The sequence below is a fragment of the Hippopotamus amphibius genome, chromosome 6 (assembly GCF_030028045.1).
Source record: "Hippopotamus amphibius kiboko isolate mHipAmp2 chromosome 6, mHipAmp2.hap2, whole genome shotgun sequence".
NCBI lineage: Eukaryota > Metazoa > Chordata > Mammalia > Artiodactyla > Hippopotamidae > Hippopotamus > Hippopotamus amphibius.
In genome coordinates, this window is record NC_080191.1 from 143,671,700 (window position 1) to 143,960,057 (window position 288,358).

A 288,358-nucleotide genomic window follows, 5' to 3' on the forward strand; every position below is an offset into this window, starting at 1 on the left:
AAATTTCTCCTAGATAATAGATACACATACTGTTGAAAAGCCATTGGAAAAAGTACCAAGGAAATTTTTTTTTCTTTTTATTCACTTTGAAAGGTGAGTCATATAAGCTATTACAAAAATTGAAGTTTTAGAAAACATAAAACAATCTGAAATGGATCCGTTATTTTCTTATTTATACTAATGACTTTTTTAGGTCATTAAATATTTCAGAGGAATTTAATACTTTTATAATACTGGGCATACTTAAATTCTTATGATATAAAATTAATAAATTAAATGGCCTTAATAGTTAATAATTAATATTAAAATATGTATTATATAGGATGTTACATTTTAAAATACTAGCACATTGGATTTATAACATAGATTACTTTGAGAAAACTTCTGCTTGTATTATCAAATAAAAAATGTGTGATTTCTATAACTAAAATCAATTTATCATGCCTGTTTTTGCTTTATTAGTCATTCATTTTTTAGTAACATCAGATGAGGAATTATATATTATGTTTTTATTATGAGTTCCTTTGATAAGTGAGAGTTTACAAGTTATCCACAATAGTGTCACAATGGCCTGTCACCCCCCAAAAATGTATTTTATAAAAGTGAATTTTCTGTAAAATGGAATTTTAATGATTTTAACTCCTGAAGCCCAATATTATTATCAACTATTTTTGTGAAAATATTTCTAAAATGCTAAATATTTCTATGATTTTTCAGAAGTTCTCTGAATATGCAATTGACTTTTATTTGGTAATTATGTTATTTTAATGAACATTCCTTATAATGCTTTACTAGAATGTGTGTATTTTATACTACAAAAGACTAAATTTAATCTTAGCATACTTTGGTGCTTTTAAAATTCTTGTACCAGCTTTCTTTTTTCCATCTATGAGTTAGCACTGTTCTAGCTTCTGTGATAATAGCCTCTGCTTATTTCTAATTGGCCTTTTTGCAAAATCTGCCTCTACAATATTCTACACTTGGAAATCAAATAAAATTCATGATTGACATTGTTCATACATCTAGTTAGAATCTCTCCATAAGGTATTGAAAGCAGTATCTATGACCAAAAAGAGTACATTTTTAGTGAACAGGCAGGCATTCTATTAGATTTCTCTGAAGTTTTAAATAACTTTCGGTTGTGGGGTTCTTGCCTCTATTGTGAGGTTACTGCTAGCAAATCTCAAGATAAATGAGGTGTTTGTATACATGTTAATCACTGTTACTCTGTAAGTCAACTGAGCAGAAGCAGAAACTATTGTTGAAAGGAGTCTTTACACAAAACTTAAAAATCTCTTAATTAAGTTACTAATGGTATTGTAAAAGAAGTCTAATGAATTTTTAGAGAACAAATCTGTCATTTGAAGTTCTAGAGTCCTCAGAGGATGATGCTCTGGGAAAATAAAATAATAAAGGCTGATAAGCTGAACCAACAAATATATAAAATGCAGATAGATGATTAAAAAACAAAACCTGCTTAAACTCACAGTTGGATGTCATGTGACTCAGTTTTGGTCAATAAGATGAAAACAGAAGTAATAGGATTCTGGGAAGTGTTCTGCTCTACTGATAAAAGAAATAGACTTAACTATCATTGCCCCTTTCTCCTTCATCCTACCTTGAGCATCAATTTAATGTCTGAAGCTAGACAATCATTTTGTTATCTGGAAAGAAAAAATTAGTTGAGAGGAATCAGGAAGATACTGTAACTGACATCATCAAAGCACTGAACCAAGCTCAATAACTGCGTGCCCCCAATTTACTGCAGACGATATTCCTAACTGATGAAAGCATTGGCTAGGATTTGTTATAAACAGAGATAAAATGGGCAAACCTAGGAAATAAGCATTAATGTAGTTTGGTAAATTACTTTTGTTTTGATTCTTTGTTGCAACAAATGGAATTAAGCCTCTAGAGCATGCCATAAATTCAGTACTCTGTGATTTAAAGAAGACAGTACTGGTGAAAGCATGTTCAGTAATCTGACTAGATATGTCTAAATAACAACTCTGTCACTTTCTGTCTGTGTGGCCTTGGATAGTTTAGATAGCCAGGGGCTTCAGGTTTTTTTATGGTTAGTAGTCATAGCTACCTCATAATGTCTGGAGCAGATTAAATGTCCTAATACTTATAAAACACACATCAGAATGCCTGGCATAGAGTCAGTGCTCAATACCTTTGATTTGTGTATATTGTTAGTTACCTATATTTGTTACTTTTAGACTATATAAGATTGAATAAATTAACAATAAAGAGAATGTCTTTAAACCATACTGCCTTTAAACCATCAAAATTTACTTGATTCATTAGGCATTTATTAAGTCTTATGAAGTATCTGGAACTCTACCAGTTGCTGGAAACACAGAGATAATTAGAACATAATTCTTTCAGGAGATCTAGAATATCAGGGAAGATAAAGATGAAAACAAAGCGGAGTAAACACTAAAAATATAGTTATGGACATGTATGAAAGGAATAAAGAGAGAAGTATATTTAACTTTCCTACCTATACTAGGGCAGGGCCATCAGGTATTTGTACTGACTATTAAAGGAAACTTAAGATAGTGGAACAAGGGAGAAAATTACATTTCAGGCAGAGGATAAGCACTTACAGAGGCGAGGAGATACACAGCACTGTGACATGTTTTGGAAAATAGAACCGTTTATGCATGGCTGTGACGGAGGCTTATGTGGAGAAGTGGCAAAAATGAAATAGAACATATTCCTCGAGTTAGATTAGGAAAGTCCTTTTATAGCTCTCAAAGCTTGGATTTCAAATCAGTATAAAGGGTGGTTTTCAAATTATGTTCCATAGAATCCAATTATTCCACAGAAGCCTCTCAGGGTCTCTAACTTATGTGAGAAAAAGGATGAACAGGTGCAGTTTTAGGATTCACTCCTCAATTTAATCAATTTCTGAATTTTTTTAAGTTAAAAATGTACGCACATAACTAGGTATTTGTGCATGATTACTTTTGAAAAAGAGGAAATGCTGCTGAAAAATAAAGACCCGATCATCAAGTGACCCAGCTGTATTTTCACACTTTCTCTGCAAAAGGTTATTCTGGCAAGAATGTGAGGGATGTTCATGTGAAGGACATTAATAATCAGTGTGAGAAATTAGATAATATGGACTGCAATTAAAACTCTGAAAGTGGGAATAGAGAGGAGTTGGCATTTGTGACAGATTTAGGAGATAGAATCAACTTTTTGGGAGATGATACAAAGATCTTCAAAATCTTTTCTCTTGTGCCTCTTAAAGATAATTGTGGACATTTTTATCTGTTTTCAGATACTATTATATTGATTTCTATTTTTTTGTTTGAAGTTTAAATAGCTACAAATAATAGAATATCTGCATGTTTTTTAAAAATTGACATTTTTAAAGAAACTGTTCATTACCATAAAATGTATCCAGTAGAATCTAAATTCCATAGCAAATTGATTCAAATAATTATATCCTTGAAATAAAATTAGCAGATTTTCTTTAACAGCTGTAAATTTTATCTCGCTACTTTTACTCTTTGAATCTACCCTTATAAAGCTATTGAAAGTTTTATGGGTCATTAAATACTATTTTTCTTCAACTTTAAAATTTACATTAAAACTTTAAAATTCTCTTCATTTCTGGTGCCCATAAAATTCTAAGTGTTACATTTTACAGGATGTAACATTTTGTCCAAAATAAATGAAGGATAAAAGGTGCAGTTAGGCAAGATGAATGCCTTGGGATCTAAATTACAGCAATGAAGACTATAGCTAATAATACTGTAGAGAATACTGAAAATTTTGCAGAAGGTGTAGATTGCAGTTCCTGTAATCACATAAAATGTTTGATAACTATATGAGGAGATATGTTAACTAGCTTGACTAATAATTGTTTCACTATGTATATGTATGTCACTTTATATATAATTTTGTTTAAAAATATAATAAAGGAAAAAACAAATGAAAATATGTCTCAATGAGCATAAGTAAATATTTAAGTTTAAATATTCACACTAGTAAAAAATAGCATTTCAATATATAACTAAGAAGTCAATTTGTTCCTAAACTTGGTCTAACTGTATATTATTTTGCTAATACAAATTTATGATTCTGATAGTATAGCAAAATGTGCATTTCTGGAGATCATAAATTGTTAACTAACACTGCACCATTTCTTTAACTTCTAGACCACTTGCTTATAGAGTAGATTATTGTTTTCATTAAAGTGAGAGAATACTCAATATATTTAAATTACCCAACATTAACAAATCTTTGTAAAATATCAACTGTGACAAAATAGATGTATGGTCATTCTAAATAAAATATGTATGATATGCCCTTCTAAATAAAAATAATAATAATTACATTTTTTTTTGCTTTGAATACCTTTTTCTTTCATGTTTTCTTCTAAGGAGAAAAGTTGCTTCTACACAACTTTCAGGGAGAGGGATGGACTAATTCTTCACTTGCCATAACCTTTCATTTACAAATGATCACAGGGGATAAGATGAAAGATGTAGCTTTGCTGAACACCCACAGTGAGTGGGCCAACAGAGGAAAAGAGAACTTTCAAAAGCCACCGTTAGCTGAAAGTCTACAGTGGGTTGTCTCCTGGGAAATTCATTGCTTCAGGGTGGAAGGAAGAATAAGAAACCTATCTATTTGATAGTTTTTCTTTCTACTGGGAGTAGGAAGCTGTTTAAACCTAAATAAAAACCACAGATAAGGAGGTATGTAATTTATATGAGAATAAAACTGTCATTAGCTATAGGAACTTTGTGTACTTTTTGAATGGCTTTGCATTATATTGCCCAAATATCAACAGTGCCAATGTTGAGAAACTGATCTAGAACATAGGAGGCATGGCAATAAGAGTAGAAGCTGAAGTTGGAAAAATGGAATAAGTAAAGCTTGTGAAATGTTTTGTGTGACAGGGTTTGTTTGCCTAATGAATAGTCATTGTCATTTCTTCTTTGCTAACTGAACCCAATGTTCAGGTGCTAGCAAATTGCCTAACCCAGGGAATAAATTATAATTGGTCTAAACTAAATATGGTAGCCCCTTCCTCTTTGCTAGTTATTGGGCTAATAAAAGAGGAGGCAAAACTTTTCTGACCAAGGATATCTGCTGTAGACTTCTTCAAATGCTGGAATTTTCACTCTGTTAAAGGAGAGGAATCTACAAAGTGAAAATCCTTTTTTGTTCTCTTTTCTTCCATTCTGGCCTCCGGTTCTGTTATGAAAGGCCACAACATCTAAAGCTAGATTAGCTGTCTTATAACCATGGGCAAACCTGTGATTCCAACCTAATACTGAGATTTTAAGATCCAATATCCTTAAGGTTCCACCTGTGGAACAATATTGGGGACCACTTATTTATAGAATATTTCCAAGTAAAAACATGTAAGGTAGTCATATTCAGCAATAGCTGGATGTTTGATATCAAATAACACTGCTGCTGAAAATAAAAATAATATATGTATAAAATACAGAAGCAGTCCTTTGAGTGTATCAGGTAAAAACCAAGGCGTCCAAGACTTGAGAATGCAAGATCTCAGATAGTAAGTCCAAAGATGTGGACCTTCTATTCATTGCTGTCTTCCTCCACAGAATATTTACTGATAAACACATACAGGGCTACAAAATATTTTGAGCCAAGGTTTACAGAAAATGAAATTGCAGAGAAAGGAATAAAATATTATGCACATGATTCTACCTCAAGGCACTTAGTAATTTCTAATCTCCATGTGGAGAGGAGACCATGACAAGAGGATGAAAAGCTGAACAGAAAAAGGTATTAAAGGGTTAAAAAGAAAGGTTGAGATTTTTTTTTTTTTTTGTCATCGCTCACTGCTGAGAATTCAACAACTGGAGCTAAGGGTGTGCCAAGAAAAAGCAAACCAGGTAAACACTCGTGGCTTTCAGCTGAGAACTCAAAAGGCCTGAGTCCCAGGAATAACGGCAAAGTGGAGACGTACCAGTCATCAAAAGAAAAAAATATCCAGAAATACAGCCTGAAAGTATTTCAGTTTCTCATCTGATCAATCTCGTCTATCCATATTCCCTGCCTGCCAGAAGAAAAATAATCCTGTCTGAAAGAATATAATATCACCTAGAGACTCTGTATTTTCAATCATAATATCTCACATTTGATATAAAATTACCAGATACATCACAACAAAAATCCAAGGCAAAAAACACACACGAGACAGTAAATAAATCTATAATTATTACATATAACTGTATATATTTTTATATATTATAAAATCATAAATGACTCCAGTACTAGTACTAGTAGAAGTGGGACTTTAATATAACTAAGACTAATGTGTATATAAAAAGTAGAAGTGCGCTTTAATATAACTAACACTAATGTGCATATAAAAGTAGAGGAAAGGATAAAGCAATTTATTAGAGAACTGTAATGTTTAAGAAATACATCAAAAGAGAATACTAGAAGTGAAAAATACAACTGAAAGAATTAAATAGATACATTAAAGGCAGTTCAGTTGGACACAGCAGAAAAGGGAATTCATATTTCTAAAAGATAAATCAGTGTAAAATAATCCAAACGAAACTGCATATAAGAAAAAGATAGTGAATACAAGGACAAAACATGAAATATAATATGGACCATGGTAAAAGTAAAAATATACACCCAATTTGAATATCAATATCAAAGTTTAAGAGAATGAGGCAGAAGTGTATTTGAATAGATATTGCCTAAGAATTTCCCCAAACTTCAGAGGATAACAAGCCACAAAGTCAAGAGTTGCTATAAACACCAAGGAAGATAATATCTATATATTAAAAATCCCAAGGAATATTATGGTCAAGCTGCTATTGAATACTAAAGGAAGAAGTATTCTGAAGTGTGGGTAACAGTTTATATTCTGATGTAGCTAATGCTTATACAGATATATTCACTTTGTAAAAGTGCAACAGGCAGCAGACCCAAGATTTGTGTATATTATTTATATACACATTATTCTTCAATTTAATCAATAAAAGACCCTTATATTTTCTCTAATTTATAGTCAAAACTTTTCAGCTTATAAATACTGAATAACATTTTAGCAGTTCTGCTACCATGTGCAGGTGAAATCTTAAAAATTAAATTGGCATGGAAGTAACATGCTTATGTCTTTATTTTAGAAAAGTAATTGAAAAAGTAATTTAATCCTTGGTGTGTAGAATGGATTACATGGTGCAATTCTATTCGCAGAAAGACTTGGTTTAAAACTGACCTCATTGTTTGCTCAATGGTTTCTTTGTGAAATGGGCAATGCGTTCCTCTGAGTTGGTATAATGCTGTAATTTGCTCTGATAATGCCCTTCAGCTAAAGACTACCAGCAACTCCTGCAGTTGAACACATTGGGTTTGGTACTGATAGCACCAAGGGAGAGCATACACCATAGGGAACCATGGGGCATCTCAGAAAGAGGATTGTATCAAGAAACTGTTATAGGATTTGTGACTTGGCTGGGTAGTTTTGGGGAAAGTCTGTGCATGCGAAGGATTGCTCTGGATTGGATGGTGTCAGAACTGAGGCCAATTTTATGACTGGGTATCTCTAAATCTTATCTACAGGGAGAGAATACTAGAGTAAGGATGGAGCCTTGATTGTTGAAGAAGTAGCAGTGAGAGAAAGGGATGTTGGCAATTTATGAGTTTCACAGTAATCCCTTTTTGTCTCAATTTATCATGGTCTCAGAGTGATCTCATTTGATACAGATGTTCTGTGATATTCTTTATGTCCAACAGGAGAACTATATGATTTAGCCGTAAACCTCATATCGATTCGAATAACAATGAGGCCTAGATGTGAGGTCAGATCAGTTCCCTAACATAGGGGCTGTGTTGTTCTTTCTTAGCATCAGGGAGATACCATATAGGTTCTTGATTTTCCTAGAGTCACAATAACCTATCTGATTTATTAGAGAGTAACAATAAGTTCATAGGACTAACAGTACAAGGAATAGAGGAAGGGATTCAGGAAGAGGTCAGTCATGAAAGAAAGAAATATATAAATATAAAAAGTTATTAAAAACTGACAGATTATATGATATATATATAAAGGAAAATATATACATATAGAAAAAATAATGCTGTCTGTATCCTCCATCTTCCATTAAAAGAAAAGGACCAATTTGGTTTCTAAAGAACAAGTGAAAAAAAAAAATACTGATATACTGTATCCTTCCACAGAAAGCCAGAATGGAAAGATGTAGAGGTGGACACAGAAGCAATAGAGCATGGAAAGGGAAGATATTCTCAAGATAGATTTGCTCACCTAGGGATACTCATTTGGGGAATCAGAGCTACTAACCTTATTTCAGTTTAGCAAACAACCCATAACCAATCAAATTTATAAGATCACATGGATTTGGACAAACTGATCCAAGAATAGCCTATGTGCAATAAAGAGCAGAAGGACCTTCCTAAATGTTGAACCTTTTAAATCTGAGATCTTTACAAGAAGCAACAGAAGACACAATGACAACAGGTTAAAATTTTCACCATGATAGAAGTGGTGATCTAAAGTTACATTAAATGTGATTTAGAAAAATAAGGTTGTATTTATTTCAAAAAACAAATTATTGTTTCTTTTACTTTAGTGTGACAATAAAGTAAAATCTATACCCTACATAGTCTTCTTATTTCTCAGCACAAAAATACCAAAAAGTGCAAAAATTAAATGTTCTGTCCCTACGCTATTCATGGGAAACAGTCTTAAGTAGGATGCCACTGTTTTTTAGGACTGGTATGGCACTAATATTCAGCTATTTCTATATCATGATTTGCCCCCTTATATTTTTGAACTTTACTTATGGAAAAGGACTATTAGTAAAATGTACAAAGGATGTATTAAAATACTAGATTGCCAGGCATCTTAACTAAGGATGAGGGGTACAATTGATTTCAAACCCAGGTCACTAACTGTGGCCATGGTGACAAATTGAGTGAAGTAGGAGTAGAAAATGCCAATACCAGATTGAGAAAAGATTGCTGTATTCAAAGTCCTCATCTTTAAAGTACTAACTCGAAGGATCCTGCTGTTCACAGGGAAAGGCTTTTAGCACTACTGCCACAGGAATGGGACCTGTTAGGGAAAGCTTGTGAATAAGAAGAACTACACAGATTACAGATCTTTGATGCTCTATATCTTTGCAAAATATATGCAAACTAGAAACAGAGTCAATGGAAATATTGAGTATATTATTTACACTTTCAATATGTTTTATCTTAGGTTAATAAGGTTTAATCATAATGAAGAAGCATTGATTCTGGAAGAGAACAACATAGAAGACTGATATAACAAGATGTACTACATTGAATAGCATCCCTTAAAAAGATATGTCCATCTGGAACCTCAGTGTATTACTTTATTTGGAATGAGGTCTTTGCAGATGTTATGAGGTTAGAATCTCAATGTGAGATCACCCAAGATTAGGGTAGATCCTAAATCCAATAATGTATTGTTATAAGAGACACAAAAGAAGAGACAGAGGAGAAGGCCATGTTAAGACAAGCAGAAATTACAGTTACGCTATAACAAGAAAAAAAGTCACTGCCCCCAGAACTAGAAGAGACACAGGAGTCTCCCCAGAGCCTCCAGAGGGAGCACGAACCTTCCGACAACTTGATTTCAGAATTCCAGCCTCCAGAACTGTGAGAGAATAAATTTTTGTTGTTTAAGCCACAAGGTCTGTTGCAGCAGCCCTAGAAAACAAAAACACAATATAAAATTATCCAATATCCTATAGCATTATAGTTAATAAGTAAAGGCAAATAAATTATACCACATGCCTTTAATCCCAGCATATAGTGTACTCAAAAGAACAGACAGAACAGAAATTACTGAAACTTGAAAATGCGTAGTTTAAAAAAATGCTTTAGAATATGTTGTGTTGGTTCTGTTCAGAGCGGCCTCTAATGGCTTTATTGTAAACACAGATGTATTATTTATTCCATGCCCTACTTAAGAGTCTCTTCTAAGGAATGATAGGGCTTTCATTTTGTTTTTGCTTTCTTTTTCTTTCTTTTTTTTAATATTTTACCCTCATTAAAGTATTCAGAGGAAAACCGTATATTTTATAGAGAGCTATCCATATATCAATGCAATCCTTCATCAATCTCTCTCTCTCTCTAAAGCAATGGCTTCCTTTTTTCTTCATGAAACAACCACATCTTGGGCTCCCTTCCAGATCATATCAGTATAAACATGTCTGCTGTGGATGATCTAGCCCTATGGCACCTTTCTCCCCATATTATGTACTATATTCTCCCTTGCTCATTCTCTCGCAGGCACAATCGGTACCCTTGCTGCTCTTGGAGTAGACAAGACACACTGCCTCTTCTGTGCCTCCTCTCTTCCTGGAAGACTCTCCAGGTAGTCTCCTTGCCCTTCACTCCACCTTATCTGAACTTCTGATTAAATATTGCCTATTTTAAATTCCAAACCCCTCCTCCTCTGCACCTCTTTTTTGTACTTCCTTTATCTCCATTTTACCTATTGCTTTTTGATAGCATTACATACAGTTCACTTATATGGTGACTGATGTGTGCATCTTCTCCCACTGAAGTGTAACCTGCATGAGCATTGGAAATTTGTTTTGTTAAATACTGTGTTTACAGTGCTTAGAATACTCAGTTCATAGTAGGCGATCTAAAATATTAATTGAAAGAATGAATAAAATTGTGCTCTAAAGTCAACTTCTGAACATAGTTTCATGTGTTTTTAATGTCAGAATGCATATGTGGTTCAAGCAAAACAGTCAATGTCTGTGCTCTTGGATATAATTTATGCATATATGCTGAATGTAGCCTGTTGACCTTCATACCCTCTTTTTTCCCAATTGCAGTTTCTCTTTTGCTATCTTCTGTGCAGACTCTTGATTATTTTTCATTAATAGGGGACACATGTAATATTTGGAAGGCTGTAGGGGATGAGAAACCATTATTCTTTAGTAGCACTTACAGACAGGTATAGGGAGAATATACAGTTTCCACTCACTTCTGTGTATCATTTTGTGAACTACCTGTTTGAGTAGACAGCTGGCATTATTTGTAGTTTTCTGTAATTTTCCTATTTTTTGATTTCTTAAATTCTAAGTATGGCTTTTCTCACTTACCCTCTCACAAACATTCTAAATCATAAAATGATTTACTTCTTTGGCTTTGTTGCATTTATTTGGAAGCATCACCACTCTGATTAAATACTAGTTTATCTTCTTTTCACATGCACTGGCACAGCTGAAATTGGATGAAGAAGAAAAACACAACCATGTTAACAGATCTACTACAAATTAATGATGCTGAACCTCACATATGCCAGTAAACCCAACAGGATACCACAGGATGATTTCTGATATCTGAGTATTGCTCTTTCACCTTCCAAAATAACAATTTCACTTTCTTCTCAAATCAGAAATGGCTTATGACACTATTTACAATAGCCAAGACATGGAAGCAACCTAAATGCCCATCACACAGATGAATGGATAAGGAAGATGTGGCACATATATACAATGGAATATTATTCAGCTATAAAAAGAAACACAATTGAGTTATTTGTACTGAGGTGGATGTACCTAGAGTCTGTCATACAGACTGAAGTCAGTCAGAAAGAAAAACAAGTACCTTATGCTAATGCATATATATGGAAAAAAAAGGTACTGATGAACCTAGTGGCAGGGCAAGAATAAAGACACAGATGTAGAGAATGGACTTGAGGATACAGAGGGGAAGGGGAAGCTGGGATGTAGTGAGAGAGTAGCATTGACATATATACATTACCAAATGTAAAATAGATGGCTATTAGGAAGCTGCTGCACAGCACAAGGAGATCAAGACGATGATTGGTGATGACCTAGAGGGGTGGGATGGGGAGGGTGGGAGGGAGGCTCAAGAGGGAAGTGATATGGGGATATATGTATAAATATAGCTGATTCACTTTATTGTACAGCAGAAACTGGCACAACAGTGTAAAGCAATTATACTCCAATAAAGATCTGAAGAAAATAAATAAAAATTAAAGAAAAAAGCCCAAAGCCAAAAAAATCCGGCTGATGACCTTGATTTCCTCTTCACTGAGTAACTTAAAGCAAAAAGAAATTTTGACTCCCACCACCACATGTACTGTCCCTCCAGCAACTGCTTTCCCATTTTACCTATGACCAAAGTTGAGATATGCTCTGTCCTACATAGACCCAATCATTTCCCTTATGTGTCTCTGACCCACTAAAGGGTATCCCTCCAGAAATTCTTCCCCCTTCCATATTTTAATTAATTGTGTTTCTACTAATACTTGTTAGATACTACATTCATCTTGAAAAGTCTTCTCTTCTCCTACCACATTTTTAGGTAAAGCCAGACAGCTGTGTTCCTCTAGCTAACAAACAAACAAAACCAAGCAAAAACACCACCTTGAAAACTTGAATTCCAGGACAAAAAACTTTGGGTTTCTCCCTTATGATGACATTCTTAGTCTTTTTCTGGTTCATTTCCTTCTCCTCTATTTGTTTTTTCATTTGTTTGTTTTTTTAATTTTTTATCTTATATTACAGTACAGTTGATTAACAATGTGTTAGTTTCAGATGTACAATGAAATGATTCAGTTATACATATACATGTATCTATTCATTTTCAAATTCTTTTCCCAATTAAGTTGTTACAGAATATTGAGTAGGGTTCACTGTGTTATACACTAGGTCCTTGCTGGTTATCCATTTTAAATATAGGAGTGTGTACATGCTAATCCCAAACTCCCTAATTATCCATCCCCGCCACTCTTCCCACCCGCCCCCCCCCCCCCGCCAGTAACTGTAAGTTCATTTTCTAAGTCTGTGAGTCTGTTTCTGTTTTGTAAATAAGTTCAATTACATCATTTTTTAAGATTCTGCATATGATATGTCTCTTTCTCTGTCTGACTTACTTCACTCAGTATGACAATCTTTAGGTCCATCCGTGTTGCTCCAAATGGCATTATTTCATTATTTTTAATGGCTGAGTAATATTCCATTGTATATATGTACCACATCTTCTTTATCCATTCATCTGTCAATGGACATTTTGGTTGCTTCCATGTCTTGGCTATTGTAAACAGTGCTGCAATGAACATTGGGGTGTGTGTATGCTTTCAGGCCATGGTTTTCTCTGGATATATGCCCAGGAGTAGGACTGCTGGATCATATGGTGGCTCTATTTTTAATTTTGTAAGGAACCTCTATACTGTTCTCCATAGCAGCTGCACCAATTTACATTCCCATCAACAGTGTAGGAGGGTTCCCTTCTCTCCACACCCTTTCCAGCATTCATTATTTGTGGATTTTTTGATGATAGCCATTCTGACTGGAGTGAGGTGATATCTCATTGTAGTTCTGATTTGCATTTTTCTAATAATTAGCAATGTCAAGCATCTTTTCATTTTCCTCTTGGCCATCTGTATCTCTTGGAAAAATGTCTGTTTAGGTCTTCTGCCCATCTTTTGATTGGGTTCTTTGTTTTGAGGATATTAAGCCATATGAGCTGTTTGTAAATTTTGAAGACTATTCCCTGGTCAGTCACATCATTTGCAAATATTTTCTCTCATTCTGTGGGTTGTCTTTTCATTTTGATTATGGTTTGAAAATTCAGAAGACAATCTTTGTAACTCTTTCTTAATATCTATACTTTCTTTGTTGGTGATCTCATTCGGTCTCATGTCTTTAAATGCTATCTCTATGCTATTGACTCCCCAGTTTTATCTCTAGCCAAGACTTCTCACCCAATCTCTCACTCAGATTCCTCCTCAACAAATTCACATTAAAATCTAATAGACAACTCAGTGCCAACATATCCAAAACTGAATGTCCCGCCTTTCCACACAAACTTCTCCCCAAACCTCACACATATATTTTCTTATCTCAATTTATGGCAACTCAACCTTCTGGGAAAAATCCTTTGTTATCCTTGGCTATTCCCTTAATCTTAAAACTAATTCTAGAATGTCTACCTTCTAAATATATCTGGAATCCATCTACTTTTGTGTCTTACCTGAATTACTGTCATAACCACCTAGTATGTTTTCTTTTTCTTCCCTTGCCTCTCTCCCCATAGTCTAGCTCAAATAAAGCACCTAGTTTGACACTTTTAAATCACAGGCCATGTTATGTTTGCTCAGCATTTGGTGGTTCCATATTTCACTTCAAGTAAAATCCAAAATCCCTACAATTTTCTGAATTCCCTACATTTTTAGGAACTCAATCCCCCATAAGCATCTTCTTTTTAAGAACTTTTATTGAGATAACAATTAACATGCAATAAACTGCATATATTTAGAGTGTATAATTTGGTATCCTAATCTCCCAATTCATTCCTCCCCCCAACCTTCCCCGCTTTCCCCACTTGGTGTCCATATGTTTGTTCTCTACATCTGTGTCTCTACTTCTGCCTTGCAAACCGGTTGATCTGTACCATTTTTCTATAGTCTGCATATATGTGTTAATATACGATATTTGTTTTTCTCTTTCTGACTCACTTCACTCTGTATGACAGTCTCTAGGTCCATCCATGTCTCTACAAATGTCCGTCTCATTGATTTTCAAAGCTGAGTAATATTTCATTGTATATAAGTACCATATCTTTTTTATCCATTCATCTGTTGATGGACATTTAGGTTGCTTCCATGTCCTGGCTATTGTAAATAGTGCTGCAATGAACACTGGAGTGCATGTGTCTTTTTGCATTATGGTGTTCTCTGGGTATATGCCCAGTAGTGGGATTGCTGGGTCATATGGTAACTCTATTTTTAGTTTTGCAAGGAACCTCCATACTGTTCTCCATAGTGACTGTATCAATTTACATTCCCACCAACAGTGCAAGAGTGTTCCCTTTCTCCACACCCTCTCTAGCATTTACTGTTTGTAGATTTTCTGATGATGCCTGTTCTAATCAGTGTGAGGTGATACCTCATTGTAGTTTTGATTTGCATTTCTCTAATAATCAATGATGTTAAGCAGCTTTTCATGTGCCTCTTGGCCATCTGTATGTCTTCTTTGGAGAAATGCCTATTTAGGTCCTCTGCCCATTTTTTGATTGGGTTGTTTGTGGTTTTGACATTGAGCTGGATAAACTGTTTATATATTTTGGAGATTAAGCCTTTGTCTGTTGATTCGTTTGCAAATATTTTCTCCCATTCTGAGGTTGTCTTTTCATCTTGCTTATAATTTCCTTTGCTGTGCAGAAGCTTTGAAGTTTCATTAGGTCCCACTTATTTATTTTTGTTTTTACTTCCATTACTCTAGGGGGTGGATCAAAAAAGATCTTGCTGTGATTTATGTCGAAGAGTGTCCTTCCTATGTTTTCCTCTAGGAGTTTTATAGTGTCTGGCCTTATATTTAGGTCTTTAACCCATTTGGAGTTTATTTTTGTGTATGGTGTTAGGGAGTGTTCTAATTTCATTCTTTTACATGTAGCTGCCTAGTTTTCCCAGAACCACTTATTGAAGAGGCTGCCTTTTCTCCATTGTATATCCTTGCCTCCTTTGTCATAGATTAGTTGACCATAGTTTATCTCTGGACTTTCTATCCTGTTCCATTGATCTATATTTCTGTTTTTGTGCCAGTACCATATTGTCTTGATCACTGTAGCCTTGTAGTATAGCCTGAAGTCAGGAAGCCTGATTCCACCAACTCCGTCTTTCCTTCCAAGATTGCTTTGGCTATTTGGGGTCTTTTGTGTTTCCATACAAATAGTAAAATTTCTTGTTCTAGTTCTGTGAAAAATGCCATTGGTAATTTGATCGGGATTGTATTGAATCTGTAAGTTGCTTTGGGTAGTATAGTCATTTTTACAATGTTGATTCTTCCAGTTGAAGAACATGGTATGTCCCTCCATCTGTTTGTGTCTTCTTTGATTTCTTTCATTAGTGTCTTATAGTTTTCTGAGTATAGGTCTTTGACCTCTTTAGGTAGGTTTATTCCTAGGTATTTTATTCTTTTAGTTGCAATGGTGAATGGGATTGTTTCCTTAATTTCTCCTTCTGTTCTTTCATTGTTAGTGTATAGAAATGCAAGAGATTTCTGTGTGTTAATTTTGTATCCTGCAACTTTACCAAATTCAAGTAGTTTTCTGGTGGCATCTTTTAGATTTTCTATGTATAGTATCATGTCATCTGTGAACAGTGACAGTTTTACTTCTTTTCCAATTTGGATTCCTTTTCTTTTTCTTCTCTGCTGTGGCAAGGACTTCCAAAGCTATGTTGAATAGTAGTGGTGAGAGTGGGCACACTTGTCTTGTTCCTGATCTTACAGGGAATGCTTCCGGTTTTTCACCACTGAGAATGATGTTTGCTGTGGGTTTGTCATATATGGCCTTTATTATGTTGAGGTAGGTTCCCTCTATGCCCACCTTCTGGAGAGTTTTTATCATAAATGGGTATTGAATTTTGTCAAAAGCTTTTTCTGCATCTGTTGAGATGATCATGTGGTTTTTATCCTTCAATTTGTTAATATGGTGTATCACATTGCCAATCCCCCTTAAGCTTCTGACTTTATTTATCCAACCCCTAGCTTCCTTTCTGTTATTTGAATGTGCCAGGGGTACCCAGGTCTTAGAGAATTTAAACAACTGTTCCCTCTGCCTTGAATGCTCTTCTCCCAATATCCCCTTGGTAAACTGTCTCAGTTTCTTCAAGGTTTGCTCAAATCTCTCAATGTTCTCAGTGAAGAACACCTTGGTTGCCCTAACACTGCAACTTCTTCCCTGCCTGCCTTTCTTGCACCAATTTTTTGTAGCTCTTATCACCTTTAATATACAATATAATTTAATTATTGACTATGTTTGCCTGTTTTTATCTGTTTCACCTGCTACAATGAAGGCTCCAAAGCACAACAATCTTTTTCTTTCATGTACACTGATGTATAGAAAACTAATAGTAGTAGTTACTCACTCACTGTAACTACTGAATAAATATTTTTGAGTAAGTAAAAAAGAATGAGTGAATAAATAAATCTTTTCTAATCCCTACAGGAGGCTCAAATTCAAGCTCATAAATACTAAATGAAATAATTTCTGTATACAAGCCTCTCAAATGCCAATGGTAAATAAATGAACAACATACTGTCTCCAGGGTGATAATGACATAACAACAACCACATCTGTAAAATTAAAAATTGTAATTCATGGTAAAATGCTAACAGGAGGTAACAGAACTACAAAAGTTCAGATGTGAATGAAATCAAAAGTAATTCATGTTAAGGGTATGATGCAGGTTTAGACACTAGGGTAAAGAATATCTGGCACAGCTGAAGCATTTGTCAAGACCTCAAAAAATTTTTCAAATATTTTAGAGTATCTACAGTGAGATGGAAACTATGCTGGACTCTGGAGATAGAAATATGAATACTATTGGATTACTATTTTCAATATCTTGTCAACATTTTATCTGTGATCCTATGTATTTATAAATTATGATATTGAGAGCATTTGATTGACTTCTCTTGCAATTGTATATCCTACATCATCAGGAATAACTGAGACTTTCAGGAAGGCTATAATGTCAAGAGCAGTTAGGTTTTATAGGCACAGAGCAAAAACATCCAAGATGTCATCCTTCAAGATAAAACTCCTACATGTTAATATCTGTGCAGTTTGGAAACTGATAAAAGCATATTTAGAAAACATGTTGTATTTCAGTGCAGTGTCTGAAACTTCTATATCAGTGTTCAATGAATTGAATTTGAAATGCTCAAGAGGCCCACTGAAGTGCACTCAAGGAAAGCAGACCATTTCACACACAACCTCACCATCCACATAAAACATAGCAAAGCCACACAGATTGGTCTCACACTATTCTCTAAAGTGGATACATTAGGGATAGTATGACTGTGGCAATGGATTTCTACAAGTTGGGAGAGAAAAGAAAATAGGGATTGTGTCAACACTCTATATAATTCAAAATGCCATCAGCTAAATGTTTTATTTGCAAGTCACATTTTATTATTTTCCTCTTCCAAACAAAATTTATAGAAACATTATAATTAAAAGTATAGATGCAATCCCTAGCACATAGTAAATACACAAGAAACATTGTTGATTGATGGCTAAGATAATACATGCAATAAAACTATTAAGGATACAATAAAATCATAGAAAATGATACTGATACACTAGAAAGTACAGTAATTTGCTTATATTTACATCTAAAATTTCTGATAACCTGAGTGAAAAGAAATAATGCAGTATATAAACCTCTTTATCAGATAAAAGGAAGCATGCCAGGGTCTGAAGAGAGTTTATTTAACATTAATTTTTTTGTTGCTACTTCTGTTCTTGGATAAGATTTAGAGCTCTTTCAGACAGAGATTGGGATTGTGCAAAGGCTTACAGGGCCTGGTGGGTAACATAACTGTGTGAACCTGTGGAAAGTGCTCCTGACCTATCTTTATAAAAAAGGCAGGTGCTATTCAGCCCCAGATGGCAGACACCTATGAAGATGTCAATTGAGTATTATCAGATTTTTGTGTTTTTTTTAAAGAAAAGCCAGATTTTTGTATTTTTGTTAATTTTTAAGTTTAGTTTCCTTATACATATTTATATGCTGGCATTATTTTTTTTTATGAGGTTAGGTCAAATATATAATCAGCAGGTTCCTAGGTTACAAGTTTTGTTTTATAAATGATTGTTTAAACTGAGTATATTTACTGGCACATAGAAGCACTGTAAGGTCCTACTGAATTAATAGTTGTCTAAATGACAGGCCTGAAAGGTGAAGAAGAATAAAAAGGAAAAGAAGGAGCATATTTATTTTTTTTTCATCACCATCACATTTTCATTCTACATGATGTAGCTTTGAGACAGTTTATCAATTTTAATTTTTTTTTTTTTACTATTTTCCCCCCTAAGGTACACCAAAGTGAATCAGCTGTATTTATACATATATCCCCATGTCCCCTCCCTCCTGCGACTGCCCCCCACCCTCCCTGTCCTGGCCCTTTAAGGCATCACCCATCATCGAGTGTCTGAGGACTCCCTAGTAATCTAGCACCATGGATTCAGTGCTCCCTCCCCAGAGCCTCCTACTTGACTTCTGATGGAGTAGTCCAGACTTCAGATGTTGCTTGTCCTGGCAATAAAGGGGTTTAAAGAAGACTGTCCAAGCCCCAGACTAGTGGAAGAGTGTTGAGTCAAACAGATACTAAGTCAAGGAAATACATACATGTATAAGACACACAAATACTGAATCCAATAGAACATAAGGCACTAGAAAGACCTGACAGAAGAATCCCAGTATTCCCTCAGATAATCAAAGAGAAAACTAACAGAATTTCAAAACCAACCAAACAAGCAAACAAAGAAAAAGCTGAAAAAAGCCTCACACACACACAAACACAAATCCAGGGAGATTTTGAAAGCTAGAATCAAATATAATAAAGAGCTAGAGTACCACCAGACAGACTGAACATTCTCAGAATGAAATCAGACAATTATACTTAGAAGTAAGATAAAGACAGAACCTAATAATAAAAACCAAAGCAGTGTGTCATCTGGCGAATAGAGCAAGGAAATAGAGCAGACCGATGATATTGCTTATTAAGGATATTAAGATAAAATAAACCAAAAAAGGATAGAAGACAGGGAAACAGAAGAGCATAATGTGACTGGAAATATGAAAAGAAAAAGAAATAGAAATGTATAAAAGATAGAGTTGAAAAGAAGGTAGGAGAGATACAGTCAGCCTACCAAAACTTAGCTAGAAATAGGAATATATAAAAAGGATAAATATAAAAATAGAATAAAAAATAGAATAAAAATATGCTATAAAACATGTAGATCCCTTAGGACTAAGATCGTAATTAATAAAAAAACAATCAAACAAACAAAAAAAACTAGAACTGACCCCAGAATGGACCAGATCAATAGAATTAATACTAATATTTCTGTTTCCTTGGGGTCTCAGCTGTAAGTGTCCTTCTACCCACCTTGGGCTTTTTGTATTACTCTGCAACCAGCAGAGATTCCTTTATTGTTCATCTGTAAGCGCTGATGTGTGGGGAGAGAGAGGGTACCATAGTGGCTCATTCCCCTGGGGGTGAGTAAGCGGTGGTGCCTGGGTCATGGTGGCTCAGGCTGAGAGAGCAACTCCAACTGTGGCACCTACCCCTGCTTGAGTCAGCAGTATTGAGCCGCTGCCATGGCTGCCCAGCTTTCCGCAGCAGGCACTCTCCACTGCAGATTTCCTCCCTCCTGTCCTCTCAGTCCATCTCCCCACTGCCAACAATGTTCCTCACCCTGAACCAGTTCTCTGGTTCCCACATTCCAGCTCCCAGACCCCCCGTTCAGCTGTGAACAGATGTCTCAGTCCAGACACACTGAACTGTGGTGTGGACCATCTGTGTGTTTCTCACTCCTTCCTGTCTGCCACAGCTAAGCTGCTTCACCTTCTTTGAACAGTCCCAAATGCCTCCCTTCTGACCCAGTGAAATTCCCCATTGGAGAAGGGGTTTCCTTGTCAGATAAGGGACATTTCCCCAAATTCAGCAATCTCCCCTCTGTTTCAGATCCCCCCACCCTAAAGTGTGGGACCTGTCCCTTTCCTTTCTTCTCCTCCTCTTTCTCCTTTTCTTTTTTCCCCTCTGTCCTACCCAGTTTTGTCAGGATCTTTGCAGTCCTTTCTGGTGTCTGAGGTTGTTTGCTGATGTTCAGCTGGTTCTCTGTGGGAATTATTGTGTCTTTTGGTGTATTCCTAATGCATCTGTGGAGAGGGATGCATTCCACATCCTTCTACTTCACTACCATCTTTCTTCTCTCATATACTTTTTTTGGGGGGTACACCAGGTTCAGATCATGTGCTTTTATCCTAGGATTTTAGGGTCTGGTAGAGGCTATTCCCTTAGCCAATCTTACTACCTTTTTTGTTTGTTTGTTTTTTTGGCACACGGGCTTAGTTGCTCCGCGGCATGTGGGATCTTCCTGGAGCTGGGATCGAACCCGTGACCTCTGCATTGGCAGGCGGATTCTTAACCACTGCGCCACCTAGGAAGCCCTCTCATATACTTTTTAAAGCACATAGTACTATCAATTAGTGCCAGTCCTTCTGCTATAATCAGTAGAGTCTATTTTTGAGTGCTTAATTTTTCCCTCATGTCCTTTCATCCTTCACCATGAAACAGTCTATGCCACTATTTCAGTCACAAATGTGTGTGCACTTCATTTCCTAGAAGAAAACAAGGATGGCACTTTCAGAGAATTTTTTGATATTTGATTTATATTTAGCTCAAGATGAATTATGGGTAATGAGGACCAAAAATTTATGTTAATTAAATAATTAATTAATTAAACAAATACCTATGAAGCATCTGTTGTAAGCATGATCCTAATGTAGGCACTCAGGATACAACAGTGAAAAAATAGGCAAAATTTTTGAAAATAACTGAGCTTACTTACATTCTCATGTGGGAGACTGTTAATAGCAATACACAGATTATATAATATGTTAAAACTAAACAAATTATGTAGTATAATGAACAGAAAACTACTATAGACAGAATAGAGTAATATAAATGAATTTGGAAATTCTGGTGGGAGGGCTTATCATTTAAATGTGCAATGAGGGTAGGCCTTGTTGAAAAGGTGAGATCTGAGCAAAAGTTTGAGGTTAGTGAGGGTTTAAACCCTGTAGATAATTGGGACTAATGCATGCAAGACAGTGGAAAATAAAGACCACCAGATGCTTGTCATGTTTAAACAAAAGCAAGGAGGCTAGTGAGGCTGTAACAGAGTGAGTTAGAAAGAAATAACAAGGAACCATATTGTATAAGGCCTTGTCAGGTACAAATAAACTAATCATAAGTAAGCTAACATGTGTTATAATAATCTTTGAGTAAATGGACTTGTGATAGTACATGAGAAGCAGCAAAACTGGAGAGAAGAGGCTAGAATGAACTTTGGAAAGAGGTTCTCAGTGGGCAGAAACTGCCTTTCTCCACTTGGGGACATTGAGTAATGCCTGAAGATATCTTTGATTATTGTGACCTGGGGAAGAGGGAGGGATAATGCTCCTGGCATCTAGTGAGTACAGGCCAGGTATGCTGCTAAACAACTCACAATGCACAGAGAAGCCTCTCTCAGAACAGTAAATTAGGCCCCAAATGCCAATTGTGGTGAGGTTGAAAAACCCTCCTTGAGAGAACCAAAGTCCAGTCATGAGGGATGCATTTGGCACATCCTTATTGCTTACAACTATATTGTAAGTTCTATGTATTTCAAAGTTTGGATAAAGAGTTAGGAATTACCAATGTGAGAGCAGAGAGGGCAAAAAGAAAATTTAGTAAAAAGCACAATTGAGCATAGAAAAGTAGTATCCCAATAATAAAAAAATTTGAATGAGTATTAAGAATAAAAAGTAGGACTTCCTAGGTGGTGCAGTGGTTAAGAATCTGCTTGCCACGAGAGAGTAGCACAGACATATATATACTACCAACTGTAAAATAGTCAGTGGGAAGTTGTTGTATAACAAAGGGAGTCCAACTTGAGGATGGAAGATGCCTTAGAGGACTGGGGCAGGGAGGGTGGGGGGAACTTGAGGGGGGGGGAGTCAAGGAAGGGAGGGAATACGGGGATATGTGTATAAAAACAGATGATTGAACCTGATGTACCCCCCCCAAAAAAATAAAAAAATAAAAAAAAAAAAAAGAATCTGCTTGCCAATGCAGGGGACATGGGTTTGAGCCCTGCTCTGAGATGATTCCACATGCCATGGAGCAAGTAAGCCCGTGCGCCACAACTATTGAGCCTGTGCTCTAGAGCCCATGAGCCACAACTATTGAGCCCACGAGCCACAACTATTGAAGCCCATGCACCTAGGGCCCATGCTCCACAACAAGAGAAGCCACTACAATGAGGAGCCTGCACACCACAATGAAGAGTAGCCCCCGCTTGCAGCAACTACAGTAAGCCCAGGTGCAGCAACGAAGACCCAACGCAGGCAATAAATAAATAAAATAAATAAATAAATTTATAAAGGAAAAAAGAATAAAAAGTAATTCCATGAGGACTAATATTTTCACATTCTTCCTGCTCCAGGACATATCTTATGTAATAATGAATGAGAGTATGCCAAAGAATAACAGTTGTTCTAAGAAATGAAGCTAAAGTTCAAAAGTAGAAAGCATTTATACTAAGGAAAACAATATTTTCAAGGTCTGTCTCCTATGGCAGACGTATGAGGATTACCACAAGTTAAAAGAGACATTTGTTCAGGTCAATATAGAAATCTGCCAATAACAAGAAGCACTACTTTGGTCATGCTTCTTAGATCACTGAGTAAATTAACAGGCTTTCTTGGACTTTTGTTTGGCACTGCAAAAAACTGAAATTTATTTACATGCTGTATCAATTCTTTAGAATCACTAGTGGGTCAAAAAGGTATGCTAGACCTTGTTAAAACCTAGGAAAATATGCCATTCTGTTTTTTAAGAGTGATTATTTTCTATCAGTCTGCCTCCAATACTGACTGTTTTCTCTCTTGCATGATCAGTTCCTGTCTCGGAATCTTGTTTACTGTTTCTTACAAAGGAAGCAGATATTCTAAGGTACTGTAAAATAATATATAAATATATAAAACCTATAAATTACCTTAAGAAATACAATAAGCTGTTGTATATATATATATATATATATATATATATATATATATATGATTAGAAGAGTCATCATAAGCTAAGAATAGGTGTTACACACATAAACGATAACTGTGACAGTTTGCCGTCATTTGCCTTTTTGAAAATAGTTATCCGTAAATTACCAACCTTATGTATAAATGCTATATTTCTGATTTTACCTAAAAATGTTTCCTCTGAGGGAAAAATGAGTACTGTGGCTTATGGAAGAAAAACAACATGAAGGAAATGTCAGGTCTCAGAGTGGTAATTTGGGCTTCTGCTGCTGCTGGGTTGCCACATGACCTTGAGCAACGCCTGGCTTCTGCGGCCCTTAATTTATCCATTTCTAAGTGAGCATAACACCACTAGATGAAGCCCTTAATTTACCCATTTCTAAGTCAGCATAACACCACCAGATTTTAATAAAAGTGCACTTTTCAAAAATGCTGCATAAATGCTAAATAGAGTAAAATATGTCTCACTTCCATAACATTTATGAGAGCTGTATGCATGGGCACTCCTTTAATGGTGAACACCTCACTGAGCTTCAGCAACCTTTTCAAATACCATCCAGGTAATCCTTTTGTTTGTGTGAATGCAAGGGACATTTAGATAGGTCTGTTATCCACAGAGAAAAGCAAATTGATCATTCAATATATATTCTGCTATACATACATTAATATGTAAATCTGTTCATAACTGCTGTGAAAGGTACAGAATATAACATTGTGTTTTGCAGTAGAGTAAAATGTTATTCTTCATATTTGGGTGCAAAGGGAAGCATGGTGGATTCACTATTTATATTCTGATTCATCAAATTTTTAGGGAGATTTTAGAGAAAATAGAATATAGTGACAACATATAAAAGTAACTCCATTTTAGTGGACTTGAGTGGAAACAGGTGTACAGGTGGACACTCTGATCTAGGTTAGATTAATTACATGTTTTCTTATTAGTTTTATATATGTAGTTACAAACAAATGGATTCAAAACAAAGCAAATAATTTTAAAATTATTTTAAAATTATGTTGATTAGGCTAGGTTTGTCAACTTGGCATAATTCATTCCTTCAAATGTGAAATATTTTAAGTAAATTATTTAACATTGTGTACTTTGCATTAATGTCAAATTAATAAAGTATAATTGTAGAAGTATAATACTTTGAGAGTTTCAAGTCCTATTGGCTGAAAGTAGATAGGCATTGTATGTAGATGTATCTCTCAATTTACAGACCCTTTGTGTCCTAGAAGAACTGGGTCTACATCAGGTTGTATGTATAAACATTCAACTTTCTTATTATCATGTTTTATTTCAAAGGCTAAAAGGAAAATATTATGACACCAATGATAAAAAACATTTGACGCATGTAATTTGAACAGTGTATTGATACTTATTTCTTATTTCTAGCACATCCACAGACTCCTAAGATACTGAGAACAAATGGTAGTAGTAGTAATCTAATCTAGCAATTCTTGAAATGGACTGCTCATTTCAAATACCTTGGAATATCAAAATAGTAATAATACAGTTTACTAGGCACTACTTTAACCAGTAGATCTTATTTTGGCCTCAAAAAATCAGTTTGGGCTTTTAAAATATCAGTTCCTCAGTGATTCTGTTGTTCAACCAGTAATCCAGTCAATGTATTATTTAATAAAGAAGAAAAGTGAGTCCCAGAAATGTTGAGTAATATAGCAGGAACATATAGCTTACTGGCAGAGGCAAGTCTAGAGGACTAGCATCCAGGAACAGAAGTTGTATGATAAGGTTCTTCTCTGAAACACAAAATATACGTCTAGGCTAAAAATTCTATAAATTTCAATTCTATAAATGAATTAGTGTTCAGCCTTTTTCAGTTTCATACATGTGTATGTGTGTGTGTGTGTGTATGTTGTGTTTGTATGTATATTAGATTTTAATTTTTCCCTGCATCATGTTCCTTTTCCCTAAATTTGCTGCCAGGAGGTTGCTTCTCTCAATAAATAACCTGCACCTGAGTTTAGCCTTAGTTTGTGTGGAGTTGATAATCTTATTCTGAAAATGTTTAAACTAATTTTGGATATAAAAGATGCCTCCTATCATCTCCTAAGGAGTGTCATAAGAACTGAGCACCAGAACGGTCGGCCAGGAGGCATAATCAACGTGGTGTGAGTGAGGATGGAATGGTGGGATCCAAAAAATTCCCAGGCTCCTGGGAGTTACACATCTTATGGAAAGGGGTCCAGAGGGACACAGTAGTATTAGAAATGACTTAAGGCAGTAAGTATAAATTTCATATTGAAATTTCATTAACAGTACATCAATCATGCCATTAATGACTAATTCTTACCTAGAGCTGGAGAATGTGTTCACTACTTTGGTTGTCATGTTCAACAACTGTAATCCAATATATTCTTCAATTAAAGGAGTGAACATGGATATTATCATCACTCTCAAAGATTCTCCTAGAGCTCTCTGAACATTGAGTAGTCTTCTAATTTTAGTCTTGCTAAACATGTATGCTATAGTATGTAATACATTACTCATTGCAAGGTCAGAGTTATTGATGTGGCAAGTTAAAAATATATATGTATGTATATATATACATGTATATTTCATTAACAATATCTAACAACAGCATCAACACAAATGTCTATATTTGTATGGACAAATATAGGTAACATCAAAATCAACACAAATTTCTATATTCAACCTAAGTCTCTTTTCTGACCTCTGTACTTGCATATTTAATTGCATATTTTACATATTCACTCAAATGACCAAAAGGCATTTCAAGCTATTTAGCAGAGTAAGTTTTTGATATACTAATCTATGTTTCTTTTTTTCTTTTAGCAGGTATTGGTCTACTTCCCTTCCTGCCTTTCAAGCAAAGATGCACATTGCCTAAAGGGAGGGATTGAAAATGCAGTAAAAGGTAAAAATTGTGGGCTTCTTTTTGGATTTTGTTTTAACTTTGCAAAACATGGAAAATTCAGGATATAAATTTAAAGTATGTGAGAAAAGAATGGGCAAAACACTGGAACCTTCCCAGGAAATACTACACCCTCCATTAAAAAGAAAAATTTCCCTGGATTGAGATAAAGTAAACTGAAAGAGAGTTTGGTCCTATAGAGAGGCATTGGACACTCAGCTATTGCACAGAAGGCAGAGAAGGTAGCAGGACACCAAAGAGGAAATGGAGGTCTGCAGAGTCTGAGGGCAGAAGCCATCTGAAGCCTGGTCGAGATTCCTGAAGTACCTCTAATCTAGCATACTCTCTCATCCCTCCCAAATAAGTACTCTTACTCGTTTTCAGAACTTAGTTACATCACCTCTTCTTCATGAATGTCCTCATGCTCTCAAGCATTTTACTACCTAGCACTTGTAACATTTAAAATTGGAAATTTATTTGAGTGATTTGATGATAATGTCTAGCTCCTCCTGTACTGTGAAAACTCTATGAGAACAGGGATCCTGTATATTGTTTGTGGAGTTCCTAATGTGTATCGCAGGTGCCTAGTCAATAATCACTCAAAGAATGCATACATGAAATTATTGTTATCATCATAACTCACTTTGTATAGTGTTTCACACGTGTTGTGGCTGAACCAAAATATCTTAACAACACACTCAACATCTTCTTTTCGTACTCATCAATCATCAAGGTAACATATTTACAGCTACTTGAGGGTCTTATTCCTGCTTCATTCTGAGACACATTGATCCTGCAAAGCCAATATCTTATGTCCACTGAGATAAAATAAATAAAACCAAAGACAATAAAAGTAGCCCCCAGACTAAATCAGGGGAAGTATATTTTATATGATCTTAAAAACTTGTCTAGGGTTACTGGATTAACTTTTCCTTGAAAGCCCAAAGCTGCAATCACTAAAAATAATTTCCAAATGACCTGTCTACCAATCTGTAATTCCTGTTTTTTTTAATCTTCAGAGTTTCATATTCTATCTCCCACCTTGTAAAACTATCTCAATTCTTAAAAAAGCAACTCTAATAATTTTATAAAATAATTTTAAACATTCAATGCCATTTCCATTTTCATAACACCTCTCTGAGTAATTATACCATGTATTATTCTACCCACCACCACATTAAAGATGAGTACAGCAGAGTTTAATGAGGTCAACCCATATGTACAAGGCTGTATAAGATGTAGAGCTAAAATTTAAATCAGTCCTATGATGCCAAATACAATTTTTTATTTCATCACAATTCTCTCCTATAAAAATACACTGAATGTTAGTAACTTTCAGAGCAAGGTGTTGCCAATAAACAAACCATTTCAATAACTGCTGTCAAGTTATAAGTTAACTGCAATTTTATTTGTCACTGGGCTCCTATTAAATTCTGTAAATATATGTGTAAGTGATTACAACATCAGAAGTCTTAGAGCTGGAATTTTACATAATCTATATTAAACATCATTTGGTTCAAACTATTTATTTTACACATAATGAAGGTGAAGCTCAAAGAGAACAAGTCCTATCTAGCCCAGTGTCACACACTTGGCAGCTAGCATATACTAGTACTGAGTCTTCTTCTAATGTGTCTCCTATTATATGTAATATTTCAAATAACTTTCTGTCTCTGAGAATGGCTTGACAATGGTTCTCAACTCTGCCTATACATTCACTCTTTATGCTAATAAAGAACTAGGTCCAGGAACAATGGATCAAAACCTCTGGTGTAAATTCTTGACATCAGTATTTTTATAAAGCTTCTTAAGTTCATCCTAATGTGTAGCATGAGTGGAGAATCAACAGTTTAAAATGTTGCCAAATGTTGTCTTGAGTATTTAAACTGCAGTTTTCTCCATTAACTCAGATGAATAAAATGGAAAAGTACTTTTCTATTGTTCCTTCACTGAGTTGAGTATTTGTGTGTGTGTGTGTGTGTGTGTGTGTGTGTGTATGTGTGTGTTTAATCTTAACCACTTCTATGTAAAACAGAGAATAGTTTACCTTTCTTCCATGCTGTGCATATAGGGAAAAGAAGCAAAATCCTGCTTTTAGCATGTATATGAATGACTGAGTGTGTAACTACATGTCTGTGAACTTTCTGAAAATAAAATTTAAAACTGCTTGAATTTAAGAATCTTCTCATTTTTGCCAGCTAAATTCTATATTTATATGAAATTCTGTTCATATCTATACTATCAGATTGCATACCTCATTATAAATTTATAGATAAAGTAGGAGAATCCTATTTCATTCTGATATGTTTAGCCTTCCATTCTCCATCATGTTCTTTAAGGTAAGAAACTAGGATGCAATCATCTGTTCAAAATTTGAATTAACAGTTATAACTCTTGATATATATTTTAAACATCTTTTTTATGCATCATTTTATTTCCAATAATGAATTTTAGTTTTATCTTTATTTTAGGATTGTCTGAAGGGTAAATGATTAACCAAGTGAGTCCTTATGCAAACTATCCCAGGATGCATATATTAATTAGATGATTAGGGATAGTAATAACCAAGAAAAGGAATACACTAGGGTAAATCATTGTGTGAATATACACATGAGCCCAGAGGTAATATGATTTGAGTAAGTGTGTTTGATTTAATGCATGTATCACCATTAAAGAAACACTTGCTTTGATATGGCATGTGATTAATATCTGAATGTATTAACTGTATATAATCAGGTAATTTTATTTTCTTCAAGTTTTAATAATGGTCTATGATGAACAACTGCATGAGTTTATGGTTAAAACTCTAGATGTATAAATGTGCTGAAAAAATTAAAAGTTCAAGCAGTAGATCATAATTGCTTTGTGAAGAAGGTAACAAAACCAGAAGCAGTGCATTTGGCAGCTACATTATTCTCCTTAAATGGGAAAGAAAACTTGCTCTCCTAGAGTAAATATTCTAAGATTTCTGCATTTCACTAATTTACAAATGAATTATGGATTGAAAACAATAAATGTGTTCAAGTTCATATTATGGTTATACATGACTAAGGAAAGTGGCTTTCATCTTTTTGGTTTTGCCTTCTAGATTTCAAGCTTCTGTAAAACAGTTTCTGAGAAAATTTAATAAAATATTTATAACAATTATAAAAGTTTATTATGTTTATAATATATTCAGAATAAATTTGTTATAATCTCAGTTTCTTTTATCATGAGTTTATAAAAGTGAAAACTGTCTTAATTTACTACAGGATTCTGTTTTCCAACCTTTCTTTGACAAAACATGTCATCTTGACAAGCCAGTTAGCATAAATAACTTAAAACCCCCCAAACCTTGTATTTAATACAGTCAGGACCCTGCACTTCAAATTGTCATACACCATTATCATGTTTCACGATGTCAGTTTCTTATCTGAAGGATATCACATCCTCAAAGTGTAAATTCTTTGGAAATTTGTCTTTCAATGTCAGCATTAAAATACGTGCCCTTTGATCACTAATCTGATCCTTTATGGAGCTGTAAACAGACAATAACAAGCAAAAATTTTGTTTTGATTGATAGATTGCTATTTTGTGATCTTGGAATTGAGGGAATGACTTTAGTGATTGCTCATGTCTAATATTATTTAGGATCAAATCCAAACCTTTATTCCTACAGAATTTAAATGGAAATACTTTACTTTTTTTTAGCTATTTATGGCTTTCAGCAGTTTTCAGATTTAATTTTCAGAGCAATTATTCTCCAAAGGCAGACTAAATTAATATAAGTCCTGTACACTTCTTGTGTTTGATAAGCAACAGAGTCTCACATGCTATATGCACATAAAGAGTAGTTAAATAACAGTTTAGAAAAATCAAAAATATTTTAGACATTTAAGATCTGTCTGCATCCATGAACTGGTGTGAATTTAATAAAATTGGACACCCTGTAGTGCTAACCTCTCCTTAAATATTGCCTAATAGTATCAGTGGCTGGAAAGCTCTGACATAGCAAGTCAATACAGCAAACATTTATGTACACATATGGTAATTAATCACAGAATTATTTATAAGGGCAAACTAATAGGAAAAAAGCTGTATATTAAACAGTGGGAATAATGTAACAGAGCATGGTATATCTATGTAGTGGAATATTATGTCATGCCAATATTTTATTTTTCATGAAAGAAGATTAGTGCTTTCATGTATTTTATTGTGCTGTTGAAGAGTTTGAGGTTTATGCCTCATCAGCCTAAAGTATTTAGATAATGGGAAGTCCTCCGTAAGTAGAAATTGTTCAAGCATCAAAGTTAAACATCAGTGAAGAAGAGAAAAATACATGAAATCCAATGGACCTATATAACAAATATTTCTTCCTCAATCTCAAAAGGTTTAAAAGGGAGGCATATAAATCACTCAGCAACCTGCAAGAGATGACTAGTTACAAGGCTAAACATACTCATTCCTCATTCTGTAAATGTTTGGGTCATCCAATACATGCAAACACTGCTAGATATCAAAGCTACAAAAGTTGGGTTTATGCCCTCATGAAACTCATCATCTGGGGAAAGCTCAGGGGATAAGCACATTACATTAGAAGAGAATACATAGAATATCTGAAGGCTTAATAGGAGACAACAATTCCCAGTTTTCACATAGCTAGCAAGTAGTTATGGACCCAAAGGCACCTCTGAAGAGACTCTAAAATTTTTCATATGTCAGGAATTTGAGTGAACAAAACCCCAAATCATATTCTATATAGAAGGACCAAGGCATTATGAACTAAGAATCTGAATCTGAAATCATTCCAGTGAAAACAAATTAAATTTTTGGCTGAATAAAGCAGTGCATGAAAGAAAATTCATTCCATCAAGTGAAACTCAAGGATGCAATCTGACATTAATATTCCTTTATAATTTTTTTGAAAACCTGATAATCATTCTGGTAGCTACTTATAGTGGCTAAACTGAGAGTTTTAAAAACCTGTTTGAGTTGTACAAACAACTATGTTAATGTATATGTGTTTTTAGGTGATAGAAAAAGACATCTTGAAAGAACAGCTGCAGAGAATAAGGAAATATTTTACTATTTTATTTTTTGGGGAAAGATTTTAAATTATCATTTCAACTAATATTTATTTTTGATAGCCTTTAAAATAACATTTAGTGTATTGTACTGAAATACACTATTATAATATTTGCCTTCATCAACTCTAGCAACATTTGGCTGAATCTCTCATTTAAAAAAAAAGTCAGTAAGAGTAGGTGATAGCAAGCTAGACTTTTCTACTAAATCTTATTGCAATGCAAATTTACATTCCACTGCTGTATATATAAGGGATAACTTGGACAGATGTTTAACTGACTTTCCTTATTAAAATTCTCCATAAATGAACTGTCAAATTCAAATTGCTCTAAGCACAAAAGCCAACAAAGTCAAATTAAAGTAACTAACAGTAAAAAAGATTACTGCATCTTCATGAGGGGAAGAATTAAAAATAATTAAATGCAAGGTAGCTTTGTATGTGACACATAAGATGAAATAATAACTTGAATTTGACCTCCCAAGTACTTCTTCTAAGGGTATCTTTTTAACATGAAGAAGAAGATAGAAAAAGAAAATAACATTTGCTTTGGTTTCTTGTGTTTTATTTCTGAGACAAGTCAGTATTTTCTCTTTACACATGACAGAGGACACATGTCTTCCCCCTGTGTTTGCAATATGAGAAGGGACTTTTCATTCCATTTCAGGATGGACCAGCAGGAGAGGAACATCCCAGAGACTAAGTCTCCTCACTTTTTCCCAGGAGGTAGGAGTTATTTAGTTGATTCATGCAACTGGAAGGGGGAAATAAATATGACTCTGTCCTTGAGAGCTCTCTTTGAGAACTGCCTGCCTGCAAAGGTGGTACTTAGGAGTCAGCTGTCCAACACTGCCTGTGACATAGTAGTTCTCTCATCTGGAATATACATTAAGAGGCCTATTTGGCCACAAGTCCATTATACCTTCTCCAGTTTAGATTTATCAGGAAAAAACTAAATTTGGATTTTTCATCTAGCTCCAAAATGGTTCCAAACTTGGGAATTAAGGAAAGCTGCTATTTGTCATCCCTCTATAATCTATACATACAAGATGCCAACAGATAACAGCAATTCTATCAATTAAACCTCTTCTTTAAAATTCAAATAACATAGGGAGTACAGATGACTCTTCATGGTATCCTGCACTGTACACCTTAGATTATTCTGTTTATATGACCATATTATACACATTACATTATTTCAAGTATTTTGCCTTTTTTTGTTTGCTTGATTGGTTGGAGTTTTTTAGTTGATTTACATGGGAGGGTAAATCTGGTCCATATTAATACATCTTGGCCAGAGGGGAAGTACTCCTTGTTTCTTCATTTAAAATGGATTTCTTGTTAATAAAATATGTTTCTGTCCTGTTTTCTCATCCACTATGACAATGTCTTTAATTGGTGCATTTAAACCATTGATATTTAAAGTGATTACTGGTAGATCTCCCATATCTGTTACTGTTTTCATTTGTTGTTCTTTTTCTTCATTTCTATTTTTGTCTTCCACTCTTTTTCTGCCTTTTGTGGTTTAACAGTTTACATGATTCCATTTTCTCTCCTTTCTTAGTATATCTCTTATAGTTCCTATTTTTACCTTGTTATGTGTTACTAATCAAAGTACACTTTAAAATACCAATACATCACTTGACAGTGTGAGGACTTAATAACAACAAAATAGTCCTAATTCATCCTTCTCATTCCTTGTTTATTGCTGTAATTCATTTCACTTACTATAAGCATATATAAGCATATTTTCCCTAACACACATAGCTTATATAATCAAATACATTGTTGGTATCATCATGTTGAACCAACCATTTTTAGATTAAGGACGGGAAAAATTAAAGTTTATATTTTACCTTCATCTATTTATTCTTTGATGTTCTTCCTTTCCTTAGTAGATTCAAGTTCATGGCATACTGTTTTCCTTCTCTCTGAAGAACTTTTAATATTTCTTGCAAGGCAGATCTACGAGCAACAAATTCCCTAAATTTCTGTTTGTTTGGGAAAGTCTTTAGTTCTCCTTCATTTTTAAAGAATAATTTCTCAGTGTACTGAGTTTTAGATTGTTGTATTTTTTTTCTCTTAACATTTTATTTCACTCCACTCTCTTCTTGCTTGCGTGGGCTGAGGAGAAGCAAGAAGTCTTAAATTCATTCCTCTATAGGTAAAATGCTTTTTCCTCTGACTTCTTTCGGAATTGTTTCTTTATCTTTGATTTTCTATAGTTTGAAAATGATAGGCCTGGGTGTCATGTGTTTTTTTGGGTTTTTTTTTGGGGGGGGGGGTTGGGGGGAGGGAGGCATCAATCCTGCTGGCGTTGTCTGAGCTTCCTGAAACTATGGTTTATTGTCTGACACTAATTTGGGAAAATTCTCATCCATTATTGTTTGAGATATGTATTCCTGTCTTTTTTCTCCTTCTAGCACTCTTATTATGTAGTTGTTATATGTAGTTGTCACTCAGGTTTTGGATATTCTGTTTTGCTTCTTTTTTCAGTCTTTGTTTCCTTTGCTTTTGGGTTTCAAGGATTCTATGAATATATCCTCTATCTTAGAGATACTATTCTCAGCCGTGTCCAGTCTACCAATAAGTCAATGAAAGGTACTCTTACAGTTTTCTTACAGTTTTGGCAGCACAAAGTCAAAGATCAAGGTGCCAGAACAGTTGGTTTCTCCTGAGGAACCTCTCCATCACTTACATACCCTCTTGCTGCCTCTTCATGGCTGTACCTCTGTATCCACATCCCTGATGTGTCCATGTTCTAATGTGACATGGTCAGATTCAACTAGGGCTCATAATTCTGGCCTTATTTTAACTTAATTACCTCCATAAAGGCTCTGTCTCCAAATATAGTCACATTCTGAGGTGCTGAAAGTTAGGGCTTCAACATGTGAATTTTAGAGGGGCACAATCAATCCAAAACATCACCTAAAGTTTTAAACCCTTTTCTGTCATTGATTCCAATGGAAACTGATGCCTCAAATTCCTTAAAACTTAAGTGTTCTACAATGTAAATGGACTTTCACATCTCCCTACAGCTTTATTTCCCCATGTTCTCATCCCTCACCACTTACTCTTCCATCTTTTACATGTTCACCAAATTTATTAAAATTTGTTTTTCACTATTGTTTCCTCTCCTTTATATTAGTCCTAGTGTGTTTCTACCAGCCATTTATCATTTATCTAGAAGTCTGAAAGTGAGATGCATTAAAGACAAGTTCAATATGTGTGTTTCATCAAAATCAATGTTTTTTGACCTGAAAGGGTTGCTGCTAAAATCACTAAAATAAACACAAATATTTTAACATTTTCCTCTAAGCTGGTCTCGTCTAACATATTTTAAAAGCTCTTCATTCAGAGACTATAATTAGAATTTGTCATCCTGAGCAGTCACCCTGGACCTGAGGTAAGTCTCTTGGCTTCCTAATAGCATAAATAGTTTGAGCTGAGAGCTGCTAATGAACTGAATATGATGAGCACCAACCCTGTCAGTGCCAATGGGCCATGTGTAGATGATGATTAAAGAAATACATTTTAGTCTCTTATGGATACAAATCTGGTTCCACTAACTACAGTAGTAAGTGAGGCATTTGGAAAATTTTCATTTAAAAAATAGAGTGTAGGAGTTCCATTTGCACCATGGTAGTGTAAGGAGCTCCATGGATCTGCTCCCAAGTGAGACTGATAAGAATGATAAAATAGGTAGAATAGCAAGGTTTAAATTCCCTGGAAGTGGACTGGAGAGCATAAAGCAAATTAAAACACTCATCCAAGAAAATATACTAAAAGTCAGTAAGAACTGTAAGCATACATTCTACGTTAACCAAGAACCATGACATCCCTCCTCCTTCCAGCTCAGTGAGGCAAAAACTCTACTCCAAACTGGTACAGCCAGTAAGACAGGGCTCCCTCTCCCCTCCACCTCCCAGTCAGAAGACTATCTGCTCAGGAGGGGAAACATATCAGCATTTTGTATCCTGTTTTCAAGTACCTGTTGGTGAGAGGCTAGGTTCTAGAAAATAAAAGCAAAAGGTGGGGACTCTCTATGTCTGTCCATCCCCAACTTGTGTAACAGAAACTCTACCTAAAGTAGGATGCAACTGGGAATATTGGGATCCTGATTACCCTCTGCTCTGGCTTATCATATGGGAGTCCCATGACAAGAAAGGCAAACTAAAGAGATCTTAGACCATTTCCCCCATGCCCTGAGGATTCAGCACCTAAAGTAGGAGTGTCACTTAGAAAGAAGAATGTCATTTTCTCCACCTCCAGCACCAATGCTATGGCTCAGAGATTTTTCCTTGGAGGAGAACCAACCATAGCACAGAGAGCTGCAATGTGTCTGCAAAAGATCTGAGTCCATTTTGCCACAGACTGTGCAAGTTTATGCCTAACGGTATTCTCAGAAACAGTGGAAGTGGTGGTAAGAAGTAATTAGGAGAGATTTATAGATTCACTGGAGGTATAGGCTAAACTATATGTCTGCCAGTTTTTCAGAGAGTAATAGTGAAAGACATAGCTGAGAAGAGCACTTGTGAGATCAGAATAAATCTTAAATACTAACCTTTGAAATGTTCCCTTGTAAGGAGCTTTAATTTGATTGGATTAGTCTGTGAAGCAAAATATGCCCCAGAATACTGTTAAAAACAATACAGCAATCAGCTGGCAATTAGTGTGGTCAGAGAAATACAGTTAAAGAGAGCTCTGCCAAAATCACTGTCATCCTACAGTGACTATGGACATACCCAAGAATATACCCCTTAGGAGTAGCATAAGAAGTTCACACTGGAGGGTGGGGGGAGTTGGAATAGATCTCATCAGAATAATCTAGTCAGTATTAAAAAAGGAGATAGAGGAGGAAAGATGGCGGCGAAGTAGAGAGACGTGGAGTGCATCCCTCTCCACAGATGCATTGGGAATGCACGGAAGGATGCAGTCATTCCCACAGAGAACCAGCTGAACACCAGCAGACAGCCTCGGACACCAGAAAGGGCTGCGGGGAGCCCAGCATAACCGGTAGGGTAGGGAGGCATCTACAAGGGCTCAAAGAGGGTGAAGCGGCGGAGCTGTGGCAGACGGGAGGGAGTGAGAAACATACGGAGGGTCCGCAGCGCAGCTCGGCGTTCCCGGACCGAGACATCGATCTGCGGCTGAATGGAGGGTCCGGGAGCGGGAGCGTGGGAACCGGAGAGCTGGTTCAGGGTGAGAAACATTGTTGCCGGTAGGGTGACGGACCGAGAGGACGGGAGGGAGGAGGTCCGCGGCGAGGAGTGCCCGTCCCTGAGAGCTGCCCGGCCATGATGGCGGCTGGAGGCTGCAGGCTCATGGGCGGGGGGGGGGGGGGGGGGGGGGAGGAGCCATGCGCATAGCCTCTCCCTCTCTTTTGGTGCCTCTGCAACAGGCAATGGAGAGACGCCCGTGGGCCACCTAAGGCGCTAAGGGATAACAAGCACCCTCAGGCACTCGGGAGGGGCTAGATTAAAACCCCTTGCAACGCCAGCAGCAGGGAGGCTGCTGAGAGAAAAAAAAAAAAAAAACAACAGCAGCATCAAAAAGAAAAAAACCCCGAGAGAGGCCCAACTCTAAGACTTTCTGTTTACGCCTGAGCCACCAGCGCCCTCTGCAAAAGGCACCTCCAAGCCTGACTGAAACAACAGTGCGCCACTGCTCACTCACTCCCAGGAGAAGGAGCCACTATTGTACCCTCTCCCTCCCCACAAACCGACGCTTACAGACGAACAATAAAGGAACCTCTGCTGGTCACAGAATAACACAAAAAAACCCAAGGCAAGGAGAAGGACACTTACAGCTGAGACGCTAAGGAAACAGAAATATTAGTATCAATACCTATTGAACTGGTCCATTCTGGGATCAGTTCTGGATTTTTTTTCTTTTTTTCTTTCTCTCTCTCTCTCTCTCTTTTTTTTTTTTTTTTTCTTTATTAAATACGATCTTAGCCCTAAGGGATCTACAAGTGTTATAACATAATTTTTTAATGATTTTTTTATTCTTTTTTTTTTTTGTTTTTTTATATACTTGTATATCTAGCTAAGTTTTTGGTAGTACAGACAATACATCTCTCATACTTTCCTTTCATCCCTATCTTTTATACATTTCTATTCCTTTCTTTTTATTTGCATATTTCCAACCACATTACGCTCTTCTGTTCCCCTTTCTTCCAGCCATTTTAAGTTTATTTTATCTTAACATACTTATAAGCAACACTGTGGTTTGCTCAGACTCCTTGCTCTATTCTCCAGATGATGCACTGCCTTGGTATTTAATATTAGGCTTTTGTCTTTATCTTAGTTCTTAGTACAGTTGTCTAATTACATTCTGAGAATCTCCATTCTGTCTGGTGGTACTCTAGCTCTTTTCTATATTTGATCCTAGCTTACAAAATCTCCCTGGATTGATGTTTGTATGTGTAGGGTGTTATTTGTTTGTTTGTTTGCTTTTGCTTTTGTCTCTGATTTGTTCTGTTTCAGTTCTCAATTTCTGTTGGGTTTCTCTTTGAATATCTGATAGCACACTGGGGTTCTGTCAGGTCTTTCTAGAGCCTTATGTCCTAACGGATTCAGTAATTGTGTGTCTTACACATGTATGTGTTTCCTAGACTTAGTATTTGTTTAACCCAACACTTGGACATGAGTCTGAGGCTTGGACAGTATTCTATAAACACCTCTAACGCCAGGACAAGCAACCCAAAAAGTTTGGACAACCATGAGGAAACAAAGAAACACCATGCAGGCAAAGGAGCAGGAAAAAAACCCACAAGACCAAATAAATGAGGAGGAAATAGGAAAAATGACTGAGAAAGAATTCATAGTAACGATAGTAAAAATGATACAAAATCTCAATAACAAAATAGAGAAAGTATAAGAAACAGTTCATAAGAACTCAGAAAAACAAACAGCAATGGATAACAAAATAACTGAAATTAAAAATACTCTAGATGCTATAACCAGCAGAATGACTGAGGCAGAAGGACGAATAAGTGAGTTGGAAGATAGAATGGGGGAAATAACTGCCACAGAGCAGGAAAAAGAAAAAAGAACAAAAGAATGGAAGACAGTCTCAGAGACCTCAGTGATAACATTAAGCATACCATCATTCAAAACATAGGCATCCCAGAAGAAGAAAAAAAAAAAAAAAGGGTCTGAGAAAATATTTGAAGAGGTTATAGTGGAAAACTTCCGCAACATGGGAAAGGAAATAATTAACCAAGTCCAAGAAGCATAGAGAGTCCCATACAGAATAAACCCAAGGAGAAATACACCAAGGCACATATTAATCAAACTAACGACAATTAAACACAAAGCAAAATTATCAAAAGCAGCAAGAGAAAAGCAACAAACAACATATAAGGGAAAACCCATCAGGATAACAGCTCACCTTTCTACAGAAACTCTGCAGGCCAGAAGGGAATGGCAGGATATACTGAAAGTCCTGAAAGAGAGAAACCTACAGCCAAGAATACTCTACCCAGCAAGAATCTCATTCAGATTTGAGGGAGAAATCAAACGCTTTCCAGACAAGCAAAAGTTAAGAGAATTCAGCACCACCAAACCAGCCTTACAACAAGTGCTAAAGGAACTTCTCTAAGTAGGAAACACAAGAAAAGGAAAACACCTACAAATACAAACCCAAAACAATTCAGAAAATGGTCATTGGAACACACATGTCAATAATCACTTTAAATGTCAATGGATTAAATGCTCCAACCAAAAGACACAGACTGGCTGAATGGATACAAAAACAAGACCGTTCTATATGCTGCCTACAAGAAACCCACTTCAGACCAAGGGATACATATAGACGGAACGGAAAGGGATGGAAAAAGATATTCCATGCAAATGGAAGTCAAAAGAAAGCTGGAGTAGCAATACTCATATCAGACAAATTAGACTTGAAAGGAAAGACGATTAAAAAAGACAAGGAAGGACACTACATAATGATCAAGGGAGCAATCCAAGAAGAACATATCACAATGGTAAATATCTATGCCCCCAATATAGGAGCACTTCAATACATAAGGCAAATGCTAACAGCTATAAAAGGGGACATCGACAGGAACACAATAATAGTGGGAGACTTGAACACCCCACTTACATCAATGGACAGATCATCCAAACAGAAAATAAATAAAGACACACAAGCTTTAAAGGACACATTAGACCATCTCCACTTACTTGATATTTATAGGAGATTCCATCCAAAAACGACAGACTACACTTTCTTCTCAAGTGCACACGGAACATTTTCCAGGATAGATCACATCTTGGGTCACAAATCAAACCTCAGCAAATTCAAGAAAATTGAAATCATATCAAGCATCTTCTCAGACCGCAATGCCATGAGACTAGATATCAATTACAGGAAAAAAACTGCAAAAAATACAAACACATGGAGGCTAAACAATTCACTCTTAAACAACCAAGGAATCACTAAAGAAATAAAAGAGGAAATCAAAAAATATCTAGAAGCAAATGACAACGAAAACACAACAACCCAAAACCTATGGGACACAGCAAAAGCAGTTCTAAGAGGGAAGTTTATAGCAATACAGTCCTACCTTAAGAAACAAGAAAATTATCGAATAAACAACCTAACCTCACACCTAAAACAATTAGAAAAAGAAGAACAAAGAAACCCCAAAGTGAGCAGAAGGAAAGAAATCATAAAGATCAGAGCAGAAATAAATGAAAAAGAAAGGCAAGAAACCATAAGAAAAATAAATGAAACTAAAAAGTGGTTCTTTGAGAAGATTAACAAAATTGATAAAACATTAGCCAGACTCATCAAGAAAAAAAGGGAGAAGATACAAATCAACAGAATTAGAAATGAAAAAGGAGAAGTAACAACGGACATCTCAGAAATACAAAATATCATGAGAGACTACTACAAGCAACTATATGCCAATCAATTGGATAACCTGGAAGAAATGGATACATTCTTAGAAAAATACAATCTTCCAAGACTGAACCAGGAAGAAATAGAAACCATGAACAGACCAATCACAAGTACGGAAATTGAGGCAGTGATTAAAAATCTCCCAACATACAAAAGCCCAGGACCAGATGGGTTCACGGGCGAATTCTATCAAACATTTTGAGAAGAGTTAACACCTATCCTTCTCAAACTCTTCCAAAATATTGCAGAAGGCGGAGCACTCCCAAACTCATTCTACGAGGCTACCATCACCCTGATACCAAAAGCAGGCAAAGATGTCACAAAAAAAGAAAACTACAGACCAATATCACTGATGAATATAGATGCAAAAATCCTCAACAAAATACTAGCTAACAGACTCCAAAAGCACATTAAAAAAATCATCCACCATGATCAAGTGGGGTTTATCCCTGGGATGCAAGGATTCTTCAATATATGCAAATCAATCAACGTGATACATCATATCAACAACTTGAAGGATAAAAACCATATGATCATTTCAATAGATGCAGAAAAAGCTTTTGACAAAGTTCAACATCCATTTATGATAAAAGCTCTCCAGAAAATGGGCATAGAAGGAAATTACCTCAACATAATAAAAGCCATATATGAAAAACCAAAAGCCAACATCGTTCTCAATGGGGAAAAACTGGAAGAATTCCCTCTAAGAACAGGAACAAGACAAGGGTGTCCACTCTCACCACTATTATTCAACATAGTTTTGGAAGTTTTAGCCACAGCAATCAGAGAAGAAAAAGAAATAAAAGGAATCCAAATTGGAAAAGAAGAAGTAAAACTGTCACTCTTTGCAGATGACATGATATTATATATAGAAAACCCTAAAGACTCTACCAGAAAACTGCTAGCACTAATTGATAAGTTTAGTCAAGTAGCAGGATACAAAATTAATGCACAGAAATCTCTTGCATTCCTATACACGAACAACGGAAGAGCAGAAAGAGAATTTAAGGAAACTCTCCCATTCACCATTGCAACACAAAGAATCAAATACCTAGGAATAAACCTGCCTAAGGAGGCAAAAGATCTGTATGCAGAAAACTTTAAGACATTGATGAAAGAAATCAAAGATGACACAAACAGATGGAGGGACATACCATGTTCCTGGATTGGAAGAATCAACATCGTGAAAATGACTGTACTACCCAAAGCAATTTACAGATCCAATGCAATCCCAATCAAATTACCAATGGCATTTTTCACAGAACTAGAGCAAGAAATCTTACGATTTGTATGGAAACGCAAAAGACCCCGAATAGCCAAAGCCATCTTGAGAAGGAAAAATGGAGTTGGTAGAATCAGGCTTCCTGACTTCAAACTATACTACAAGGCCATAGTGATCAAGACAGTATGGTACTGGCACAAAAAGAGAAAGGAAGATCAATGGAATAGAATAGAGAACTCAGAAGGAAGCCCAAACACATATGGGCACCTTATCTTTGACAAAGGAGGCACGAGTATACAATGGAAAAAAGACAGCCTCTTCAATAAGTCGTGCTGGGAAAACTGGACAGCAACATGTAAAAGAATGAAATTAGAACACTTCCTAACACCATACACAAAAATAAACTCCAAATGGATTCAAGACCTACATGTAAGGCCAGACACTATTAAACTCCTAGAGGAAAACATAGGCAGAACACTCTATGATCTACATCAAAGCAACATCCTTTTTGACCCACCTCCTAGAATCATGGAAATAAAATCAAGAATAAACACATGGGACCTCATGAAACTTAAAAGCTTTTGCACAGCAAAAGAAACCATAAACAAGACTGCAACCCTCAGAATGGGAAAAAATAATTGCCTATGAAACAACGGACAAAGGATTAACCTCCAAAATATACAAGCAGCTCATGCAGCTTAATACCAAAAAAGCAAATAACCCAATCCACAAATGGGCAGAAGACCTAAATAGACATTTCTCCAAAGAAGACATACAGATGGCCAACACACACATGAAAAGATGCTCAACATCACTCATCATCAGAGAAATGCAAGTCAAAGCCACAATGAGGTATCACCTCACACCAATCAGAATGGCCATCATCACAAAGTCTGGAAACAACAAATGTTGGAGAGGGTGTGGAGAAAAGGGAACTCTCCTGCACTGTTGGTGGGACTGTAAGTTGGTACAGCCACTATGGAAAACAATTTGGAGGTTCTTTAAAAAACTACAAATAGAACTACCATATGATCCAGTCATCCCACTCCTGGGCATATACCCAAAGAAAACCATAATCCCAAAAGAAACATGTACCATAATGTTTATTGCAGCACTCTTTACAATAGCCAGGACATGGAAGCAACCTAAATGCCCATCAACAAATGAATGGATACAGAAGATGTGGCATATATATACAATGGAGTATTACTCAGCTATAAAAAGGGATGAGATGGAGCTATATGTAATGAGGTGGATAGAACTACAATCTGTCATACAGAGTGAAGTAAGTCAGAAAGAGAAGGACAAATATTGTATGCTAACTCACATATACGGAATCTAAAAATGGTACTGATGAACTTAGTGACAAGAACAAGGACGCAGATAGAGAATGGACTGGAGAACTCGAGGTATGGGAGGGGGCGGGGGTTGAAGGGGAAACTGAGACGAAGCGAGAGAGTAGCACAGACATATATATACTACCAACTGTAAAATAGTCAGTGGGAAGTTGTTGTATAACAAAGGGAGCCCAACTGGAGGATGAAAGATGCCTTAGAGGACTGGGGCGGGGAGGGTGGGGGGGACTCGAGGGGGGGGGAGTCAAGGAAGGGAGGGAATACGGGGATATGTGTATAAAAACAGATGATTGAACTTGGTGTACCCCCAAAATAAAAAAATAAAGTCTCAAAAAAAAAAAAAAAAAGGAGATAAATAACAGTAATAAGGCCCATACTGGGGGGAAGAAGAGTACCCAGAGTTGCCATAATATATTATATAAAATGTTCAGTTTCCAATCAAAAAAAAAAAAAAGAGGTATACCAAAGAAACAAGAAAGTATGACACATACACCAAAGAAAATAAGCAGGCAACAAAAGCCACCTGCTAGAGTCACCCAATGTTGGATTTAAAGAAAGACTTTATATTAGCGAGTATAAACATACTTACAGAACTGAAGAAAAGCAAGTTCAAAGAGATAAAGAAAGGTATAAGGACAATGTAGTATCAAATAAAGAATATCCACAAAAATGTAGAAATTATATTTCAAAAAGAATAAAATGGAAACTATAGAGTTGAAAAGTACAATAATAGAATTTTAAAAAATTTACTAGAATGGTTTAACAGTATATTTGAACTGATAGAAGAAAGATTTAGTCAACTTGATAACACAGTGGTGAAGATCATGCAATGTGAAGAACAGAAAGAAAAAAGAATAAAGAAAAATAAAATTAAAAAAAAAATGTTGGACACCATTAAGCACATCTAGATACATGTATATCTTGTCTTATTGCACATTACTTTATGCACTTATCAGTTATTGCATTTTTTTGCAAATTGAAGGTTTGTGGCAGCCCTGCATCGAGCAAATCTATCAGTGCCATTTTTCTAACAACATTTGTTCAGTTTACATCTCTGTATAATATTTTGGTAACTCTTGAAATTTTTCAAACCCTCCACCAGCAAAAATATTATGACTCAGTGAAGGCTCAGATGATGGTTAGCAATTTTTAGCAATAAAGTACTTTTTAATTAAGGTGGGTATATATTGGTATTTTAAGACATAATGCTATTGCACACTTAAGAAACTATAGTATAATGTAAACATAACTTTTATATTCGCTAGGAAACCAAAAAATTTGTGTAACTTCCTTTATTGCAATATTCACTTTATTGAGGTGGTCTGGAACTGAGCCTGTAGTATCCCTAATGTGTGCCTGTATACATAATGGTAGTACCAGAGAGGAGAAAAAAGAAAAAAGTAGAAAAATATTTAAAGAAATATGGCTGAAAACATCTGTATTTTTTGAAAAACGTTAACCTCACACCTGGAAACTTCAACCAACTCCAAGCAGGATAAACTCAGGTATCTACAAGTAGAAATATTGTAGCAAAAATGCCAAAGGACAAAGTCAAAGAGAAAATCTTGAAAGTAGTAAGATAATAATGTCTGCTCACTTAAAAGTGGACCCCACTAAGATTATTAGCTTATTTCTCATCAGAAACAATGGAAATCAAGAACTTGGATGACATATTCAAAGTGTTCAAAGGAAAAAAGCAAGCAAATAAACAGAAGTTGTCAAGTAGAATTCTATATCCAGGAATGCTATCTTCTATCTTTCAAAAATGAAGGAAAAATAAAGCATTCCCATATAGACAAAAACTGACATAATTTGTTGCTAGCAGATCTGCTTTATAAGAAATACTAAAGGATGCTCTTCAGGCTGAAAGCAAGTAACCCCACACAGTAATATGAATTCATATGAAAAACAACAACAGTAAAGGTAATTACATAATAATAAAAGTCATTATAATGGAAATATTCATTCTTCTTGTAATGGATTTAATAATCAATTTCACAAAACTATATGCATATACAATATTGTTGAGGCTATAGCATTTGGAAATATATTTGCCAAATAAACAGCACAAAGGAGCTGGGTGGGCTAAAAACTGTTATATTGAGCTTTGTGTGGAAAAGATAAAATGTTTGTCCTATCAGCTGATATACACTGGCTTCCTGGGAATTATAAACAGATTTTTAAAGAATAGGCTACAGACTAGGAACATGTTTAGAATATATTAATTACAAAGTAGTTTTGTGCAGTTTGTACCACTATTCATGTTGGAGCTATTGTTTCATGCTTTAGAGTTTCTTTAACCAACGCGTAAATTATTTGATGGTCAGAGTACCACTGTAACTGATACAATTAGATAAGCATTTTAGTAGGGATCTGCGAAGAAACTGATATTAGCAGTTGGAAAACTAAAGATCCATTTTATGAAGAGACAACACAGTTGGTAAAATTATTATGGTTGGTAACTTGGAAAGCAGTCCATGTCCCTAACAAGACTGCAGCTCTGTGGGAAGTGTTTGGAAAGAAATGGAATGATAGTATTTGTTGGCATTTATTTTCTGCTTTTACCAGAATACTAAACAAGAGAAATGAGCTCAAGCACAGAAAGGAGTTGACAGTTTTCAGGCAGAAATATAAGAGAATAAATAAAGTCCAGAAATGTGTGGTCTTGCCAGCTTAAAAACCCAGCTGCTTCTGGCCTCGAAATGTAGTAAATGAGACAAAAGTTGTTTGAGTGATAAATGTTCATTAAGTTTCCCATTAAACAAGATCACTCAGCCTTGTGAAAAAGTACAAACTAAGGGTCTTTCCTTCCCACCTAAGCATATAATTTCAAACAGCCTCCTGTTGAAAAAGAATGAATAGATCTGAATAAATGGAGAAATAAAGCCAACTTAAGACCTATATCTAGGAGAAAAAAAAAAAAAAAAAAAACTCCTGGAACATAGACATTTCTGGAAGGAAACAGATGAAGCTTGCTATTTTTCTTTTTCTTTTTTTGAGGAAACTGTGTTACCAAGAACAGCAGGAGCTTAATGTGATAGTGGCTTTGTCTATTTAGTGTTAAACCATTCCTTTGCTCCCAAACTTTCCATAGTAGCATAAAAGCGGTAGAAGCTGTGCAGACCCCAATGAAAACATATTTCTAAGTAACCACTTTAGATGATGCCATAAATGATGATGAGTGAGGAAGGGTATAATTAAGGCAGGCAAACATGCGCATGTGGGCACGCGCGCGCGCACACACACACACACACACACACACACAGGATGTTGAAGAGACATGATGATGCTATTCCTTCCAAAGAGCAGAATCTGAGTCTAGTTAAGAAACTCCTCCCACTTACAGGAAAGGAAACTTTTAAAAAGACTGTCCAGTAGGATTTCATGATTGTTATAAACCAGTGATTGCTGTATGTGATTTCCCACCTCCACACTTCTGAAAAGGAGTGTGCATAGTGGTCATTTTCTCCTTGTTGACCATTACATACTGAATGAGTAGGACAAATATCTTTTCGTTTTAGTTCATAGCTTGACAATTCATGAGGAACCATACATACAATGACCTAATGGGGAGTGCTGCACAGTTAATGGATATTTGGGACTTTGAAGTGAATGTCATAATTGGAATTGTGGAAAAATCATAAAGATCTAACATATATATGGCATTTCTCCTCCTTTTGTGCACATACTTCTCTACAATTTTGGAAGCTGTTAGGGACAAGTGCCTTGCTTTAGCCAATGAAATGTTGGCAGCAGTTATGTGAGTTCCGTGTTCTGCTCCCTCTGCCATGGTGATCATGGAAGTATATGCCTTTATGAGGCTTCCCCCTAACAGACTCCTTAAGTGATCACTGTCATCAGAGCCCCTCTGCTGAAATGTATTGGGCATGTATTGTGGACTGACAAATAAATTTAAGTGACATTAAGCCACTGAGACATTGCTTTCATCAGTTAATGAACATAGCCTAAATTATTCTGGTAGGTTTTGATTTAATCCCTTGAGAATTAAGTGACTGTCATTTGTTTGGAATATACAGAGGCCAGAAAGACAAACTGGCAAACCGAGAAGAAACTAAGTAACTGGTTATTCTAGTTCTTTTCCTCCTCTTCTTGGGCACATAGTGGGGCTGAAATTTCTGGCTCCCCTTGCAATAAGATGTGGTCATATAACTTAATTCTAGCCATTGAAATATGAGTACAAATGTTGTGTCTCAGTTAGGGTAGGGAATAGTACTATCTTCCATGTTTGATCACCATACTATTTGCTCTTTTCCAGCCAGCTCTACTCAAAGCAATGCAGAGAACTTTGAAGTTATGTACCGGAGGGAGGAGCCAAAGATGCATTAACACTGAGTGTCTCATTTATACCTCAGAGAAAAAGTCTTCTACAGATAAGGAGGACATGGTTTGGATCTTAGTAGATTTTACTGGGTTTTTGTGGAGTTATTTTTTGCAGCATATGGTATTATATTGTATACTCCCTATTCCCTCTCTTCATCACATACAGACCAGAAAGAAGTCCTAAATATTATGATGTATTTTATATGACATAAAGAGGGGTTTAAATTGATAAAATATTGGTCTTTTGGTGACATTACTATTTTTGAGAGGAGATAATCCCTGCCTTTAACCAACAATGGAAAAGTAAAGGGGGTGTCTAACAGATTCTTCTTTCCCTTCATGCAACAAAGTAATTAAGACTCAATACAACTATTTACACAATTCAGGATGGGTAATCTTCAAGAAAGAGAAGATTTTATATATTATATATATTTATATTATATAAATAAATTTCATATATATATAAAATTTCCTTGCTAATCTTACCTACTTATATTTGACTGGCATGATGTGATTCCTTAAATGAATGCTATCATGAAGTTATAGTAAAGTCTGCTGGGATCACTGCTCATTATATATATGGTTCATTGCCAGAAAGCTTGATGTCCATTAATAGTAGTCGCTTTTATTAGACATTCCCTAATAAAATTGCAACATTCCCTAATTCCCTGCAACTCTCTTAGGTAAAAATGGTGCTTTTGCATAGTCCTTTGGCCACTCCTACTTTCTCTCACATGGTTAAACTTTTGTTCCCTGCTCGGGTTGTCACAAGAAAACCTGCAGCCTCCAACCTCACTGAATATCTCTTGTACTGCCCACTTTTGCACTCACATGCAAATATGAGCTCCAGGTACCATACGTTTCATAAACTATGCACTTAAAGGTGTGGGACCATTCTCTTCTGTACCTGAATATACTATAACATCATTTTCTCTAAGCTCTTTCCCACTTCTGTACCATAAAGAATGCTTGTAAGCACGATGACTGAGCAGCCAGTCACACACACAAGGATTAGATGTCAAACTTTCCTTGCATCCAATTACCCCTAATGTTTAAGAGATTCTCCCGGATCCTCCTTAGCTTTCTTTGGGGTTGCAACTACTCAGTGATCTACCTCTCCTCCCAAAATGAAAGAAGGAAATGACTACACAAACACTGAGCTCTCCCAGAGGAGAGCCTATCTTTGCAACAAGTACTTTTCCTATATCAGTAATGGGGAGTAAGTGTCTGGAGCACCAAAGCTGCTGAAATGAGAAAATTAAGGTTGTGAGGTTCTCCTGCAGGGTGGTGACACTGTGAGCTGATGAATCATTGAATGTAGTGCACATAGTGGCTTTTATTCTCAGTTGTCACTTTTAGTCTCTGAAGTTAAATGGGAAATACCTGCTCTGGAACAAGATCCAATCGTGTTACACTATTATTATTATCACAATTGTATATGGAATAGTTGTGTACAGAACTGACTCCAAGACAAACTTTTCCACTCTTGTAATCTTGGGGAATTTGTCAGAAGTAATTAATTTCACTGCTAAAATCAGACCTCTGTGATTGCCATCTGACTATTGATTTTGATATTTTTTTGGTTTCCTATCTCTCAACTTAATAAATGTGTGTGTGTGTTTAATTTTTTGCATCTCTTTCCTCTTTCTTGACTTCAGTCTTCTCTAAATCTCTTTCTAGATAAGGCTTTCATTGACCTCTGATACCTAAATTTTACACTTCGCTTTTCTTCAGTTTAAATGCTTATCTTTTCTTCCATGTAAACAACTCCAATTAGAAAAACAAAACAAATAAGAAAAGTGAAATTCCAAAATGAGCATCCTTGAGAGCATGCATTCTTCTTGAATTTGTTCTGATGCTGTCTGCTCTCTCCACAAATAATTGCATTTGTAAAACCTTCAGGCCCCCACTGTGTCGCAGTGTGCATAAGAATAAAAGAAGAATCATGTCTTCCTTTCCAGTGCTATGGGAAGAACCATTAGTAAGTGCATGGGCACATACAATGATATTACAGTGTAGTATATTCACTCATTAATATGAGTTCAAGTTAGGCAACATGCTTTATTTCCAACCTTATGATGAAGAAAATAAAACACAATTTCATACTTACTATTCTTCTAGGAATAATGATATATTGTAGCCATCAATATATAACACACTATAAAGAAAAATAAAATTCAAGAAGATAGACCTTCTGGAGAACACTCTACTGAAATTATTAAAAATGAATAATTCTCACAATATATTAAATCACCTCAACACAAATTAATTACTCATTTTCAAGACACATGTATGGATTGCACGTTTGTATCCTCTCAAAATCCACACTGAAGCCCTAACCCATAATGTGTGGCTGTATTTGGAGAAAGGGCTTCTAAGGAAGTAATTAATATTAAATGAGTCATAGGGATGGGGCCCTGCTCTGACAGAATTATTGTCTTCATAAGAAGAGACATCAGAGCATTCTGTGTGTGTGTGTGTGTGTGTGTGTGTGTGTGTGTACTCCCTAGGAAAGACCATGTGAGAACAGAGGGAGAAGATGCCTGTCTGCAAGGCAGTAACAGACTTACCAGAAACCAAGTCAGTTGGAACCTTGATCTTAGACATCTAGCCTCTAGAACTGGGAGGAAAAAAATGTCTATCATTTAAGCCACCCAGTCCGTGGTATTTTGTTACGGCAGCCTGAGCGGACTAATTTAACATACTATCATACATATATTCTCTTGGCATCATATTTTATTTGTTAGAATTTAAATTTGAAAGAAAAAAAAGAAATATTTTCAAAACTTATCTTTCCTTAAAGCTCTTTATTGGAATATAATTGCTATACACTGTTGTACCAGTTTTTGCTGTACAATGAAGTGAATCAGCTGTATTCATACACATATCCCCATATACCCTCCATCCTGCAACTCCCTCCCACCCTCCCTATCCCAGCCTTCTAAGTTATCACCCATCATCTAGTTGATTTCCCGTGTTATGCAGCAGCTTCCCACTATCTATTTTACATTTGGTACTATATATATGTCAATGCTACTTTCTCACTTCTTCCCAGCTTCCCCTTTGCACACCCCTCACCTGCCGTGTCCTCAAGTCTGTTCTCTACATCTGTATCTTTATTCTTGCCCTGTCACTGGGGTCATCAGTACCATTCTTTTAGATTCCATGTCTATGAGTTAGCATATGGTATTTGTTTTTCTCTTTCTGGCTTACTTCGCTCTGTATGATGGTCCCTAGCTCCATCCATCTCACTACAAATAATTCAATTTCATTCAGTTTTATGGCTGAGTAATACTCCATTGTAAATATGTGCCACATCTTCTTCACCCATTCTTCAGTTGATGGCCATTTAGGTTGCTTCCATGTCCTGGCTATTGTAAATAGTGCTGCAGTGAACATTGGGGTACATGTTTCTTTTTGGATTATGGTTTTCTCTGGGTATACGCCCAGGAGTGGGATTGCTGGGTCATATGGTAACTCTATTTTTAGTTTTTTTAAGGAACCACCACACTGTTCTCCATAGTGGCTATACCAAATTACATTCCCACCAACAGTGCAGGAGGGTTCTCTTTTCTCCGCACTCTCTTCAGCATTTATTGTTTCTAGATTTTTTGATGATGGCCATTCTGACTGGTGTGAGGTGATACCTCATTGTGACTTTGACTTGCATTTCTCTGATGATTAGTGATGGTGAGCATGTTTTCATGTGTTTGTTAGCCATCTGCATGTCTTCTTTGGAGAAATGTCTATTTAGATCTTCCACTCATTTTTGGATTGGGTAATTTGCTTTTTTGATATTAAACTGCATGAGCTGCTTGTATATTTTGGAGATTAATCCTTTGTCCGTTGCTTTGTTGGCAAATAGTTTCTCCCATTCTGAGGGTTGTCTTCTTGTCTTGCTTATGGGTTCTTTTGTTGTGCAAAAGCTTTGGTTTCATTAGGTCTCATTTGTTTTGTTTTGCTTTGTTTTTTAAATTAATTAATTTATTTATTTTATTGGCTGTGTTGGGTCTTTTCTGCTGTGCTTGGGCTTTCTTTGTAGTGGCAGTGAGTGGGGGCTACTCTTCGTTGTGGTGCGCGGGCTCCTCATTGCCGTGGCTTCTCTTGTTGTGGAGGACAGGCTCTAGGCATGTAGGCTTCAGTAGTTGCAGCACATGGGCTCAACAGTTGTGGCTCACAGGCTCTAAAGAACAGGCTCAATAGTTGTGGTGCACAGGCTTAGTTGCTCCGTGGCATGTGGGATCTTCCTGGAGCAGGGATTGAAACTGTGTCCCCTGCATTGGCAGGCGGATTCTCAACCACTGTGCTACCTAGGAAGCCCAGGTCTCATTTGTTTTTTATTTTCATTATTCTAGGAGGTGGGTCAAAAAGGATCTTGCTTTGATATATGTCACGGAGTGTTCTGCCTATGTTTCCCTCTAAGTGTTTCATAGTGTCTGGCCTTACATTTAGCTCTTTAATCTATTTTGAGTTTATTTTTGTGTATGGTATTAGGAAGTGTTCTGATTTCAATTTTTTTACATGTAGCTGTCCAATTTGACCAGCACCACTTATTGAAGAGGCTTTTTTCCATTGTTTATTCTTGCCTCCTTTCTCAAAGACAAAGTGTCCATTGTGCATGGGTTTATCTCTGGGTTCTCTCTTCTATTCCACTGATCTATATTTCTGTTTTTGTGCCAGTACCATACTGTCTTGGTCAGTGGAGCCTTGTAGTATAGCCTGAAGTCAGGGAGCCTGATTCCACCAGCTCTGTCTTTCCTTCTCGAGATTGCTTTGGCTATTCAGGGTCTTTTGCATTTCCATACAAATCAAAAGATTTCTTGTTCTAATTCTGTGAAAAATGCCATTGGTAATTTGATAGGGATTACATTGAATCTGTAAATTGCTTTAGGTTGTATAGTCATTTTCACGATGTTGATTCTTCCAATCCAAGAACATTGTATGTCCCTCCATCGATTTGTATCATCTTTGATTTCTTTCATCAGTGTCATAGTTTTCTGCATACAGGTCTTTTGCCTCCTTAGGCAGATTTATTTCTAGGTATTTTATTCTTTTTCTTGCAATGGTAAGTGGGAGTGTTTCCTTAATTTCTCTTTTTGCTCTTTCATTGTTAGTGTATAGGAATACAAGAGATTTCTGTGCATTAATTTTTTATCCTGCTACTTTGCTAAATTTATCGATTAGCTCTAGAAGTTTTCTGGTAGCATCTTTAGGGTTTTGTGGCCTCATAAAATGAGTTTGAGGGTGTTCCTCCTTTTGTTATATTTTGGAAGAGTTTGACAAGGATAGGTGTTAGCTCTTCTCTAAATGTTTGATAGAATTTGCCTGGGAAACCATCTGGCCCTGGGCTTTTGTTTGTTAGGAGATTTTTAATCACAGTCTCAGTTTCCGTACTTGTGATAGGTCTGTTCATATTTTCTATTTCTTCCTGGTTCAGTCTTGGATGGTTGTATTTTTCTAAGAATTTATCCATTTCTTCCAGGTTATCCAATTTATTGGCATATAGTTGCTTGTAGTAGTCTCTCATGATCTTTTCTATTTCTGTGGTGTCAGTTGTTACTTCTTTTTCGTTTCTAATTCTGTAGATTTGCATCTTCTTCCTTCTTTTCCTGATGAGTCTGGCTAATGGTTTATCAATATTCTGTATCTTCTGAAAGAACCAGCTTTTAGTTTTATTTATCTTTGCTATTGTTTCCTTCATTTCTTTTTCATTTATTTCTGATCTGATCTTTATGATTTCTTTCCTTCTGCTCACTTTGGGGTTTCTTGTTCTTCTTTCTCTAATTGTTTTTGCTGTAAGGTTAGGTTGTTTATTTGAGATTTTTCTTCTTTCTTGAGGTAGGACTGTATTGCTATAAACTTCCCTCTTAGAACTGCTTTTGCTGTGTCCCATAGGTTTTGGGTTGTGTTTTCACTGTCACTTGTTTCTAGATATTTTTTGATTTTCTCTTTGATTTCTTTAGTGATTTATTGGTTGTTTAATAGCATATTGTTTAGCCTCCATGTGTTTGTATTTTTTACAATTTTTTTCCTGTAACTGATATCTATTCTCATGGCGTTGTGGTCAGAGAAGATGCTTGATATGATTTCAGTTTTCTTGAATTTACCGAGGTTTGATTTGTGACCCAAGATGTGATCTATCCTGGAAAATGTTCCATGTACACTTGAGAAGAAAGTGTATTCTTTTGTTTTTGGATGGAATATCCTATAAATATCAATTAAGTCGAGATGGTCTAATGTGTCATTTAAAGCTTGTGTGTCCTTATTTATTTTCTGGTTGGATGATCTGTCCATTGATGTAAGTGGGGTGTTAAAGTCTCCTTCTGTTATTGTTGTACTGTCGATTTCCCCTTTATGGCTGTTAGCATTTGCCTTATGTATTGAGGTGCTCCTATCCTGGGTGCATAGATATGTACAATTGTTATATGTTCTTCTTGGATTGCTCCCTTGATCATTATGTAGTGTCCTTCCTTGTCTCCTGTAATAGTCTTTAAAGTCTAATTTGTCTGATATGAGTATTGCTACTCCAGCTTCCTTTTGACTTACATTTGCATGGAATATCTTTTTCCATCCACTTAATTTCAGTCTGTATGTGTCCTGAGGTCTTAAGTGGGTTTCTTGTAGACAGCATATTGAAGGGTCTTGTTTCTGTATCCATTCAATCTGTGTCTTTTAGTTGGAGCACTTAATCCATTTACATTTAAGGCAATTATTGGCATGTATGTTCTTATTACCATTTTCTTAATTGTTTTGGGTTTGTTTTTGTAGGTTTCTTCCTTCTCTTGTGTTTCTTGCCTAGAAAAGTTCCTTTAGCAATTGTTGTAAGGCTGGTTTGGTGGTGCTGAATTCTCTTAACTTTTGCTTGTCTGGAAAGCTTTTGATTTCTCTGTCAAATCTGAATGAGATTCTTGCTGGGTAGAGTATTCTTGGCTGTAGGTTTTTCTCTTTCAAGACTTTAAGTATATTCTGCCACTCCCTTCTGGCCTTCAGGGTTTCTGAAGAAAGATCTCTTATGGGTTTTCCCTTATATGTTATTTGTTGCTTTTCTCTTGCTTCTTTGAATATTTTTTCTTTGTGTTTAATTTTCATTAGTTTGATTAATATATGCCTTGGTGTGTTTCTCCTTGGGTTTATTCTGCATGGGACTCTCCATGCTTCTTGGACTTGACTATTTCCTTTCCCATGTTGGGGAGGTTTTCCACTACAACCTCTTGAAATATTTTCTCAGACCCTTTCTTTTTTCTTCTTCTTCTGGGACACCTATGATTCAAATGGTGGTGTGCTTAATGTTGTCACTAAGGTCTCTGAGTCTGTCTTCCATTCTTTTTATTCTTTTTTCTCTTTCCTGCTCTGTGGCAGTTACTTCCCCCCTCCTGTCTTCCAACTCACTTACTCGTTCTTCTGCCTCAGATATTCTGCTGTTTATACCATCTAGAGTATTATTTTTCAAAATGTACAATTTGATATATTTTTCTTATTAATAATGTATATATGGCAATCCCAATCTCCCAATTCATTCCCCCCCAATCCTTCCCACTTTCCCCACTTGGTGTCCATATGTTTGATCTCTACATCTGTCTCTATTTCTGCCTTTTACAGCAGTTGATTTGTACCATTTTTCTATATTCCGCATATATGTGTTATTATACAATATTTGTTTTTTTCTTTCTGATTCACTTCACTCTGTATGACAGTCTCTAGGTCCATCCATATCTGTACACGTCCCAATATTGTTCCTTTTTATATATATACCATGTAGAGTATTTTTAATTTCAGTTTGTTTTGTTCATTACTGTTTGTTTGCTCTTTAGTTCTTCTAGGTCCTTATTAAATGTTTCTTGTATTTTCTCTATTTTGTTTTCGAGATTTTGGGTCATCTTTACTATCATTACTCTGAATTCTTTTTTCAGGCAATTTTCCTATTTCCTTTATTCATTTGGTCTTGTTGGTTTTTATCTTGCTCCTTTGCCTGCAAGGTGTTTGTTTTCTCATTTTGTCTAATTTATAGTATTTGCTGTCTCCTTTCCCTATGCTGTCTAGTAGTAATTTCTCTTGTTTCTGTTCTCTGACCCCTGTGGTGCAGTTGGTCCCATGTTTTGAGTAAGCTTCCTGGTGGGAGGGTCTGGTACCTGCTTTATGGTGTATGCATCTGAGTCGTTTCCCTCTGATGAGCAGGCCCGTGTTAGATGGTGTGTTTTAGGGTATCTGTGAGCTTAATATGGCTTTAGGTAGTCTGTCTGCTGATGGGTGGGTTTGTGTTCCTGTTTTGTTTGTAGTTTGGTGTGAGTTATCTAGCACTGGCAGCTGCAGGCAGTTGGGCGAAGCCAGGTCTTAGACTCTGATAGAGGCCTCCATGAAAATTCTCTGCAGTTAACCTTCCCTGTGGCTAAGGACTCTCTAGTGGTTTAGTGCCCTGGACTTGGTGCTCCCTCCCCAGAGCCTTTGACTTGACTTCAAAACTTATCTTTAATGTATATTGGTATTACATATTTTATATGTAACTTGTACTTTCATAATAATACCATAAAAATATGTGTCTCAGTTTTTTTATGATGTAAATGATCAGTTATATATTTGGAAAATAGATATGAAAAATGTCAAGTTAAAGGGTCACTTCAACTTAAAATGTATAGCAGGCAAATATTACTATGTTATATCTTAATGTAGGCTATTTTTTTTTTTATTCCAGAAAACTGATTGTATCTGGCTCTGTATACCCACTTGCAAATTTTTCAAAGGAGTTCACAATAGTAATTTTTGTAGCTTCTTTCCTGAGGCTTATGTAGCATGGGATCACAGGAATGGGGCAAGGGGAAGTGAAGCCTCTGGTCACAGATTAACATTGGTTATTAATGCTGGGCCTGTCATCTATTGAATATGGATAATGAGTCCTGTCCTGGCCCATTTCAGGCAGAAGATAGAGACACAGCTAACAGCAGTCCTTACACTTCGCCATGTATCCCTAAGGCCTGAGAAAATGTCTGGCATATATTAGGAATTCTATAAATACCTGTGCAATAAATGAGTAAATACTTTTAACCTTTCCTCCTCCTCTCTTCATCCCAAATTTCTTCTTTTATTTACTACTTCCTATATCATTTAAAGTTTTCTCATTGTAATATATCTCTCAAAGCTACCTTCAAATACTCTCTTTTTCATCCCTACCCAATCCAGTCAGACATTAATCCCACAATATATACTAGTCAATTATATATTGTTATTAAATCCCAATTCAGATGTTATTATTTCACAACTGATCTAGAGTGATAATTTCCTCACTTGACTTTATTTATCCAAATATTCCATTTGCTAATTTTTATTGACCCCAATTTGAGTTACTTGCCAAAAATACAAACAAAAAATCCATATATTCTTTTTAAAATTCTCAATAGCTCTCCATTCTTTACAGAAAAAAAAAATCCTTAAGACCTGCATGGCCATCTACCAAATAGATAAATCCATATCTGCAAAGCTACTCCAATGCTGCAACCCATATACTCTCTCTAACTATACCAAAATTGTTCTCTGGATAAGCATTTTTGTAATGTCCTGCCTTCAATAAAGCTTTATTCTTTTCTGCCATTGTCTCTCTTCTGTGCTCTTTTCTACTGTTTTTTAAATTTTCAAAGTCTAAGTAAATTTTTGTAACTTCTAGGAAATATTCCTTTAATTTTAATATAAAAAATACTGTCTCCTTACTCAGTGGTATTATGGCATGTTTCATATAACATTATTGAGCAATTCTTTCATTTGAACTTGTTATTACAATTATTTACTGACATATCTCTGTCTTATTCATCATCATGTTCCTAGTATATTCAGTAATTTTGAAGGAAGTAACACGTTATTCAGTTCTGCTAATTTTTATATCTCTCACAGTCTTTCATGTACCTTTAATCAATGTTTTTGAATTTAATTGAATGCTTTTTATATTTTCCTTCAAAAATAACCTTAGAATTTTACTAAATTCAGACCACAGAATGAAAGGATAGAATCAGTATGTTAAAAATAAGATCTCACACTAAACATACTCTAAATTGTATATTTTTTACTATTTTTATAACATAGAATGCATTAAGGATAATGGAAACTTATTATTGATAAGATTTATCACTTAGTAGTAGTGGCATCTAATAATTACAGAACTTTTTATGAATTATTTCATTTGGACTCCGCAAAATCTTTTAGAAAAAATACAACAGTCTATTATCTTCACCTTATAGAAGAAGAAAAAAACACCTCAGAATTACTCAAGGTCATAGAATTAATAAGATCTGCAATGTAAACTCAGTTCTGTGACCTAATAGTCTTCTTAGTTTTTCTTCTATAATACAAGGACCATCATGGAAATATAAAATAAATATCAATTTGAAGAGTGGTTTTTAGCCAAAAACACTGTGCTTCACTTAATAAATTGTAGGTGCTGAAGTTAAAAGAATTAAAATATAAAATTTTGAAAATTCAATGTAGCTACTTTGAGTATATTAGTACTTTATCCATGTCACATGGACATTATTTATTTGTGTGATTATTTACTTTAAAAGGTTTAACATGTTCTCTCCTAGTGAATATTGTATATGTAATTCTACAATAAAACTTTTTAAGGTTTATTACAAGTAGTTTTGACCTGAAAAAACTATGAAACTGAATTATATGAAGTAAATACCTGCATTATAAAATTTACTGTTGTTTATTCTGGGAATGGTAGCACCTACATATTCACTGAAATTTCATCAGAAAGAAAGTATATGACTGAATATTCGTATTAAATGTTATGGAGTCTGGATATTTATGTCATGGCCTATGAAATGTGACAGGGAGTCAATACGTAAGGGATAATTCCACCTTGTTTGAGGACTAGGAAAGAAGCTCCATTTTTATCTATTTAAAGAAGTCAAGGACAACACACAATGTCAATTTTCATGTAGGTATGGAGAAATACGTAGAAAACATTCTCAAAACTCGTTAATGCTTACAATTGTATACTTAAGTAAAAAGACATGTTTCTGCTCAAAATCTGTTTCTAAATGAATTTCTGTTGCACTATGACTGCTATCAACATTAGGAAGAATAAAGTACTATTGACTAGTAGGCACATTATTCATGATCATTTTCATCATTTATAATCCTTTTGTAAAGTGCTAATCAAAATATATGGTGCTCCCTGACAATCATACAGTCAGTCATTATCCTTTAATTCAGCTCATAAAGACACAATATGTAATCAGTTACTTCTTTTCAAACTAAATATTAGGTACTACTATATGTGCTGGGTCTGGGAGTTGGGGTGGTTGGAGGAAATTGAAGAAACATGTCACATGGATAAAGTACTAATATACTCAAAGTAGATATATTACATTTTCATAATTTATATATATTTTATATTTAATTCTTTTAACTTCAGCACCTATAAGAGATACACACACAACATTTTTTTTTAAAACTTAAGAGAGACTAAAATTCTATAGGAAGCACTGTACTGAATTTGTGACAGTTATCTCATCCCAAGAACAATGACACTATAATTCAAAAATGAAATAAGCTTTATAGAAATAGCTTATTGGTTTAAGAATGAAACCAAATGTAATTTTTACTTTTAGGCTAAATTTTTTCTGGACATGAATATGAGAAAAACAGGTTGCTAAATCCAAAGCAGCCAATATAAACATAACAATTCCTATTTTACTTATAGTAGGGCCCTAAAGAAGGCAATATGGATAATGCTTTAAATCTAAGGTGTGAAAATGAAGAAAGGTCATCATAAATGCAAAAAGAAAGAGAATATCTTTGTGTGTGTGTGTGTGTATTTTATTTTAAAATGTACATATGGAATACATATTAAAATTGTGACCTAAATTCTTATATAAAATAGAGGTTTCCAAATTTCCCTTTTGGAAACAAATAATATTGTATTTACAACTAATTATACTATTCTTAATTAAAAATTCATTCATATTAGAATAAAAGGAAAATGCTTTTGATATAAATATTATTGAGGACATACATAAGAATATTAGACGTTAATCAGATCTATATTTTATCCACCTCAGTACTGACAATGGCACCAACATACACTGTGTAATCAAAACATGTATAATACTAAAGTTAAGTTTTAATTGCTTTGCTGAATAAAGGAATACTTTTATGGGAATGGAAGATTAGGTCATTTGGACCGGCCCTCCTACTAATGTTATTTAGAAGAGCTGAATAATTTATTCTAAAAATTTGTTTGAAGATATTGGGAAGCTAATAAGTCAGTATAGGGTTTAAGGATCAAGACTAGAGGGAGAAGGCTGAAACCCCAGCCATCTTCCTCTAGATAATCCCCAAATTATTAGGCAAGAATCTGAGAAGTTGACCCACTGTTTTGACAATCTCTGTTTCAAGCCATTTTCTTGGAAAAGTGAAATTTGAGACCAATTAACGTGTAAAATATTATGGATCAACATATTTGGAAAGGAGGGCAAATAAGTAGAATTGAACAGAGAGAAAAGTTTAGCTGTAGTCCCTCCTAAGGTCTTAGTCAACTTCATGAAAAGTGCTCAGCTGGGATGGCTCTACATAATTGTCCTGAGTTTGGGAGAAATCTAGGATTTTATACACCAGTTTGATCAGTCATTGATACAAAATATCAGTTCTTTCCAATTTGATCTATACATTCAATACAATTCCAATGAAAATTCTTGCAAGTTATTTTCGTTGGTTTATTAGTTTATTATGATCAACAAACTGATTCTAAAGTTTATATGGAGTGGCAAAAGAACTAAGATAGCCAACAGAACATTGAAGAACAAATATGGAAGACTGATGCTATCTGACATCAAACCTTACAGTAAAGCTACAGTAATCAAGATTGTATGGTATTGGTGAAAGAACGTAACAGAGTAGAGGCCAGAAACAGAATCATATAAATACAGTCAATTATCTTTGCCAAAGAACAAAGGCAATACAATGGGACAAAAATACTTTTGTCAACAAACAGTGCTGGAACAATGGGTTGTTCACATGCAAAAACGTATGTCTAGATGAGGAACTCACCCTCTTCACTAGAGTTAATTCAAAATGTATCTTGGACCTAAATTTATAAGCAAAATTAACTATAAAACTCCTAAAAGATAATATAGGAGACAACCTAGATGACCTTGAGTATGGTGATGCCTTTTGAAAATGTACCACCAAAGACACAATCCATGAAAGAAATAATAAGACTTCATTAAAATTAAAAATATCTGCTCTTCAGAAAACAAAGTCAAACTAATTAGAAGACAAGCCACAGACTGAGTGAAAATATTTGAAAATAAAACACATCTGATAAATGGCTGTTATCCAAAATAAAGAACTCTTAAAACCCAGTGGTAAGAAAACAAATAGCCTGATTAATAAATGGATCAAGATCTTAATAGACAACTTACCAAAGAATATATACAGATGGCAAACAAGCATGTGAAAAGATGTTTCATATCATACATTATCAGAAAAAAACAAATTAAAGCAATAATTAGATACCACTACATACCTATCAGAATGGCCAAAATCAGGAACAGTAACAAAACAAAACACCGGCAAGGATGGCAACAGAAAGTTTCATTCATTGCTAGTGGGAATGCAAAATAGTACAACCACTTTAAAAGACAGTTTGGCAGTATCTTACAAAATTAAACACACTTTTACCATATAACCCAGCAATTGTGATCCTTGGTTACCCCAAGAAGTTTAAAATTTATGTACACACAAAAACCTGCACAAGGATATTTATAGCAGCTTCATTCATAATTGCCAAATTTTCCAGGTACCATTTTGCTACTGATTTCTAGTTTCTTTTATGGTCTGAGAATACACTTTGCATGATGTCCATTTTTTTAATTGTCGTTTTGCTCTATGGCCCAGACTATGGTTTATGTTGGATAATGTTACATGTGCAATTAAGAGAATATGTATTATGTTCTTATTGCATGGAGTGTTTTATAAAAAAAAGTACAAACCTTAATTAAAAAATACTTTATTACTAAAAACCTTCTAGCCTTCACCAAGTCTCAGTAGTAACATCAAAGATCACTGATCACAAATCACCATAACAAATACAATAGTAATTAAAAAGTTTGAAATATTGTGAGAAGTAGCAAAATGTGATACAGAAACACAAAATGAGCAAATGCTGTTGGAAAAATGGCACCTACAGACTTGCTTGATACATGGTTGCCACAGACCTTCAATTTGTAAAAAAAAATGCACTATCTGCAGAGTGCAATAAAGCAAAGTGCAATAAAAGGAGGTATGCCTGTACTGAAAATAGGCTTCGCCCATTAAACTAACTTTCTCCTTCAGTATACTCATTAACTATTCTAAAGGTTAAGCCTTCAATAATTACAGGAATCCTTTCTGAGCATTTAATCTCCAGTAGTAATTGTCATCTTCTAATATCTGTATAATTGCCCTTTATTTACAATCACAGATTATTTTAAGAAATTAAGATAATTAACTCTCAAAAGCGCTCTGTATCTGAAGAGATATTTGAACTCCAACCCCTAAATATTTGGCCAGATTTTCAATGATTTAAGACCCTTCATTCATTTGCATTTTTCCAAATACATTCAAAAATCTTATATTACACAGACATCCCTGTATTACTATAAATCCTTTAACTACTCAGTGAAAAAATGTTTAATATGTGTATGCTGAAACAAAACTAGCATAATGTTTTCAAATTTTCTAGCTTTTCAATCAGCCTTTAGATCTCAAAGTTCTTAAACAAAATGAGAAGACTGTTTTTAACACTGAACTTTGGAATGCCGCATATTTTATTTTCTTCAGCAACCCTTATGTCAGTTTCATTTACTAGCAAGAGCAAAGTCATCTCTGTTAGGATAAGCATTGGAACTGTCAGAGTCTGAATGATTATAGTAGACATAAGTAATTTACGTGTCAAAAAGCTATTCTACTAAGTACCATCAACACCTATTACACATACTATTGAGAAATGTGGTTAAGCCTTTCTAATGCATAGATCAATATTCAATGCCAGTCACATATGAGATAAATGATAGCTCTTTAAATCTTGATGGTTGGAAGCTTATAATTTGTTAGCCTATCTCCCTTTATCCAGTGAGGAATGTTTAGATAATACTTGTAAGATAAGGCTTTATGTTCTCTAGTTAAGCCTGAAGATATTCAGTAAGTTACTCTTTGGCACACTCAATATACGTAGAAAATGAAAAGGCAATTTTTATTATATAGAGAGCCCTGCTCTAAATATTTCAGGGAGTTTAAAATATAGCATAATTTAAAATTTTAGTATTTTCCCTTAGTATTTTCAAAAAAAACATAATAAAATTATTTTTGAGTATTTAAGTAATAATTTTAGATATCAAACATTTCCATATAAACAAAAAAGGCATATTCTGTCAATCATCTAGGTGTAGATATGGTAAAGTTTGGTTTACCTATAGCCTAGACTAGCTTTTTCTTTTTTAAAGAAAGGATATAAATCTATTAGTTTTTCTTTCTCATAACATCAATATGAAAAAAATTCTATTTCTAGAAGTAAATTAGGTTTCTTTGGCTAAAGACTAAACCTACTAGCATCCAAATTATGCTGGCTATTATCCAAAACAAAAGAAAACAGACCAACTATGTTTTGTTTGTAATGTATATTCTGAAAGCTAACTGTCTAGGTAAAACTTTTGTGTTTTCATTGACATGACTGAATTTTAACCATTTTCCATGGTCCATCTGGAAATTAGCTTCACTATGCACTTTGCAGTGCTGTTACTTATGTTACAGTTTTATCAGCTCTCATTAATGCAGAATTTGGGATCGAAATATGATTAAATCTAATAATAATTAAATATGGAAGTTGAACAAAATAGTGCAGGTGAAGTACTATATATATAATCAGAGGCTGAATAAAAGTACAGATAGTTATTTCATAGACAGAATGTAGATTGCTTACTGTTTTTCATCACACAGTAGAAAAGATTTTATTTCCTGTTAATACATTTATAAGGAGTTATGGATATTGTCAAAGAAAAATTGCACTGAATGGAGTTAAATAAAGAAGGAAGGCTTTATTCAAAACTATTGCGATAGGGAGTGAGACTATTGTAATAGGGAAGAGAGACTGAACTCAACTCCACTGAAACAAAAGACAGTATAGTTTTTAAACCCTGGGGTGAGCTACTGAAAAAGAAAATGTAATGAAGAACATTAGGGAGAAGCTTGGTCAGTCAGTGTGATTAGACCATATGTTTTTGTTAATTGGCACTTACTGAAGTTAGACTCCTGTCCTCACACAAAGAATGGAAGATAGGCATCCTATCTTTCTTGGTTACATTTCAATGGAATAGCTCCCAGGTCCTTGAGAAATATATTCCTGGGTTATAAAACTGGCAACAGACTGGGGGATTTATCTTCATTTCAAAGGAGCTGAGAAAGAATTTGCAGTTACATGTTTCCTAAAGTAAAACTCTATGAAAAGGTTGGCCAAAGATCTAGATTCAGGAAGAAAACTGTCTAAAGTTTAGTCAAGGTGAGGAGGATGCTAAGGCCATCTTGGTCAATATCACATGAATTCCTTTAGTTTATTACAAATAGTTTATGAATCTGAATACAAGGACATATGCTAAGATGCTAAGTGTTTAATGATAAGCAACATTTGAGAAAAGAAAATATGACAAGTTAAAGAAAAATAATTTATGACTTGGAATATGTAAGACATTCTGTATCCTGCTCTTTTGTCATAGAGAATCACTATATACTCAAAAGAGGTTACATTTATTATTTTGGTGGTTTTGTTTGTTATTGCAAGGAGGAAGCAGAGAGGGCATAGATTGGCCAGAAGACTATGGTCAATTATTATACACAATTCTGATTTGGTAAGTCAAGTGCATTTACTACGTTCTTTCTTGGCTCTGCAGAGCATGTGTGCTCATCAAAATCCTACTGAAATTCTCTTAATCTGCAGATAATGAACAATGGGAATGTAAAAAATACAAACATAGAAGACTTTGAAAAGTAATTTCAAAAACTGCCTTGGCATGCTTGAAGAGCAAATAGCTCAGGAATCTAGGTAAGACAAAGAGAATGACATCTTCATAGTGATAGCATAAAATTTCATGGGTGAATCCCTCTAAACTTGAATACAGCAGTGATCTCCAGCTTTTTATGATCCACATGGGATAATTTATGCCAGGATACCATTTTATAAGTGAATAAGCTTCTTTTGTAAGATTAGCTTGAAACAAGGTAGCTTTCGCTGTAAGGTTGAAAGAGCATGTCCAGGACAGGGCAGGATTGAGGCAGAGATGGTCAGAATTAGAAAAGAAATTCCACAGCCTTATTTGGAGGAAAAGTAAGGTCATCATCCTTCTCTTGGGAAATTTATTTCTTACTGATATGAAAGTAGATAGAGAATATACTAATATCATTATTCAATGAATCCTAGGAAAAGGCCAAGTTCTTGTGTTATATCAAACTGTTCCCTGTTTAGGATCAAGAGGGTAAAGCAAACTGTAACTGATGAGACCTGAGGGCTATACTATTGGCACTACTTGGAGTGGAAGAATAAGGTGTGGGTTTTTTAAATAGTTAGGTTAGAGGTTTCTATAGATAGGATATTTCAAGCCAAAATGCAGATATTACCAACTCATACATACTCTATGTTTGTCATCAGGGAGACAGATCAGGTAGCTAGCTAACTTCGTGGGTTTTCTCTTTTCTGCCTTGAGAGAAGACCTGATTTAAAACCCGTATATTCAGGTCTCCACCAAGCCTTTTTTTCTGCTATGTATCCATCAGTGTTAAGCAACTAGAAATCCTGATCACTATAGTCATTGGGCGGATGCATGGGCAATGGGTAGGCAAAGAGTCTATCATTAAATTGGTGATATTTGAAGAAACCCATCATCTTAGAGTCGCTTAAAAACAAGAGACCTTCCTGTGTATTTATATCACTGTAATTGTAGGAAAAAAAATCAGTATGGCTTCTATTCACTTTCTCTTTCCAAATCTTTCTGATTGCATCTAGTAGGAAAAGAGAGGCCCTTAGGTCAGCGGTGCCTAGAAACATGGCACTGACTACTCTATAGTCATATCTCTTCTTTGTAGTATAAATATAAGCATCTGTTCATGGTGCTCTTTTGCACACAGGAAATTCAATGGACATAGACTGAAGAACGGCTAATGCTCAGAGAAAAATGATAAAACTTGAACCACAGATTATTAGGAAACAACTATCTGAATGCCCTTTGTATTCCATGTGGCAAGCAGTACAGCTCTGAAAGAAAGGGGTTTGGAATCAGGAGGCTTCTTTAGTGACACGATGTAAATCTCTGAAATCAAGGTGTTATGATGTTATTCTGGAAGTCAAAAATCTCAAGTCAAGACAAAAGTATCAGTATATTGCACTGAAGGAATCATTAAGATAGAGATTAGAATCAAGAACCAAGGCCAGGAAGATAACAACAAGCATATGAAAGTCAACATTGAGGTTGCTGAGGTTCAGGGCTCTTTGCACTTAATAGACAGGAAGTTCTGGGTGGGTGGACTGGTTGGCCTTACATAGAAAAGAGCAGAAAGGATGCTTGTGTCTATATTATATCTCTAAAAATTAATGACCTACTGAAGCCGGGAACTGCATAACCTATGTCTTCTATATAACTCATATCCTGCCGGGATCAACTCGGCGACTCGAGGTGAGTGACGGGTGCCGCAAGCTTGAAGAAGACACAGACACAGACTGAAGAGAAAGATGGGACCGGGGGACTCAAGACCTCTAGGATCAAGAGCCTTGCTGATTGATCCCACGTTGCTTTTATTGAGTTCTCGGCATAGCCTAAGGGTCTGACACTCCCAGGTTAATCCCATAAACAATCAAAGGCCTCACATGACTGGGGGCAATGATCTTTGTTTGCCTCCTGGGTCCTGATTTGAGCTGGGTGTGGAGAGCAAAGCAGCCCTAGGGGAAGGAGACCTCTCTCAGAAGGATTAAGGGTCTGTGCCCCACCCGTGTTGGCCCCTCTGTGACTGTGCCTGTCTTAGGTTGTTCCTCCCTTGAGGAATCTTACCCGTCTCTGGCTAACCAGTCATCCTCCAGGGCCAAACACGGTGATATAAGGAAGGCTCTATGCACCACCCCTGTTGGCCCCTCTGCGGCTGTGCCTGTCTTAGGTTGTTCCTCCTCTGAGGAATCTTACCCGTCTTTGGCTAACCAGCCATCCCTCAGGACCAAACAGGGTGATATTAGTCTCCACGCCCCGCACCCTCAGCTCCTCCACTGCTCAAGCAGGACATTCTGAATCCCATCGCTCGGCCCACATACTTCAACACTTTCAATGTTTCAAAAAGGTTCCAGAATGTCTTCCCACAATATCCTTTCAAAAATCTTTCACACAGCATTGACCATTTTTAGACTCTACTGCAGACAGTGGATACACAACAATGGCTAAGAAATATCTACTCTCGAGGACGTCATTATTTAGCATTGGAGACTCATTAGTCTCCTATAGCTGCCTAACAAATCATCAAACATTAGCAGCTTAATTTACAATCACACATTTATTATCTCACAGTTTCTGTGGTTCAATGTCCGTTTCAGGTTCCGGACATGGTTTAGAAGAATCCCTTCTCAGGATCTCAAAAGATGGAGAGCAGGTTGTCAGCCAGTTTGTGTTTTTATCTTCAGGTTTAACTAGAGTGCTTGCCAGATCACTCGAGTGGTTAGATTTATTTCCTTGAGGTTATAGGATGAAGGGCTCTGACTTCTTGCGGCATTTTATCTGCTGGAGTCTGCTCTCAGTATCTAGAGGCCATCCTTAGCTTCTAGAGGCCATCTGCAGCTCCTAGAGGCCTCCCACAATTTCTTGACACATGATGCATTCTCAACATGGCCACTTACTTCATTAAGTAAGCAAGGGAAATTGCTAGGGCAAGTTTGCTTATAACAAGATAGCATCTTACATAACATAATGAGAGTGACACCCTAACACCTCTGCCATATTCTATTCATTAGAAGCAATTCACATCTCTGCCCACATCCAAGGGAGAGGATTACATACAGTCATGGACAGCAGGCACTGGGGATCATTGAAGACCACCTTAGAGTTTGACCACCATGGAGACTAACAGAAATAGAAATGCAAATCAAACTTCTAAGAGCCAAGACAAACACAGTTGAAAATGAAAACTACAGATAAGAGGGACCTAATTTGCTGTATGGAAAACAAATGGAAGAAGAGATCATGAATATCAACCTAGAGAAGTTAGTATATGAAGTAACTACCCAAAATGAGCAGTAATCTGAAAAGACAAGAAAAGAGCCAATAAATTCTAGAAAGTAAAGTTTATGAGTAGTAATGCCAAGTTTAAACATAATGACATGACTGGAATAAGTACCAGAAATAGTGAAACCAGACATGGAGGAGTGGAAAATCAAGCTAGAGACAAAAATCAGATCATAGAGGCTCTGTTATAACTCTGTGAAACTTGAACTTCATTTAAAAATCAGAAGTCTATTCAACAGCCATTCTCAAGCAGATTGTCAATGCAAGATTGGGTTAAACTATAAGAATGAAAGGGGGTGAGGCAAGGATGCAGAAGCATTTAGAAAATCCCAAGTTTATTCTGATATATCTCTTGCTCCATACCACTGAGAATCACTCAGTAACTTAAGGTAGGGGGTGTGCTATGCTTAGTTTTGTGTATTAACATTTATCCTGACAGTAATATAAAGCTATGTTGGAATAATCCAATATGGTAGATAAAAAATGAGGGTTATGGAAACTTAAAGCTTTTGCACAGCAAAAGAAACCATAAACAAGACTAGAAGGCAACCCTCAGAATGGGAAAAGATAGTTGCCTATGAAACAACAGACAAAGGATTAACCTCCAAAATATACAAGCAGCTCATGAAGCTTAATACCAAAAAAGCAAATAACCCAATCCACAAATGGGCAGAAGACCTAAATAGATACTTCTCCAAAGGAGACATACAGATGGCCAACAAACACATGAAAAGATGCTCAACAGCACTCATCATCAGAGAAATGCAAGTCAAAGCCACAATGAGGGATCACCTCACACCGATCAGAACGGCCATCATCACAAAATCTGGAAACCACAAATGTTGGAGAGGGTGTGGAGAAAAGGGAACTCTCCTGCACTGTTGGTGGGAATGTAAGTTGGTACAGCCACTATGGAAAACAATTTGGAGGTTCCTTAAAAAACTACAAATAGAACTTCCATATGATCCAATAATCCCACTCCTGGGCATATACCCAAAGAAAACCATAATCCCAAAAGAAACATGTACCATAATGTTTATTGCAGCACTATTTACAATAGCCAGGACATGGAAGCAACCTAAATGCCCATCAACAAATGAATGGATACAGAAGATGTGGCATATATATACAATGGAATATTACTCAGCTATAAAAAGGGATGAGATGGAGCTATATGTAATGAGGTGGATAGAACTACAATCTGTCATACAGAGTGAAGTAAGTCAGAAAGAGAAGGACAAATATTGTATGCTAACTCACATATATGGAATCTAAAAATGGTACTGATGAACTCAGTGACAAGAACAAGGATGCAGGTGCAGAGAATGAACTGGAGAACTCGAGGTTTGGGAGGGGGCGGGGGTGAAGGGGAAGCTGAGACAAAGCGAGAGAGTAGCACAGACATATATATACTACCAACTGTAAAGTAGATAGCCAGTGGGAAGTTGTTGTATAACAAAGGGAGTTCAACCCGAGGATGGAAGATGCCTTAGAGGACTGGGACAGGGAGGGTGGGGGGGACTCGAGGGAGGGTGGGGGGGGGAGTCAAGGGAGGGAGGGAATACTGGGATATGTGTATAAAAACAGATGATTGAACTTGGTGTACCCCCAAAAAAATAATAAATAAATAAAATTTAAAAATAAATAAATAAAAAAAAATGAGGGTTAGACAGAATGCAATGGCAATGACAATGAAGTGAAGATGGTACATTCAAGAAATAACCTAAGTATGTAGAATATGGTGAAGGATTGACTGGTTGAAATCAGAAGAAAGTTAGGAAATAGGGCTCACTCTAATTCTGCCACTGGTAACTGCTGATAGTACTACCAACTTAACTGAGAAAAGATCAGAAGAATATGAGATGGTGAAGGTCAACACTTCACTTTTGAAGGTGTTGATTGTAAAGTGCCTATGATAGATTAGATTCTAAGACTGACCCCCAAAGGCTCTCACTTTTGTTTGAGTATGGTTAGACCTGTGAAAATGATTATATATTACCACTCCCATGATTATGTTATATCATGTGGGAAAAGGAAGATGCACACCTTTTAAAAGAAGAGTACTCTAGATGGTGGTAGAAGGGAAAGTCAAAAATATTTTCAGTATAAGAAGGATTTATTGTAGTTTAAAGATGAAGGGGCCATATTACAAAAATGTGTGCAGCTTCTAGAAGCCTAGAGAAATTGAGACCCTGACTGAAAGCACGCTAGTAAATGGGGACCTCAGTACTATGACCTCATGGAACTGTGTTCTTCCAAAAACCCACATGAACTTGGAAGCAAATTCTTCCTCAGGTCTACCAGATAAAAGCCCAGCCCAGACAATACTTTGATTATGGCTCTGTGAGAACCTAAACAGGGAACCCAGCACAGCCAGCCAAGCTATAGAACTGTGTCCTCCACAGAACTGCAAGATAATAAGTGGGTATTTTTTTAGGCACTAACTCTGTGGTGATTTATTATGCATTAATAGAAAATGAATACAGTCCCTACAGGACATTCAGCTAGGAGAATGACCTGGCATTAGGCATACTGTGTCAGGAGTAAGTTGTAGATGGATATAAATATTAAGAAATCATTAAAATAGAGGTCATATAGAGCCATAATAAATCATTGATATTCAACTGTTTTTGAAATATAAAAGTGGACATTTCATACAATTCAATCTAATACAAAAACTTAAAATCCCAAGACTGCACTAAGTTCTTCAACCTTCTTCTATCACATAGAGCTAGATATACAATGGTGATGGTCAGCATTCTGAACTCTTTTTTCGTGACAAGTGCAATATCAATTTGCAATCAAGTAGATACCCTCAATGAATAAAGAATATCGTTCTCCCTCTGATTATGAGTCAATTTACTTGTTGCAATCTTTAGTTTTCTAAAGATAGTGAACAGTAATCTATGAAGAAGATATGAGAGGGTATGATCTTAGTAATGTGAGAGGGTGAAGGAAGAGTGCAGTATTTTGAATAAGAATTAGGCAGATGTAATGATTTTCAAAATGATTCCCAAGCATGACTATATTTCAGTATAAAGTTAGAAATAGTCATTGAATGAGCTCAAGTCAAGGATCATGTGCAAATGGTCAATAAATTGAAATTGTCAAAAATTCACTGAGTTACAAAATTGAGAGGAAAAATTCTGAGTTATCAAATCAGAATCGACCCGTGACCCTCCATCAGGGAAACAATATTGTCAAGTACACAGTTGAAACAAATAAATGGAAGGACTTGGCCTTTTTAAAGGTCAAAAAATAACAAGCAGCTCTAGACTAATTGATATCAGTGTGTTCATTGTAAATGATGGGGAGCGGGGGAAGGAATCAATGATGAGCAGCCTGGGAGAAACTTTCAAAACAGATATGTCAGAAGAGATGGCAGGACTTAGACTGTGAGCACTGAAAGAATTAGTATAAAAGAGGAATAAGAATAGGGAAGCTTTGGCTATTTGCTTAGTACCTGGGTATTTTCAGATTCCATGCAAAAAAAGAAGGTGGGAGAAAGAAGTAGAATTTTTATCTATAAAAATGACCTAGAGGGGTGGGATAGGGAGGGTGGGAGGGAGGCTCAAGAGGGAGGGGATATGGGGATATATGTATAAATACAGCTGATTCACTTTGTTGTACAGTGGCAGAAACAAGCACAACAGTATAAAGCAATTATACTCCAATAAAGATCTGGGAAAAATGATTAAAAAAATGAGAAAAAGGTTTTACTTATTTTTATGCTAATTTACTGTGCATCAGCTACCTCTGAGTAAGACCAGAGTCAAATTACAGTACCAAACCTATATGAGGACTAGTAAAGAACACAAGCAGGAAACAGTAGACGAAAGGTCAGTAACTCACTGAAAATAAAAAAAAAAAAATCAAGGGCTTTAGAATCAGTTAATCCAGGGCAGGATCCCAGTCACTTCTAAGTTGTGTGAAATTTGGTAGCTATATAAAATTCCAATGGTCTAATTTCTCATATAACACACAATTCTTGGTTTTGTGATATAAAGTAATGGATTTTGCAGATGACAAGTAAGTACTCAGTAAGTATTACTTTACTTTTACATTTTTAGAATGACAGAAGATAAGAAAGTTTCCATTGAACACTATGGGAGAGTCTGTGGTTGTCCTTCACTGATCATAAATATTGATATTAACTGAATATATTGAATGTAACTTTATAGTCAGAAGTTCAGTGTTAACAATAAGGACTTACGTAAGTCCAGATCTCACGCTTTTCTATTTACATTTCTTATGTTAACCTGGAAACTAGGTAGATGGATATGATAAATAAATCTAAAGTAGATGAAGAAAATGAGATGAAGAAAACTCCAGTTTTTAAAAGAGAACTGCACCCACATATGCACAAAAATAGCCCACCGCTATTTAGATACTTACATCTTCAACTGAAATTATCTTCACTCTATTAATTGAAGAATTGATTGATAGTTTCCAATGGCAATATACTAAGCAATTTAAGTTAACACTAGCACAGCCAGCTACTGAACTGTCAGTTTAAGGAAAAAAAGTATAATGCATATAGCAATTTGCTGTCTATTTAGAGATGCAAGACAGAGTATTCTTGAGAAGAAAAGTAAGAGAAATCATCTTCATCAAGCTATTCTCAGGTGTAAGTCCTAGAGATTTTATGAGACAAATATTGTTCTATAAAATAATAAAATTAAACATAATTTAACTTGTGATATGAGAGTGAAAATAATGGGTAATTTTTGCACTGATTATTAAAAATGCAAACCCTGAGAGAGATTCTCAATATAACATTTTAGCAAGTTCTGAAATCCATGTACCAATTTCTTTCTAATCATTTTCAGGAGTAGATAATAGTACAAATCAAGATAACACTCTAGTTTTGAAGTCTAGGTCTGTAAATGAAATTTCTAGAAGGAGCAGCGAACTTTGCTAATTGCAAATCAAATGCAACAAATTTTAGAGGTTCACCATTTTTGACAAAATCATCTATCAGTGACGTGAAGCAACTTTGAAAATATTAAAATATGTATATGTGTATTAAAAAGCATTACCGGTTCTGAAGCATTTTCTTTTCTATTATTAAAGTATAATAGAAAACAGATAAATACATGATTTGGTGCACTCTGAAATTAACAGCAACTGAATGTTAGCTATACTAGTAACATAGGGGACAGGATATTTATTTGAATTAGCTACATAATGTGTACAATAATCTTGCTAGTTACTATTACCTTCATTTTTATAGATAAAGAGGTTATGATTCTCTCACTTGGGACAAGGACTGAGTCATCTGTATTTCCCATAAGATTCCCAGATGGTATTGAAGCAAATCAAATTTTCAGAAGTTGCCTAAATCATATTTAGTACAAAAATTAAAAATATATTGTCACTAAAGCTGTTCTTCAAGACCTCTATGTGAATTCTGTCTACATACAAGAAACACCTCTGATTATGCTGTACTTTTATTAGTTCATTCTTCAGTCAAATCATGAGCTAAAATCTCACCAATTCACTGGGTATTTTAAGGTTCTAAATACATAAGCCAGGCTTTCCAGAAATAAGCTGAATTATTTTTAGAGAGCAAAATGCTCTAATTAGGAAATTCCAGGGATCTTTTTGCTTCCAATAGACGAATTTTTTTCTGAGCACAGAAAAAAATGTGGTACATATTTTCCTCTGAAATATGATACATAACGCAGCTTTTCTTTACAATTAGCATGTGAAATGTGTAACTTTCACTCTAATTAAATCAAGTCAGTATATCAACAAAACACATAAAAGTTCACCTACACAAAATATTAAGTAGTCAATTAAAATTTAATCAACAAGAGTAGCTAAGTGTCATATATTAAAGTAGCCAATAAAATTCTATCCCACTAGATTCAGATAATTTAAAAAGTAGTCAGTCTTATTCTGTAGCCTGAAGTTTAGCAGGTCTACTGCCTTGAATCCTCAGTCCTTCAGAACATGCACTATTTAATCACCTTAAATATGTAGTATTTTCTTCTGCCTATGCCTTACATTCTTACTTAGATATAGTCTTGCTGAGATTTTGACCTACCAATTAAAACAAGAAAAATATGAAAAAAAAATTATTTTAGTTTCCAAATCCGGTATCCCACTCTCTTTCTCCCCACCGCCAACCTTTCTCTTTCTCTATCTCTGTCACACAAAATCAAAAGATAAACTTCCAGGATGTTTCAGTAGCTATTTAGGAACTTAAAAACAAATGCAGTCAGGAAGCCTGATTCCACCAACTCCATTTTTCCTTCTCAAGATTGCTTTGGCTATTCGGGGTCTTTTGTGTTTCCATACAAATCGTAAGATTTCTTGCTCTAGTTCTGTGAAAAATGCCATTGGTAATCTGATCGGGATTGCATTGAATCTGTAAATTGCTTTGGGTAGTACAGTCATTTTCACGATGTTGATTCTTCCAATCCAGGAACATGGTATGTCCCTCCATCTGTTTGTGTCGTCTTTGATTTCTTTCATCAATGTCTTAAAGTTTTCTGCATACAGATCTTTTGCCTCCTTAGGCAGGTTTATTCCTAGGTATTTGATTCTTTGTGTTGCAATGGTGAATGGGAGTTTCCTTAATTTCTCTTTCTGCTCTTCCATTGATAGTGTATAGGAATGCAAGAGATTTGTGTGCATTAATTTTGTATCCTGCTACTTTACTGAACTCATCAATTAGTGCTAGCAGTTTTCTGGTAGAGTCTTTAGGGTTTTCTATATATAATATCATGTCATCTGCAAAGAGTGACAATTTTACTTCTTCTTTTCCAATTTGGATTCCTTTTATTTCTTTTTCTTCTCTGATTGCTGTGGCTAAAACTTCCAAAACTATGTTGAATAATAGTGGTGAGAGTGGACACCCTTGTCTTGTTCCTGTTCTTAGAGGGAATTCTTCCAGTTTTTCCCCATTGAGAACGATGTTGGCTTTTGGTTTTTCATATATGGCTTTGATTATGTTGAGGTAATTTCCTTCTATGCCCATTTTCTGGAGAGCTTTTATCATAAATGGATGTTGAACTTTGTCAAAAGCTTTTTCTGCATCTATTGAGATGATCATATGGTTTTTATCCTTCAATTTGTTGATATGATGTATCATATTGATTGATTTGCATATATTGAAAAATCCTTGCATCCCAGGGATAAACCCCACTTGACAAAGCAACCTTGAGAAGGAAAAATGGAGTTGGTGGAATCAGGCTTCCTGACTTCAAACTATACTACAAGGCCATAGTGACCAAGACAGTATGGTACTGGCACAAAAACAGAAAGGAAGATCAATGGAATAGAATAGAGAAATCCGAAGGAAGCCCAAACACATATGGGTACCTTATCTTTGACAAAGCAGGCAAGAGTATACAATGGAAAAAAGACAGCCTCTTCAATTAGTGGTGCTGGGAAAATTGGACAGCAACATGTAAAAGAATGAAATTAGAACACTTCCTAACACCATACACAAAAATAAACGCCAAATGGATTAAAGACCGACATGTAAGGCCAGACACTATTAAACTCCTAGAGGAAAACATAGGCAGAACACTCTATGACATCCATCAAAGCAAGATCCTTTTTGACCCACCTCCTAGAATCATGGAAATAAAATCAAGAATAAACACATGGGACCTCATGAAACTTAAAAGCTTTTGCACAGTGAAAGAAACCATAAACAAGACTAAAAGGCAACCCTCCGAATGGGAAAAAATAATTGCCTATGAAACAACGGACAAAGGATTAACCTCCAAAATATACAAGCAGCTCATGAAGCTTAATACCAAAAAAGCAAATAACCCAATCCACAAATGGGCAGAAGACCTAAATAGACATTTCTCCAAAGAAGACATACAGATGGCCAACACACACATGAAAAGATGCTCAACATCACTCATCATCAGAGAAATGCAAGTCAAAGCCACAATGAGGGATCACCTCACACTGATCAGAATGGCCATCATCACAAAATCTGGAAACCACAAATGTTGGAGAGGGTGTGGAGAAAAGGGAACTCTCCTGCACTGTTGGTGGGACTGTAAGTTGGTACAGCCACTATGGAAAACAATTTGGAGGTTCCTTAAAAAACTACAAATAGAACTTCCATATGATCCAGTAATCCCACTCCTGGGCATATACCCAAAGAAAACCATAATCCCAAAAGAAACTTGTACCATAATGTTTATTGCAGCACTATTTACAATAGCCAGGACATGGAAGCAACCTAAATGCCCATCAACAAATGAATGGATACAGAAGATGTGGCATATATATATATACAATGGAATATTACTCAGCTATAAAAAGGGATGAGATGGAGCTATATGTAATGAGGTGGATAGAACTACAATCTGTCATACAGAGTGAAGTAAGTCAGAAAGAGAAGGACAAATATTGTATGCTAACTCACATATATGAAATCTAAAAATGGTACTGATGAACTCAGTGACAAGAACAAGGATGCAGATACAGAGAATGAACTGGAGAACTCGAGGTATGGGAGGGGGCGGGGGGTGAAGGGGAAACTGAGACGAAGCGAGAGAGTAGCACAGACATATATATACTACCAACTGTAAAATAGATAGTCAGGGGGAAGTTGTTGTATAACAAAGGGAGTCCAACTGAAGGATGGAAGATGCCTTAGAGGACTGGGGCGGGGAGGGTGGTGGGGACTCGAGCAGGGGGGAGTCAAGGAAGGGAGGGAATACGGGGATATGTGTATAAAAACAGATGATTAAACCTGGTGTACCCCCAAAAAAATTATAAAAAATAAATAAAAAAAAAAAACAGATGATTGAACTTGGTGTACCCCCCAAAAAAAAATTAAAAAATAAATATATAAATAAAAATCTTAAAAAAAAAACAAAAACAAATGCAAAACAGAAACAAGTATAAAATAATTATAAATTGTTTACAAAATTCAAGTCAATGTGGGTACATGTCTTTATTTTCTATCATAATGTCATAATTACATATATATAATCCATACATAAAACTTTGATGAAAAATAAAAATCTATATGGCTAATGTGACTTGAATTTTCAGAGGCAACCATAAAAATTAAAACCATATTTTGGTCCAACTCTCCACTCTTAGTCTGGGTATCCAGTGCTTGTTTCCTTTCTAATAACAGTGGCTACAACATTGAAATATTTGTTGGGCATCTCTTCATGTTCTTCAGACATCACAGCATGCCAAATAGAGTGCTGTGGTATGTGTTGAAGATTATAACTGGGGTTTCATAACTGAAATTTTAAAATAAATATACATCCTCAAGAGATTTTTATCTTTTATTACTTTTCAAAAAATATTACGGGAGTGAACCATAATACCATAAAAAGTTAAAACTTAAAGGAGCCTTCAAGGGGAAACCCTCAGCTTAGAGATTAAAGGATTTGAGGTACTAACAAAGATTAGCAAGCTTCAGTGGGAACTAACACTCTAACATTTAGATCTCCTGATACAGCCTTTGTGGGTTTACCCTATTCTATGCACTTCCCCCCGACATTGAGAATAGCAATAAAATATGCCCAATCTATTGCTTGGACAACGGCAGTTGTCTTCAAAGGGTTATCTCTGGTTTGATTCTTGATGTGTAGAAAATGGATTGAAGGGGACAGCCTGAACTTCAACCTTCAGAGAGAGTATGTGAGTGATCTAGGCTGGCTCATGTACCTGTTCCTGACTTTAGACTGTAGCTACCAGATAACATCTATTGCTTATAAAACAATGAATTAACATGTATTCACGTTTCACTTTGTGTAATACACTGATCTAATGATTTATATGCTTTGATCCATTTAATTATTATACAAATCTGTAAAATTGGGGCTATTTTAAATTCCTTTAAAGAAAATTGTGACACAAACCAAGAGTGTTAAATGTCCACTCTCCCTTTATAAAGAAAATAACCCTTCAAGGATATATTCTTGCAAAAAGATTCCGAATTTGAGATTGACCTATATTAAGACCAAGTCAATAAGACTAAATTACGTCATAGGAGATTTTTCTGAAGGCCAATTCAGCCATCTGTGTGGAGGATATTATTAAATTATGTAGAAAATGGTTATTATTTCAGCCTCAAATACCTAGACTATTTGAACTTGAATAAACATCACTAATTATTAGAGAAATGAAAATCAAAACTACGATGAGGTATCACTTCACATCGGTCAGAATGGCCATCATCAAAAAAAAAAATCTATAGTGCTCGCTTCAGCAGCACATATACTAAAAAAAATCTATAAACAATAAATGCTGGTGAGGGTGTGAAGAAAAGGGAACACTCCTATGCTGTTAGTGGGAATGTAAATTGGTATAACCATTATGGAGAACAGTATAGAGGTTCCTTAAAAAACTAAATCTATAACTACCATATGATCCAGCAATCATACTCCTGGGCATATATCCAGAGAAAATCATAATTTGGAAAGATAAGTGATCACAATGTTCATTGCATCACTATTTACAACAGCCAAGAGATGGAAGCAACCTAAGCATGGCCAAGATATGGAAGCATCCATCAGAAGATGAATGGATAAAGAAGATGTGGTATATATATACAATGAAATATTGTTCAGCCATATAAAAGAACAAAATAATATCATTTGAAGCAACATGGATGGACCTAGAGATTATCATACTAAGTGAAGTAAATCAGACAAAGACAAATATCATATGATATCACTTATATGTGGAATCTAATATAAAGATAGAAATGAACTTGTTTACAAAATAGAAACAGACACAGATCTCAAAATCAAACTTATGATTACCAAACAGGAAACATGGGGGGAAGTGATAAATTAGGAGATTGGGATTAACATATACACACTACTATATATAAAACAATATAAGGACCTACTGAATAGTACCCAGAACTGCTCAATATTCTGTAATAACCTATATGGGAAAAGAATCTGAAAAAGAATGGCTAAATGTACATGTATAACTGATTCACTTTGCAGTACACTTGAAACTAACACAACATTGTAAATCAACTATACTCCAATAATTTATTTTTAAAAAAAGGAGTGTGAAGTTTCCAACACCTCTTCTGAAAGATTCATGATTAGCAGCAGGTAGTAATACATAATTTTATAATTTTACCCTGTTTTGTCTCTGGAGCATGGTACTGAGAGTAAATGAGCAACCAGCAACTACTCCGTGCTTTGATAAAGATTATCATTTTCACATGTGAGATTTTTGATGGATATTGTTAGCAGCTGATACACCATTCGTGATCATACCTTTTATATCAATGCCAGAGGTGATGAATTTCCACTCTAATTTGTATAGTTTCCTATTCTATGAACTAGCAAGATTAGTAGGTCAAATTCCCCCAAACTGATAAAAAGATGGTGGGGGGGATTCTAAGTTGACTCTTTTACTCAAGTTCATGAAAAAAATTTATGATAATGAAACTAAATTCAAGGATTTAATCTTAAGTACATCATACCTATTACAAAAATGTAAGCCATGTGAAGAAAACTGTGAATCACTTAGAAGATAGCAGAAAACAACTGAGAAATGTTCCAACATCCTAAATTTCAAGAACTGGATTTTATTATAGATACTACTTCTAAATTTATTTTTGTTTGATTTAGGCACACTTTTAATAAACATCAATATGTATTTACTATTCATTAATCTGTATTTACTATTGGTGACTAGCAAAAAAGTTTTAAGGTATAATATGTGCATTTTCAAAGTTATCTCTATTTTAAAAGATTTTTGTCATTATTTTTAAATTGATTCCAAAGTTTCTTTTCTTTCTGCTATCAGATATAACTAAATAGAATGGTATATCTTTATGTCTTATAATCAAATGATGATTTTCTAAATTACTTGTGTATTTATTTCTAAACTTTCATTTAATTATAATCATTTTAGCATTAATCCATGATTTGTCTTCTTATTTGTTCTTATGTACAGCTAACCAGACTTTTAAAAATGGATCTATGTAACTGAAACATTAACATTCAGCTAATCATGAGGCCCTAACAGTTTTATACTGGAAAACGCATCATATCTTATAGGATCAGAAGCAACATGAAACAATCTGTGTACCTGTGAACTTGTAATACTGAGTTATTAAGATTAAGAAAAAAATGGCTGAGTAATATTCTGTTGTACATATGTGCCACATTTTCTTTATCCATTCTTCTATTGATGGGCATTTAGGTTGCTTCCATGATCTGGCTATTGTAAATAGTGCTACAATGAACATTATGGTACACGTTTCTTTTGGATTACGGTTTTCTCTGGGTTTATGGCCAGCAGTGGGATTACTGGATCATATGGTAGTTCTAATTTTAGTTTTTTAAGGAACCTCCAAACTATTTTCCATAGTGGCTGTACGAACTTACATTCCCACCAACTGTGCAGGAGTGTTCCCTTTTCTCCATACCCTCTCCAACATTTATTGTTTCCAGATTTTGTGATGATGGCCATTCTGATTGGTGTGAGGTGATACCTCATTGTGGCTTTGGCTTGCATTTCTCTAATGATTAGTGACGTTGAGTATCTTTTCATGTGTTTGTTGGCCATCTGTATGTCTTCTTTGGAGAAATGTCTATTTAGGTCTCCCTCCCATTTGTGGATTGGGTTATCTGCTTTTTTGGTATTAAGCTGCATGAGCTGCTTGTATATTTTGGAGATTAATCCTTTGTCCACTGCTTCGTTGGCAAGTATTTTCTCCCATTCTGAGGGTTGCCTTCTTGTCTTGTTTATGGTTTCTTTCGCTGTGCAAAAGCTTTTAAGTTTCATTAGGTCCCATTTGTTTATTCTAGATTTTATTTCCATGATTCTAGGAGGTGGGTCAAAAAGGATCTTGCTTTGATGTAGATCATAGAGTGTTCTGCCTATGTTTTCCTCTAGGAGTTTTATAGTGTCTGGCCTTACATGTAGGTCTTCAATCCATTTGGAGTTTATTTTTGTGTATGGTGTTAGGAAGTGTTCTAATTTCATTCTTTGACATGTAGCTGTCCAATTTTCCCAGCACCACTTATTGAAGAGGCTATCTTTTTTCCACTGCATATTCTTGCTTCCTTTGTCAAAGATAAGGTGCCCATATGTGCTTGGGTTTACCTCTGGGTTTTCTATTCTGTTCCATTGATCTCCCTTTCTATTTTTGTGCCAGTACCATACTGTCTTACTCAGCCATAAAAAGGAATGAAATGGAGCTATATATAATGAGGTGGATAGACCTAGAATCTGTCATACAGAGTGAAGTAAGCCAGAAAGAGAAAAACAAATACTGTATGCTAACTCATATATACGGAATCTAAAAAAAAAAAAAAATGGTACTGATGAACCCAGTGACAGGGCAAGGGTAAGGATGCAGACGCAGAGAATGGACTGGAGGACACGGGGTTGCGGGGGGCGGGGGGTGAAGGGGAAGCTGGGACGAAGTGAGAGAGTAGCATAGACATATATACACTACCAACTGTAAAACAGATAGCCAGTGGGAAGTTGGTATATAACAAAGGGAGATCAACTCGATGATGGGTGGGTGATGCCTTAGAGGGCCAAGACAGGGAGGGTGGGATGGAGTCGTGGGAGGGAGAGGATATGGGGATATATGTATAAATACAGCTGTTTCACTTTGGTGTACCTCAAAAGCTGGTACAAAAGTGTAAAGCAATTATATTCCAATAAAGAGCTTAAAAATAAATAAAATAAATACATAAATAATAAATACATTTAAAAAAATTAAAAACAAATATATGTAAAGGGCCCAATTCATTATCTGGCATATAGTGGACACAACAATTTTTAGTTAAATTGGATCTTGAATGACAAATTTTGTTGTGAAGGAAATGGTCTCAATTTTTTTGAAGCATGAGCATTGTTGAAGGGATACTTCTGGGCAAAAATAATGAAGATTCAGAGAGTTGCATTGAAACGGGAAAAAATTAATATGTTAAAGAGGTGCTCCCCTAAAATGGGGCAGAGAATAGCAAAGGCATATTTTTGCCTATTATTGAATGCTGTGATGACACATGCATCTCTCTATGTACACACTCAGATGCCATGCTCCCCTACTGCTGGAGATATGCAGCAAAGCAAGGAACTTGTGGACAATGCTGCTTTTAAAATCATCTACATTGAAGTATAATGTATACAAAATAAAATTTGCCAAGTCTAATTTTACAGTTAGATGAATTCTAGGAAATGTACACTTCATGTAAATACCACCACAATCATGAAAGTGAATATTTCCATTACCCAAAAATATCCCTGGATTTCCTCTGCAATCCGGTCTTTACCCTATCTCGCAACCTGGGACCCCTCAGCAACCACTGAAATGACTTCTGTCACTAGAGTCTGACCCTTCTAGAATATTTACATAAATGGAATCATATAGTATGCAGGTTTTTGTGGTGGCTTTTGTCACTTAGCACAATGCTTTTTTGTCCTTCATTGTTGTTACATTTATCAATAGATCGTTCCTTTTAACTGCTGAGTAGGATTCTATTGCCACAACTGGCCTAAGTATCTGGCTTATTTTCAGGAGTTTTTCTCTATTATGAATAAAGTCACTATGAACATTTAAGTACAATTTTTTGTGTGGACATTGTTTTTATTTCTTTTGGATGAATATATAGAAGTGTGATTGCTAGGTCCAATATTAATTTTACTTCAAATAAATTTGCCAAAATTCTTTCCAAAGTATCTGCAGCAATTATATATCAACCAGCATGAAAGACAGTTCTGTTAGCTCCACATCCTCTCCAATGCTTGTTTTTTACTGTCTCTTTAACTCTAGCTAATCTAGGGGATGTGCAGGGGTACCTATTTCCAATTCCCTAATGCTTGATGATATTAAACATGTTTGCAATTGCTCATTTCTCATTCCTCTTTTTTTCTTGAGTGAAATATCCATCACAAGTATTTGTCTGATTTTTGAGGGCTATTTTTCTTCAAATATTTAGTTTTAGGGAATTCTTTACATATTCTGGACACAAGTCTGCCTCAGAATCATGCTTTGCAAAATGTTCTGCCAGTTTTTGGTCTGTCATCTAATTTTCTTCAAAGCATCCTTTGAAAAGCAAAAGTTTTAAATGTTTCAGAAATTCAATTTATTCTTTTTTTTCTTTATTCTTTTATTTAATATTAGAAATCTTTGCTAAAAAGAAAGGTCACACAGATTTTTCTGTTTCTAGTTTTAATTCTTAATTTAGGATTATGAGTCATTTTTATTTATTGTTGTATATGTGGGAGGTAAAGGTATAGGTTTCTTTTTTCTTCATATATGGACATCCATTTTTCTAACACCACATGCTTAAAAGCTATATTTTCCCTATTGAATCACCTTGTCAGCTTTGTCAAAATCAATTTACCATATGCATGTGGACCTCTTTATTTTGTTCCATTGATCTGTATGTCTATCTTTATCACAAACACTGTCTTCATTATTACAGTTTTATAGTAAATGTACTTCATTCATTTTGTTCTTATTTTTTGTAATTGCTTTGCTTATTTTCAGTTCATTTTAATATGCATTCTAGAATAAATCAGTTTCTATGAAATGTTTCCTAGGATCATAATTAGAATTGTTTTTGCTTGTATAGATCAATACCTAATTTATCCTAATAATATGCTATCTTCCAGTCCATGTACATTTTCATCTCTCCATTTATTACGATCATTAATTTTTGTCAGCAGTATCTTATAGTGTTCAGGGCACAGATCTTGAACATATTTTGTTAAATTTATCTTTAAATGTTTCATAGTTTGGTGATATTTCCATGACTTTTTTTCAATTTCAATGACCAATTGTTTACTGCCAGTGTAGTGTGTGTGTATGTGTATATTTGTGTGTGTGTGTGCCTTATATATAGCCCTGCAAAACACCAACTACTACTTCTAGAAAAATTTTGTAGATTCCTTAAGATTTTCAACATTTAACATATTTTTCTTGCCTTATTATACTGGCAAGGACATCCAGTATGATCCTGAATAGCAGTGAGAGAACACATCCCTGTCTTATTCCAGATCTAAGGGGGAAAACACTCAAGAGTTTACCAATGAATAGGATGTGAGCTTTGGGTTACTGTGTACACTATTTACCAGGTTAAGAAAGCTGTCTTATATTCTTAGTCTTCTGAGAACTTTTGAGATATATGTCTTTTTTTTTTTTTTTTGAATGTTGTTTTCTTCATCTATTGAAATGATCATGTTTTTTTAATTCATTTTAAAAATGTGTTAAAGTGGCTGATTATGTTAATTCACATTTTAGGCCAACCTTTCATTCCTGAGATAAAACACACTTGATTATGTTACATTATCTCTTTACAAAATTTTACTGAAGATTTTATGTTTGTGTTCCAAAGGGATATCTGTCTCCAGTTTTTGTTTTTTTGGAATATGTTTCTTTACTTTTAGTGTCAGGACAATGCTGACCTCTTTTCCTATGTTCTATTATCTGGAGGACTATGTAGAGATTTAATACTATTTCTTTTTCAATATTTTGTGAAAGTCATTATAGTGATGTCTAGAATTTTCATTTAAGATATTTTTCAAAACAAATTTAGTTATTCATGTTAGATATAGAACTATTCAGTTTATAGATCTCTTCTGGAGTAAGGTTTGATAGTCTGTGGCTTTCAAGGAATTTGTGCATTTCATCTAAGATGTTAAAATAATTGTTTAAAGTTATTCATAGTATTTCCTTTCCAATATTAAAAGCATTTGGGGCTATAATGATGTCCCATTTTTTATTCCAAATAAGAATAATATGTCTATGCTCTCTTTTTTCTATATGGATGCAATTTTATCAATTTTATTGAAATTTTCAAAAGATTTTGGTTGACTTGTCTAAGGTTTTCTATTTCAAAGATTTCTACTTTTACTTGTATTATTTATTTCTTTTTGTCTATTTTGGGTTTCACATTTTTTCTGTTTAGAATATTCTTTCCAGTCATATTTTATGTTGGAGTAGAACTGGAGTCTAGAAAGTTTATGTCTAATGTAAAGCTCTGCTATAAGGTATGAAAATGGTTTCTCTTAAAAGAATTTTAACCATCAACATAAATCAAGTTCCTATCACGTAACAGACATATCTTTAAGTCTCTCTTTCCTCTGTTCCTAGCCATTCCAGGCCAATAAGCCACTTCACTCCCTAAAAATGGACATAAATTTAGGCTTAATGGCTGACAACCATTAATTATCATATTCCTGTAGAAGTACTACTTAAAGAGAAATCTGCACTTCCTCCCTTTTTTTCAGTCATTTACTAAGAGATTATCTATTAAATATCTTCAATTAGTTTACAGTTTTCTAGATGCTAAGTTAAAAAAAAAAGAGGCAAGTAACATCAATTCTCTATTCCCTGAAAGAAATTAAGCAAATGAAATATGAAACAACAGCAAAACAAATAAAATGGTTTTAAACATCTTATAGATTATACCAAACATTACACATACATATATGTCCCGTAATTAAAGTTTACACATAATACTTAACATTTAAAATGATATCTAGGGACTTCCCTGATGGTGCAGTGGTTAAGAATCTGCCTGCCAATGCAGGGGACACGGGTTCAATACCCGGTCTGGGAAAATCCCACGTGCTGCGGAGCAACTTAAGCCTGTGCACCACAACTACTGAGCCTGCACTGTAGTGCCCGTGAGTCACAACTACTGAGTCTACGTGCTGCAACTACTGAGGCCTGCACGCCTACAGCTCATGCTCCACAGCAAGAGAAGCCATCGCAATGAGAAGCCCGTGCACTGCAACGAAGAGTAGTCCCTCCTCACTGCAATTAGAGAAAGCCCATGCACAGCAACAAAGACCCAATACAGCCAAAATAAATAAATAAAGTGACATCTAAGGCTAGTTGAAGCAGATATACTATACATAAATATTGAAAAGTAGAAATGTTATTTAATCCTAGTAAGCTTATTTAAGCTTTGAAACATGAAGGTAAAAACTATTCCTTTCTCCAATAAAATATATTTATTAACTGAGTATATATGATGTGTGAAAATAACTTCTATGAAACAATGGTGTATATAGATTATCTGTTTAGCTCTCTGTGTCAACACTTTAACTTTCTCTCATGATTATTCTATGTCATTGTTATAAGACTGTAGAGGTTATTTTCCTTTGGAAGCATTCTGCTTAAACTCATGACTCTTTAACATCTTCTCACTACTTAGTTGCCATGCAAATTAACATGATAAGCATAATTAAAGCTTGTATTCAATTGTCATTATGTAAACAAACTAACAATCCTGTTAAATTGATATTTTAATTTTACATCCACTTATGCTGGTACTAGGCAGACACAGACTGCTTTAACCTATCCTTCACTTTTTATTATAATTAGTGTGGCCCTGCTCTCCTGTCACCAGAAAGAAATAAGTTGTACATGTAGTACTATGGATACATTCCATTTCTTACAGCTGTTGAAGAAATAACAAGTTAATCTGTTTATGGGATTGTGTAACAATGAATGAAAAGGCTCTTTCAACCACTTGTATTGTTAACGTAGATAGCTTTAATTCTGTAAATATCATGTATGTTTTTTGATCCTACACATTTAGAGATCTCTGAAACAATGGACCTAGTTTTCTTTAATCTAACTAGACTGAAGAACATTCTTTTTCATATTTTTGTGTGTCAACAGGACATAGGAGATAACTAAAGAGAAGAAGCAACAGTGCCAGGAACTGGGTGAAATATTTTCTTCATATTATTTCATTTATATTTAAATCAGGCAGGTGCTATTACCCTTGTACAGTCAAGGTAACTAAGAAACAAATATTAAATTAATATTCTTGAGATTGTGTATTTAATAAGTAAACTGGAATTCATTCCAAGTATCCCTGGCTTCAAAATTAATGCTGACTTCACTATAAGTTCAGCTCCTAGGCAAAAACTTAAGGTAGGTGGAATAAGGACAACTGAGTCTTTGAAACATTCTAGGCATTCAACAAAAGTTTTCAGATTATATGAACAAAGAGAACTACATGTCAGGAGAATTCATTATCCACTACCCCTCCAAATGCAAAGCAAAGCTTTGAGGTTTCACAATAAAATAACTCAATTTGTAAAGTAATTACTATATAATACACAATTTTCTAATTTAACAAATTAACTCATTTAATAATCAAAATACTATTATGAGGTAAATAGTTTTATTATCAGCCCCATTTTATTGATAGTAAAACTGAAGTACAGAGAGAAATTAGGTTGCCCAGAGTCACTCAGATATAAGTGAGTGATAAAATCTGAACAGGAAGTTTGGTTTTAGAGTTCAGTTCTTTTAACCATCATATTATATGACCTCTTCTTATAGACACATATCAGAGATTTAAAAATATATGGCCTGTAAGAAAACAAATAACTTAATTAGTTTCAGACACTTAGAAACAGGGAGTAAGAATAAGGAGACGTATGTATCCCCACGTTCACTGTAGCATTATTGACACTAGCCAAGATACGGAAACAACCTAGGTGTCCACCAATGATTGAATGGATAAACAAATTGTTTAAGATGTATATCTCTTATTCAGCCATAAAAAAAGATTGAAATCCTGCTATTTACAACACCATGAGAGGCATTATGTTAAGTGAAATAACTCAGTCAGAGAAAGGAGATAAAAATACTGTATAATCTCTCCTATATGTGAAATCTGAAAAAAAAGAAAAGAACAGAAAAAGCTCACAGATACAGAGAACAGACTGGTGGTTACCAGAGTGGGGATGAGGATTGCAGGGTAGAACAAAAGAGTGCAGGAGGCATGAGACCCACAAAAATAAGAAAAAGGAAAAAGAATAAATGCATAATTTAAAGGGTCCACAAGGCTCTCAACCACTGAATTCTATATCATTTTTGGTTAATAAATAGTTTTGGAAAATTCAGTTTTATAAATAGGTATACTGAGCTTGTGAGTGGGCCTTATACTTGAATACCTGCTGCGATTCTCCCTACTTCTGTGGTTAGCATTACTGCCATGACTCCACACCCTCCTAATCCAGTGTTAGGATGGAGCACTCCCCACTTTCATACTACCTTGGCTGGAATGCAAGCATGAGTATTATGAAAAAAAAATTTAATAAAAAAATTAAAAAATGAATGAGGAGCTGAGCAAATTCAAGCCACATACCAAGTTGCCTGAAAACCATGACCATGACCATCATCATTAGTATCATTACCTAACATTTATTAGCACTGTTTGACACATTTTACCTATGTCCCCTCATTTAATTGTATCAACAAACCTATTTCTTTCATGGCAGTGATCATATATTATCTTGTATTGTGACTTTAGAATAAAAGCATGATATTTTTCTATTAAAATATGGGGTCCTCTATTTGAAGGTAACCTTCAGCTTCTAATTCATCTTTATATCTCCTTACAACAGGTGGAGTATAGTGTTCCACATATTAGTTACTTAACAGTTATGCATTAAATAAATGTGTAAATGGATGAACGGCCCTTGAAACACAGAATGAAATGAATCATTGCATCCAAAGCCGAAGAAAAATTTCAATTCCAGAGAAAATTAATATGGAAAAAATGAATATCATAAAGGTGAATATCACAATTGAATTAGTATGAATACAAAGATATAGCTCTTTGCATAGTATTTGGGAAAAAGCAATGAATATAAAAATTAGAAGACAGTATACAAAGACCTAAAACTAAATAACATTTTCTTCACATATACCATTTAGGTCAGATACTGACACTCTTACTCAAACAATACTTATGTTAACATGCATCTTCATTTCATTACCATTAAGATCAAGTTTTATGATTGTTTTTATAAATTCGATTTTATTAGATCAGAAAAATCGAGAAAAGTTTTCAAATTTTTCATGCTGTTACTTTTTAATCATTTAATTAAAATCTGTTAAAGATTTCTGTTATATTAGGATTGAATTGGAATACAGAAATTTAAATAGTTAATATGACAGCCTAAGTCACGATAGGGAAATGGAAAAACAAAAACTGTTTATATCTCTACACTAGCGAAATGTTTAAAAACTGTCAAAACTGATCAGGGGTAAAAGAATAAAAACAACAATATCAACAAGACACTATTTTTTCCAGTATGAAATAATGCATTTTTACCTAAGAATGGTATGTGCATTTTCATAAAAATATATTTCAAAGTTAGATGTGAAAATGCATTGTAATATTAGAAAAGTTTACCATTGGCATTATACTTTCCTTGATATTTAATTATCGTAAGTGCAAAGATTGGTTAGAAAAATATTCAATTATAAAAAACTGATTGTATATTATATATAATGGGTAAATTATATCATAACCTCCCTAATTAAAATAAATGTTGCTAAGCATCTATAATATTAATACATATAAATAATATGCACACTCAGAAGCAACAGATGACAAGAGATCAATGTTAAATATTTAAAGTTTACAGTTATTAAAAACTGAATTTTTTACATCAGAAGGAATTGTTTAGACATTCCATATAAAATTAAATATGAAATAAAATTCTAAGCAATATCTTAAAAATATATTACATCTATTCTTTTTTTATCTGAGGGTAGCAGTTTCATTTTTACTTTTTCTCAAGCAGGACTTTATTTCATGTTTGAAGCAGTCCATTTTAAAGATCATGTGGACTGTATCTCAATAAAAGTTCTTAAAAAAATAAAATAAAATAAAATATAAAATAATGTGGGGCTAATATTACAGTAAAAAGTCTTTTGTCTAGATATCTGAATGAATCAATCTGCAAAGATACAGCTTGACATCTGAAACTAAATTAGCATGTAAAATGGAGCATTTATATCCCACGAATATATTCAAGAATTTAGAAAAGAATGAATGCAGGGAAAGGTCACTGACATACTAAAAATAATACTGAATGCCTACATGGAAAAAGTACTATATGTTTCATGAGGGGTATTTTGGAATATGCAGAATATACATGTGACATAACCAAATAGCTCTTGTTGTATTCTATTATAGGTTTTTTTTTACCAAGTAAACATGATTAAGGAACCACTCAAATATATTTAAATATATGTGAATATTTAAATGTAAATGGATGAATATATAGCTATAAAATGCATATATATATATATACACACACACATAAAAGCAGTGTACAGATGTGAATATGCATATCTATGTGTATCTGGATGTTTAGAATGGCAATATCAAAACTTCCCAGAAGCTATGTGTAAATATGCTAAACATGTAACAGGTCCCTTAAACATAATCAGGCACTGTTAACTAAAGTGCTCAAAGATATAACATCTCCCAGCCCCCCATGATCTGCAGTTTGGGGCCTATTTGGTGGATGCCTTTAATCTGTCCTTTATTTGAAGAAATCTCATCAAAATTTTGCTCCATTTCCCAATGAGAGAAAGTATATAGCATGAATGAGATTTGAGGAAAAAAAAGGCCTAGGGTTTAGCAGTATTTTCAATCTTAATCAAAGCCAGTAGTATTTGGCATACTGTCTTTATTTTTTATCCATTCTAAAGAGTAAAGGAGTGGCAAACAGAAAAAATAATTGGGCCTCCACTACATGTATTCTAAACGAAAAGCTTAGGTATCATCTGATGTTTCATAGATTCCAACTGATAGAAGCTTAGGTATTTTTACAAGGTTCCAGTATAGACATCTACACAAAAGTAACTGAATGCAAGCAACCATACTAACACTTATTCATCACTTACTTTGCATTGTGAATATTGGTTAAATAACTAGTTCCTCATCAAATAGCTGGAAAGTAAGAGAGGTGGGAGAGAAACTATAAAATCAGGTTTCTTGACTCCAAAACTTGGCCATTTCCTTTGCACATTTTCTTTATATTATAAAATTGGCATGCTGTTCACCCAGGCCTGGAGGAAGAAAGTACACCAGGCTCTGAAGTAATTAAGGTTAACTTGGTAATGATTATGTAAATAATTTTTATTAGTTTTGGTTTTTGCTGGTATTTCAATTAAATGTGATAGCAATACAAAATTAGTTTTCTTTTTTACTTTATTTTTATGATCTATGAAAACTACAGAGATTAACTCATTTTCAAAGTAATCACTGAAACACTACAGTGATATTTTAAAAACCAGCCATCTCCTCATTTTCTAACCTTTGTATCACCACACTTCCACCTCCAAGCTAATCAAATAAAGATACCGGTTTGCAATATATGTATTAGTCTATAAAGCCATATCAAAAATTAAAAGCAAAATTATGCAGTTTATTTTAACCATGAAAATTTTATATCCAGGTGGCAAAAACCTGAATACACACAACACACACTCCCCTTATTTTGGGTTGTAAGGATTGTATCAGTTTTACAATGTATCTTTAATATTGTTATAATTTAACTATTTAAAGAGAGCTTTATGTAGTCCTTCGCATTAAATCTACGCAAAATCCAGTAAGACACAAAGAGGTGAAGTGACTTGCCCAAGACTAAAATAAAAGGCAGAATTGGATCAAGGGTCCAAGCCTTCAGTCGTATTGCAAGTGCTTTCATTCGTTCTGTCTTTCTCTCATTCTCTCTTTGAAAAAAAAATCAATTATTCAAGTGGAAGAAATCTTACTACTTCCTGGATATTCTTGAAAAAACACATCATGTCTGCATAATTTTTCAAGTATTTATTTATTTTTCTAAATCCCTACCACAACATTTTTGGACAGTAATATGCTTATTACTATTGTAGTGTTAAATATATGAAAACATGCTCTAATATTTATTGGAAAATGTCTATCATTAGCATGCTGTGCTACAAATTGCAAAGTTCAATATTAAGAAGACATTATAATGCTAGCACCAAGATTATTATTAAAGCAAAAATTTTTGTTATAAATAATATTGAGTTTTAGAATCTATTACATAAACATGTTACTTGAGTTCCTGGAGTGTCTCTTATAAAAAGAACAGTGTGGAGAAAACCATGCAGTACTATATATTTGAAAGATATAATTGTTAACCTATCAGATTGGGATGAGGTCTTCAAGAAGTATGAATGAACACGAGATGATTGTCAAAATGACGAAAGGTGGAGTCCTCTTAACGTGAAGGGCTCTGAGAGCTGTCCTCTGTGGGTAATTTGCTCAGATCAAGGGAAAGGACACAGGGGGTCACTAATAGTGGTATGGTCACTCTACCCTTTATCCAATATTATTCATGATTAAGAAATATTTTTAAAATACGGTTTTTAAGAGGCTACATATTCAGCCTGGAGGGATGTGCCCTTGCTCCAGAACCTAGAGGTCTGCATCATGACTTGTGAGAAACCTCACGAAGCATCTTTATATTAAAGAGATACCTCTTGGACCACAGCCTGGACCTGCTGCAGAATCTACTCGAAAATGACAACCTTCTGAGTCACATGGCAAATAAATCAGAGGAATATTCCCAAAGAGTATTGCACACAAATTTCCAAAATTCAAAAGAACCTGATTGAACACTGTGCCTCTTTTAATTGTTGGAGGATCAAGATGAAATATATTAACCCCCTTTTTTAGAGGAGTTATCCCAGCACGCACACAGCCTATATATTTCACAGATCATGAAAGACAGTAGAAAAGTTTATCCTCCAGCCAATGGCATGAAGGTGTCTTAGCTGTGTATCAGGAATATATGCTGATTGTCAAGTTTTATTAACACAATGTCACCAAGATAGTGCATCAGTAGATGTTCTGTCAAATGTCAATATGAGAAAAATTTATTTGAACTATATAGGGACAGAGATCAGGAGAGTTAACTCTGCCCCAAGGCAAAATTAAAAATAATTACTACAGTCTGATGTTCCTTCTTGATGGGATTGAAAAGAAGGAACTCACTAGATTGACAGCTGAATACAAAGCACCAGAGGCTGTAATAATATGTCGTAGAAAAGATACCACATCAAGTGAGGCAGTGCAAACTGGGATCATAACTTCTTTTTATGACCTTCTTTTTAATCATCTTCTGCCATAATTCATTGGAGTTTTTCATAGGTAATTCTGATAAAATAAAAGTAAATATGATGGGTACCATCAGTGCTGTCTTCTTTTAAGTCTGTATATTATGAGTGGTTCTAATTTCTCTCATTGTATCTGTGATACAATGTTGTTTCAGTTACATTAATCTGCCAAAGGAGGGAAGCTTTAAGGACTTCCATTTGTCTTTTTGCCAATAATAGTTCTTACTGCATAGGTGAGGGAACCCAATGTTAGTGTTCTGCTAACTTCATCTCCTTTAATTATACACTCAGGAATAGGTGAAACAGCCATGGATTGGATCTGTAAACTTACAGACTTCCTGTGACATGGCCTTGGACCAGGACCAAATCTTATCCTAACTGCAGTGCTTCTGTATAATCCCACTGCAAGAGGGCAACTGTGGCAGTATTTTGAGTCTCCTGATATTAGTTTTCTCCCTAGACTCCATATCCAACAGCTCTTGAAAGATATCTTTACTCAGGATATTTTTACTTGATAAACAACCACAGATCTCTGGGGAATAACTACTTATATTTGTTGTAACATTACAAGTTCCTTTCTCAAGAGGGCACAATCTCTTCCTTTGAAATTCTTTGACTTTTAATTTTTTATTTCCCATAAACCCCTTCAACATACAGAGTAGATTAGCCATCATTTAAAGCATATGCTTTGCTACTCAAGAGTGTGGGGCCAAGGACCAACTGCTTTCTCATCATTTAGAAAATTGTTTAGATCACTTAAACTTACTGAATCAGAAATCTGCATTTTATCAACATTCTTAGGCATTCCTTAAGTGTATTAAGGTTTGTGACACACCAATTTCACACAAATATATTGGTCATTAGTATTAACTCATATTTTAAGTTCCATCATTTTATCTCTAAATCAAGATTATGAAGTTAGTTGAGGATAAGAACTTAGAAAACTTTTCTGTGCTCTGGAAAAAAGTCTAAAGGTAACAAGTTACTGAATTCAGAACTGAGACTATAATTTTCAGCCACATGCTATTAATGTATAGAACCCATCATGCTGGAGTTTTAGCTCATAAATTATGGACTCATGCACTTGTCTCCCTTGCACGAGTGTTCTTTTTACACATTCCACAGAAATCGGCCCTTTCTTGATGCCCACACTCTTGTGGGTTCTACCCTGCACCAAGTTTACTCACAATATATTTTATTAATGCAAGATACCATATGATTGTAAATAGAGAAATATAATTATTGTTCTATAGATAAGAGTACTTGAAGTAAAAGATTCTTTTCTCAGAAAGTAATGACTGAAGTACATTTTGAAACACAAAAACAACTACCAATTATATAAGATAATAGTCTTTATCTACTTAATGATATGGTAAATTAGATGGAGAGTCTTACATCCCTTGAGTTCAATTAAATCAGACGGTTTGTTTTGTGTTTCCAAATCGTAAGGTAATTTTTGTTTAACAACATTCAAGCACATTTTCCAAATAAACCATTGAGCATTTTGTTTGAAACTCTGTGTGTTGTAAACCAGAGTCTGTTTTCATTATTCTCCTCAAAATGGCTTAATTGGAGAATAAATGGTGCATTACGTTCTAAAAATAAAATTACAGAATAAAGTGATACTCTATACTAAACACTGGTAAGCTACATTACATCTATGCATGCAAATGGAAATGCAAACATATCCATATCTAGGTATACATATATAGGGATACATGTGATAAGGAGATAGATACAGCTACCTATACACAAAGACACAGATAGAAAGGCATACATAATAGATATATTTAATGTCTCTCTATAACAAAAGCTCTAATCTGGTAATCATTATTGAAGCTACAAGTCAATTCTCTTCATTTGACTCAGAGAGACACTGAGGCTCATAGGGGTGATTACCTCCTAGGGAAACATTTAGCCAGTAGCAGAGCTAAGTCTAGAGCTAAGTCTAAATCGGTCATCCTGACTCCCAGCACAGTAATCCTTTCTGAGGTTCCCTTTTTATTCAGGAACTTTCTATTATGGCTCTTCATGTTGCTTAATTAACATATATTTTAAAAGTCTGAAAAAGAAAGTAGGCACTACCAATAAAACGTACTCATTTTAACGTCAAATAATCCAGGACTTTTTACAGTGTTCTTTGCTTTTAACAGCCCAGTGGGATTCATCGTGCCACTTTATTCTTCCAAGTAATAAGTGTCCTAATTGCATGTGAAATGTTACGCTGCATTAGTATGAAGGTAGAATCAATAAATGGCCAGTTCATTCAGTATTTTGAAGACTTTGCAGAATGGAAGGTCATGCCTGATGAGAATACAATAGCAAGAGTGTCACCAAGTGATTACAGCAATTCCACAGTAATTAGAGTATTACTTTTACTTAGATGCAGTGTTTAATTTGGTTACTACCTAAAGTAAAATTTAATACCAAGCTCTTCTTGTTTTAAATATTTTATAAGCAACCCAATTCCTAATTGAAATGTAAGTTCAGTACCTAACTATAAATGTCCTTGAAGTGTAGTCCATCTTTATGAGTCCACTAGAGCAGAGAGTATACACACCTTTTAACAAGTAATATTGTAAAACACAGCTAAAGAGGCATATAGTCAAATTTCTAAGAATTTTTTACAATAAATGCTTATTGTATATCTGAGCAGAGTGCTGAATTCAGTATGGGAGGGGAAGCAAATGAATATTGTGACCAAGTTAAAAAATAATCACACTAATAATAACATAAATGATACCACTTAATTGCATTAACAAGCTTTTTACCTGGACATTATAATCTCAATTTTAGTAATGTGCAAACTGAGATAAAGAAAAGTTAAATTACCTGCTTAGTATCATTCAATTGTATGAATGTACATGATTTTATTTGCGAGAAAAGTATTCTGCATTTATGTCAAATTTGAGAATAATTGATTCCTGCCCTCAAAGCTTTCATTACCTAGTGATAGATAGAACACACAACTGACAACACAACTAGGCACATTTAGGAGAATATATAAAATTTTAAACAAAATGATAAGTGGGCTCTATAGAGTTAGCATTTAAATTTGACTTTAGCAAATGTAGCATGATTCCCAGATAGGGTAATACTTGACCCTGGATCTGCATGGTAAGTTCTGATAGACAAACAAAAAAAGGTTAGGTTATTTCAGTGATATTGAAGGCTGTGAATAAAGATGAGTGAAGAAAGACCCTGGCATGCCTGGGTGTTAACAAGCAGTTTGACATCTACAAAATACAAAATACATAAAGAACAGCAGAAGAAGAGGGTTCAGTAGTTAGAGATAAGATTATATGAAGTTATGACAAGAAATCTTCTGAAGTACTCAACTTGCCATGTTAAGACATTTTAAATTTTTTCTACTGGTAATAAGAAGAAACATGAAAAATGAACAGTGAGACTTCTCTGGGAATGGTCTAAGGTGAAATGGCATGCAGAGCTACCGAAATCAAGGGTGTCATTGGGGAGGATATTGCAAGGATTTAACTGCAATTAGATACACTTCTCCACTTATCCACACATCTAATGAGTGTGTATCCAGAGTCATTCGATAAATTGGATGGTTAATATTACTTATGATAATGACATCCATTTTGGTATCATTCTACAGTCTAAATTTATCTCATATACTACCATATTCAATCCTAGGGGTGAGAGACATGAAAAAGGCAATGCAGGTATTCTACCAGCATTCTGAGACGCATAATTTGTATTAGGAAATTAAAGATACCTGCTGAGACTCATACAAGAAATAACTGAAGAAAACAAAATGAGATCTTGGGCCTCCTGACCCTATTCATCATATCTTAAGGCAAGTTCTAAGAAACAAAGGCAAAAGATATCACATTTTAAACTGCATTTATAAATATCAATATTTAAATTGGATATCTATTTCTGAAACATTGAATAGCTTGATGCTTCATACGTGTTTATTTAAAATTAGAACACCATATTAACAATTAATTGAATAATTATTTATTGCTAGCACAAATGAATCACTGATAAGGAAAGACAAGCTACCCATCCTTAGTGAAATCTAAAACCTTGCAGAGAACACAGAAATCAATGTAATAGTTACTAAAAATAGTAATTCCGCTTTACCTACCACTCAATTTTAAAAATCACAGTAATTTACATGTTTTATTTATACCCCTTATTGAGATAAAATGTCCTGTTTTAAATGCTATAAACTACTTGAAATCTTGTCAAAACTAGGAGTCCATTTTTTATAGTCTCTTTGGATGCAGTCTGGTAGCAAGATTTTTGGAAACATACTTCAAAAGCTCTGAAATCAAAGTTTTGCTGGGAAGTAAAGATGGCTTATGAAAGAACAAGAAGAGGATGAAGGATTTATAGTTCAGCTTCCCCATATAACCTCACAAAAGAAAATCAAGGAGATTTTTCTGTCAAAAGGAATAGATGGGGTTCAATCATGATAAAGCTTTCAAAAGTATCTCTAGACACAGCTAGATCAAAATGACACATGGCTGAGCATCTACCACTGTAGAGTTTCCAAATGTTTTATGCATGGATATATAGAAAAATGAAAACTCTCAGCAACCTGGAAACAGAAGACTGGCAAGCAAATTGACAATATGAGGGGGGATCTCTTATTAATGATAAGATGTGGCATCCAAAGCTAAAAAACCTAACTGAAATTGAACTTACAGCATGTGCCAAAACTGCTTCATGAGAGGACACCAAGGAAAAAGTAAGAAAGTTGTTTCATTTTTATATCTATTACCCACCATCCACAGAACCAGAAACTTGGGGCACAGAATGCTCAGAGAAGATGGCAGACATTTACTTCCTCACTTAGGGAATTGACTTGTAAGTTATGATGATGCCTCCCTTCAACCTCTGAAATTCCATATTCTCCATATTCCATAGTATATTTTTAAAGTAGGGTAGGTAGTTGTAAATATCACAAGTCACAAGCTGAAATTAGGAAATGATTGGTGGTAGCATTATACATTTAGAGATGTCTAGTCATGAAGTGGAAGAGAATTATGATTTTGTGTACCACAAAAGCTTTAAGAACTTGACAGCCAGGTAAATAGAATAAAAGGAAGACACCAGTAGAAAAGAATAAAACAAAAATTAAAGTGCCAAAATCAAGGAATTGTGCTAGAAGTCTGGCATTTCTTGAGTTCATTTCTAGCTGGAGAACTGAAGAACAAAGTTAAAAACCCTTGTTACGAGGCTGAAAGGTGAACAGCTACTCCCACTCCCTATTACTGGATAATCTTTGTAGCCTTTTTTTTTTAATACATAGTAAGAATATGTGGCTTCAATGCATAACATCTAACATCACCAGGAGAAAGCTGGCTAATATTAAAAAGCAAGAAAATATTAAATATTCAATAGAAGAAATAAGGAAAAATGTCTTGGAAATGACAAATCTATTCAAATCTATAATAAAAAGAGAAAAGAGCAGAATTAATCCAATCAACACACACAAAAACTAAAAACAAAAGAAACAAACAAAAAATTGCAATAAGCCACTAGAATAACTCATCATTTGTTGAGCAAGTTTAGGACAAAGACATTAACATTATAAGAGACAGAATATTATCATTATAGATATTTGGGAACAAAAATCCAACATGTGAATATTAAAAATAACAAATCTTATTACACAGAAACCAAACCACTTGTGCACAGGAGAAATTCAGACAGTCAGGCAAAAACAATAACAACAGCAACTGTGCAGGCACATTTTAAATATTAATATTTAAAACTTTAAATATTAATAAGTTTATTGTCTACTAAAATGCAGCAACCGACTATATAAAATGCCCAGTTTTAAACCAAAAGTACTATCCTTAAAGAACATCTCCCTTGCAGCTTGTAAGTAGATAAACGCATCCTTGAGATGTAATGCACAGCACAGTGACTATAGTCGACTATACAGTATTATAAACTTCAAAGTTGCTAGGAGACTAGAATTTAATTGTTCACACCACCAAAAAAGTTACAATTACGTGACATGTTAGAGGTGTTAGCTAACACTATGGTGATAATCATATTGCAATATATAAATGTATCAAACCAAAATATTGCACACCTTAAACTTACACAATGTTATGTGTCCATTATATCTGAATAAAAAAATAATAAAAAACCAAAATTACTAGACATGCAAAGAAACAGAAAACTGTGCCCCACCTTCAGAGGGAAAAATCAATAAATAAAAACTTAATTTCAAGAAGACTCAGATTTTGAATTTAGCAGTAAAAGAACTCAAGGAAGCTAATATAAATATGTTACAGTAATACAAGAATGAGGTATAAATAAATAAATGGTCAAATTATTGGAAAAAGAGTTTAAAAAACTATTTTCAAAAGCCATTACTGTATACATAGAAAATATTAAAAAATTACAAAATTCTACTACAATTAAGTGGATTTAGTAAATGTATAGAATAGGAAATCAATTTACAACAACTAATTTATTTTACATATACTAGAAGTGAGTAGTCCAAAATAAATTTAATGGTTTATAACCATTCATAATATCATTAAAAGAAAATAAATTTAAATACATTTAAAATAATTTGAGCAAAGATATGCGAGTCTACAAAATATTACTACACAATATTACTGAAAATCTAAAATCTACAAAATATTACTGAAAATAATTAAAGAAGGCCTAAGCAAATGGCAAACTACATTGTTTTCATGATTTGTAAGACCTGATTTGGTTAAAATGATAATTCTCCCCAAAGTGATTTACAGATCTAATGTTATCCCAAAGAAAATCTCTGCAGCCTTTTTATAAACTTGACTAGCTTATTCTCAACTTCTTTACATAAAAAATTGACATTAAAAAAGCCAACATAAATTTTAAAATTAAAAAACAAAGTTAAGGACTTGCAGTACATTATCGTTATACTGTAATCAGGACAGTGTGGTATTGTCACACGCATAGATGTTAAATATATATTATTACAACAGAAAGGAGCGTTTGCATCGGCCCACATGGTTACCCACACATATATGGATTCAATTTGATTTTATTAAAATGACAACGTAATTCATTGGGAAAAGTATGATTTTCCAACAAAAGATACTGAAGTAACCGGATACTCACGTGGAAAAAAATAAATAACCGTCACTCCTAGATCATGACCCATATAAAAAGTAACTTCAAATAGATTATACAGATATGTACATAAGAACTAAAATCAGAAATCCCTGAAAGAAAACTTGGGGAAAATACATGTGACCTTCAGTTAGCAAATATTTCTTTGATAGGACAGCAAACACACAAAACTTAAAGGAAAAAAAATGATAAACTTTGTCAAAATTAATAATTTTTAGCCATCTGAAGACACTATTCACAACATGAAGACAGGGACAGACAAAGACAGACATTCCCTTGCCTCTGAGATGTCCCCGTTCTCAGTTCGGCAGCCTGGACAGGACTCCGCGCTGTTGTTCCCCGGGAGGTGCTAGGGGGCGTCAGGGAGCATGAGGCGCATGCGCTCAGCGCGCCAGGCCCGGGCGCCGTCGTAGCAGGCTTCACATACTTTCCCAGCGGGACTTTGGGATCCTGGCTTGGCTGCAAATGCCGTTCCTGATTCCCGCCCCTCCCGCACTGGGCTCCCTGCATGGGGCGGGGTGGGTTTCCTCTGTGGCTGTCGGCACCCGGCAACCTGGAGCCGCGCTGCCCCCCAGGCCGCGTGGCTGGCCTCACCTGTACGCCTGGAGCCAGTCGGCCCGTGGCCCCGGTTCCTGCTCAGCAGCTTGGTCGGGCTCAGCTGCTCCAGCTTCAGCTGCTGACCGAACTCCAGCGCTTCACCACGTGGGGGAAGAGTGGGTTCCAGTGCAGCCGCGTGAGCGTCATGGAGAGCTGCCTGAGGAGAAGGGGCAGAGTGAGGTGCGTCCAGGAGGCTGGTAGGACTCCGTGTCCTGGGACTGCTGGGCCCTCAGATCACAGCTGTCCCAGCACGGAAGAAGTGGCAGTGGCTTCAGCTGTCCTGCCACAAACCCCTCTACCCCTGCCTAGAGCGCCCCACCGCAGGGTAACCCTGGCCAGGTGAGGCAGGCACAGGGGAGCACCTACCACCTATCCACCCTTGTTCTGTGGCAGCCCCCTCCAGTTGACGTGACACAGATGCACCCCAAGGGGTAGATGCCGCAGGCTCCGGTCTGGTTAGGGGAGGATTTGGGACCACGCGGGCGCCAGATAGACCAGGGATAGGGTACCATTTCTCTCTGCTGCTTGGCACTCATCTACGTCCGAATCTAACCTAAGCTTCCTCCTGGAGGTCTCTTTTGTAAGCTCTTCCCATGGTAACTACAGGGCTGGGTCCTACCCCACTTCCAGAAGGGCCTGGGGGTCAGGGATAGCACCCAGATACCCCCTTCCCCAGTGGGGCTGGCTTCGTATTCAGCAGGTCCTGCCAGCTTGTCCCCACGCATCCTGGGAACCATCAACCCACTACTGATATTGCTGCAACTAAATTCTTCTTTGACTACAACCTGTTGGTTTGCTTCTCAGAAATCTACAACCATCACTCCTCGTGTCTTATCCTGAGCATAGGCAGTATTCTCAGGACATGGCGTGATCTGGGAGATGGTGCAGGAAAGCATGGTCTGGCTAGGAACCTAAGGACCCACAGGTTCTTCCTAGTTAGACCTGAGAGCTGTTCTGGGAAGCTGCCCTGGGGGAGATACAGCTGTCCTCTGGCGTGTGCTGCCTGGCCTTGCCATTCCAGGGTGAGCATCACTGTCCTTTCCTCTGAGACCAGCGCTGTAGAAAAAGGTCCTGATCATCTCCCATTCCTGAGAGTGGAGTAGCTTTCTGGGACTCCAGTTAAATGTGTCTCCAACATTCCCCACATGCACTTTCCCCCACATGCTCCATTATAAATAAATATTACTCCCTTTCCAGAAACAAATTCCAAGGAAGCAAGACCCAAGTACTTACCAGAGATCCATCTTGGGTCGGAAGGCACGCCTCGACTCCTCCAGGGAGGCACACCGTGGTCAGCCTGACCGGAAACTTGACTAGGCCCAGCGACTCTGGCCCACCTGGGAAGGAGCTGAGTAAGTAGGAGTTTGTGAGTCAGCACCTAAAACACGCAGCTGCTTAGGCCACTGGCGCTGGGAGGCAGAGGCAGGGCTCTACACTCTCCTCTTGCAGCACTGTCCAGTCACCAGGCTGACCCACACTTCTCTGTGCAACAAATATATGTGGAGCCCTGCTCAGTATCAGGTCCAGGGACTCCTACCTCCTCCTCTCCAGCCCTGTCCTCAGCCCCACCTATCTGTAAACCCAATTCAGCCACCCCTCTGTAAACCTCGCAAGTCACTCAGTCTCTCAAAGTCTGTAAGCCCCAGTTTCTTCATCTGTAAAATGGATAAATACAGGGAGGTCATTGAAGTCAGGCCCTGGCCCTCATCATTTTGGTCTCAATCATGACTTCTTAGTTCAGGAGCTACAGAATGTTGAGGAGATGCTACTAAAACACACACAGCATAGGGCTCAACACATGACACATAGTGTGAGGTCTTTACCTTGACTTGTTAAAACACATTGTCACCACAACCCCTAAGAAAACATCCAAAAAGTGTATACACACACAAAGAAAAAAGAGAGAGAAGGAAAGTAAAACAGAATACTACCAAAAAAAAAAAAAAAATCAGCATGAAAACAGTGATGGAGAAAATGAGGGACAAAAAGGTGTAAGACATACAGAAAACAAATAGCAAAATGGCAGAAGTGCTTTCTTATCACTAAGTGCTTTAAAAGTAAATGGATTAATTTTGCCAGTCAAAAAGCAGAGATTGACAGAATGGATAAAAGACATGATCCAACTATACAGTGTCTATAATAAAAACTCACTTTGGACTCTTGCAACTTGAAGGTGAAAGGATGGTGAAAGGATAGCCCATGAAAAATAGTAATCTAAAGAGAGCTGGAGTGGCTATACTAATATCAGACAAAATACACTGTAAGTAAAAAACTTATAAAAGATAAAAAAGAACATTATATACTGATAAAAGAGTCCATTCATTAAGATGTAACAGATATAAACATGTATATGTGCCAAACAGTAGAACCTCAAAATATACAAAGCAAATATTCATAGAATTGAAGGGAGAAATAGAGAACAGTTTTATAATGAGTTGGAGACTTCACTATTTCACTTTCAATAATAGAACATCTAGACAAAAGTTCAAACAAACGGAGACTTGAACGCTGTAATCTAACTAAATCAAAAGACATAAGAACACTACAATATTGTGTTAGTTTCAGGGGTACAGCAAAATGATTAGCTATACATATTTTTTTTCAGATTCTTTTCCATTATAGGTTATTACAGGATGTTGAATATAGTTCCTTGTGCTATACAGTAGGACCTTGTTTATCTCTTTTGTATATAATAGTTTGTATCTGCCAATCCCAAACTCCTAATTTACCTCCCCCTTCCCCTTTGGTAACCATGACTTTGTTTTCTGTGTCTGTGAGGATATTTCTGTTTTGTAAATAACTTTATTTGCATTATTTTTTAGATTCTACATATAGGTTGTCTTTGTCTGACTTATTTCACTGAGTATGATAATATCTGGTTCCCTCCATGTTGCTGCAAATGGCAATATTTTATTCATTTTTATGGCTGAGTATATATATATCTCAATCACATCTTCTTGATCCATTCTTCTGTCAGTGGACACTTAGGTGGCTTCCACGTCTTGGCTATTGTAAATAGTGCTACTGTGACCATTGCGGTGCGTGTATCTTTTCCAATTAGAGTTTACATCTTTTCTGGATATATGCCCAAGGAGTAGGATTACTGGATCATATGGTAACGCTATTTTTAGTTTTTTAAGGAACATCCATACAGTTCTCCATAGTGACTGTACCAATTTACATTCCCACCAACAGCATAGGTGGGTTCCCTTTTCTCCACATCCTTTCCAGCATTTATTATTTGTAGAATTTTGATGATGGCTGTTCTAACCAGTGTGAGGTGATACTTCGTTGTGGTTTTGATTTGGTTTTGATTTGCAGTTCTCTGGAACTTTACGTATTTACCGGAGGAAATGAAAACTACACCCACACACTAAGACTTATATGCAAATATCATAGCAGCTCTTTCATTCTCATTTCTTCTCTCTCTCTCAAGTCTGCCCCAGCACAGCCACTAGAACATTTTGAAATTCCTCAGTTAATATCTTATCTAGTTTATATTATCTTAAACATAAAATTCTGTGGTTCTGCTAGGTGCTGTGTTGTGGGAAGGGGGTTCCTGTCTGAGCAAGCTTGGTGAGGGAATTCACCATCTATAGACAGCTATCCTCATTTTAACCTTGTATCTTTTCTAAATCCATCACGAGTTTTAATTTTAAAGAATTGATGCTTCTAACACCTGGTCGTGTGTCTGTGTGTGTGTGTGTGTTGTCGTGGGGGGAAAGGGGGAGTCCTGCATTACAAATCTGCATTTTGCACTTTGTAAGTTAGTGAAAATTAATGTTTTCTTTCCATCCGCCAAAATGTACCTCCTGTCCTCTTTGTAGGTTTGAATTTATACACTATTAATATTTTATTATTGTCATAGTGAGTTTTCAGGAGGCAACATAATGAATGAATTTAATCTTCCATTTTTACCTTGTAGTATTTCTTTAATATTCCACCTTTTTCTTCAAATCTATAAGCATTTCAGGCCAAACATTTATGTCTAAGTACTGCATTGGTTACACCCAAGTTTAGACACTTAGTGTTTTATTTGTCTCTCATAAATACTTATTTTATTATGATTTCTTTGATCCAGGAGGTATATAGATGCTACATTTCACAAAATATGGAGATTTGGGGGTACATTTTAGTTACTGATTTCTAATTTTTAATTTGACAGATTACAAGGTCTGTGTTTTCCAGTCTTTGTTATTTATGACTTCCATTTTGTAACTGTTGTGTGTGCATTTGAAAAAAAAAAAAAAACAACTGAGTATTGTCTAATTATTGAATGTAGAAATCTATGTAGATCCACCTGGTCGTGTTTTCGAATTACCTATATCCTTGAATTGTATATTTCATTGAATATTTTCTGAAACAAATCTATTAGATTTTCCACTATGACTATTTGATTGTCTAATCCTTTTTGCAGTATTTCAAATTTTGCTTTACATATGTAGAGAATGTATTGTGAAGTGAACACAGGCACAAGATTTTTGCATGTTGTTTATATTATTTATTTTACCAATATGTAAGAGGTCTATTTATTCCTAATGATTATTTTGGTATAGAGTCTATTTTGTCTTTTATGTCTTTTGCTTTTCTTTATTTTCACATTTCTTTGCTAGAGCCTTTCCTAAACCTTCATGTTATGCATTTTGTGTAGTTGTTGCTTGTAAATAACGTATCTGGATTTTTTCCATCCAATTTGAAGAACTGTAGAATATACCTATTGATTTTATATGTGTACACATATTTTGTATTTTAATTTTAATTTTTTGTTATCTTTACTTTTCTATTTATTTTTGTTTCCCCTTTTCCCTGCCCTTTAATTAATTGATTACTCACTCTTTTCACCCATCACTTTTCTATTTAATATCTATATGTTCTATTTTTACTCTCTTATATGTATATCTCTTTTGTATAAAACGTCTGAGTCTCTGACTGGTTACTGTAATGTGTCAACAGGTCAGCTCCCTAAGGATTCAGATTCATTGACAAGTTACAATAACCCCTCAGAGACTTAGACTTCTTATACCAAAGATACAGTCTTGAATAACCAAAGTGAACCAAATGTTCTCCAGAGTCAAATTCCTAAATAAGGAATTTATGAGGAAGCCTTTATAAATGATTTGAATCTATTTTAAGCAGCTGTTTAGTATTACATTGGAAAACTTCTTGTCCTCTTTTCAAAGGGCTTGGCCACCTGCATAACATCTAGAGCAGTCCACTTCCACAGGGCCAGTTCAGCATGTGGGCTGCAGGAGAAAAAAAACCCCATAAGTTACTTTCCTCAAGTTCCTGTTCTACATAAAAAGAAATCAATATTAAGGGATGAAGGTGGCCACAGAGGCATAAAATCTATATGTTCCCCTGGACTGTTTCAGGAACATAGTCTGAGACCCAGGGAACTTCTTCCATCCAAGTATATAACTACTGAAGTTAAAGAAAGTGATGTTCTGCAACATTTTTTAAACGTAAAATGAGCAAATGTTTTAAAAGGTTTACACCAAGAAAGACAATTTCAAGCATTATTTTTCTAGCTTAGAGCTACATTTAATGCTTGTCCTCTGTGATCCTGTGGCTTCTTGGGCACCTCTCTCACTTAAGTATTGAAATGACCTCACTACATGTCTTTCACATTAGACTATCAGCTTGATGAGGAACAGAACTATTCTTTTTCACCCTATGACCTTTAGCACAGTTATCAGTATGTAGGAAGATCATAAAATGTAGAACTGTGGCAATCACGAAATATTTCAAACCGAATAAAATTGCTGAACATAAAAATAAACACACCCCAGTTCATGTTTGAGACAAAATTATATAGACAAAAATATACAACACATATAGTATGTCTAATTTTTCAAATTAAACAGATTATTATCTAATTGTTACTTTCTATCATACATAAAGACTTGCTCAGAGGTATTTTAAATTATTTCAGAGATTCTGAATGAAGAAAGAATAGATGCACTGAGAATTTACTTTCTTTAAAATTAAAGACATTTCAGTGGCCCAAGTTAATTTTTAAAGACTCAAATGCTATAGCTTCTAGTATTATGTTTGGGAAATTTTTAAGATTGTTCATTACAACATAAGTATAATATTTATTTTTCTATTTTAATTATAATATTCCAAATAATAATTTGTAATAGAGTTACCTTATTTTGATTTTACACATATGTTAGTTTTTTTTAAATTTATTTATTATGTTTTGGGGGGTACACCAAGTTCAATCATCTGCTTTTATACACATATCCCCATATTCCCTCCCTCCCTCAACTCCCCCCCCACCCTCCCTCGAGTCCCTCGCACCCTCCCCGTCCCAGTCCTCTAAGGCATCTTCCATCCTCGAGTTGGACTCCCTTTCTTATACAACAACTTCCCACTGGCTATCTATTTAACAGTTGGTACTATATATATGTCTGTACTACTCTCTCGCTTCGTCTCAGTTTTTTAGGGATATAGTAATATTTGGAATGAGAATATTTGCATTCAAGTCTTAGATTTGGCAGTTATGCCCAGACTAATAGCAAGTCAGTTTATCATTTTGAAGCACAATTTCCCATTCTACAAAATTCAGGCATAGGTAGGTGGTATATGAAAGTGCCTTACAACTATACATTATTGTTTGAGATGAAGTATATTAAGATGTTATCCATGTTCTTCAGATTACTCAAAATTTGTTGTTATGCTGAAGGGATGAGGTATATTTTCTTCAGAATGTATTTTATGCAGGATTTAGTGCCACCTAATTGTAAGGGTAGAACTACAGTCATGTCTAGCTGTTGACATGAATATCTGGTAAAACCAAATCACCACCAGCCAAAAAACCAAATAAATAAATATTGGCAGGTTGAATTTCATTTATAAAAGGGAGAGAACATGGGAGAACAGCAAAAATAAAATAGCAAAATTATTGAATGAAAGTATAAAACTTGCATGCATGATTGGATTTACCTCAGGTCATTTTTTAAAACTTTATTTTGTTAATGTTTTCTTTGTTGTAAACTCCACCACATAACTTTAGCACCCTCTTCTGGATCCAGCTTTTCCCAAGAGTGGCCTCTCTATATATATGTCCTGAGAGGGAAAACAAGTCATCATCCTGTAACTATAGAAAGAACAGCAATTCTGAATTCTCTTATGAAGAATAGAAAAAAGTGAAAATGTACTGAGTTTACAAAAAAATCAAACCTGCAAAATGTTCCAGCATCCTAGCAATATTTATCACCAAGAAATATTCTTGATATAATAAAAAAGAAGAAGGTGTTTAAATTTTGAGGAAAGGCATTTACTACCCAGAATTAAATCAGTTTTATAACTTGAAAGCTGCTTTAATCTGTCACAGGAAGGAAGAATGATGATTATATATTATAAGTAGTTAAAGGTGTGGTTTTTAAAAACAATTATTTGAGTTAGGATGAACCTGAGAACATAAAATAGTCTCATGACCCATCCCATCCATTATGTTTGGAATAATAGTCCCAGACAGTCATATGGCATAATAATAAATAGTCTCTTAAGTTAACAAATTTAAAAGTGTATTTTTCATCATCAAGATCACTAACTAACATTTTGTGGAAGCTTGACTGTAATGGTTATTGACCCTGAAGAATGACATTTAAACGCAGAATGCTTTGCCACAAGACAGACGTTGTAGTCAGTCATGTCAAATGGAGTGATTTTGTCTCACACAGGTTTTAATTTTCACTGATTATATATCTGATGGATGTATATCTGAGACAGTGGAATAGAGCATTGCACCTGTTCAACATAAATATATCCAAGAATGATAGGAGCTAGGATTTTATAAAACTGTCCAGTAATCTACAAAATATTAAGGTAAAAATAATTAAACCACTGGAAATCCAAACCACACATCTGGGCACTCATATCATTTACTGGCTACCTTGTTCCTGGACTCTGCAAACATGTTTACCACCAATTGTATGACAAGATACCCTCTTCACGAACACCAGTGACAGGGCACATATATTCAGGCCCCTTTTGCCACATCTGACTCTGATATTACCCTGTACCCTGAAGAAGGTTCCACTGTAAAGAAACAGTCTCTGTTTTAGTTGCCCTATGATGCATAATGAGTCTTCAACCAAGGTAGTTTTCGTTGCACATGCCATCACCACATGTCCTGTTCAGTTATCAGTTGCATTCTGAAGACTAAAATAAACATTGCCAACATCTATTGAGTACTGGGCACCAGAGGCTGTTCTGAGATTTTTAGTTTGTATCAGCTGATTCAACAACAAAATGAATATATGAACTACACATCATCGTTATCCCCATTTTATATATGAGAGAATGATACATGAAATTTAAGATTCTTGATAAAGAGTAGAAGCTATAAGTCAGAATTCAAATCCAAGCAGTTGAATTCTTGATCCAGCAATCCTAAGGCTTCATAGGCTTTCAGTTAATCCCACAGTAACATGAAATAGCAATGTCCATACATTTTATCCTCATTGTACTGAATCCCCAGGTACATTATGCCAGTTCTAAGTTGAAAATTTTGGTACAATAAAACATCTAACTATCAAACTGAGGCTCCCTCATAGAAATAAAGATACATTGAAGTGTCCTCAAGGACAGCTTCTTAAACAACATATCTACAACTGCATCCTTTAATTTTATTTATTTTTTAATTATTTATTTGTTGTTTTTGCTGTAACAAACAGGTCTCCATTTTTTGATAAAAATACAAATGCTTCCCACTTCTTTTTTCACAGTTTGACAGATAAACTTATCTGAGTTTGTGAATCAAGGAAAAGATCACTCTAGTATTTTTTCAAATACAATGAGAGAACAGAGAATGGGCAAAGCTTACCTCTACCCCTCTCTCTCCATAATACACAGTCTCCCTCGTTTCTCTCTTGTGTGCTACTGTACTCACCTGGTGTGTAGGAGATAGAATTTTTTGCCACTAAGAGAGGAGAAGGGTCAGAAATGACTACCAGTGCAACCTAGTCTAGAAAATCAGTCTTAGACCTGATAGAGAGGATATTCCTCACAAAGCAGTATCATCATTGAGATCAAGACTCAGCAGCCACATGCAGAGGAGAAGCAGCCTGAATGAAACAGAAGGAACATGTGTAGAGGACTGTTAGACATCCCAAATTCTATCTGAGTCATAAAAATATTTTGGAAGAATTAAGGTAACAGCCTAAATAGGGACTTGCTGATTGATATGTAGGTTGTTAAAACAGTCAAACCATAGAATAGAACAGTGTTACTATGTTCTGTTTTGTTTAATTTTTCTTGTTTTGAACAAAGTATACAAAACAGCTTTAGCTGTTTTCACCATTTTTATAAACACCATCTACCTTTGTTTTTATATTTCCTACACTAGTTTTATAGGTATGCGAGAATTCTTATTTGTTCTTCAATACCTTGCTAATCCTTTCATTATTTGTTTGTATAACATAATTTTGTGAATTTTCAGGGGAGCCACACAAATTGATAAATTGTCTCTTAAACTATCTATCCATCAATCCATTAATTAATTTAATTGGTTGGTAAATTTTAGACGCTTACTATGTTTCAGACACCATGATAGATAAGCAGACATAGTGAATAAAAGACATACAATATTTATGTTTAAGGAGTTTAGAGTTGAGGGCGTCTAATGTTAAATAATCAAACAATAAATAATTACAATTATGGTGGAAGAGCTATGATGGAAAAAAAATCCACTGAATGTGAATGTTTATTAAAGGGTTTCCAAGGAAGATCTGTTAAGAAAAAATTTTGAAAAATTGTAAGAAAGCATAAGTTTTGAAGGAGAAGAGAAGTATTTCAGGGGAAATATAAAGACCCTAGAGTAAGAACAGGCATGGTATGTTCAATAAACTGAGAGACAAATGTGAAACAAGAGTTCATTATTCTCACCAGCCATATAAAGGCTATCTCTACCTAAACCTGCCAGAAATAAGCATCCATCCAGCAAGAGAGTAATAGCTCCCTTATCTAAGATGCTTCTGAAAAGTGTCAGTATCTCCATTAAGAGTTATGATTACGAACATTAGAGAGAGAGAGAGGAAGAGAGAGACAGAGACAGAGACAGAAAGACAGAGAGAGAGAGAGCTCAACCCTTGTAGAGCTCTTTACTGTTCATTGAGGAGTGTCCAGTTATCATTTTTGCCTAAGTCCCCAAGATTTGACTTCTCTGCTGGTTTCCTAGACTTGCCTATGTATACCTCTATATTAGAAACAAAAGGAGGTGGGGGGAGAAGAAAACTGGAGTCTAGAATTGAAAATCAGGTCTATCACATCAGAGGGTAAAATGCAGGTCTATCACATCAAATTTCTACTAATTCAATTCCTAGGATTGTATCTTGACTCTGGTGATTTTACATTCTTTACACAGGGTTCTCATCAGTACACATTAAAAACAATTTCTGACTAGCGTCTCATAATGCTGCATTTCACCAAACTTTCCTCCTTGCTTTGTTAACCCAACTTCTATCCTACCTGCACATTCATGTTATCCCCTGAATCTGATTTTAATTATCATGTAATACTTTTATTCTTCTCTTTATTCCTCTCTTCATTCCTCTCTCCTTCCCTTCTTATTATTTGCTTCTGCCCTCACTCCTTTTTAACCATAAGCATTTATTGCATTAAAAATATGTCAAGTCCTTGTGGGATTGAATGTGGACCACCAATTGCCTTTTCAAACTCTGAGGTGGCTATCCTTCTTACTTAAACATGTCCTTCTCCTTAGCCTCCAAAGGCTAATTTCTGCTTTGATGAGAGTCACCAGCATAGGGGGTTTGGGTCACACTGCTTAGATAGTCACCATTTATTTTAGGTGTGACCATATCAGTATGATTCCCAGTATGATTCCTGTTTTCTTTGTCAGAATAGGAATCTGTACTCCTTAAATTTATTCTATCGTTCAGAGAATCAAATTCACAGAAAATCGGTAATTAATTAACAAATATAAACTATTAGAAGCCCTGAATTTCAAAACCTTTTACATATGTAAAGTATTACTATACTAATTACATAATCTATATCCAGTATTGAATAGATGGTCTGCTATCTTTTTGCACTATAATATATTTCTCTTCTGTTTGCCCTTTTTCTCTCCCCACTTCTCATTCTCCCTCTCTTCTCTGTTACTGACTTCCAAATGCTCTTTTTGTTGCCTCTACTCTTATATTTATCTCTCTTGCCTTAATTACAAGGTTACTTGGCCTTTTCTCCTACAAGGTTGCTTTTTTTATTTCATATTATATCCCTTCTTGGCTCTATTTCAGTTGTTAGTTTTTTGATAATTTTCAAATCATTGATTTCATGGTTTATAACCTGTGGTTAAAAATCTCATTTTTCAGTTTATAAGCTAAATATTAGCTCATTTTAGTTTTAATTTTAGTTTCTCTGGACTACTGGTAAGTTTTTTATTGTCACTCTTCTGTATAAACTCTAGCAAATATCATTTGTATATCATAAGTTATAGTTGTATGTGAAAATTTTCTCATTCATGTCTAGTTTTAGTTAAAAATATAATATATAATTCTATTATTCTTTCTAGTCTTAAATGAATATGTATTAATAGTTATTTATATGATGGAAATTTGATATATAGATAATAAATTAATATTTGTTAGGTCAGTTCCCTTTTGAAGGGGAAAAATGTAAATGTCTATAGTAAATAATGTTGAGTAAAAGCAGTGACTTGCCCAAACATTGAAAGAAGTAGAAATAATTTGTAATAAGGGGATAAGACTATGAATAAATTAATATAATAAAATAAAGAGCTAATGTAATATATAGGTGTATTAATTTCCTATTGCAACTAAAACAAATTGCCACACATTTCCATAGGGAAACATGAATTTATTATCTTTAGTTCTGGAGGTCAGAATTCCAAAATCAGCCTTATTAGACTAAAGTCAAGGTGTCACTAGGGCTGGTTCTTTCTTGAGGCTCTAGAGCATTCCTTTTTCTTTGCTTTTTCAAGCTTCTAGAGGCTACCAATTTCATTGGCTAATGGCCATATCACTTCAACCTCTGCTTCCAGCACATTTACTTTTCTTCACTTTGACCTTCTTATAGGGATCCTGTGAGTCTACTGGCCCATCTAAATAAATCAGAATAATCTCCTTGTCTCACAGTGTTTAACTAAATCAAATGTGCAAAGTATCTTTTAGTATGTAAGGAAAATATTTATAGGTTCCAGGGATTAGAACATAGGAACACTTGTGGAGCCATTATTCCACAATAATAGATGGGAAAATATTTTTAAAAATTGACTAATATTCATATATTAAGTTTGATTATTTTCCTGTAAAGTGACCAAAGAATCACAAGTAACATATAGATGCTAAAGAGTAATTTTCATAGTTTTCTTTAACTTGATATTATATTCACTTCCATTTGATCTTCACAGAAATTCTAGTAATGTGTGTGACAAATACCGTGATTCCCACCCTCTAGAATAGGAAATAGTTTATTCTAGTCACTTGCTTAGGTAGCATGTATAATTAGAGACAAATTTAGGGCTAAAATCTGAATTCCTAAAACCTAGTCAAGTGTATTCTTTATTATTGTCCAGTATTTTTTCTTAAAAGAAAAAAATCAACCACTGTAGGGATAGAATGTCTAAAGAGTCTAATCCTCATAGCACTAGTTCTTCAAGTCAGAAAATATGTCATATTCATCTCTGTAACCACAAGAGTAAGCACAGTGGCTGACACATAGTAGGTGCTTAAATAAAGTATGATAGAGAATTATAATGGATTGAAATTTAGATTAATAACAAATTTATTTGTAGTTTTCCCTATATATTTGGTTTATTTAGTGTGGATATTCAATGTTTAGTGCAACTAAAATATTGATATTAATTTAAATGGGAAATATTAGTACCTACTCATGGATATTTTACTTTATTTTCCTGATTGGACACCTTCCTATACATTTATTTCCTGCTGGCAGCAAAACATGAAAAATCAAAGTCAGAGTAAAACTGAAAACAAAAAATATATAATCCCTACTGTATACTCCAGGTTTAGCTGAGATTCTGTAGCATTAGCTGCGCCTTCACCCAATAGTTATGATGGACAGTTCCTTCAAAGATTCTCTATATTCACCTGGTATAATTGGTTTGTGTTGAAAATAAAATCAATGCAAATCTTAGGACTTTCATCACAGAACAAAATGTTCAGTGAACCAATTTCTCCACTTTGCCTGTGATTTTCACTGCAGGTAACGAGGAGCTATTTAAGGGTGTGTTCTCTATTTCCCCTATGAAATTGTGTTCCAATCTATAGTGTATTGTATGACTTTGTTTCCTATAGTTCCTGTGTTTTGAATACCTTCAGCACCTCCCCTCATCATAGCATAGTGTGATTTCTTATTTTTATGATTTGGGCCTTGGCCATGAGACTTGGTTTGGCCAGTAGATTAGGAGTGGTTTTGGTGTTTTCAGAAGCTGTAAATGTGCTTATACAGTTTGACCTGGCCCTTGCGCTACCACTATTCTAGAAGTGAACATGTCTTGGGTAGCCACTAACCAGGGAAGATTAAAGATACATCACAGACGTGGGCTCCACCCACAGGCTGAATCTAAGCTGAATGTAATTACTGCTTGATGCAGAGCTGCCTATTCAAGCCCGGCTGACATTACCCAGGGTTTCTTCTAGTCCACACACCTGTGAACATGAGAATAAATGTTTTGCTGTAGTAAACCACTGAATTTTGAATGATTTTTAGACAGCAGTTTATTTCAAAAACTGGCTGATAAAACAACCTTTGCAAATTAAAATCTAAGTTCGCCCAGGCTGGCTAGTTGATTCCTATCCCCATCTCTCTACCTCTTCTCATAGCTTATGACCCTCACTTCTGTTATAGCACAGCCACATGTCATTTGCTTTTAAGTTTCTTTTTTAAAATTGTTTAGGGAAAGAGCTGACATTTAGAGATAATTTGAATGTTAACTGTATTGAGGGATCTATTATTTGCATTCCCCCCCCTTTTTTTTTAATGAAACGCTGAACACTGCCTAAATAATGAATTAATTTTCAGGCCATGACTGTGTGGTGTGCAATATCTTGCTGAATATATTACCTTTTTGCTATTCGTTACAAAGTAAAGAGTGCACTTTTGATTTAGAATGTCTTTCTTCTCCTTATCTTTTGAACTTTATCTTCCTCCTCCATAAGTGAGCTAACATAGACAAATGACAAAATAGAAATATTGATTGAACGTGAATGTTATACTTCTACTTCACCATCTTTCAGACCTTGCTCAGACTTTACACTGTGTAGAATAGCCATAATTCAAAATATCTCAATCATTTAAAGTCATACATTATCTATTACATTGATTATTGCTTTTTAATGATTACTATTCAAGTTTCCACTAATTTTCCTTTGTATTCACTGTTATAAGTATACTGATTACTTATGTCGACTGTTCTGCGAAGAGTTTTCTGTTTGCTGAGATAGAATATGCCCATGTTTTGCTGGTGATTCTTTAGTGAGGACTAGCAAAGTCATATACAAACCATTTATTTCCCAGGTAGCATTTGTATTTTTGTCATAAAAATATTAACCCTCTTTCCATACTATAGCTATTACTTTACTCCTAAGGGGCCCATATCTAATATCTATCAAATGCTAATTTTGAAGCCATTAATTTTTAACTATCTGATTCAGATATACTAATTTTCACAGACATTTTTGTTAAATTGCAATAATACACCTTATTCATGCAGTAGGTCCTAATTGTTTCTAGAAGATTCCAGGTAAAGGAAAGACCTTATAGTTCATGTTTAGATTTCACACATAATCTCTGTGAAATTGTTAGATTATTATTTACTTAAAAGTCCTCCCACTAATCAATCATGAGAAGCCAAAAAATATATACTGCACAGATGGGCGGTTAATTTCTTTCCCATTGAGCTTGCAGTGTGCTCCATGATGTTGCAACAGCTGTGATGAGAATGGTGGATGTCCCCAATCTATGCTTCATTTAACTTCAGGAATTCTAAAAGAGTACATTGTGTAGGAAATAAAAATGTATTTTAAAGCAATGGAGCTTGGTGTCCTGAAGTAACATTTCATTTTTAACAACTGAATTTTTAGCACAAATGTTGATACGTGTATATTTCTCTCTCTGACAACTTTACCATCAACTTAGATTGTATTTCATCACTAAATACATACTGTCTACCTAGTCCTAGACATCCTATGAAAATCAATGGGATGAAAATCAATGGGATCTTGATGCAGCAAATGGAAGAATTGTACAGTAAATATTGTTTCAATTGTTTACCACTCATTTATTTTTCAAAGACATTGGTAATACAATATTATATTTGTATAGCATTTTTTGCATTCAAAACCATTTTCTTGTCAAATGGGAATAAAAATGCTTATCCTACCCTCTTCACAGAGCTGATGTTGTGGTTACCTGACATAAAAGAAATAAAATGCTTTCTAAAGTGAAGAGTGCTATAAGAGATATGGGCTTATCATTGTCATGCCTGAGGAGAATTTTAGTCAGTAAAAAGTACAGAGGCTTTGAAATAAGAACTGAATTTCACTTCTAGTTCCATTATTTACAATATGTATAAAGCTTGGTAATTTCCTTACTTTTACACTGAGCCTCAGTTTGTTTGGTGTGTACAAACTTTGAATAATTATAAACTAACATATAAGGTGTGTGTGTGTGTACATGCTTAAAAATTACAGGAGTTGATATATTGAAAATGCATAGTTCAGTGTTGGGTTAGTATATGTCATTTAAAAGCTTTAGATAAAAAGAATTATTTTAAAAGTATCAACTGTGGATAGATTGGTACAAGACACATTTTGGCAACAGATGTTAAGGGCCTATATTAAATCCAAGAAAGAAGAGGAAATGTAATTTTAATGGCTGAAGGAAATCATATGTCCCTTGTCCTCCATTTAGTATGCCTAAGTGGTATACTTAGTATTTCTGGTTAGTCACAGCCATTTGATGATCATATTTTTGGTGGATCTGTAACTGCTAGATTACAGTATCATAGATTGTAATCCCTTTAGAAATAATCCTTGTTAAATTTCTAGAGGTAACTCAAAACCCCTCCATAGCATCTTCTTCCAGTCTTCAAGAATTGGTCAAGTCACTTCATCCCCAGAAAGTAAAAGGGTTATTCAGGTTTTAGAATAGTAAAATGAGCTACCGTGGCAATGGGTAGTACTGGTATACTAAGTTAAAATTTGGAATATACACAGTTATGGTCCCTTTTGACACTCCCTCCAATATAACTAGACTAGTAAAACTTAGTAGTAAAACTTGTTGATGCCATGATATCAGGAGTGTTGTCCCCCCGTTTATGCTATATAAAACATGAATTCTGAAGTTTGCACGGGGCACCAGATTATCAACCATATCGCCACATTTAGCTGATTTCCTGATATTGGTAGATTGCTGTTTTTTTTTTTTTTTTTTCTGTTTTGTGCTCTCATTTCCACAGTTTGCTATCAGTGTTTGATTAGAAATTATCTAGTAAAAACCCTTTGATGTTACAGAGAAGGAAAATTAGGTCCATGAATGTTTAAGGTGATTACCCAAGCATCATATTTTAAGACTTAGAATTTGAACTCAAGCTCTAAATTCTTATTTCAGTACTCTAAAAAAATGTACATGGTTATAAAAAAATAAGCTGCATTACTTATTTTAAGCCTTAAGTTAAATTGTGCTCTAGATTTTCAGTGTTAAAGAAACAAGCTGGAATAATGGTAGAAACCTGTTATAACTGTTAGGGGAGTTGTGAATCATAATATTTTTCTCACCAAGATTTTAATTTATTTTTAATGAAAATTTATAATGAAACAGGTATTTATCATATTACATCTAAAATAAATCATAAAAGACTACCTGAAGGTGGTAAAAGCAGTGGCTAATGCATAGGCAAATGGCCCTGGATGTCTGGGAATGAAGGAAGAGGCCACAGTGTGGAAGAAGGGGGAAAGGAGGGCTGTGGACATCATATTCATCATTTTTTGAACCTCAGCTTATTTCCTCCAGCAATGGATTCACTAAGGCATTACCCTGTTATATGAAATAGATCGAAACAAAAGGATGGGGGAAACTAACCACATTCATTAAAAAATAGCCTCAGCTTTGAAGCTCAGTGTCATTTATGGTAATAATGTGTGTTTTGTAATAATGCATTTATATATATACATACTTAAGCCTCTGTGAATCTGAGTGTTTATATATGTGTGCATATATATTTCACAATGTTATACTCACACACATATAAATACGTGTTCCCCAAAACAGCTTTCTAGGTTTAAAAATACTGATTTAGATTGAATAAAGTTTTTGTTTTAATAGTATTAAAATGTTTTAATTCCACTGTATATTACTTGATAAAATTTAAAGGGAAGTGATAATAAAAAGAGAGATTCCAGGTAATGTATTATAAATAATAATTTAAAAATACTAAATACTAAGATCTTCTTGTGTTTGTTGTTTGAAAATGATTACAGTTTAAACCAATAGTTCTTTTAACTAGTTTTAAGTTATTATGAAACCTCACAGATATTATGACATCCTTATTACTATCAAGTGAGTATCTCTAGATGGATGTTGTAACAATATTTACCAAAGGAACTAATGGAAATAACGTCTAACATTTTAAATGCTGCTGGTATATTTTTAATTTTTAATTTTACTTAAACATGAACAAGCCTGAAATTAAATTGAAAATGGTTTTCAAAGCCAAGCAGGTATTCTGGTCAAGAGCTCAACTTTATTGAAATTCAGTGAGAGTCTTGAAAACTAATTAAACATTTCAAAAAGAAACACTCCCCTATGAGAGCTTCACTTTTTCTGTGAAGCCTTTTTGGAACTCCCATGTTCATTGTTGGTAAAACTAAACACCTGCTTTTAAGGGACTCATGAATGTCTAATCCTGATGAATAGGTTACTCCAGTGGGATCCAGGCAAACAGAGCAGATCAAGTAAACATGAAAACAAAATACTCCCTACTCCAGAGGCATTTCCTTATGCTGCCTTCCTTCAATCACTTGTATTTTTTTATTTATTAAAATCTGTGTTTTCTATTGTTCATGATTATGTATGTATATATGTATATTCTCACAAAGGCATGGACATATATACTAGACATAAATATGAATATTGGATATGACTTAATTGCTTTCTTAATCTGTTAATATTTTACATATAAAATAATAAAAATTGTATCAAAAATTAATTTCAACTTCTTTTAATAGCTGGAGTTAATTCTAGGAAAATCATGTTTTCTAAGTATAAGATATAATACTTTCTTTAAATAATGAATTCTTAGACTATATCTAAAGTGTGCATAAGTAACCTTTGGCAAAGGTAAGAGTAATACACTCAATGGATTATTTTATTTATATGTAAACCACAGATCCCCTTTGATTTGAACAAAACTAACATGAATCATGTAAAAACTGTAAAAAGTTAATGTAACTTACAGATTTGGAGGATAAAGAAAATCTGTATGAAATATTAGATACATACATACTAGATAACATAAACATTTTACTTAGATATAAACAATGCAGTTTAAATCAATAATATTATTGTGTGCTGTTTTTAATTTATAGCCAGTTCTTCAATCCATTATAAGCTACTGTTAGAGGGTTCAAATAAAAATTAAAAACAAAAAGACAATTGAATGAATATTTAATTCTTCAGTAGCCTGTTATGAAATTTACTCTAAGTGTGCACTTGAAGACATTCTGCCAATATTTCAATATCTATTCTACTATATTTGAGTATTTGAGTGGATTTTAAGTTCTTCATTGGCAAAGACATATTAAGACATTTAACATCATTTTTCCACACCTTAAATATGGCATCCTATTTGGGCTGTGTAACTAAATCCAATTATACAGTTACCCTGCTCACTCTGAAAAACTAGGGCTAGCAAGAGCAAATATAGGATGGAATAAGGTGGTACAGAGGTGTCTCAACCAAGAGAAAACTCAAAGCCAGCAGATTAAGATAGCAAAAAATGATGCCTGATTTTTTTCCCATCACACCTCAAATTCTGTCAATCCTACCTTCCAAATGTATATTGTGTTTGTTTCTTTCTTTTCACATCCACCGTGAATACTTCCAGAATATGTCACCATTTCTCACATTTGATTACAGCTCTAGCCCCCTCATTGTCCTACCTTTCTTCTTTTTTCTACTCTTTCCTATACTCTACTGTGCATGGAAGAGCTAGAGTGAACCTGAATATAGATAGATAGATAGATAGATAGATAGATAGATAGATAGATAGACAGACAGACAGACAGACAGAGATATAATAAGCTATGTGGATGGACTTAGCAACATGGATGAATTCAAAGGCATTATGCTAATTGAGAGAAGTCAGTTTCAAAAGATTACATATTATATGATTCCATTTAAGTGACATACTGGAGAAGCCAAAACTCCAGTGACAAAAAATATTCTGTGTTTGCCAGAGGTTAGAGGTAGAAGAGGATATGATTTCAAAGGAGCAGCACAAGAGAATTTTGGGGGCAGTGGGATCATTCTATGTCCTGATTGTAATGGTTATTACAGAAATCTATACATGTGCTAAAGTTGTACACCAAAAAGATTCAAATTTTCTATTTGTTAATTAAAAAAATAAAATTGGTTAAATAATAATCAGTTCCAGTTTTCCGTTGGCCAAATATAATTTTGTATTCCTGAATAAATTATTCAACTTCGCTAGCCAGTATTTCTTCATAAATGAAATGAGAACAATACTGTTATTTTTAAAGGACTGCTACCTCAAATACATAAAATGTTGTCTCCCTGTCTTATCCTTTTGTCTTGCTCAGGCTTATTTATTCAGTAAGTATAGAGAGATGCATTATTTATATTTCTCAGGAGAGTTCAATTGATCTACTCATTTCTGTTAATGCAGTCTATGCAGTTACCTTGTTTTTGTCAGGGAACCAATTTTGTTGGAATCTCTGTGGTTTTATATACCAGAGTGGGTGCTCTGCAGATGAGACCTACAAATTACAAGTTAACATAATTGCTAAATCTCTTTCTTTAAAAATATAATGATGACAGACTAAAATAATCTAATTGTATTTTTCAATGTGAAGGTGATATGCTTAAATAAGCAATTACAAAATAGGTCAGAGCCCTCCTAAAATGTAATAAGCTCTACAGAATCATAGTTTTCTAATTCGAGTATAATAAAATGTCCTGACTTTAAAAAAAATATATTGGCAGTGCAGACATAAAATCCCTTTTCAAAACAGTGACCCTCAGGTGTCATACATCTAAATTTAGATAGATACCTGACATGTTTATTCAGTCTTCTTGCAATCAAAAGGAACCATGTGCCTCTTACTGATTTAATATGAGGGGTGTAGAATATCTCGCAGTGAAGGGTGATTATTATATTTCTTTCATGAGTGTGAACATCTCATAACTCACAGACATCACAAAATGCCTATGGAGTTTGTGAATTATTAAGGTCAGCCATGGGAATAAAGAAGATAATCACTTTTTACTGGTGAAAATTTCAATTTATTTTATGAGAAAACTTTTTTATTGATTACCACTTCAAGAATGGCAGAAACTAATAAAGAACCCAGGGGACTTTTCTGTCCATCTGTCCATCATTCCAGGACCTATCGGACTGTGCCCTTGTTGTTTTAGTGACGGTCAGACATTGAAACAATAGCAGAGAAGAATAAAGATTTCTTTAATTTAATTATGTAAAATTTTTAAAATATTTATACATAAAATAACTTTTCTCTGCCTTATTTAATAATTTATTTTCAGGGAGTAGAAAAAACAAACAAACACAAGAATGCTGTCTAGTATGGCCCTAGTCAGTGTGAAATAGGTGTGCAGTTTTTCAGCTTTCTAAAGTAGTCTTTCTTTGAATACCAAGGGCTGTAAAACACAAAAATCAAGGACTACTAATAATTTTTGACTCCACTATCTAAAGTGCATTGTGAAATTCATTTTGATAAAGTATGTTTGCATAATTGCCAAACAAAATCCTAAAGCTGTAAATACAGTAAAAATATTGAGCGGGAGGAAAAGACCTTAGATTTCCTGAATAGCAAATGATGTAGTATGTGTGAGAAATTGTGTGTGTATGTTTGTCCTCCACACACTTATAATGTTAAGACTATTTAAAATTTATGACAAGAAAGAATGATACGGGGAAATGTTTAGGCAGTCTTGGAAATCCGTATCCTTTGTATCATTGCTTATGAGGGTTACTATTTTGTTTTTCTTGTATTCACGCATTAATTGTGGATTCATTCAAGTTTTACTCATTCATTTCTTAGAAAGGTCTCAGTTTTATTGAGAAAAACTTCTCTCCTGTAAGGTTTTACACCCTGGAAATAGTTATATTCCTTATCAGTATTTCAACAACCCTAAGTTTATTTCCTCAAATATTTGAAGATAAATATCATTTCCTCAAATTTATCTTTTTTATAGTCAAAAGCCACAAGGTCAAGATTTCCTTATATAACTTAGTTTGAAGTTCCTTCATTACTCTACTTACGTTTATCTCTTTCAGTTTAGCTTTTCTTGCAACGGTATTTTAAAATTGAAGTTTCTGTGTGGCATGGACATACAGTGGGTGTGAAATTCAAAAACAGAATGTCAAATGCGATATGCAGATTGTCAAAAGAATTGGAGAGAGCTTGTTCCAGGAGTCTTGAAGACTCTTAAACATCTTCCCTTACTTGAAGAATAATAAGAGAAAGTTGTGAAAACATTCATTTGTTAAGAATTAGCCATAAAAATGAATGGAATTTTGCTATTTGCAACAACATGGATGGATTTGGAGGGTATTATGCTTAGTGAAAGAAGTCAGACAGAGAAAGATAAATACTGTATGCTATTACTTATATATGGAATCTAAAAAATAAAACAAACTAGCGAATATAACCAAAAGAAATAGACTTACAGATATAGAGAACAAACTAGTGGTTACTAGTGGGAGAGGGAAAGGGGAAGGAGCTAGATAGGGTTAGGGAATTAAGAGGTACAGACTACTATGTACATAATAAATAAGCTACAATGATGTATTGAATAGCACAGGGAATATAGCCAATATTTTATAATAACTATAAATGGAGTATAACCTTTAAAATGGCGAATCACTATGCTGTACACCTGAACTTATATGATATTGTAAATCAACTATACCTCAAAAAAAAAAAGAATAAATGAAGTTGTGTTAGGTTTTGCATACTACTGCCATCTGGAGGGGAGGAGAGGTCAGCCTAATGAGACTTGTGAACCATGAGAAGTCTTGGAACTGAGAAAAGAAATATTTGCAGCCACATGAAGCAAGGACGCACTCTCTTGGGTAAAAACAACAGGTTGGCGGAAAGTGCCTGGTGATCGGGATCTGTATCTCAAAAAGTCCCTGAAAACAGCATGAAAGAAAAGCCAGCTTTAAACAGCTGATAACCCAGAAGACCCCGAGGTTTTGAGGGTCCTAGTTCAAATGAGAATTTTCTGCCCCTTTTCATTCCTCCCTTCCCATATTCCTGCTCCAAAGTGGTGAAGCAATATACTTCATGTATTTCATGTTTCTTACTTGTAACTTTATTTTGATAGGTTTCTTTAATTTCAAATTATATTTCCTATTATGAAGGGATGACATACTTTCATAATTCTTGACTATTTTGTTTTAGTCATTTCATTTATTTGCCATTGTAAGTGTTTCTAAATGTTCTGATTTGGAAAAATCTGGGGGTTCACTATTTTATCTTCCTCCGTCTTCTGTCTTCTGAAGTCTAATGTAAAGGAAAACAGACCTAGAAATAGTTTACATTTTTTTTTTTTGGTTATGTTGTAGGTTATCTGTTTGTTTTACTTGGTAAATTTCATGGGACTAAAACACATCGAAACTGCATACACAAGCTCTTTTACCAAAGTTCACTTCTCTTCGGTTTCATTTGTTCTCTTCTTCATGGTAGTCTCTTCCTTTTCTGGGTCTATCTTATTAGTAACTCTTTATGAGTTCTAAAGCTTATGCTATGTTTTTTTTTTTTTAATTTAGTGCTAATTTCATGTGTTAGGTGTTTATTTTTAAGTACTATGAAATCTTTGTTGCTTTCCCCTTAATGTCTATTTTAGGCATTATCAGATATGCTTTTATTTTATTCTACTATATTTTTCATTTTTTAAGCAATGGATTTTTCTTTTTAATCTGATGCTATTATTAGATAGTTTCTACCTAACATTAAATATATTCTTCTTCTATCTTTTGTATCTTTCAGCTGTTCTTTCCTATCTCATTCAGAATCTTTTTCCAACATACCTATGTTGTTTTAAATGTTTTGTTTATTTCCCTGTTTGTCTTTTAATGATAGCAGTACTATCATGGATCCCTATAAATATGTATGTACAGGGGCTTTCTTTTAAAGGTTTGATTGCACTGGTTACGGAAGAATAAATAATAAAAAAGCAAATATATTTATTAATAGTGCAATTTTGAAAAAGATAAAACATCTTTTAAATTTTCAGGAAATTTGCAGTAATGTGCTATTATATAATGTTAATATAATTTTAAAATATATAAGAAAATATTCCAGTAAAACGTTAGCCTACTTCTGACCCCAAGATTCAGGGACATATATTCTTCTTGGAATAATCTCCTACTCTTGACAACAAAGTAGGAACTCATCTGGGAGACAGTGGCCCAATTGTTCTTTTCCTTTAGGTGATATCTCGAAAATTAGATGACCCCACAGTTTATCTGGAGTCATCCATTAAGGTGAGCATTTCCTATTGGTAACAATGAACTCCAAGGGCAGTCCTGTCCTCAACAATCATCACAAGCCACACATTTATAAATGATATAGCTGGTATATGAGTGGTTCTCAGGAATAAGAAAATAAAGTGTATTGCTCTAGCTGATGATAAGTGCTTATTCTTGACTACTATGGCCTCAGTTAAAAGGTTTTTCATTAAGTACCTGTGGATTTAGAATTAAAATAATTCTTCTCCAAAGGCTCAGAAATTATTTAAACTCTTTTATTAAATAGGAGATTTACTTATTCTTTTTACAATATGTTTAGAATGATGACTTTTGAACCTCTTAACTCTCACACATATTAAAAATATACTTTCTATATCGTGACACTGTGCACGGGTGCATGCGCGCGTCTGGGTGCGTGCGCGCACACGCACACGCACACCTGAAATGCGTACAACCTATGCTGTACTTTATTATTTCTCTTTTAGTCTGTTTTATTAGAAATCATATTGATGGCTCTCACAAACTAAATTTATTTTGTGACCCATAATAAGTGGCAAACAACAAATTTAAACAATAATCCAAAAGGCCCACGGCCACAATATTTTGAGTTTGACCAACATCAACTAATCAAAGTCTGTGAAGCCGAAGATCCTTATATTCAGACATAGGTTTCATTACTAGATTGGGACAAGACCTCTTCTAACAGAGATGGAGGATGGGGGAATTACTTGTGAAAGTCCTTTATTGCCAAATCCTAAAGTAATCTATAGTTAAAACTCAGAGAACATACTAGATATTCTCTTCAGGGCTATAATTGTAGAGAGATACTTCAAAGTGAATTCTTCCTCAGACTTGGTTTAGACCAGAGTTACATTTAACAGTGATTAGTAATACTTAAATCTGGTATCAGAAAGGTAACTAGGTATTTGCATTTTATAAAACTATACCCTCTAATGTATCAGTTACTGAAAAATACATGCAAAATCAGTGTTTATTGATTATATATATTATGAATTTATTAATAATACATTATAGATTAAATTATGTCTTCCCCAAATTCATATGTTGATGTTCTAACCCCCAGTAACCTCAGACTGTGACTGAATTTGAAGAGAAGGCCTTTAAAGTGGTAAGCAATGTCAAATGAGGCTGTAAGAGTGGGGCCCTAATCCAGTCTGATTGGTGTCCCTACAAGAAGAGAAAATGTAGGCAAACAGAGAAACACTATAGATGCACACAGACATAGGAAAGCTCACATGAGGACAGCTGGAAGGTAACCATCTACACACCAAGGAGAAAGGCCTCAGAAGAAACTAAACCTATCAACATCATAATCTGGACTTTGGCCTCCAGAACTGTGAGAAAATAAATCTCTGTGGTTTAAGCCATCCAGTCTGGTATTCTAGCAAACTACTACAATGTTTCTTGGGGGAAAAAAGCAAAATTAACTGTACTGTGTTTGCTCTCTCTTATTGTTTCACATGAGTACAAAATCAAACATTAAACCTATGAAACCAAAATCTCTGTCACTTTATTTCATTTGATGTCAGATGTCTAAAATGTCATTGTGGTGCCTAGAAGATAATCAGAAGTAAGTTATGGATAAGTAGAGTTGCTAGAAAAACTTAAAATGATAGCAGATTTCACAAAGTACAGATGGGGAGGAAAATAAAGCAAAACCATAAAATAAACAATGCAACATTCCATGCTTCCTAATGGTCTCACCTCAATAATAAACAAAAAAAAAAATTTGTTGTCATTAAATATCAGAGGTCTTAAGAAAGCAGCTGGGAAGTCATACAGGCGTGGCTTTAGGTAAGTTATTTAACTGCACCATGGCTCATTTTTCTCATGTTCAAAACATTGGTGTAACAGAAATACCCACCTCATAACATTGTCTTGTATATAAAACATTAGTGCACATAAAGCACTTAGTGTTTGCCACAGAGTAAATGACAAAAAAATGTCAAATGCTGAGTGTTGAAAAACCAGAAATGTTGGTTCTGATTCTGAGAATTTTTTATTTTTTACAAATGCACATAGCAGAATATTTTAAGTGAACTAAATATTCCCTGAAATCTAACTAATGAATAAAGTTAATAAAATAATATTTATAAGACCAATAAAATAAAGTAAATAAAAGCATCAAGAGAAAATGAATCCAGAAACAAATAAAACAAAAAAAAATGAGAATTAGTAAAAATCTACATATGAAGAAGCATGGGAGAGCAGAAAATGTTTTTTCCTGTGAATAATCTGTAAATGTTACAAATAGACAACAATAATGAATGCTCATATTTTAGACAGGCAAAACAAAAGCCATCTTAGCCTTGTGACTTTTCTGATAAGATATATGGTTTCAAATATTCAAATTAATTACCACGATATCAAGCAGTAGTCACAATTTACCAGATAAGGTTCTCTTTGCCAACCATATTGAATATTCAAGCTCAGCTTCACAAACTGCCCACGTACAATTCACATGTACTATGTGTTATGCAGGACTTGAGGTAGGAGAGGAAAGGCATGTCTAATTAAAATGTCAACATTTGTTTTGATGAAATGACATTTATTTCTTTTCTAACTTAATTTTTATTCTTTGACTTATAAAATTGTTCTTGGCTATAAAAATGTGGCATTTCAGGGGCTATTCCAATTGACATTACATTAGTTCTTGTAGTAGACATTTCACACATAATTTAGCTTCTTGATCTACATTCCCTCTCTTGAATCTTGATAGTGGTTATTTCCAAAACTCAGCTCTTGGAAAATTCTCTTCTCTCCTTACAGAATTACCCAGTCTCACAATCTGAGATCTCATCTTTACACCCCTGCCTACAGAGTTTAAATCTCTGCCTTTTATTCCAATTAATTTATAAGCTGCATCACTCAGCTTTCTACGTGGTAGCTAACTAACCATCCCTTAAAATTCAGTATGTCACAAATGAAGAGTATTTCTCTCCTCAGTAAACACATCTCTCCTCTAATTTCAGCTTCTGTTGGCTGCATCCCTATTCTTCCAGTCACCTCAGTTTGGAACCAGAAAGTAATCTTTTTGTCATTGTTTTCCTTCAGGTCCTATATCTGTCTAACTTCTGAAATCTACGTCTCAGTTTCTTTCTCCTTTGTTGTCTTCACTTTTATGATTCTACCCCGGCATATTATCTCCTCACAGTCAGACTGTGGAAAGAGCCACTTCACTGATACCTTAGTTTCTAGGCTCTGATTTTTTCAATACAGCCTCCTTGTTATTGCCAGAGTAATTAGACTATTTAGTTATGCCCCTTACTTCTTCAAAATTTACAAAGCCTCTCTGTTTCTTCTTTAAAATGTATTTATGTTTAACAAATAAATAATATATATACTTAAGGTGTGCAACATGATGATTTGATATACACATACACAGTGAGATGATTACTACAGTCAAGCTAATTAACGTATCCATCTCAGCACATAGTTACCATTTTTTGTGTGGGTGGTGAGCGCCTCAAACCTACAATCTTAACAGATTTACAGTATTCAATACATTATTATTAACCATAGTCATACTGTACATTAGATCTCTAGATTTAGTCATCCTATGTGAGTTTGTAGTCTTTGACCAAATCTCCCCATTTTCTGGACCCTGTCATGACCTTTTTATTTTCTGCTTCTATGTATTCAGCCTTTTAGATTTCACATAGAAGTGAGGTAATGCACTATTTTTCTTTGTGTGCTGGCTTTTCACTTAGGATTGTGTCCTCCAAGTTTGTATGTACTTTAAGGAAATGAAATCAGTACCTCCAAGAGATATCGGCACTCCTATAGTCATTGCAGCATTGTTTGTAATAGCTGAGATGTGGGAATAACATAAGTGCCCCTCCATGGATGAAAGGATAAAGAAACTGTGGTATAGATATAGATAGATTAATGTAAATGTTATTCTGCCTTAAAAAAAGAAAATCCTGCCATTTGTGACAACATGAATGTTTCCTCTCTCTGAATTCTAAAACCTCAAATCACCCTGACTACCCCGCTTGTATTCTTCTGTAAGGCACTCACTCATTCTTGATTCCAATCTTATGGTCAGCCTTGGCCTGGAATGATTTCCCATTTTATTCTATCCAAATCCTACTAATTCTTTAAGATCTACCTTCTAATATTTCCCCTTGAGAATGTAACACTTTTAAGTCTTCTAACCTCTCACCTTCACAATACTTGCTGACTGCATCAAGTGGTTAGTCTCTAGTCTCTTCAGTTGTTTTTGCTACTGGTGCATTGAAAATAGAATATTAATTTGGGAAGAAACTGTGACAAAGACCAGTCCAGATCTTTTATTTTACAATTAAGGATCTGGACTTTGCTGCATTTAATATTCAAAAGCTTCTTGAAGGTAGGATAAATATTATATCATTCCTCTGTATTCCAACCCCTTCCACTCATGCATTTAGTCTCCAGTGCTGACAATCCATTAGGTACTAATTAATTCTGTCATCCAACCCTATTACGTGACTTTTAAATTCTATCTTAGAGGCTAAATTTTAAGCTTTTTGATGCTAGAACTGGTCATGTTCTATAATTCTTCTGTACTCTAGAACTGTCTATTTGAGTTAAGGCTATATGAGGTACTAATATTTCTTGACATCATGTAATTTTTCTCTTATGTATGTAAAATATACATATGTATGTATACATATATAAATGTAATATATATGAATGTATATTATAGACATATATATTCTCCCATATTACTGATGTGGACACTAGTCATTTACATGGCTGGTCAGTGGTAAAGCCATGCTTAAGATAGGTCAGATATCAGAGACTCCCCAAATAACTTCCATGTTATACTTCCTCTTATGTACTTAAAAACAGTGGCTAAATAAGTATATGTATTTCAGTCAGGTTGAATATGTAGCTTGTATTTAAGTTCTTTATGATACCAAAATAATTTCATTGGATACATTCTAAGATGAAAGCTATTCTAGTGTGAATTCCAATAAATAAGGCATGTATTGAGCAAATATTAATTAAATACTATTTATGAGCCAGGCATTAAGCTTGTACTAAGAAATAAAATGATTCTCAGATGGTGGTTTTATAGGCATCTTCCCTCCTTTGACACAAAGGACACAGAATATGTTTGGTAGTGTGGTGAGCTCTTTGAAGACAGGTACGTTAACCAAGTGGATTCTAGGACAAAAGTACCTCAACTTTGTATGACAATATGGATAGAGTCTTGATACAAATAGGTGAATTGCTATAGTGCTAAAATGATAGGAGACTTCTCTACTGAAAAGAAGAGAATAAAGAAGAGAAGAGATACAAGAAAAGAAAAACCCTTTATCTGTAATTTTTACGTCCTGAATCCTAGTGAGAGACCCACTGTTTACTTTTACGACTTAACTTTTAGTGTACAAAATTCCAGTATGATTCGCATGTTAATTTGTATATTTTTGTATAATTTAATTTATATCAGTCATCACTAATTACAGTATCATTTTCTGGCTGGTACATCTCTGCAGTTTCCTTGAATGCCAATCCCGTGTCCTCTGATTTATGTAAGCAAATTGACTAGATTGGAGTGAGTGAGAGATTAGAATATGTTGCTTTTTCTTTCACTGTGCAATTTTGTTCTTTTGCTGAAATCCCATATCAAATGCTACGTAGTTGCACAGATAATTTATAATAATAGCTGTCACTAGCCTGAAGTTTACTCTGTGCCAGGCACTGTTCTACAAAATTACACCTATAATTCTTTCAAATAGCATTAAACCCTATGATATATGTGCTAAAATTATTTTTTATTTTTTAGATGAGGTTAATTAGCTGATCCAAGACGACATAATCAGAAAATGGCAGTGTCAATATTTGAATAAAGTCAGCCTGGCTCTTACATTTTTGTTCCTAATTACCATGTTTTACTCACTCTTAGTAGTTTGACAAAAAGTAGAAGTATACATGTTTTTGATTACTTATGTTATATTCTACATCATGACATTTGAATTTGATGTTAAATACATGTCTGACAGTATGTTATGTATATATAATATATATATTACAATATTTTTATTTGAGTGATAGAAATAAACAAATGACTGGAGAATTCTATGAAGATAGATTAGCACAAATAAGGAGCTAAACAATTACCAATGAAGGTCACAGTTAGGATGTCATGTGAGTAAATTTCTGAAAAATAGATTTGGTAGCTTTGCTTCACAAGGCTGGAAAGGGAGACTGAAGGAAATATGAGTATTAGTATGGTATTTATTTTCTTATACTTTTTCCTGTGGTCATTCTGGCTTTTCTATCAAATTCATTGTTAAGTCTCTTATCTAGTGACCTGTTTATTTCCTCATGGAAAGACTCTTTTCTGTTTTCTGTTGATTGAAGAAGTTATACTACTTATTTGTTTATTTTTGCTATCCTAAGAAACAACAGTGAGAATCAAGCTAAATGTTAGAATTCATATATTTGGTGAGCAAATGTTTAAGCTGAAACTTAAAAGATAATAGAATTTCCTAAGTAAAGTGAGGTGAAAGGGTGGCAAGTATTTTAGGTTGTGGAAACAGAATGTGTGACTCTCCAGAGGTGAGAAATAAGTCATATTTGGAAGGTAGAGTTAGACGTGGAAATAGATGAGACAAGACATAATCGTGAATGCAGGGCCCTGAAAGTGTTTGTTGAGATAGTGGTACTTAGTACTAAATACAATGGAAAGCTGTTGAATGGATTTCAGAGGACACATACAATAATGGTTATTCCAGGTTAATCATGGAAAATGATTTCAAATGAGATAAGTGTGAATTTAGAAGATTAGTAAGGAGGGTCTCATAGAAATCTATTTTCAGCGATGATGATCTGCACAGTGCTTTGGCATTTAGAGTAAAGAGCAACAACATTTTTAAAGTATGACAGAGGAGGACAGTAAGACTTGATAATGGACAGAATGTGTCAATAAGGGAGAGGAAAGCAGCATTGTGGTACTCTGACTTGGTAACTGGGTGTGGTGGCACCATTCATTGAAACAAGGAATACTGAAGGGAAGGCAGGTTTTGAAATGTTGAGTTTGAGATACATGTGGAGATGTCCAATATACAATGTGGTGAGCTGGGACGGAAATTGGTGGATAGGTATGTGTTGATATGTAGATGAATATTTAATGTGTGGTAATGCTTGTAAATGTGGTTACCCAAGGAGAGAGTTCCAGCAAAGAGGACAAGGTTAAAGCCCTGAAGAAACTGATTTTAAGAGAGAAAGCAATGAACAGGTATTTTCTTTTTTTTTTTTTTTTTTTTTTTTATTATTATTTTATTTTATTTTTTTGGGGGTTACACCAGGTTCAATCAACTGTTTTTATACACATATCCCCATATTCCCTCCCTTCCTTGACGCCCCCCCCTCGATTCCCCCCCACCCTCCCTGCCCCAGTCCTCCAAGGCATCTTCCATCCTCGAGTTGGACTCCCTTTGTTATACAACAACTTCCCACTGACTATTTTACAGTTGGTAGTATATATATGTCCGTACTACTCTCCCGCTTCTTCTCAGTTTCCCCTTCACCCCCGCCCCCTCCCATACCTCGAGTTCTCCAGTCCATTCCCTGTATCTGCTTCCCTGTTCTTGTCACTGAGTTCATCAGTACCATTTTTAGATTCCGTATATGTGAGTTAGCATACAATATTTGTCTTTCTCTTTCTGACTTACTTCACTCTGTATGACAGATTGTAGTTCTATCCACCTCATTACATATAGCTCCATCTCATCCCTTTTTATAGCTGAGTAATATTCCATTGTATATATATGCCACATCTTCTGTATCCATTCATTTGTTGATGGGCATTTAGGTTGCTTCCATGTCCTGGCTATTGTAAAGAGTGCTGCAATAAACATTATGGTACAAGTTTCTTTTGGGATTATGGTTTTCTTTGGGTATATGCCCAGGAGTGGGATTACTGGATCATATGGTAGTTCTATTTGTAGTTTTTTAAGGAACCTCCAAATTGTTTTCCATAGTGGCTGTACCAACTTACAGTCCCACCAACAGTGCAGGAGAGTTCCCTTTTCTCCACACCCTCTCCAACATTTGTTGTTTCCAGACTTTGTGATGATGGCCATTCTGATTGGTGTGAGGTGATACCTCATTGTGGCTTTGACTTGCATTTCTCTGATGATGAGTGATGTTGAGCATCTTTTCATGTGTTTGTTGGCCATCTGTATGTCTTCTTTGGAGAAATGTCTATTTAGGTCTTCTGCCCATTTGTGGATTGGGTTATTTGCTTTTTTGGTATGAAGCTGCATGAGCTGCTTGTATATTTTGGAGGTTAATCCTTTGTCCGTTGTTTCATAGGCAATTATTTTTTCCCATTCTGAGGGTTGCCTTTTAGTCTTGTTTATGGTTTCTTTTGCTGTGCAAAAGCTTTTAAGTTTCATGAGGTCCCATTCGTTTATTCTTAATTTTATTTCCATGATTCTAGGAGGTGGGTCAAAAAGGATGTTGCTTTGATGTATGTCAAAGAGTGTTCTGCCTATGTTTTCCTCTAGGAGTTTTATAGTGTCTGGCCTTACATGTAGGTCTTTCATCCATTTGGAGTTGATTTTTGTGTATGGTGTTAGGAAGTGTTCTAATTTCATTCTTTTACATGTTGCTGTCCAATTTTCCCAGCACCACTTACTGAAGAGGCTGTCTTTTTTCCATTGTATACTCGTGCCTCCTTTGTCAAAGATAAGGTGCCCATATGTGTTTGGGCTTACTTCTGAGTTCTCTATTCTGTTCCATTGATCTTCCTTTCTATTTTTGTGCCAGTACCATACTGTCTTGATCACTATGGCCTTGTAGTATAGTTTGAAGTCAGGAAGCCTGATTCCACCAACTCCATTTTTCCTTCTCAAGATTGCTTTGGCTATTCGGGGTCTTTTGCGTTTCCATACAAATCGTAAGATTTCTTGCTCTAGTTCTGTGAAAAATGCCATTGGTAATCTGATCGGGATTGCATTAAATCTGTAAATTGCTTTGGGTAGTACAGTCATTTTCACGATGTTGATTCTTCCAATCCAGGAACATGGTATATCCCTCCATCTGTTTATGTCATCTTTGATTTCTTTCATCAATGTCTTAAAGTTTTCTGCATACAGATCTTTTGCCTCCTTAGGCAGGTTTATTCCTAGGTATTTGATTCTTTTGGTTGCAATGGTGAATGGGAGAGTTTCCTTAATTTCTCTTTCTGCTCTTCCGTTGTTAGTGTATAGGAATGCAAGAGATTTCTGTGCATTAATTTTGTATCCTGCTACTTTACTAAACTCATCAATGAGTGCTAGCAGTTTTCTGGTAGAGTCTTTAGGGTTTTCTATATATAGTATCATGTCATCTGCAAAGAGTGATAATTTTACTTCTTCTTTTCCAATTTGGATTCCTTTAATTTCTTTTTCTTCTCTGATTGCTGTGGCTAACACTTCCAAAACTATGTTGAATAACAGTGGTGAGAGTGGACACCCTTGTCTTGTTCCTGTTCTTAGAGGGAATTCTTCCAGTTTTTCTCCATTGAGAACAATGTTGGCTTTTGGTTTGTCATATATGGCTTTTATGATGTTGAGGTAATTTCCTTCTATGCCCATTTTCTGGAGAGCTTTTATCATAAATGGATGTTGAACTTTGTCAAAAGCTTTTTCTGCATCTATTGAAATGATCATATGGTTTTTATCCTTCAATTTGTTGATATGATGTATCACGTTGATTGATTTGCGTATATTGAAGAATCCTTGCATCCCAGGGATAAACCCCACTTGATCGTGGTGTATGATTTTTTTAATGTGCTGTTGCAGTCTGTTAGCTAGTATTTTGTTGAGGATTTTTGCATCTATATTCATCAGTGATATTGGTCTGTAGTTTTCTTTTTTTGTGACATCTTTGCCTGGTTTTGGTATCAGGGTGATGGTAGCCTCATAGAATGAGTTTGGGAGTGCTCCGCCTTCTGCTATATTTTGGAAGAGTTTGAGAAGGATAGGTGTTAACTCTTCTCGAAATGTTTGATAGAATTCGCCTGTGAATCCATCTGGTCCTGGGCTTTTGTGTGTTGGGAGATTTTTAATCACTGCCTCAATTTCTGTACTTGTGATTGGTCTGTTCATGGTTTCTATTTCTTCCTGGTTCAGTCTTGGAAGATTGTATTTTTCTAAGAATGTATCCATTTCTTCCAGGTTATCCAATTGATTGGCATATAGTTGCTTGTAGTAGTCTCTCATGATGTTTTGTATTTCTGAGGTGTCCGTTGTGACTTCTCCTTTTTCATTTCTAATTCTGTTGATTTGCATCTTCTCCCTTTTTTTCTTGATGAGTCTGGCTAATGGTTTATCAATTTTGTTAATCTTCTCAAAGAACCAGCTTTTAGTTTTATTTATTTTTCTTATGGTTTCTTTCCTTTCTTTTTCATTTATTTCTGCTCTGATCTTTACGATTTCTTTCCTTCTGCTCATTTTGGGGTTTCTTTGTTCTTCTTTCTCTAGTTGTTTGAGGTGTAAGGTTAGGTTGTTTATTCGATCATTTTCTTGTTTCTTAAGGTAGGACTGTATTGCTATAAACTTCCCTCTTAGAACTGCTTTTGCTGCGTCCCATAGGTTTTGGGTTGTTGTGTTTTCGTTGTCATTTGTTTCTAGATACTTTTTGATTTCCTCTTTGATTTCTGTAGTGATTCCTTGGTTGTTTAATAGTGAATTGTTTAGCCTCCATGTGTTTGTATTTTTTGCAGTTTTTTTTCCTGTAATTGATATCTAGTCTCATGGCGTTGTGGTCTGAGAAGATGCTTGATATGATTTCAATTTTCTTGAATTTGCTGAGGTTTGATTTGTGACCCAAGATGTGATCTATCCTGGAAAATGTTCCGTGTGCACTTGAGAAGAAAGTGTAGTCTGTCGTTTTTGGATGGAATGTCCTATAAATATCAATTAAGTCAAGATGGTCTAATGTGTCATTTAAAGCTTGTGTGTCTTTATTTATTTTCTGTTTGGATGATCTGTCCATTGATGTAAGTGGGGTGTTCAAGTCTCCCACTATTATTGTGTTCCTGTCGATGTCCCCTTTTATAGCTGTTAGCATTTGCCTTATGTATTGAGGTGCTCCTATATTGGGGGCATAGATATTTACCATTGTGATATGTTCTTCTTGAATGGATCCCTTGATCATTATGTAGTGCCCTTCCTTGTCTCTTTTAATAGTCTTTACTTTCAAGTCTAATTTGTCTGATATGAGTATTGCTACTCCAGCTTTCTTTTGACTTCCATTTGCATGGAATATCTTTTTCCATCCCTTCACTTTCAGTCTATATGTATCCCTTGGTCTGAAGTGGGTTTCTTGTAGGCAGCATATAGAAGGGTCTTGTTTTTGTATCCATTCAGCCAGTCTGTGTCTTTTGGTTGGAGCATTTAATCCATTGACATTTAAAGTGATTATTGACATGTGTGTTCCAATGACCATTTTCTGAATTGTTTTGGGTTTGTATTTGTAGGTGTTTTCCTTTTCTTGTGTTTCCTACTTAGAGAAGTTCCTTTAGCACTTGTTGTAAGGCTGGTTTGGTGGTGCTGAATTCTCTTAACTTTTGCTTGTCTGGAAAGCTTTTGATGTCTCCCTCAAATCTGAATGAGATTCTTGCTGGGTAAAGTATTCTTGGCTGTAGGTTTCTCTCTTTCAGGACTTTCAGTATATCCTGCCATTCCCTTCTGGCCTGCAGAGTTTCTGTAGAAAGGTCAGCTGTTATCCTGATGGGTTTTCCCTTATATGTTGTTTGTTGCTTTTCTCTTGCTGCTTTTAATATTTTTTCTTTGTGTTGAATTGTCGTTAGTTTGATTAATATGTGTCTTGGTGTATTTCTCCTTGGGTTTATTCTGTATGGGACTCTCTGTGCTTCTTGGACTTGGTGAATTATTTCCTTTCCCATGTTGGGGAAGTTTTCCACTAGAACCTCTTCAAATATTTTCTCAGACCCTTTCTTGTTTTCTTCTTCTTCTGGGATGCCTATAATTCGAATGTTGGTACGTTTAAGGTTATCACTGAGGTCTCTGAGGCTGTCTTCTAGTCTTTTTATTTTTTTATCTTTTTCCTGCTCTGTGGCGTTTATTTCTTCCATTCTATCTTCCAACTCACTTATTCGTTCTTCTGCCTCAGTCATTCTGCTGGTTAGAGCATCTAGAGTATTTTTAATTTCAGTTATTTTGTTATCCATTGCTGTTTGTTTTTCTGAGTTCTTATGAACTGTTTCTTGTACTTTCTCTAATTTGTTATCGAGATTTTGTATCATTTTTACTATCATTACTCTAAATTCTTTTTCAGGCATTTTTCCTATTTCCTCCTCATTTATTTGGTCTTGTGGGTTTTTTTCCTGCTCCTTTGCCTGCATGGTGTTTCTTTGTTTCCTCATGGTTGTCCAAGCTTTTGGGGTTGCTTGTCCTGGTGATAGAGGTGTTTATAGAAGACTGTCCAAGCCTCAGACTAATGTCCAAGTATTGGATTAGACGAATATTCAGTCTAGGAAACAGCAGCTATGTCAGGTTCTCCGCAGCCCTTTCCGGTGTCCGAGGCCGTCTGCTGGTGTTCAGCTGGTTCTCTGTGGGAATGACTGTGTCCTTCCGTGCATTCCCAATGCATCTGTAACAGGTATTTTCTAAAGTGGCTGAAAAGAAGCAGCCAGGGAGGGAAGATTAAAACCATTACAAAAACAGAATCCAAAACAAGTGTTAAGAGGTTAAATGTGTTGCCCCCACACGTTTGGTTGATTTGGAAATGTTAACTAGTTGTGTCTTCTCTAGTTTATATTATCTTATATAGAAAAAATGCACATGTATTTTTTGTGCTGTACTAAAAGAAGAAATGTGAGTGCTTTTTTTTCATTTTGGTTATTGTTTTTGTTTTCTGTTCTGTATCTAATTTAAAAAACAACAACAACAGCAACTCTGGCTGCTTCTTTTGGAAGAAAATATCTTTACAACTTGAACTTTGAAACACCTAGCAAAATTCTAGAAAATTAAAAGAGGAAGCAGTTGAAATGAGTGTCTAAAGAACTTAATTTCCTCCTTTCCCTTTATAGGTTCAATGTATAACCTTTTTTTTTTTTTTTTCAAGTATGGGATGAAAGATTGCACTTCTTAGCTGAGCATCATTTACAGGAAGTTCTTGAACTCTCAAGCTCAGCAAAGTTTCTAACTTCAGCTCTTCCATAGAAATCTGTGCTACAATCTTTTAAAATCATGTTGATTTTTTTTTCCTTTTTGCTAGACATTAAAGTGATAAGGCATGGCGTGTCAATAAATGTGGAACTAAATTTTCATTTATATATGCTGAAATTGAGGTTAGCTATATCCTCGTTCTGATCTATAAGTTAAAAATTAATTATGCTCAATAAGAATTCTGCCATGAATAAACAAATTGAATGAAAGAAAACAAAAAATTTTTTCATTCTTTACATGCAGGTTAATAGAGCAAGAAGCCAGGCCATATGGGTTCTATCTGGTGAGCCCCTTTCACTCATTTGAGGTAGTGTCAGGAATTATTGGGGGATTGCTCCTCTTGGTGATTATAAAATAATTCTCTCAACTGCAATTTTTGATTTTTTTTTTACCCAAGAGTACAGAATTTTTGTGAGATTCTCCTTAAAGCTTCTAACATATTTAAGATTTGTTTATTCTGTTTTCTCCTGTGTAGGAGTAGATTTTTCTCAGTATTTGAAATTTATGAGAGCTCCAAGACAGAAAACTACATGACTTCCTTTTCTAGACCCTTATCATCATGGTTACTTCCTTCTAAACTGTTCATTTATTCATTCATTTGTTTTTCCAGAACTGTGGTATGACTCTAATTTTAAGTAAGGAAGAAAATGGAAGCAATCTTATATGAGAGTTTAAGATTTTTTTATTAATGGAATTTAGTATAAAAGAACAATTATTTTTCAGATCTTGAAAATCATTTATGTGGGTTAAAAGACTTTTTCTAGACTGTCCAGATAGCCTATATTTGTTGTGTATTTAACTATTTGACTACAGTGGGGAAAAATTACATAATTAGACCTTCAATTGAAGAGTTTGTAATTATAGAATTGTATCATGCTATAATATGTATTTTTTTATTGACTCAAATAATAAATACATACAAATTTACAGTTATAAAATATAACATTATTTGTAGTTAACATTTGACTAATATTTACCCATAGTGTCTTGAAATCGGGGAACCCATCAAGAGGACATGAAAAAAATAGACCTCAGGCCCCTTTGTGTGTTTCCTAAGAATATTGTGTTTTTTTAAAAAAATTCAATTTTGAGATAATTGAAGTTTTGTACTGCAGTTGTTAGAAATAATACTGAGAGATTCAGAGAGCCTGGATGCCTGTCTCTCCAATGGTAACAATTTGCATAACTCTGATATACTCTCACAATGAGGAAATTGGCATGGGTGCAATCCATCACTTACACAGAATTCATCAGTTTTACATGCAACCATTTGAGTATGTTTGTGTGTATTTTGTATACAATAATTCTATGTAATTTCTGTGTAGTCTTATCACATGTATAGATCTGGGTGGCCAGCACCACAGTTAAGATACAGTATATTTCCATCACAAGGATTCCTAATGCCACCCTTTTATAGCCTCAATCACTACCCATCTCCCTTCTTCCTTTCCTAACTCTGAAGTTTCCAGTTTGAAACAGGTGATTCTAAATCCTCCTGCTTCTTTCTTTTCTTTTGTTTTCTTCCTTCCTTCCTTTTTCTTTCTTTCTTTCTTTCTTTCTTTCTTTCTTTCTTTCTTTCTTTCTTTCTTTCTTTCTTTCTTTCTTTCTTTTCTTTCTTTCTCTCTTTCTTTCTTTTTTCTTTCTTTCTCTTTCTTTCTTTCTTTCTTTCTTTCTTTCTTTCTTTCTTTCTTTCTCCCCCCCCCCTCTTTCTTTCGTTAAAATGCCATGCTCACACTGGTTGAAAAGGGGGTAAAGTTATATTGTTTCCCCTGTTTGTCCAATTTTGGCCCTTTGTTCTTATTCACAAGTGTCTTGATGAATATCTGGCATTTACAATTTGTATTTTATTTAATTAGATTGACTATATGAATACAGAATTAGAAATAAGGGCATATTCTGTATGGGGAGGGAATGTGGAGAGATATTAGAATACATAATAATGATAATAACCAAATATACTTTCATTTATTACTTGCTTGGGGAAATATTCATTTCTTCTCTCTGTCCCTGAAATGGAAGGAGGAAAGAATTGCTGATCGGCAGTTTAGAAACTATCCTAGCATTGCCAAGGAAAAAGTGGAGAAGCCATAATGAAATAAGCACTCACACGTATTTCTGATGGCAGTGCATGTGAGTTTAGTCACTTTGGGTAGTACTTTGGTAATACAGAATCAAGCATTAAAATCTGATTTGGTGTTTGAAACTCTGAAAGTGTATTTTGAGAAGATGATCTTTAATTGTTTATTATCATCTTGTCATTTCTTAACTTATAATATCATACAACGAAATACTTATCAGACCAAGAGAGGCAAATAGATAAATTATGGAATATTTATTTGAAACAATTATATTTTAACAAATAAAGATTACATTCATACTGAATTTGTAATAACATCAAAGTGTTTAGTTTGTCACGTTATGTGAAAAAAAATCAGTATTTAATTGTTTAGTTTATCAAAATATGCACACAGAGTGTGGGAAGAAATCCATGACTGTGTTTGCAGTTTTATGTTTGAGTAATGTTGTTGATCTTCTTTCCCAAAATTCCTTTGAAAAGCCTATGATGTTTTCCCCTTTAATCAGTTTTAAATACAAAAGGAATAAGTGAATACAAGCAAAATATGCTGAAATATTATAAGAAATTAAAAAAAAAGATTAAAAAATATATAGTGCTATATCTCTGACTCTCCCTTTCCATCTTTGCCCCATTCAACAGAGGCAATGACTTTTAACTCTTAGGTATTGCTTCTGGCATTTCCCTAGGTGTTTCTACCAAAAATATACACAGGTTGTTTCCTGATACATCAATTTTAAATTCACTTCCAATTCCAGTAGATGAAAAATTTTACTTCTTTCCATCACTCTGTCTGCTTTCTAACCATACTCCCAAAATAATTCAGTCACAATTACTTGGCTTAGTACTTATATATACTTTGTAAATATTGTATATTGTATGCATTTATGAATAATTTCTCACTGTGAACCCAAGAAGTGTACTATGATTAAATTTCCTTTCTTGTGCAACTTTCTGTTATTCTTGGCATTGATAATTCTCTTTTCTGTGTGTTTAATTGTCTTAAAACCTATTATTAAGTTATGCCTACTTAATAACATTGGAAAATCTACCATTATATCTATTTTCATTCATCTAAAGCTATTTAAGAAATTTTTCCATTGTGTTTGCTCTTTTCTGAAGGACTAGGACCATACATGCCTTTGCTGCAATTTAAATGTTCTCCATAAACTGTCATTTAAGACTTCTCTTGCTTTTACTCTGAAAATCAATCTAATAAATTTCTTCAATTTTATCTCCTAATACCTTCACTGATTTTTTTTTATTTCAGCATTTAAATAATTACTATAAATGGTACATGTGTGTGTCCATGTGCCTCAGCCTCATTCTGTTCTGCCTACTATGTAGCATCCTGTTCTTATTTCTCCATTCTTTATTAAATGAATTATAACTCCTTCTGCTCATTGCATTTTCTCTGATTTTCTAAGTTCCTTTAATTCTCTTTATTGGGCTCTTTGCCTTTCATGTTGGAAGTTCTTCACAAATGTCCGGTGATGCTTCTTTATGTATTATATTTGAATGGAGCTCTTAAGAGTGACTGGAATGTCTTGTTGGAAGACTCTATTCAGCCAACCCTCACCTGCCAGCATCACATAAGCCTGATTGTTTATATTAGTAGGCCAAGTCAGTGTATTGCTTTCAAAATAAAAAAGAATAGGGAAAACAAAGGTAGGTGAAGGAGACTGCCCAAGGAATTAAGTAGTATGATTCCTTGCCCACCCCCACCCCCCTGCTTTTTTTTTTCAGCAAGCTGACTTCAGTAGTCTACAGAATCTTAATATAACTTTGAATTGTGATTTTAATTTCTAAAGCAGTGTAAGTGGGTTTTATCAATTTCTACGGTTTCATATGGGACTTTGAATAATTGAGAGGCCTCCAGTTTTACATTCAAAAAGGATTTGTGGTCTTTTCTCTGGGGTACATTGCTTCTCTAGGCCAGTTAAGTTTTTTACGGAATGGTGCTATAATCACCTACCTGGGATATAAATGCCTAATACCTAGAATTCTGGGACTGAATATGGCATATTGATGGTCTGGGCATATTTTCATTTGGAACATTATTCCAGTTCTTATCTGTGACAGGATTCCTAAGTCTTCTGACCTAGAGAATATACTTGTTTCCTTTAGAATTGGATAGAATTGCATAGAATCAGTCTTTAGGTCTAACTGATCTTTAAACAGATGCTAATACAATTCTCTTGTTTTTCAGCCCTTTCATCCCTCACCTCCACCCATGCCCACCTTTTGTTAAGTATCTTTCCAACTTTGAAGAGACACATAAATTTTATTAACCTATTGCTTAGGAGTATTTTTTTCTGCAGGCATGAAGATAACCTTCCTCATTTCTCCAAAATCATTTACTATTCTTCATATTACTTTCAGTTTTCATGCACAGTAATGTAGACTTACAATTTACTGCTAGTTTCATCAAAGTTGCTACCTGTGTTTCTTTCTCTCTGTGTTTGAGATAACTTTTAAAAAGAAGGGGAAATATATGAAATACAGCTACTTGCATCAGTACTGTGCATTCTTTTTTTTAAATGTTTTTTTCTTGTGGTAAAATTCACATAATATAAACCATATTATTTTAACCATATTTAACTACATTTCAGTGGCATTAAGTACATTCACATAGTTGTGCAACTCTCACCATCATCCATCTCCTGAATTTTTCACCTTCCTAAACTGAAACTCTGTCCCCATTAAACATTAACAGATGTAGAGAACAAATGTATGGACACCAGGGTGGGATGGGTGGGATGGCTTGGGAGATTGGGATTGATATATGTATGAAGTAAATGGCTGGTGAGGGGTTATTGTATAACATAGGGTTAAAAAAAGAAAAAAGGTACAATCTGTTTGCAGGACATACATTAAGTTAACCTTAAAAATGCATCCCAATATAGGTGCAGACAAATACTGTTTGATTCCACTAATATTGTGCATTCTTAAAAGCGTAACATTGAGCATAAACTGCAGAAAAATGATTCCAGTTATTTAAAATCAAATCCAATAAAAACCAAACACGATGTCGTTTAAAGACATATACATGTATGGTAATTGTAAAGGAAAACATGGGGATGATTAACAATATGCAGAATAGTGTATATATTGGAGGTAAGGAAGTGAATAAAGTCAAAGAAGAACACTTAGAGAGCATCGCATATATTGGAAAAATATAGCCATCCAGTCTTTTATGTATATGATAGATTTTGTAATAAAAAGCTTAAAAATAAAAAAATAAATAAAAGAAGAGGAAGTATAATGTCTTTACCTCATCATCTTGATACAGGAAATGTGTATTGCTTTTATTTTTATTTATTAACAATTTTTTTTCCTATTTCTTCACTCTCCCCACCCCCGCTTCCCCTCTGGCAAGTTCTCTGTGTCTATAACTCTGTTTCTGTTTTGTTATGTTTGTTCATTTGTTTTGTTTTTCAGATTCCACTCATAAGTGAAATCATTCAGTATTTGTATTTCTCTGTCTTTCTCTTTCACTTAACATAATACCCTCTAGGTCTATCCATGTCATCACAAATGGCAAGATTCCATTCTTTTTTATGGCTGAGTAATATTTGATTGTATATATTTACTGCATCTTCTTTATTCATTCATCTATTTATGGCATCTATTATAGGCACTTGAGTTGTCTCTATATCTTGGCTAGTGTAAATAATGCTGCAGTGAACATAGGGGTGCATACATATTTTCCTATTAATGTTTTTTTTTTATGTAAATACCCAATAATGGAATTGCTGGATCATACTATAGTTTATTTTTAATTTTTGAGGAGTCTCCATACTGTTTTCCATAGTGGCTGAGCCAACTTACATCCCCACCAACAGTGCACTGAGGGTTCCCTTTTCTCCACATCTTCACCAACACTTGTTATTTGTTGTCTTTTTGATAATAGCCATTCTGATAGGGGTGAGATGGTATCTTATTGTTACTTTGACTTGCAATTCCCTGAAGATTTTTGATGTTGAGAATCTTTACATGTGCCTGTTGGCCATCTGAATATCTTCTTTGGAAAAATGTATTCAGATTTCTCTGCTCATTTTTCAATTGGACTGTTTAGGGTTCTTTTAATGTTGAGTTCTTTGTATCTTTTCAGTGTTAACCACTTTTCAGATATATCATTTGCAAATATCTTCTCCCATTCAGTAGGTGGCCTTTTCATGTTGTGGATAGTTTCTTTTGCTGTGGAAAAGCTTTTTAGTTTGATGTAGTTTTTTGTTTTTTGTTTTTTTTGTTTTTTTTTTTTAATTTTTGCTTTTGTTTCCCTTGCCTGAGGGGACATATCCAAAAAATATTACTAAGACTGATGTCAGGGAGAGTACTGTCTGTTTCTTTTAGAAGTTTTATGGTTTCAGGTCTTATATTTAAATTTATAATCCATTTTGAATTTATTTTTGTGTGTGGTGTGAAAGAATAGTCTGATCTGATTCTTTTGCATGTAGCTGTCCAGTTTTCCCAACACCGTTTATTGAAGCGGCTGTCTTTTTTCCCATTGTATATTCTCACCTCCTTTGTCATAGGTTAATCACCCATATAAGTGTGGGTTCATTTCTGGCCTCTCTGTTCTGCTCCACTGATCTGTGTGTCTGTTTTTGTGCAGTATCATACTGTTTTAATTAATGTTGCTTTGTAGAATAGTTTCAAGGCCAGGAATATGATACCTCCAGCTTTGTTTTTCTTTCTCAAGATTGTTTTAGCTATTCAGGTCATTTGTGTTTCCCTATAAATTTTAGAGTTATTTGTTCTAGTTCTGTGAAAAACACCATTGGTATTTTGACAGGGATTGTATTGACTCTGTAGATGGCCTTGGGTAGTGTGGTATTTTAACAATATTAATTCTTCCAATCCATGAACACAGTATATCTTTCCATCTGTCTGTGTTGTCTTCAACTTCTTTCATCAGTGTCTTATAGTTTTTATGAGTACAGGTCTTTTACCTCCTTAGGAGGGTATATTCCTAGGTATTTTGTTCTTTTTGATGTTATTGTAAGTGGGATTGTTTTCCTTACTTCTCTTTCTGATAGTTTGTTGTTAGTGTATAGAAATGCAACAGGTTTCTGTGTATTAATTTTCTATCCTACAACTTTACCAAATTCATTGATGAGTTGTATTGCTTTTAAATTAATCAATAATTTTTGGAGGAATTTTTTAACTGATAAGATAAAAATATAGGAGAATTTAGATCATTGGAATATTAAAAGTTACTTTTTCCAAGAGTGGAGAATGGTAATAAATCATGTTTAAGGTTGAAATAATTGAAGAAAGAGACCAAGATTGAGGTTTAGTATCAGACACAAACAAATATCAGAGAAATAAACATGAGGTTGGTGAACAAGATGACCTAAAATGAGGAAAAACTTTTCACTTGATTTTGAAGTTTGGATTGGAAATCATAAAGACCTTTAGAAGAAACCACAGGAAGATGTTTCTGATCAGTGAAATGTGAAAGAAAAGGAAAGAGATATGTATACATGCATACACATACCCATACATACACACATTTCATACATTTACGGTAAGGTAACTGAGATGGATAATTTGATGTGTCAAATTGACTAGGCCGTCATACACATTTTTTGGTCAAACACCAGTCTAGATGTTGCCATCATGGTATTTTTTTGAGATGTGATTAATATTTAAATCAGCAGGCTTTGAGGAAAGCAGATTACCCTCCATAATGTGGTTTGGCCTCATCCAATCAGTTGAAGGCTGAGGTCACCAAGAAAACAAGAATTTCTGCCAGCAGACTGTCTTTAGACTTCAGCTGCAACATTAACTCTTCCCTGAGTCTCCAGTCTATCCTACAAATTTTGGTCTTGCCAGTCCCCACAGTGGTTTGAGTAAAAATAAAATAAATCTGTCTCTTAACATATTTACACATTCTGTGTGTTCTGTTTCTGTGAAGAAACTTGACTGATACAAAGACCACTGTGTTTGTTTATTTTTATAAGAACCCCCCCCCCAAAAAAAAAAGAATTTTACTATAGGAGGAAAAGTTAGAATCGCTACCAAAATCAGCGCATGTGTTACTCCAGATTCTGATGTGGCTTTAGCAGAAGTTTGTAATGTTAGCTAACTGCCGCTGATGTTCCTACAGATCCCTAGGCCCCATGGGCAGCACAGACTGACAAAGAGGCACAAACTGGAGTATCTGTGCACTGGCAGATAGTACGCAACAGGCTCTGGCTTCTGCATCAGTCACCTGGAGGGGACTGGTGACAGGACCTTGTAGAAGTGCAAAGCAGATAATGACAGCCATAATCAAATGGGGTAGGAGGGGGAAGAGGGAAAGAGAATGTGGTTAGAAATAAGACATACGCTTCTCTACCACTTACTGCCCCCATGGAATTTTGTCAGGCACAATAATTCAAGGGGCAGCTTTGAGGCTCTCCTATGAAATTGAGCTTGTTTGGAAACTGTGTCTAGCTTAGAAAAACATCTCCATGTACTTGCTCTCCTTTCTTCCTTATTTTCTATCCCTTTTATTCCTCACTTTTGCTTCCTTGTGATTATACTACGCAATTAACTGTTAGCACATACATGTTTGCCTCACATCAATTTATTTTGTATGGGACTAAGGCTAAGACAGGGCCCCTGGGAACTGTACAATATTTTGTCTGGGTAAACTCAAAATTCTACACTTTAGTAAGAAATAAAGATGTATCTGTGCTGCATCTGAGATAAATGCCATAAACATTAAAATGTGTGAATGTCAATTACAGCAGTTTGGCAGGCTCTAATGAGTATAATAAATTCAAGAATAAAATGTGTCATTTATTATTAGGAAAGTACAAATGAAAAGGTGTTGTTTGAACTGTGATTCTTTTGAACCAAAAGTATCAACTAATGTGTATATCTTGGGTGGTGCAGTCTTAAAGGTAATAAAATACGCATTTATGGAAAAATAAATTTCAAAGTGTTTCTCGTTCATGTTTTTCTTATATTTTGATACTCTAGCTGAGAGTTAAATATAAAAATGTGATTCAAATTTCACTATCTCATTCTTCGGAAAAATTACCAGAGCTTTTTGTGTGCACGTTACTCTATAATCTATAGTGCTAATAACCTTTTGTTAGCATTCACTATACTAGAAAACATTTTTTTTGCCATATATAAGTGACAATTCCCAGAAGAACCAGGTTATCCCTGGGGCTGAATAATTCCAATTTTCATACCCATGCTCTAAAAAGATTTATAAGAGTTACTTACATTAACATATGAAAATGTAGGGAAAAATTGATTTTGATGAGTAAAAGCAGTTTCAGAATTAAATCTCTAGTAATATATATTAGGGTATCCCTGACCTAACCCATTACTGGGTTTCCTCTTTATCTTCCTATTCCACTCTCTCCATCCTTGCATAATGGTAATGGTTTTCTGAATCATCTTGAGTCTTTTATAACTTTATTTTTAAAAAGCCTACTTTATAGAAATATTTTTTTCTTACCTTTAATCCAAATTGGGTTTTCCCCATTTAGTCCCTCTGTTCAAGGAAACTAAGTTCTCTGTATAATAGCTAAAACTTCTCAATTTTAAAATTTACTTGCTGAATAAACAGAGGATGAAAGAGGAGGTGATGCCCTCCTCCTGCGCTTTAATCCACCTGAGTGGTAGGATTAAAAATATATTTAGAATCTTATTTTGGAATTTGAGGGCCAGGAACACATCTTAGAGCTGTGAAATATTCTATTCTAACATAACTGTGCATCTACATTGAAACACAATGTATCATTCTACAGAATCCATGTTTATTATGAAAAGGTCATTTTATATTAGTTATAATTAGAAATCATTCTTCTAGTTGTTGACCATTTCTTATAAAATATTTTTTCTTTCCCTTTATGATTTCCCTGAACCATATACCACCTTAGCATGATTATTTTCATTCCATAAAACAATTACCTATAAAGAGTCTCTTGAAAATATTTAAAGAGCATGTTCTTTGAGGCTACAGAAATACACCTGTGATACAGATGTAAAGAGAAAATAGGCATAGGCAGGGTTAGATTGGGGAATTCTTAACTAGCAGTAAGAAATTTTTATTTTTTTCCCATAGATAATAGAAGGAGGGAAAACTTAGGCTTTTGAGAAGAATGTGATATAATTAGATTTGGACTTGAGAAACTAATGTGGTGTCCATGCAGTGAACTAGAAGAGACAGAGCATAGCAGTGGCATGACTGAATGAGAAACTAAGAAATAGTTCAGGCAATAGACAGGGAGTGTTTGAACTTCAAGCAGAAGATAAGGATGTCCTATAGGATATGACCTCCACATTTCCTCCTCACAGAAAACAATTCAGTGTTTGGAGAACCTCTCTACTCTCATGGTTGTGTTTATTAAACTAAACTGTGAAATCGGCAACATTTGCTTTTTGAGTTTGCCATAGGACTGCCCATCAATCCTCATACCTTTGGTGATAAAATCTTTTACTTTTCCACACTATTAAATCCTCATCTCAGAAAGCATGTGATAAGCTTAATTCATTAAAAATGGGTGAATGACAAATAATGTCTACTATATCACACTTGTCAGGGCTTTGTGGGATTAAGAAGGAATATTTGTGAATTACTCATGAACTGTGAGGGTCTTAGGCATCATCCAGCATGTGTGATTTTTTGAGGGTATAGGGAATCTCTACTATTTCCCCTTAAGATTGCATCACATAGGTGATGGGTTATTATAGGTATGTGTAAGGTATATCATATCAACATAATGAATACAAAAAATAAAATAGGAAACAGAAAGCTGGGTTTTCAGGTCACCTTAGGTATTGAGAAACTTGGTTAACTTCTTTAGGCCAAAATGGTCCTGATCAGCAAAATATAATTCCTTAATCCCTTCATACTTTGAAATCCTATGTTTAGATCTCTTCCTGCTTTTAAAATGATAAGTTTGTGAGCTATGATCCAACTATTAGAGATTTAGACTGAAAAATAAAGACTGTTAATATTAAGCACACCGATATGAGTTATATATTAAAAGAAAATTTGATGGTTTGCAGAAAAAGACCAGCCAAATTAGTCAACCAATTCCTAGGATGGGAGTAGATATTTACATATAAAGTTATTGATAATTTAATGTATTTATGATTAGACAGAAATTCCCAAGTTATAAAGAATGTCAGCTCCTAAATTCCAGGGGTAATTTTTTAGGAGTATCATGTTACTTTGTATCTTACAATAAAATACCCTACCGCTTTACCCTTCCTTACTTTTCTTCAAAACACTTATCACTGTTTTAAAACATACCTTTTTATCTCATTATTACTTCCTTCTCCAGCTCTGCCATGATTTCCACAAAAAGGAGAGGATTAGTCTTTATTCTCCAGTGTATCCCTTATTCCTAAAAGAAAGTCTGGCACTTAGTCAGCATTTGATATTTGTTGGATGAGTGTTACAAAATTGGAAACATGAGGAAAATATTCAAATAGTTTAATTATTGAAAGCCCACAACTTTTGAAAATTATTATGACAGGTATATCAGAAGTTAGTAAATTTAAAATGGAAAGCATATTTTAATTCAGCTTTTTAAAATATGAAATCTGCAAGCATGATATACTCATTATGAGTTACAGCTACCCAGGGGGGAAAGAAAGGAACCCTGCTGGGGTTCATAGAGAGCTAAATTACATTCATAAATGAAATCAGAATGAATTTTGTTAATGTAAAGCAAGCTTGGTTAAATCACTAAGGATAGGAGATCACATTCCTTCAATCTCTGGCAGCTACCTGCTGTGTGTACTAAAATTATAAGGTAAGATTCTCTGAGTCTCAGTTTCTTCTAAAGATTGGAATGAAGGTCCTGTTTTGCCTAACCACAATTGAGATATTGCATTATTCAATTATGATAATATATTAGATGAAAAGGCTATACAAAATATATTTAAAATTTTTCAGCTTAAAAGATCTAAAAATTATTTTATTCACATAACTAAAAACAAATCAAATATATAACAAAAGTTTTTGAAATGTTAAGTTTTATGGAGATTATATAAGTAGGTCGGGGGGCTGGAGGGGACTGAAAATACTTGCCTTTAATGGCAACTTTTATTATTTTGCAGCTGGACTTGATATTTGTACTTTCAGTCCAATTTCTCCTTAACTTCATTGGAGAAATTATAGATAAATCATATTTATCAATCAAGGCACAATAGATATTTAAACAAAAACTAAAAGAGACATATAAAACAATGCTAACTGTAGTAAAATTTTTTAGACTTTTTCTACTTACTCAGAGTTAAACCATGTACTGGTGTATGTGTTCAGAATGATTTCCTAAGTTTATTCCCAAGCTTCTTGTTCTTTAGAATTATGAGTTTACATACTCCAAAATTTTTAAAAATTTTGAAAAAAAAATGATGCTGAAGTAGACAAATTTTCCAAATCGTTTTTTTCTTTCTCTTTCCTCTTCTTCCTCCTCCTTTTCTCCTTCTACTTCCTCCTCTTCTTCTTCTGATAAACTACCAATATAAACTTTTAGGTCTGCATATCCATAACATTATGTGTCTTAGAAAACATATATTATACATGTAGGACAATTTATGTCATAACATTTTCTTAAAACCTTAGTGATGTGCTTGAAGCAAGGTCTTGTTGTTTGCCTTGTAAATTTAGAAACCTGTGATTCCCCAAATTTATATCTAAAATTTTCCTAATATCTGATAAAAATGAAAATATGTAAACCATTACTACTCGCTACTATCTGTCTTCATTGTTCTTGTTTGATTGTTTTATACTAAGACTTATTCATAGCTAATTGTGTGTCAGGCACTATTCTAAGCAGGGTAGGTCTCTTAGTTAATATGCATAACAAACTGTTTTTTTCTGCTTTTTAAGATGTAATTGACGTATTTTGTAAATTTAATGTGTGCAAGCTGTTGATTTGATATATATTGCAAAATGATTACTGCCGTAGTGCTAGCTAATGCAGATTCCCCATGCTTTCTGAAAGTAGAGTATTCCTTTGAAACCTTTCCTAAGCCGAAATGGCCTAAAGCAAAGGGTGTTCCTCTACTTTCCAAAAGTTCCAGTCATGCCAGTTTGCTTTTATAAAAGATCTATATTAGTACAGTAATAGCTTTTTTCTTAAAAGTGAAAATCCTCTTCAAATTTTTAAGTTAGTAAAAACAGGGACTGATGTAACTACTCTGCTGGCAATTTTCAAGTATATAATACATTATTATTAACTATAATCACTATGATGTACATTAGATTCCCCAGAACTTATTCATTTTATAACTGGACATTTGTTTTCTTTGACCAACATCTCCAGTTTTCTCTACCCTCCAGCCCCTGGTAATCATCATTCTAGTCTCTGTATCTGTGTGTTCAGCTTTTTTAGATTCCACATATAAGGGTTATTGTATAGTAGTTGTCTTTCTCTAATTTTACTTTTTGCATAACAGTTCTTGATGTAGATATATTACTATCCCATTTTACAGAAAAATAAACTGAGTCACAGAGATATAATTATTAATGATCACAACAAAATTTTATCTTAAAATGTTAATCATTTATTAATTTTAATATATTGTTTTATTCTACAAGCAGAAACTCTCTATCAAACCAAGAATGAAATTAATGACCATGTGAAATGGGTGTCAAGATAAGGACTGGTTGATTCATGATAATTGCTATCCAATAATTATAGCACTGAGATTACATATTTATGTCTATGTCTCTATCTATCTATCTATCTATCTATCTATCTTTCCATCTGTCTGCTTTGGAGTCAGACTATGAGTTTATGCATTAAATCATCCAACAGGAAATGTATCTAACTTTTCTAGGTTTCAATTTCTTCATTTGCAAAGATAAAAAGAAGTAGAGGGAAATAGAGAATCAGGGAGAAGGGGAGAAAGAGAAGAAGATGGAAAAGAAGAAAATTATAGGATATGCCTTGAAGTGGTCATTCTCAACTGGAGTTGATTTTTTTCCCCCAGAGAGCATTTGATAGGAACTGGAGACATTTTTGGTTGTCACAACTAGTGTGGGCGGTGTACTGCTGGTATGTAGCAGGTAGAGACCAGGATGATATTAAACATTCAACAATTTGCAGGACAACACCCTGCAACAAAGAATTATCTTGTTCAAAATGTGAACAATATCGAGGTTAAGAAACCCTGACTTAGACAGATGTCATGAGGATTACAAGTTAACATATGTTAAAAAAAAATTTTAGTGGCATGTTGGAGCCACCTCATACCAGCTTGTGAGAGCAGATTTTTCACATCTCTGACCAACTTCTATTGAGTGGTATTTTATTGGTAGTTTGAAATTGGCCATACTGGGGGTATTTACACCAAAACAATGGACAACTTACAAATCAGGGCCCTCCCCTGATCCAGCCCTGGTCTCAGAGAGCTGGTGGTTAAACATTTACTAGCCACCATTGCCTAACTACTATTTAGCATATTGCATCCATAACATAAACGTTAGCTATTATTACTGTTACCATTAAGCCCTCTCAATTCATCTGGGAAAACCACTCTCGATTTTATTTTCCCTTTACCCATTGTATATGAATTGTTTGGTTTCCATTTCTCCTTAAGACCTGCCACTGAGTTCTAACTGCCCCTACTTTTAACAACTCCCTCCTCTATCTTCACTCTTCTGTCATATTAATTATCATATAATGTAAATCTAATCCTGCTACTCCCATATTTAATATTTTGTAATGTCTTATCATTCCTTATGGTATAAATCTGAACTCCTTCATATATCATTATGAGCCTTTTGCCCTAATTCCAGAGTACCCTGCAAGTCATAGACCCTCTGTTCAGATATACATACTGTATGTATTCTATTGCTCTTGTTACATTATACTCTCCCTCCTCCCTATCAAACTAATTTGAGGTATTACTCAATGTTAGGAGAAACAAACTTTGTCATCATTTTACTGATCCATTTTTTTTTCTTTTGCATATGCTTCAACCTTAGCTTTCACAGTCAAGAGCCAACCATTTGACTGTTTTTGTTCTGAGGAGTCATAATTTTATATGAAAGAAGTGAGCATAGCAATTTCCAAATACCTTCCAAATAAAAGGGAAGGTCACAACAATTACTATGTCAAAATTTGGTTGCCTTGTATGTAGCAATTTGAAAATCTTTATGTTGTAAATTCTACAATGTGAATATCTCTACTAAATGTTGTATGTAATTTATGTTTTTGAAACTCTCCAATACATTACAGAAGCCCAATAAATGTTAAGTATAATAATTCTCATAGAAAGAAAAATATTGGACAGTTTGTTCATATGAAGCTCAAAATCATTTGGAACAAATTCCATTTAAACTAAAGCATTATTATAAAATCTATATGCTTAAAAGCATCAGCTAACATACAATTTATCTTGAGCAACATTCAACAGAAAATAAAGGAAAACATGTCCACCATGACTTTTATAATTGTTATGCCTTATGAATTCTCAGCCATATACTTAAGTACACAAAAATAAAGGTAGACTTCTAAAAAGTATTTTCCACAGCAGGATTTACTAAAAATTGCTATAATTAAGCTAAGCAGAGGAAGCCATGTGCAGCATTTCTAGTAAATGCATCATGCTTCTCCTTTAGAATATTTTTTGAATTAACATTTTTAACCAAGCATATCAAAATTCGAGGCACAATAGGAATCTGTGCCCTGACTAGTAACATAACTGTAAGAACTTATGTAGTGGCTATCACATGAGAAAGATATCAAAAGCCTGCACTAGCACCTATCAGAGACTTATGACTTTTAATCGTCAAACATTTAATTGAGCATCATAAAAATGCCAGGGTGGAAAAAGGAATAATATGTGGCCTCTGCCCTTGAGGATATCATAGGCTACAGAAAAGATGTCTTGTAAACCGGAAGAAAAAAAAATGCATGGGCAGTTTACAAAAGAGAAAACATAAAGTGACCAAGAGGATATGAAGTTAGTGAAAAATAAAAGCACAGTGAGATACTATGTCATGTCCATTAAGTTAAGAAAAAATAAAATATCTAACAACACTGAATGATAGCAAACATACGGAGCCATGGGAACTTTTATGCATTGTTAGTTGGGTAAAATTGGAACACCACCTTTGAAAACAATTTGGCAGTGTATTTATAAAAATTAAGGTAAAATATACATGTCCTAGATCCTAACAGTTCCACTTCCTGGTATGAGGCCTAGAAAAAGTAACTCACGTATATGTACAAAAATATTGGAGCAACATTTGTAATAGCAAAAATAAAATAAAATAAAATAAAACTTTACAGACATCCAGAATGTCTGTTATCAGGATAACAATTAAATAAGTTACATCTATGCCATGCAAAGATACCACAAGTTTCCTCATAAACATATATACCACAAATGTATTGAAACTCTTTTCCAAGAAAGTCAGTTGTAGAAGAAACAACACACACACACACATATGCACGTACATACATAAAGAGATAATATAAAGCTTTAAGATGTGCAAATAATGTATATATATATATGTATTATCATATTTTTGCATCTATATAGTTAAGGATATAAAAATGTATTAAAATATAAAATATATATAAAAACAACAAATATCAATATTATAGTGGTTAACTCTGAGAAGATGGCTTCTATTGTACTGATAATATTTTATTTCTTACATTAGCTTGTGTGAGCATGATTCTCTCATATTATTGTTTAGGCTTTTTCAATATCAGAAATATTTAATAGTACATGTTAAGTGTGAATAAAATAGTGGGAGCACAGAGAAGGAAATAAGTTTGCAAAAGGAAAAGAGGACTCAGTGTGATTTTGGCCACATATAGGTTAATAATAAGCAATGATTTTTCTAGAATGAAAGGAAAGGATGTTGAAAAATCATTGATGATGAGGAGAAAGAAGAGAGTTAGCTAAGACCGAGAAGCACAAAGAATGAAATGTTTAGGAAGGAGACCTATTTTAACTGGAGAAACACATAAATGGGTTGAGATTTTCATTACAAATTGAGTAATGCTTCTCTATCATGTAATGTAATAAAGCTCATTTATAAATTAAGTTCATTAATAGAAAAATGAAGTTATGTTTGTAATACCTGAGATTATAGTCTGAGATTGATAACCATTTAGAATACTGACTTTTCCCCCCAGGCCACACAGAACACTCATAAATTAACAACCTCCAGAGAATCTTAACCAGTACACTATATTTAACAAATATTTATTGAATATGTGGTAGGAAATGAATAATATTATGAACAAAATCCAAAAAGAGTCTTGTTGAAAATAACATGACAATCAAATCATCACAAATAAAGGTATAAATTATTACTTAATAAATCTGAATTATGAATACAAAGAATGTGGTCCTGGGTGTCTGTTTAAAGCATGGTCAGGCCTAGTATTGAAAAAGTGGGTCAATGAAGTTGTCTGTGTTGAATTCAAAGACAGTTGTGTTAAAGTATGAAAGATAAAAAGAAGATACATAGGCGAGTTTGAGTGAACTAAGACAGGAGGGATATCTGAGAAGGAAAAAAAGATAAATGTTCAATAAGGTAAAAAATGGGTGTTCCCAAATATTTCTAAAAAGAAATCCTGATACTATCTCACCTACAACTGAGAATCTCTACCCTGAGGGGATGTGTGTGTGTGTGTGTGTGTGTGTGTAAATGTGTGTTTCAAAAGCAACTGCAATTACAATAGAATTTCTTTACAAGAGTGGAAGAGGCTTTTTTTTTTTTTAAACTTTGGCTTTAGCCAAAGGTTATAAACTTAAGTTCCTCTATGGTCAAAGAAAATAACTTAAATCATACTAGAAAATGGTAAAGTGCAGAGCTCATGCTCATCTAGAATGGAGAGTTATTAATAATAGTATTGTTGAGTAATCAACCCAGGCTTAGGATGATACCAAGTATGATGTGCTAAAAACTACAACCACGCAAGGAGGCAGATAATATCATGTCCCTTCTTTAATGATGAGGAAGGCAAATCTAATAAAGTTACCTCTTTAATATTCATCCAATTTTTGAAAGTATTGACTTTCCACAATGAAACGTATGATACTCAAACGCATGTTTATATTTATCATGCTATGTAAACTCTGAGATAGGCATTTATTTACTTTCACTACACAGGGTAAGGAACGAGTCTATGTGGTATCCATGTTGTTTCTTCCCAGTGTGCAAATGCTGCTTTCTCCTTTTGTAAGAGAAACCTGATTGATGAATGTACGCTTCCTCAAATCTCAATCCATGTGTTTCAAGGGAAACTGATTGATGGGTTCTGAACAGTCTAATCTAATCCTGGTAAACCCATTCTCCCTTGCAAGTATCTGACATACAAAAGGGCAGGCCTAAGCAAATTTGGTTAATTAACCTGAGAATAATTTGATACAGCCTTCCTGGAAAGAAGCTTCCTTACCATTAAAATACAGCCTAGGGAAGTCAGGCTCCCTTGCTCACAACCATGGATGAGGAAGCATAGCCGAAACTGCAGCAGTTATGAAGGATCCAGTCTCAGGATGTAGCAAACATGCTGGGGGCAGAGCAAAACCAGGAAATCACTTGGTATTTTAGCAAAAAATTGTGTCTTTGCTTTAATCATCTACCTGCCTTCTCTTTAAGACTCTGGTTCTGTAAATTAATGAGAGAGAGAGTTTTAAGTCAATTTAAGTTTTAATATATTCCTTTTGTTTAATTAACTTACTAATAATGTAGGCAACCTCAAAAGTTAAAGAAACAGTATTTGGAAGACAGTTTTTAAGCACACAGAAAAGAAAAAGGGATTTTAGAAAGATGAAAAGGATGGAAAGGAAAGAAAAGCATGACAAGTGGCCTGGGACCAAAAAGAGTTTCAGTATGATTAAAGCAGAAGTTAACGTTAGGGTGGAGATATGTTAAAATTTAGAAAAAAAGCAATAAAGTAGGAAAAAATACAAAAAAAATAAAATTGACTGCTCCTCGGTTAGGGAATTCTAAGGAAAAGTACTTACAAATGTAAATATACATATGCTTTAATAACTATGTACATTTAAAGAGTAAGGAATAGAATAAAATCTACTGAGTCATAGCAGTTATGAAAATAAAAAGGGAAATATGCATAAATTCCTAGAAACAAACACAACACTAAATATTTTATGAGGATATGTGTATACCCAAGGACAGAATTCAGATGTATTAGAGTATGTGCATTTGGTGAGAGAGGAAAATGATACTGGAGGTCAGGGATAATGTGGAGGAGACTGTCTCTTTAGAACAGTGATTTTATTTCATTGGATATATACCCAGAAGTAGATTTGTTGAATCATATGATATTTTTAATTTCTTGAGGAGCCTCCATACTGTTTTCTATATGGCTCTACCAGCATACATTGCTGCTAACAGTGTACAATAGTTCCTTTTTTTCATATCATTACCAACACTTTTTTTTTTTCATTTTTTGAAAATGACAGTCTACAAGGTGTGAGGTGGTATCTCAATGTGGTTTTGTTTTGCATTTCCCTGAAATAGTAATATATTGAGCATAGTTTCATATACCTGTTGGCTATTTATGTGTGTTTTTGGAAAAATGTCTATTCAGGTTCCTGCTGATTTTTTAAGCAGATTGCTTTTTTATTTTATTTTATTTTATTTTTTGCTGAGTATATGCATTCCTTATAAATTTTGGATATTAACTCCTTGTCTGATATAGGGTTTGCAAATATTTTCTCCCATTCCATAGGTTGCCTCTTCATTTTGTTGATTGCTTCCTTTGCTGTGCAGAAGCTTTATAGTTTGATGCAGTCCCATTTGTCTATTTTTGCTTTTTGTTGTCTGTGCTTTCAGTGTCAAATTTAAAAAATTGCCAAGACCAATGTTAAGGAGTTTGTCCTGTATGTCTCCTTCTAGAAGATTTATGGTTTCAGGTTTTATGTTTAAGTCTTTACTTCATTTTGAGTTGGTTTTGTGAATGATGTAAGATAAGGGTACAATGTAATTCTTTTCCATGTTGATATCCAGTTTTCCCAGCATCATTTTTGAAGATACCATTCTTTTTTCCCTGGGTATTCTTGGTTATCTTTATTGAAGTTTAGTTGGCCATACACGTGTGGGTTTATTTCTGGGCTCTCTCTTCTGCTCCGTTGATCCATATGTCTCTTCCATACTATTATTTTTAACTTTTAATTTTTTTATTTTTTACAATAAACTGCATATATTTAGAGTGTACAAATTGGTATCCCAGTCTCCCAGTTCGTCCGCCCCCCCCCAACCCTCCCCGCTTTCCCTGCTTGGTGTCTATATGTTTGTTCTCTACATCTGGGTCTCTATTTCTGCCTTGCAAACCGGTTGATTTGTACCATTTTTCTATAGTCCACATATATGTGTTAATATACAATATTTGTTTTTCTCTTTGTGACTGACTTCACTCTGTATGACAGTCTCTAGGTCCATCCATGTCTCTACAGATGTCCCGGTTTCATTGCTTTTTACAGCTGAGTAATATTCCATTGTATGTATGTACCACATCTTCTTTATCCATTCATCTGTTGATGGACATTTAGGTTGCTTCCATGTCCTGGCTATTGTAAATAGTGCTGCAGTGAACATTGGAGTGCATGTGTCTTTTTGAATTATGGTGTTCTCTGGGTATATGCCCAGCAGTGGGATTGCTGGGTCATATGGTAGTTCTATATTTAGTTTTGCAAGGAACCTCCATACTGTTTTCCATAGTGGCTGTATCAATTTACATTCCCACCAGCCATGCAAGAGTGTTCCTTTTTCTCCACACCCTTTCTAGAATTTACTGTTTGTAGATTTTCTGATGATGCCCATTCTAACTGGTGTGAGGTGATAACTCATTGTAATTTCGATGTGCATTTCTCTAATAATTAGTGATATTGAGCAGCTTTTCATGTGCCTCTTGGCCATCTGTATGTCTTCTTTGGAGAAATGCCTATGTAGGTCTTCTGCCCATTTTTTGATGGATTGTTTATTTTTTTGATATTCAGCTGGATGAACTGTTTATATATTTTGGAGATTAATCCTTTGTCTGTTGATTTGTTTGCAAATATTTTTTCCCATTCTGAGGGTTGCCTTTTCGTCTTGCTTATAGTTTCCTTTGCTGTGCAGAAGCTTTGAAGTTTCATTACGTCCCACTTATTTTTGTTTTTATTTCTATTATTCTAGGGGGTGGATCAAAAAAGATCTTGCTGTTATTTACGGTGAAGAGTGTTCTTCCTATGTTTTCCTCTAGGAGTTTTAGAGTGTCTGGCCTTACATTTAGGTCTTGAATCCATTTTGAGTTTATTTTTGTGTATGGTGTTAGGGAGTGTTCTGATTTCATTCTTTTACATGTAGCTGTCCAGGTTTCCCAGCACCACTTATTGAAGAGGCTGCCTTTTCTCCATTGTATATCCTTGCCTCCTTTGTCATAGATTAGTTGACCGTAGTTTATCTCTGGACTTTCTATCCTGTTCCATTGATCTATATTTCTGTTTTTGTGCCAGTACCATACTGTCTTGATCACTGTAGCCTTGTAGTATAGCCTGAGGTCGGGAAGCCTGATTCCACCAACTCCATCTTTCTTCTCAAGATTGCTTTGGCTGTTCGGGGCCTTTTGTGTTTCCATACAAATCATAAAATTTCTTGTTCTAGTTCTGTGAAAAATGCCATTGGTAATTTGATCGGGATTGCACTGAATCTGTAAATTGTTTTTGGTAATATAGTCATTTTCACAATGTTGATTCTTCCAATCCAAGAACATGGTATGTCCCTCCATCTGTTTGTGTCTCCTTTGATTTCATTAGTGTCTTATAGTTTTCTGAGTACAGGTCTTTTACCTCCTTGGTTAGGTTTATTCCTAGGTATTTTATTCTTTTAGTTGCAATGGTGAATGGGATTGTTTCCTTAATTTCTCTTTCTGATCTTTCATTGTTGGTGTATAGAAATGCAAGAGATTTCTGTGTGTTAATTTTGTATCCTGCAACTTTACCAAATTCATTGATTAGCTTGAGTAGTTTTCTGGTGGCATCTTTAGGATTTTCTATGTATAGTATCATGTCATTTGCAAACAGTGACAGTTTTACTTCTTCTTTTCCAATTTGGATTCCTTTTATTTCTTTTTCTTCTCTGATTGCTGTGGCAAGGACTTCCAAAGCTATGTTGAATAGTAGTGGCGAGAGTGGACATCCTTGTCTTGTTCCTGATCTTAGAGGGAATGCTTGCAGATTTTCACCATAAGAATGATGTTTGCTGTGGGTTTGTCATATATGGCCTTTATTATGTTGCGGTAGGTTCCCTCTATGTCCACCTTCTGGAGAGTTTTTATCATAAATGGGTGTTGAATTTTGTCAAAAGCTTTTTCTGCATCTATTGAGATGATCATGTGGTTTCTATCCTTCAGTTTGTTAATATGGTGTATCACATTGATTGATTTGCATATATTGAAGAATCCTTGCATTCCAGGGATAAAACCCACTTGATCATGGTGTATGATTCTTTTAATGTGTTGTTGGATTCTGTTGGCTAGTATTTTGTTGAGGATTTTTGCATCTAAATTCATCAGTGATATTGGCCTGTAGTTTTCTTTTTTTGTAGTATCTTTGGTATTAGGGTGATGGTGGCTTCATAAAATGAGTTTGGGAGTATTCCTTCCTCTGCAATTTTGGAAGAGTTTGAGAAGGATGGGTGTTAGCTCTTCTCTAAATGTTTGATAAAATTCACCTGTGAATCCATCTGGTCCTGGACTTTTGTTTCTTGGGAGATTTTTAATCACAGTTTCAATTTCATTACTTGTGATTGGTCTGTTCATATTTTCTATGTCTTCCTGATTCAGTCTTGGAAGATTATACTTTTCTAAGAATCTGTCCATTTCATCCAAGTTGTCCATTTTATTGGCATATAGTTGCTTGTAGTAATCTCTTATGGTGCTTTTTATTTCTGTGGTATCTGTTGTAATTTCTCCTGTTTCATTTCTAATTTTATTGATTTGAGTCCTCTCCTTCTTTTTCTTGATGAGACTTGCTAGAGGCTTATCAATTTTATTTATCTTCTCAAAGAACCCGCTTTTAGTTTTATTGATTTTTTGCTATTGTTTTCTTTGTCTCTGTTTCATTTATTTCTGCTCTGATCTTTATGATTTCTCTGCGTCTACTAACTTTGGGTTTTGTTTGCTCTTCTTTCTCTAGTTTCTTTAGGTGTAAGGGTAGATTGTTTATTTGGGGTTTTTCTTGTTTCTTGAGGTAGGATTGTATCGCTATAAACTTCCCTCTTAGAACTGCCTTTGCTACATCCCATAGGTTTTGGATCACTGTGTTTTCATTGTTATTTGTCTCTAGGTATTTTTTGAATTCCTCTTTGATTTATTCAGTGATCTGTTGGTTATTTAGTAGTATATTGTTTAGCCTCCATGTATTTGTGCTTTTTACAGTTTTTTTCCTGTAATTGATTTCTAATCTCATAGCATTGTGGTCAGAAAAGATGCTTGATACAATGTCAATTTTCTTGAATTTACCAAGCCTTGATTTATGACCCAAAATGAGATCTACCCTGGAGAATGTTCAATGTGCTCTTGAGTAGAATGTGTAATCTGCTGTTTTTGGATGTAATGTCCTATAGATATCTATTAAATCCAGCTGATTTATTGTGTCATTTAAAGCTTGTGTTTCCTTATTAATTTTCTGTCTAGATGATCTGTCCATTGGTGTAAGTGGGGTGTTAAAGTCCCCCACTATGATTGTGTTACTGTTGATTTCCTCTTTCATAGTTGTTAGCATTTGCCTTATGTATTGAGGTGTTCCTATATTGGGTGCATATATATTTATAATTGTTATCTTTTTCTTGGATTGATCCCTCGATCTTTATGTAGTGTCCTTTCTTGTCTCTTGTAACATTTTTTATTTTAAAGTCTATTTTATCTGATATGACTATTGCTACTCCAGCTTTCTTTTGCTTTCCATTTGCATGGAATATCTATTTCCATCCCCTCACTTTCAGTCTGTATGTGTCCCTACGTCTGAAGTGGGTCTCTTGTACACAGCATATATATGGGTCTTGTTTTTGTATCCATTCAGCCAGTCTGTGTCTTCTGGTTGGTGCATTTAGTCCATTTCCATTCAAGGTCATTATTGATATGTATGTTCCTAGTACCATTTTCTTAATTGTTTTGTTGTTGTTTTTGTAGGTCCTTTTCTTCTCTTATGTTTCCTACTTCGAGAAGTTCCTTTAGCATTTGTTGTAGGCCTGGTTTGGTGGTGCTGAATTCTCTTAGCTGTTGCTTGTCTGTAAAGCTATTGATTTCTCCATCGAATCTGAATGAGATCCTTGCTGGGTAGAGTATTATTGGTTGTAGGTTCTTCTCTGTCCTCACTTTAAATATATCATGCCACTCCCTTCTGGCTTGCAGAGTTTCTGCTGAGAAATCAGCTGTTACCTTTATGGGAGTTCCCTTGTATGTTATTTGTTGTTTTTCCCTTGTTGCTTTTAATAGCTTTTCTCTGTCTTTAATGTTTGCCAGTTTGACTACTATATGTCTTGGCATGTTTCTCCTTGAGTTTATCCTGCCTGGGACTCTCTGCACTTCCTGGACTTGGGTAGCTATTTCCTTTCCCATGTTAGGGAAGTTTTCAACTATAATCTCTTCCAGTATTTTCTCAGGTCCTTTCTCTCTCTCTTCACATTATGGGACCCCTATAATGTGAATGTTGGTGCATTTAACATTGTCCCAGAAGTCTCTTAAGCTATCTTCAGTTCTTTTCATTCTTTTTTCTTTATTCTTTTCTGCATCAGTGATTATCACCATTCTGTCTTCCAGGTCACTTATTCGTTCTTCTGCCTCAGTTAATCTGCTATTGGTTCCTTCTTGTGTATTTTTCATTTCAGTTATTGTGTTGCATACCTCTGTTTGTTTGTTCTTTAATTCTTCCAGGTCTTTGGTAAACTTTTCTTGCAACTTTTCGATCTTTGCATCCAGTCTTTTTTCAAAGTCCTGGATCATCTTCACCATCATTATTCTGAATTCTTTTTCTGGAAGGGTGCCTATCTCCTCTTCATTTAGTTGTTTTTCTGGTGTTTTATCTTGTCCCTTCATCTGGTACAAAGTCTTTTGCCTTTTCATTTTCTCTGTCTTTCTGTGGCTGTGGTTTTCAGTTCCACAAGATGAAATACTGCTGATACTGCTTGATTCTGCTGTCTGCCCTCTTGTGCAGGAAGCTATCTAGGAGGCTTGTGGGTGCTTCCTGATGGGAGGACTGATGGTGGGTTGGGCTGGGTGGGTGGAGCTCAGTAAACTTTAATCCGATTTGGTGGGTGGAGTTCAGTGACACTTTAATCTTCTTGTCTGCCAATGAGTGGGGCTGTGTTCCCACCCTGGTGGTCGTTTGGCCTGAGGCAACCCAGCACTGGAGCTTACAGTCTCTTTGGTGGAGCTAATGGTGTACTCTGGAAGGGCTCACGCCAATGAGCACTTCTCAGAACCCCTGCTGCCAGTGCCCCTGTCTCGTCGGTGAGCCACAGCTGCCCCCCACCTCTGCAGGCAACCCTCCAACACCAGCAGGTAGATCTGGGTCAGTCTCCTATGGGGCACTGTTCCTTCCCCCTGGGTCCTGGTTAGCACACTTTTTTGTGTGCCCTCCAAGAGTGGAGTCTCCATTTCCCCCAGTCCTGTGGAGGTCCTGCAATCAAATCCTGCTGGCTTTCAAAGTCTGATTCTCTGGGGATTCCTCCTCCCGTTACTGGACCACCAGGTTCGGAAGCCTGATGTGGGGCTCAGAACCCTCATTACTTCTGCGGTATAACTGTTCTCCAGCTTGTGAGTCACCCACCCAGCATTATGGGATTTGATTTTAACATGATTGCGCCCCTCCTACAGTCTCATTTTGGCTTCTCCTTAGTCTCTGGATGTGGGGTGGTTTTTTTTGGTGAGTTCCAGTGTCTTTCTGCCGATGGTTGTTCAGCAGTTAGTTGTAATTCCAGTGCTCTTGCAAGAGGGAGTGAACGCAAGTCCTCCTACTCCGCCATCTTGATTCTTATCTTCCATACTATTTTGATTACTATAGTTTTGTAATATAGTTTCAGATCATGACGTGTGATGCCTCCAACTTTATTCATTTTTCTGAGATTCTCGAAATTAATTCTCAAGATTAATTTGGATATTCAGGGTATTTTGTGGTTCCCTGTGAATTTTAGTATTGTTTTTCATACTTCTATGACATATGCCATTGGAATTTTGATAGGGGTTGCTTTGACTTTATAGATCACTTTGGGTAGTATGGGTCATTTTAAATAATTTGCCTTTGAGTTTACAGATTCTTTCTTCTGCTTCATCAAGTCTGCTGTCGACAGTCTACAGTGCCTTTTTAAGAATTTTCATTCATTTTATTCTTCAACTCCATAATTTCTTTTTCAATTTTTGTTATGGTTTTAATTATACTTCTTTTAACAATTGTAGGTGACTTATGTCTCTCCCTCTTTAAAACAAAATTATCTCAATTTTTTCATTAGATATTTATCCAAGTGAGTTATACATGTTTATCTACATTAATATACCCCCACTGAAAATGTCATTTTTGAAATGATTGTCAAGGTTTTTTAAACTACAGATGAGATAGTGCTCATAAAATAGATGCATTTAGTTCAGAGCCATACATGTGCATTTTCTTTCTGTAGGAAATATGGCAATACTTTCAAAGTAAAGGTTTTTATCTGAATTTAACAAGGCATTATTAAATATAAATCTTTACATCTTTTCAAGTGATGAAACTATGACAGAGTATTTTGTCCTGTTAATCTAAAGAAGGGAAAGATGTGAAACTGCATTCAGAAGAGATTGAATTTTGGGGGAGCAACATACGTGTAAAATAAATAATTAAAATACAGTTCTCTAAATAATATATTAAAAGCAGGTACAAAATGCTTAGGCATGATATAGAAGATAACATTTAATAAATATGCTCATGTATATTCTTTCATAGGTTCAATTTCTTGCCAAGTTTAATTCTTCCTTAGAATGTGGGGAGTTGTAATCATCAAATCAAATTATTCTGAGTGTCCAAGCACTTTCATTCATAACAACTCTCAATAGGCTATAAAGGTAATTTTGAAATATAGAATTGAGTTACTATTTTATTATAAACAAAACCTAAAATGTGTATAAAAGAAAATTGTATATTATAGAATCTATAATTTTAGTCATTTACAATATGTAGCTATCAACTTTAATATTTACAGAAGGAAGAGAAAAGAAGTAAGGAAAAGTTGTGGTGGTAGTGAGAGTATTATCATTATGTCTTACAACAAACACTAATCCTAAACATATACCATCTCAGGAAAGCAAAACTGTGCTCTGTCCACGTTTGCAAGTTTTCAGTCTAATGTTTCTCAGTGCCTTTGCTTAAAATCTTTTCTCTCCCTTTTCTTGTCCCCATATCTATGTGTTCAAGTTTTACTTATTTGTCAAGACCTATTTCTCCTACAAGGCTTGCTGGATCACAGAAGTTAAATTAATTACTCCTTTATAGCATTTATGAATCTCAAACATATTAATACTATTCATTATAATCTGAAATATGTTTTTTTAAGGTTCTTATCACATTCATCTTTGCAGTGCCCCATATCCAACAAGTCACAAATATTCACTATAAATGGCCATGACTAATTTTAAGAATTCATTTTGCCTATGGTAAAAGATAATGATTAGATTTCAGATAGATTGTGATTAGATTTCAGATAGATGGCAAAAAATATTTAAAAATAGAAATCACATTAAATCAACCTCAGGTAGTATGACATAATATGTAAAATAACATGGCTTTGGAATGATACACCCTTCCATTACAGTTCTAGCTCACTAACTTAGTTCTGTTATATAGGTCAAGCTATTACTCTTGAACTGTAGTGCCCTTCTTGCTTGTGTAATAGGGATAATATTATGTAACATTCACAGTAGGTCTGATAATTATAAATTATAAATGTGAATACCTGGCATAGCATCTCTTACAGATGCTCAAAAATTGGTGGCTAGTACCAGGAGAAGTAATAACAGCCAATATTATCAGTCATCTGAAGACTGGCTAGAAGAAAACACCAATAAGCCTATCATATTGGAATTAAGATAATGATCAATTTGGTTAGGTCATAAACACATGATATTTGTAGTAGTATACTTATAACTCTAAATTAAGTGTCTGATAGAACTTATGATAATGTTTATCAAACATTAGATCCTTCCAGCACAGCAAAAGCTGCAAATAATAGACAAGGATCTCATTGATCGAATGTTTTATGGTTGGCCATGAGGTAATGAAGACTTTAAAATATGTAGCCATAGTTGATATGAAAATGTATGCTAATAATTAACAATATAAGCTTTCTCTTAATTGATAGGGCTAAAATAGTTAATTATTTTGAAAGCTACCAATGTTGCTTTCTATAACTTGAAATACAATTATATAAATATCCCAAATATCAGACACATTAATATATGTGTACACCTCTTTGAGTTCTACCTTATGTCCTTATTTGGGAAAAATTGTTATATATCTCTATGGGTAATGAGTATGTGTGTGTGTGTGTGTGTCTGTGAGAGAGAGAGAGAGAAAAGAGAGAAAGGAGAGAGGAGAGAATGAGAAACTGTACCAGCTAGAAATAAGTATTTAAAATGATGAAATGAAATGAAATTAACTGCAGAGAATACATCAAAAATTTATCACTAAGAAATAGAACATGATACTAATGCAAAACAACTGTTGTCTTTTCCTGAGATTTATATTTTGGGGGGAATTTTATAAAATATTCTCATAGTAATAGTTCTCAAATCATAGTGCATACTTACTTAAAAACTACATAAGTATACTTCAAAATGCTTTGATTTTCAGAACTCATTTCTAAAATAATTGTTTTCTAAAAACTCTTGTGCTGTCTGAATGGAGTTAGCATTCACACTCTTATATTCAATTCCTTGGAAGCATAAATCCTTTCAAATGCAAGAGGATCCTAAAAATAGTCACTGGCCAGTAAGGATTAATCAGACTCTGCTTATGTTATCAGTTATTTATATACCATTTTCCCTTCTGAGCATCCCTACCGCCATAATGACCTGAATGCATGCAGTGCTCAGCTGCCGAGGCAAAGCTTACAAGCTGATTTTATTGCTTTAGACACATTGAGCAACAGAAGAGCCCATCAGCACAGGGGCATTAGGATGCTAGAAGTGTGTTCCAATCATTTGCAATAGAAAATCACTCTACAGTATGAATATATATCAAACCTTGTGTCTCATTTTTTCAAAGTCTATAACACCCAATAAACTATACCTTAGCAGCAGTGATAAATGCATTCTCCTGAACTGCAAATGATATTTCTTTTTTTAGTGAAGTATAATTGATGTACAATGTTATGTTAGTTTTGTAAGTGGTATCTTAATTTGATATTTAAGTTCAATGATCACCACTCCCAACTAATGGTTTTATAGTTAACTTCTTTGCCTTCTTGGCACTACTGAAATGTGGGGGCCTATTGAGTTATCTTCTATCGAATGAGAACAATAACCTTCATATCCATGATACAGGATAGTACTTTTATTTTGGGGGTTGGGTCCCAGACCTTTCATAGAGTTTTCCTATTTTTATACTATAGTAATTTAATTTGTGTTTATTACTATAAGTCATTGAGTTAGATAATTATTTATATCTTATTCATCTGTCCTTGAAAAATAAAAGGGTTTTAAGGGTGTGTGTATATATATATATATATATATATATATATATATATACACACGTATATGTGTTTGTGTATATATATGTATATATATATATGTATATGTGTATATATATATACATGTACAATGTGTGTTTATATACATATCTGTAGTAGATCCATTCCAGAAGCCAGAGTAAAGATGCGATAATTGTCTCTATTTCACAGATTTGCATCTAAAGCTCTTTCCTCTTATAAATTTCACATATGCCAATTTATAGTCACTGTGGTTGATTATTTCATATTGTGATATCCTTCTTATGAAAAACATAGCATATGCTTAATGCCATACCATACTAGGGAGACTGACAGAATTAGAAACTGTCATAAAAAAGTATCACTGAAAGCAATTATTTTGATATCACAATTTATTTTCTTACAGCATAAAATCTCAGAATGCCAAAATCCTCTAAAATACTTATTCATTCTCATAGCTTCATTGCAGAGAATGAAGCTATAATGAAATTTTAGTTATTTTGAATCAAACAGAGCACCTACTGTGTTTAATTTTATGTTGATGACTTCAGCAAGAATCAAAAACTTTCAAATATTTGACAAAGCAATTACAAAGTGAATAAATCAAAAAATAAATTTTAAAAATGTCAGCTTTCTTCCAGTTTTGCATTATCATGATGGCAAACACCTCTATATATTTAATTCATGAAATTTGTCATTGTTCATAGATTTTTTTATGATAATAATATGAAGTTGTTTACATGAGCCTATTACGGTAACTTGGTCAATTCACTAGTACAAATGCCAGTAGCCTTGTTTCTATCTTAAATATTTAATATTAAATTGCAATAAATAACTGATAGAACTAAATACAATGTAAACTGTATGGTCTGTTCAGATGCTCATTTTCCTAATAAGGAGTGCAGCTCAAATAAACACATTAAGCATAAAGATGAGCGGTTGTAAATGATGGAGCAATACCTAGTTGAGAAATGCAGTGTCATGAATTGTCAGAGCATCTATCAGAGTTCATGGCTTATAGCATATGCTAAATAAAATGTTCTTGCTGAATTAACAGTAAATTTATAGTGTTGTTTAGAACACATTAGAGAAAATACTAAAATGAATACATCTGAGGGTCTTATGGACTTGTTGAATCAGTTACAATACTGGAATTCTTGACAATTAACACTTAAATATTTAAATGTGTTTTGTTTTGCCTTGGACTTTTAATAGAATTAAACAAATTTGAAATAATTCAAAATAATTTAGAGTAAAATAATAATTGGAAGTATTCTCTTAGGTAATAAAATTTTACTAGATGCAGAGGTGGAAATGATGGTATTATTTAGGGCATGGGCAAAGCATATCAGGCAAAGTGAATTTTGGGGAGAGGGTGCCTAAATCAGTAGAATTAAAGGACCAAAGAATAAAATTGCTTGTAAAATGCAGTTGATTTTAATATTCCGTTCAGAGAATGGTGTGACCACAGGTGGTTGATAGTTAAATACATTTTTTCACTGTGATCTTATGTCATGTTGACCGCAACTCTTGGGCATTTCTCTTTTAATGATCCTGGGTGATCCAGGAGAAAGGCCTTGAATAGCCTATCATTGCAGAAAATGTCAGCTGTTAATTGGATAAATAACAGAGAAGTTATAATTTGAAAGAGATAGATGATTTTGTCTAAAGAAATAAGGTGAACTATTGTATGCAAAACCTCTAAAGGAAAAAATGGTGAAAAGACTATATACTCTGTAGGAACTATAAAACAGAGATATTCCCCTGTGGAAACATTAATGTGTGTCATTTTGCCATCAGCATTTGCTGAGTGATAGGTAAATGAGATATAATGAAATTATTGAAAAATATTCAATTAATCCAAAGAGGTTAGAAAAAAGAGGAAAAAGGAACAAAAGTATATGGGACAAATAAAAAGCAAATACCAAAAGAGCAGACCTAAACTCAAACATATAAGTCATGTATACATAATAACATTAAATATAAATTATCCAAACGCCCCAATAAATGTAAGAAATTGTTAGATTGGAGCAAAAAAGCAAGGCACGACTCTATGCTACCCACTAGAAACCTACTTTAAATAAAAATAAATAGATCAAAAATAAAAGAATACAAAATAATATACATGCTCACACTAATTAAAAGAAAAAGTTGGAGTGACTACAATAATATCAAAGTAGATTTCAGAGCAAATAATGATAAAAGCACTAAAGAAGCTTATTTTATAATGATAAATTGTTCAATTTATCAAAAATTATCTTGCTGAGTGTATCTCTATATATAATGGAAATTAACAATAAATAACTTCAATGCATATCTTGCGTCATACATAAATTCAAATGGAAATTCAAAATGGACCATAGACACATCTATACCTAATCGTATAGAACTTCAACAATAAAATGAGAAAATATCTATTACATTCAGTGACCAAGATTTCTTAGTTACAGCACCAAAAGCACAATCCAAAGTAGGCAGAAAAATTATAAATTTTGAATTTTGTCATTGAAAGACATTTTTTATTTTAAGTGATGTTAAGTGAAACAAAAGACAAAGAATATCCATAGAATGATAGAAAATATTTCCAAATCCCATATCTGATAAAGGACTTTGACCCATAATATACAAAAGTTCTGAAAAAAATCAGTAAAGAAACCAAAAAGCTCAAAAATGAGAAAAGTATTTGACATTTAAATGATATGCTATTTGGATGTCAAGTGATATTTGGATCTCATAAAAGCTCCTTCAGAGAGGCTCAACAGATAGCTGTTAGGAAAATGCAAAATACAACTGCAATAGGATACACCAAAACACCTATTAGAATATTTAAAGTTAAATGGATTGACCATATAAGGTATTGGTTGAGATTGGAGAAACTGGAATGCTTATAAAATGGTGATAGAAAATGTAAAATTACACACTTTGGAAAACAGTTTGTAGTTTCTTTAAAAGTCCATCTTTGTCCACACAAAAAATTGCTCAAGGGTATTTATAGAAGTTTTATTTATAACTGCCCAAACTTGGAAGCAACCAAATGTCATTCAGTAGGTAAAGAGATAACCTGTGGCATATCCATAAAGTGGATTGCCATTCAGCACTAAAAAGGAGTGAGCTATTAAGCATGAAAAGACATGGAGGAAACAAATGCATACATGCTAAATAAAATAAGCCCATTTGAAAAGGCTGCATACTATGTCATTCCAACTATATGACATTCTGGAATAGGTAAAACTATGGAAACAGTAAAAAGATCAGTGGTCATCAGGGATTAGGCAGTGAGAGAGATGAAGAGGTGGAGCGCAGTGAATTTTTACGGCAGTGAAAATACTCTGTATAATACTATAATGGTGGCTATATGCCATTATATATTTGTCTAAACCTATAGAATGTGCAACACCAAGAGTGAACCCTAATGTAAACTAAGGGCTTTGGGTGATAAAGATATGTCAATGTAAATTCATCAGTTGTAACAAATGCACTGCTCTGAGGAGGACTGTTGATAACGTAGGAGGTTATGCTTGTTTGGGTGCAGGGAGTATAAGGGAAATCGCTGTACCTTCAGTTCAATTTTGCACCTACACAAAAGACTTTTACACAAATGTTTATAGAAGCCTATTTTTCTGTTATAACCCCAAACTGGAAACAATTTAAGTATCTCTAAATAGGTGAATGGATAAACAAATTGTGGCAAATCTGACAGATGAGTAATACAGTTTGGCAATATAGAGGAGTAGACTGTTAATACAGCAATGTGGATGAACCTCAGAGTAGTTACGGTGAGTGAAAGAATCCACATGGAAAGAATGCATATTATAGGATTGCATTATATAAAGCCTTATAAATACAAGCTAATATATATTAATAGAAAGCAGAACACTGACTATAAGAGGAAAAGGGCAGGAAGGAAGGGTTAAAATAAGGCATGAGGAACCTTTTGGGGGTGATGGATATGTTTATTATTCTTTATTGAGGTGATAGTTCACAGGTATACACATATGTCAAAACATCAAATTTTACACTTTTTCCATGTGAAATTTATAGTATGTTAGTTTTACCTCAATAAAGCTGTTACAAAGTAAGTGTAACTCATTCCAAAAGAAGGATGTCTGAGGCAATTCATCAGAAAAAAATATATTTCTGAGGGTTGATTTGAACTACTGGCTTAAGCATAGCATAAAGATGGGTAATTTAAATTGTAAGGCACAGTGAAACTCCTGAATAATCAATTATAATGAGAAGACACAGAAGTCATAGAAGTGTGCTACTGATAAAAAAATACAGCCAACAACTCAGCGTAATTCATAGCCCCAAATAATCCTTAGTATTACATAGTATGCATATAAACTTAATTTATAACAAGGTGATTTACAAATCAGTGAAGAAAGGAAGAATTATCCAACAAATGATGTTCTGATAAGAGGCTAATAACATTTGGAAAAATAAATCAGTATAGATGCTCAGATCACCAATTTCAAATTTCATGTAATTAAAATATAATAAATATCAAAAATTGTGTAAAACTGGAAGAAAACAACTCATCAAATACATGGAATGGAGACATTAGAAATTATTGAAGGAAAGATAAAAGAGGGAAAGATCAATTCTCCTGCCTACATGAAAATGAAAAACTATTCATCAAAGAAGAAATACCTTAAAAAAAAAAAAGGCCAACAACAAAACAGGAAAAAATATTTGTAGTAAGTGACTTAAAAGGATACTTAGGTGAATTTGTCTGTATTTTTTGATGGAGCTTAATCAATGATATGGGTTGAGGGCCTGAGGGCCATCCATCTCCTAGGCCATACATATCAATTATCCAGCCAAGCCAATGCGTCATCTTCAGGAAGTATCCTAGAACGACTTTGTAGAAATGGTCTGAGTTTGATGGTATGATTGACTCTATGGATCGTGGAATCCAGAGCTGCTGAGTGCCATCTTTAGTGCCAGAAGAGAGAGACTGGTTGAAAATGGACAACATAAAAATAAGACTGGAAAGATAAAATGGAGGATTCTTAAAATATTGTTTGAATATTTGAATCTATATCTGGAATTTTTAAATGCCTGGCCCTTCTGGCTCTATGAATTGGTAAATTCCATTTTAGCTTCAGTCAAGAAATTTTTTGTCATTTGAAAATAAAAGTTATGAATAATACTAATATATTTTAAAAACGAAGAACTCATACAAATGGATGAGTGGAAATCCCCTTAATGAACATGTGATGAACAGATAATACACACACACACACTCATATACACACTTCTATTTATCGATCAATTGAAAAGCTGTTGAAATTCATTTGAAACTGAATCTAGAAAACTACACCAGATTTCTTAATTGAGGTATAATTGACATATAACATTATATAACTTTCAGGTGCACAAGCTAATGACTTGATATTTGTATACATTGTGAAATGATCACACAATAATTCTAGTTAACAGCCATTGCCTTTCATAGTTGCAAATTTTCTTTTTTTGTGATAAGGACTTTTAAGATTTACTCTCTTAGCAACTTTCAAATATTCAATACAGTATTATTAACTGTAGTTACCATGCTTTACATTACATCGCCATGACATATTTTATAATTGAAAGTATGTACATTTGACATCATTTTGTACATCAAATCTTAACTGATTAAAATGATACTTATTTTAGTTACGATTTGGACTGAAATTCGGAAAGTCCTTGAAAAGGAAAGCTAGTCTCTGCTGCCCCTGGAGCAGCTGGAAGGCTGCTTGCTTGCTGGAATCATCTGATGATTTGCTCACTCATGTGTCTGGTACCTGGACTAGGAAGCCTCCAAGAGTTGGGCCTCCTTGACCATTTCTCTCTGTCTCCATGCAGTCTTTTCCTTGTGTCTCTCCAATACAGAATCTCTAAGGTAGCATTTTGTTGTTTGTTTGTTTTTTGTGTTGTTGTTGTTGTTTTATAGATTAGCTCATCTATCCTCAGGTGAAAATGCATTACCTTTTAGGACCTAGAACTCAGCAATTATGCAATATCACTTCTGCTTCATTCTATTCATTGTATCAGTTTCAAATATAATAGCATGTTCAAGGGAGAGGAAATGGACTGTATCTCTTGAGGGAGTGACAAGTTTCTGAAAGATCACTTGAGACTACAATGCTCTTATGGTCATTTTTTGAAAATGTACCACAAGTGGATCAGTGCTGGAAGCTTTCACTTAGAAAATCTATTATTCTTAAGACCCATTTTTTCCTTTTTATTAACAAACAAGCTCTGTGGCTACGTGTTCTACCAGCAGCTGCAGCCCGTGGAGGAAAGCCTCCTCTCAGAGATGCTGGTGTCTCTCTCACCACTGCAGTTATTAATTCTTTGACTAAAGGTGAGTCCTCTGGGTCTTTCTATGGCACATTGTCTTTTGTGGGTCCTATGGTCTTGCATTGCATAATCATTTTATGCACATGTCCCCTGAGCCTTTTTATGCCTTTATCTAGCATCTGTCAAGGTAACTTAGGCACTTCAACCTCACTAGGGGCCTTCACTCTCACCAGATTTTATGAGTGCCACCCTAGCAGTTAGTTTGCATAATCCCTAGGGTCCTTGCCAGGGAGTTAAATATTCTGTTCCATAAAAGTGCCCCTAAGTCAATGAATTCTTGCTTATTTAGTTCCTATTCCAGGTCCTTTGAAATACAGCAGTAGAGGCCAGTGGTGCTATTTAACCACTGTAAAAAGCAAGGTCAGAGGAACAGCTAAGAGGGCTTTACTGACAGGAAGTTGATGAGTTAGTTAATAAAACGTAGTGTTGCTAGGGACAAAGTCCAATATCAGGAGTACTCTCTTGGATCCTGTTGTTACTTTCTAGCTAATTTTTGCAGCTCTTTGGGATTGTAATCTCTTTCCTCTTATATCGAAGTTAGCATATTGCCAGCTTGGTTATGCTGAGATTTAACTATAATTATCAGCCTGGGACAGCTCCTGAGGGGAATGCGTATTAGTCTGCAGTATCTCCTCAAGCAAGGGAAGTGCAAGTTCTTAATACATTAGATGGGCCACCTCTACAAGCTCCCAGTGTTCAGAGATGTCTGAGGAGCCCCAGTGATCAGGGGAGCTCAACTTGATGTCTTCATTCCTTGTTTCAGTGTCTTGGGAAAGAGACCTTCCTTGTCTGGGAATTTAGTCATCTCTGGATCTCTGTGGAGACAATTAAAGAACTGAGTAGAATATCTGCATGGCTACCATAATGGATAATAGTAAAATGAAAGTTTTTTTTCTTGGTTCAGGTGCATTAATGTTGAAGAACCAATATCATTTACCTTGTGAGTTTATATGCCCACAAAAATGCACAGATCCATGTTTCTAGGGTTTATGCAAAAAATCAGAATTGGGAAGCAGTGGTGAATTTAAAATTGCAAATTATTTGCTCCAGTAATTTTTTTCTTCTCCCCAAAGAAGATCAAGATTCCCCAAGGCATATGTTTAATTTATCTACTGACTTTTGGTTAGAGGGAAAGCAGGATTTAGACTAAAAGTTTAATTCTTGAGAAGACCAGGTTAATAGATGAAGTGAAATAATACCTTCATAGTATAGTTTCATTTTTAAAGTAATGGTTTGTTTTCATTCTCCAGTGACATGTTTAATTTATTAGAAATGATTTATATGAACTGGTTCATCATTTCTTGGTAGAAATTAGGAGTAACTTGAGATTGAAACTTGGAATGCTTACTGATATTTTGTATTCCAAACTTTTTGAGAGATTAAAGTTTCTGTAATTTTCTCCTTTCTTTGGAAGAAAATAAGCTCACTTTAATTACAGAAGTTCCCATTGGTTTATTCTTTAATTATCTATGATATTGATAAATAAACTAAAAATTATTAATATAATTGGATGACATATTTTAAAAACAGAAAACAAACAAATTTAAAATACTTTAGCAGAGAAAGTTGTATTCTTAAATGAGCTTTTACTGTATTATAAATACAATTCAATTTTATAGATTCAAAAACTGAATGTTTCTTAAGTAGGATGGTGTGAAATGAAAAATGTACAAAACAAGTGAAAAAACAAACCTGAATGAATTGGGCTCCATTAATCCATCAACTTGATAGCTTTCTCAGGAGCCTTGGATTTCATTCCCTTATTCTATCACACTAGAGATGGCTAATTAGATTTTAATAGAGAAAACATATACCCTATTTATTATAAAACAGATATATATATAGTCTTTTATTTCTAAAAATATTTATTTAAAAATTGGTCCTATATCTAGTATAAGATGTGATAAGGCATGGGAAAGCCAGATTTTTACTAATTAAGCAATAACACTTTCCTCCAATAATAGGAAGTGTAAAATAAATTTCTATTCATTCAAAGGCACATAAAATAAAACCTTGCCACCTCACCCCCATATAGTTAACATTCCTTTGTTTGAGTAAGATGATTTTCTATCATGTCAATCACATTCTGGCTAAAGTGAAAAGGACATGATTTAGATGGATGAAAAACATAATGTTTATATATATTCATCTCTAAGATTGTTTTGTGTTCATATAGTGTTCATTTCTATTCTGTATCGAAGTAGTTCTATCATTTAAGTTTAGGAAAATTGTAAGTTGCAATAAAAATACAAATTGTATTATATTTTTGAAATTTTAGTTAATTTCCATGATTACACAGGTGAAAACAGAGTTTGGTTTGTGGTTAGATTGTTCCGCTAATATCAATCTCTTATCCAAAGAAAAAAGGATCATAAGAAGTAATAACTGTTGTCATTATAAAAATGTCAAATGCATGTGGCATTACTTGACTTTTTAGAACCTTCAAAATTATTTAGAACTTTCTAAACTCTCCCATTTACAAGCCATTTTGTGTGTGTATTTATATATACATACGTATATGTATATATTTCTCTCTTCATGCAAAAGTTTCAAGGCTTATGGCTTACCATAAGAAAATGAAATGGTAAAACAAAAATAGAAAATCATAGTCAAAGAAGAAAATAGCAAAGGCACCAAACATGCATCTTAATGCCCCTTTTGTGCATGAGCTTTGGTTGTCCCAGAGTTTCATGGAGAACAAGGCACAAAAGGAAAACATAAGCAGTTATCTAGTTATCACTGTTGGAAAAAGATGATGAATACCAGTTCTTTAGAAGAAAAGCTCTCTATCACTAAAATTATGAAAGATATCTCTCATCTGCAGCATTATAAAAAGGAAAAAATGTATAAGAATATTATATATCCTTAATGTTTCCAGAAATTTTAAGTCATTTTCACTTAATATTTTTGTCTTCTAGCAATATTAGATCGATGCTGAGGAAATGACATCAATATGTAAGTAAATAAGTATGTACCTTCTATTAATCCTTATTGATCTATTGTTGGAGCTTAGAGAAATTTAAGGCCCAGAAAGTGTTTATTTCCATAAATAACAGTTATGTAATTTTTATTGAGTGAAGGGCCCATAATACTAAGATGAATTATTCATTTCAGGCTACAGAGAAAGTCAGTGATGGACCATAAAAAGACGCATATGACTTTACTCATTTGGTTGCACTTAGTAACACACCCTTCTAACATAGACCTGTAGGTAATTTACTTGATTCACTTTGAACATTCCGTAATTTGTCCTTAAATCATAGGTACAGACATATTAAAAGAGGTGATGGTTCTAATGAAGAAACAAGTACAAGCATGAGGAAAGAGAAGGATGGAAAGAGTGAGGGATTAAAAAAAAGGGGAGAAAAGTCAACAAAATAAAGGAAGCATCAAAATTAGTGAAGGTCAAGAAAAAAGAAGTAGATCTTGATAGGAAGAAAGGAGACAAACCTAGTAACATCAAAGAAAGGGGCAATATGATACAGATTTTACTCACCACTGCACTTATAGCATATTGGACAAACTCTGAGTATCCTAAACCTTCTAAGATACCTAATTCACTGAAACAGCAGACACAGATCCAAAATAACTTTAGCTATTGCAGTTATCTGAATTAAATATAAAATAGATATGTTTAGTACATTTGATGCTTTAGCAGATAAGACTAAATTGTAAGCTTGGGAGAAGAATATTTGAAACAAAGCTTAATGAAATGCAAATATAATAGTGTAGTTCAAATACAGTCCTTTCCTTTTGCCTGCTCACTCCACTGTGAGGTAACTCCTCTTTCCTGGACTCATTTCAGTGCTTTCTATCATTGCTTCTGCTAATAAAAATTATTTACTGCTAATGTATGGTCTCTCACCTGGATGAAGTCAGGACCCACTATCTTCTAGTCTGTCCCCTCCACTTCTCCCTGGTTCTGCAAATACCAGATTCTTAGCTAAGTCCTGTATATGGTCCTTGGCTAAACTATACATTCCACAGATTCTAATTCAAGGTCTCTTCACTCAACTACACCATCCTTTGAAGGTCAGGCCTCTCTCCCAAATCTCAGCTACATTTGACCTTCCTCCTTAGAACCTCTGGATCCCTTCCATGCTATATAGGACTTGAAGAAAGATGAGGCACCACAGTCTCTGAACCAATCTCTGCCTACTTGGATCCTGCTTCTATTTATACAATGCCAAAATTACACTATGTTCCTATAGGTTCCCAGGATTCCAACAGAAAATACAGTCTGTGTCTCGTCTGCTGGGCTTTTGCACTCATTCTATTTGGCTTCCATTCTCTCATAGACCACCTTTCCCCATCGTTCAAGGTCTAGAGTGCATATATGAGGTAATAAAGCTCCCTGATTTAGTCCTATTGTTAAAGGTTTCAAAGAAGGGGAAAAGTAGCTGATTTCTAAAAGAGGAAACATAAAGAGGAATGTGACAAATACTTTCCCTATGAGAAAAAAAAAATCTGTAAGCACACACTTCTTTCTTTGATTCTTATTTAAATGTGTATTTTACAAAGCTTGCTTTTAATTGAAAGCCAATATAAATTTCAAATTATCAGAATTTTCATAAAGTGTATGTACAATAATTGTTTCCTTATGACTTAGTCATTAATATGGTATAAATTAAGACATAATTTGTAAAGGAAAGAAAAAAAAGAGATACGTTAATTAATTCAAAAAAATTTACTATGTAATCATTATACTTGATTGGGTTCTTAATAAGTAACTAAGCAATGTTCATATATTTATGATGTTTTCACTAATTCATGAAATGGCATCTTATTTATATGATATGAAGTTTAATGATAATCCATTATTGATCTCAAAAAGGACAGGGCAATAATATTTTATGCTATCTCAAGACTACAATATTTTAATAATAGATGCATAATAATTTACATATTATTAAATAAAATATAAGGTCTATCTGTTATTATAAGAATCAAGTTGCATTAAATTTTATTGCATCATTTTATCAGAAAACTAAGATATAATTATTAAGAAAACCTTGTTGACATAATGATTCAAAGATATTAGAAATTAACCCTTTGGAAAACCTATGAAATTTATAATTATTTTAAATGCTATCTATTAAATGCCTTCATAAGCAGCAACTACTTTGTATATATCAGAGTATCTTCATTTTTCCAGAAAAAAACAAAAAACCAAAAAAAAAAAAAACAGAAAAACAAAACAAAAAAAAGTATCTTCAGTTTTCAAACATGCTAAGGTCATTTTAGACAAAAGATATCCTAAATCCAAAAAAATTTGTCAGTTTCATGAAGATCATATATTTTTGTTGTTAAAGCCATAATCCCATAATCCTGACTTGGCTTTAAGATAAACATCCATCATTTTCCCATTTAACATTTTATTTTAGTGAAAAATTCCTATGATGTGTGAAATATCACATATCAAATTCCAAATAGTGTGAGGGGAATATAATACAAATCATAAATATTTAGAACTTGTCACTGAAAAGAAATAATAAAACCTGATCAGATTTTCAGCAAATTTGTAACAATACTAGAGAGTCCTACAACTTCAGATATGATCCCCTTCCAACAATATTAGCAACAAATCTCAGGAATGTTTTATCAATTCTCAATACACAGATACTTTACAAAAAAGCCTCTGCCTACTACAAATTATGGTTACTTTTAATTGGGAATGGGGCATTGTGAGCAAGGATGTGGAAAGGGGAAGGAAATTGAATAAGAGGATACAGAGCAGAGAAAATACAGTTTTGTGACTGATATTTTATTATTAACATCTCCATAAATCAAAAGATCTTGTATTTTTTTTTCTTTGTAGTAACTGAATGACAGATTGGAGTTAACATTTATATTGCATGAAGACCCATGTGGGCAAAATGGTGACACTGAGGATGAAATGCCTATTTTCTCTAATGCTGTCATCTCTTCCCTTTTTGCTCTCCTCTTTCCCCTTCCCTTCTCTCTCTCTCTCTGCCTGTGGAAATAGAGATTTATGTTAAACACATCTACTTTAATTAACAATTTTTAATTTAAAATATTATGAATTAATTGTAGGTGTAGCCTCAAATGATGCATATTTAACATACAACTTGCTTGTGTTTGTATGTATTTGGTGCTCAGATTTCCAATAGATAGGTAGATGGTATTACAGGTTTAATTGAGTTTGTGCTCTGTGACGAGTGCTTTACATTCTCAAACTCTGGAAACTAAAACTGAGAAGTGAAACGCTGTTATCATTCACCTTACACTTATGCAGTCACACAAAGACTTCCCCTCCAGGAATATATCTGCTCTGACTACCTAACAAATACCTGGATCTAATGTTTAAATTACAATATTTAATTCCTTCCTCCAAGAAATTCTGAGTTAATAAATCTGAGAGTTTCTCTAAATTTGTTTTTATTCTGTTCCTCAAATCCAAGAAATTCTGATAAAACTTCTGGTTTGGGAACTCAAACAAATGCCAACCAACCAGAGTCGGTACTTCCTGCCCCTCCTTCAGAATCTATGAAACTAGTTCACCTTCACCTTGCTGACAAGGATACAGTATCATTTAGACTTCTTTGCTTCTAAGCCACAAGACTGATTCTTGATAACTGAATCAAAAATAACCATAACTATACATTTTTTTGCTTGATGAGAATTGGCTGCAGATATGCGTGTGTACATTTGTACATGCACTTAAGCATACTGTTCATTGTATTTCCTTATAATCCTTTTTTATTGCTGGAAAATTGGTAATAATATTCCCTCTTTCATTCTTGTTTAATAATTTGAGGCTTCTCTTTTTCCTGGTTAATCTAGCTAAAGATTTGTCCTTTTTTAATCTCTTCAAATAACTAAATATAGATAGAGAGATAAAAATTGACATACATTTATTAAATATAAATGCATAATATCTGTCATCTATCTTCTAAGTATGTATGTATGTATGTATGTATCTATCTATCTGTCTAAAAGATTGGGGATTTACAATCATCACACAGTCTACTACAAGGATTAAGAGCAAGGCTCAGAGAGTTTATGAACTAAGATAACACTTCATATCACTTTATTTGGACAAAGAATACATGTTGATTAATCTCCTAAAGTTGGACTGAAACCATCACTGATACTAAAAAATGTTTAGGTGGCTGTATGGTGGTCTGTGAAAAGCATCATTAATTAATCCTTTTGAAACTTAGATGAAATAATAGCAGCATCATATTATCAAAACATTTAACTTATGTATTAAAACTTGAATTAGAGAAACATTTTGATTAGCATAAACTTTTACTTGACAAGGTTTGACTGCAAATCTCACAGACCATCTTAGGAAAGTTAGCAGAATTAAGCTATGAACTTTTCTGAAATCCAACATACTAATTTAATCTTTCTCTAACAGACTCCCATCTTTTTTGACATTTGAAGCTTTCTGTAGGAAATAAAATGTTCTCCACTGGGAGTCATTACTTAGAGGATTTGAGTAATATCTGTTGTCTAAAAATATAGCCTATTTTATTAATAGACTCTGCAATATCATTTAAAATTATGTTTGGAAAAAATGTATTACTGTTATTGGTGCATATATTGAATGTATAAAACTCTCATTTTGAAAATAGCTTAATTTAACCTATGCAAATACAATTTCGTATTGTTCTACTTATTTATGACAAGAAATAACTCCTTGTAGTCATGATCTTCTTATAACTTCACTGGCCAAAGGATAAATACAAACTACTGCCCTCTAAACTCCAGTGTGAAAATCTGTCGGGCACACTGGCACTAAAAATAAAACCAAAAAATTAAAGCAAAAACAAAGAAACAGACAAAAAACTGGGGGAAATGTGAGTAAAGTTAGTAATAATTAAAAGGAAATTAATAAGTAGTATTATTTCCTTTTACTTTCTTCAAAGGACCTAAAAAAATTTACCAGAATAACCTATTTTTTCTCTTTTTTTAATAATGCCTGTCATATTCCTTAATTCTTTTTAATTCTTAAATCATAGTATACCTCTTTATTGGATTGCCTTTTTTCTTTTCTTAAATTTTAGGAGTTCTGACATTAACCAGTATAAAATCTCAAATGACTCTTATTAATACTAGATTTAGTAGAGAATAATAGCTCATTGAAAAGATTAATTTTGTTTTCTGTGTTTAGGTAAATATTTTTTGGAGTCAAATTATCTTATTTATAAAAATCTTATTACTTTTTCTAAAATTAAATTTAAATGGTTATGTGAAATGTTTAAATGTATCAGGGAAAGCTGATGAAGATAGGTTTGATTTTTTTTTAATAGAGCAAATTTTCCCTTAATTACCTTAAAAGTATTCATTTTGTTCTTTAGCTCAATATCTCAGATATTAATATCTATAAAATGTGTGTATAGCCAGATTAAAATATCTAACTCCAAGGCTTGCAAAATTACTATTTTGGGTCTATGTCTTCTGTTCCCTTTCACCCACCCTAGAAAGTCATTAATGATGAAAGGTGCTGTATTTATCTTTAACACATATTATAAAGGTTATTAATTTGCTTCCCCACCTGTTATGTACATATGTGGCAATACAGAATAATATATATAGCCAAAAAATTATGGCTTTTTAGATCCAATACTGAACACTCACTGGGGTGATTATATGCACTGACAAAGACTCCTCATTTTGTAATGACTTTAAGTGTTTCTAAATTAAATTTTCTGTCACACATATAAGACTTTTTAATAATTATATTATACACATAGCCTTATAAATGCTACAGTGTTATTCCTATTTACATATTCATTTCTCACTATTTCTTAGGCACAGATTAATTAGCAAATTGAGAAAAAAACAGTTTCCCTTTTCTTCCAGTCTCTCTTGAGCTTAGTTATGACCAAATGACTAAGCCTTGGCCAGTGAATTATGAAGAGCAGTGATGCATGCCTCTTCCATGCCATTTCTAACAAAACTTGCCACATGACCTCAACTGTCTCTTTATCCTTCCCAATCCTTGCTGAATTGAAGATGAGTCTCAAGCAAATCTTAGTAGCCAAATATAAAAGCATATTTTCCAACTCCTATGTCACTAAATACCTAAAGGACTATGAAGCACAGTGACAGCTCTTTTACCACCAACAATCAGAATAGTGAAAATGAAATAAACTTATATTACATTAAATGATTATTTTGGCGTTATCTGTATAGGAACTTCAATTACCATAACTAATACAAATTCTAAATTATTAACTTATTTGTGTCTATGTTCCTTTGTTATCACATGGTTTCAATGGATATTATTTTGTTAGCCAATTAATCTAAAGCTAAAGGTAAGTCATTTATGTTATGACCTTATCTAAAAATAGTGATAGAAAGGACAGAGTTGATTATGAATATAATCATTGTTGAAATGGTGGGTGTAGCTATTATTTTTCATTTCCTCACACTTTGAAAAAATGGATTATAATAGAAGAACACAGGAAAGACAAACCAGTATTTACTAAACGCTTGTTATGGGAAGATACAATGTGCCATTTAGTTTGCCTGTTATTGTACATTGATTACCTCATTTCATTCTCATGGGAGTCTACTTATATATGATAAAACTGAGGTTTAGAAACATAAAATAAATTGTAATTGGATGCACTAGAACTAGAATTACATCAAGTCCTAGTAATATTATTATTATTCTAAATTCTAAAATTACAAAAGTTAAGGGTTCATAATACTGTTTTACTATTATTTTATAAAACTTTCAATGTATTCTGGTGTTTTACTTTAAAAATTTTCCTTTACAAATTTTCCTTTCTTTTATTTTCCTATTCTAAAAACACAAAAAGTCATAAACATTTTCCTTTTTTTTATAATATTTGTAAAATACCTTTCCTTTAAATATCTTGCTGCTTTCTGAAAAGCTTGACTGTTCTTAATTGCTGGCTGGCATCGTTCAGCTGATAAACTGTTTTAGTATCATTTAGCTTGGTAAGCATTTTTGTTTTCTTTTTGGGATGGCATAAAACATGGAATTTGTAAAGCTCATTTTGCAAAATGACACTTTCATGGGAATTTTAATTTACATTACTCATATTTAACTTACATCTAACATGAGGATCTGAGAACATGTATTTGATATATTCTGTAGATCGGGAGATATATTTTCAGTGGTTATTTTGAGTCTTAATTAATATGCTCATAGATAAAATATTCCATGCATTGAATAATATATCTTGGGAAATTCACTAAAGAGAATATTGGAACCCAGTTTCAAAATCTAATTCCAGCTTAGCACTTAATTTTTAGTCAACCACCTATGCCTGTAATTATTGTCTACATATATGAGAAAGGACACTATTAAATATTTATCTGACAGTAACTGTGAAATTCAGATGGGAGCCCTAAGGACCTTCATAGTAGGGTCTATCCTTATCTTCCTACTCCACCCTCTGCCCATTACTATTTAGAAATATTAGGTCACTCAATAAATAAGGTAAATGCTTAAAAGCTTGACATCAATCCATACTAATGACTTCAATTGCATATTGGAATTGGCTTGAATTGATGTTTCCTTAGTGTTGATATTGCTGTACGAAACTTAGAGGTCTGGCTGCTGAATTTTCAAGTAGGTCATGCTGCTTCTGCATCTGTTTCAGATTCTCTGTCATAATTAGAAAATGAAGAGAGAAGAGCAGGCTCAGCAAATTGAATGGACTAATTAAAAAACAAATGTAGAGATGATTTTCCTCCATACATGTTAAATGACCAAATTCCTTTAAAAAGTGCAATTGCTTGAATGAGAGCATGAAAGTGTAAGACAACAGATTGTTCAAACACATGATCTCAGATTTTAGTTGTCTTTGACCATTTTGGAAAAAGTTTAAGGCAATCTCATTCTCATGAAGAATTTGCTTCGTATGTATTTAGACGTAATCAAAAGTTATTAAAGTTTCCATAGAAATGACAACTACTTAAAAATTGAGAAAAATTCACTCAGGACAGGTGCACACCTTGAAAAAGCGCTGTATTTCAAAATAAACCAGTTTTCATAAATGTTGGCTCAATCCATATATGAAGAGACTAGCAACTAAATGAGAAACTTTCATTCAATTAAATAATTCAAGAAATGTTTAATGAGTAGAGTTTCACAGTGTACCTTTCAATATATAGGTATATATCTCCTTTTATTTAAGGAAAATTTTCTTCTATCAGCTAAATACCTGCCCTGAACTCTTCAGTTGGCTTTCCTTTGCAAGGATCCCAAATATGCATATTGCACTTTATTTTTTTTTACTTTTATTTTTATTGGGATATAGTTGTTTTACAATGTTGTGTTAATTTCTACTGTACAGCAAAGTGAAGTAGAGTTCCCTGTGCTATGCAGCAGATTCTCATTAGTTATCTATTTTATACATATTGGTGTACACATGTCAATCCCAATCTCCCAATTCATCCCACTCACCTTCTTTAATTATGCTCTGTATTTCTCACTTACTTTCAAATCATTTTTTCTTTTAAATTTTAATAACATGATTTTCCATTTCTATTCTCTAGTTTATTTACTTTGCTTTTTGTGGTGTATATTTTGACCTTATTTTTCCCCAAATTTAAACTTCATTTCTAAAATGAGTCATTTTTTAATACTTCATGATTGTGGTCAGTTCTCAAATTTTCAATCTCTGATCAAGATAACTCATTCCCAAGACATCCTATTTCTGACTTTTTAAAGTCTTTTGAGGCCTATGTAGTTTATTTTATTTCATTTAAACATGTTAGATAATGGTTTCATGTGATCTGTAGTCCCTATTTTCCTAATGAATTTATTTTATCATGAAAAAAGTTTGATCCAACTTTATTTTTTCTCAGAATAACCTTTGTGTTCCCCATATTTGAATAGCTTTTATTCTCTTTGAAGAGGGTGGTAGAGCCAGGGTACATCCCAAAGTTTCACAGTTCAATATGTCCTCATCTATTAACATCATGAAGCACTCAAAATGTGACCTGTGTAGCCACTTCAAGATCTTCATAGTTTTACATACGTTCAGAATATTTTATTGTTTTATGTATGCTTTCTTGTTTCCAGATATTTCTAAATCTCTATAGGTATTGCCTTTCAAGAAAGTGCTCTCAAACTTATGGGTTGCATTTTACTGTCACTGTACTTTTCTACTTTCTAGTTTGTTTCTACTCCTTCTACCTTCTAAATTAACCTCCTTTTTCTTTCTTCCCAGATTTTCTGCCTTGCTAAATTTGAATGTTGCATGCAGGGTGGATTTCTGTCCTTTGAAAAAGAATAATTGATAGATATTTCTGAGATCCTTTACATCTCTGACTACCACAGCCCTATTTGATCACTTACTGACTCTGCAAGTATTTTTTGTTTGTTTTAATTTGTTTTGCCCTTACCCACAACTCCAGGACTATAACTTCTTTTCCTGGTACTTAAAATAATTCACATACTCAATTCCAGCTTTTATCACTGAGGTAAGTCCTCTCCTTTTGGGCATGAGTTACTTGTTGGAGGGTTCATTATTCCAAAGCTCTTAACACTTGGTAGCATCTTCTCACCAGCTCCTGCACAAAGCTGCTGATGCTGTCCATGTTCTGCTTTTGGGGATGATAGTTTGGGCAAACACCACTAGATATAGGTAGTATTTTGTGTTGAATAATTGTGTAATAAAGGGATTCCCATCTCATAACCTCTATTGTCTCTATAAATCAGAAAGCAAAATAATCTTCTGAGAATGAGCAGAAGAGTTAGAAGTTTCAGACCGAAAAAAAAAAAGATTTGATTTAGTCATTGTAGACAGAATGATTAGAGAGACGGTAATACTGCTTAGTCTTCCTGGTGGCCTATTATTATTTGTTTTTTCATAAATTTATGATAGAAATTTGTCTTTTAGAATTATATTTTTTCTAGAAGTAATAGCTTATCTGCCAGTGTAGAGAATATCCAGAATTAGATTCATTTAATATTGGGATTTTTTAAAACAAGATTTGGAAAAATTTAGGCCAGCAAAGAATCTTTGTGAATTAGCAATCTAAGCTGTTTGATGAGAAAATTTAAAAATAAGAGGATACTTAAAAATAATGTTAACGAAGTGAGGAAAAAGTAGAGAAATGGTTTGCATATCTTGACAAGTTTGAAAAGAAGTTGCAAAGAAGTGAGCCAACTGAGAGTAGCCAAGGGTTGATTCCAAGTGGGATGATCAAATCAATAGTTTGGAATTGGATTGATTTAATTTGTGGGCAGGGTTCCAGGTGTGAGTGTGGAGATGACTGATTGAAGTGGAATAGATTAGAAGGTCAGTGGTTATGAACAGGCTAAGGACTTAGCAAACAGAGGAATTGATGGAATATTCAGCTGCTCATAGAAGTTGCACAGAAACATAGCAGGGCTTGGAATTTAAGGAGAATAATTCTCATGCCAGTTGATTAACTGTTTGTAGCAGGAATCAATTAGGGCAACCACAAGGATGTGAGAAGAACATGGTTGGTGTCTTAGTCTATTTGGGCCGCTATAATAAAATACCACAAACCTGGGAGCTCATATACTGATACAACAGAAATTCATTTCCCACAGTTTTGGAGGCTGGAAATCTAAGAAAAGGGTACCAGAATGGTTAGGTTGTGGTGAAGGCCCTCTTTTGTGTTTCAGACTTCTAATTGTGTCCTCCACATAGTGAAAGTGGCGAGGGGAGTTGTGTGGGATCACTTTTATAAAAGCATTAATCCCGTTCATGAGAGCACCACAATTATGACCTAATCACCTCCTAAAGGCCCCACCTACTAATACCATCACCCTTCACTTTTGAGGGTTAGGATTTCAACATGTGAATTTGGGGGGAACACAAACATTCAGATCATGTCAACAGGGTTTCTTTAAAACTTTGGAATTAACAATAATCTCTGAATACTATCTGCAGAGATAATGGAGACCATTGACAACAAACCCCAAAATCTGCAAAAATGAGTCACTGAGCAACATTATTGAACAGCCATCATTCAAGTGATCTCTCAATAGTGAGTCATTGAAACAAAGAAAGGAAGTGGAGAGAATTTTTAGATAAGAGATTAGTTATTAGAGAATTTCTTAGTTATGGTGCTCAATTGTTGAGAGTACAGTGGAAAAATTTGGGATTCAGATAATAAGAAAGTTCAGAACACTTAGGGTAATAGAAGGCAGATGGTCAGGGCCATGTACACTTTAAAATTAGCTGGTACAGGCAGGAATAAGTGGTGTGGAGGATAAAGTCTCTTTTAGAGTGGACCCTGAGCCATGTATCCAGAGGTTCTGCCCCAATCTAGAGTGATGAGTAATGATGTGTCTTGAAATACATTTTACTAATGCAGAGACTATGTAAGCTTAGAAAAGTTACTCAAAGGGTGAGTTTTAGTTTCTTCATCTAAAAACATGACTATAATATCTATCACAAATAAAGTTATATTAAAGCTTAATAATGTCTTTGTAATATTATTACCTGGTACTTGGAATGTGCTTAATATTTTATAATTATACCATTGGTTCTTTTTTATTTCATATCTGTAGTTTAAGACCTAACTCAAATTATGTGGAAATTCTGGGTTCTTTATGTGAAAGGGGATGGTATTTTATTTTTTATGCAACTATTTAGTTTCAATATTTTACCCTTCAGGGACTATAAATTTTGTTAATTATATACATTAAAGGGGAAATCTATATTATAGCCTGAAAGATAGATTAAGGTGGACTTTCTGAATCATGAACATAAGATACTAATCAAAGTATATACCCAGAAAGTGATAATTTAATTGCTCAAGGCATTCAGTATATGTATGTCAAAATATTTGTGACAGTAACTTTGTAGGTCATGATACAATCAAACAATTCAAGGAAATTTTACTGACTCTACTAATAAATATTAAACAGTATAATCATGAGACTGCATGTAAAAATTAACAAATTTGTTTTCTAACTCAAATTTATTAACCCCTTTGGCAGCCTCAGAAATGCTAATATAAAATGTATTAGCTTTCATACTGAGAGCCACTCAGGGCCCTCTTGTAATGCCAACATCAATTTTTAACAACACATTGGCAAAATTTTCCACTATTGTGAGATGTGTAGCAAATGATCCACAAATATTTTTCCAACTGTAGCATACCTAGAGAAATTTCAATACAATGATTCATAGATAATACTGATGCACATGTTACTTCACATTTCTTTGCACAACACCATTTATTCTCTTAGACCAATTACACGGCTTTGTAACAAAGATAATATGAGTGGGAGGATGCTGTGGGAATACTGTCAGTATGAGAAACTGACCTTGATTACGATAACTCATTTATTAGGGTGGAGGCCCAGAGCAAATTCAGCAGAAGAAATTCTGCCTGCCATAGCACAGATTTTCTCTTTAATTATCATTTTTTCTCCCATGTTCATTGAGGCATTTCTCCCTCCAGAAAAATATAGTTTTTTTATGCCTCAGTCATCAGCAGATTTTTAAAATTCAATTAATATCTCATTTGAAATATAACTGTTGACTTTCAGTTTATTTTACATCTTTGATATGTTTTCTTCAGAAAATTTCCATTGCCTGAATTTTGAATGGACAGCTTTGTATTTGCTGCCTTTATGTTACAGGAAACTTTCTATATTTGCACAATATAGAACCCTGCACAATATAAAACACAATAAATATAATACAAATATTTAAAACAAATAAAATAGTATAGCATTCTAAATGGAATGTAAATGAAATAGAAATGTGGATTTCTATGATTTATAAATAAATAAAATAAAAATATAAATATTTGCAATCATTTATATATTATTATATTATGCTATATTTATAAGTGGAATAATCTGAAGGTAAATATTTAATTATTTATTTCATAATTATATTTATATACTTATGGAATATTCATTCCTAAGGCATAATCCACTATAGAAATACAAGAAATCATTATGAATTTTTACTTTGAGTTTGAAAGAGTCAATCATTTTCACTCAGAAAAATACTTGAAATTTTTCCAAACAGAAAGTAACTTTCAGAATGTAGATTTAAAGAAAAGCTAAGTTTAAATAATACCTCTCTCACAAATTTGTTATCACTAGATTCTTTTATGAGCTTATAATGATCAGTGTAGAAAACTGCACTGTAGAAAATATGAGCCCCTTATATTCATTTTTGCAGACAACTGTCTCTTTAGAGGTATACCATTATGCAGGGATGAATGGAATATGCTCAGGATGAAGTCAAGACTCTTAGGTTAGCCAAATTGTATAATAATTATATTTTTGACAAAGTTTACAGTGCTACAAATGGTACAGATTTTCCTGGTCATCCTTTCTCAAAGACTTGTGATTTGTCAGCTAGTTTTGTAATGTATATACTATTTTGAAAACAAGACCCGGTAGTCATTGATGAATCCAGCACAAGTGAATAACATCCCTCCAAATATCCAGCTTTTTACACATATCCTTTAAACTCACCTCCTTAGTTTTATTGGAAGTGAGAATTGCTATAAGCAATTTACTAGGAAGAGGAATCTAAATATTCACAGGGTGTGGGAAAATAGATACAGGATGAAGTCAATACAAAATGGTGGAAAGGGTTAATGGCCCAGCAACCTGAAATTTGTTCCTCCCAATTCACTATCAGAAAAGTAATTGTTATGTTGTTACCTAAAGTTCCCAACCCCAGTTTTCACATTTATACAAAAATAATATTTACATAATTTTCCCCAAAACATTTATCAAATGCCAGTCTTTGCAAGTTGTAAAAAATGAATTTATGGAGATTACACGAAATATTGAGAGCAAACATTTACACACTACCTATTGTAGAAGACAGAATATTGTACATTGTAAATATGCACAAAGCTGCAGAAAAAATATGGTAGAGGAAGATCTTCATTCCCAGAGGAGATAGTTTCATGTAGATGTGTCTTTCAGCTGGGCTGGAAGAAGAGGCAGTGATTTACTTTTAGATAGAGATGATGACAGCACTCCAGGGGTAGTAAAGAGCTTGAGCTAAGGCCAAGTGGAGAGAAATATCACAATGTATTAAGGATACAGAGGAAGCTGTGTAAAGGCCAAAGCAGAGAGTAAGAATGCTATGGATATTTTGTAGGGGTATGTGGAAATAGTAGGTAGAGCATAGAAGGTTTTGATGACTATGCCAAAATGACATAGAGTTTCAAACTAATTCACATATTAAGCCCCTATTTTATATAAGAAACCTTCACCAAGCATAGTTAATTGGAGCCAACTGACTTTTTAATCCTGTATAGAGTCCTGCTTAGAGGTCTCTCACCAATTGAGAAAGATAATCACTAAGTGATTTTGTTCAGAACCCGAAGCAACTGAGTGTTCTAGTAGCTATCAGAAACCACATTAACTCATTTTTCCTTAAAAAAAAAAAAAAAGCATATAAACTTACTTTTCACTATTATCTTTAAAGGAAGAGAACTTCATATGTACATTTTGGAGTCAACATAAAAATAATTATTTGAAATCATAAGTTCTACAAATAATATAAATGTTAAAGTTGCATACTGTTTTCTCTGTTGCTTTTGAGGAAAAAGGTGCAAAAAGTAATACCTCTAATCTAGAATATTTTTGGTCAACAAATGCCCATCAGAATATATCACTTTTCAGGAATAATATCACACTGACAAATATTTATTGGAATCCATCATAAATGCATTGCAATTGTTAATGACCAAACACTGAAAAGTACAAAGCAGTTGCATATATTTAGAATTTAGTGGATATATGACATAAATATTATAAAGGATGCTAAATGAGATCTGTATTTACATATATATGAAAGCAAGCTATTTCTAATGTATTGCTATAATTGCATGAAAGAAGAAAATATTGTACACTAACTTCTAAATGAGTTGGTAAATCAGGGAAGATGAGAATTTATAACATTATGTTATCCTTATCATTTTGATTACATTCTGCACAGGGGAGAAAAACCTTTAGTAATAATGTTTTGTGATTTTGTTGTTGTTGATTTTTGTTTTGTCCTATTATTTCTTATGTTGCTTTGTTCTCTCAGAGAATGCCATTGAAACACTGGAGCTGATGTCTTTTCATAACTACAAGGCATGGTTCATTACAGATAGGTTATTATGAGAGCAGAAAGCAAGAACCTTCCAAGAAGCTAGGTATAGTTAATTACATTTTAAAGCTGCTTACAGTATGTCAGTGCAATGGAACAGCAAAAACAAAATGGTGGTAGAAACGATTGCTTGGACCCCCGGCAGAGGAACATTTAAAACACCCGTAACATAAGAAATATTCTCATCCAAAGTATGAGAAATGTACCTTTGTACACTTATAGCTTCAGTGTTTGGTGTGAAAACTTGGTTCAGATATTGGGAGAGCTCTGTGGACAAAAGGGGGAAAGGCAAAGGGCCTAGAACAAATTAGTGAGGATGGAATTCGTAGAGTCAATAATGGAAGACTTGAAACTGAGTACATCACAACTGGTAGCAGTTCTAAATTTCTAGCATATAAATAGCAGTGTAAATCCAGCATCCCTGGCAAGGGGTCATCCATGAATTCTGGGGTTCAAAGCCTTTGTCAGCTGTTAGTTAGAAGGTGACGGTTTCTGTGTGAACAATTTAAACAAAGAAAAGTATATGATTTATCATTATTCCCCTGTAACACTTATAACTCTTGCCTCATGTTGATTACTTAATAAATAGATAATGATGATGACGATTAAGGATAAGTTGATCACAAGAACTGCATTTAATTGATCACATATCAAGTGCCAGGAACTTTTAAAATACTATCGTATGTAATTATGTGAATATACCTCATAAGAAGATATTATAATTATCTTTTTGTAGATAAGAATATTGAGGCACAGAAAAGTTGAGTAGCAAAATCAAATAATGATTGTGTTAAAATTTTAAGGCCTAGAAAGAAACCTGTCTCAAAACTCAAGTTCCATACCCTCCCAAACACCTTAACCTGGTTATTTTTATGTGAATATGTGGATGAATGAATGATATGAGTTCTGAGGATTTATCTAGCTTTATATGTATGTGTGTGTGTGTATGGGTGTGTGTATGTATATATACCCATACACACACACACAGGTACATTTTCCACTTAGTGCCCATTTGAAGCCTAGGAATGCATTTATGCATTTAGTAGAGAATTAGTAGTCCTTTTCCAGATATTTTCACACTGCAGTATTTTTATGTGTTCATCTCCACCTGTTCACTTATGATTTTTATATTCAACACCTGGAAACGCAATAGTCCATTCCACACAGATTCTCTTTGTCAGAGTATCATCAACCATCTAAGCAACTATGAAAGGAAAAGTTTCCTTTAAGAAGTTATTACATGAACTTTTACCCATCTTGTCTCTTACAGTCTACATTTTGTCTCCCCTCGTCTTGAAAGTGCAGTAATTTATATTTTAGTTTGCTCTTATCATTTGTTGGATGAAATTTTACAGAATGTGCATGTTTCAACATGTATTTTGGAAGATCATGTAAAAGACTGTATTTAAATATGTACCTACCATCCCACTACTGGGCATATACCCTAAGAAAACCATAATTCAAAAGATATATGTACCACAGTGTTCATTGCAGCATTATTTACAATAGCTAGGACATGGAAGCAACCTAAATGTCCATGAAGAAGATGTCGCACATATATACAATGCAATATTAGCCATAAAAATGAATGAAATTGAGTTATTTGTAGTGAGTTACATAGACAAAGAGTCTGCCATACAGAGTGAAATAAGTCAGAAAGAGAAAAACAAATACCATATACTAACACATATATATGGAATCTAGAAAAATGGTACCAGTGAACCTAGTGACAGGGCAGGAACAGAGATGCAGTGGTAGAGAACGGACTTGAAGACACGGAGCAGGAGGGGAAACTGGGACTAAGTGAGAGAGTAGCATTGACATATATACACTAGCAAATGTAAAATAGATAGCTAGTGGGAAGCTGCTGCATAACACAGGGAGATCCACTCGATGCTTTGTGAGGACCTAGAGGGGTATGATAGGGATGGTCGGAGGGAGGCTCAAGAGGCAGGGGATATGTAAATATATGTATACATATAGCTGATTCACTTTGTTGTACAGCAGAAACTATCACAACATTGTAAAGCAATTATACTCCAATAAAGATGAAAAAAAGTAATACTAAGACAAAAAGCACCCAGGAAAGTGGTGCTCAGTCTTGACTTCACTTACCATGCCAAGAACTAGAGATATCCCAATAAAGGAGACAGAATCCCTGGTCTCAGTGGCTTATTGCCTAGAGGTAGATGAATGGGTAGTTACGAGACAGAGTACTGCCAAGACAGGAGTAATTACTGAGGATGGTGAGCACATAAGCTTGTGTGCATGTGTATACTGAGATGTACCGTCCTGGGGACACTAGAGAAAGTTTCTGAACCACATGACCTTGAACTGGAAGCTGATTTTAGGTCAGAAAACCCTGCATCCATTCTTGGCTCTGCCCTTGGTAGCTGGCTAACCTTAGGTGAGTTAATTGGGTTCTCTGAGCCTCAGATTCCTTTCAGCCAAATGGCCCTGAGTCATTCAACACCATGACTATGGGCATGTTCTAGGCACAGGGCCACAGAGAGTAGGCCTGACAGCCTGTCCATGTTCCCAAGGAGCTGACCCTCTGCTAGTGGCAATGGGATTGGGGAGAGGGCACTACCACACAGATACATAAATAAGCTGTGACAAAGTACAAATGGGATGGCTAGGACAGGGAGAGATGAAGGAAGACAGACGATTTTAGGGAAGATTGTCAGAGAAGGCCTCCCTGAGCAGATAACATTTGAACTGAGGTCTTGATGATAAAAAGACTCTTTTCTATATAGGGTGGAGGTTGAGTTAAATACCTCTGATGGTCAGCTATCCATAAAATGTGCTTATTATTATCCAAAAAATATGTACCTAATATTTTCTGTAAGGGTAAAAACTATCCATGCAAATTAAGTTCAGTATAGGACTAAATACATGTGTTAAACATAAGAATACTCAAAAGGTCTCCATCCTCTAAATAACACCAGAAATTGGCATAGCTAGGAAATTAAAAGGGTGTATTTCTGCTGCTGAAGATCTCAGAATAAGACTGAATGTTTCAGCTTCATTAAACTGTTATTTTTTATAATGCACTCTTTCCATTTGCTTTCAAATTTACAGATGAACTCTCAGAAAACCTCTAAAAGACATTTACCATCATAATCAGATTTATAGAAAACATTAGATCACAATACAAACTAGGATTATTGCAGTATAATCAAAAATTTGGTGATAAAAAAACATAAAATTTGTAAGTGCTATTTAACATAACTAGTGTGTAGTAAGAAGTATTTTTTAAGAATTGCAAGTTTAGAGAAATCTAAAGAGAAAATATATCTCAAGTAATAATTTGCTGAACTAAAAAACAGCAAGATGACCCGGTTTCCAAGGCATTTCCCTGATCAGGTTTAATTACTTTACCCTTCTCCATCCGTGGAATAAAGTTATGATAAATTCAATTTTAAGGGAATTATTTTTAGTTCTGGATAAACTAAATTCTAATAAGGTAGTTCTCTTTCCTAATTTCCCTTTATATTCCCATACAATTACTTTATTATTCCAGGTTATGCTCTCTACTTTCTACATTTCTTTAATGGTGGATTTTTTTTTAATAATAATTTTCAGATATTTTGTTATCTTTTTATGGTCTCATTTTGCCTTTTTTCCCCTGCCAGCACCAAAACCTTTGCTTCCTTCTATCTTTCCCTAATGAGAGTAAATGGCAACTCCATTCTTCTGCTGCTCACAGTCAAAATGTTAGTGTCATTCTTATCTCTCTCTGTCTCTCTCTCTGTCTCTCTCTGTCTCTCTCTGCCTCTCTGTCTCTCTTGTTTTTTCTTATTCAAGCAAACTTTTTTAGGCTTCCCTTGAAATATAGCCAAAATGGAGCACTATTCCATACCAGCCCCCTTACAATATGTTCTCTATACAGTACCCCTTAAAATAAAATTAAATATCCTACTTTCATGTAAAAATGTGAAGAACTTGGAAATCATTACTTCTATCCTTAGGGCAAGGACAGGAAAAGATTAACAAACTGAAAATTAATGACTTACATTGGTCCCATCAGAAAACCGAGGTCTTGGGAAAACCACAACTGCAAAATTTTGAAAGACAAGTAGATCCAGAGAGTCACAGTCAAAATCTGCTTAACTGGAGCAAAATCCAATTAAGTGGTAAAATTAACGAATTTCTGGAGGCTGATTGTGGACCAGCTTGAGAATGAGAAACTCTTGGAGGCCACAGTCTCAGAGAGATCCCCACACATTTGTGTGCTTTACTTCCAGGAACTCCAAATTCTGGCAATGAAGAGTTGAGAAAGGTCCCATTGTGGCTCTAGCTGGAGCAGAAGAATAACTACTGTGAAATACTCCCAAAGGATTCTCAATAACAAAAGCTTACTTTATAGCGTAGACCTTACCAGACCCTTATCCCACCTAGGAGAAGGACCTTGTACCACTTGAGCCCCCTCTAACATTCTTTTCTCACAGAAAGGGGAACATGAAGCTAAGAAACATAGGTAAATGTCACAACATGGGGACAGAATTATCAAAAGACATTTCCATAAAAGACAGATTTAATCATAGGGTTATGGAGTAATTCCCTTTTCCCACACCTTACCACCACATCTACAGGGTTCTGGGTGTAATAAAAGTAGGATAGAGCTGAAAGATGCAAGACACAGATACTCTGAGTTGGAATACTTAAGGAAGTCCAAAGTAAAAAGTGGAAATACAAAAAAAGTCCTTAGAAGAATTTGGATCTTCTGGCACTTATAGATATGGGAAATATTAGAGAACTCATAGGTAGTTCAACATAAATCTTCAAACTAAAAATCTATTTAAGTCAGTTTCTATTACCTAATATAACCTATTTGGAATAAATTGCAAAACATGTCAAAATGCAAGATAAAACACAGTCATGAGAGAGTGATCATCAGAAACAAACTCAAACATAACACAAATTTTAGAATTCCTAGAGAATTTCAGATGGTTGTGATTAATATGTTAAGGGCTCTAATTGAAAAAAATAGACAACATGCAAAGACAAATGTATAATATAAGAAGAAATATTGAAGTTCTAATCAAAAAGAAATACTGAGAATCAAAAATACTGTAACATAAATGAAGAATTCCTTCAATGGACTCACTGCTAAGTTCAGGACAGCCATAAAGAGAATCAGTGAGCTTAAAGATAGATCAAGAGAAATGTCCCAAACTGACATGCAGAAAGAAAACAATATTTTTAAAAGACAGATTATACAAGAACTGTGGGACAATTATTAATAGTGAACATATACATAATTAAATACCAGAAACAGAAGAAGTATAGGATGGAGCAGAAGCAATACTTGATGTAATAATGGCTGAGATATGTTAAAAAATAATGAACAAATTATTACCAAACCACAGAACCAAGAAGCTCAGACAACACCCAGCAGGCTAAATACTAAAAACATATATATATTTGGATATATCATATTGAAAATATAGAATACCAAAAGGAGGAGAAAATCTTGAAAGAAACCAGAGGAAAAATATACCTTACCAAAAAAAGAATAAGGTTGCAAATTAAAATAGACTTTTATCCATTCATCTGTTGATGGACATTTAGGTTGCTTCCATGTCCTACCTATTGTAAACAGTGCTGCAATAAATGGATAAAGATGTGGCACATATATACAATGGAATATTACTCATCCATAAAAAGGAATGAAATTGAGTTATTTGTAGTGAGGTGGCTGGACCTAGAGACTGTCACACGCGTGAAGTAAGCCAGAAAGAGAAAAACAAATACTGTATGCTAACTCATATATATGGAATCTAAAAAAATTGGTACTGATGAACCCAGTGACAGGGCAAGAATAAAGATGCAGATGTAGAGAACGGACTTGAGGACATGGGGTAGAGGGGTGAAGGGGAAGCTGAAAGGAAGTGAGAGAGTAGCATTGACATATATACACTACCAAATGTGAAATAGATAGCTGGTGGGAAGTTGCTGCATAACATAGGGAGATCAACTCGATGATTGGTGATGACTTAGAGGGCTGGGATAGGGAGACTGGGAGGGAGTCGTGGGAGGTAGGGGATATGGGAATATATGTATAAATACAGCTGATTCACTTTGGTGTACAGCAAAAACTGGCACAACAGTGAAAAGCAATTATATTCCAATAAAGAACTTTAAAAAAATAGACTTTTAATAAGAAACAATGCAAGAAAGAAGAAACTGAGTGAAAGAGTTTAGGTTAAAAATTTGAGAATTCTCTACTCAGAGAAAGTATCCTTGAATTGTTAGGGGAAATAAAGAGCTTCTCAAACAAAAACTGAGAGAATATTTATCATCAGCAGAAATTCTTCGCAAAAAATGTTAAAAGAAGTTCTTCATGGAGGAGAAAAATGATATGGGTCAGAAAGTCAGATCTACAAAAAGAAAGAAAAAACATCAGAGAATGTACAAGTGAAGGTAAAGTAAAGGATGTTAGCTTTCTTATTCATAATTAACGTAATATATAGGTGTTCAGAGTAACAACAGCAGTGATGTATCTGGTGATGATAGAATATGGCAAAATAAGATGAATGATGACAATGCTCAACAAGGAATGGGAAGGAGGATTTGCGAGTACTCACTTATGCATATGAAGTGATATAGTGTTACTTGAAGGTGGATGTAGATGAGTTTAAAAAATTATATAGTAAACTTCAAAGCAACCACTAAAGAAGGACTTATTAAAGAATATAATTGATACGCCGAGAGAAGAGAGAAAATGGAATCTTACAAAATACGCAATTAAAACCAGAGAAGATGGAGAAAGAAGAGAAACAAAAAACAAATAAAAAATGCAATAAATATAATAAAAGTTACACCCATGGTAGATATTAATCCAGTTATATTAATAATCACTTTTAATGGTAATGATCTAAGTACAACTAAAAATAGAGTGGAATTAAAAAAAAAAACTTCAGAGTGAAATAAAAAAAGAAAAAGACCCAACTCAATATTGTCTACAAGAAACTAATTTTAAATATCAATTCTTACATAGTTTAAAAGTAAAAGAATGGGAAAATGTATTCCCTGGTAATATTAAGTGAAAAATATTAGCTTCAAGAGGCTACATAATGTATGAATCCATTTATTTAACATTCTGGAAAAAAGGAAAACTATAGAGATAAGAAACTTATCAGTGTTTGTCAGGGGACGATTTGGAGGAAATATAGATTAGATGAAACTCAAGAAATTTTTAGGGTTTGTAGTTATTCTGCATGGTACTATAATAATGCATACATTATCCTATGTTTTGTCGCAATTCATAGAGTTTTAAGGAAAAAAGAATGAACCTTGATTATGGAATTATAAAAAATATCACTTAGGCCAGGAAATCCTGGAATGGTATGCTTAATGTGACAAAAGAATATCACTTGATTATAAATGTATGAAACAATCTCACTGAAGGGGCATGGGAAAAAATGTTGCTGGACTAAATAATTTTGATAATGAATGAAAACCTTAAGAATGAAGGCAAAAGTAACCGTGCATAGCACTGTACTCTAATTGATAAAGTTGTTTCCTGTCAGTTAATAATCTGAAACCACTGTACATGCATACTGGAATTAACAGTACTGTTAAGTATGTGAATGATGGAGGGTTGGAGCTAGCTTTCTTATAGAGTGGGAGATTATTACAGATAAGCAAAGAAAGAAGGCGAGAATATTATATGCTGTAACGGTTTAGCTTGAAAACATCAGTATGAACTCATATTATTTTAATGTAGATGCATATGCATACATGTAGAAATATTTATACATATGCACATATTGTACCTTACTCTGTCTGATGAGAGGGCCTAGAAGCAATGACACCCAATAGCGAGGACCGTGACTATTCTCCAGATGTAGGTTTTTTAACAATACTCTCCAATTAAAGAAGCCAGGGGTCTTAGGAGAAGTGGCTGATTCTAAGCCTGGGGAAGGAACTATTCAAGATATGTCTCTAGTATCTTGTATTATCAGAAAGTAAGGATATGCTACAAAACAAACAATTACAACAAGAAAAACACCACCAAAGCAAACACACATGCACACATACATACGTGGAGTATGTCAAAACTCAGGAGCCAACTGAAAGAGCTTCCGGTAGGCAATGCTGGAAAAAATTGAAAAAATAAACTAATATTGAATTTTAACCCAAAGTGTAAAATAAATATGTCTATACTTATAAAAATAAATGATTGGATAAATAAGTAGAAGAAAACTGATGAATCTCCCATGCAGAAAAATTCTAGGAACGTATGTTTCTACTTTATGTGCAACATTACATCTAAGCGTGGGCTGCTCATAGTGACTTCTTTCCAAGAGTACAATAAGCAAAGAGAAAAAAATGAGTAACTTTATGGTGAAGAAACCTGACAAACACTACGTCAACCAAGTGATCAAGGCTGACGTCATCTGTGGTTAGTCATGTTGATAGTATGTACATAGTATGTACTCTTTATGATGGGATGTAAAGGTCACTTTACCTCTATGATCTTCCTCCAAAAACTCATGAAACATCAGACAAATCCCAATTGAGGACATTTTGCAAACTCCTTGGCCAGCAAGTAACTCAAAATTGTCAAGATCTTCAAAGCAAGGAATATCTGAGAAAGTCACTATCCAAGGAGTCTAAGAAAACATGATGACTAAATGCAATGTGGTATCCTGGATGGGCTCTTAGGACATAAAAGGGACATTAGGTTAAAACTAAGACTCTGAATAAAGTATTAGTGGTCTTATTAATGTAATTGTTCTTGTATCAATATCAGTTCATTAATTGAAATAAAGGTACCATTCTAAAGTTAGATGTGAATATTAAAATAAACTGCAAGTGGAGTGTATGAAAACTCAGTACTCTGCAAAATTTTGCAGAAAAGGTAACACTACTCTAAAAAGAGAATATATATGTATAAAACCATGTTGCTTATCCACTCAAAACCTTCCCACAGCACTCTTATCTTTTTCAGAATTAAAGCCAAGATTCTTACCACTGCTGATAAGCTCTGGGATATCCAGTTCCACGCTGTCTGTGAGGTCACACTGCTTTCTCAATACTGGCCTGTTCACTACTCTTTGGTATATTGCTGCCTCTAGTTCTTTCCACTTGCTTTTCATTCTTTTTGTATAACTAATGATCCTAAAAAGTGCTGAATATCACATATTAAAGAGATACTTCTTGGGTCACCAGATACAAAATAGACCTAACCATTATTGTGCATCATTTTACTCTGCTTTATTTATTGTCATAATATTTATTCCCACCTGCTATATGTGTATGTAAGTGTATGCATATGTGTCTGTGTGTATTTAACGTCTATCTCAACTGTATGTCTGATTCATATAAGAATGCTTTATTTGCTGTGTGTGAACTGCTCTGACTCTAGGGTTATAGCAGTTTGGGCATATGAATGCTTAAGAATATTTGCTAAATAAAGAATGAATGATTAAATTGTCTTAATTTTATTAAAGAACATATTTTCCCATAAAAACTATAGTGAAAAAATATCTCTAGTTTTAACAATATTGATCAACATGGCTGTTGAAAGTAACATATTATGTAAAGATATAAACCAATTATTAAAAATAACAATTAAAAGTATATGTATAAAAGAAGTATTTAGGAAATATTTACTATAATTTATAAAAGTATAAACTATTAATAATCCCATTTACAGAAATGCAGGCTGAAAATCAAAAACAAAAACTAATTTTATTTTCACCTTTCATCTCATACTAGTCTATTACTAAGCTTTTTTCAACTTTGCCATGACATGTGGCTTGTTGACCCATAAAGTACTCACCATTCAATGAAAAAAAAAAAGGATTATATATTTCCTTCTCCAAAACACACAGCATCCTCGAAATAGGTTCTTTTCTATAAACTGAGATCTCTGACAGAAACCTTAGTGCTGACATACATAGTATATTATCATTTCAGATTCTGCTGTGATTTACATTGACTTTAATCCAATCTTATTTTGATCTATGTTTTAAGTGTTAGAAATAAAATTCGATGTTTTTCCTTAGATGTAAAATTTATTAACCGCCTCCAAACTCAGGGCAAGTTATTTGTTAGACCCAAATGCTGCTATCCACAATCTTTTTGAATTGCCAGATATGTGACAAGGAACTACTTTATGGCATGATACAGCCAAAGTAGAACTTTAGATTAAGTAAAAGCAGAAGAAAAAAATAAAGATACTGTTACGTATTCACATTTGATATTGAGTAAGGACCTATAATATAGTGAAAAGATTCACTTAATATTTATACTCATAATTACTTTATTATGTTAGCCCACTGATAGGAGGATTTTGCTATAACCCATGTTCTATGCAGAAGACTGCTAGTACTACCTGTAGCATTGTAAATCTTTCCCTAATTATGGTGATTAGATATTTGTATTTTCAAACTGGAAATATTTTACCAGTTATTCTAGCATATATAACATAATTGTTAAATTGGTTAATAAAACTACTCTTTTTCCATTGAACTACCACAAATTATATATCATTTCAGGTGTGATTTGGACTGCTAGTTTGTAGAAAGAATTTCTCAGGTGTTATTTGGAGATATTTAAATTTCAAACAAAACTCATAAATTGTTGCCTTGTCATTTACTATCCTGAGAAAATTATTCACGTGAAATCTTTGTGATATATTTCTTTACAATTTTACAAAATTTCATGAATATGCATCACCATACAAGCTGAACTATAAAGCCATTACATGCTTATAAGTTTTACTTTTGATTTACCAAGTTGAATTTTAGGAAGAAGTAATTACATTCTGAGAATAACAAGTTACTCTGAGTGGATATTCCTTCTTTATCTTTGGGGATCCCCCATAATCATATTTAAAATTAATAATATGTCACAAATTATCTTGTTTGCCTCTTCCATAGTCACATATTTATTTATTGTCCTTAGAAAGACAAACCAAAACAACACACCAAACAAACAACCTCAGAGTCTACAACTTGCGTGACCTCTGGGAGTTCAAGAATTTATAAGATTGCCTTTCCTTATGTAGTTCTGGAAATTCCCAAGAGATATTTACATACGCTACAAAAATGTGCTGACTTCTCCTTGTCACCTTACGCAGTCCTCTAACTTTAGACAATCACTAGGTTTTGCTGCAGATCACATTTTGCCAACTCATTCTGCTGTCTTCCTACATTGATAGTATTTCTTTTAAAAGGCGTTGTCTCAAAGCAGCAACATGACCAAAAATATTACCAAAGATTTTGGCATCATTAGAAAGAAATTAAAACAGAAAGACTTAGAGAAAATAAATTAAACTAGATATTTTTAATCAATCCATTGACTTGTCTGTCCCTATTACAGAAAAAAATCTTGATTTTTGCCTTCAAGTCAGTAAAGGTCTCATTAAGAATTTATTTCCCACCAACAACAATCCTTTTAAAAAGTACAAATTAAAGTAAAACATGTTTTGAAAGAATAATTTGAACCTCAGGGAAAAAAAATCAACCAATTTATTTATGGCAAATTTCAAACATACACAAAATATCCACACAAATCTAATGAATTCTCTCTTTGTATCCATTACCCACTTTCAACAATCATGAGCTCCTAGTCCGTCTTACTTCATTTAAACCCAGAGTTAACTCTCAAAATCATCCGCTAGCAAAGTTACTTGAACCTAATATTAGACACAATATGATTTCATTAATTAAACTTTTAGTATGAGTTCTCTAAACAAAGAAACAATTGGAGAAATATGACTGCTTACTTGCTTTTGTTGACATTAATAATTACTGAAAAACTTTACATGTGATTGTGACTTGATTCTTTGTTAAAACTTTTTTACAGTTTATTTCTTTGAATTAGAATGGAAAAAGTCCACACATTTCCATTTAGTATTATCTGAGACCTCTTATTAATATGAAATCTTTGAAATGTGTGTGTTTACAATTTCAGAAAATATAACTACTAATTAATATATTTTAATTTACAGGTTTCTACATTATTCTTTTTCCTTTGAAATTATTTGTTGAAGAAACACAGTTGTTTATACTATAGAAATTTCCCCAGTTAAGATTTGCTCATTTCATTCAAGTGATAATGTTGCACATGTTATTCTGTATCATATATTTCTTTAAAATTGTTGGTTACATTAAGAGGCTTGATCCAATTCAGGTTTGGATCTTTTTGCAATACTTTATTATTGGTTATTTTATGTTCTTCCATAAGGAGGGATATTAACATCCGGCTGTCTCTCTCTCTCTCTCTTTTTTTTTTTTTAGTTATGTTAGTAAATATTGATGATCATACCACCTTGATCCACTAATCACATTAAGATTTCAAAATGATTAAAAGACACTTCTCTCATTTCTGTTTCATTTATTAACTGGATTGCGCCTATAAATTAAAAGTATGCACTCATCAACATTTGAGTTACACTGAAGAACGGTATGTAGATGAAAGGCAGGATAACTGACTATAGTTATACAAATGTAATTGATAAATAATCCAAGTGATGATCTAAAGTGGTGAGTAAAAGGAATTTGTGCAATTTATTCCTTTTGTCACAAAGTATTCATTCTTACATTGTCTTATTCACTGGATCTAAGGCAGGCACTCTTAGTTGCTTATATGTTAGTTTTTCCTTCTTGTCAACACATCCCACATATATATATATGGCAACTATATATATATATATAGTTTTTAGAGAAGTTTATGTTCACAGCAAAATAGAATGGAAAGTACCGAATTCGCATATATGGGCTTGGCCAAAAAGTTCATTCGGGTTTGTCTGTACCACCTTATGGAAAAACCCAAATGAATTTTTTGGCCAACCCAATACTTCCTTCCCTCCATTACAAACACAGCCTCCCTCACCATGAACATACCAAGCCAGACTGATACATTTATTATAATTGTAAAGCTACATTGATACATCACTATCACCTAAATTCCATAGTTTACAATAGAGTTCACTCCTGATATTATACTTTCAATGGGTTTTGACAAATATATTACATACATCCACCAGTATAGTACTATACCGAGTTTTTCAGTGTTTTAACAATCCTGTGTGGCACATATATACAATGGAATATTACTCAGCCATAAAAAAGAATGAAACTGAGTTATTGGTAGTGAGGTGAATGGACCTAGAGTCTGTCATACAGAATGAAGTAGGCCAGAAAGAGAAAAACAGATACTGTATGCTAACTCATATATATAGAATCTAAAAAAAAAATGGTACTGATGATCCCAGTGACAGGGCAAGAATAAAGATGCAGATGTAGAGAACAGACGCGAAGACATGAAGTGGGGTGCAAAGGGGAAGCCGGGATGAAGTGAGAGAGTAGCATTGACATATATACACTACCAAATGTAAAATAGATAGCTAGTGGGAAGCTGCTGCTGCATAACACAGGGAGATCAACTCAATGATTGGTGATGACTTAGAGGGGTGGGATTGGGAGGGTGGGAAGGAGTCATGGGAGGGACTGGATAAGAGGATATATGCATAAATACTGCTGATTCACTTTGTTGTACAGCAGAAACTGGCACAACAGTATAAAACAATTATACTCCAATAAAGAGCTTAAAAACTTAAAACAAATAAAAATCCTCTGTAGGCCACCAATTCATTTCTTTCTCTCCCTCAATCCCCTAGCAAACACTGATATTTTTACAATCTTCTTAGTTTTGCCTAGTCCAGAATGTCATATAGTTGGAATCACACAGGATGTAGCCTGTTCAGATTGGCTTCTTTCACTTAATAATAGGCATTTCAGTTTTCTACATGTTTATTCATGGCTTGATAGCTTATTTTTAGTCTTATTCCGTTTTTTGGATATACCACCGTACATTTATCCATTCACCTATTAAAGGACATCACTGTTGCTTCTGAGTTTGGGCAGTTATGAAGGAAGCTACTATTAATATCCATATGTAGGTTTCTGTATGGACCTAGGTTTTCAAATCCTTTGGATACATAACAAATCTTGCAATTGCTGGATACTATGCTTAGTTTGTAAGAAACTACCAAACTGTCTTCCAAAGTAACTTAACTGCACTTGTTGCATTCCTACCAGCAATAAATGAGAATCTCTGTTCCTCCACATCCTTGCCAGTATTTGGTATTTGATGTGTTTAGGATTTTGGCCATTCAAATAGGTGTATAGCAGTATCTCATTGTTGTTTTAATTTTCAATTCAATTATGGTATGTGATGTTGAATATCTTTTCATATGCTTATTTGCCATATATGTGTCTTATTTCGAGTTGTCTGTTCAGAACTTTTACCCATTTTTAATTGGGTTGATTATTTTCTTAATGTTGAGCTTTCAGAGTTCTTTGTGTTTTAGGGACAACAGTCTCAGTTATGTCTTTTGCAAATGTTTTCTCCAAGTCTATGTCTTGTCTTCTGATTATCTTGACATTTTCTTTCACAGAGAAGTTTTTTTTTTAATTTTAATAAATTCCTACTATCAGTTCTTTCTTCATAAATAGTGCTTCAGAATTGTATAAAGTCATCCTTATTTATACAAGTTCATCTAGATTTTTCTCCTATGTTGTCTTCTTGGAGTTATTAGTTTTGCATTTTACATTTAGTCTATGATACATTTTGAGTTTTTTGTGAAATATGTGAGGTTTCTGTAAATTTTTTTGCATGTGAATATCCAGGTTTTCTAGTGCCATTTGTTGAAATGACTATTCTTTCTCCATTGCATTGCCATTTTTCTTTTGTCAAAGATCAGTTGACTGTATTTGTGTGGGTGCATTTCTGGGCTCTCTATTCTGATTCATTGATCTATTTGCCTATTCTTCAACCAATAATTCACTGAATTGATTACTAAAACTTTATGGTAAATCTCTTCAGTCCTTCAACTTTGTTTTTCTGCTTCAATATTATGTTATTAACTACTCTGGGTCTTTTGCCTATACAGATAAAGTTTATAATCAATTTTTCTATATACAAAAAATAACTTGTTAGAATTTTGGCTGTGGTTACCTTGAATCTATAGATCATGTTAGGAATAACTGAAAATCTTGGTAATTGTGATCGTGAGTCTTCCTATCCATAAATATGGACTAGTTCTCCATTTATTTTGCTCTTAGATTTTTTCATCATAGTTTTGTAGTTTTTTTCTCCTATAGATCTTGTATATATTTTGTTAGATTTATACCAAAGTGTTTTAATTTTTGGCATTAATTTAAACGTTATTGTTTTTTTTAATTTCACATTCTAAATTTGTAACAATTCAAATTATTTCCTGTTATGTAGTAAGGCAGTTAACTTTTGTATATTTACTTTGTATCCTGCAACCTTATCTCAATTACTTATTAGTTTTAGAATTTTATTTGTGGATTCATTTGGATTTTCTAAAGATAATCATGTCATCTGTGAAGAAAAATAGTTTTATTTCTTTCTTCCAGTTCGTATACCATGTATTTCCTTTTCTTATCTTATTGCATTAGCTAGGACTTCCAGTACAATGTGAAAAGGAATGGTGAGAGGGGGAATCTCTACCTTGTTCCTGATCTTAGTGGGAAATTTTCTAGTTTTTCACCATTAAGTATATTGCTATCTGTGTCTTTTTTGTAGCTATTCCTTATCAATTTGATGAAGTTCCCCTCTATTCCTAGTTTGCTGATAGTTTTTATCATGAATAAGTGTTAAATTTTGTCAAATACTTTTTCTGCATTTGTTGATATAATTATTTGATATTTCTTCTTTAGCTTGTTGATGTGATGGAACATGTGAATTGATTTTCAAATGTTGAACCAGCCTTGCACACCTGAAATAAATCCCACTTGGTCATAGTATATAATTCTTTTTTATAGATTGTTAAACTTGATTTCATAATACTAAGTTGAGAATTTTTGAATCTATATTCATGAGAGATATAGGTCTGTAGCAGGTTCTGTTTTGAAGCAATAATGGGGTCAACACCAAGTAATGGTTTGTGATTGATCTAAATTGACTGTAGCAGTTGTATATGTAATTTAGCATACTCATTTTCAGATAGATGTGGCCAAGTGAATAACTCCTGGCCAGTAAGACAAAGAGAGGTTTTCTTCCAAAGAGTTTTCTTTGGTGATAAATGGATAGTTGTGACTACCTCAGACCTTTATTCTTTCTATGTTCACATTCTTCATCCCTGAATATAGGGATGGTACTTTGAAGTGAAGTAACCGTCTCAGGATCATGAGAGAAAGGCCCAGAGAATTACAAATACCAGCTCTGTGAGTTTTAAGACTGATAAAATGCCAAAAAGCAGATTAATTCATTTTTTGTCATGTCAGGAAAATAAAGTTTGATTTTTTTAAAATCACTGTTAGTCAAATTATCAGTTTATGTGCAACTGAAAGCATTTCTAATGATGCAGTTTCCTAAACATATTTGTCTCCTTTATTTTGAAAGAAGTAATGGTTTGAATTATGCACATGTGCACGTGTGTATGTGTGTGTGTTTGTGCATGCACATAAATATATTTTATAACAGGAAACCAAAAAATGATAACTTTCTATCTTGGATTATTTTAACACTTTTTTCTATTATTCAACAATACTTTATTGAATACATAGCATAATAATGGCACAGTACCTTGAACCTGGAGTAAAGAATCAGATGTTTTTAATTAATGTTAGTATTAATATTGTTTGTGTATTTTGACCAACACATTCATGTTTATCTAGCTTGAAAATATCTTTTTAATTTAATATTTAAAGCCAACCCACAGTCATAGCTTTGAAACAAGTCGTTTTCATTTCAGTAATTAGACTGGAATGAATGTGAAAGCAAAGATCATTAAGTCACTGAAGCTATTTATTTACTGTAAAATACATACTCAGTGTCAGCTATATCTGGTATTCTAAGTTCTAGAGGTACTGCTACAAATGGTGCAGACGAGACCCTTCTTTTATAAAATCTATAATATACTTAATGTAAAGAGACAATAAAAAACAATCAATAGATAATTTCAGAGTATTGAGTGATTAGACACACATTAAGGCAAAATAAAGTTTTAGAACTGGTAAAGTGAAGTCACTTTAGTTAGGATGATATAGTAAAAAATTGCATTGAAGGGGTGATTTAAAGCTATCTTTAATGTTACAAAGAGAAATCCAGACTTTGAAATGACAAATAATTTAAATGATAGTTTCATGTTAATGAACCTTGTCAAACTAGTTGCTCACAGATTAAATATCCTGCCCTCTTACTTCAAAACTCTGGTTTGGATTAGAAATTTCATGATATTCTTTTGGAGGACTTTACTAAAATATGGGGCCAGTTAGAGCCAAGACTAGGGAATCAGCAATTTGGGTTCTAGTCTCAGCCCTATATTGATTTGCCTATCCTTGGAAGATCATTGCATTCAGTTGTAGGAATTGGTTCCTCTGAATTCCTGTTTTCACATCTGTAAAATTAAAGGTCTGGGCCAAATAATCTTTAATACTTTTCAAATTCTAAATTTTGAAACTCCTTTAACCCAAGATCTGAAAAAAAAATCTGCAAAAAGAGTTTATTATGAGAAATACAGGATATGAATGTCTAAGCACACTCTACAAATTTACAGATATTGAGGATGGAATAATTTACCATCTGTAATAATTAGAGGATGTATTTACATCTGATATATAGCCAGAAAACTATGTTATATCTCATTTATTTTTCTTAAAAATATTTGGACATTTTAATTGCCTTTCCTGTGTCCTTTTCTATTTTAAAAACATTTTGAGAATAGTTATCTTTACTAATCACCTGAAAATCATTTGGGAATATTTTGAATCCTACTGAGGAATCACTCTTCCATGAAGAATTAAAAACTTGTTTTTGCATTTTGCTAAATTATTTCTACTAGTCAGCACTCAAGTATACATCTGGCCACTTGTACCAGGAAAATTTGAATCCTTGTAGATGTAATTAAATTGGCTTTCATCTTTGCAATTATAAAATTGCAGGTGCCATTTTAAATTTGGACCAAACTGTGTGAAAGTTGTTGTTGTTTTTAAAAAATGTGTACAAAGAATGCCTTACCAGTTGTGTAAAGTTAACTTTAAACAGTAATTAGAAAGTTTTTAGACTATACACGAAGTTGTTCCAAGGTAGAAACCTCAGTAACTCCAAATTACCTCAACTGTCTTCCTCTTCATGACCAAGAGACCAAAAATTCCTGTTGATTTTATCTTAGAAGTGTTTCAAATACAGCCCATTTTTAACATGCCCATTGTCTTTGACTTGGCTCAGACCTTCAGTTTCTCTTAGATCACTGATTTCAATAGCCTCTTCTTTTGCCTCCCTTTACCAAGTCCTCCTCATCAAAATTTTCTGTGCTCCTCTATGTACCTAGATTAATTTTCTTACATGGTTATACATTGTATAATAACAAGAACAGTTCACTTCTTCTATCCTTAGCACGTATGAGAACGTCTGAATCAAAATAAATATAGTAGACAATCTGCACATAGTAGACAATCAGTCGTATCTGTTGAATATGTAGGAAATGAATAAAAAATAAAAATTTTTTATTTTGCAACTGCAATATTTAAAACTTAGTGATTTATATTACTTTCAGAATAAAATAAAAATATCTTAGACTTCAATTTTCAGAAGTTAAATCACAAAATAATTCCTCGTTGTTTCCACATCATAATTTTGCCCCACTTTAACAATAATTATATTATTTTTTAATAACAATAATTTTTAAATTTATTGGTCTGGTTGCATATTTCTCCCACTGAACTTCAACAATCTCAAGAAAAGAGAGTCCTTATGGTCTATTAGAGTGCCTAATATGTGCTCAATCAACTCTTAATGAATGAATGGAGGCTCATTGAAAAATTTAAATTCAAATAGACAGTATATTTCTAAACATGGTTTGAAACCATGTAGTTACTGATCCCACTTAGATTAGTTATAGTATTATACTTATTTGCTCTTACATGAACAGGCTTTGACATAGCATTTCTCTGAATGTCATTTTCACTTGGAACTACTGTATACTTATAGAAAATAATGTCATATTTGTATAATTTGTATAATTGTATATGTCAGTGATACATTTGGCCAGTAACACCTGATATTGAAAGCATGCATGATTTTTTATGCCAATAAAAGGTTGTTTGTTTTTCTGGAGATTTGATGGAGAAAAAAGCTTGTTTAATATAGAACAGCTTTGATATGCAAATGGTGATAGGCAAATTCTTTAAAAAGAGTTATTGTTATAATTTAAAAGTATAACTTTCATTCTCTCCTTCCTAAGCCATTTTTTGTTGTTGTTCCGTTTATTTGACTCCATATCCTTAGCTGAACCTTTACTCTGAGACATTTATTTAGAATATTTTTCATAAAGTTGATACTTTCTGAAAATGGTTTTAATTAGCCAGTGCTATTCAAAGGTCTTCTTAAATTTATCTATTATGATTGCAATTGAAAAGCAGTTGCTTCCTTGAAAGCTACAAATCCCTACAAGTCGTTCTTATTTGGCTGAATGACTTTATCCTTAAGTGTGATTGAACTTTTCAAATGCTTCTGCATCTCTTGAAAAGATTATATGGTTTTTATGTTGTATTGTTAATTTAATGAGTGACTGATATATTTTCAAATATGAATCAATCTTTGATTTCTGGAATGAATACCATTTGGTTATGTATTATTTCTATAAATATATGGAATTTATTAACCAGTATTTTGGTTTGTATCTTCATGAAGGACATTGATCTGTAACTTTCCTATTTTGTATGTTTTACCAGGTTGTGTTTGGAAAGTGTCCTCTATTCTGGAAAAGTTTGTGTAAGACTGGTGCTATTTCTTTCATGTAATCATTTCAAGAGATGCAGACAATGAAGGTGCATTTTTCACAGTGAATCATCATAAGTCTCAAAAAAATAAAAAAATAAAAAATCCACCAGCCCTTCTGAAAGACTGGCTGTTTAAGACTTAAAATGGTCCTTGAGCCTCCTTGCCATTTCTAAGCAAAGAATGGATGGGTAAGATGCTCATCCTTCAATAGATCATGTACTCTAAAAAATATATTGAATGAATCTAAAATAAGGTTATTAAAAAAGGAAGAATCTCCTACAGGAAGGAATCAGATGCCATGGAACTCACTGGGTAAGAAAAAAACACCCAAGGATAGGAATCGGGGCTTAATCAAGGAAAATCCCTTAGCCCTAGATTGTAAGACCCTAAAATTTTTTCTGCCCAGGGCAATTGCAAAATTGCTGTGGATCAGTGACTACTGTGTATCTCCCATTCTTTCCCCTTTTCAAAAAGTGGTTTATTGCAGTTACTCTATGCTTTCTCTATCATTGCATATTGACTCTGATAAGTAGATAACTTGCATTTGTCTTTATTTCACAAACCTCTGGATTAAGAAGAATCAAACTGAAACCTGATGCACAGACTAACATGCATTTCTTAGAAACATAGGACTTTGAACCAATGCCAAGTCTGAAAAAAGAATTCTGATTTTTCTCTACTAGGAAGGGGCTTAGTGTATTTACTATCCAGCAAGGAGACTGAGCTAAATATTTAGTTATAAGAGATTCAGATGGCAGTCAGTTCACAAATATTCTATTTTTTGTTTTTTAGGGCACATGGGTAAGACTTTACTCCCTCTTTCCACCACCCATTGAACTAAATTCAGTGGTCCTGTGACTTGGTTAGGGTAATGAAATGTCACCAGAGGCCAGAGAAGCCAATTTCCTGTTTGTTGCTTTCCATCTTACTACGTGATAATATTTTTATCCTCCTAGCCTACAATAGACTGAGCTCCTTCTCTGCCTTATGCTGTACATGTATTGTGAACAATAAATAGGTGTTTGTTTTGTATGTTCAGTTATTTGCACTTTGAAATTTTTGTTACTGAAGCATAATTTATCTCATGTTGGTACTCATTCAGTACCTGGAGAAAAAAATTAAAGAGAATATTCCAAAGTGAAATATGTGTGGATTGAAGACATTAATGTTAAAGTTAAAATGAGAAGGAAGATAACACAAAATAATATTATTTCTAATGAGATGAATTTCTTAAACTATAGATGCATAAACTGCAAAGAAAATTATGAAATATTAATTATATCATAATCTTAAAATTTCATTAAAAACAGACACTGCAGATTGTGAGAATATGTTTACATCTAAAATAGACAAGAAACTAATATCTAGACTATATAGACAGGAAACACAGTAAAGAAATAATCACAAGATATAAAGAAGCCATTTACAGAAGAGGAAACCCAATTAAAAACTAGCACAAAAAGTGATATTCAAACTCATTAGTAACTAGAAAAATGCAAATTACACCAAGAAAAACACTTTTTGACTTACCCAACTAGAAATGTAGAAATTAGAAATGATATCATGTTCATGCCTAGCAACTAGAAGAGTACTTAGTACATAACATTGTCTAGAGAGATATTTGTTGAATAAGTGAAATTGAATAGTGCCAAAGTTTGTAAGTGATGTGGTAATTCAGAAATGCACATTTACTAATGGTAGGAGTTAGTTTGGTACGGCCAATCTGAAAATAAATCTGTGTGTACTTAACCAAATTTAATTTGTTGTAATCCATGATTCAAAATTACTATTCCAGAAAAAAGCATATATATATTCATAGGAGAGCATGCGTGAGGCCATTCATCTCAGTACTGTTGTGGTTATGAGGATTTTGAGTCAATCTAGAAACATTAAACATCTATCTTGAAAGATCAACAAATTTTGTTTTTCTTGTTATTTGCTTTTCTTCTATTTTTAAAACGCTATGAAAGAAATAATCTGTTTCCTGTGGACACCTTTGGTAACCTGCTCAGGTAATTTTTCATTTTCCTCAAAACCTTATTTGTATTTAATTTTACATATACTCTTGTATTTAAAACCATGATTGCCTATGCTAACATACGAGTTATGATTTGAGGCAGAGATCAGAGATATACATTACAATAATATTTTATATAATAATATAAAACAAGTATACTTTAATAAAAAGAGATTAAGTAGATTACTGTTTTACTCTTTTCTCTTTTTATCACATATTTATTTATTATACTATTACATATTAGTTGTGGTATTAAATGTGGAAATATTTTATCTTTTACTCTTCTCAACTGTTAGCCACAAAGAACTTAAATTTCTTTCCTTTGTTCTTTCCCCATACTTTTCTTGCTTCATCCCCTCACTTTCACCTCTCCTGCCCTTCTTGCTTATGGTGTTCTTTGAAAGTACCACTTTCTTAGGGAGATAGAAATCGATTACAATTTAAAAGAAGTTGTTCAATACCTTTATTGAAGTTACCAAAAAAAAAAAAGCAAGTCAGTTACATAATAGGCACTTTGGAACACTAGCGAAGAGGAATTCTGCTGAAGTGCCAAAAATGAATACGATTTGTTTATAGAACCTTCCTAGTATATCACATTCACTGTTGCTTAAGTAAATAGATATTTCACAATAAATCAATTGTGAACTTGAATTAGGTTGATAAACTCTGTTCATACAAATGTATGAATTAAGTAGAAGTTGCCCTACATGTAAGATAATAGCACAAGCATTTCCCAAGAGAAATAGAGAAAAAAGACCTTGCAAGCATCTAGTTAATATAAAGGTCATTTTTTCCTCCCATTAAAAAAAAATAAACTCTACAAATCATCTAACACTTAATGCAATAAAACAATTTTAAAATAGCTTAGGGGAGTAAATTATGTGTCAGAACTTTCTAAAAGTAACTAATCAAAATTAGCTTTTAAAAATAACATAGGAAAGATAATTATAATTCTGAATATCTCTACAAGGTAAAAAATCAATATCATAAAGTTTAAAAATTAGTTACCTTATTAAAATTCAAAGAGTAATTTTATCATATAACAGGAAATTATCACACAAATACACACAACCTACAGCAGATTGAGTGGAAATTAGTTCAATTTATTGTAGCATCCAATGTTATCCATATGACCCCAAGTAAAAGACTTTACTAATTGCATATTAGTTTATAGAAACCAAGAGAAACAACTCAAACCAACATTTTCAGTTATAGATGGCCTTGTCTAATTTGTGTATATCAATTCACAGAGGCTTTATCTGTATTATTACTAAGTTGTCATTTGTGGGTAAATCAATTAAAGATTTCTTTTCCATAATCTATCAGTTAGATCATGAAATTAATCATTATAATGATAATGCAGTTTTGAACATTTAGAACATTTAGTGTTTCCAAAGACTATATTTTATACTTTCTGTTTATTATTATTTTTGTTTATAGCAACCCTTAAATAGGGTTATGTGTTTATCCCCATTTTACAGATGAGAGAAGTAGGATGCAGACCTTGCCTTGCTCATTGTCATAGAAGTCCTGTTTAAAAATACTATCTTGTACTGTAAGATAGACCAGTACACATTGTAAACCAATTTGGAAACAAATTTGTCGGTTCACTACCATGAAAGTTGAAAACACATGTTTAACAGAGTTATGTGCACACATACATAGAAACCTTATTTATAATAACAAAATATTGGAAAAAATATGTCCTCAACAGAAAAATGGATAAACAAATGTGGTATATCTACACAGTTAAATACTACTCAGCAATAATAGGAAAAAGCTATTGCTACATTCAATATCATTTTACTGAATAAAAGACAGAGAAAAGATCATTTATCATATTCTTACATTTCATAAAATTCTAGAATATGCAATAAATTTAATGGTGGCACAAATCTGATCAGTTTTTGCCTGGGGATGGGATAGAGAGAAGGATGCTTTAATAGGGGTTTCAGGGTTTGATAGAAATGTTTAGTACTTGAAATATTATGATGACTTAATATTTTATAAATATATTTTTTAAAAAACCAAAATTTGTAATTTAAATATAGGCAGTATATTGTACATAATTTAAATCTCATTAAAGCTTTAAAAGGATTAAAGGATTTAGAATTATATGTGATCTGACACCTGTGACATTGAAAGCTTCAAATTTTCTCTTTATTTTCTTGAAACTTTCATTTATTGGGAACGAGAGGTGATGGAGATGCTGTGCACTCATGGTTATTATAGTAAAATAAGTAGGCCTTTGAGTCACAAAGGCTCAATTAAGTGTTTAATTCCAAGTGCCATGTTTTCCCAACAGAGGGGTTGCATAAATCCACCAGCAATTTGTCTTGCCACAGGAACACGTATGATATAGAAACATGACTCACAGTGAGGATCTCTAATGCTCCTCTGCATTGTAGCTCAGAGCCTAGGCTTCTTATGTGAGGTATCGTGTGCCTTCAGAATAGATGAATATAGACCCAGAAAAGGTGCCAGCTTATTCAAGGGTAAGGAGAGTGAAAGAAATGTCTGTAATCAAATGAGTGTAAATAGAACCCTGGGATGAGAAATTGGAGACAGGTCTAGCTGGTAAGAAGTAAGGTGGTACTTCATTGGGATTAGCAGTGAAGAATAATCACACAATGAAAAGAGCATCTAAGTCACTGACCACATATGGATCTGGCAAAAACAACAACAAAAAAATACAATTTAAGTGACCCCCAAAATAGTGTACAAGGTTATCCTAGGTTAGTTATATGGTGAACATTTTACTCTAGAAAAATTTAACTGAATCCCGATAGATGTGTGGGATATACTAGAGGAAGGACACATTCCAGGCAGGTGAAGACATGACTTTAGACTTGAAAGCGTAATACAGTGTGTTATGTTCGGAAGTGGATGTAGCCAAATTCTGCTGTATTTTAAGAAGTGAGAAAGAAAATAATGGGGTAAAGATTGTAAAGGTAAGGAGGAGTAAATCATAAGGAATCATTTATTCCACTTCTAATTTAAGATCTATTTTGTAGTTAACAGAGACTATTGAATGATTTTAAGCAGGGAAATAACTCAATTTGCATTTTAGGGTACCTAGTTTGCAACTGGGAAGAGACATTTGATGGGGCATTCCTGGCCATGTCACTTTACATTATAATACTATACACTATGATATTAGGTACTAATACCCAATATACTATGAGACCAGAAACTGCAGAGGTGGGGATAGTCCTTATATTAAGTTGAATATACAGAACTTGATGACAGGTATATTGGAAAGAAGGGTTAAAAGGTATAAGAATAGTGTAAATTGCTTTCATAATTTCTGGTTTGAGCAACTTTTTAGTTTATGGTGTTGTATATTAATATTGGAAATAGTGAGAACAAGCATGTTTCACATTTGGCATGTTTAGTTTCACATATCTATGGGAAGGCTAGGAGAAGACACACAGTACTTAGTTATATATTTGTCTGGAACCCAGAATAGTGACCGGGACTAGAAATACAGATTTAGGAGGCTTCAGAGTATGACTAGGGAACCAAGGAATGGATGAAATAATCAAGAGAGGCATTTTAAATTGAGGAGAGTGAGAGAGAGAGACAGAGATACACACCAGAGGGGGAAAACAACAGGAAATGGAAAGGAGAAGAGGAAACAGATGTAGGGATTGAGAAGGAATGTTCATAAATAAACAGTAAGAACTGTACAAAACTGGTTTTTCATAAACAAAATAGGAGAAATTTTCATGAAGGTATGAATAATTGTTTACAATGTGCAAAGAGCAAGTAAAACAAAACTATTGAAATAATTCACTAAAATAGGCAAATTTCAATGGTGAAAGATGCCAGATTAAAGTAGGCTGGATACTAACTAGCAAGTATGAGGCCAAGATTTTCACATTGCCTTAGTCCTGTTTGATGTTGAGAGATGAAGATGAAAAGAGGGGAGGGAAAATAAAACATAGTCAGAAACTGGCACAGAGTAGAAACCAGAAATTTTATTCATCTAGTAGCTTAATTTTAAGTTCATAAACATCCAATATTTACTCAGTACTAGGCATTTATCTTCACTGAGGACACAAATCAACTGACCACATTTTATATCCTATTCAATAGGAACTGCTTGAATGGAATCTGAGTTAGTTTATCCAGTTTTAGGATCAAAAGTTCTCTGTTCAGGGAGGTGGTATAGAATGACCAAAGACAAGAACTGAATTGGAAATGAGTAGGTAGGTTAAAAACAAGTCTCAGAAAACAGGTATTATTATTTTTGTTGAAAGGAAAATAAAAAATACTCTCATTATACTATCCTAGCCTTTCCTTATCAACTTTATATTACAATTCCAGACACCAAAAATACATCATAAAACTAGGAAAACTATATACAGACCCTCTAACATTTGATAAGAATTTATTATATAATTTGCATCAATTTATTGCCCTATGTTTCAAAACTGTTTTACATTTTATAAAGCTCTTTGATCCTAATGACAATTAGGTAATTAGAATACCACTTTTGGGGGGATTTTGTTTTAGGTGAAGTAATTGGAGTTTCAGGGTCCCCAGGGAGGTGATTAACATCTACATTCTGAAGCTTGATGCTTGATGATAATATAAGAACAATAAGGCTACAGACATTACTCATATAGACTCCCAATTTATTCAAGTTTAAGGGAAAAAAGAATGTAAGCAAAAACTATATTAGTATTCATCTTATCATGAATTTCCCAGTACATGCTCTTATTAACTTAATGATTCTTTGAAAATGGACATTTAAAGCAGGAGACACAAAAGATATGCTGTAAGAAGACTATGGAGGAGTTATATATGGGGGTGGGCATGAATCACGCTCACCATGTAGAAAAGTGCTTGCTGAGCCTTTGAAGTACTCTGCAATTAGTTTAATTAGAGGCATTTGCAAAATTATTTGCTTGCTCTTGTGTCTGCATTTCTGCTTGTGCCCTCCAAGTTATGATTTGATATTAAAGATATTTTGATATATTTTTAGTCTTAGAAAAACATGAATTTAAGTTTAGAATCAGTCTCAGTACAGCCTGTTTTTCTTCCGATATATTCCAACCTGTTAATTTAAGATGATGTTGAAAGAGAATTGGAATTATATTTAGGTTTTCCCTTTCTGGATGCCACTTGTGCCTCTTATTAGGTAAGCTTGGATAAGGCACTTGAAGGCTTTGAGTTTGATTATTTTTTTCTGTAGGTTTGAGAACACAGTAGCTTTTTTGAACTGTTTTATGTTGGAGTATAATTGATTAACAATGTTGTGTTAGTTTTACGTGTACAACAAAGTGATTCAGTTATATATATATATATATATATATATATATATATATATATATATTCTTTTTCAAATTCTTCTCCCAATTAGGTTTTTACAGAATATTGAGTGAAATTTTAAATACTTCACTGGGCTATACTAAAAATCAGATGAGGTAATGAATGTAAAATTAATGGAACATATAGTGGAAGCAACATGGTATAATAGTAAAGAATGCAGGCTGAAGAACCAAATTCTGTGTTTAAATACTGATTTTGCCACTTTTCAGCTGTGTATGCTTATCAAGTAACTTAGCCTCTTTCTGCCTCAGTTTCCTTATCTGTAAAATCAGTATGATAATAATAGTTCTGACCTCATATGACTGTGAGAATAAAAGAAGATAATCTATCCAATGCTCCTAGAACTGTGTCTAGAGTTTAGTAAGAATTATTCAAATATTTAATGATGGTGATGGTGATGGTGATGATGATGCTAAGTGACAGATACCAGGATACAGTGTTGAAGAATTCACAATCATTTCTTTCAGTAGGAATCCTGAAGAGACACAGAAGCTTAAAATTATAGTGTTGAACTCTATTAACAAAACGTATGATATTTCTGAAATTCAACTCATAAAGCCTACTAATAAATTTAAACTTCCTTGAGTGATTTGCATGCGAAATCAAATTGTGAGCATGTTGAGCCATTTTTAGATGCTTTGTTTTGACAGAATCCCTGGGAGACTATGGGATGTGAGGCCAAGATCCAGGATGTGTCTCATCCACCTTTGTGTTGAGATCTCCTTATCTGTAAAATGAACTTGCTGAATAACATATTTTCTTAGGGTTATTACAAGAGGGAATTTAACGCTTTAGTGATCCTTCATGTATAATTCTACAATTGAGAATGCGATCTTTGTGACTTTAAAGATATGACCAAATGTGGTAACAATGGGTGTGAATTAATGATGTGACTTCCGAAATACAGAAAATTAGCAGGTGTATTTAAAGATACTCCTATAACAAAAAAATTAATAAAAAGGGAAGTTCAATTAGCATAATTGTTTGGTGCTATTGAGAACTCTAATTTATCCATCATGCATTGGTTGACTGGTTTGCTGGGAGAGTCCCACATTATTCCTCTCGTTTTGGTACATTTATTATTAGTGCCCATTTCACTCTCAAGAGTGTTTCAGTTCATATGTAAAATACATAGTCACCTAATTTATGGTTTGAATGCAACTTATAAAGAAATCCAAAGTAAGTCAAAGTAAGTACCTACATCTTGATATAGTGCACTTTTAGAGCTAAAAATTGAATTCCATGAAACGGGACTTAGTAAAGGAGAGCACAGTTTATTCCATAAGATGAAAATGAGTGTAATTTTGAGGGACCTGAAGCTGTACCACACTTGTATAACAGTGTCTCAGACACAGTAAGCATTATTAAAATGTTTTATGATAATGACAGTGATGATGATATGCCAGGAACTATGATACAGTGGTTAAGAACTCAGTTATTTCTTCCAATATGTAAAAAGTAGCTGTGAATTGAGGATTTAATGCATGAAGTACTGAACACTAGCATATATTTCTTTTAAAATAATTATTCTTGAAGTAGTTAGTAGCATGCTTTATAAAAAAACTCCAAAATGAAAATTTTGGAATTATCTCTCCATACAAATTCCAAGAGGTAAGCAAGCTCTCAAGGACCATTATTGAATGTTTACAGTATATTAAAAAATAAAAAGGAATATAAGCCAAAACAATATTTAACACAATATCCTAAAAAAATCATTTTTAGATTATGATATTTTAAAAAAGTAAAAAAAAAAAAATTAACTACATTTCTTCTTCAGCATGTGTGACTCCCAGCTTGAATTTTTAAGAATTCTATGAATACTCCAGTTTTGTCAAAAACAAAACAACAGCAGCAAAAACAACATACACAAAAACCAAACTACCACAACACTCCCAAAGCTGTGCAGTGCTTCAGTGGCATATATTTTCACAGTTAACAAAACACTTCTGCAAACGTTTCCTTGGACCCTTACAAAAAAACACTGTGATTTAGGTAAAATATGTCTATCAATCTCTTTCTGTACTCTGACATTTTCTCCAAATAGATTATGTGACAATTAACATCACTTCAATATCAGAAAAATAAACACATAGAGCTACTTTGTGTTACGTCTAAAGAATGGCTTAATTATAATATTGTGGGTCAAAGACCGACTTTTCCTTTTTCTACAGAAAGTCAGTGTTCACGCTGCCAAATACTTAAATAATATAAAGCTTCAGGATCTATAAAATATGAGTAAAAAATAATTACCTCTCAATTGCTGCAAAAATTCAATAGCATGCTTAGAAATTTTCACATAATAATCTGCAGATAATAAATGCCTCTACATCCTAGTGCTTTTCTTCTCTTCTAAAAAATACACTAAGAGATTTCAGTTGTACAGTAGAAATCACTTCATGATCAGCAAATTGGAATTAACATTTTACCACTGACTATCAGAAGATGTTACTGAGTTTTTATTGCAAATAAAACTCAATACTACCTTCAGTGTTACTAACAGTAGTCATAATAAATATAATATTATCAGCAGAAATGATAATTATTATAACAATAATGACTAGATTTTATATATAGTTTTTTTTTTGGGGGGGGGGGTACACCAAGTTCAATCATCTGTTTTTATACACATATCCCAGTATTCCCTCCCTTCCTTGACTCCCACCCCCGGGTCCCCCCCACCCTCCTTGCCCCAGTCCTCTAAGGCATCTTCCATCCTCGAGTTGAACTCCCTTTGTTATACAACTTCCCACTGACTATCTGTTTTACAGTTGGTAGTATATATATGTCTGTGCTACTCTCTCGCTTCGTCTCAGTTTCCCCTTCACCCCCCGCCCCCTCCCATACCTCGAGTTCTCCAGTCCATTCTCTGTATCTGCATCCTTGTTCTTGTCACTGAGTTCATCAGTACCATTTTTAGATTCCGTATATGTGAGTTAGCATACAGTATTTGTCCTTCTCTTTCTGACTTACTTCACTCTGTATGACAGATTGTAGTTCTATCCACCTCCTTACAAATAGCTCCATCTCATCCCTTTTTATAGCTGAGTAATATTCCATTGTGTATATATGCCACATCTTCTGTATCCATTCATTTGTTGATGGGCATTTAGGTTGCTTCCATGTCCTGGCTATTGTAAATAGTGCTGCAATAAACATTGTGGTACATGTTTCTTTTGGGATTATGGTTTTCTTTGGGTATATGCCCAGGAGTGGGATTACTGGATCATATGGAAGTTCTATTTGTAGTTTTTTAAGGAACCTCCAAATTGTTTTCCATAGTGGCTGTACCAACTTACAGTCCCACCAACAGTGCAAGAGAGTTCCCTTTTCTCCACACCCTCTCCAACATTTGTTGTTTCCAGATTTTGTGATGATGGCCATTCTGATTGGTGTGAGGTGATACCTCATTGTGGCTTTGACTTGCATTTCTCTGATGATGAGTGATGTTGAGCATCTTTTCATGTGTTTGTTGGCCATCTGTATGTCTTCTTTGGAGAAATGTCTATTTAGGTCTTCCGCCCATTTGTGGATTGGGTTATTTGCTTTTTTGGTATTAAGGTGCATGAGCTGCTTGTATATTTTGGAGGTTAATCCTTTGTCCGTTGTTTCAAAGGCAATTATTTTTTCCCATTCTGAGGGTTGCCTTTTACTCTTGTTTATGGTTTCTTTCACTGTGCAAAAGCTTTTAAGTTTCATGAGGTCCCATTTGCTTATTCTTGATTTTAGTTCCATGATTCTAGGAGGTGGGTCCAAATGGATCTTGCTTTGATGGATGTCACAGAGTGTTCTGCCTATGTTTTCCTCTAGGAGTTTGATAGTGTCTGGCCTTACATGTAGGTCTTTAATCCATTTGGAGTTGATTTTTGTGTATGGTGTTAGGAAGTGTTCTAATTTCATTCTTTTACATGTTGCTGTCCAATTGTCCCAGCACCACTTATTGAAGAGGCTGTCTTTTTTCCATTGTATACTCGTGCCTCCTTTGTCAAAGATAAGGTGCCCATATGTGTTTGGGCTTCCTTCTGAGTTCTCTATTCTATTCCATTGATCTTCCTTTCTATTTTTGTGCCAGTACCATACTGTCTTGATCACTATGGCCTTGTAGTATAGTTTGAAGTCAGGAAGCCTGATTCCACCAACTCCATTTTTCCTTCTCAAGATTGCTTTGGCTATTCGGGGTCTTTTGCATTTCCATACAAATCATAAGATTTCTTGCTATTCTGTGAAAAATGCCATTGGTAATTTGATGGGGATTGCATTGAATCTGTAAATTGCTTTGGGTAGTACAGTCATTTTCACGATGTTGATTCTTCCAATCAAGGAACATGGTATGTCCCTCCATCTGTTTGTGTTGTCTTTGATTTCTTTCATCAGTGTCCTTTTTTGTTTGTTTGTTTGTTTATTTTATTATTATTATTTTTTTGGGGGGGGGATACACCAGGTTCAATCATCTCTTTTTATACACATATCCCTGTATTTCATCAGTGTCTTAAAGATTTCTGCATACAGATCTTTTGTTTCCTTAGGCAGGTTTATTCCTAGGTATTTTATTCTTTTTGTTGCAGTGGTGAATGGGAGAGTTTCCTTAATTTCTCTTTCTGCTCTTCCGTTGTTAGTGTATAGGAATGCAAGAGATTTCTGTGCAATAATTTTGTATCCTGCTACTTGACTAAACTCATCAATTAGTGCTAGCAGTTTTCTGGTAGAGTCTTTAGGGTTTTCTATATATAATATCATGTCATCTGCAAAGAGTGACAATTTTACTTCTTCTTTTCCAATTTGTATTCCTGTTATTTCTTTTTCTTCTCTGATGGCTGTGGCTAAAACTTCCAAAACTATGTTGAATAATAATGGTGAGAGTGAATACCCTTGTCTTGCTCCTGTTCTTAGAGGGAATTCTTTCAGTGTTTCCCCATTTAGAACGATGTTGGCTTTTGGTTTCTCATGTATGGCTTTTATTATGTTGAGGTAATTTCCTTCTATGCCCATTTTCTGGAGAGCTTTTATCATAAATGGATGTTGAACTTTGTCAAAAGCTTTTTCCACATCTATGGAGATGATCATATGGTTTTTATCCTTCAAGTTGTTGATATGATGTATCACGTTGATTGATTTGTGTATATTGAAGCATCCTTGCATCCCAGGGATAAACCCCATTTGATCATGGTGTATGATTTTTTTAATGTGCTGTTAGATTCTGTTAGCTAGTATTTTGTTGAGGATTTTTGCATCTGTATTCATCAGTGATATTGGCCTATAATTTTCTTTTTTTGTGACATCTTTGCCTGGTTTTGGTCTCAGGGTGATGGTGGCCTCATAGAATGAGTTTGGGAGTGTTCCTCCTTCTGCAATATTTTGGAAGAATTTGAGAAGGATAGGTGTTAGCTCTTCTCTAAGTGTTTGATAGAATTCGCCCATGAATCCATCTGGTCCTGGGCTTTTGTGTGTTGGGAGATTTTTAATCACTGCCTCAATTTCTGTACTTGTGATTGGCCTGTTCATAGTTTCTATTTCTTCCTGGTTCAGCCTTGGAAGATTGTACTTTTCTAATAATTTATCCTTTTCTTCCAGGTTATCCAATTTATTGCCATATAGTTGCTTGTAGTAGTCTCTCATGGTCTTTCGTATTTCTGAGGTGTCCGTTGTTACTTCTCCTTTTTCATTTCTAATTCTGTTGATTTGCATCTTCTCCCTTTCTTTCTTGATGAGTCTGGCTAATGATTTATCAATTTTGTTAATCTTCTGAAAGAACCAGCTTTTAGTTTTGTTAATTTTTACTATGGCTTCCTTCCTTTCTTTTTCATTTATTTCTGCTCTCATCTTTATGATTTCTTTCCTTTTGCTCACTTTGGGGTTTCTTTGTTCTTCTTTTTCTAATTGTTTTAGGTGTAAGGTTAGGTTGTTTATTTCATAATTTTCTTCTTTCTTAAGGTAGGACTGTATTGCTATAAACTTCCCTCTTAGAACTGCTTTTGCTGCGTCCCATAGGTTTTGGGTTTTTGTGTTTTTATTGTCGTTTGTTTCTAGATATTTTTTTTATTTCCTCTTTGAATTCTGTAGTGATTTCTTGGTTGTTTAAGAGTGAATTGTTTAGCCTCCATGTGTTTGTATTTTTTTCAGTTTGTTTCCTGTAATTGATATCTAGTCTCATGGCATTGTGGTCTGAGAAGATGCTTGATATGATTTCAATTTTCTTGAATTTGCCGAGGTTTGGTTTGTGACCCAAGATGTGATCTATCCTGGAAAATGTTCGTGTGCACTTGAGAAGAAAGTGTATTCTGTCGTTTTTGGATGGAATGTCCTATAAATATCAATTAAGTGGAGATGGTCTAATGTGTCCTTTAAAGCTTGTGTGTCTTTATTGATTTTCTGTTTGGATGATCTGTCCATTGATGTAAGTGATGTAAGTGATCTCCCACTATTATTGTGTTACTGTCAATGTCCCCTTTTATAGCTGTTAGCATTTGCCTTATGTATTGAGGTGCTCCTATGTTGGGGGCATAGATATTTACCGTTGTGATATGTTCTTCTTGAATGGATCCCTTGATCATTATGTAGTGTCCTTCCTTGTCTCTTTTAATCGTCTTTCCTTTCAAGTCTAATTTGTCTGATATGAGTATTGCTACTCCAGCTTTCTTTTGACTTCCATTTGCATGGAATACCTTTTTCCATCCCTTTACTTTCCATCTATATGTATCCCTTGGTCTGAAGTGGGTTTCTTGTAGGCAGCATATAGAAGGGTCTTGTTTTTGTATCCATTCAGCCAGTCTGTGTCTTTTGGTTGGAGCATTTAATCCATTTACATTTAAGGTGATTATTGACATGTATGTTCCAATGACCATTTTCTTAATTGTTTTGGGTTTGTATTTGTAGGTGTTTTCCTTTTCTTGTGTTTCCTACTTAGAGAAGTTTCTTTAACAATTGTTGTAGGGCTGGTTTGGTGGTGCTGAATTCTCTTAACTTTTGCTTGTCTGGAAAGCTTTTGATTTCTGCATCAAATCTGAATGAGATTCTTGCTGGGTAGAGTATTCTTGGCTGTAGGCTTCTCTCTTTCAGGACTTTCAGTATATCCTGCCATTCCCTTCTGGCCTGCAGAGTTTCTGTAGACAGGTCAGCTCTTATCCTTATGGGTTTTCCCTTATATGTTATTTGTTGCTTTTCTCTTGCTGCTTTTGATAATTTTGCTTTGTGTTTAATTGTCATTAGTTTGATTAATATGTGCCTTGGAATATTTGTCCTTGGGTTTATTCTGTATGGGACTCTCTGTGCTTCTTGGACTTGGTTCATTATTTCCTTTCCCATGTTGCGGAAGTTTTCCACTATAACCTCTTCAAATATTTTCTCAGACCCTTTCTTTTTTTTTTTTTCTTCTTCTGGGATGCCTATGATTTGAATGATGGTATGCTTAATGTTATCACTGAGGTCTCTGAGACTGTCTTCCATTCTTTTGTTCTTTTTTCTTTTTCCTGCTTTGTGGCAGTTATTTCCCGCATTCTATCTTCCAACTCACTTATTCATCCTACTGCCTCAGTCATTCTGCTGGTTATACTATCTAGAGTATTTTTAATTTCAGTTATTTTGTTATCCATTGCTGTTTGTTTGTTCTTTAGTTCTTCTGAATTCTTATGAACTGTTTCTTGTACTTTCTCTATTTTGTTATCGAGATTTTGTATCATTTTTACTATTGTTACTATGAATTCTTTCTCAGGCATTTTTCCTATTTCCTCCTCATTTATTTGGTCTTGTGGTTTTTTTCCCTGCTCCTTTGCCTGCGTGGTGTTTCTTTGTTTCCTCATGGTTTTCCAAACTTTTGGGGTTGCTTGTCCTGGTGATAGAGGTGTTTATAGAAGACTGTCCAAGCCTCAGACTAATGTCCAAGTGTTGGGTTAAACAAATACTAAGTCTAGGAAACACATACATGTATAAGACACACAATTACTGAATCCATTAGGACATAGGCTCTGGAAAGACCTGAGAGAACCCCAGTATGCTATTAGATATTCAAAGAGAAACCCAACAGAAATTGACAACTGAAACAGAACAAATCAGAAGCAAAAGCAAAAGCAAACAAACAAACAAATAACACCTTACACATACAAACACTAATCTAGGGAGATTTTGTAAGCTAGGATCAAATATAAAAAAAAAGCTAGAGTACCACCAGACAGAATGGAGATTCTCAGAATGAAATTAGGCAATTGTACTAAGAACTAAGATAAAGACAAAAGCCTAATATTAAATACCAAGGTGGTGTGTCATCTGGAGAATAGAGCAAGGAGTCTGAGCAGATTGATAGTGTTTCTTATAAGTATGTTGAGATAAAATAAACTAAAAATGGATGGAAGAAAGGGGAACAGAAGAGCGTAGTGTGATTGGAAATATGCAAATAAAAAGAAAGGAATAGAAATGTGTAAAAGATAGGGATGAAAGTAAAGTATAAGAGATATATTGTTCATACTACCAAAAACTTAGCTAGAAATAGAAGTATATAAAAAGGCAAAGAAATAAAAATAGAATAAAAAATAGCATTAAAAATTGTTATAGAACTTGTAGATCTCTTAGGACTAAGATCGTAATTAATAAAGGAAAAAAAAAAAAATCCAGAACTGATCCCAGAATGGACCAGTTCAATAGGATTGATACTAATATTTCTGTTTCCTTAGAGTCTCAGCTGTAAGTGTCCTTCTACTCGCCTTGGGTTTTTTTGCATTATTCTGTGACCAGCAGAGCTTCCTTTATTGTTCGTCTGTAAGCGTTGGTGTGTGGGGAGGGAGAGGGTACAATAGTGGCTCCTTTCCCTTGGAGTGAGTGAGCAGTGGCGCACTGTTGTTTCAGTCAGGCTTGGAGGTGCCTGTTGCAGAGGGATGCCAGTGGCTCAAGTGTAAACAGAAAGTCTCAGAGTTGGTCCTCTCTCGGGTTTTTTTTTTTTTTTTTTCTCTACAGCCGCCCTGCTCCCTGGGTTCCAAGGGGTTTTAATCTAGCCCCGCCTGAGGGCCTGAGGGTCCCTGTTATCCCTGAGCACCTTAGGTGGCCCACAGAGCGTCTCTCCACTGCCTGTTGCAGAGGCACCAAAAGAGAGAGACAGGCTATGGCCGCAGCTCCTCCCCACCACCCATGAGCCTGCAGCCTCCAGCCCCTATCATGGCCGGGCAGCTCTCAGGGCAGGCACTCCTCGCTGTGGACCTCTTCCCTCCTGTCTTCTTGGTCCATCACCTTACTGGCAACAATTTTTCTCACTCTGAACCAGCTCTCCAGTTCCCACGCTCCTGCTCCTGGACCCTCTGTTCAGCTGTGAATCGACATCTCGGTCCGGGAACGCTGAGCTGCAGTGCGGACCCTCCGTGTGTTTCTCACTCCCTCCCGTCTGCCACAGCTCTGCTGCTTCACCTTCTTTGAGCCGTCCTAGATGTCTCCCTACCAATTCTGTCTGGATCCTTGTGGTCCTTTCTGGTGTCCGAGGCCATGTGCTGGTGTTCAGTTGGTTCTCTGTGGGAATTATTGTGTCTTTTGGTGCATTCCCAATGCATCTGTGGAGAGGGATGCATTCCACGTCCCTCTACTTCACCGCCATCTTTTTCTCTCCTTCAGTAAATATTCTAAAAATAAAATTGATAGACCTTGTTATTTCCAAAATTTGAGTCTCAAACTACAATTACTTTTTAGATGTTTTAACTGATTTCCACTCCTAATTGCAGTTGTAAGGAGTCCTTCTCTTTACCTTAGTTAACAGTGTGCTTTATATCAATCTAAATATCTTAGTCTTGAAGAAAAAAATAATGAATGTGCCCCACTTCCTCATAGTTATTTTTGAATCATAATATAAAGTAATAATTATAAAATAATGGTAATTATATTTCATTAAAAATTATTTAAATGAATATCTGTAAAGTATTAACTTGGTATATACACCTTGCATTAAGAATTATTGTAAATATTGTAACTATAATTTTTTTTGTAACTATAATTTTAATACCAAGGGTATTATAAACAAAACATATAAGTGTATGCATATGTGCATATATGTATTTGCACATATGTATGGAATAAATGTATAGTCTATAATGTTTATTCCTAGCTGCATTAGATGTGAACTCTCCCTTAATTTTACTAAAACTTATGTATAGGTTTTTGTGTGTTTTCCTTTTATTGGGATTTAACTTTTATAAACTATTATAGAAAAGCCAATAATTTGTTGGTGAAGCAGAAATCTTGCTTTTTGTGATGGAAATGGCCCTTTATCATATATCATCATTTGATGAACAATTCTGTTAGATCTCCTGTAATGGGAATTTCTCTTTTGTATGTGGTGTAATGAAGATCAGAAAAAGAAAGGCAAAACAACAGTGTCTTGTCTAATGTTCAACACTAACACATGCCAGAACTTTAGCTGGATTTTATAAGTTTCAACCCAATTTTTTATTTGCCTTGTTCCACCAGAATGAGAGTAGAGACATAGTTTTGTTCACCACTCTGTGCCATAAGCTCTTGAAGCTCATAGAGACAGAGTTAGAGTTAGAGATAAAGATAGAGATGGAGGTAGGTGGAAATGGAGATGGGGATAGAGATAGAGACAGAGACAGAGACAGAGATAGAGATAGGTAGAGGTAGAGATAGAAGTAGAGTGATATATTAAATATTTACTGTTAGAATCCACAAAGGAAACCATAAAATCACTAACAAACTTATCATTTGATTTTGTTTAATAATTAAAACTGTGCTGGAGCTCTATATGGAGTTAATTTTGAGACTGTGAATTTTCCTTTGATGATAGCCCATAAGAGGATAAACTGTGGAATGGAGTGTGAAAGGAAGGAGAAGGGACCACAGGGATGAGACCTAAGGGCTCCAAAGGCTCAGGAGACTGCTTGCTAACTCCAAGAAACAGGAGAACTTGAGAGAAGATTCTACTGAGAAGCCTTTCTTTTCACCTTTGGCAGACCTTAGTGATTCTATTTTAACTTCATGTACTAAAAAAGAATAGTGTAGGTATGCAATCCAATCTCTATAAAAGAAAATATTTTTAAAATAACATCAAGGTAGCAACATGATCATACTTTAAATTAACAATAATTACTTACTACCATCAAATATTCACTCATTATTCAAATTTTCATTTGGCTGATAATGTTTTTGAATCATAATCCAAGTAAGAGCTTCACATTAGTTGCTGTGTCTCTTAAAGTCTCTTTTTATCTGTAGCCTCCACTTCTCTCTCTCTCCCCACCTCCTCTTACAATTCATTTGTTGAGAACACAGATTTACCTGTCCTGAGAGTTTTCCACTGTCTGGATAATGCTGATTGCACTCTCATGGTATGATTTAACATACCCCTCTGCCTTTTTTACATCCTGTAAATTCTTAGTTAGATCTAAAAGGCTTTTCCCTTTTGGGCTATTATGGCATAAGGGCAGCTGTGTTCTTCCACAAAGAAAGTCATAAAGCATTGCTGTCTTTTATTTTGTCATAATAATAGCCATTGGTGATCAATTAATATTAGGTATAGAAAAATAATGATATTTTAATTCTATAATTTTTTCATGTATTAAGTAGAATATTTCTATAAAAGTTCATCTAATTTGCTGTTTATCTTGAACACACATACACTTCTTTCTTATCACTTTTACCTTGTTAAACATTTTTGGGCTTCTTTTCACTTTTATTTTCTAAATTCCATGTTGTGTTTTGATTGTATATATTCTCTGTTGGAAACCTTTGTCATTTAGTCTTAATTTCAGAGATTATGGTCTTTTATTCCCATTTATTTAGTTCATTCAATTCTTATTTTATGTTCTTTTATTTGTCCATTTGTAGTCAGATTCTTTGTATTTCTGAGTTATGGTGTTATTTCAATTCTACAAATGCTTGTTTAATTACATTTAATTCATGTCAGAATGATGTCTTATGCTTTTCTTTTGTTTTTTAGCTTGGTTTAAAGAAACTTTTTGCTTAAAAATATTGCTTATGCTTTCTTGTATTCTTATGGTAGCTTTGGTGGGATCAGTGTTCACATTTTGTTGATATTTTTGATTATTATTTGAGTTTTCTGGAACTAACGGCAGAAAAATTTTATAAAGGTGAGGTTTGGTGTCTTCCTTCATTTCTTACTTAAAGAGCAATCTTTCCTGTTGCTACAGTGATTTCTTCAACAAATGGAAATTAATGGAACCTCTTCTGTTCTGACACATTTTACTCTTTGCTGTTTTCTAATTCCAGTAAGGTTTTGATTTTCAGCCATTTCTTTATTTCTGTTCACCACCAAGCCTCCAAAGAGTCCCTTCCTGAGGATCCTCCATTGCCTTCAGAGTTGTTGCTTGCATGACACGCCATCTTTGGTATCATAATTTAAGGTCCATGCCATTTAATTCCCTATTAAATGTTCCCTGTGCTTTGTTACCATGGTTAGGATTCTCTACTTCTGAATATGAATATTATTACGTGTTATCTGTGGTCATCCTTGCTCGAACCCTACAGCACTCTCTTGTGTTCATCACAATTGCCTGTGACCCTCCATTCAGGTGTGGGCTGTACTTAAGTACAGGCATTAAACACACTCTGTGGTCTTAGGTGGTTATGTACCATTCAAGTAAATTGAAGGTGTATAGTATTCTCTGTGTCCTAGTTATGCCATTAATATTAACAATGCAAGATTTTCTTATCTAACTTTATTGATCTGCAATTTTTTCCCTTGGAGGATGTGCAGAAATTCAAATTTAAAAAGCTCCCGTTATCCTTGAGGTACTTGGAAATTCTACAGTAATATTTTTAATGAAACATAGGTGCCAGAGTTCAGAAAGAATTCTAAATCACAAAGTCCTCCAGGGAAGGAAGAAAATTGTAATTTACAAAGCAAAGCATTTATTGTTGGAATAATTCTTTCTCTCATTCAAAGACCTTTGAATAGGCAGAATATGAAAATGAGAGTGTTATAAGTGATATTGGCAATACTGCACTAGAATCTAAGCGTGATGAAACTAAAAAAGATAAAGGAGAACTGGGAATACTTTATTTTATCAAAAAGCAGAACTTGCATGAGTTAAAAGGCCTCATTGCTTTAAAAATTGTTTTTAAATATGTTGTTGAGAATAGGTATTACATTGGAATTAAAGAAATCAGATAAAATATCGAGTTAGCTTATAACAATCTTTCTATAATTCTTCTTAACTAGTATAATTCAGAAAGCTTTTCTACAACTGAAATTTTTGGCCCCCAAATATTCCATATTTCCCAAAGTACTCTGCTGGACTAGAATTACTTAACAGATATGAAGATACATGGGCAGCACTTCACAGAGGAACCAAAGAATATGCTGGTGCTAGAAATCTGGTGGATAGCAAGGTGGTTATGCTTTCAGCACACTGGGAGAAAAAGAAGACAGGCCTAAGAGAGTTACAGGTGCAGCTTCAGCAACTTCCAGGTTTAATACCAGGTTTAGAATTTATTACAGCAAATCTGACCTATGTAGAGGCTAGTTTTTAGGAGATAGAAAACCACCTGCTGAATCTGGAGGATTTATGTGGGCAATAGAAAGATAAAACATAAGCAGTTCCAATAACTGGAAACTTACAGGAAAAATAAGAGAAATGATCTTGAAACCTTCAAAGCTGAGCTAGATGAAGAGAACACGCAGAAGGTCCTGGAAATGGAGCACACCCAGCAAATGAGGCTGAAGATGCAGCAGAAGTTTTTTGAGGAGGCCTTCCTGCAGGATGTGGAATAGTATTTACCTTTCCACAGGTTACCCACAGATAGCTGAGAGGTGAGGTAGTTGGGGAGAAGGCCCCCTAGCAGCAGGGACTCTCCCTGGGTGTGCAGAGATAGAGTAATGCCATTCTCCCAAGAATGGAAGGGACATGAAGTAAAGTTCTCATAAGTCCTGTTCTATTGTTAGACCCCAAAAGTCAAAGAGGATGCATCATGCCATATTTGTCTTGATATTGTTTTGCCTCATTCTTTAGTACTAGGCTTTAGCTGAAAATACTTAGCAAATGCAGAATATGTTAAAAAAAAAATTTAAGGCAAAAGAAATATACACATAATCCTACAGGGCAGAATAATCCCTATTACTATTTTAGTGTAGTTCTTACCACTTTGTGCCTGTGAGAGAGTCAGTCTATTTGGGAGATTCTATTTATGTAATTGGTATAAAAATGTATATATATATATATCTGGCTTTGTATCTAAGTTTTCTTCATATTATATGGGAATCTTTCCTCCTATATTATTGACATTTTTGAAATGCTAAAAAATACCATTATATCATTTCCATCTTTTTATAAAATGTTTACTTTCCATTTTGTAATAATTTTTGTATAATTTTGGATTAATTTCATTTCTTAATAAACATATTAAAATAACAAACATTTAACTAAAATTCAGCATTTTAGTTAAATTATTCTTTAGTATTTATCATATTTCTAATTTTTGAAATATTAAAATATTTAGCTTCATTTTAATTAATTTAATTGTTTATTATGATTTTATTTACTTTATGAATTACAAATAACATGCAGGATAACACTGTTATTATTTTGGTATCCTAAGAAATATATTTCTAAAACTTGTTTTATTATTTTCTTCAAGCATTTAAATCAATAAATAGGACATATACTTTCTAACTTTAAAAAACAAAGAAAATCCAAATAATCCAACAAAATTTTGAAAAGAAAAATTAGACTACATGAGTGAGTTTCAAACATACAATAAAGAGTTGGAATAAATATAAGGACAAAAGAAACCACAATAAACGTGCATATGTTAAATAACAAGATTCAAAGTAAAAATACCCACATTTTTATATAAAGCTTATGAATGATGAATAATCATAACATCCACGTATATCTACTTAAATTATACATACCTAAAGCTATCACAAAAAGAGTAAAAATAATGCAATTCATTGAAATGCACCAGGTAAATATTATTCAAAAGCAAGGAAGTGTAATAAAAATAATATAAGTTTAAAATTTATAATGTAGCTCATATGCAGAAAATGTAACTTTCTTCCCAGACATGCAATAGAGTTAACTTAGTTAACAAGCTTCCATTTCTACCTGTGGTGGAAAAATTAATCTTGCCAACTTCATTCTATTTTTAAACAGTCTAATTTTGGGTAAATATTCTTCCAAGTTGAGTGTTCAGTTCTCGAATCTTTTACCAATCCAATTATTTGTGGTAGTTTATTTATCGTTCCAAAGGAGAACTGGAGGATCACTCATCCCCATGCTTTACTCTTTCCTCTGGCCTCCACCTCTGTGTCACGGTTCCTGCCTGATCTCAGAGTTTAATGACCTGGAATAATGTCCACAGTCATTGATGCGAACTCCATTCATGAAGTTCACTCTCTCTGCAAACTGTCTTCAGTCTTTTGCAGTTAATCAAACCTCCTAGAATTTTTACTACCAATGTAGTATTTTGGTCATTGAAATTCTGTCCTAAGATTCACATGTAGAGAAAGCCCTCAGCAATCACTATTCTGTATTTCAGGAAACATGTCCAACATGGATATCTCCTAAGAGGTTCAAAATCCTTTCTCCACATCATAAAAGCAAAACAAAATTCTCTTCTGCTTTCAGGTCTTCCTACAGCTTCTCTGGACATCTATTAGATTATTGTAATAATTTCTGTCATTGGGTGTAAATTCAGGGAGGTAATGTTTCTGGGCCCCTTTAAGGGACCTACCAGCTTTAAAATCCAAGTCATGATGATTTAGATTATCTTCTGCCGTCTGCTTTTCCGAAAGCTCATTTATGTTTGGGTGGAAAAATGCTTCTTCTATCATCACATAGTTGTCCTTATTCTGTAAACCCAGGAATAAACATGGTGGTCCAGGTGCTTAAATCCCTAGCTCCTTGAAATCTAAAGTTTATCTCTTTCTCTGTAAATTATTGGTCTTGCAAATGGAAACCTTGCTTTCATGGCTATTGTTCCTGCAAGGTGCTTAAACTATTGTTAAAGATTTAATTGTCTCTTGCATTCTGTTTTATAGATTACTGTTGTTATAAGACTAATGAAAACAAAGAATGTGTTGCAAAAGTGTAAGGAGAGAATGGGAAATCATCTCTTTTAGAAATATATGACAAATTAAAAAAATAAGAAATAAATGCTTGCAATCTTTAACCTTTATTCACATGGCCACAATTGTGCAAAACACAATATAAAAAAAGATAATATCAATAGATGAGAAAATTAAAATAAAATAGGATTTAGATGAATTAAATCTCAAATAGCTACATATTATAACAATAGAGACTTGTAAATTATTTAAAAAGATTCAGTTTTTTCAAAAACAAGTAAAAACTATCATAATAATTAATGAAATTATTTCTCATGTTCCAATAAGAGAAGTTTTACTGGTCATAACAATGGTGTTTTTAGGGAAAGTAACACTAGCTACTGTAGTTTAAAAAAATTAAAAAACTAAATCACAATAGCTTATTACTGCAAAGCTTTTGGGTGTCTCAAATAAAACTTCATTTTGTGTCTGAGATTATATGTGTATGTCTGTGGGACATGTATCTTCATAGCCATTCAGTAACTAAATACTGTCATTTAGTGCACTGGAATTTACTACTTATCTTCTTTATCAGATATGCACTTTGGGAATAAAGGAAATAGAATGCTCTGTGAGAAGTACTTACAGCTCAGTCATGGAACTGGTGTATATAACTTTCTTCTACATTCCATTGGTCACAACCTAGTACTATATTTGGTTCAACTTCACTCCAAAAGGGCACAGAACACATATTTTGACTGTATTCCCAGGCAAAAGAGTACATTGGGTTTTATGCACATAGATTAATCTCTAACAAAATCTAACGTTTTGCTTACCAAATATATATTTTACTCCCACTCTTAATTAGAGCTTATTTAACCACTTGTTAATGAAGAAACACCACAATTTCATTGAATTCCTGCAAGTAATTTACATTCAAGGATTTCTAGAGCATATATAATCTCTGTCAGATGGCCACATGGATCATGTGGTTGGCTAACTTAAGAACTAGAAAGTTTTCTACACTCCACCACTCCTAAGCAACCAAATAACACTAATGAAACAGGGAGAGATAGCCACAGAGAAATAAATGTAATGGAAGAGTAAAACTAGACAGAGCAGTAAAGGTCATTAGCAATTCTTAAATCTTGCTGTCATGTACAAGTTTCATTTTAGGCTCTGATTCTACTTTCTGGAAGGAATGCTGCATCTGTTTTTCTCTTTTGTTCTTGATTCTACTCCTCTGGAGGTTGCTACTCATGTACTACCTTCTCTAGCTATATCTGAAATGAACATAGGCCAGTAACCTCTCATTGCTTATTGGGCAGCTTTCACAGGCTACTCTGCAGTTGCTTTAAGACGAATTGAAGAGTCACAGAATGTTTTAGACCAGACTTATACTCTCTTTGGTAATATGATTCTCTCCAAGTTGAAGTCTTAAAAAAAACAAAAAACAAAACAAAACAAAAAAAAAACACTAATCTGATTGTTGCTGCAGGGTATTAATAAGTTTTAGTGCGCCTCTACCACTCAAAAACTTCTTCAAGCTTATCTCCTACAGTTTTTGTTCTAGAAATGTCAAATTTTCCAGATGTTTTCTGCCCCAAATTGTGAGTTTTCCTCTATTCCCTTTCCTTTGCTAAGTGACTGATATTTCCTGAATTTATATATATTTTGTAATACTTTATGAATGGCAATCCATAGTAACCAGTACAGAATTCCTGATGTTGATTAGTTTTCAAACATTTAAAAAATTCTAGGTAACACTGTTGATTTCCAGTGTAATTTCATTCTACTCAGAAAAATAATCTTTATTTATTTCAAGGCATTTAAATGTTTAAGACTTACTTTATGGCCTATAATATGCTATATTTTTGGAAAGTGGACCATATTTACACAAGAAAAGTAATTTGGTAGTTGTGTTTACAAGTATAAACTATGTCAAGTTAATTAATGTTATTTGCTAATTTATTTATATTTATTGACTATTTTGTGCATTTGTTCTATTTTTTATTGAAAAATAGTGTTAAAAATATCCAACTATAATTTTGAATCTGTTTGTTTCTCCTTTTAAATCTTTAAATTCTTGCCTTATGTATTTCAAAGATGTCTCATTAGGTTCATACAAATTTAGGATTCTTATGTTCTTTTAAATAATCCCTTTCTTCTCTATGAAGTTTTCCTCTTTTATTTCTGATAACATTCTCTCATTGAAGTATTTTTTAATGTTAATATATTTTTTATCACTTTTGGCTAGTGTGTTCTTATTTTTTTTCTTATCCATTTTTTACTTCCAAAGTTTCTATATTTTTACATATAATGTGTGTCCACTGGAAATGCACCACATTTACTTTTAATGCAATGTGGTGATATTTATGCCTTACTTGGAGTATTGAGTTCAGTTATATTTAGTATGAGAGCTGATATAATTGAGTACTTCTGTATTCAATTTATACTTGGTATCATGATCCCGAAGCCAAAACAGGTCATGGAAAATAAAAGCATTTTTGCTAAATTTTATGCATGAATACAATTATACAAAAAAAAATACTGAAAGTGTACATTAAACATTATGAGCAAGTAGACTTTATTTCATGAATTTAAGAATGGTACATTGGGAAATCCCTCTCAAAAAATGATTAGCATAATAAAATCTCAGTGAGTGAAGAAAAGGCATATGATAACATTAAAAACATTTCTGATGTTTTCTTTATAATTGCAAAATGGGACCATAAATGACAACTTGATATCTTTTGAAGAACCACAATATCATATTTAATAAAAAATTAATTGAAAGCATTCACACTAAAGTAAAAAAATGAGAAAATATGCTCCTATTTCCAATTAATATTAACAATTGGAAACTCTATGAATTATCAGACAAAAAAACAAATATTATACACATTTGAAAGGAAAAAGTATTATTTAGATAGAGACATTTAATGATAAGAAGCTAATAAGTTTTTCCTGAATAAAAGTTTAATGAGTATGACAAATGCAAAATTTACACACAAAATCAGTAAGTTTTTGATACACTAGCAGTAAAAAAAATTTAAATATAATGCAAGCGGTATCTACCTTAATGTGTGTGGTGTTGTTTTAAAACTAAAATTGGTTTCTGTGTACTTGCGTGGAAAAATTTCCCATACATATTGTTAATTTAGGCAAAACAAAGTGAAAATTTAAAAATGTTTAAACACAAAATAAATTGCTTTAAAATTTTATTTTAGTATTACCCTATTTATTTAGAACACACACAGTCAAAACAAAACTATATATATGCACATATTTATAGAAAACAGAAAAATCATAACAACATTTAATTGTGTTTCCACTTGGGGAAGAGAGTAGAATTTGGGGGAGGAAGTAGATCAAAAGATATACTCATTTTTTTAAATGTTTATAAGAATATGATTGTGAAATTAAAATTTTAAGGCATATTTCAGTATAGCAGTTTTGATAAAATTTTCAATAAAAGGAGGAGATTTTCATAGCAGTTTTGAAAACCTTCTTATCTTTTAACAGCTGGGTATTTTTACTGGCCAAATTTTTCATCAGTTACCTGCATTATAACATTTATCTAGCGGCCAATAAAGTCTCACTACTCTCCTTTTCTTCTTCTGCCAATTTTTTGTTCTTTATACAGAATATTTTAGTTATTCTTGATTCCTCCTCTGGCTTCCATGGTGCTAATGGTCGGATGACATGAATTTGTAGTATGTGCAAGTAGATTTTTTTTTTTAGTGTGATCCAATTCAGCAATATTCTCTATGGATAGAAATCACTCAAGCTAAAATTTTATGGTCCTTTTATGCAAAAAAAAACACTTCACACTCAGGCATAAAAGGTATTTTTCTTCTGGTTATATAATTAAACAGGAAACTATAAACAGATAACTGATATAATAACCTAGTTTACCTTGTCCCTAATGGCCAATCTGAAAATGTGATCAATAAAGAAATTCACTAATAAAATCTTTATTAACTGTTGAATACCCATGAGTTCCTGTAAGTTAAATTTCATCTTTTAAGTAGCATTGACATATATGCACTACCAAATGTAAAATAGATAGCTAGTAGGAAGTTGAGGCATAACATAGGGAGATAAACTGGATGATGGGTGATGACTTACAGGGCCAGGATAGGGAGGGTGGGAGGGAGTGCGGGAGGGAGGGGATATGGGGATATATGTATAAATACAGCTGATTCACTTTGGTGTACCTCAAAAACTAGCACAAGAGTATAAAGCAATTATATTCCAATAAAGAGTTTAAAAAAATAAAATAAATAAATAAAAATTAAAATAAAAAAAATCACATCTTTTGTTGGTGCTATACTTAACAAGATGTTTTATTGTGATTTATTGTTTTTTACACAAGTTCATAATATTTTGAAATTGGTAAGCTTTATGGAATATATTTAATTCAATATTTTAATTTTTCACAAAGGGAAATTAATGATTACATAGGATGAGCAACTTATCAGTGATCAAATTGTCAGTCAATGATATGCATATATTTGAATTTAGTTCACATGCCTGGTACTGGTAAAAAAAAAAACCTCAATTTTATTTCATTTTGTTTTTCAATTTTTTTGTGGGTGGGTGTATGTTTTTGTTAAAATAAAAATATCCTCATTAAATAAGAATTACCATATACATAAATCAGTCATGATGAAGGAATCACACTTAAAATTCATCTTGAAATTTTGTTCATTGAAAATATTAATTTATGAATCAAATTTATCTAAAAAATGAATCTTCCCAAAGGAGCATTACAGCAAAACATTTACAAGTTCACAGATCAGTTCCAAAAAAGCCTATGAAGTCTGTAACTTGTTTAATTCTGAATTTCAAAGCCTTTAAATAGTTAGACTGGAAAAAAAAATACAGTCCAGTGAAATCTGTTAGTGCTTTAGAGCAACAAATAAACTAATGGTCCTGAAAGACATAATTCATCATGACTCCAGGGAGACTACACTCCTTCCAGTAAGTGACTCAGTATTGTTCTCATGGCTCATGGAAAAGAGTTTAAAAGCTTATCTATTACTACAACATGTTACTTACCCTTCAGATCTTTATCTAAATTTATAAATGAGCAAATCCACATCATTAAAGACCCCTGAGAAACCTGAAGGATTAAATAGATTAAACAGTACTATTGGGGGCATATATTCTAGTCTTAGTTTTCTGTAACAAATCATAAGTATCTGTTACTTGTCAATGTAAGAGTATTTTCTATTGATACATAGTAGATATAATTGATTTTCAGTGTTATGGCAAACTAGCACACACATTTACATCTATATATTTACATTGATATTTGTATATATTAAAAAAACAAATGATATGATGCTAAAAGATGCAACCCTTTAGGTATTTTTTTCTTCCCTCAAATAGCACAGAAGTCATAAGGAGTCATTTTGCCAATGCACTGTTTCCTACTTTTGAGTCACTGACTTTCATTAATGCTTCTCCTAGGCTTTCCAACAACTGTATATATTTTGGTGGTTCGTAACCTGAAGTGAGTTCAAAACTAATGACTGTATTCTTGGAAATAATATAACTGCATGTGTATCAAATTGTAGTTTCATTTGTGTGTGATTAATGCTTTCACTTGGGGCTATTAAGCTCTTTTGGGGTTCTAGGTTGTTGAAATAACTAACTGTAACATGAACTACTGTAGCTCGCTTAGGAATTTTGCAAAGTGCATTTCTTCCCCTCCCTCTACTACTGGATTCTTGGTATGATCTTTAATGACTGTTAGAGAGAATTGAATGGCAAGTTGCTTCCTACATGCTTACTCTAAATCTCTGAAATTGAATTATGGTCTAAATAAATATACCAATCTGAATATTCAGACTATGTAATGGTCAATTAAATCATGTTCTTATAAATCAGGTGTTATATATGAGGGCAGATAATATATATTTGAAGTTAATATTTTCATGTACTACTCTGGTTTATAGCAGAAATAAAAACAAAATAGGAGTACACCAAACTGAAAATATATCACACTGCCCTTCAGTTGTGCAGATAATAACAAAAATTTAACTACCCAATCACCAGACAGAATAGAGGGCTAAGAGATTCCATAGCACCTGATGTTTAAAAATCACTAAGGTTGAATTGGGAGATTGGGAGTGCCATATGTATATTAATGTGTATAAAACAGATGACTAATGAGGAAAACAATATCAAATTGTACACTTTAAATATATGCTATTTATTGTATATCAATTATATCTCAAAAGAACTCTTTTTAAAAGATAAATAAATAAAAATCACTGAGGTTGAACTGATGCCCTGTGTGACAATGAATAATGAAGAGCAAACAATTAGGGGCCAATGGAGAAAACATACCAGAGGACAAAAAACACTGATTCACTGAGCAAACTCAGAGAGAGACAGAAAGAACCTCTGAAAAAAAGATGTTGCAAGACCCAGAAGAAAAGTTCAGAAAGCAGATATTCTCAGTAGGATTCCTGATTTCAATCTTCATGAAGCAGAAGCCAACATAAAAATTGGGGTGGCATGAAATAGGACATAGTGCAGTAAGGTAATACTAAGAGGAAACTAAACATTTAATACTTGGAAAAAGAAAGACACATAGTTTTAAAAATCAAAATCTGTACCATAGTAAATGGAATAACCATTGTGGAAGTCATACATCTGAAGTTTTCCCAAAACCAAATCAAAAGTATAAAAATGCAAAATTCTTAGAGCAAATATAAAGTAAATTTAATTAGCAACTATGAAGGGAACAAAGCAAAACAGAACAATCAAAGGCTTTCTACTAGTTTCTTACTGCTATTAATTACCAGAAACTTTGTGACTTAAAACAACATAAATTTATTATCTTGCAGTCTGGATGTCAGAAATCCAAAACAGGGTTTTATGTGGCTAAAATCAAGGTATTGGTAGGGCTGCATTCCCTCTGAATGCTCTAAGGGAGAAGTCATCTCTTGCCTATTCCATCTACATCCCTTGGCTCATAGGCCCTTCTTACAACTTCAGTGCCAATAATGTGACTTCTTCACATCTCTCTCCTCTCTGAGCTCTGCTTTTGTTGTCACATCTTCTCTAATTCTGACCCCTCTGCCTTCCTTTTATAAAGATTATTGTGATTATATTATGTCAGCCTGGATAATTCATGATAGTCTTCCCATTTTAAAACCTTTGACTTAATCACATCTTCCAAGTCCATTTGGCCATGTAAGGTAACATACTTACAAATTTGGGGGATTAGGATATGGATATCTTTGGGAAGTAATTTTTCTACCTTCCACAAGGTAGAGGAAAATTTTCCAGTTTTGATTAATATAACTTCTGTGCGGATTATAAGAGCTCACAATATTCCAGACAATATATTTGAAAAGATACCCACAAGTGGATACATACTGGTGAAATGTTAGGGCTATATGAATAATGATAAAAAATTTTTAAGTATTTTAAATTTGAAGGAAGAAAAAATAATGCACATTAACTAAAAACATACAACAATCAGGCTGGCCTCAATTCTGTTTTATGTGAAAAAGCAGAAGACAGTACAACTTTATTAAGCTGTCTATATTATTCTATTACCAAAAGCAATGCTTAATAGTGGCACTAATTATATTACCATCATTATCATTATTATGAAGCAATATTCCTAAAATACACCACTCGGGATATTTATTAATTTAGTGTCTTTCTTTAGTTCACTTCAAATCTATGAATGTGATTATCTTTTTCTCCATATCTTTCCATTCCCAGCTAGGATGTATTGCTGAGAATTGTATAACCAGAATTAGATTCTGAGTGGATAAAAAACACATAAAAAGTTATCTGAAACCTGACTGGTAGGGCTACCTTTGAAATAACTTTCACATTTATTTTGATGTTTTATTTCTAATATTTCTATTGCTTGTGTCTTAAATCAATTGAAAAGCAATAAATTTTTGTTTTTTTAAAGATTTATTTATTTATTTATTGGTTGCATTGGGTCTTCATTGCTGCATACAGGCTTTCTTTAGTTGTGGCGAGTTGGGGCTTCTCTTGTTGAGGAGCATGGGCTCTAGTGCTCTAGGTACACAGGCTTCAGTAGTTGTGGTGTGTTGGCTCAGTAGCTGTGGCTTGCAGGCTCTAGAGCACAGGCTCAGTAGTTGTTGCACATGGGCTTAGTTGCTCTGTGGCATGTGGGATCTTCTCAGATCAGGGCTCGAACCCGTGTCCCCTGCATTAACAGATGGCTTCTTAACCGCTTTGCCACCAGGGACGTCCTGAAGAACAACACATTTTAGAAAGTACTTCAAGCAAAAAAAAAATGAGGGAAGGCAAAGACAAAATTAAAATTCTGTTTTCTTTGTTACATTATTCTGTGGTTTCAAAGAATTATAAGGCTAGAGTCCAGACATCTTCTTAGCTTCTAAGAGAGACAAACCCAGCTGTGTAATACTCCTTTTGACTACATTCAGAGTGAAGCAGAGTATCCAAAGCCCTCTCTGTTCTTTTATTTCAATTGTGATTCATCATGTTCTGTAATAATCTTTATGCCTATTAATGTGTTTTAATCATCTTATCTTTTTTTCCCACATCAACAAATTGATTCTACCATTCATTTTCAAAAACATCTGTAATCCAAAGTAGACAGAGTGGTTGTAATAGCTAAAGTGGGAAATCGTTTCCATTCTCAGTACTTGTGTTTAATCGCATTTTGCTTAACTTGTATTTTGAGGTTACAAAAAAGTAGAATAATTAGATAAAAATATTAATGGATTTTAACACTTGTAAGGTTTTAAAAGTAACTGTGAGCAGTCATCTAAATTTTAAGATATACTTAGGATACTTGAGTTTCAATTAGACATAATTATAGAAAAATTATAAACACCAAATTCACTGAGAAAAAAATTTATTTTCTCACCTCAAAATTATAGTCTTAGAAATATGTAATAGGAACTTTTACAAAGAATTAGTGGGGATCAAGCAATACATTTTGTGGTTGTTCTAAACAGACAATAAGTTTACAATGTATTTCACTGCCTCTTAGGCATTTGTGTGACATGTGACCATGTGATTTATTGTTTGTGCCACATACTTCTTGGGAACAAAAGTAATATTAACTAGGCAGGATGTTGGAACAATTAAAATAAATCTAGATTTCCCTAGGAAAACAAACTGTTATGCTTTTTTTACTTTCAACCTTCCTAATTTTTAACCCTACCTAATATAGACCACATATATGTGACTATATATAATACACACACACATATATACCCTCAGTTTCCTTTCCTTTCTTATATTTAATCATTATAATTAAAATATATCTTTTTATTAACATTCCTTCCCTTCCCTCCTCCCTCCGTCCCACCCTCCATCCTGCCCTTCCTTCCTTCCTTCCTTCTCTCTTCCCTTCCCATTTCTTCTTTTTCATTTCCTTCTTTAAAAAAAAAAATCCTGAAGTAAAAATCTGTTCCTGAAATATGGACACTGTCCAGTTTTTCTTCTGATTTTTTCCTATTTAATCTTGTTTGACAGCAATATCAGAGTTTTTGTAAATGTTTAGCATATTGAGTATTTCAGATTCTTTTGAAATACAGACAATGCCACAAATCATCTATTCACTTTTACATATTTATTATTAATATTAATATATAATATTTGCATCTTGAAAATTAAGCAATAGTTTAGATTTACAAATTGTATCACTAAGGTCTTAAGTTTACCCAATGGATAAGTCCTGAATAAACATAGAAGAGTGGTAATATTAACAGATTCATTTACTGTACACTAAAAGGCAAAAATACTTAAGTGTTTTGCCTTCTTCACAAATCCATATTAGTAATTTTCTGTTACTTACTTATCTGATAAATATACTCATACTGAAGTAAAAAATATTAGTAAAAAATTCAGCTATGAGTAGTCAAAGCCAGTTTGATGAAATTATGAACTTTAGTCATCGAGAATATTTTCATCTTTTAATCACATTTGATCCTCCACAGAACTCTACCCTACCACATACAGTTTTCAGGAGGTTTATGGTCTATTTTCCAAGATTACAAACAAGATATTTATAACAATCTACCAAAAGAAGAAGTGATGGACTTTTTAGCCTAGGAGCATGGAGAAGCCTGTGAATTCTTTGGAGCAGATGAATGCCATGTCCATTTGTATTTTTAAAAGTCCTTCTACCTGTCATTTGAGCACTGATGGGTATGGAGTCAGATGGAGCCAGGTAGCCCAGATAGGCTGACAATTATAGTTATCCTGGAAAAGTCAGGATGATCTGCAGTGGGGTGATGATGCTGGGAATGGAGAAAAATATCTAATATTAAAACTGTAACATTAATACAATGCTGAATTTTTCATTCAAGAATGAGCAAGCCAGTTCCTAGATTTCTGCCTTGTAATGCTGAGTAACATCTTACATCTAGATACTGTTTCTAAAATAGATAATTTGGGAGGTGAATCCATTTTTGGAATTTTTGCATTAATTTTTCTTCTCCTATTATAATAATTCACAATCTATTATTTTTTCTCAGAAAGGCCTTTTTCTGAATTTTGAATTATGTAAATGTTTAAAAATGTAAAAACAAAATTAAAACAGATATAAAAAAACATGGCCCCTAAATTTAAAGACAGCAGAAATAAATGAGTTAACTTTATATAAAGTTGTTAACGTAACCACTTAGTGAAAAGTACTTAGTTCTTTAAGATACAGTATTTTGACTGTATTTCCCAAGAGAGAGAAATTCTAAGAACCAAAAAACAAGACAAACATAAAAATACCACCAAAGGAATCTTAAACCACATTTGACTCTCTTATTATAATATTGTGAATTGTCAGGTAAATAAAATCAATAATAAATGATAGCAATCTTTTTAGAAATCAAAATTTTAAAAAAATTCAAGTATAAAAATCAAAGTTGTTAAGCATACCATGTATTGTAACATTTGGACTGTAAATACAGTATAAACCCATAATTTATCTTTTATTTCTAAAAGACAACATGAACAATCTCTGTTTACTGACATAGCCTGGAAGCAATAACAAAACCACTCCTAAATGCCCAATCTGTGATCTCTAAAAGCTCCAAAGAAAGAAGAGACTCTTGGAGGGTGTGGACAATGCAATGCCCAGGGCATAAAATGTACAAGATAAAACTTGGATAATCTAGAGTGCCAGAAAGTAACAATGCTGTCATAGAATAATGGAGTCTTGACAAAAGGACACAAGATCTATCTTGAAGGGATTTGCATTGTCCACACATGAAACTGTTTAAGCACAATGAAGAAATTGACAGCAATATGCTGGAAACCCTTAAATATATAACAATCCTTGATTTCATAATAATACACAAAACATTTGGTTGCCTTAGATAGGCAAAATCAACACCTCAGTATTCTGAAAACTAATAAAGGAATAAAAATCAAGCATTTAGACTGTGTTTCATGAACAAAATTTATTTTAGGATAACTAAAATATTGATAACATAAAGTTCTTCAGAGAAGAATTCCAGCTAATAAATGCACAGGAAATGGTTGAATTAGGAAAAAATCACCATTTTGTAAACCCTAATGACAACAATAGATGTAAGCAAACAGCCATCAATGGCCCCTACGTGTAGGTAAGAGACTGATAGGGAATTTCATCATTGATGGATCAGGCTGACAATACCTTTATCCACTTGTACTAGTTTTGTGTATATGTCATAACAAATGCCATTAGTTTAGCAACTTAACACAAATTTAATGGCTCACAGCACTCTAGGTGAAAAGTCTGGGTTAACTTGACAGATTTCTCTGCTCCAGATTTCAGAAGGTCAAAATGAAGATTTCAGCCTGCCTGGGCTCCTGCTGGGAGGCTCTGGGAAGAATTTGCTTCCACACCCACTCAGGTTTTGACATAAAGAAATTCCTTGTAGCTGTAGTACTGAGGTCCCTTTCCCTTACTGCTGTCAGTGAAGACTGGCCTTAGCTCCAAAAGACCCCAAAACACAATCAGTTATTAAGCATCTGCTGCAAACAGCCTTAGGCCTATAGTGGGAGAAGAAGCTGTTTTCTGTTTAATATGGGGATAAAATGAATATCGAAATAGAAAAGAACTAAATGTTAATTGCAGTAAATGTCAGTGTAAAGGGAAGATAACACATATTTCCAAACACACTGGGAGTTGGTGCTTCAACATAGGAATTTGGGGGGAACACAGTTCAGTACACAACAACAATAATAATTGAGTAAAACTTTTGTAATACAGGTCAACTAATGAGAAGAATGGGAATACTTTTGCTTAAGTAGTGTTTAAGGTTAGTGCTGTCTACATCAGTATCTATTAAAAGTTCATCTGTTAGTGCTAATCTGTAATGAGAGTTCATGTTTTTCATCTTTAAAAATACCTTTCCACACAGTTAAATGGTACATGTGACATTTGAAATGTTGTTAAATTATTACTGTATTACTGAGATTTGTAAGGAAGGAAGAAAGGGAGGGAGAGATAAAGAAGGGAGGGAAGGAGGAAGGGAGGAAGCAGGCACAGAAGCAGAACAGAAGAACACTGTTTTCATCAAGCAATTTTCCTCCCGTCTCCTTTGCAAGCACCATTGAGTCTGCATTGTTAGAACCACTAGCAGAATAATGAAAAGTGAATATATTATCTAATATAATTAAATTCCTGCAAATTAAATGGATGCTCAGACTCCAAATGTATCATAAGTATAAATTAAGGTAGGCAATATGCAATAAAGTTGATTAGAGTTAGAATCTGAATTAATAGAAAGATATATTTCTAGTCAGATCCCAAATGTATCCCTATGCATTGTCTCTGCCAAGTGATCACCCCAATAAATACACCTGGTTAAATGAATGCTTAAACATTCTTCTTTTCTTCTTATCCCATTCCCTTGTATTTCTGTGCTTTAAAAACTCTAACTTGTTTTTACTCCTATTTCATTTTTATTCTTTACACACATTAAAGTTTTTTATTCAGCAATTTATTTTTTTGAGTCTAACCCCACTTTTCACCTCCACAGAAATTCGTAAACTACAATATTTATCATAAGTACATTTAAAGTTGGGGTGATGAGAAAATGCAAGAAGTAATGTGGCTAAATATTTCATGAACTAATCATTTAACCTTGAGTTTTATTGAAAGAAAATCCATCAGGAAAAGAAAGAACAGAAAATGTGCTCCTTTAAGACCCATACCCAACATCATTTATACTTTTAGTCAAACAAATGTGTATCATACTACAGATGTTTTAATGACTAATAATTCAAAAACTGTATGACTAAAAGTGATAAAAAGAATGCATGTGATTAAAATTTTTTCAAGTCCACTGTTTCTGTTTTCAAAACTGCAGTCAGTTTTTCAAGAACCAAATACATTTTATGGAAATTTGTGATTGCCCATCAACATAATCAATAAAATTCTTTTTGGCTTGTTGTACTGCACCAATGAAAAAGCTGAATTTATTTAATCAATATTTCAATGTTTGGGTTTATTTTAGATGCTATTTTGAAAGAAATTATACTTTAGAGTTTTGAGAATATTTTAAAAACTATTCTTAGCTATTTAAATATATATCATTTAAATCTTGAAGTATAAAATAAATGATTTCTTCATAAAGTAGCTCTACTGAAGTTAAGTGATCATGTATTTTAAAATTCAGTATAACACATAGATTTCCCTGCAGATTTATTTTATGACTTACAATAAAATTGTGAAATTATTTAGAGACAGAATTGGAAGAAACAACATGTCATGCTTTTTCATTTCAACAAGGGGCATAGAAAAGCTTCCCACCACTGTCGACATTTATCTTTTCATGATATTTCATGGAGAAACTCTTATCTTCAGAGATGAAAAATAAGCTATCCCTGAGAATTATATGGATGAAAAATTTTAAATGTAGACATTAGTTGCCTCATGAAAATTTGATACAAGATATTGTATAAGAACAGAGTCCTTTGGAACATGGAACATAGCAATTTCTATTTCCATAGAAGAAAAAATACAATAGGAAAATAGAAAACACAGAAAACAATTTGGCAGATTTTAGACTTCTGAAATATAAAATATATCCTAATTAACATTTAAAAATTATATTTATGATATATCTGTGTTGTGAACCATATTTAAAGCAATTCAATCTAGATGTGACACAATGTTTATATCTTCTATGCATTGTTTTTGCCAAGTGATCATCCCAGTGAATATATTGGGTGATAAAAACTCAACATCTGTTAATACATTGCATTCTATCCTTTAAAAACATGTTTTTACACTTACTGTCATTGGAAATACTAGTTGTAAAATCTGAGAAATAATACATGTTTTCTATCTATAACAGCTGTAACAATTTGAAACCATAAATGCATGCTTTTTTCTTTTAGTCAGTTTTCCTTACAGAATCAATGAAGGGTATAAAAATATAAATAATACTCTATATCACAGCATTTTAGCATATTTATTCATTACTTAATAGTATTATTCTTCTAATGCCTGATTTGATTGCCAATTTTAAGCTTATGGGACCGGAATTTCCGTGAGAATTGCTGATATTCACTTCCACATATGCAAGGGAGGCCAAATAATTTGAATTATTATTCAATGAAAGGAGAAGACACTGAATTAGACATTTATGACAATCTTGAGATTAAAAGTAATAAATAGTGTAATAGGTAAATGACACTGTAGTGTCTTATCTATTTTTGAAGACTCAAAAAAATGTCAAAAAATTACTCGTGATAGGCAGAATCCTGACCCCCTCAAAAACATCCACATCCCAATCATCAGAACCTGTAGATATGTTAGGTGTCATTGAAAAAAGGAATTACAGCTACAGATGGAATTGAAGTTACAAATCAGCTTACTTCAACAAGATAGATAACACTGAATTAGCCAGATGGGCACAGTGAAAGTACAATCATGTTTAGAATTGGAAGAAGGAGGTAGAAAGGGAGGTTAGTGATGAGATATGAGAAGGATTCAGCCCTATATTGATGATGATTTTGCAGACAGAGGAATAGGTTCATGAGTCAAGAAGTGTGTGTGTCCTTTGAAAACTAAAAACCAAACCAAACCAAACCAAAACAAACATGGAAACAAATTCTCACATAGAGCACCCAGTAAGGAACATAGTTCTTCAAGCATCTTGGCTTTAGTCCTGTGAGACTTATGTTGGACTTTTACCTACAGACCTGTAAGATACTAAATTTGTATTGTTTTAAGCCACTAAATAGGTAGCATGTATATTTTTATAGTAGCACATAAAACTAACACAATACTCTAGAGAAATAGTGTGTTCTATTGTAATTAAGATTTCTGGCATTTTCATAATAATATCCCTTATCAAAATAATTTTTGAAAACATTAGTGGAAAAAGCTATTTTAATCCAAAATATTCAACTTATTTCACAAAAATAAACTAATGGATAACAGCCATCTTATTTTAAGTTTACATATTACCTGCATCTTCCAAGTTATACATAGATACATGGTTAAGAAACTATATCTACATTGCCTTTTTGAAAATACTCTGCTTTTCTAGATTATTTTATAATATTCTATTTATCTTTTTTCTGCACTTTGATGTTAATTTATTAATAGTCATTATGATTAAGGTTTATTGTTTCTCTTGAATGTGTAGAATGAAGTATTGCATCAATTTTAGAAAACAATTAAATATATATTAATTGGACATCCAATTAAACATATTTTAGATTCTGACTTTTCCCTAGATACGCTAGTCTTGCACATATATTTTCCATCATTTTGCCTCTCCAGCTTATTTCCGGGATTTTTTCCTTACCTAATCGTCAATTTGGTAATCTTTTCTTTAATTGTTTTCAATCTGTGTTTAATCTGCAGTTTAACGTGTCCAATAATTTACTAACTTTGATTTTTCTATTTTTTAGTTTTACAATTATATGTGATTAGTTTTCTCTTTGTCTGCTATAGTTCCTCCTGCTTTGCTAATATTTTTAATCTTTCATCACCTCAGACATAATGACAGTCTTTTAAAAACCTGTATCTAATAATAGCAATATAAGGTTTCCATTATTCTATTTCTTGATGTTTCTGTTGCTCCCCCTTTATAATAATACTGTCCCAGTGTGTCTGATTACCTTTATTGTGTGTTTGTTTTTGTTTATTTTTTTGCAAAAATAAACTGAGACCTAGGTTCATTCTATTATACTCCTGATAATTCTTCCCTGATTCCCATCTGCTACTGACACTCACCTGCTGACACATGCAGTCTTGTTTCTACACACACACACACACACACACACACACACACACATACACACAAAATCAAACAAACAAAAGCAAAACAAAACTGGGACTGAATTTTTCAGGGCCACTGCATGTGTTTATGCTAAATCACAATTCATTGTTTACTTATAGTTTACCTTTAATCCTAGAGTATAGCCCACAATAGTCCCAATAGAAAGCGCAAGATATTTACCACCGTCCTAATTTAGCAAGCTATGGATTGTACTTTTCCCCTGATTCTTCAAGCCTTTGGGATTTGGTGAACTAAAAGAATGACTTCTGTACTGGGAGATTTGTGAAAGACAGAGAAGTCTAGAGGCGAGTGAAAAATTACCAAACAATTAAAAGTTTGAAAAATATAAGACCTCTGAGAAAAATCAAAAGCATTGCTATTATGTAACTTGGAAGAGTTAATCCTAAAGAAAATTTAATGAGATTTCTGATATATTTATAAAATCAGATATGCATATTCACCTATTAGCCTTCTTCTCTAAAACATAGGATAATAAAATACAATCAAATCATTTAGGCAAAAAATGATTTAAAAATTCAGATATTTACACAATTTTAAAAAGACAATATTTAGCATGCCTTTATTCAGAGTAGATAGGCACTTGTGTATATGTTTTAGTCCACAGAAAATTGTTCTATAAAATTTCTTTCTCTGTGTCTATAGTAGAATCCTAGGAACCATTTTAAGTTGATTAAAAAGGCTCTATTTTATTAACAATTATTATATTATTATATTAGTCATTAAACAATTATTTTCTGTGAATTTTGCAGATAAAGCTTTGTCTTATTTGGATTATAACAACCCATTAATCAAGATGTAGTAAAACAGCTATTTTGAAATGATTTTTTAAAAAATCACCTTACTTCATAAAATTAACTGAACTATTTTTGAGTGCATATTATAGGCACAGATTTATAGTCAGTACAATGTAAATAATGTGCAAATAAAAAGCAGATATAATTGTCCCTCTGAATCTGCAGGTTCTGTATCCATGGATTCAACCAACTGCTGTTCAAATTTCCACAGTTATAAAGATAATCATATTTAAATTCAAAATGCACGTAATCAGGAGAAATTGCTCATCGAAATAATGAAGATTATATTAAAATGCTATTTAGCTGTTTCAACCATTGAGAGAAGTGTTTACTGATATACTTTGTTGTAAAAATATTGTGAGTACCTATAGCTGATTTTCCTATCAAATTGTCGATTCATATGTTTGCGCAGTTTGCACTGATGAATTTCTTTGAATTGGGTGAGTTAATCCTCAGGTGGTCAAAGAATTGGACAGAATTTCACTATGATGTTGAGGGCCAAGAAAAAAATCAGACCTGTGGCATTATTAGCGCACCAGTAAACAACAAATAGATCTGAAAGAGTGTAAAGGTAAATAAGGAAAAGATAAGGAATATTAAATTTATATTTTATTTTTCATTAAGAGTGATAATTGCAGCAACCAAATCCTCCCCCTACTCCTCCCTTGCTCAAGACTTTTGCTGAAAGTCAAGATCAAAACTTAAAAACATTTCAAGGCTGGGAAACATTGTTTTGTGCTTTGTATATTGACATATGCTGTGCTAAGTCTTTTGGACCATATTTTAATTAAACATGTTAGATGATGTCTTGCAGTTTCAAAAAGTATTAGATGACAACGAGAATATAAAGCTAAATATGACACAGTCCTTGACCTCATGGTTTACAATATTAGAAAAAATGACAATGACAGGTATCATTGTATGCATTTTAAAAAAGATACCAAATATTATGAAGATAAGTGCCACTATCAGAATATGATGTCAATTATATAAATCCAGAAGCCTTAGTAAATCATAAGAGGCAAAGTTGTTATTTTCAAATGTTTCAGATATATTTATATCTTTGGACTTTGAAAAGTAGGTTTTCTATGGCTGACAACTTCACACAATGGGTATTTGTTATTTTGTTTTTAATGTTGTAGTAGTTTCCAACAAAATAATTTGTGTATACATGCTTGCTAGGCATTCTATTTTTATCTTTCCCAAACTTTACTCTTTGATATTCCAAATTGTATTTATTTAGTCCTTTATACCTAAATCAATGCAAAAATCATATTTTGGAAACCTTTAAGTGTCTAATAATTCATTTGAAATGGAGTTGAAAAAGAAGAGCATACTTTCAGGAGTGATGAGAATAAGCATATCTATTATGATGATGCAAAAATTCATTGAACACTTTCATTAAAGCATGGTATTTCTGTATAAACTAAGATCAGTTAACAAATAGCAGCAAACTGAATGTAACCCATTTTTAGTAAGCTTTTTTGAATTCATTTATTTAGTATGAGGTGCAAATGTCAAATCAAAATCAAAATCCTTGATTTCAGTCTGCTACTTGTTCCATCAAGCTGGGCTGAGTTACCTTAGAACAGTTAGTTAGCACATCCCATGGATATTGCAGTTCAAATTAATCTTAATTCTAGTTTAAGATTAATGTGATTACAGAAAAACCTTGGATTGCGAGTAACTGGTTCTGCAAGCATTCCACAAGACGAGCAAACATTTTTAATAAATTTTAACTTGATAAACGAGCAGTGTCTTTCAGTAGGAGTAGTACATGATGCCGAATGTCACATGACCACAACTGAGCCAATGGAGGTGACCACAAACGAACTGATGGATCTGCATTGCAAGCAACAGCAAGAGGTTATGGAGGAGATCTCATCTGCAGAGGAGGAGAAAAAGGCGGTGGAATCCCTTACTTCAAATGAGATTAGGGAGTTGTGTAAAATGTGGGAAATAGTGCAAAATTTTGTAGAAAAGCACCACTCGACTAAGGCTGTAGCAATGCGAGCAATGAATTTGTTTAACAACAATGCAATGTCACATTTCCGCGAAATCCTCAAAAGGAGGCAAAAGCAAGTGTCATTGGAAAAGTTCCTTGTTAAAGTTGCATGAGAAGAAAAAGATTCCATTGAGCCAATAGATAGCAGTGATTGCATTAGTGATAGTGACAGTCGTCCTACACAGTAACCCTCCTCTCTCTTGTCTCCCTCACACCAGCCACGAAGATTTTAAAAGATAAGTGCAGGTTAATTTATTTTTCTTTATATTTTGTATTTTCTTTATTACTTTATTATATTACAGTATTGTAATCATTTTTATATGAATATTTTTGGGTTGTGGAATGAATCATTTGTGTTTCCATTATTTCTTATGGGTAAATTCACTTTGATATACAAGTGCTTTGGAGTACAAGCATGTTTCTGGATGGAATTATGCTCGCAAACCAAGATTTTACTGTATTTATAAACTTCAGGCTAGGAAAGTCCAAATAGTTCTTGCAATAAGACTTTTTATCAGCTTCTTGAATCAAGTAACAAATGAGCTGCATATATCTCCTAAGAAGTTTGAAATAGTCCGTTTGTTCTAGTGAAGGAACACTATTTGGTCAAAAATACTCAAGAGGACACACTTGGATTCAAGAAACACATAAGCTTCTGTGTCCATCTTGAGCAGAATGATTCATTCTGGATTAAGGCTGTTCACCAGAGCACAAAAAGCATCCCCTCAGCACCACATTTTACTCAGCACCACCCCTTTATTCATTTAAGACCACTTACATGAGTCTGATATACCAAAACCAAAGGCCCCATGGCCTTACACCTGCAGTTAGTTTCACAGAACTTTCCCACTCCCGGAGCTCTATCTGGATAAATAAAGATGAGTTATATCAACATTCATTATTTATTAAACATACCCACACATAAAAGCTTATACAGTTGACTCTTGAACAACATGAGTTTGAACTGCACAGACCTGCTTATATGCAGATTTTTTCCAGTAAATACATATATGTACAGTAAATGTATTTTCCTTATGATTTTTTAACAACATTTTCTTTTCACTAGTTTATTGTAAGAATACAGTATATAATACATATAACATACAAAATATGTGTTACTGTTTGTTTATATTATCAGTAAGGCTACTGCTCAACACTAGGTTATTAGTAGTTAAGTTTTGAGTTAGTCAAAAGTTATATGCAGATTTTTGACTGCACAGGGGGTGTCAGCACCCCTAATTTCCAAGAGTTGTACCAGGGTGTAGAATAGGTAAGAGAGGAATGTTATTATAAAGATAGCTTTCATCTCCTATTCATTCTTTGTAATTATTATTAAAAGAAAGAAAGCATTCAGAGGATGCCCAGCAAAGGAGAAATCACACCTGTCTAGATTTCAGAAAGTAAGATAACTTCGTGGAACAAATGGTGCTTTGATAAGATTTTGAGGCTGAAGTATATTCCATGCAGAGGAAACCCATGCAGAGACATGTCATTATGGAAGCATGGAGATGATCAAATAAGATGAATATGACAAATTAAACTTCAAGGGGAGGAGTATAATAGGAGGAAAAGTAAATAGAGGATTACTTAAGGCCATGATATGGTCAAGTTTGATTGACAAATTTATTAGTTTTCTATCACTTTTATAACAAATTACTATAAACTTGCTGGCTTACCACACATTTATTATATTTCTAGATGTTGAAAGTCCACAATGTGTGGGCAGAATATCATTTTTTCTAGAATCTCTAAAAGAGAATCTGTTTCCTTGCCTTTTCCAGCTTCTAGTGGCTTCCTGTATCCCTTGGCACCTGGCCTGCTTCTAACAATGGCATCATTCCAAACTCTGTTCCCATTGTCACATCTCCAAATCTGACTCTCTTGCCTTGCTCTTCCACAGTGAAGAACCCTTATGATTTCATTGTGTCCTATGAGATAACCAAGGAAAACCTCTCCATGTTAAGATTCTTAATCACATCTGCAGAGACACTTTTGCCACGTATGGCAGCATATTCACAGATTCTGGAGATTCTAGTGAGCATCTTGGTGGGGTGGGGCGGGGGGGAGGGCAGCATTATTTTGCCTACCACATCAAACTTTGAATGATGTTATTATTTGTTAGACAGTGTAGGATCCTAAAGGTTTCTCACAGAAAAGACATCAAAACATTAGGTCTACGGTATTTGATTTTTAAAAAAGATTAAAACTTTGGTTCAAATTTAACTTTATAAGCAAACTCTAGGTAATACATTATTCTTGACGAAAATCCACATCTCATTATCTGGGAAATCCTGTTTGTCTTTGCTACCTGTATTTTGTGGGTTAGATATATCAAATAACTGTAATATTAAAACCAAAAAAGTAAAACTTCAATATGAGATAGTTGTAAATTTCAGTATGTCATTCAGTGACAAATATAAGGATTCTTTGATGAAATAGTGTTAAAGTGTAAGCAGGGTACTGTGTTACCATATAAATTATGATTGGGGCCAGTTTAATTTTTTTCTGGGGTTACATATGAATGAGAAAATGGGTGTTAGCATTTTTATGAGGTCACAAAATGTCAGTTTTTAAATAATGACCGTGAATAAATATCCTATCCACAGAATTTTAATCCACCTCCTGTTCTACTTTGAAGGAACAGCTTTGGTAATGGATAGGTACTTTACTACCTATCATTTCATTGCAGGACTCACTTTACAAATGCATTTTAACATTTAACAGCCAGTTTATATTTTCACCCATTTTACTTTAAAAAGCGAATTATCTGCTTACTACCTCTTTAGCATAAACCCCATATATAATAATACAGCAGTATGATAAGTAAAATATAATATGATCTACACATAACAGACAGGACAATACTTAACATAATAGAATTGCTATATCATGTGTTCATGTTATCAAATTATTTATTATATTACATAAAATTTCACTGTGTACTGGGAGATGGTGCCAAAGTTATCAGTGGAGAAAAACAAGGAGTGAGTTCTGTGTCTATAGAACTTGAAGAGAATAGGTTTTCTTTACAAAGAGCTGACTCAGATGCAGTATCACCTACCGAAGCAATGTTTTAGAAAGACCCTTACCTCCTGATTATGTAACCCAAGGTAAATTGGCTGATAATTACATTTGGACTAGCATCAGAAGGACATGGCATACCAGCTAAAGAAGAGGGCTAAATAAATGTGGAAGAATTATAGTGAGAAAAAGATTTCAAGTAATTGCTGAAGGAAAGAACAAGGTTTACCTTACCTGAGGATTTGTCCCTTCAAATTTCCTTTGCTCATTGCTGTATAGCATCAGTATTTTTTCCAGTTTTATTGAGATATAATTGAAATATAACATCATATTAGTTTAAGTGTACATAATGATTTAATATGAGTATATATTGCAAAATGATTACCACAAGTTAAACATCCATCACCTCACATAGTTACACAATTATTTTCTTGTGATGAGAACTTTTAAGATCTAGTCTTTTAGCAACTTTCAAATACATCATTGTTTATTCACCAGGCTATACATTATGTCCCTAGAACTTATTTATCTTATCATTGAAAATTTGTGCCTTTTGAACACCTTCACCCATTTCTCCCTTCTACCACCTCCCTGCCTCTGGCAGCCATCAGTCTGTTCTCTGTACCTATGAGGTTGTTTTGTTTTGTTTTGTTTTAATTCCACATGTAAGTAAGACCATATAGTATTTGTCTTTCTCTTGCTGACTGTATAGTATCAGTCTTAGTGAATCAAGATATAGGATTGAAAAGAAAATTGGTTCTGAATTCAGAGAGCCTGAGGTTATTCCTGGTTCTGTCACTCATCAAATGGATACTTGACAAGCTTCATAAACTTTCTGAGAATCCGTTGTCTGTGCTTTACCTTAGGAATAATGTTATCTATATTACAGATCCTTGTGAGGATAGATTTACATGTGTAAGTTGTTTGAGTGGGACTCAAACAGTTGGGACAATTTAATTATCTTTTCCTCTTAACTAACTTCTTCATTTTGATTTTGAAGCATATTCATGCATTTTTTTCTAGTCTGTGAACTCCCTATGAGTTGTCTTATTGTTGATATTCCTTTAATTACTAAAGGTTCACAAGATTGATCTGCTTCCATTTCCTTACCATATTCTGATTTCTTATCCCTTGAAATCTGTATCTTGCTCTTATCACCTTATGGAATCTGCTGGATGTCTGTTTTCCATGCTTACTCACCCATTTCAGTTCTTCCTTCGAAAAGCCTCTCTGCTTTTGGCTTCCCTAACTTTATTTTTTTCTCTTGATCTTCTACGGTTCTAACTGCACCTTCTCAAACCCTACACCAGACTCTTCTTGATCTTGCCAACCTTAGGAATTTTATTCTTTAACATTACGCACTAGGTCTTTTCCAATTTTTTCCTTGAGCTCTCTTTTTGGATTAATCTACTCCCACAATTTCAAGTAGCACGTTTGTGAATCACTTCTGAATGCTGGCTCTGACTTACTGAATTTCAAACCTTTATTTCAGGTTGGGCTGAACATATATCATGGGTGTTTCAACAACGTATATACTCAGTATATCAAAAATCAAATGTTATTGACTAAACTCCTTGGGTTCTCTTTCATATTTAAAGGTATCATCATCCTTTTAATTTCCCTAAATAGAAATCCTCAGTAGTTTTAAATATTTCCCTTTCCTCAGCAGAGACTGTCTGTTCTTGCCATCTCTTAGCTTTGAGCTGGTTTTCTGCTTTTCCAGTCTCTAAAAATTAATAAACAGAAACCTTAAATAGACTTAGGATACCAGAAGGGGGTGCTCTCATGTCTTGCGAGGATAGCAGAGCCCAACAGCAAGAAAAAAGGCTCCCCTCTTTGCAAGAACTCAGGAAATGAAAAGCCATGGACTCTGTTTACCATAGTCCTGCCAACTTCCTTTCCCCACTCTAGGAAAGTGTTCTCCTTCCCTTACTGTGTGGGGACTAGCATGTGGCCCACCATGGTTGCAGATCCCAAATTACAGTTCTCTGCTGATCCCAAATAAACCCATCTTTGCTGGAGAGATAACCAGCAGTCTATTTGTTTTGGGTCAACAAGTCTATTACACTGTTCTTCAAAAAAATCTTGAACTATTCATCTGGCTCAAAAGCCTTTAGAATTTCTTAAATAAAACTCTTTACTGAGACATCAAACATAATGTCTTCTATGTCTGATTTTGCCAGTCTCGTGTGCAAAATTTTATCCAGACATCCTGTCCCAATTACACAGAAATAATGCTTAGTCCCCAACTAATCCATCTTTTTTTTAACCTCCATTCCCTTTTCTCATGCTTTTATCACTACTTGCAACGTTTGCTCTTCCTTTATATGCTCCACAATATAAATTGTCTTCCAGAAGTCATGCAGGAAATTGCTCAGCTTTCGTGAAATATTTTTTAAGTAATCAATAGGCATGTTTTTGTTTTAATTCATTTTTATTTTTTGTTTCAATGTACATGGTACTTTATTTAATTATTTGTGACTCTCCTCTACTGGACCCTAAATTCAGTTATTCCACCCTTTCCCTCAATAGACCATGCAATGCTTGCACATCATAAACATTGAACAAATGTTTACTGAAGTAAAATAAAATTAGCAAAAAAGCAGCAGTATATATACATAATTATAAAATTTAGTCAAAATAAATATGTCTCATAATTCAAGAAAGGAACACATGGAGCTGTGAGGAAGGAGGAGGACATCTACCTAGGGAGTCAGACAACTTCAATAATATTTGGTAATCAGTGGGGTGACATGTGTTGCAGCACGATTGTCCTCTCATTTTGGAACAAGTCTATATCTGTGGTACCTTTTTAATATTGAAAAGGTAAGTCAATGGGACGCTCTCAAAGCTGTGTGAAGGTTATGAGCAGAGATTCTAATTCATTTTGTATGTTTCAATTGTGAAGAAATCCAGTATCACTATTTAAATATCTTTAATTGATACATGAAAATGGTAGCTACTTTTTGAAGGGTGTGGCTATGGACACTTATAATAAAATTTTACCTTGATTTAAAAGAAGACAGATCAGTGTATGAGACTGAAATGCTTAAGCTCCAATGTGCACAATTTATGGAAGTTAAGGTTTACCAAGCCCTATATAGAAGTTTAGAGATTTAAAAACTCTTTCACGCTTATTCTATTAGAAATAACAATATGATGCTATTAATATTCTATTTTATTTCAGCATAAACAATAACATCTTTAAGATATAAATATCCCAGAGGTAAAAATTTGTTACAATGAATAAATAATAATGTTTTTTTAAATTCCAGTGTCTTTTTACTCTTAATTATCTTTATTTTTCTCTTTCCTTCATTTTAAAAACAGTAATAAGAGAGGCTGGCCTGCATTTTCTTACAGGTATATTATTTCCTAACCCCTTAAAATATAGATCTCCCCAATTTGAGACTGACAAGAATCCTAAGACTTAACTTGTTCAGGAAAAAGTGTGCTTAGTCTATGGATATTATCAGTATTACTTTTGCTTCTTTTGATGCACAATGGACCCTGGAGACTTTGTTATATCTTTGGATCACTTTTCTATTCCACTCACAAGTAAAGTCATAGACTGGTATCAGGCCCTAGGATTATGTTTTAAGCATCTATTGTATTCACTTACTTTCCTTCTGTCTCTACAATGAACCCATAATGTTAGATTAGAGTTTAGCAACACTCCCATGTTAGGTGGCAGGTTAAAATGGTGGTTCAGTCATACACTTACATGTCCCTACTTATTGGTGGCAACCATTATTTTACAACTTTTTCAGACTCTATCTCTCCCTTTCTCCCTCCCTCTTACATTTTGCAAGGGCAAGAGGGTACTGGTAAGTCTAATTAGTTGTAGTGTTGGGGTTTCTCTGCTCTTCACCAAACCTTTTCAAATTCCAATTTGCAAGCCTAAGCTTTTGAATAGATTCTGTGGGATTTTTATTTAGGTAATGTATGCTAGAAATACCCCTTTTCTTAATCAGCCAACCTAATGGGAAAGGAGAGTAGCTGGGTTTTGTCTCAGTTATATCTCGTGAGTCTCTTCACCCTCCCCAACTGAGCAATGGCCTTCTCATTTTCATTATGAGTCTGAGCTCCCTCCAGTACTCAGAAGATTTTCTGTAGATGCCCATCCTCATCATATCAGTGGCACATTAAGGTAAGATACTGGATTATTCTTGCCTCAGCAGTTCTCTTTTAAGGAGCCTGAGGAAGGATAAGCTTAGTGAAGGTCATTAAAGCCTGTAAATAGAAGTCGGGGCATTAACCACCTTGATAAGTCCCCATTTGCCCTACATGTCAGGGACATCATCCCTTCAAGTATTGTGTTTCCCTCTTTGTGAAGGTGAGCAGCTATTTCTTATCAGTCTACCTTTTCCCAACTTAATACCTAGAAGATTGTAGTGGAGGGGTATTGAGAGTGAGGTAATGTTTGTACTTAGCTCTGTTTGGGCAAACTTGGAGTCAAATATTGCCCTTAAATCAGCCACTGCTCACCCTGCACTAAATGATACACCAGCTGAAACTAGGGATCCCTTTCCCATACTCTTGTAATCATTCTTTATATTTTAAGCATCCATCAACATACTTTCAGCTGTCCTCTGATGAGTGTTCGGAAAGCTGACTCTCACATCTCAGAAGTTCTCACTTTGCCAAATCCCTGGTTTAAAGTGCTTAGGTATTCAGACAAATCTATTAGTCATCAAATAAATTTGGAAAACATCACATACACACTATCCCCCTTTGGAGATTTACAATGCACATTAGCATCATAAATCCTCTAAACAAAACTGTGGTAGGGAATTCTATGTTTAACACAGCCTTTCTCAAAGTTATTTAACCCTAGAATATTTCATTTTCTAAGTAAAATCTCATAAAACTAAGGTTCTATGAAACAAATTCTAAGAAATGCTGCTTTCTATTAGTAAAACGGAAGGCTCCTTTTAACGGAAAGAAAAACTAGGAACACATAGGGAGTAATTAAGACTGAAGAAGGACACCACCAGCAGCCTAATTTTCCTATCCTGTGCTTTTTTTTTTTTTTTTTTTTTGGTGGGTGTTACCCTTGCTACTGCCCAGTAGATGTCAAAATGATCAGAAAAAACACATTGGTAACTGTGAGGTCCCAAATGGCAGTATCTTTTCTTCCCTAAGTCCAGATTGGGGTTATTATGAACAAAATAGACATTTAAAAGTTTGTTTTTAATTTTTTTAATACATCTAGTTTACTTTGAAATTCTTGCTATCGTTATGCGAACCACACAATATAAATACCGAATCTATAAAATATGGTAATGTTGTCAGAGGTCATCTTGTCTTTTTATGACAGCTTTATTTTTTTGAAACAGTTTACATTTCACAGCAAAATTGAGGGGAATGTATAGAGATTTCTCTTGTATCCCTTGCCCCCATACACACATAGCACCTCTAATTATCAGCATTCCCCACCATAGTGGTACATTTGTTACAACTGATGAATCTACACTGACAGATCGTAATTACCCAAAGTTCACAGTTTACATTATGTTTCACTCTTGATGTTGTATATTCTATGGGTTTGGACAAATGCATAATGGCACATATCCATCGTTATGGTACCATATAGAGTATTTTCACGGCCCTAAAAATCCTCTGTGCTCTGCCTTTTCATCCCTTCCCACACCCTGTTTTTGTCTTTTTAGTAGAAACTTAAAGTAAAAAAGAAAAACTGACTTGATCCTATCTATTTATCCCATACAGTACTGCCATAGTTTCTCATCAATAAAAGCATGATATTTTATTAATCAAATTACACCACGAAAATATAAAATGCATGAGTTAGACATTAATATTTCTGAAACAAAAGGACAAGCAATTTATCAGTTTTAATATAATAATTTGTATGCTTTTTAAACTCCCTACCTCAAATAGTAAAGTTACTCTTGAGTTTCTAAGCAATTGATCTGTAACGTTCAAATTTTATCCCATTATATCATCTTAAACATCTCACATTACGTGATTATCCTCTCTGGTGATGGCTATTAGGTTCATCTCTTTATGGAACAATCCATTATAATGAACTAATGCTATCTTTTCACTTCCAACCCATAAAGAATTTCTGCTTTATGAATTCTGCTTTGAAGCTAACACCTTCATTTTTTTTTTTTTCATGATCAAATTCTAAACTTCATTTAAGGTAGCAAAAAAGGACTAAACTATTTTAATTTTCATTTTCATTAATATTTTCTTTTTTTAAATAGTTACTATTTCTAAGTAACTGAAATTTTGGAGGGTATGGAGTAATACTTTTCCATTCATTTTGAGTTTTAATTCCTGTCTTTTCAGATTTATGCCACATCTGTTCGCTGTTTCATCTTTGCAAAATCTGGCTGGCCATGCTATAGCTAACATGAAATAAAGTGTGTATTAGGAAAGACTAGTGAAAAAGTGACCTTTGATTTAAGTAGTTATTAAAACAGTGCTGTAATATAAGACTTAAGGAGCTCCAAAAGTATGCTTTGCAAGTTTTTCTCAAGTCACTGCATGCAAATTTTGCCTTTTCAGATAAATTATCTCTCCCTATACATTTTAATTCAATTTAGTCTATTAGAAATTTGATTTTAAAAAATCACCGAATATTTCCATACATCATGCACCTTCAATAGGTGCTGGGATATCAAAAATAAGTGAGTCTCTTTGCTGCCTCTAAGGTCCTCTAGGTTATAAAAAATAGATAGATGTGTAAATAAATACTTGTAATATTTTCTAAAACAGATACATAAATAGAAATTTTCTTCTTATTTGCAGTCTTCTATCTCATTTGAAAGATTTTGCAGTGTGGTCCCTCCACAATATTACCTCCACAATATTACCTATAGAGACACAGGTGGCATTCAGTAGAGACCTTAGATTATGTTTCAGAATATCTATGGGTAATAAAAGAGGACTCATTAGCAGCACAAGAACAACAACTTATGAAGCCACTAATATGAGAAAAAAATATTGGTTTTCTCTGAGTTTTTAAAATAAAAATCCCAGTTTTATACTTCACATTTTGAAATAACAGCCGTATCCCTTCAGTATTGTCAAATATTAAGCCCAAGAGTTAGTTTACTTTTCACTTAGAGAAGAAATTTTAATTTTCTAAATCATCAGCAGAATCAACATTATAATCTCAAGTTAAGTATTGAATACCTTCTGTTGTTTAGTTTATATTTGATTGGATGATGATTCAATTTTGATATTATGGCAGCTTCATCAATACACGTAGTACTTGTAAAAATATTATATTCTAAAATAATATTATGTTTTATTGATAAAATTAGATATAGCTTATTATAAGTTTAAAAGGATATAAACACAATATAGCTTTCATAACGTTGGCCCTTGGAAACAATATCTTTGAAGTAAATTCATGGAATTTTGTTCAGTGCTCAATTAGGTATTGTTCCTGAACACATTATGCTGATGCATGGATCCTTAGTGTCTGTAGATGTGATCTTACATCTTTTGGAAAGCTCTCACCATCAATCCATCAGCTAAAGCCTTGTCTATCTTTCAAGTTTCTGCTGAATAAAACCTCATTTGGAGGACCAAGCACTTGAGTTGCTACTCTGTCCAGTGTTAATCACTGTCTCCATAATGCTGACTCTGAATCTTACTCATATTTCATATTTCTTTCTTCTTATACTTTGTACTGAAATTTGCTTGCATATCTACTTCACCTTGGTTTGTATTTCTATTCCTTCCACTGGCACAATATTGTTACATAACAAGAGCACCAAAAGGGGAGTCAATACGAATAACCTAATTGAAAGTATATTTAAAACTACATCTGGCCTGTGTAATAACATGGATCTCTTATATTCGGTGAAATGAGTGTGTTCCAGCATTTGTCCCTCTCAATCCTCACGGCTATATATCAGCATACTATCCTTCAGTATTCTGGGAGGTACTCAATCTGTGTCAATGTTGGTGGGGAATAAATATGAAGCTTTGTATCTGGGGGATTGGAGGAGGGTGAAGTATGAAGTAGAGAGTACAAAGAACAGAAGTCAAATATTAGAAGTATCGATCTAAGGATTGTTTAGATTAGAGGCTTCTCTAACTCAGTGACCAGAGTTCGGTAAATACCAGTCACCAATGTTTATTTTTACTGTGATACATGACTATCCTAGCTTTTTGCTCTCCAGTTGTTGAATCATAGAACTTAATTTTCTTGTTCTAATTTCATGCTTACAAAGCATCCTATTGATTCCAGTTGGCTTCTCATGTCTTTTGCGTATAATAAAAAATTTATGCTAGTCTGACAGGCTGAATCTAGTTACATTAACAGTTACAGATTTTATAATAATTTTAACCTGTCTGTATTCTGTTTTATTATAAATGAAACAAAAGGCTTGCTTGTGTGGTATGTGTGTATTGAAGATGTGCAATTGCTCTCATACTTTGAGAAAGTGTTGCTGTTTATAGATGCTGTATAGAAAAAATATAATATAACTGAATTTACCAGAATTTTAGTTCCCTGTTGTTCAGGGACATTTGATCTCCTTATATTTTTTCATCTCTTACTCTCACCTCAGATTAATGCCAAATTGCCAGCAGAGCAAGATCCAAAAGATCAAGGGCTTTGGCGGATAATCCCACTTATTTGTACCCTAGTGTTGCCCTGTTCACTCATTAACTCATTTATTTAATCATTCATCTACCCACCAAGCAATGATTTATTAGGATGTCCCAGTGTGAATGGAAGAGATACAAAGGAAAATAAAATGCTGTCTCACTATGTCGAGGGAGTTACAATCTAGTCGAAGAAGGAACTAAAATGTGTTGGATACCACATTAGAATTCTTTGTGAGGTATAGTGAAGGCACAGAAAGAGTTCAATCATTTACATTTATTGAAGGTGGTGTAGATGTGAGTAAATATTAATAGCAATGGCAGTTTGATAATTGTTTAGGAAGGAGGTAATTGAACAAACTCAGGAGCCCCATCATGGGGTATAATCTGTAATCATGATGCTATAACTATACCACTTTAGGAAACTCATTGTAAAATAAATCATGTTTTCCCCAATATATTTCAAGATAATGTAATCACTGAAACTGTAATCACTGCTCTCTAGAGGTGCTGTAACATTCTTGGCTCTTCAGATCTAAATGTGGGAAAAAAACCTTCCTTCTCATTGCTTTTCTTTCCTCTTAAGGAATGATGAAATAAAGTTTTGAGAGTGAACTTTACTTAGAAATTATAAACTAAGGAAGAATAAAGTAGAACTAACACACACTATAAGTAAAAGATTCCTTGTACTGGTATCTGTAACTACTTAACAATTCTATTTGGTTATTTAATAATAATTTTAAACCACAAATGTCCAAAGCAGAGATCTTAATTTCTGAAGAAAACTTGTCCTTTTTAAATAGAAAATCTAGAAATCGTCCATGATTCTCCCTTTTACGGAGCTTACATGTGACTCATCAAGTGCATCAGGACTCCTCCAGAACATATCTCAAATTCCCTTTACTTCTGTCTGCCTCCTTTGGTTTAGCTAGATCTCATCTGGACATCACAACAGCCTCCTAACTGGGTCCTGCTGATTCATCTTCATTCACCAATCCCCAAAAATCTGTTCTGCACACAGAGGCTAAAGATTATTTTAAAAATATAAAATTAGGTCAAGTTTAAAGAAGAGAGAGAGGGAGGGAAGAAAGAAAGAAAGAGAAAGAGAAAGAAAGAAGGAAAATGAGAGGGAAGGAGGAAGGAAGGGAGGAAGGAAGGAAGGAAAGACAACATTCCAAGCTTTCTCCATCCTTCTTCAAATTAAATCTAAACTTGTTATGGAGGCCTGTAAGAGCCTCTTACCTCTGGTCCCTGCTAGTCTCTCCAGCCCAGTTGGGGACAGTACCCAGTATCCACTCCCTATGCTCCAGCCACACCAACTCCTCCAGTTTACTCCCTGGCTCAGCACCTTTATACCTGTGTCTCTGGCACTTATTCTTTTCGTCTTCCTTGAATGCTCTCCTTTCAGTGTTCCCTGTGGCTTGTTTATTGTCTATTAACTCTATTTACTCTCTGTTTACTCTCAAAGAACTTAAAGCATTCTGGAATCATTTTTTGATATATATTTGATTGTGTCCCTCACTAGAATATAAGCCTCCTAAGGAAAGGGCAGCATCTCTTTTGCTTACCAGTAGGTCCCCAGCAGTCACCATGCTCTCCAAAACACAGTAGGCGTAAAGCAAATATTTTAAATTATGTATTAATGATCCTAAGATAATTCAATTTGAGCTGTATACTAACTGGTTTGTCTTATTAAATATAGTATTTTTGTTTCTTTTCTCCACCAATGCCTCTGTTTTTTAAGATTCACCTACCTAGACAGCTGACATAAGATGGTTTATGGTGGAAAATATTGATTCCACTGGTGAGAGTCCTGGTTTCTTGGAGAATCTTTTTCACATATACTTCTTAGGTGTGATCACTGGCCTGTCTCCTCAAGTGTCAGGCTTTGCTTCACTACTTCTCTGACTAGGCTCCTGGACCTACTCAAGGAGATAAGCATGTTTCACTTGCACCCTAGATTCCTGCAGTATCCTTTGCACAGCTCCACCCTGACCCCTCTTCTCGGGTCTTTTACCTGAGAATTTCTAGATGTTTGACTTTTATCCTTGAGTTGTTCAATGTCAGACAAAGACTGGAGTTTCCCTTTGTGGTTTATCTTCCAGAATGAAGATGTTTGACACTCACACAATGGTCATTATCTTTTCAAATCTAATTTTCAACCTCACTGAATTCTCAAATATTCTACATAACTTTTCCTCAAATGAATAATTTAACACTGATTTAAAAGTAAAATAAACACACTGTAGGTAAAGACATGCTATGGAATCATCTTTCATCAAAACCCTGGCCTAGCTTTTTGAACAGTAACAAGGCATTGGGAGAAATACTGTCAAATAAAGATTATTGACAAAGGTCACCTGCAGTAAAACATAACTCTGAGACATGCTGGCTCCTATAAGAGGAGTTGCCAAATCATCCGTAATGAAAATTAATTCTCTTCTCTTTTCCTCGTAGGTGGCATTGGAAATGTTCAACAAAAAAAGTATTTTCTGTAAATAGAATTTGTTTACTATTTAGGAATAGCAGTATTAATGTATAGATTAGGATTTTGATCACTAGCAACATTCACAATATTTGTGGGCACTACATTTCTGTAATAATTTAGTAAAAAATCTTAGAGTGACATAGATGTTTTTCTGAACCCTGGTAACAATTCTAAGTAAGGAAATCCAGGTTTGGATGCAGTTTCAAAACATTCAATTATATTCAATTACAGTCCTTTTTTTTTTTTTTTAACTTTGTGGGATTTTTTGTGAAGGAGAGGTTGGAGAAGTGATTGTCTGAAAATAAAGTCTTTGCCTTAGGTAAGAAAAGGAGTAGAGAATCTCTTTTTTTCAAAAACTTTTGAGTTCTTCAGACTGATATGAATTGATTATTTTATATTTCAAATAGTATTTCATTGTTTTATTTTTCTCATGGAGAAAAAAGTTCAACTAACCATGGAGATCTGTTTTTAAAAACTGTGATTTAAATATATGTGTATATATATATACATTTTAATAGTGAAGATAAATATATATATATATATTTATGTATATTTTAATATTCAGGATAAAAGTGTAGAAAATGTAGACAAGTCTTTCAAAATGAAAGTCTCTCAAGTATGTCATATATCACTGCTTTTCTAAAATTTAAAAAAAAGAAAGATATATTGCCTACATCTGCAACAACAGATGTAAGTATTAATGAAGATCCTCCAGCCTCACTCCAGTCAACACATTTAGGCATTTATGTAGGAAAAAGCATACATCAGCATAACAGAGAAGTGTTTGGTTTCTCACTCATTTTGTTTAAAATCTCTTGTCATCTGTCTTTTAGCTCCTGAATCAGTGTATAAATATAATGAACAGATTTAAACACTCAAGTATGCCAGAGGCAATAAGCAATAAGCGTATTTAAAAGTTAAAAAAAAATACAATCAACTGACTTTATGGAATTAGCTCTTCACTCTCTCAATTTTCACTTAATCTTTAAATAGAGACAGTCATTTGGTATATCTTTTCCTGCTGAGAGAAAACATACTTCTATGCATTGGCAAATACAGAGAATAAACACTGACACTGATCTTTTCTTCTGTAGAGATTATAATTACTTGCAACAAGTTCATAAGTAAACGCACTAAATGGCTAAATTTTCTTGAGCATTTCCTAAATGATTTCCAGCAAACTTAGATATATTTAGATGCAATCTCACGTTTAATTATACCAAAAATCTATCAGGTGAATACTATCACTGACTACATTTTATGAAGGAAATTGAGGAAATTGACTCGAGTATATTAGGTAAATTTAACATCATTTACCTAATAACAAACTTCCCATTAGCCATCATTAAAATCATCAACTGGACATATACGACTTTTTTTCATATTTTTGCATAATTTTAATTTGGATGGTGTGTTTAGTAAGTTCATACTACTCAACAAATATTTCAACAAGTATTTACTGAATATTTATTATACGCTAGGTATATTCTGATGATACGGCAGCTAAAAAAAAATTCAGTGTTTACCGTCTTCTATGTTTCCATTACCCTAAGCAACTACTCTTCTCCCAAAGTACTATTAAACACTCCTGCCTTCTGATAATTTAACTCAATTGTAACTCATAAGAATTTATTTTAATTATAATCTCCTCTGCTATCCATTGCTCTTAAATTCTGAGCTATTGAGAACAATGAATATTTTTCTATCCATATGTCTCTGCTCTCCAGATCTTCTTGTTCTCAAAATTGCAGACTCTCCTTCCAGGCCTTGATCAGTCAAGACATTCCCCACTCCCTACAATTCAACGCTTATTCTAAAACAGATTTTCTTTGCATTCAAACTAGATGACCAGTCAATATTCAAGGTCCCCTTCATTGGGCAGAGTTCCTCTTTCACAGTATTTCAAGGCTACTTCACAACCCAAACCAATCCATTCTTGAACTAAGCTCTGAATTTATCCTCCTTCATTAGCTGATCACAAGGGAACCTCCATGTGGCATAAATGTGAGCACTCTCAGAGACTAACTTTAGAGGTGCTAGTGCAACAGCGGTGGTTTACATAAAAGTTCTGAGCTACCTGCATATGCAGTGTTCGTATGTGCTCTGGTACTGCTTAGGTGATCTCCAAGATATACTACTTTATCTTACGATGAATTATTCCATATTTTCTGGGCCTGCACGACCTATGAGTTGGTGGTCAGACATTAACCATGACAGGCAGTTCTGGCTACATTTGATATACCATGGTTAGGCTCTTTGTCTCTAGCAGGGTCCAATAGAATGTCAGAAGTTTTTTGAAAGTTGTATAATTCTCTGATACATATAACATGGCTTTCTTCCAGAACTGTAGTGAGCTTAATTGCAATTCCTTCAGTGATACTCTAGTATCCCAGGACATATTAGATCATATTTCTCAAAGTAGCTAAGTCTTTTGTACCATAGTCTGGGTACACTGAAGAGCCTGTTCTTGTTCTAGACTCCACTCAGTGTGACCTTCCTCATGGTGGATGGAACAAGATACAATACTGTGTCCTTTACTGTACATGAGACTGTGATTTATTTCCCCCCCTTTGGAGGGCATGTGTCCAAAGTGGTCACTAATGCACTAGATCTCATCTGGCATTATTAGCTTAGTGCCCTTAATATAGTTGCCCAAGATATTGGCAGAGCTGCATTGCTTCTGGAGGCTACTAAGAGAATCTATTTCATTGCCTTTTCCAGATTCCATATGTTGCCTGCATTTGGCTCACAGTCCTGTTCATTCTCAAAGCCAGAGACATTACACAGGTTCTCATGCTGTCATCTGTCTGGTTCTCCCTTCCAAGTCCCTCCTTCACTTTTAAGATTTTGTTGGGTCTAACAGGATAATCTAGGATAACCTCTCTATTTTAACATCAGTCAGCTGATTAGCAACCTTAATTCCATCTACAATCTTAATTTACCTTTTCCATGTAACCAATATATTACAAGTTCTGGGGGCTGGGACATCTTGACAGCTATTTTTCTGCCTACTATAGTTAATGTGGGTTATTACTTTTCCAAGCTTCTAGTAGCCATCCTACAAGTTTTTCTGTATCATCTCCAGAATTCCTGTCTGGTTGTTAAATCATGTAAACTTCTTTGTAGCTCAGCTGTTTTTACAATTAAGCACTGGGACCTGGTTTTCAGTTTTCTTTCTCCTCCCACTGTAGGAGATGAGAGGCTCCTTGTATGATACCAAGCAGACCTTTTGGTTTTCACATTTACATTTACCATTCATTGCCAATTAATCACTTTCAATCTTTTGCTCTCTTTTTCCAAAGTGATCAAGCTTAGCAGTTCTACTATATTTAATGCTATTTTCTCATAATGCTTCAAGGCCTTATGCATTTTGCAGTTCATGCATTCCCACCAATTATAGCATCCCAGTACACCACTGAAAGCTGCATTACAAACTTGGGCCAGAATCTCTCCATTCTCCACTCCACAGTGATGGGATCCTGATTTCCAGCTGAGTGGTGGGCAGTCCAGCTCCAAATCCCATCTAAGTGTCTTCTTTTCAGAAAAAATTCTGCAGTAACATTTCCAAGTTGGTTTCCCTAGAAAGCAGAATCTAAAATGCAGATTAGCATACAGAAGTTATATTACAGAGTATTCTTGGGTTAATTTCTCTGAAAGGGATGGGAAGAAAGAATGAACGGGCAATGAGACATACCCAGCAATCTTAATGGAAACCTTATACTATGTTATGAAGATTTCTCAAGATGGTATAGAAGAAAGATGGCCTTGAGCCCGATGGCTCTCTTTACCTAAAGGCATACCTGAAGGGTGCTGTTAGTAGAAGCTAATAAATCTCTCATTTCTGAGAGTATCTGTGAGAATCATAGCATCCCCCCAATTATTGTAGCTTTGATCTCTCTCTCTCTCTTTCTCTCTCCTCCTTCTCTTTCTTTCTTCAAAACTTGCTCCTCCTCACTTGGATTTTGTTCTCAGAAATGAAAAGTCATAAAACACTGTCAAAAACCACCTCAAAGCAAATGAGCACAGACAGTATTAATTGCTTGAACGTGAGAAGGAAATGAAGAATATGTACATAGGGTACATAAATCAGTGTCTACTAAGTCATATGCCTTATTTATGTTTCCAGTCCAGATTTTATTGAAAGCAGAAAATTGAAATTCTGGTAAAATTATTCTCTTATATTAAACACAGGGTCAAATTACTTTCCTATACTTTTCAGCTAGCCTGTGCTTAGGGAATTATATGTAATCAATTTAGTCATTAATTATTTAAGCTTAAAATTTGACCACTTTTATATGCCTGGCCCTGAACTAGGTGTATGGGATTAAAGAGAGTCTAAATGAAAAAGAAATCTGCAGATGTCAATTTATTTCCCAAGTGAAGAAAAACAGTAAGCACAAAGTAATTTTAAAAGAACAAAAATAACATAATCTCAGATTATAATAAATCTTTTGATGTAAATAAATTGGGTGATTTGATAAAGTATAATTTGGAAAGATATTTAAAAAAAGAATTATTTGCTATTAGTCAGTTACTGATAATCATTATTACAGTTTTAATGGATTAAAAGTTACTTGAGGTCAAGTATACAGTTTTATCTCTGTTCTTTCACATTTCCTTTATTCCATGTATAATCCCTTACCCCTTACCTACCTCTCCCCTTTCTGTGAGTTCTGACAAGTTTCTAAGGCAGTAGTGAAATAGCTTGAGATTTATATAATCACCTAGATTTTAGAATATCCTAATCTAAATTAACAACTCAGTTGCTCTTTTTCTAGGGTATAAATATCTAATATAAGTGCCATGTTTTTGCTTTATTTCTAAAGTTCATTTTGACTCCACTTTCAATATTAATGGAAATAATATATTATTATTTAAAAGATTATAAACAATGGACATTACTAAAAAAGGAAGTAGACATATTTTTTAATATAAAAGTTGTTTGGGTTTTTGTGTGTTTATCATTTTTACTGTGTTTGTTGTGTCTTAGTGGCCACTCCCCAGGTTGTTTTTATTATACTCCATATAATTTATCCTTTATCACAATTTGACTGTAATCCGGTCATTATTAGGTAGTAACATGAAAAGAATCTTTCAATGTAGGCAACAGAAGTAATCTTGAAATAAATAGATGACATAAATCCCAAGATATGAAAAGCAGTGTTGGTGTCACTACTTTCACTCTTAAAACCTCTTCATAAAGAAGTGAAAGTCTGTGACAATGCCTAGAATTTGACAAGAGAAAAATACTAAAAACAATAGCAAAAGGTTCAGTGACAAAGTTCTTAAGTGTTTCAAGAATGAGTTATTAGTTCTTTCAGGTGAAGTAAATGATTTTCTGAATATTTTCATAAATTAAGATTTGAGTCAGTATAAAATGTGTATGTTTGAACATATGATGGACTTAATTTCATTTTTTTCTGTTAAAACCCTAGATTATTTTATTTTTGTGAAAATATCATCTCATGAGACTTCTTCAACATTTAAAAAAAAAGTAATTATTGTTACAGATTTTAACATTTAACAGTTGGCTCATTATCAATGTAATACTTTTAACCCTACCACTTACTGCAGTATTAGTTAAGTTGGAAAGAAAATAGGCTTATTAAAATTTCTTCCTATGAAATATATTAGTGTTCACTTGCTATTGCCTTGATAATTTTTGGACAATTTTTCTATAAAATGATTGTTTTATTATAGAAATTAAGCAAATGTGTAATATAGGAACTATTAGATATTTAATATATATAACTAAACTAAACTTTTATGTACATTAGTCATAGAATGATTATTATTTGTTTAGAAAATACACATCACAAGATAGTGAAAATAAGATGATTATTTTTATATACAAGGATTCCCTTTTATGTGTATAGAAAAATCATTAAAAGTAACCTTTACAAGGGAAAAGATGGCAGCAAAGTAGAAGGATGTGGAATGCATACCTCTCCACAGATGCATCAGGAATACATCAAAAGATGCAATAATTCCCACAAAAAACCAGCTGAACACCAGCAGAAGACCTTGGACACCAGAAAGGACTGCAAATATCCCAACATCACTGGGACAAGCAACCTCTGAGGTCTGGATTATTCAACCAGAAGTCAAGGTGGAGATTCTGGGGAGGGAGCACTGAATCCAGGACCCTAGACCACTAGAGAGTCCTCAGCCACAGGGAAGATTAACTGCAGAGGATTCTAACGGAGCCCTCTAACAGAGTCTAAGAACTGGCTTCACCCGACAGCCTGCAACTGCCAGTGCTGGATACCTCACACCAAACTACAAACAAGACAGGAACACAAACCCACCCATCAGCACACAGACTACATAAAGCCATATTAACCTCACAGATACCCTAAAAAACACCACCTGACACGGCCCTGCTCATCAGAAAGAAAAGACTCAGATCCATGTCCCAGAAAGCAGGCAACAGACCCTCCTGTAGGAAGCCTACTCAAGACACTGCACCAACCCCAAACAGGGGGCAGAGGGCAGAAAAAAGAGGAATTATTACTAGAGAGCATAGGGAAAGGAGACAGCAAATACAATAAAATAGACAAAATGAGAAAACAAAGAAACAGCTTGCAAGCAAAGGAGCAAGATAAAAACCCACAAGACCAAATAAATGAAGAGGAAATAGCAAAATTGCCCAAAAAACAATTCAGATTAATGATAGTAAAGATAATCCAAAATCTTGAAAACAAAATAGAGAAAATACAAGAAACATTTAACAAGGATTTAGAACTAAAGAGCAAACAGTAATGAGCAACACAATAAATGAAGTTAAAGATACTCTAGATGTATAAACAGCAGAATGACTGAGGCAGAAGAACGAGTAAGTGAGTTGGAAGATAGAATGGGGGGAATAACTGCCACAGAGCAGGAAAAGGAAAAAAGAATAAAAAGAATGGAAGACAGTCTCACAGACCATGGTGACAACATTAAGCACACCAACATTCGAATCATAGGCATCCCAGAAGAACAAGAAAAAAAGAAAGTGAGAAAATATTTGAAGAGGTTATAGTGGAAAACTTCCCCAACATGGGAAAGGAAATAATTAACCAAGTCCAAGAAGCACAGAGAGTCCCATACAGAATAAACCCAAGGACAAATATTCCAAGGCACATATTAATCAAACTAATGAAAATTAAACACAAAGAAAAAAATATAAAAGCAGCAAGAGAAAAAAAACAAATAACATATAAGGGAAAACCTATAAGGATAGCAGCTGATCTTTCTGCAGAAACCTTGCAGGCCAGAGGGAGTGGCAGGATATACTTAAAGTCTTGAAAGGGAAGAACCTACAGCCAAGAATACTCTACCCAGCAAGAATCTCATTCAGATTCAATGGAGAAATCAAAAGCTTTCCAGACAAGCAAAAGTGAAGAGAATTCAGCACCACCAAACCAGCCCTTACAACAAGTGCTAAAGGAACTTTTCTTAGCAGGAAACATAAGAGAAAGAAAAGACCTACAAAAACAAACCCAAAACAATTAGGAAAATGGTAATAGGAACATACATGTCAATAATCACCTTAAATGTAAATGGATTAAATGCTCCAACCAAAAGACACAGACTGGCTGAATGGATACAAAAACAAGACCCTTCTATATGCTGCCTACAAGAAACCCACTTCAGACCAAGTGACACATATAGACTGAAAGTAAAGGGATGGAAAAAGATATTCCATGCAAATGGAAGTCAAAAGAAAGCTGGGGTAGCAATACTCATATCAGACAAATTAGACTTGAAAGGAAAGACGATTAAAAGAGACAAGGAAGGACACTACATAATGATCAAGGGATCAATCCAAGAAGAACATATAACAACTGTAAATACCTATGCACCCAACATAGAAGCACCTCAATACATAAGGCAAATGCTAACAGCCATAAAGGGGAATTTGACAGTAACACAATAATAGTAAGAGATTGTAACACCCCACTTATACCAATGGACAGATCATCCAAACAGAAAATAGATAAGGAAACACAAGCCCTAAATGAGACATTTGACCACCTTGACTTAGTTGATATTTATAGGACATTCCATCCAAAAACTACAGAATACACTTTTTTTCACAAGAGCACACAGAACAGTCTCCAGGATAGACCACATCTTGGGGCATAAATCAAACCTCAGTAAATTCAGGAAAATTGAAATCATGTCAAGCATCTTCTCTGACCGCAACGCCATGAGATTAGATATCAATTACAGGAAAAAAACTGTAAAAAATACAAACACTTGGAGGCTAAACAATATGTTATTAAACAACGAAGAAATCACTGAAGAAATCAAAGAGGAAATCAAAAAATATCTAGAAACAAATGACAATGAAAACACAACAACCCAAAACCTATAGGATACAGCAAAAGCAGTTCTAAGAGGGAAGTTTATAGCAATACAGTCCTACCTGAAGAAACAAGAAAAATCTTGAATAAACGACCTAACCTTACATCTAAAACAATTAGAGAAAGAACCAAAAAAACCCAAAGAGAGCAGAAGAAATCATGAAAATCAGATCAGAAATAAATGAAAAAGAAAGGAAGGAAATAATAGCAAAGATCAATAAAACTAAAAGCTGGTTCTTTCAGAAGATAAACAAAATTGATAAACCATTAGCCAGATTCATCAGGAAAAAAGGGAGAAGATGCAAATCAACAGAATTAGAAATGAAAAAGGAGCAGTAACAATCGACACCACAGAAATACAAAAGATCATGAGAGACTACTACAAGCAACTATATGCCAATAAATTGGATAACCTGGAAGAAATGGATAAATTCTTAGGAAAGTACAATCTTCCAAGACTGAACCAAGAAGAAAGAGAAAATATGAACAGACCTATCACAAATACGGAAATTGAGACTGTGACAAAAATTCTCCTAACAAACAAAAGCCCAGGGCCAGATAGCTCCACAGGCAAATTCTATCAAATATTTAGAGAAGAGCTAACATCTTTACTTCTCAAACTCTTCCAAAATATAGCAGAAGGAGGAACGCTCCAAAATTCATTCTATGAGGCCACCATCGCCCTGATACCAAAACCAGGTAAAGATGTCTCACACACACACACACACACACACACATACACACACATTACAGGCCAATATCTCTGATGAATATAGATGCAAAAATCCTGAACAAAATACTAGCTAACAGAATCCAACAGCACATTAATAAGATCATACACCATGATTAAGTGAGGTTTATCCCTGGAAAGCAAGAATTCTTCAATATATACAAATCAATCAATGTGATACATCATATCAACCAAATGAAGGATAAAAACCATATGATCATCTCAATAGAGGCGGAAAAAGCTTTTGACAAAATTCAACATCCATCTATGATAAAAACTCTCCAGAAAATGGGCATAGAAGAAAATTACCTCAACATAATAAAAACCATATATGAGAAACCAAAAGCCAACATCCTTCTCAATGGTGAAAACCTGAAAGCATTCCCTCTAAGAACAGGAACAAGACAAGGGTGTCCACTCTCACCACTGTTATTCAACATAGTTTTGGAATTTTTAGCCACAGCAATCAGAGAAGAAAATGAACTAAAAGGCATCCAAATTGGAAAAGTAAAATTGTCACTCTTTGCAGATGACATGATATTATACATGGAAAACCCTAAAGATGCTACCAGAAAACTGCTAGAACTAATCGATGAATTTGGTAAAGTAGCAGGATACAAAATTAATTCACAGAAATCTCTTACATTCCTATACCCTAACAATGAAAGAGCAGAAAGAGAAATTAAAGAAACACTCCCATCTACCATTGAAACAAAAAGAATAAAATACATAGGAATAAATCTGCCAAAGGAGGCAAAAGACCTAGATGAAGAAAACTGTAAGGCACTCATGAAAGAAATCAAAGATGATACAAACAGATGGAGGGACATACCATGTTCTTGGATTAGAAGAATCAATATTGTGAAAATGACTATCTTACCCAAAGCAATTTACAGATTCAATGCAATCCCTATCAAATTACCAGTGGCATTTTTCACAGAACTAGAGCAAGAAATCTTACGATTTGTATGGAAACGCAAAAGACCCAAATAGCCAAAGCAATCTTGAGAAGGAAAGATGGAGTTTGTGGAATTAGGCTTCCTGACTTCAAGCTATCCTACAAGGCCACAGTGATCAAGACAGTATGGCACTGGCACAAAAACAAAAATGTAGATCAATGGAACAGAATAGAGAGCCCAGAGGTAAACCAACACACATATGGGCACCTTATCTTTGACAAAGGAGGCACAGATATACAATGGAAAAAAGACAGCCTCTTCAATAAGTGGTGCTGGAAAAATTGAATAGCAACATGTAAAAGAATGAAATTAGAACACTTCCTAACACCATACACAAAAATAAACTCAAAATGGATTAAAGACCTACATGTAAGGCCAGACACTATCAAACTCTTAGAGGGAAACATAGGCAGAACACTCTATGACATACATCAGAGCAAGATCCTTTTTGACCCACCTCCTTTGCAAATAAAATCAAAAATAAATATATGGTTTTCCATAGTGGCTGTACCAACTTACATTCCCACCAACAGTGCAGAAAAAACTACAAATAGAACTACCATATGATCCAGTAATCCCACTCCTGGGCATATACCCAAAGAAAACCATAATCCCAAAAGAAACTTGTACCATAATGTTTATTGCAGCACTCTTTACAATAGCCAGGACATGGAAGCAACCTAAATGCCCATCAACAAATGAATGGATACAGAAGATGTGGCAAATATATTCAATGGAATATTACTCAGCTATAAAAAGGGATGAGATGGAGCTATATGTAATGAGGTGGATAGAACTACAATCTGTCATACAGAGTGAAGTAAGTCAGAAAGAGAAGGACAAATATTGTATGCTAACTCACATATACGGAATCTAAAAATGGTACTGATGAACTCAGTGACAAGAATAAGGATGCAGATACAGAGAATGGACTGGAGAACTCGAGGTATGGGAGGGGGCGGGGGGTGAAGGGGAAGCTCAGATGAAGCGAGAGAGTAGCACAGACATATATATACTACCAACTGTAAAATAGTCAGTGGGAAGTTGTTGTATAACAAAGGGAGTCCAACTTGAGGATGGAAGATGCCTTAGAGGACTGGGGCAGGGAGGGTGGGGGGGACTTGAGGGGGGGAGTCAAGGAAGGGAGGGAATACGGGGATATGTGTATAAAAACAGATGATTGAACCTGATGTACCCCCCCAAAAAAAAATAAAATGAAATAAAATAAAATAAAATAAAATAAATAAATAAATAAATATATGGGACCTATTGAAATTTAAAAGCTTTTTCATAGCTCTTAAGAAACCATAAACAAGACTAGAAGGCAACCCTCAGAATGGGAGAAAATATTTGCCAATAAAGCAATTGACAAAGGATTAATCTCCAAAATATACAAGTAGCTCATGCAGCTTAATACCAAAAAAGCAAATAACCCAATCCACAAATGAGCAGAAGACCTAAATAGGCATTTCTCCAAAGAAGATATGCAGATGGCCAACAAACACATTAAAAGATGCTCAACATCACTCATCATTAGAGAAATGCAAGTCAAAGCCACAATGAGGTATCACCTCACACCAGTCAGAATGGCCATCATCAAAAAATCTAGAAACAATAAATGCTGGAGAGGCTGTGGAGAAAAGGGAACCCTCCTGCACTGTTGTTGGGAATGTAAACTGGTATAGCCACTATGGAAAACTGTATGGAGGTTCCTTAAAAAACTAAAAATAGAACTACCATATAACCCAGCAATCCCACTACTGGGCATATACCCAGAGAAAACCATAATTCAAAAAAAAAAAAAAAACATGTACCACAATGTTCACTGAAGCACTATTTACAATAGCCAGGATATGGAAGCAACCCAATGCCCATCAGCAGATGAATGGGTAAAGAAACTGTGGTACATATATACAATGGAATATTACTCAGCCGTAAAATGAATGAAATTGAGTTATTTGTAGTGAGGTGGATAGACCTAGAGACTGTCACACAGAGCGAAGTAAGCCAGAAAGAGAAAAACAAATACTGTTTGCTAACTCATACATATGGAATCTAAAAAAAAATATGGTACTGATGACCCCAGTGATGGGGCAAGAATAAAGATGCAGATGTAGAGAACAGACTTGAAGACACAGCGTTTGGAGGGGGCGAAGGGAAAGCTGGGACGAAGTGAGAGAGTAGAATTGACATATATATACTACCAAATGTAAAGTAGCTAGTAGGAAGTTGCTGCATAACATAGGTACATAAACTCGATGATGGGTGATGACTTAGAGGGCCAGGATAGGGAGGGTGGGCGGGAGTCACAGGAGGGAGGGGATATGGTGATGTATTTATAAATACAGCTGATTCACTTTGGTGTACCTCAAATCTGGTACAATAGTGTAAAGCAATTATATTCCAATAAAAAGCTTAAAAAAAAAAAAAGAAACCAGAAAAAAAAAAAGAAAAAAAATAACATTTACATATTTAGATACATAGATAAATATACAATGTAAAATAAATAATTTTAATCTACACAAGTTGTTCCTCCAAAATTCTAGATAATACTTTCAAATCCAGATAAATGTTAGAATTATAAAATATTATTAAATATTTCCATTATATTAAATAATTGATACAAAATGCTCTGTTTGCTGTATTCCATAGTACCTTTTTACCTCTTTCATAAACAATTTCCACATAATATATTTTATCATTTTCTTACCTTTGTTTCTTAGACTAATCTGTAATATCTGGATTAGAATAATATTTATATAATAGTAAGGATCAATATGTTAGAAATGTTAAAATGTTTTGGTATCAATTGTGCTTTGTAATCTAATAGATGGTAACTAATATAAAAATATGAGTCTATTTATTGACTTTGATCAATGTAAATATTAGTAAAATTGTGCCTTTGGATACAATGTTGTTATAAAATTGACCCCAAAATTTTTCCTTAATAATCTCAAGTATATGGGCATTTTAATAAGTTTTGTAAAAAGTTTCCATTAAATATTTTAGTTATGTTTAGCTTGAGGTGCATATTAATTTGTCAACTTAAATTTAATAGGTAATATCTTTTAAATTTAAATAAATAGGTAATATCTTTTGGTATGTGTGTTAATCTTATAGGGCTGCTATAAGAAAATACCACTTATTGGGTGACTTAATTTATCTCTCAGTTTTTGAGGCTAGGAATTCCAAAATCAAGATGCCAGAAGATTTGGTTTCTGGTTAGAGCCCTTTTCCTAGCTTGAAGGGAGCCATCTTCTCACTGTGTCCTCATGTGATGAAGAGAGAGAACTCTATTCTCTCTTTCTCTTTTTATAAGGACACTCATACCATCATGGAGGTTTCATTCTCATGATCAAAATCCAGTACCTTCCAAAGGCCCTATCTCTAAAGCCATCACATAAGGGATTAAGTCTTCAATATATGAATTTTGAGGGACACAAACATTCAATCTATAACAATAAACATCTGTTAAAACTTGTTTTTTGTTATATATGATGACAAATACCTACAGTTGGAAGGAACAAAAGTAAAAATATCTATTAGAACTCTAGTATCATTTCCTTAAACACTTAACCAAGGGGAAATCATTTCATTTCAAGATAGTTCATTCAGTCTGTAAACAAAGAAAACAGTGGACCACAATACTCATTCTGTTATGTCCTAACTGTAACCTCTATACATGTTCGCTAAGCTTCTGTGAGTTTCAGTTTCTGCATTCCTAAAATAAGTATTAATAAAATGTCCTCTTCTTTCTCTCCAGCTGTTTGGATGAACAAATTTTAAAAAGTTTAAATCATCTTTAAAAGTAAAATGCCAAAAAATTGTAAGTTTAAATGGTCATTACTTAATTTGTTTGGAACTAATACGATGGAAGATCAAGCTTTGTATGTGTGTATATATTTAACCAGTTATTTATTATAAATTACATATTATATTTTATTATTTATTATTGAACAACAGTATTTACCATGAACAATTGTACTATTGTTAAGTATAATTTTAATCTAAAGTAAAAATTCACTTTAAGGTCAAGTTATATCTTTCAATTTGTAGGCCAGAGTCAATGTTTCTTTAAATCAGAGTTTTATTTGTCAAACACAATTCCAAATGAAAAAAATGACGTGAATTTTAAGGTGCTATGGAAACAGGCTTATAAAGCTATTTAAAAAATGATTCCTATGAGTTTGTCTTTTCATAATCCTCATGAGAAATTCCATTATATACTTGAAAAATTCCATTGAAAAGACCTAAGAGGAAGATGACTAGACCCTGACATAGCTGTACTTAAAATATTTCATATATTTTACCGCCAAAATTTCTGAATGTGATCAATTTACCTTCAAAATAGAGTAGAAGCTACCCACTCCTCAATATGAGCCTTTTAAAAAAATCTTCCATTTAATCCTCTCAAGCAAAGCACCACAGTTCAATCCAGTGCTCTGTTTCAAGAAAAATTGCTTTACCTAATAAAATGATTGTATAAGGAGCTTTGTTTTATACTTTTTCAATCATTAAGTAGTTGGAGTTTGTGACATGGGAAGGTGGGTAGGCAAACTAACAGGTAGATATGCTCTCAGAGGCAATTTGTAGAAAGGAACAAAGGTCCTATCACATTTTTGTACTGTCTGTTTCTCAAAAAGAATGTTGGTTTCCTGGGTGCCTGCACTCCAGCATTCAATTGAAAGTAAGGCAATTATTTTAGGCAAAAGACTTTCCAATGGAAGTGTTCTGTTTTCCAATGCAAAGTAGGGATCTTGCACTGCACCCTCCAGGCTTTGACTTGAGCTGTGTCAGCTGAGAGGATTCTGATTCTGAATATAAAAATCTGATTCATAACGAGTTTGACACATGCTGCTTCAAAGAAGTGAGGGAGCCTCCAAGCCTCATTCAGAGCTGCAGCCGGCAACAATTTCATTTTTGTCTTATAAGTTGTTTTCCTTTCACCCTTTTGCTTAACAGAAACCAGAAAATGACTCTGAGAGGAGCTGCAGACTGCAACAGATGTATTGCTCATAAATATACAGAAACATACAGAAAGCTCTGGAGAATGTAAGCTAGTGTTATCCACAAAATCTGTCAATTACATACAATTCAATGCATAAAACAAAAATAAATATTACACTGATTTGCCAATCATTATGAACAAAAGAGCTTTGCTTCCCAAGTAATGATTATGAAAGTCTGTGAGACAAAGAGAAACTAAAATACAAAAGTGGACGATTCCTACGTGATAGTAAAGGAATCGGCAGAGAATTCTTAATTTGGTGACTTTCCTCAGACCCCTGCAGAGGCATTTGGTTTCTTCTTTGTACTGAATGTACTAATTATTTAAATATCTCAATATGATGACTATTTTTAACTTAAAATTATCCCGGTTATGTGTACAGTTCATTTCCCATAGCTTCAGATCAATTTCCTTCATCACATCAATATCCTTTAAACACAGAAATAGTTATGTCTAATTATTGATACTTTGTGCATTGTGGATTAAAGGCTTATATCCCCTACCCCAACTAAATTTATATGTTGAAAACCTAATTTCCAATATGATAGTACTTTGAGATGGGGCATTTGGGAGGTGATTAGATCGTGAGATCAAAATCCTGTTGGATGAAATTAGTGCCCTTGTAAAAGAGACCCCACAGAACACACTATCCCTTCTGCCACGGGAGGTTACAGGGAGGAGACAGCTGTCAATGAGGAGGCAGGTTCTCACCCTACACATCTGCCTGAGTCAGTGTCTAGGAGTCTGTGAGAATCCAGAACTGTGAGAAATCAATGCTTATTGTTTACAAGCCACCCAGTTTGCGGTAATTTTGTTATAGCATCCTGAACAACTAAGACATTTTGAATCCCCATCAATATTTTATTTTCCCCAAGAATGTTTGCACTTTTTGGCTCATGCAGTATTATCTAATCATGACTCTGGCTCAGGTAAAGAAATTTTCTATTCCCATGTGTAGAAAAGGGAAGACATCTTTCATGAGGTAAGAAAATCCTTTTATAAGAAAATAACTTATCTACTCTGACTATACTTGAAATTTATCCTATTTCAGTATTTGGATTTTTAGTAGACCAATTTGTAAATGCTAGATGCAATTAAAATAATTAAATTTTATTATTTAAACATTTAAAATTATTTTAATGTTGGCCTTCAAGAATATTCATTTCAATAATCTGGAAAATAGGTTAATCCCAAACTCTTTATTTCCTAGTGAAAGCAGATGAACATATGTATTCATACATGTATTTATATAGGGTTGACCAAAAAGTTCATTTGGGTTTTTCTAACATCTTATGGAAAAACATGGACTAACTTTTTGGCCAACCCAATATACACACAGACTGCTATCTTTATAAATGTGTGATCATCTAAAATACTAATCAATTCAAGCATATTGAGGAAAAAGTCTTTGTCATATACCTTGTACCTATCATCATGCAAGGCAATATAGGTCTTATCTAAATTAATGATGGATTGAAATAAAGGAAAAAGTCAATCAACCTGTTTCTCTGGCTGAGTACATGAGGAAAAAGTATTGCTGGGACAAGTAAATAACCAATTGTCAATTTAACTTAGTAAACTTTTCTTAATCTTTATATAATTCTAATTTTGATGAAAACCTAAAATTGATAAAATTCGATATCCCAAGAAAACAACCACCAGGTAAACAAGTAATACTTTAAAAATATTAATAATTAATCCACATAAAACTAAATTGGATTGCACACTGGTCTTCTTGGATTGACCTGTCTTTTCCTGTAGGAAGTCAAAAATATATACTAACAGTAAAGTGCCTGAAGGTCTCCATGAAATGCAAATAGAATATGCATATTAAAAAGTCCCAAAATGAAAATATTGTGCTTTATATTAATCAGTATGAATTATAACTTTGACCTGCATTGTAATCAAAATAAGCAAGAGTGATGGGTTATTCAGGTGAGAGAGAAGGAGTAAAAACTAATAATTTTCATTGAATCAGTAAAACAGTGGTATGAAATTTGGTAATTACTCAATTCTGAGACTAGTACATTATTTATATTTTATAAGTATTAGATGCAAATTTTTAAAAAACTATGCATTGTATACAGTTGAATTTCTTATACAGTAATATATTTTGCTCATGCATATATTTTCTTATTTCTATTTCATATTTCTCTGTATCCTATTTTAATTTTACTTCTTATTTTATTAATAAGAAATATAGTTCACATTATGATTTATTGAACATTGTATATTTTGTGATGCATAGTTTTCTCACAGTGTGCGAATACTTCCTTGACTGGGTTTTGGTATCCCTGTTATTGTAAAACAAAATCAAAACAAAGCCAAAGGACACAGTAGGATTTAATGCTAAATTAAAAAAAAAATCCACTCATGCATTTTGAGGAAAGAAAAAGGGAGGAATAGTTATAGAGTGTATTTACTCAGGAATTACTAGCTGATTATTAAAACCTGATTCTTTGCTATTTGGCTTTCAGTATAGTCTGAATGATTCCTTGATGACACAGTAATGTTAATAGAGTAATTCCCCTACGTACGAATGAGTTCTGTTCTGAGAGTGCATTCGTTAAGTCTGATTTGTTCATAAGTCCAACAAAGTTGGCGTAGGTACCCAACTAACACAATCGGCTATACAATACTGTACTGTAATAGGGTTATAATACTTTTCACAAAAGTAATACATAAAAAACAAACAAAAAATAAAGAAAAAAGTTTAATATTACAGTGTAGAACCTTGAAATGTACAGGAGTATAGTACAATTGCTGGTATACAAGGGCTGGCATCGAGTGAACAGGGAAGAAGAGTTACTGACTGCAGGAGGGACAGGAGGTGGGAGATGGAAGAGCTGAAGGATCATCAGCAATAGGAGATGGAGGGCAAGTTGCAATTTCACTCACGCCTGATATTGATGGCACAGGTTCTGGTTCCTTGCTGGATTCAATTCTATCTATCCTCTTGAAAAAATGATCCAGTGATGTCTGGGTAGTAGCTCTTTTTTTCTCATCATAGATGACACAGTAGCACTGGATTGCATTCTGAACAGCTGTTCCAACCTTCGTGTACCATTCTATATTCAGGTCTTGTGCCTCAAAAACTAACAGTGCCTCCTCAAATAAAGAAAATCCCCTTGCCACTTCCTGCATCGTAAATCTCTTTGGTTCTTCAGTAACTTCTTCTTCCTTTTGTCTCTTTTTGTCATTTCTCCGGGCCTCGAATTCCATCAGGTCTTCATTAGTAAGCTCCTTATTTTGCACAGCACATTCCATCGTTATCACTTGGTGCTTCTTAGCAGTACCAGCTACATCACCGCTGCTTTTACACTTGCTTCCAGACATCCTGGGCTTGAAATAAAGATATTATACTACTGTTCTCTAAACAGTACTGTACAGTAATGTACACAAAAGCAAGACCACTTGAGCATGCATGCACGTGACAATGTACACCAGGTATATGAGCTACCTTACATGATTGGACATGCAAACCCACGTTTGCATCTTTGAAAGTTCACAATTTGAAGGTTCATATGTTGGGGACTTACCGTACCACAAAACCAACACCATGATCAAGAGGCCCTCTTCTGTTTTACCTTTCTCTCTGTCATTTACAAAGAGGGATACTACAGGTGAGAGACATAGCAGCTATATAGATAAAATGAAATGTCATTGACATGATAGTGATATCACCTAAAGAAAAATACTTCTCTTGAAGGAATGTTTGACAGAAATGAGGATGACTAAGACCTTTACATTTCTGATGGATTTTTAAAAATTAACCCTTGTTTACTGCAAGGGTAATGTAGTGGTTATTTTTATTTGTCAATGTGACTGGGCTACATTGGTCAAATATTATTCTGAGTATTCCTGTGAGGATGTTTTTGGATGAGATTAACAGTTAAATTTATAACGTGAGTAAGGAAGCTAGCTCTCCCTAATGTGTGTGGGCCTCATCCAATTGGTGGAAGGCTTGATTAGAATAAAAGGCTGAAATTCCCTCAAGTGAGAGACAATTCTTCCTGCCCCACTGCCTTCAAATGGAAGCAACTGCTCTTCCGGGATCGTGAGCCTGCCAGTCTTCAGACTGGAGCCATACCATTGGCTTCCCTTGTTCTCAGGCCTCTGGATTTGGACTGACACTATACCATAGGTTCTCCTGGTCTCCAGCTTTTTGACTCACCCTGAAGATCTAGGGACTTGTCAGCCTCTATATTGACATGAGGAGATTTCTTAAATTTCTTTCCTTTCAGTCTGTTTCTCTGGAGAACCCTGACTAACAGCTTATATGAAATCCTTTCTGTATTTTTTATTGAAGTATAGCTGATATACAACATTATATAAGTTACAGGTGTACAATATAATGACTCACAATAAAGGTTATACTCCATTTATAGTTATTATAAAATATTGGCTATATTCCCTGTGTTGTACAATATATCTTTGCAGCTTATTTTTATACCTAATAGTTTGTACCTCTTAATCCCCCTCCCCTATATTACCTATCCCCCCTCCTCTCCCCATTAGTAATTGCTAGTTTGTTCTCTATATCTGTGAATCTGCTTATTTTTTGTTATATTCACTAGCTTGTTGTATTTTTTAGATTCCACTTCAAGGGGATATCATACAGTATTCGTCTTTCTCGGTCTGATTTATTTCACTTAGCATAATGCCCTCCAAGTCTATCCACATTGTTGCAGATGAAAAAATTTCTTTCTTTATTTTCATGGCCAAGTAATATTACACTGTATATAAACCATATCTTCTTTATCCATTCATCTATTGATAGACACTTAGGTTGCTTCCATATCTTGGCAATTGTAAATTATTCTCCTATGAATATTGGGGTGTGTGAATCTTTTCAAATTAGCACTGTTGCTCTTTTTCAGATATATACCCATGAGTAGAATTGCTGGGTCATATGATAGTTTTATTTTTAGTTTTTTAAAAACCTCCATACTGTTTTCCATAGTAGCTACACTAATTTACATTCTCACCAACTGTGTATGAGGCTTCCCTTTTCTCCATATTCTTGCCAACATTTGTTTTTTGTAGTGTTTTTGATAATAGCCATTCTGACATGTGTAAGGTGATAAGTAAATGTGGTTTTGATTTACATTTCCCTCATGATTGGTAATGTTGAGCATCTTTTCATGTGCCTATTGGACATCTGCTTGTCCTCTTGGAAAAATGTGTATTCAAGTTTTCTGCCCATTTTTTAAATCACGTTGTTTGTTTCTTTGTTTGTTGATGTTGAGTTGTATGAGCCGTTTATATATTTTGGATATTAGCACCTATTCAGTCATATCATTTGCAAATATTTCCTCCCATTCAGTATTACGTCTTTTCGTCTTATTGATGGTTTCCTTTGCTGTGTAAAAGCTTTTAAGTTTAACTTTAACCCTTGAAAGTCTACTGGGAAATAGTTGCTAAATGCTGAATGTATATATTAATTAACCACTCAGTTAAGTAGATAAAAGCTAAAGTGTAACTGATGTTTATCAAAATTAATACTACATCTACCTAGCAACACCCCAATCGTTTTTTTCTCTCAGCAGCTCCTTAGTCTATCATTTTTATCCATGTTCC

The 288,358-nt window shown here is 34.1% G+C and overlaps 1 pseudogene; it reads left to right on the plus strand.

Moving 5' to 3' along the window:
* The first annotated feature begins 100,472 nt into the window (after positions 1-100,472).
* Positions 100,473-232,319, plus strand: LOC130854988 (dysbindin-like; annotated as a pseudogene).
* The last annotated feature ends 56,039 nt before the right edge of the window (positions 232,320-288,358 follow it).